At 28.7% G+C, this 215,205-nt stretch overlaps 4 protein-coding genes, 1 long non-coding RNA gene and 5 other non-coding genes across 16 annotated transcripts; 4 read left to right on the forward strand and 6 right to left on the reverse strand.

Annotated features, from left to right (window-relative positions):
• The first annotated feature begins 751 nt into the window (after nucleotides 1-751).
• Nucleotides 752-1,795, forward strand: LOC147815947 (uncharacterized). Its single transcript, XR_015430915.1, has 3 exons — nucleotides 752-1,030; nucleotides 1,414-1,564; nucleotides 1,644-1,795. It is a non-coding gene; the product is annotated as an uncharacterized LOC147815947 (long non-coding RNA).
• Nucleotides 1,796-42,806: 41,011 nt separating this feature from the next.
• Nucleotides 42,807-93,937, forward strand: LOC107440341 (calmodulin-alpha). Its single transcript, XM_071177888.2, has 5 exons — nucleotides 42,807-43,141; nucleotides 79,582-79,615; nucleotides 82,705-82,848; nucleotides 85,624-85,866; nucleotides 93,064-93,937. Exons 1-5 carry the CDS (start codon nucleotides 43,139-43,141, stop codon nucleotides 93,093-93,095), a joined length of 456 nt encoding a protein of 151 aa, XP_071033989.1. The 5' UTR covers nucleotides 42,807-43,138; the 3' UTR covers nucleotides 93,096-93,937.
• Nucleotides 93,938-97,122: 3,185 nt separating this feature from the next.
• LOC107440333 (WAP four-disulfide core domain protein 1) lies at nucleotides 97,123-152,110 on the reverse strand. Of its 2 annotated transcripts, none has more exons than XM_087157847.1 (7): nucleotides 151,904-152,110; nucleotides 124,028-124,229; nucleotides 122,064-122,120; nucleotides 118,508-118,663; nucleotides 116,632-116,685; nucleotides 103,318-103,402; nucleotides 97,123-99,211 (listed from the first exon to the last, which is right to left on the reverse strand). In XM_087157847.1, the coding sequence occupies exons 1-7, from the start codon at nucleotides 152,024-152,026 to the stop codon at nucleotides 99,169-99,171; spliced, it is 720 nt and encodes a 239-aa protein (XP_087013973.1). In that variant the 5' UTR covers nucleotides 152,027-152,110; the 3' UTR covers nucleotides 97,123-99,168. The 2 variants fall into 2 exon arrangements, with proteins under 2 accessions (XP_087013973.1, XP_087013974.1); XM_087157848.1 differs by lacking the exon at nucleotides 151,904-152,110 and adding an exon at nucleotides 130,050-130,187.
• Nucleotides 106,851-106,922, forward strand: TRNAH-GUG (transfer RNA histidin (anticodon GUG)). The gene has a single exon. It is a non-coding gene; the product is annotated as a tRNA-His (tRNA).
• Nucleotides 108,813-108,884, reverse strand: TRNAH-GUG (transfer RNA histidin (anticodon GUG)). The gene has a single exon. It is a non-coding gene; the product is annotated as a tRNA-His (tRNA).
• LOC107440334 (uncharacterized) lies at nucleotides 122,279-178,385 on the forward strand. Of its 5 annotated transcripts, none has more exons than XM_071177887.2 (10): nucleotides 122,279-122,406; nucleotides 159,213-159,354; nucleotides 161,780-161,887; nucleotides 163,304-163,375; nucleotides 165,332-165,466; nucleotides 168,322-168,400; nucleotides 170,145-170,275; nucleotides 171,194-171,448; nucleotides 175,537-175,666; nucleotides 177,239-178,385. In XM_071177887.2, the coding sequence occupies exons 2-10, from the start codon at nucleotides 159,223-159,225 to the stop codon at nucleotides 178,012-178,014; spliced, it is 1,818 nt and encodes a 605-aa protein (XP_071033988.2). In that variant the 5' UTR covers nucleotides 122,279-122,406; nucleotides 159,213-159,222; the 3' UTR covers nucleotides 178,015-178,385. The 5 variants fall into 5 exon arrangements, with proteins under 5 accessions (XP_071033988.2, XP_071033987.2, XP_071033985.2 ...); XM_071177886.2 differs by lacking the exon at nucleotides 122,279-122,406 and adding an exon at nucleotides 156,793-156,946; XM_071177884.2 differs by lacking the exon at nucleotides 122,279-122,406 and adding an exon at nucleotides 158,997-159,138.
• Nucleotides 132,272-132,343, reverse strand: TRNAH-GUG (transfer RNA histidin (anticodon GUG)). The gene has a single exon. It is a non-coding gene; the product is annotated as a tRNA-His (tRNA).
• Nucleotides 132,716-132,787, reverse strand: TRNAH-GUG (transfer RNA histidin (anticodon GUG)). The gene has a single exon. It is a non-coding gene; the product is annotated as a tRNA-His (tRNA).
• On the reverse strand, nucleotides 133,162-133,233 carry TRNAH-GUG (transfer RNA histidin (anticodon GUG)). The gene has a single exon. It is a non-coding gene; the product is annotated as a tRNA-His (tRNA).
• Nucleotides 178,386-180,159: 1,774 nt separating the features above from the next.
• Nucleotides 180,160-210,674, reverse strand: LOC107440335 (eukaryotic translation initiation factor 4 gamma 1). Of its 2 annotated transcripts, none has more exons than XM_071177893.2 (13): nucleotides 210,601-210,674; nucleotides 207,150-207,186; nucleotides 205,285-205,386; nucleotides 204,050-204,256; nucleotides 203,209-203,334; nucleotides 200,483-200,556; nucleotides 198,289-198,460; nucleotides 195,877-195,975; nucleotides 191,980-192,109; nucleotides 189,251-189,312; nucleotides 187,857-188,026; nucleotides 184,007-184,211; nucleotides 180,160-181,157 (listed from the first exon to the last, which is right to left on the reverse strand). In XM_071177893.2, exons 2-13 carry the CDS (start codon nucleotides 207,174-207,176, stop codon nucleotides 181,062-181,064), a joined length of 1,470 nt encoding a protein of 489 aa, XP_071033994.2. In that variant the 5' UTR covers nucleotides 207,177-207,186; nucleotides 210,601-210,674; the 3' UTR covers nucleotides 180,160-181,061. The 2 variants fall into 2 exon arrangements, with proteins under 2 accessions (XP_071033994.2, XP_071033990.2); XM_071177889.2 differs by lacking the exon at nucleotides 210,601-210,674 and adding an exon at nucleotides 210,366-210,598.
• Nucleotides 210,675-215,205: the final 4,531 nt, after the last annotated feature.

The raw sequence follows: 215,205 nt of genomic DNA on the forward strand, positions 1-215,205 counted from the left end.
AAGATAGCTTTTGCTTTTAAATAATTTACAGTAGAGAACCGATTATCCGGAACGATCGGGACTATCGCTATTCCGGATAACTGATTTTTCCGGTTTTCTGAATCGCTACAAAAAGCCGTTTTTTTAGTGTTAAACCCAACTAAAAAAAAATATTTGGAAATACTCTTAAAAATAAGAAAAAACGATGAGGTAATACACTAATGATTATTTCTGAAATGATGGTAAGGTAAACATCTTTCAAAAAAGAAAGAAAAATCCTAAAATCTTATGAGGAAAAAAATTTTTTTTTTAAAATTGCGGGAAAATTCATCGAATTTCGTTCCGGTTTTTTGGTTTTAAGGTTTTCTGAATTCCGGATAACGGGTTCTGTACTGTACTATATTGTTTTCCTTTTTTTTATTTAAAAAAATATAATTTAATAGAATATTATAAAATAATCTAATGCTAAACCTGTTCACTGTTTTTTTTCCCTTTCAAATTATATTTAATTCTAAGCAATAAAGCATATTTTATATTAAATGTTTTGTAAAATGTAATTTTTTTTTAACATGTAAAATTTTGTTTAAAAAATTTTAATAATTTATTAAATTTGCTCTTTAGTTTTTCCAATGTTCATGTAAAATAAAGTTTTCGGAAATACACGAAAATACTTATATTTAATTTTTTAGTTGGTTTAATTTTTACTACTGTTACATTTTGTGTTTGTGCTGATAATTGTGATGAATTAGATTATTCTTTTCATAATAATAATTGAAAAGATGTTGACAACTGTGATAAATTTTTTCAGGAACGATTTTACATCACTTGTTGTTGGTGTGCTTTATTTTGTTGGAGCGTGCAGGCTTCTTCATTGATGTTATTGTGACTGATGGGGCATTCTGGAAATATGTGGAAAAAATTCGGCATTACCTTGGAGTCTGTTAGCTGCAAACATGTGTGTGATGAACTTAGGAGGCTTTGGTTTGTGTCAGATTTTCCCCATCTAATCAAATGTCTTAGGAATATAATAGTTGCTCTAAAGAACTTAATGGTAAATTATGTACATGCATTTTTTGAACCTTTGTTTTATAAGTTAATACCATAAGCCCTTGTATACTTGAATTTTTATAACGTGAATTAATATGTATTTTCTGGTGAAATCGCATAAAAAATTATATTGTGTATAATTAATGCAAAATGTATACATATGTACTGTATAATTTTTATTAACACTAAATATATTCAGAGCATAAACAAATGTTCTGTGCTCTTTTGTAACTATATAATTTAAAATTTGTCAGTTTGAAAATGTATTCATATTTTTCTTCATTTTTAACCTTCTCTGATATAATAAGAAATAATAGGGAAGGTAATATTAATTTATATGTTTATAAAGTTGAAAACATTTTCTAATAATATCAGATGACAATTTAGACACCAGATGGTCCTATTAAGTTATCATTCTGGGATGCTGTTATTGAATGTGATAACCCTAAAGACTAGTTTGAAAGTTTGTCCGAAATTGACACCAGAGCATGTGAGACCAAAGTTTTATCAAAAAATGAATGTGGCTTTAGCTTTTCAGGTAACTTAATATCTCTTTAAATTTTCTCATCTTTAGAAAACTTCATTTGTTTAAAAAAATCTTTCCTTTAGTTTTTGAGTTCTTCTGTTGCTGCTGGCATGGAATTATATAAAGATCACACAGACAATTTAGCCGACAGTGATGGAACAACTACTTTTGTTAAACGTGTAAATAAGCTAATTGACTGCATGAACTCAAGGATCCCTACAGCAGCCTTAAGACCAAATAGTTCTGACCATAAAGTAAAGAAATTTCACACTGTTTTATTCACTGATATCTGTTATTATGTTTCATGTTGAATGAATTATGAATATTTGGATTTTAATTTTATTGAAACCTCAATTTTTTTAATAGCACATTCAAGATTTTTTGAGCTACCTTAATGAGTGGGAGTCATTTGCTGTTGAGAATAATTATCATTTTATTTCTGAGTCTACTTGTTATGGGTTAAAAGTCACTTTAAAAGCTACATTGGAAATATTTGAATTTTTAACTAGCCAGTGTAAGTTCAGCTACTTAATGACTGCGCGGTTAAATCAAGATTCGTTAGAGGTAGTAAAATAATAATTTTTATAACTAATGTTTGAATTGTTACATTAAAATTAAAAGTGTTTATTATTTATTTTTTAGAAATTCTTTGGCATCATGCGAAATGCTTGTGGATCTAACGATCATCCCAACACTTTCCTTCAGGTTTTTCGCTTAATAGGTGCGTATTCACTAATAAAGCCTCCGAAAAATTCGAATGTCTCTGGAACTGAGCTGTTAGAGACACTGGTTGATTGCAGTACTAGACATTCCAGCGACAATAGGAAGATATTGTTTGAAGAGAAACTGGATGCAGTAATAGATAAGTGTCTAGATATTAATAAATTTTGTTTAAATTTGCAAGAAGAATGTGACCACAATTATACATCCGTCTTAAATTCAAGTGATGTTGTTGTAGGTTACCTTGCAGGTTACATTGCTAGGCGTGCATCCAAATTCACAAATTGTTCACTTGGCCAAGCAATGTTAACCGACAATATTGAAACTGGTTATACTAAACTCATAAACTTTAAAGATTATGGTGGTCTTGTAACACCTTCTAAAAGTGTTTTTGTGTTTGTTCAAACCCTTGAAACGCAAGTGATGAATGTTTTGAAATCAAATGGTGTTAATGTTAACACATTTAATTCCATTTGTGACAAAATTGAAGATTGACCACAATTGCCTTTCTTAGGATGTGATGAACATAAACACAGTTTTACACTATCTGTCATAATTTTTTTTCTCACTACAAGAATGCATTTTATTTGTGATAGAGCTAATAAGATTGAGTCATTCAATTCCAATAAAACAAAGCAATATAGAAAGTTATCCAAACTTGAAAACATAGCATGTAAATTTTTAATTTTAATACTACAGGAAAATTTATAGCTAAATTTTGATTATTTATATATTTATCACACTAACTTTTTGAAGGTTAATAAAAGTTTCTCTAAGAATTTTCAAGATTTAAAAAAAAAAAAATCTCATCAATCTTCTAAGCTCTCTCACTTTTTCATCAGATATATACTTAATATGATTTCACCTGAGCAACAATTTTTCAATTTGACTAGTGGTTCTTTCATCTTGTTTCTTTTAATTACTTAATATTCTAAATATTTCTCTCATGAATAGAATATATATTTTGTTTATAGTCTATAGTGCTGCTTTATAATAAAGTTTAAAGAGTTTTATCTAGGTTATAACTTTAGAAATAGCTTCCATTATTTCTTATTAATTTTGCTTTGGTTACATAGTTATTTTTTTTATTAGTTATTTCAAAATAATTAATTTTTAGCTAACTTAATTTTTCTTCCTTTCTAATTTCTAAATTTTTCGTTTTATTTATTTATTTTTTTGCTAACTAATTTTAATTTTTTTTTCCCATATTTCTACTATCTCTAGTATAAATTCTCTGGCTGCTTACATTTTATCTATAAATTTTATTTGGTATTATTTAACTTCACATTTGTTTCAGATTGTTTTTATTGTTACAAATTTATTGTTACAAATGAACTATTTAATATTTTATTTTATACCATTTGTTTGATTTGCTTTTTCCACCTTTGGTGTAATTTTGTCTAGCATATACTTAAATTTTTTTATTCTCATTATGAATAATTGATTGTTTATTTTTTCATCTGTTTGAGTTTAATATTATTTTATTCATTACAATTTGTTTTGGATAGTTTCTTTTTTTTTTTAGTCTTGTTATAATTTATTTGTCATATGCCTAGATATCTTTTTTTTTTTTTAGATTACAAATGAATTTATTTTTATTTTTAAACTTTATTAATAAGAATTTATATCCGATAGTTTTTTTCTACCTTTGGTGTAATTATCTATAATAATCTAGAATGTACTTGAATCTTTTCTCTTCATAATGAATTACCGATTGCGAATTCCTCTAAAAAATTTTTCTATTTTAGAATTTTTCTGGCATCTGCTGGATTACTATATTAATTATGTTATGTTAATTATAAATATGTTTATGTTTTTTTAAACAAATGAATTTATTTAATATTTTGTTTGTCAAAATTTGTTTTGAATTGTTTTTTCCCATGGTATCTATCATATGCTTATAGTTTTAAGCATATTTTCTGTCACAAATGAATTTATTTCTTATTTAAAATTTTATTTATTACAATTTGTTACAGATTATTTTTCTCCTTCTGGTATAATTTATGTAATATATACCTGATTAAGTATATTTTTTTCTTTTTAATATGGTTTATTGATTACTTATTCTTCTCAAATTTTTTCTCCTGCTGGAAATTTTCTGGCATCTACGTGGTTATTTATTAAACATATTTTTTGTTAAAAATGAATTTATTTATCACTTTATTTGTAACCTTTCTTTTAGATTGTTCTTTCTCTTTGGTATAATTTATTTTTAAGGTATCCGAAATTTTATTTTGTGGTAATCTATTTGTTAACCAATCTTTTTTTTTATATCCACTGAATTTTTCTAGCACTTGCTGGATATTTATTCAGTGCATTTTATTTTTATTAATGAATTTTAATTTTTTTTCACATTATTTCTTTCCTGATTTATTTTTTTAGCATGTGTTTCGACACCTTTTCATTGTATTTTTGCACTAGTTTTTTTCATATTTTGAAGTAGCTTTATCAGATGGTTCTTGTCATAATTTTTTTTATTGCATTTTTAATCTGAATTTTTATTTGCTAGCAAGTTTCTACTCTGATACCAAATCCCCAGTTGTTGGGAGGATTATTTCCAAGCATGCTTGGAACTTAATCTAAATATTAGAATCCATTTGGGTCCTTTTTGTTTAGTTATGTATATTGTACCCAATGTGATTTTTTATTTAGATGCACCTTCATCGTAGAAGTCTCAGTCAACAAACTCAAGATTTAATTTCTTTCCAGTATGAAAAAAAAGAGAAACTAGTGAGTTCCATTTTGCATTATAATCTGAATGCTGTTGGAAAAATAAATTATCTTTTAAAATTTGCTAATCTCTTTAAGATGCATAAAGCTTATCTTATTAATTAGAGACATGCTAATTTATTAGCATATTGTATGTTAATTTTCCAGAATGTGTGTGCAAATTTTTTACCAGTTTATGTGAGAAGAATACAGAAGCTGGGCTTATACAGAAGCCGAGTCAAAAATATTAAAGTATTTTATTTAGCTTGTGATTTATTTCCATCTATAACCAATTAATGAATTTTTCGTTGTAATGCAGAAGAAATTAATTATTTATTTTTTGTTATAATTTTTTTAAATATTTTTTTATTTATTTAAGAAATATGACAAAAAATATAATGACACTACTAGAAGAAGAGCAGATCTTATGTTGTTTAAATTGGACATCAGCATCTCTTTATTTTCATTCAAGTACATGGTTTGATTTTTATAATAAAATTAAAAATTGAATTATGAATATTTTTAGTTATTTTTTTATAAAAGAAACCACTTTAATTTTTCATGTCACACTTCGCACACAAATTTCTCTAAAGGAAGCTTAAATAGAATAATTTTCACTAAATTAAATAATTTTTTTAAAATTATAATATTGAGATAAAAAGGTTATGATCTATCATTGATTCTGTTAGTTTATTTTATTTAATTATTAACATGTGCAGGCATTTTGTTTCTATGTATCTACATTTTCTATTGAATTCAAAACATCTGTTAACTTAAATTTTACTTTATATAAATTTATCTTAGTCATTAGCTATTAGTCATTATCAATTAAAGAGAATGTTTGTATATATTTTAAAGTTAAAACAATAGGATTCAGAACAGAAAGCTATGAAAATTTGTAAACCTTTATTTTTAATAATGAAAACAATTGTATATCACGCAATTAAGTAAAGAAGTTCAAAAAGGAGGAAAAAACTGACAGTTAAAATTTCAAAGATAATTTTTCCAAAAATAAAATAAATTTCCTACCAACAAACATCGTACTGTGAACTTAAGTATTTCAGAATTTTTCGTGAGTACAAAACAATATAAAGATCTGCTTGATATATTTTGCAGTTTTTTCTTCTATAGCAGGTTCTCTCACTAATTCTAATGGTTTTTTTGGGTCTCGATTGCCACTTTTTTAGAAGAAAGCTCTGATGATGTTTGTGTCTCTAAATGAGCTTGGTCATTCAAAATATTAGAATTTATCAGGGCCATTTTATTTATATGCATATATTGTGTCCAGTGTATTCTAATATTTTGACATACCTTCTTGCCACAATAAAAGTTGAAAATTTTTTTCAACATTTAGGAGGTTTTAAAAAGCAAGTATTGTTTTGCAATATATTTAATAAGTCAAATAATTTTATAATTAATATATTAATAAATTAATTTAATTAATTAAATTAAAATTTTTAATAAACATACAATTTTGAAGGCAATATTTTACATTTTAGTCATAATTTTTTGTACCTTCCATTAAGATTTTTTTAAATTTAAATTGCTTAAAATATAATGCTTCAATTATAGTTACAATAACCTTTCAACTAAAAAAACTTGTGAAAACTAATGTTTTTATTAATTTATTTTGTATTAATGATTATTGGAGATTATCTTTTCATCATCATAAATTGTTATATATTAACAGAATAATCTTATCTTATTTTCGCATTATTTCTTCATCATCATTAATAGTAAGTAATTTTTTTTTCAAGTCATCTTTATTTAAAAAAAATTTTTTTTTACAATTTGATAGTCTAAAACATTCAATTTGAATACCACTGATTTCAAAAATTATTATTTAAAATGAAATCTTTGAATAAAAACAATATTGTTTTTATTATTTAACCCTTTTTCTTTATCAGTAATATTCCATAAAAATATTTTAATTCCCAATGCAGTTGTAAAATACCTCATATGCACATGTCAAAATCCATATTTTGACAATTTTAACTTTTCTTTTCAGTTAAGTTTTAAATCCCAACTTCAATTTAGTATTTAATATATTTATTTTTCACTTTTTAAAATATTTGTTTTAATTCTCAAAATAAAATTTTAGATTATTCTAAATAATTTTGTCTTAATGTAAGCTTAAAATTAAAGATTTTCAAAAACTGTTATTACTTTTCAAAATCATATTTTAAATAGAAATTTTTCTCTATTTTTTGATCATTCATTTTTTTATGATTTAGAAGAATATCATCGTTAATTTTTGATTTAAATACTAATGATTTCGAAAATTGTAAATCATTAACTAACGCAATTTAAATTTTGCACTTAAATATTATAAACTATTGTTGATTGAATAGTGGATTTTAAAATATTGTGGTACTTATTTATGAAATTTAAGAGTATATCTTATATTCAAAATTAGTTTAGCTATATTGCAATAGATGGCGCCACTAAGACTATTCTCACTGAGCGAAACTTGACGCTTGAAAGGCGGGAGTGGAATCTCTTTCTTATTCCTCTGAGGTTATAACACAAGCGTTTTTAAATGATTGTTTTACGACTCTCAGGTGAAGTGAAAATTATTTATGTTTTATTGATGAAAAAAGTGTGGTTTGCTATCGATTCGAAAGTCTTAAAATATTGTAAAAGGACAATTTCCGATAAAAATTACATTCTACAAGTTTGTATAAAAATCTTGACAAAGGAAAATTATGAAATTAAGCAATGAAAATATGCTTTTTTTAAACAGTTGACTCAGCAGTGTTTCTTGAATTATCTTCGCCAGTCATACTGAGAGTGTAGTTTTAAAAAAGGACGTGTATTAAAATTTTAAGTACGCATCTTTTCTCCAAGCTTTAGTGGATCAACGTAATTATAAGGAAAATAAAATATAGTCTATTAGGAATATACTGCAATAATTATATTCGTTAAAAAATGCTTGTTATCGCACACCAACCTCTGGACCTTCTTAAGAAATAGATTTCAGATTGCTTCGCGTTCGAGGCGGATTGCCTATATAGTAGCAAAAAACCAAGGCATTAAAGATTAATATACGCTCGTAAAAAAAAAAAGGTAACTTCACGATTAAATTGTTCCTAAAAATATTTAGAAATTTAAGGAAATACGAATTGTCCATAGTCAATTTATCGACAAAAGGCATGCAATTCTACTACTAATAATATTCGCTAAACTAAATCGGGAAATCCGTCCCCTGCTAGATGTCGCTCTCCATGCCTTTCGGACAGTCCTTACTTTTATATTGGTTAATACTAATGCCTCAGCTTTTACTCTCTAATATATTATTAATTATATTAAAAGCTCCAGCCCTGATTGGTCTAGCGCTCCAAGCATACCCCGGAATTGCTCACGAAATTGATTGTTTCGGGATCTGGGGCAAATTTCCTACAAAGCAACGAAGTAGATAAATGTTTTTTCGTAAAAGCAGGAAACTTAATAATCTCTTCCGATTAAAATTCTTTGCAGTAATAAAATTGTGTATAACAATCAATCATTAAATATATAAATAACTTTGATTACATCCAAACATATTACAATCATACATAAACTTGGTATTAGGTTAATATTTGCTTTCCCCCTTTACAGTATTAGCAGTTAAAAAGAATTTCTGGTAACACTTCAATGTCCTGGTATTCATAAGCCAAGAAAATGACAGTCAGGATAATGACAAATTCGCCATTTTATAGCATATAACTTTACTTTAATTTAATATTTTGGCCGAAGACGTTTATATTCAACAGAAAACAACAGTATTTCTTAAAATAACTCAGATAAATCTATGTAGTTTTTGTTATTAAGGATTTCAAGAAGCCAGGAAAATGACAGCATAAAAACCTACTCACCTTGAAAAATTATTCGAAATAGATTTTGAGCCAGAAAATTGGTTCTTTATTCATGCAACAAGACATGTTCAGATAGGAGGGTATCTAATCAATCTAACAACATAAGATATTGAATCCTGGCGCTATCTATTTTGGTTATAAATCACTAAATAAAAGTAGCTAGGAAAATGACAGATTTTCATGGGACAAACAAATTATTGACTGAAAAAATTATTTTAAGCGAAGTTTTAGTAAACAATACCCTCTGCGTATATTCTAGAAATGCTTACATAGGATAAGATAAAAAAAAGAAATTTGATTTTAAAAAATGTATGAGAAGTTTTGAAGCTAGTTATTATTGGAAATATTGTTTGGGACATGACAGGAAAATGAAATTTTGATATTCAATTAAATTTTTTAAGTATGCAAAACAGTCAATGCTAGTGCAAAGTTATTTTAAAATGCTAACAGGAATGCTATTTATAATTTTTTTTTTTTTTTAAATGTTCTTTTAGTATTATAGTATTAGATCTTGGAGCAAGGGACAGTGAATGTCATGTTTCGTGAGAATCACCCATATATTCCCAGTTTCTTACACGGATATCAAGCCATACAAGATTCCAAACTATTTTATATTTTTAAAAGCAATACAAGTCTGAAGCAAATTTATGTGTTTATCAAGTCATATAATTTCCCAAGCCATTTTATGTGGTTTTTAAGCCACATATGTTCCCAAGTTATTTTATAAGGTTCTCAAGATATTTTTTCATGATTTTAAAGCCTATTTTATATTTCCCAAACCAAGTAAACCCCTGACTAATTTATATTCATAATTCATCATTTTTAATTATATAATTTATTCCCTAATTATATAACTACCTTAGCTATTATAAAAATATTTCCTGCCGTATATGTTCCAAAGCCATTTTATGTCGTTCCTAAGCCATACATCTTTCCATGACTATTTTCATGACTCACAAGATATATATTTTTCCCAGTTTTTCGCATGAATAGAAAGCCATATAATATTCCAAACTATTTTTATGTTTTCTCAAGCCACATGGGACTCCTAATTATTTTATACGGATCCCACAGTTTGAAATAAAATGTTCATAAGCCTTTTTATATGATTTCCTAGCTACATAAATTTCGTCATTTCTTAAGCACATAAATTCTTAGGCCACAAGTAATTTTATATGGCTTCCAAGCGATACAGATTAAATTATTTCGTATGCTTTCCTAACAATGTAAGTCACTTAGTTCTTTTATGTGGTTCCTAAACATATAGGCTCTCAACCCATTTTTCCATTGTTCCCTATTTCCCTAACTAAATATGTCTCTTAAACATTTAACATATGTTTCCTGACATATTCCAAAGCCTTGTATGTGCCTAACACATTTTTAAGTTTCCTAACCTTTACTGGTAATTCTTTTCATAGTTATTAAATAATAAAAATTTCTAAGCCATGTGGTTTCCCAAGTCTTTTTAATGTGATTCTTTAATCACTCCCCAAGCAGCTTCTTACGTATTCTTATAGCTATTATTGAAAGGATGTGTAAGGCAGTGGCAAGAGCTAAAATCCCACCAGCTACAAATTCGTTGTATACCAGCTGGTCTGAAAAACGAAGGTGGCCTATGTGCAATGTTTCCCGCATTGATTCTATCCTGCCATAAATCACGTTTTTTGGAATGCTTTTAAACATAATGACTCTAAGTTCACAACGGGCAGGAATTTTACCTAATGAAGCTTATTTTCGGATCCAAACGATAATTATTATCGCTAATATTACTACAAACCACTTTATATAGTTTTATATTTATTCTCTTCTAAAAATGAAACATTCTTTTTTATTTGAATAATATTCCTTGCTTCGATAATTTTCTTTAAGAAATCGATTTGCATCTTCTTATGTGGAACAATAATTAGCAAGATATTGTGAATGAAAATATATTTTGATACGTCTTTAGCCCTTCAATTACAATAGTAATTATGGTTCTTACTAGTATTAGAAAAACTGTGACTGTTTGTAATCATGATTAGTAGTAATTGATATTTTTTTGTTATTATTTGTAATAAATTATTGATAACTCCCATACATAGTATGAGAATACGGTTCTCCTTTCAAAGTTCCACTTTTTTCATAACCTTCTTAGCCACTATGATAAAAAAGAATAAAATTTATATATTCTTTGTTTATTATCACAATGTTGCCCAGGGAACGCCAAGCGTGGAGGCGAGGTTATTTTATTTTGACTGCTAAATTATTATGCACAATTCATGAAAATGATAAAAGTAATAGGATTTGAAATATTATTATCGTTTTAAAAATATGCTCTACAAACTGCGAAAATCAGAAATTTAATCTTTGAGGACAATTTTTAATATTGAAAATCTCTTTTATTTATTAAGAAGCATTTTTAATTCCAAACAAATGTATTTTAATTTTTTCTCTTCGATAAAGAAAAGAGAAATACGATAGAAAAATATTTTGGTTAAGCAGAACAAGTTTTTATTCTTAATTTTTCATACTAATTTGCTTAGTCTTAGTTCGTCACTACATATTATCAATTATTCTAAGTTGGTGATAAGTGCTTTACATTAAGCAGTCAAAATAGTTCCCCAAAGGAGCTGTCCGTTTTGTTCTTAATCTCATTCCAGTTGATACAATCGCTACAGCTCCCCGAGGAGTAGAGAGAATCAAGGACCCCGTGTATCCCACAATAACATATCCTTACAGAGAATGCTGAGCGTTCTTCCAATTAAAGAGATATTTAACAAGAAACAATGAAAAGATATAATAAATATAACTAAAAGATTACTAAACACATGATTTTGAAATAAAAAGTGCCAATGGAAAACTTAGATACTTTATGATCTATAACTTAAGATATAAAGCCAAAAGAGAATGATGATAAATTTTGCTTAAATACTAAATCTCCAAATAGAGGAACAATTCTTAAGACTATAAAGTAAAAATATCAAAAAGATTTTAAAAATAATTTAGAATATGCTAGGCCGCAATGATATCTTTTTAATGGAAGAACGCACTACAAACTCTTTCGTGACATGATAATGTAGGACGAACGAAATCTTCGATTCTCATCTCTACTCCTCTACATTCCTTTGGTAAAGTGGAACTTTTATTAACATTCTGAAGCGTAACATTCAAAAAATTGTTTATAGTTTACTTTTAGCAATGATTTATGTAACTAATATATGTGTTTTTTATGCTTGTGTACATTCAGTTAAAGTGTTTCTTTTTACTAATTTTTTTTAATAGATATTTTGAAATTCAGATGCATCATTTGTCCTGCCCTATTTAATCCCTAAAAAAAGTATAGTATTTATATTTCATCGAAAAACAAAATTCTCTTAGCAAAAAATGCTTTAATTTAATTTCATCTTCTGATTTTAAGTTACATTATCAAGCAAATCCTTAAAAAATGTTTTTTTTAAAAATAGTTTTAATATGTATATAATTTTAAAATAATTTATTTGTAAGGGATTTTCTTGTATCTTAATGATCAATTGTCCTTAAAAAAGTGTAGTAAAATTTTTAGTAAAAATTTAGACTGAACATTTTCATATGTACCATACCTAATTAATAAATGAGTGGATTTTCTAAAAAAAATTGTGTGAGTGTGACGCGTTTATTTCTCATTGTAAGACATGAGATAGATATTTAATTCAGTGAAATTTACATGTTCCATTTGAATTATTTTAGCATATTTAAATTCAGAAAAAGTTCTCATTTAATGTATTAAAGATTTAAATAGAATGCTGTTCTTTTCACTACTAGAAAAAAATATTTATTAATGAGAAATTGGCTAAAAAATTTACCTTCAGTTTTAGACTGTAGAAATGTTAAAACAAAAGATTTCTAGTGAAAAATTGAAGCTAATAATAGAACAAGTTAAGTATTTTAGAAATATTAGCATTTAGAAGCATTTATGCAGTTTCCTAATTTTGTAAAAAAGTCAAAATATACATTTAAATTTTCTGCAAGAAATATTTGAAATTCAGCATAGCTGTAGCCCTATTACATATAATGTGATTAAATAAAATCTCCTAACTTTCATCTTAAAAACTATTTTGGGAGCTTTTTTTTATTATTTTTTTCAGTTAAATTTTTTAAATCATAGTTTTTAAGGTTTTCTATGTTTTTTTAAACATTGTAATATTTCATATTATTTTTAAGGTAAAAATATTTAAAAAATATTTATATTAATATATAATTGGAATTCTTTTGCAATCACACATTATTTCATTCCAGTAGGTTTTTATTTCTTAATTAGTTTTAAACTTTATGTTAAATTGTCAATTATTTATTAATATAATACTTAAATTTAAGTGTTTGCTAAATAAAAGGCAGGCTATTAACAGTTACGAAATTAATATTTGCCTATTTCTGAGTGCGATTTCGATTACAAAGATATGCTAACATTTACAGTGATTTATATTTTACTCTAAAACTGTCAAATGTGTTAGTTTTTATTAAATTTACGTGAAGGATATTTAAATTAATCTGTTTAATTAAATATAAACTAAAGATTAAAATTTAATTTTAATAAGATGCTGTGGCTTGGGACGTGCAGGGCGTGCTGCGACTCGATGTTTGGGATGTGTGCATAAGGGGGGTGGCAAGGCTACAAAAGCCCCTGACTTTCAGCTAACTGAGACATTCAATTGTCGATTAAGGTAAAACTTTAGTTAGGAAATATCAAAGTTTTACCATTGTAAAAAAATTGTAATATCAATTTAATTTCAACAAATAAAGAAAATCGGAACAAGAATGACTTCAGAGATATGTTAACTGAATTAATAACATAAATTGGATATTTGCGATTTATTCTAAATTAACAAAATATTATTTATTAATAAATTATGTCTGTCGGCTAGCTAATTATTTTTCCTGACCCATTTCCAATATTTATCATCTGAATCTACTATGACAAAACGAAAATAATAATGATGGGCAATTCCATGAAAGTGTCAACTTTTGAGCAAAATTTTTTTTTTATTAACTGCATGCTTTGATTTTAAAAATATGTTCAAAAATAGTCAATGTTTACATATTCCTGTTTTATTCTGGATATTTTAAAGTTTTTTGAATCTGGCAGCATTCCAAAGTAACCACATGACTGACAAGTGAATCGTTTTCATTTGTGCTGAAATCGTTTTCTGGAAGAACACTTATAAAATAAAGGTAATTTATGTTCTTTTTGCAATATTTTGATAAAATAATATATGTAGTACAATATTTAAACATTTAAAATTTAGTCTTTAAGTTATTTTAAGTTTAATATGTAAAATAAAAGAACTTTTTTTTGTGTCATTCCGTCACATGTTTTAGTGTTCTTTTTGAATTAGCAACTACATTTAAGAATGAAAATGTATATATTTTAGGATTTAAAGCTGATGTGGCATAAGAATCAATAAAAAATTATAAAATTTTTTGCATGAGATTATTAACTCCCAATATTTAGTGTGACGGAATGACAACATTCTGTGTGACGGAATGACAAAAAACTTCCTTGAAAAGCTCCTTCAAAAATTAAAGATTTATTTCTTTTCAGGTAACCTGATGGCTAAAACAGCTGCTGAACGGCAGAAAGAATGTAGAAGAAGAAAAAAAGAGCAAGGTCTTTATGATATGATTAGAAAAAAAGACAGAGAAAGAAAGGCAAAAAAGAAAGCTTCCATGACAAAAACTCAACTTAAAAAATATAGATGTTTAAACGCTGCTGATCAGAGATTATGTAGACAAAGAAAAAGTAAAATTCTAACAAAATCTTTACATACCGATTTGAATTTCCCATATAAATCCAGGCAGAGTCTTGGTAAAGCTGTAAAAAAAGTTATACACTCACCTCCAGAATCTCCAAGAAAAGCAAAAAAGGTGATTCAGTCTTTATGTGATAAGTATTCAACATCAAACTCAAAAGAAACTGTTTTAAGTGAGAAAAGTAATGCCATTAATCTGTCTATTCTGGTAGAAAATTTTTATTGTCAGGATGATGTTAGTTACATGTCACCAGGTATGAAGGATTCGGTCATAATCCGCACTCCAACAGAAAAACGAAGAGTGCAAAAGCGTTATATGCTAATGACACTGAAAGAGGCTTTTCATTTATTTAAAGAAGCCCATAATGATGTAAAATGCGGCTTATCTCTTTTTTGTTCTTTACGACCAATCCATGTAAAGAGCATTTCCGAAATACCTCATAACACGTGCACCTGTAAATATCACGAAAATGTGAGGTTGTTATTGAAGGCTCTGTCAAAACATGCTCATCCTCAATCTTCTGTCCCAACAGAGTTCAGATTGTTCCTCAGTGAGATAGTGTGTGATCAAAATTCTGAAGCTTGTATGTTAAATAATTGTGAGTCTTGTAATGAGTCTTTTCAAAGGTTTACAGCAACTTTTAATGAAATTATGACAGACTTGATTTCCTATGAACAATGGGAAGCAGATGAAAATAAACTTTCAATGCTGAAAACAATTGAAGGAACTGTACAAGAATGCTTGGAATTGCTGAAAAATATGCTTCCTTTTTTCAAGAAGCATACCTTCATTAAAAGGAAACAGAGTGAAGTGTTCAAGTTGTCTAAAGAAAATAAGGATGCCTCTGTTATCACTATTCAGGTGGATTTTGCTGAAAATTTTACCATCATGAAGCAGAATGAGATACAATCAGCTCATTGGAGCCATCAACAAACAACAATATTCACAGCCTGCTGCTGGGTAGGTGGGGAAGTAAAATCTTTTGCTGTTTTATCAGATGAGATGGCTCATGACAAATATTTAGTAGAGTGTTGCTTGCGGTTGTTGCTCAATGAAATAACTCTCCTCTACTCGCAAGTCAAAAGAGTGAGTTTTTTTTTCCGATGGTCCATCTAGCCAATTTAAACAGAAACACACGTTTACAGCATTAACTTTTTTAAAAGAGGAATTTTAATTAGAAGAATTAGCATGGAATTTCTTTGCTACGGGGCATGGCAAAGGTGTTGTAGATGGCATAGGGGGGCAGTTAAAAAGCCAAGCAAGACGTTTGCTGCTGGCTGGAACAGCACCAAATATCCAAAACGCAAAAGAGTTATACGACTTCATAAAATCGAAGCAACAAATTGTTGAAGTATTGTTTTTGTCTAAGCAGTCTGTTAAAGAGAGGGCAAAAGAAAATGCTTATAACTGGTCACTCGTTACAACAGCAATACCAAAGACAAGAGATGTGCACTACCTTAATGTAATTGAGAAGTATGTCATAAAAATTAGAATGTTTACTAATTCTAACCAAAGCCAAGTATATGATCTAAAAGATGGCCAATTTATTGAAGAGGAATTAGATGACATAACTCCGGAGTACTTGGCCGGCTCTTTTATCATTGCCTTATACTGCGGGGAAAAAAGGAACATTTATATGTGGCACAAATCATTTCGATAGACAAAGACGATTCAGATGTTGAAATACTAAATCTAAGGAGATGGGATAAGAATGGCTTTATTTATACATTTCCTGAGAAAGAAGATAGATGTGTCATTGACAAGTCAGATATAAAACCTCTTAAGAAACAACCTAATTTTCAAATTGTTGGAAAACGTACCCGCTATGTATTTGAAGAGTCTGTAAATTGTGAATGAATGGTTTTTATTTATTCTGTTTATCAGTTACTTACATACTAATCCTGTTTATCAATTACATTTCGTTCACTATTTACATATTAATAAAAAATATTTGAGATGCAGACACTTTTCTGCATTAAACATAATTTTAAACCTTTTGTCATTCCGTCACGGTCATTCCGTCACAGCAAATAAATGATAATAACTGCAAGCCAACTTGAGCTAAATTTTTCAAATTCATATTTTACAATGCTTACACAATATACTAAAAATAAAAAATAGTTTTGAAAAATAATAGCTCCAAAATTCACAGAAACTACCAGCTCTAAGCAGCATGCCAAAAGCTTGGTTGCCAAAATGTCATTCCGTCACACAAACAAAAAATTCATAAAATTAAGAGAAAAAAATAAAGAAAAATTTTTTTGGTAGTGTTTCAATCACATAATGCCAATAATAATGATTTGCATGAGAAAAAAATATGTTTATTTCAAATTAGATGCATGGAAACTTCAATTGACTATCATTTTGCAAGTCAAAATGTCATTCCGTCACATATGGAATTGCCCAGATATTAAAAAAAAAGTCCTAAACAGGATACTCACAACTCTAAAAATTTAATTTAATCACTAAAACTTTATTACTATAATTTTTCATATAAAAATTACGTTAATTAATATTTAACTATTTTGTTTATATTAACTGATTAAATTTAGATTCAGATTTTAATTACTTTATTACATAGAAATCTGTTTTCTTTCTTTCCTTTTTTCCCCACATTTTTACTTAACCCAGAATTCTAAACTATACTTCATAAAAAATGTCTCAGTGCTCCTCAGAGAGAAGAAAATGAAAAATTGTTTAAAAAAATTATTAAATTTCAAAGTTTAAAATAAATAAAAAATTTGAAAAAAAAGCTATTAAAATTTTGAAATAATATAATTAATAACGCTCTCGTTGTGTAATAAAGAAATCTAATAACGATTGCTTATCAGCGTTAACAGGAATCATTTATAGTATAAAAAGGGATTTAGTTGATTAATTGACAAAATTAACGGCAGAAGGCAACTGAAGGCACGGCAAAAAGAACACAAACTAAAGGGTGAACTGATTTTGCATCATTATGTCAATTTTATCAGTCACTTTAACAAATGCAATATAAAACTGCGAAATAAAACTAAATGTTACGAGTTAAATATCCAATTTAAAAAGTACTCCTCGGTTGAAAAAGTTAGATAATCTCTGATTTAAATAATGTAGTGACTGTAATCTAGCTTTCATAGGTATTTAACCAAATAGTAATTGGCTTCAGGCAACCACACACCTCTGCACGCCGCTACTGTGACTAGTGATTTAAATTCAAAAAAGGGAATGATAAGATAGCATACCCCGAAAAATTTTAACAAAAATTACTTCTGAAATATAGTTAAGTGCATATTTTAGAACCGAAAGAAATTTTATTGAGATTTTGTAATTGAATGATGGAAAATGGAGGGATAAGATGACAAATTTTAAAGTCATGATTTCAAATTAAATGCTAGTATTAATATTTATTATGATTAATCTTCTTAAAAAGAAATAATCTAAATCATAAAACTGTATAGTTACCAAAGTGGTAACTATCTGTTAGAAATTCTTAAAATACTGCATTTTGTGACCTACGATATTTTATTGTTGATTATCATTATCGTGAATAATTTTGAGAATTCTAATCCCACATACCTCTCTCAACCGGGCAGGAGTGTCGTCGCAGCTCCGGATTAACAGGTTCATAATATTCCACGGTTAAGATTGGGAAAGCCACTGGATCTCCGAGATGCAAGCACCCACACGAGTCAGCTCTCACTTTAAAGTAGAGTTCTACCTGTAAAATTGAGGGAAACGGAAAGATAATTAAAATTAAGGTAACAGATATTTATTACTTATCATTCTAGCGAAATTAAATTTATCTATTATTGTTCTTGTGAATTACTTATAAGTAATGCTTGGTGTTTTCTTGCTTCATCCATCTCCCATGCTATTTTGTGGAGTATTGTATGAACACCAATATCTTAAACCCACTAGTTGACTTTTTGGAGTATTTTTTATTCATTTTATTCACAAAAATGTATTTAATCGCGACTATCAATCAAAGATAATAATTTAAGGTTTCAAGTAATATTTTTTAAAACATTTGCATACTTTTTTTCGAGGCACTATTACGCATTTTGTAAACAAAAATTATTGGAAAGAAATATAATGAAATTTTGTAACTGAAAATTTTGTAACTGAGAAACACATTTCAAGGAGTAAAAAAAAATAGAAAAAATATTACATATTGAAATATTAACTAAACATGGAATTTTCGTTCATTCATATCTCTCATTTAATATTGGTGTTTATACCATTAATATTAAATTCGGGAGAAACATAAATATAAATTCTAGGACAAGTCTAAAATTATGAGAGCTCCTTAAAATAATTATTGTTATTATTTAAATATTTTTTTAAATGCATTTCGAACATTAAGCAAAAGTTTAAACTTAAATTGATGCGCACTCTTTCCTAAAATGGATTAGTAAAAAATAATATCACTTGTGTTTTTCAATTAAAATGTATTTCTATCAAATCGTTTCTTGAACCCAATATATACTCATTTTTTTTCACATCAGTAGTCGCTTAAAATATAAAAAGCAGCCATGCTGATAAATACAGGTAAAATATAATGTTACTATTGAAACATTTTTATTTTCAGTGCTCTTAAATTTAAATTTTTTTTAAAGTTAAAGAAGAATGAAAAAAACAACTAAAAGAACAATATTTTATTCAACAAAAAGAAAATCTACTGAATAACTTAAGTTAAATTGAAATAGCCTTTTTTTTAATTTTTGAAAAAATGATTAACAAATTTCTGTTTAAATATCATTTTTTCCTCTCAAAACATGTACTTTGATGTTGCTCGAGTAATATAATCTTCAAATTTCGCGTTACGCTTTTTTTTTTATTAATCTAATCTACATTCATATAAAAATTCTGAATAGATTTTCTTTTCATGTAAATTCATCACAACACATAAATTAAAATCTCAATTCTTTAAAATTGAAATAAATTTTCCTTTAATAAGTAAACGTGCTGCGTGTTGATTAAATTAAGTTTGCTTACCTTAATTCCAGTGTTGAAGTTATCGTTCCACCAATCAACCAGTACCGGAGGATGGTAATCCAGGGTTAGGCCATCTAACTCGAAAATCGACTGATCGTCCTCGCTTGAACCTTCAATGTCGAAGTCAGCTACCCAACCTAGGTCGCACTTCTCGTTTTCAATTTCTGAAAACTGAACTTTTTCTTCCACTTTTTCATCAAAATCCGCTACCCATCCTGGATCATATTCATCTTTTTGTAGTCCTGAATAATCTTCAACAACAGAAACAGGTGTAAATCCATGTTCACTTCCTTGTTCCTGCTTGTCGAAATCAGCTATCCAACCATGATCCTCAGTCACAATTATTTCAAATCCAGTTGGGTTTACGGAAGAGACACCAGAGGTCTTTTCCTCTTGCTCCAATAGCACATCACCACCAAGCTCCAACTTACCGTACTTCTTGGGCTTTCCCAAGACTCTCCTCCTGAAAAGAGAAGATAATTTTTTTTTATATAAAGATAATTATATAAAGTGTTACATTTTTTATTCAATGGCATTTAGCACTTAATTATAATGCTTTGAAACCTCTAAGTTATTTGTCCATTCAAATAAATATTTTAACCCTAATTCGAATAAGTTCATCACGATTGGAGTGAGGTTAATCGGATCCGTTAGTATGAATCTATTGATTCAGTGCTATGACTGAATACGCTTAATCGGAACGTGGAATCAATTTATCTCATTCCTTTTTATTCATTCTTATAGAGACAGTTTGAATTAAGTTAATGATCTAGTTTTTATTTGTATGAAACTTATTCGAATCAGCTTATTTGAAAATAAAAATACTTTCGTCAAATACTATGTGAAAGGAAATACATTAATCTTTCATAGAGTTACGAATTTGTAAGTATGTAAATTTATAAATATGTGCAGTTTTGTAAATATTCTTTTGTTATGAGGCTAAATATCTCAGACGATCCTAAATAAACATTTTAATTAGAAAAATTATTAGAAAGTCGCGTAATTTAAGTGTAATGTAGTGAGAAAATAAAGTTTAGTATAATTTTTACGGAAGACTCGGTTTTACGACATTTTTACTGAGTTTACGATACTTGGCGACCATTTTGGTAAAAAAATTCGAGTTTCAAAGCGATAGGCTTAATAGTTGCAAAGTTATACGAGTAGTGTCAAGAATCATGTCGAAAGTTCCGGGATTTCTTCGCCAAGCCTATATAAATAGGAATGTGCCATGCAGAGTAGAGTAGTAGAGGGTATTAGTCTGCTTGTAACTACAATAGTATTCTGATGTTCGAGTTTCTAGTGAGTTCCTATAACCGTCTGAGGTTTCAAGCCAGTGATTTGTTGTGTACTAGACTAATTTGAGCTGTAATTGAGTGCTAGAAATAGCTGTATTTTCCGGAAGATTCTGCCAATAAATTTTTGGAGTCTTACGGACTGCTTTATTCATCTCCATTGAAACGAACCCCTGTTCAATATACAATGGCATATTTATTTGGTTGCTCAAGTTAATGATACAAAACTTGGCGATCTGAAGAAATATATTTGAACAAAAAATTCAACGTAATTTTGTAAATATTGTTTAAATGTTTTTTTTATAAAATGTTAATAAAGAATTAAAAATAAATAGCTTATAATTAGAGTTTTTTTTTTCAAAGCACAATACCACTTCAGCGAGCCGTAAAGAAAATCTGATGTCTGATTTCTTCACGAATTATTAGTTTATTTTAAAATCAAAAATAGTTTTAGCAGCATACCACTTTTAAGAAAAATATGTCAGCAATTTTAAACATTTATCGTCTCATAGACTCACATTAATACCATTTGTGCCATTAATAGTTTAGAAATTATTGTACGAATGGAATAGGAGTAGTGCTGCTTTTATTATCCCAAGTGGTGTACTCAGCGAAAAAGAAATCATTGTTAAAAAATAATTTCTAAAATAAGAACTAAATAAATACTAATAAATATAGAGTATCTTCAAAATATTATAAATGTTCAAAATGTCATAAATGTTCTTCATTAGTGATTCTTTACCTACAGTCAATTTAGTGGAATGTAAACAAAACACAATAATCATTGACTCTAGTGATGCTTAGTTAATTATGGTGATAAAAACTGCTGGTATTGCGATAAAAAGTATCGAATATAAGTTGTGTTGTAATACATTTTTTATACGGCCTTCATAAGTACTGGTATTCGAGTTTGTTTTGATCTTTTAATGGTCGCATAAGTTTGAAGAAAACTGTCATAAAAGAGCTTATTTTTTTATTCAAGAAAATTATATAAAAATAGGTGTATTCGCGCAACAAGTGTATACACAAGAACTCATTTTAAATTTTGCTGTCAATTTTTAGTTTACAAGTTTGATAAGTGCTGATATCTAGTTTAAAATAAACTATCTTTTAACACATTGCTAACAGCCTGGTAGTGTCATCTAGTGCACAGTTTGAGAAATAAATATGATTCCGGACATATGAAATAAATTGTTTTTATTTTTTGGGGTGTTACTTTTGATGAATCTATCCCAGAAATATCTTATTTTATTTTATAGCCGTCGTTGAACAGCCAACCCAATTTTTTGAGTTTGCGATTACTAATGTTTCACTCCGTAGAACCCAATCAAGAAAAAGCTATTATTTGGAATGGTATAAAGAACATGAAATGATGTTTCAAGGCAACAGTTTGATTACACGTAAATGACAAAAATACTGATTGTACGAAAATAATACAGAATGTTTATCATGGTGTGTGGCTCCCCGAACTGCTAAGATTGCAGCACATCTATTTTGCAAGGTTGCAATGAGGTTATTTTGAGAACACTGTTCCACTCTTGACGAAGTGAGATTGCCAAGTCTTGGATAGTAACAAGAGGCCTTGGTCTTGCAATTACGTCCGAATACGTGCCAAGCAGGCTCGATCAGATTAAGATCAAAGAGTATGCTGGCCACTCTATATTCTGTATCATTTCAACTTCAAGAAAGTTCTCCACAAGACGAGATGTATGTGGTTTGACATTTTTCTGTAATAAAAGATTAAAAAAAACACCGATGGCTGCAACGTAAGATAGGACATGGGGTCTTAGGAAGGGAATACCCACCATTGGCCTGCGTGCATGCAGATCACCCTCACAAAACCTGTTTCGAATTTCATTTCTATCACGTGGATGAGGAACGCGCGGTTTGTTAACCTCTCTGAGCGTGGTGTTGGCTGTTCTGTCTCAACGAGCTCTTAAACTGGAGATATCGGTCATTATTTGCTGTGGTAGGACATGGACAACGCCAAACGTGCACTCGGAATCGATTGTAGACTTAGATCGGCATTTCTTGCCATTTCAGCAGCGTCCGCGACGCTTCTTCGTGTTTGATCGAATTCCAGTATCTCCCAGCCATGAATTCTGCTGTCGTGACATTTTTAAGTAAATTTTCCTCAAAACAAAAGCCGTTTAATCCATGTGCTTCCCTAATTTTTTTGAGCAGTGTATTATTATTATCAGCTTTAAGTTCAAAACATATTCTTTGAAAAATTGTCGTATTAGGCGATAAAATCGCCAATAATGATGCAACGAACGCCAAACGGAGTATCGCAGCAGGTAAGCTTTTGCCACCATATTTTCAAAGCACCAATTTTTTTTATCGGTCACGTCAGTTTCTTAACACGCCAAAAAAGTTTGCTTGGCGAGATTTGCTCCGGTATAATAGAAAAGTATCAAAAATAATATGTAAGAAATTTCCTGAGGTGTTTATACATTTTAAATTTAATTTTTTCCAAAAATATTCGCTAAGATTCACAGTAATTACGTTGGTTATAGGTACCATGTGCTGACAACTGCTTTTCGAGTTGTCGGCAATACGAACATTAGTCCTTGTTATCAATGCGTACGAATTTTAATTTAGCAATGTATCAAAAAAATAAAGTATTATTTTTTTGCTATTGAATATTAATTCATTGTTATTGAATAATTTATCGCGACAAAATTTCAATCTAACTAATAATTGATATTACATGGATAATATTTTCATTACCTAAAGGAAATTTATCAACACTCCCATTAATATTGTATTTAACAATTATAGCTTTTCCATTAGCCGGGCCCAAATGTCGCCAATTGTGAACCAAACGCGAGCCAAGTCGCCAGTGTGATTTTTCGCTCGCACCCTGCTAACGGAAAAGTACCATAATTATTGTTGCGTTTAATATTTACGTTATTATCCTTTTGATATATGATCGCGATAATGAAAACGATCTCGATATTATGTTATATGATGTTCATAGTTTTCAATAGTGATTGCGACATTATAATGTTTGATATGTATTATTATCGCCATGGAACACGATATTGTCAAATTTGGTGCACTTATGTTTATTATTTGTTATCTGGTAATGTTTTACTATGATGTCAAACTTTACATGGTTCCTATAATGGATAAGTACAGATTTGTATTCTAACACATCGGGAATAAAACTTTTAAATTTTAAAATAATATAAATTAACTTAGAAATTTATCTCTTTCATCTGTAAAAGTTACCTTAAAATCTAATAAAATATTCAATAGCTAATAAGAGATCCACTGATTCTTCAAAAATTGAATGCAGAAAGCAAAAGTGTTGCATGTTATTCAAGAAATGATTTTAGCTAAGTTTTTGTTCGAAAAATAATTCAAAACAGGATATTTTGTTAATGTTACAGGTATTTAATGTTAATGGGTAGAATCAGGCACCCCTTGGATTTGGCACTGTACCTCGGAGCTTTTAATGTAAAATTATTAACAGAAAATCTTACTTCTAAGTCATTTTCATTGTGCAAGAAAAAAGAAAATCGTCAAAATAAGAGGAGCACCCAGTTGTTAATTTTGGTACTTACGTATTAACGCAACCAGGCCAAAATTCGCATAAATCGCCAAATTTGGCGTAAGTAGAAAAAATTGAAATCAATTTTTTTTCATAAAGCAAAGTATTTTATAAACAAAATTATAAGCATATATTTTAATAATCTTTTAGATTACATAATATTTCGACATCACATGGTGCATTATTTCCCATAACAAGTACAGTTTTTTATATTATTTTGTTTTAAAATATAAAATAGCAATTAAACCCTTCCGGTTTCGAATTTGAATAAGTTGCAGAATTATTTTTTCGGCGGAAATCTTTTGGCTATTGCTTTTAGCACTGATTGAAAACCGTCTTCGCCATTAACAGCTTGAGCTTGGCGCCATATAAATTCGATAAGGTATGAGTCAAGATGATGACGGGCTGTTCCTCTCTGTTTTTTGTTGCGTCATACTTACGCCAAATTTGGCGATTTATGCGAATTTTGGCCTGGTTGCGCTAATACGTAAGTACCTAAATTTTTACCATAAATACATTATCCTTTATTCATGTTTTGCACATTTTACCACGATTCTATGATAAAATGTTAATTTTGTAAGTAAGGTTTAAATAGTAACTGAGCAATGTTTTACCATAATTAAATTTTTTTTTATACAAAATACAAAATAATCGCTTTAAGCAGACGAGAGTTTTCTATTTAGTTACATCGAATTTATGTATGAGTTAATCATTATATATTTTATTACTGTTTGTGTACTACAGCAATGTGCAAAATATATTGTATAGCCAATGTCTTATACTATGAATAATAAAACACAGTACTTAACCACTCTTCTTTTATTAAAATTTAGAAATATAACAACATAAGTAAAACAACTATGCTAAAACAAAGTATTTACAAAACACTTCGATAAAAAAGATACGAAATACAATGCATCTTATAATGTAAAAATATTAAAAATCAAATCATGCGTATAGTTGTACTGAAAAAGTATCTCATAATTGGAAAAATTAATGCTGCACAAACTTACAACAAGAATATTAATATAAATTGTATTAAATTCATTAAAATATGCACTTACGCAACCCGCCTAAGAAACTTAAAAACCGTCATATTAATCTTTGATCGATTTCAATGAAATTATATCTGAAATGAGCTCCAAGTATAAGCGTCAATCACTTTTTTTCAAAATGGCGCATTTGGAACAAATTAGCTTAGGGAAGAGTTTAGATGCTACTAGCTGCTTTTAAAATATTTAGTTGAACGAATAAATCAATTTATGCTGCTTCGTATCCTATATTTTATAAAATTTCTATGTAAATAGTAATAAAATATTTGGGATAATTTCTAGGTAGAGCGCCTGAATTAGTACAGTATAGGAGCCTTATTTCTAGGTTTGCTCAAAAAAATTAATTTGATTTTCTGTACTTGCGTGTCTTTGCCCTTGTTCTTTTTTCTTTTCAAATGTTTGGTCTTTGGAAAGGCCTAAGCTGAATTGGATTAGTAATTTAAAACGTTGGCACTGCATTAGGATAATATCTGCGTCTTTTGTTAGCAAAAAATTCCTTACTCACTTTTAAAAAAATTAAATTAAGGAATTTATTGATGTTTCTAATAATCGCCATTCAAATATGCTTTGTTTCCTCCATCAAGCAAACAGGTTATGATGATGTCCCACTTTTTTCAGTAGTTATTCGTTAAATTTCGATATCACTTTTCAGTTTTTCTTAGTTGAAATATTAATAATCAATTTCAAACATATATTTGTTACCATTTTTCTGATTTGTTTAACATGCAGTCAAATTTAAATACAAACATTCAGCTTTACAAAAGGTTTTAGAGAAACGCTCGTCTAATGGATAATTTTTCTACTATAATAACAATTTTGCGGATGAACATGCAAATTTCCGGGACAGAAATCTTAAAAGTAGTCAACGTATTTCAGATAAAATTATATTTAATTTAACAGATGTTGTTTAATATTAGATTGTGTATCTTAATTACATTTATTTTCGCCAAGAACGGAAATAAAGGCGCAACTGTTATTATCTGAGGTTCAAAACTATGGTAGGAAAAGAGCCAAAAATTTAATATTTTATAAAATAAATATAATAATTATTATAATAATAAGGATGAATTTGATGAAAACATGCTAGTTTTTTTAATTGATATAGAGTTTAAACAATGTAGTTTTAGTAACTCTGGTACATTAAACATCAAACCAAAGAGTTAACAAAGCAATTTTTAAATTTCTGTCTTCAATGGAATTTTCATAATGTCTTTTTTATATATATTTGTTCACTTTAATAACATACCTCTATCTAGTTAAAAGTTTACAATTGGTTTAGTGGTTAATATGTTTTAATTGATACTATTCCATTTTTGGATCAAAGGTATAATGTTCACAGAACTATCTAATACTGATTGCTCAAAATAACGTTTTTACATATTTCGTATCAAATAATTTATTTGAAATTTTCCTAAAATGAAATAAACTATTAAATGAAAAATATATTAACTTGATAAACTATATAATTTGGTGAACATCGTTTTAATAATTAATCACCTCTATTGTTCTTTCCACCAGTTATTAAAATAATAGTTTGCTATAAAAAAATTAACTAATTCCAGATATGAATTTTGCATTGATAAAAATTATCTCCGAGGATTTAAAATAATTTTTATATTTATGAAAATTCGCAAATTTTGTTATCGTCAAATTAAACTCAGTTAATGTCTTATATAATAAACAAGAAAAGACACTTCAAACTTTTTTTATTGAATTTGAGTTACAAAATTTCAATAAGTCAGAACTTCAACATAAATCTAAATTTAGTTATATGATATCAGCTCAATATAAATACACAAAACAAAACACAAAACTCAAGTATTCTGATACAGAAATATTTAAATATCAAAGCAAATAAATTATATAATAGTAGAACATTATTATGTACTCAATATAAAAAAAAGGAAAACTGTATGAAATTACATAAAAAATTTCACTTACACAGTCTTTCTAATCCATTTAAATACCTTCATCGTTATTCTAAATTGAATATAAGTTGATTTCAATCAAATTTAAAGCTTAAGATCCACCTTAAAATTTATACGTCAATCAATCAGCTCAAAATGGCGATTTTAGAACGTAAGAGTTGAGAAGTTCGTTGCTGATTAAATAAAATGTTAATAAAGATAAAATTTTATGCTGCTGTGCACCGTTTAAATAATTAGTTAATTTTTACTGAACTATTATACAAATTTATAAGTAGTACTTAACAAAAAAAAAATGTTTTTGGCTTTTGGAAAAGAGTTTTAAAGCAATTTTAAAAGTTTTAAGTTTTGACAACTTTGTAGAAAACTTTTTAAGAGTATCATTGTATATTTGATCTTTGAATGGCAATGGCTGAACTAAATCAGTAATTTAACTATTACAATCAATATCAGCATTGGCCTTGCGTTAGGATAATATCTGCAGCATTGCAAAGGGAAAAAAATTATGTTACACTCAATTTTATAAACTTTATACCTTTTTACATAGTACCAAAAAAAAAACGCCTGGAACAGTTTAAAAAATACCAGCTTAATTCATATCTGCTCAAGCTAATACAAAAGATAAAAAATAAAACCCTTAATCCTCTTAATTGGGTACTTGCGCTTCGTGAAGAAGAAGATTACGGATACCCACATATGACACCTATGACATCAGCTCCTGTTGATCACTTATAATCAAAATGGCGTGTTAAAGTTGTGCTAAGTTTATCCACATTAGTTAGATTGTTAAGTAACATGAAATTATTTAACTACAACAACATATCTCTCTTCAAATCGGTTGAAATATAATTTTTTTGTCGTCTCCGCCTTTTACTTAACTTAAATTTATTATTTGTTTATATATTTTATTGTAACCGTTATATAATTTAGTTTTGTGTACCTGGCAGCTTTGATGCATGATTAGTTAATGTTCAATATGCCTTCATGCCCGTCTTCGTGTTAAGCAAGAAATATATAGTGAAAGAATTGAAATCGTAGAGAGAAAATCTTTGTGTAAGAATATAGAATGTGCCACTTAAGAAAATTGATACTTGAGGGGCTTGGCTTACTCGAGATAGAATAAAAAGAACAGTTGCTAAGGTAAACAAATGCCACGTTTCAACAACCAATCAGTACCGAGATACCCTCACTACGTCACTTGTAGTTATATCATCATGCTTTCTTTTTTTCTCACTGTTTGTTGTATCTCTAGAACTCTTCAGCTTCGGTACAGTTCAGTGCTATTTGCAAACGTTGTCCTTACCACCTCACATCATCAAAGCACCCGCACATTTTTGGCGAATTTTTTTTCAATGCTTTAATTGTTTTGAGATGTTGCCCAGAATGTGAGCATGGTCTTCATCTCACACAGTAGAGCACAAGAAACATTCGAAAACTTGCGTGCGGTCATGCCATCATCCTTAAAAACTTGTTGAAGCATTTCGTAAGATTCTGTTGCTGATTTTTCAATCGAAAAATATAATTTCAAACACTCTTTTTCTTTTAGTAATGACTCCGCTGGCAGTACAAATTAATAGTAAGAAAAACACAGCACTAAGCTCAAATGTTAAATTGAAACTTATGCTCAAAACTGTCGCCGCACAGTCCTGATAGGTTGAATAACTTTACCGGTATTGTACAGACCCCAGAAATAAATTCAAAAACATTACACTACTGAATCAGGGCTAAAGAGCTACTGAATGCTTAAATTAGTATCAGTTAAGTGGCGCTGTTGTCAAAAATCAAGAGTATAGCGATGGAAATATTTTACGAAAGAACGGCGCAGTAGCCATTGCCTTTAATGTATACTTTTAGAATAAAAAATGAATGCATTAAAACGTTGCAAAGTTAAAAATTAAGCAAGAACTATGAACATTAAAACTTAAGAATCTATTAGAGACAGAATTATATTTTATTTACATCGTAGCGACAACCTTGGCGATAATCTAAAGGACACTTCAAAATATAGTCTAACGAAGTCGCCAAATAGTTATCGACTTCAGAAACTAACGATATGATGGTAATCTATTCCTAATTTACAAAAATAAGTACCTTATATAGGTACTGTTAGTATTTTTTTGTTTATTAGAATATGTATCAAACATTTAGTTTAAAATGAAGTATTTTTTGTTTTGTTTTCACCATTTCTGGAACAGCGAATTTCAATTGAAAATTGAATCGCAGGCAGGACCTAGACAATACATTCTAAGCGAAGTCACATACTTACACTCTTTGATGTTTAAGGAATAGTGGTTTCTAAGTGTTCAAGAGCAATTACTTTTACATTTCTATTGGTTTGTAACACTTTGCCTGACGCCTAACGGTTTGCCTGACTGACAACGCAAATAAAATTTTACGCAATGAAGTATAAGATTAAAATCATTTAATTTGGTTTGTTTGGTATTAATTAATATGTTTGCATAGGTACTATTCCCTTATGCAAAAACAATTCTATTACCCCAGTACTCATATTAGTATATTAGGTATCTATTACCATTACCTCATACGACTTTACCACCATTATCTATAATCAAAATAAAGTTTTTTTTTCAGAAATTTTCCGTTTAATTTTACAGCATAATAATAAACGTATTATTAAAAATAAACGTACAAATCATTACCAGAAATGGGGCAAGCATTTATTAAATTCTCAAATTTAACTGTATGAAAATCTTCTAACATCGAATAAAGAGAACTCAGTTTTTTCATAATTAAGGAAAAAATTTGTAAATTAAGATTAAAGAATAAAAATATGTTAAATGTTCATTCAGAATACCGTTTAATTATAAAATCGTCTGTAATATTGTTTTACTCAATTTGTAAAATAATCTTTTGCTTTTAACAAAACAGATATTATTTACTTCGCGTTAAGGCTAACTTATCATAAATAATATCATCAAATATGATTTATTTTAAAAAAATCAAATTAGATGTCTTACACTAGCAAACAAGAGAAGAAATTTCATTCTTTTTTTATTGAAATTGAGACACAAAATTACATTATGTAATGCAAAACTATATCTTCAGTAGTACAAAATCAATACAATATTTTGTTAACAAAATACAGCAGAAATGTTTTAGGATTAAAAAATAGAATACTGCAATCTGATACAAAATATTTAAATATAAAAACAAACAAATTGTAATCGAGGAATATTTTCATCTCCGATCTATAAGAAGTAAAAATATATTGGTTTGTATTAAAAATAACACTTACATGGTCTTCCTAATCCACTTAAGTACCTTCATCGTGATTCTAAATTGAATAATAGTTAATTTCGCTTCATCAAAACTAAAGATCCGCCTTAAAGTTTAAGCGTCGATCAATCAGTTCAAAATGGCGATTTTAGAATATGAGAGTTTAGATGTTCATTGCTGATTGTCAAGTTAATAAAGGTGGAAATTTATGCTATTGCGTACCAATTAAATAAAGAGTTTTTTTTAACTAATATTTAAGTTTAAGAGTAATTTGCAACGAAATATTTATTTAATTTTATTTTATTAGTCTGTACTATTAGCATAATTTTTACCTATGCATAAAAGTATGTGTACTTGCACTTCAAGAATTTGAAGATTCTATGATGTCAGCGCCAACTGATCGTTTATAAGCAAAATGGCATGTTAAAGTTGAGCTAAGTTTTTCCATATATGTTAGAATGTTAATTAACTTGAAGTTTATTAAATTTAAGTTTGAAGTTTAGATGCTTGTTGTTGATTATATATTGTCTAGACCAGTGGTTACCAGCTGGCTGCCAGCGGGCCGCATCCGGCCCGCGAAGCCTTTTTCTGTGACCCGCGATCTAAAAGATATTAGTTGTCATTTCTTCACGGATAATTTTCGTAAAAAATCTATATGGTTTCATAATACTTTTCTTTCGCTAAAAAAATAATTTCTCCGTTTCTGTGAAATTTAATATATCAACGGTGCAAAAACATTTATTTCTCAGGTTTTGCATCCTAGAAAATATTTATTCAAGACAAAATTTATTATTATTTGTAATTAAATACTTTTGTTTTGAACAACTTGATAAAAATCTGACTGTAATATTTAATGTTCCTTCAAGCATAAAAGAGTCATATATAAAATTTTGTCAAAGTTGCGGTCTGCTATTTGACTGGTGTTTTTAATTGCGGCCCCCGGCCTCTCGTAAGTTAGAAACCCCTGGTCTAGACAATAAAAGGGGCAATTTGTGCTGCTGTGTACCAATTAAATAGTTTTTTTTAAACTATTATATAAATTTAAACGTAATATTTTATTTTATCTTACGACCATCGTTGAATAGCCGACCCAATTTTGTGGGCTTACGGCTACTAATGTTCAACTACGTAGCCATGTAATATTGAAACCAATCCAGAAAACAAGGGAACTTTTGGATCAAGTATTGGGCGAAATTCTGCCTTCTTGGAGGACTTTTTGATGGAACTAACCCGCATTTGCGTTACATGAACAGGACAACCACGAGAACCTCCCACAGTTCGTCTGACGGTAAGAAGACTCTAAACCATGATCCGTCTACCACTGAGGATATTTCACGTCAGCGTTGTGGTCGGTGCAAGCCAGATGCGGTTTCGTATCGACCAGCCATCGCCGGGATTCGAACCCGGTTCACCTCATTGGAAGGCGACTGCTCGATACCCTGAGCCATCGCGGCTTAAACGTAATATTTAACGATATTTGTTTTCCTCAAAAACTTTTTATTGCATTTTTTGAAATTTTTTTACATGCTTTAAACTTTGATGCATAAATTTGTTGGCAATATTTAAGCAGTGTTAACTCATGGAGCTGGTCAGCTAGATCAGTTAGGATAAGTAACAACAGCTACAAAACTTTTCATAATGTCGAAATTTAATACGTGATGTAACGTTAACGATAAGTTTGTTTTTTGTTGGGTTAATAGTGCCCTCCTGAATATAAGCTGAGATATCCCATCCTATTCAATTTAGATAATGTGCAAGTCTGCAAGTTCTACCTCAGTTATATTAATACTTATTTTTTTTTTAAATTGAAGCATTAACTTATTTTGATTAAGTAATTAGTTTATTGATATTAAAAAACTATAGATGCATAGGTATATTATAAATTTTCTTTGTCTTTTTTTATTTTTAGACGCATTAAGATCAAAATTACTCACACATGTGACCTTTGACGTCAGCGCCAGCCAATCTTTATCGGCAAAATGGCGCATTGAAGTTGAACTAAGTTTCTCTACTTAGAATTTTAGTTAATGATAATTTAATTAAATACGGAGCCGTATCGCACATCGAATTAGTTGAAATATAATTCTTTCTTGTCCACTTCTTTTACTTAACTTAGATTTATTATTTGCTTCTGTATTTTATTGTAACCGTGATATATTTTTGATTTATGTACCTGGTAACGATGCATAACTAGGTCTTTTATGTTTGACATGGCTTCTTTATCTTTGCGCAAAGTTTCTGTATAAATATATAAAGAAAGAATTGAAATCTTTAAGAACGTATCTTTGTGAAAGAATTTAGAATGTGTCACATGAAAGAATTGAAACTTGACGGGCTTGGCTTACTTGAGATAGAAAGGAAAGAACAGTTGCTGACGTAAACAAATGCCACGTTTCAACAGCCAATCAGGGTCGAGATGCCTACACAACGTCACTTTCAGGTATCCTTTTATCAAGACGGAAATGAGCTACTAGCAATAATAAAAATGAAAGAATGGGTAAAAAAAAGTTAGGAGCCTCTAAGTTTAAAGGCTATATGAGAGTGTAGTTCGGCAAATTTATTTTTAGCTACTTAAAGAAATTAGAATTACTTAAATAAGCTAATATAAAATGTAATAAATTTATTGCTTTACATTAAATAAAAAGAGATTTTGTTGCTAATTTTTTTGACTAACATTGTAAAAAATTTTAAAAACCTCACTTTTCAAGGGAATAAGAAAGAAATTTTGCATTTACTTGAAAAGATAGAAACAAATACGAAAAGTGAATTATTTTTGAAAGACGGGGGGGGGGGGGGTGGATTTTAAGTAGTGAAAATTTTTTGGGGATAAAGTATCGTAAATTTTGTTTTTCTTCCAAAACAATTTTTTTTTAAAATTTAAGTTAAAAAAATCCCACATGCTTCAAAAATGATATTTTATTTAAATTTTCAAATTAAATATCTTTAAAAAAATATTTATGTACATAAATTGTACATAAATATCTTTTTAAAGATATTTAATTTGAAATTTTTTTATTTTCTCATAATTTTATATTTTTTAATCATCTTCAAAATTGTTCTCTTCCAGTCCGGCTATCTCGAAATATTAACAAATACTTGAACTTTCTCAACAAATGCTTCAAATTTTTTTAAAATTTTTAACAATTCGGTCCCTTTAAGCGAAAAACTTTAAAAAGTTTTAATATTTCAGAGACTACTAAATATTTAAAATATACTTGAACCTCCCTCTATTCTCTTTTTAAAAGCTTCTTAGAAATTCGAATATTTTTTTAATACTTTCCTCTTTTAAATTTGTTATTATTTTAAATGTAATTGTTATCATTTTAATTCTGATTAATAAAAATTAAATTCATTAAACATCCCTCAGATTTAATGATCGCTCTACGAAAAATCTAAATAAGAGTTCTCTTGCAAAATATTTCAATTGTGAAAAAAAAGGTGAAAATTTGTCAAAAAATTTTTATTTTACAAAAGTCTTCAGTATTTTTGTACAGTCCGCAAAAAAAAAAAACGAATCACCCTGAATAACTTTCGTTCTAATGATCGGATTTTCACGAACTAAGTGTCAATCTTAATGGTTCCTGGGAGTGACCTCAAATATGCTAATTAATTAGTGCTAACTATTAATTAAGTTACGAAATCAGACACAAAAACGCACTTTCTCTGAATAAACATACATTTTTTTTCCACATATTTGGATTCTTAACCTTCAAAATATAGGGGGTAGCCGCAATCTGGGAAAAATGGTCCCCATAGTTTGGTCAGGAGAGCGATCCAAAGTTCGTACCCCTTAATGTTAATTTAACTTTTTACGTTTTTTGTCATATTTTCAAAACTAATAAAGCAATTTAAATAAAACTGCACCCACTCATAAAACTCATTTACCCAAAAATAATTTCATGAAAAAAATAATTTTTAATGATTATTAATTATTTTTTATTATTTAATTAAAGAGAGGATGAAAAAATTTTGAATTATAAGGTATGAATTTTTTTATACCATATTAATCTACATATTTTTCAATTGAAAAATCTAAAGTTTCAACTGTTTTTATTTATTAGAAGCTGAGAAAAATTAAAATTAATTATTTTTAAAAAAATAATTTGGCGACAATAAAGAAATGATTAAATGGGGCGATTAATATTAAAATGTGATAAACTTGCGAGGAAGTTGACTTCGCGAGCGTAGTGTAAAATTTCATTCATATTTTTTTCGCTAATAATCGTTTGCTAATCTTTTAATTTTTATTGATTTCTAACTATAAAATACAATGTTTCCTTTTTAGTCGCTTAATAGTTTATTTGCAATTTAGTAAAGAAATTTGAATAAAACATTTTGAATAAAAACACTTTATTCAAGGAATGTCTAGTTTTATAAAATGGGATATGATATGATCTTCTGATAGAATGTGATTATACACCAGATTGTGCTTATTTAATGTGATTATTTTTTATTTTCTGATTTTGTTTTTCAATAACTGATACATTTTCAATAATATACATACGTATGCATAGATTTGGAATAATATGTTTATCAATTTCTTGAATATATATTTTATAAATATTAATAAAAATACGTAGTCAACTTTTTTAAGTATCTCTCACAACATCGCAAATTTCTCAACATCTTATAGAGTAAATTAACGAATGAAGGAACACTTAAGCTTAGCTTGCCTTTAAAAAAAAATCATAAAAATTTCAAAATTTGTAATTTTAGCTAAATGATGGTGTCGACATATTTGTTATTAAATACAAATTATGTAAAAAAAAAATAGATAACTTACATAATATTGTTTTAAGCTTTTGGTGGTTTAAATAATAAGTAGTAAGATAACCAATAAGTAGTAAGATAACCAAGTGCAGGAACAGTTCTTACCAGTGAATAAACACTAAATTTTCCAGTGAATGAACACTTAATTTAGAAAATGTTTGATGCTCGCTAGGAATCCATTGGCCACACAAATGTCTAAAAACAAGATTTTTCTCAGAATTACAACATATAACCACAGTTAACGCAGAAAATGTCACTTTTTTTCCCGTCATGGAATGGAAAGTAAAATATGTTTGAATACATAATTTTAAAAAAAATGTTTTTCATTTTTTTTCTCACAGTTTAATAGTCCGTTCTAAATTATGAATGTTTATCATTGCGTAATCCGATGATGCTTTTATTATTATTATAATTAGATCACTTTTTGTTTACTCTTTTGATGGTTTATTATCTTTGGTGGTTTATTTTGGTGGGTTTGGTGGTTACATTTTTTAAGCTATTTTTTAATCTTTTTAAGTATTTTTTTTCTCTTCGTCATATTTTCTGCTTTAACTTTTTTTTCAGCTCTTTCAATCTCTTTAAATTTTCGTTCTTTTTCTGAAGTTAATGAAAAAAAGTAATTTTTTTCTTTTGATTTAACCCTCCTCTTTTTTCCAAATTTTTGTCCAATATAAATGTATCTTCGAAATTTCTTCTGATTTTCCAATACCATTTCTAGAATTCCTCACTGGATAATAAATGAGAAAAAGTAGTTTCGAAGTTTGAGTCAAATCCATCTCTCATTGACTTATATCTAGTGGGTCTTCAGCAGTACTTACCATTTACTTATGGAACCAATTGTTTTTGCAACTAACAATGCCTCAAGAGGACTTATATCAAAATCAGTTTTCAAGATACTTTCATTATCAATGTTAGTTGTATCAGCTTCAGTGCCAAAATTTGATTAACCAAATGTTCTTTTTGAAATAAATTCTTCAATATTGAGAAAAGCCCAGGCTATTGGATATTGGGGAGATTAAACTTTTCTGTCGTCAATGTTCCTTTAAAAATTTGCAACATAACTTGTGAGATTTCCCTCTCAAGTTTCTGAAGAAATAGTGCATCGTAACTCTCGAAGCATGTATTTTGTTGATAAGTTGTCTTGCTCATTAACTCTTGGTGTCTGTTTTGTATGCATTTGTTAAAGTCAACGTTTTTTACATCGAATGGAAAAATATCGCATTTCATGAAAGTATTTTAATTTCATCAGTTGATGCCTCAAAATCTTATTTAAAAATGGATGTAAAATTTTCTCGACATATTGCTTTACAATTCTTTTAAGATCTAACGGGAGATTTCCCTGAATTGGGTAGATAACTAAACTAGAAAATTTGTTTTGATGAACATAACTTGCTCAGTTTCAAATTAATATGAGATTTATACCTATCCAAAACGAGCAAAATAGGGAATTTGATAGCATTTTTAATTAGGCGTGGGTAGAAACATTTGCAATATATTTGTGAAATGTTGCTGCGGTCATTGTTTCATTTTATGAATCGCTTTTTCCAATGAAATATATAGCAGGGACTGATTCTGTAATATCTCAAAGAATTCTTCAGTAAGGAAAAACTACCAATCGAGGTACTTTTTCTTTCCTAGGTACTTAAGAATATAAATCCTTATAATTTTTAGAGCCAAGGACTTTTCCCGTTTAAGGGCAGTATTCAACTCTTGTTTCGTTCGCATTGTAAATGCAATCACTTTCTAAAAGGATGCCAGGGCTACTTCATCTAAAGTTCTTAAAACCAGTATTTCGAATATTATTCTCTAAGGGAAGTTTTGCCTTTTGAAATTATCTTCGCATTGCACTGAGTTATCGGTGGATGTCGCCTTAAAAAAAACTTCTCCCATTTTTCACCTGGATGATTGTCTTTAAATGGATTTCTCCTACCAGTTCCTGTCTGGACGTTAAAGATCGCAATAAGATAATAACTTAGCTAATTATTAGCACAAAGGCCTGCAAAGAAATTTTCTATTCAAGCTTTTATTATTATATTTAGTCAGTGAGCATAGCTTATTAAGGTGTCTAAGGTATGATGTAATAACTAATCACTATATTTATAACGATAAATAATTAACAAATTATTATTATAATTCTTTAAATAAATTTAGCAATTAAATTTGCATTTTGAAATGAAATTGTTATAGAAACTATTCATACAACATTTAACTGAATTTAAGGTGTCCTCTCACAGAACTACTAATTATCCTTGTAAAATCATATTTCACACATACTGTTCATTCACTGGGAAATCTATTCCCAGTGAAGAAACATGCCTGTTCCTTCACTGGTTAGAAGTTGTTTTTTGTACTCTTAACATAATTTTGATGTATAATATGACTAAAAGTACAGAAAAATTAAAACTTTTCTTTTATTTTCATTAACTTGAAAAAATCCCAATAAAGGAACACTTGTTTATTCATTGGTTTTTCATCGTTTGGTAATCCAGTTAATAAGCACCCCCTAATCTCAGTACTTGCTTATGTTATGATGCTTGAAATAAATACAACGTAACTTCAATAACCATATTTTGAATTCTATTTTTCACAATGAAAAAAAAAAGCATTATTATACGCAATTAATTGTACTTAAAACGTTTAAAATCTTATTTCTAAAAAATATCTATGAAATGTTCCTTCACTGGGGTGTGTTCCATCACTGGTTGGTTTACCCTATATCGTCTTAACCCCTTGGGGACGGTTGATTCAGAAAAGCATTCGTACAAAATCAGAATCAAGTTGTAATTAAATAAAAAGCGGTAACTTAAATGTAGTCGTTGCTAATTTGACAGACTTACTTTGCTTTTTCTTTAATTATTGTTAGTTTAATCATATATATAATCAATGTTAGTTCAAAGTATAACTAAATAGTTTTATTTTGAACAAAGTAATGGTGAATTAAATAAATCAAACAATTATAACTCCGCCCACAAATAAGCTGCTAAAGAATTACTTTGATTACCAGTTTTATCTTTTTATCCTGATTGATACAGTTTCATGCTGTCACGTATTTGTGACAGTCGGCGCGAAAGGGTTAATCTTAAAAGAAATTATCGGAAGTGTTTCACAAGTGTTTCGCAGAACTAGTTTACCCATTATTTAAGTAAATTTTGACATTTTTAAGAATCTTATTCTTTACCCTTTTACGTTTATTATTTCTTCATTAATATACTAATCAATTTTTTCAGTTCTTTAATTTAGGTTTTCTTTAAAGTAAAGTTCTTTTCTAAATTATAGTCAAGTTTTCTTGAAATGAATTATTGTCTGCTAGCTAAGAATAAAATCTTGTAATGAAATTAAAAACATTCCGCTGCTTAAAATTATTTAATGCAAAGCAGCTGATTATTTACTAAGCATACTATTTTTTTTTGAAAAAAGGGTATAAATTATTGATTGTCATTCTTTTGTTTCTCGTGACTTCAACATAGATTATCTAAAATAGCGTTGATGTATTTTAAGTCAGTACAAAGAGTATAAAGATACCGAACATAAAAAGCTGTCGAATTCGTAGCCAAAATTTTTAAGTGTCTTAAAATATCTCAGTATCTTAAATGTCGTTCTAACATCTTAGTTGTGAAATTAAATTTTTAATTATTGGACCACGAGTGATTCACTTATTATTTCATTATATATTTTACTCTTTCTTTATGATACCAAGTAGATTTTTTTCCTGATAATATACTAAACTATTTTGTTTAATTTTTTACTTTAGCACGATTCCCAAGATATTATTGTAGTATAATTTGTTATCAGAAAAATGCCTTATTTCGTTAAGCAGGAAATACTAAAAATAGAAATTTGTAAGAAGATTCCGAAGCCGTGCCAATTTTAGAGTCATCTGATCTTAAAAAAAATGCTATAAGAAATACGCAATTTCCGAACTCATTTTAATAAAAATAAATAAAAAAACGTGGCAAGAAGGCGAACATACTTTTTACAGAAACTGTGAAAACTAATTTTTCCCATATTTCGTCAAAAGAGGATAAGAATGATATTGCTCCAAGGGGCCTACTCAATAATTTCGCTACTTCCAGAATGAAATCTGTTTGATCGAAACATATTATTCCTTGAAAATTAAAACGAGGAAAAAATTAGCTTTTATTATTTATCTAAGCTTATTCCATTTATTTAATGATAGCGGTATTAAGGTTAAGAATATGCGATGGAAGCCCCGTTTTATAATATAAATGCATTAAATCATGTAGCTTGAATAATTTATTTTAAGCAAATTATTTAATAATTTAAGCAAATAAGGGTGTAAAAATAAACTCGATCAAAATACTCCGAAAGTATAACCTAAAATATATGTAGAATAAACTTTGGCATCGATATATATAAAAAATACCTTTTCAAAACTTATTTTAATATCGAGTGAAATAATTTAATATGTTGTGTAACTAAATGGATAATCCCAAGAAACTGAATAGAAAGTATAAAAATTTCATTGATTTAAAAAAATAATAGATGATAATAAAGGTAGACATGCTTTGAGAGTCCAATAATGAAAGTCACAACTTATTCAAGCCTGACAAGTCTTGAGAATGGGCGATTATATTTGAACGCTCAAAGCATGTCGACTTTTACTTCCCTCTTCATACGTTTCGAAGTCAGTTGAGTTTTTATCGTCAATTATACTGTTTTACATTTGGGTCTTGATCATTATTTTGATAAGGATTTTCTGATAAGTATCTTAAGGATCTTACTAGCTCTGTTTAAAAGGAGAGTATCAGATATATATAAGAAAACATAAATAATTATAGTAGCAGTATTTGGTGGTAAATGTAGCTTATCGTAATTGAAGAATATGCTGTGCAACATTGTATGGTGAATTTGCGAACGTAAGTTTCAGAATGCATTGAAACACGAGGATGCAATTTGCTAATCATTTTTATCCAAAGAAAACCATGTAACCTAAATATCTAGCAGAATGAAGCGATTTTATAAACAACGAATCATACAATATGCAACATATTATTTCAATATCTTATTCATAAACATAACATATTTCAATGTCTTTAAAATGCCACTAAACATTCAGCAATTCCTTGAGTTATAGAAAAAAGAAATATCGTAAATTACAGAAAACCTTGTGAATGTGCATTAGAATTACTATACAATCTACATTTTATTTTTCAAGCACTTTTTTTCATCTTCAAACTTTCTTGCCTAGAAGACTCGATTAACCCTTTCGCGCTGACTGTCACAAATACGTGACAGCATAAAACAGTATCTACCAGGGTAAAAAGATAAAACTAGTAAACAAAGTAATTCTTTAGCAGTTTATTTGTGGGCGGGGTTATAATTGTTTGATTTATTTAATTCACCATTACTTAGTTCAAAATAAAATTATTTAGTTATACTTTGAACTAGCATTGATTATATATATGATTAAACTAACAATAATTAAATTCAAGGCAGAGTAAGTCCGTGAAATTCGCAAAGCCAGCATTTAAGCTACCGTTTTTTATTTATTTACATCCTGATTCTGATTTTGTACGAATGCTGTCATGAATCACTGGCCCCAAGGGGTTAAAGCTGTAAAAATGATTATCCCTAAAATTTTGTATATAGCTGTAATAAGTTATGTCAATTTGATTTTAGTATGAAATACTCGAATAAATTTAGCAAAAACAGCATAATCTAAGCAATATCAGATAAAAAGTTCACGTATTTAAATTCTAACAACTTAGAAAATCATAAATAATTTATAAATCGATTCAAATTTTCTTTTCAAAGGACATTAAAATAATTTTTTTTTTTGCTTTTCAGACAGAAATCAGCTTAAAAATTGTCTATTGCCTAGAAACTTCGAGAGATTTTCTATTAACAATGAATTAAACCTCTCTGAGCAATCACAAAACATTATTTCAATTTTTTACAGTCATAGTATGGTTGCCTAGCAACCTAGTAAAACTAAGCATTCCTCTTTTGAATTAGTCAATGGGTTATCTTAAAATATTCATTTGCGCAGGCGACTTTTTTTGGCGGTTTTCTGGACTATCGCCAAATATATAAACCTTTATTGCTACCCAATTTACCACCCAATATTTTTGAAATTTTGTCTACCCCCCCTAATTCAAGTGTCTAGATTCCAAATATGTAAAAAAAAATATATGTTTATTCAGAGAAAGTACGTTTTTGTGTCTGATTTCGTAACTTAATTAATAGTTAGCACTAATTAATTAGCATATTTCAGGTCACCCCCAAGAACCATTAAGATTGACACTTAGTTCGTGAAAATCCGATCATTAGAACGAAAGTTATTCAGGGTGATTCGTTTTTTTTTTTGCGGACTGTACAAAGACTCTTCAGTTTAAAAAAAAATGGCACTTTATTTCTTGAATGGTTTCTATTTATTCGATGGTTTTGAAACTTGTAAAAAGTCCTTAGATCGTCTTAATGAAACAGCGCAACAAAATTAATTTTTGTAACTAAAATAGACAAAAAAGGACATTTCATTATTTGATTGTCAAATGTTTTGTGTACCATTGAAATAGATCCTACGTATCGTATATAACAAACAAGTTTTATGCTTATTGAAAAATTAAAAAGTTAGCCGCAAATGGCTTAAACGTAATGCAAATGACACCACAATTCCACAAGTAATCCTTTTTAGCATTTATTTATTATTTTTGAAATATGAGAATTTCTTTGTACTTTCTTACCTAGAAGGAATGACTCATTGTGGCACACATGACAAGAAGAGGACCAATTTTGAATCTGGTACAGCCCAACTTTAAATATCATGCAATTGTTTTTACCTCCCTGTGAAATTGTGTTAAGCTAGTTAGTAAGTATGGAATTACAAAATAGAAAATGGATCATCTGGTTCATTTGTTCTTTTTCGTTCAAAAACGATTTATATGTCTGAATTTTTAATCAAACGATTTTTCAAGAAATTTACGTAAATTTTTCTTTATATTTTCTACAATTTTTTACAGGATATTCTATTTTTTTTTTTAAGTATTTTTTATTTTTGTAGTTAGATAGTTTTTTTTTTCTTTAGACTTATTTTTTTTATACCATCTATACCGATTTTGTTTGGTAAAGATGTGACATAATAAGTACAAATCACGGTCCCCACTTTGATTATTCTTTGCCTGACTTTTACAGTTTAGTAGAATACAGTAATATTTACCACTTAAATAAAGATACCCATCAATATTTTCTCCTCTGTTATCTTAGATAAGAACAATAACATGAAACCTGAATTACAAATGTCACGAAACTGATAAGTTAACTAATAATAAAATTGGATCTTAAGAAACAGAGAAGTTGAATAATGGAAAAGGAAAAAAATTGTTTATAATGATCTCGTTAGAAAAAAAGGAACCATCCGTAGATGACGTTTGTTAATAGAATGACGTTAAACACGATGTAAGTATTTTGAGTCTTTTCTGTGGCGAGAAAAACTCATCCACAGAAAAGACTCAAAATAGCTGAGTCGCAAGAAGACAAGTAACTGCTTTTAATGTTTCATTCGCATGAGGGGGAGATCGTCAGAAAACGCCAACATCTTTTATTTTTTTCTCTGGAAATTGTCATTTTCGAGGTGATGCGAGTTAAAAGCTTCTGAAAACTTAACGCAGCAGACGATTTTGAAAATGCATTAAGAGAAAAATTATTTAATTGAAAATCGTTTGGATTTTAGTTTCCATAGAACACTTTTGAAAGATTTTGGTAGAAGATATGGTAAGTTTGCATGTGCAATAAATTTCAGCTTAGATATAAGTAGATTAGCTTAGATAGCACAAAAGAAAAAAAATAATTTAACATTTTACTTTTCATTTTAATAATTCGGCATTTAAAATATAATATTTACACCATTTTATGATGCAGATCAGCTTTATAACTTATTGTTTTGACTTCATCAATGGCAAGTTGGGAAAATGATAGTGATAAAAATTGGTTGTTAGCATTTGTTTATTTTTCTTAATAAATAATAAATCTGACAACATGAAATGGTCAACATGAGACATGAGATGGCAAACATGAGATGGTTAATGCACTATTTGCAAGAATATTTTCTATTTTCATTTTAACGTAATGAAGAACTACGAAATTTACATTATTCTTTTGCTTTTAAACTTTGTAATCACTTAACATTATTAATTTTTACTTAAATTATAAATTACCCAATATGATTTTTCCTTTAATGATTTTTCAAGAGTGTCTTGTTTGGGTACGATAAGTCAAATTTCCATCTATAGCCATTTTGTAATTTTTTTTTTCCAAAAAAAAATCTTTTCAAAGAGAAAGTAAAAGTTATTCTATGTGTTAATGTATTAATCTAAGTACGCAAATGAATATTTTTTCTACAAATCTTTATAACTACCATAGACAGATATAACCTTTATATCAGATTTAACCTTGATTTTACTTAAAAATGGTGGAAAAACTGATATAATATGCGATACTGTTTGATACCATGCTACGATTCGGGGCTCATAAGCTATAATTGTTTAAACATGGTAAATAAAGGGTCTCCCATATTTACTTTTATTTCCTAGAATATAAACTTAAAATGCATCGAAAAATGACAGCATATATGTAAATAAGAAACATATTAATCTCATTGATTTCGACTTATACTTCTAAGTATTGTTTTAAATTTTTCAAACAAAATGTTTTCAATGCATATTGAAATTATAATTGAACGCTTTCGGAAAACCTTTTTCTCTTTAAGATGAAATCCAATTGTGTCATATCTACAGCGTATTTTCCAACAGAAACGTTATTTACTATTACATTGCTATTTTTAAAGAGAAGTACTGATTTTTGGCTAATTGGATATTTTTTACTTAAATTTTGAAGTTAATTTATCATTTTTTTTAAATCAAACATGTCAACATTTTTAAAAAAAAAGAAAGGTCGGTTGGATAGCAAATCCCATTGGGGGAGGATGATAGCGATTTGAATAATTTATTAATTTCCATTATCGAAAATAAAAATTCTTGTGAATTGCAAAACTTAATCAATTTTGGATATAAAAATACCTTTTGAAAAATAAAAGCATTGGAAATTGATCAAATAAAATATGAAAATTAAACATTACATTTATGAGGTTATAGTTATGGCTAAACATATAGGGAAGATAGAGAAGTTGTCATAAAAGTATTGTTGATCATTTTTAGTTATTTAAAATTTTAAAAATATATATACAAGATGAGGATAAGTACGAATGCTTTGAATTTCGGGAATATATTTTGCACTGCAAATGGTTAATTTAAAATGTATTTTTTTGTTAGTTTGAAAAATTTCAAGTCAATGAGAATCTTGACTAGTTTGAAGAATGAATGAGCTTAAGACTCAATTCACTCTCTATTAATAATGCAGGGTATTCAAAAATATACATCAAAAATGTTACGGCAGGTAAAAGAGAATCTAAGTAATCATATTTCATACATGAATGTGTGTGTGGAAATATTGCGTTTAGCCGATAGAGAGCGCTGTTGCTTACTAATGTATAGTGCGTAAAAAAATAAACAAACCACGCTAAATGACTTTTGATCTAATGATTGGATGGATCTTTACGTTCTAGAACTCAATTTTGATGGTTCGGGGGGGGGGGGGTGTTTTCAAATATGCTTGTTAATTAGTGCAGACGATACTTAAGACACAAAAGCGTACTTTCAATGAATAAAGAAAAAAAAAATCTTAGATGGAGTCATATTTTTGACCCCCAAAATAGTGGTAATCTGAGAAATATGGTCAGTAGAGTGGTTTAATGTTTGGACCTCTTAATTTTACTCTTTGCGTATTGAAAATTTCTTATACACAGTCATAAAGTTTGCTGATCAAAAGATAATTCCATGCAAAACATAACTTTTAGTAAATATTTATTAATTTCTATTTACTTATGGTCAGTGAAATTTTGAATAGTTAGGCATAAAAATTTTTACATCATTATAAATAGTGCAATTTAAAATACAAAAATTAAGTGAAATAGGTCAAAGAGTTTCTGAGAATTTGAATTTTAAAAATGCGATTTTATTATAATGCAGTTTATATAAGAATGTCGATGTGATATTCTACCCGTCTTTACTTTTTTGACATATATTTAGAACCTTTCAAAAATAATTCCGAAACTGGATAAAATTAAACATATGAGAAATATATATTGTAAAATATTAAATTTTTTTGAAACAAAATAGCATCAAAATTAAAGTAAACTTTTTTGAAGATGTTTGCATAGTGATAAATAAATTATTGTTCACAAAAAACTTATTTATTTTTGAAATTTTATAAAAAATTAAAATAAGCACGGCGGATAGTTCTTATTTCATTTGTTTTGTTATATTCGTGTTTATACTACCAAAATGTAGTTGAAAATACATCCAGAAGAAGGGGAAGTTAGAATTATCCCCAGTATAAACTGAACCATAATATTAAAATAAAATTATTTTATTCATTCACTTTACAAAAAAATAACGTTCCATCCTATTTTCATTTTTCGATTCATTTTTTACTTTCATTTTTATTATACTTACTTTCACAAAACTGTTGCTGTGGTTTTGTACATAAAAGCAGTTTAAATTTTTTGAACGGAGTAAAAAAGAGGTGGTGGATATTACGGGTAACTGCTCTTTATTACCAATATTACACACGACCACTTTTTAAACTGGTATTTTGAGCGGAAAGCGTACGGATGAGGAGTAATCGCTTTACGTAAACATAGCTGGATATTACTTATACACAATTAGATAATACAAACTACGTAAATGACTTATCGGGAATCGAACCTGGAACCTTGGGGGTGCTGAAATGATATTGTAGCCTCTACACTGACCCCAGGATGATAACTCTGCAATTAAAAGATGAATCAAAAAATTTCTGTCTCTTTTCAATGTATTGTTAGAAGCAGCCTTTCTTCATGACGATTTCAGTTATGATTATTGCTATTGTTGATGCGTTCTAGTGAAATTTCTATCAAATCGGAATTCAAAACAGCCATTAACCTATTTTAAGCCAAGCCTAAAAATTATTTACCATGAGATATTCTTAAATTACATTCATTAAGACTCAAAAAAAGTTTCAAGCATTAAAAATAATATTTTATGAAAGAAATAAAATGGTGCGTGTATGCACCACTGACCAAATGTTGTTGTTGTTTTTGTTGTTGTCACAGGCCTTTATGCCAATAGTGCGATTGTTCTTGTTTTCCAGTGGCTCCATCTATGGCCGAGAATTCGACTTCTGACACACCCATACTTTATACCCGTTTATAGGAGCCGTGATGGCTCAGGGGATAGAGCGTTCGCCTTCCAATGAGCTGAACCGTGTTCGAATCCCAGGGATGGCTGGTCAATACGAATCCGCATCCTGCTTGCACCGACCACAGTGCTGACGTGAAATATCCTCAGTGGTAGACTTATCATGGGTTAGATTCCCTTCGCCGTTAGACTAACCGTGGGAGGTTCTCATGGTCTTCCTCTCCATGTAACGCAAATGCGGGTTAGCTCCATCAAAAAGTCCTCCACGAAGCAAATTTCTCCCAATACTCGATCCAGGAGTTCCCTTGTCTTCTGGATTGGGTTCAAAATTACAAGGCTACGAAGTTGAACATTAGTAGTTGTAAACCCATAAAATTGGGTCGGATGTTCAATGACGGTTATAAAATAAAATACCCGTTTATAGGGTGGATCCATTCATACATTCATTCATCCACAGATCGTAATTTTGACCTGAACCACTGACCAAATCAATGAACAATTCACTTAATTGAGCACTAGTTTTATGACATTTTGTTATATTTTTGTTTTATTTACTGAACTTGCAACTTTAATCCTTCATAAAAACATATGATTAACCTCAACTAGAATAATTATATATTTTCAAAGCCAATTACCAATTTTTAGTTTTTTTTTTTAAGAAAAAAAAATTATTTTGAAGATTTCCTAATAGGAAGTGTTTACTAAAATAGTAAAAATGGCAATAATTTATAGATATCTTCAAAACCCTTAAAAGTACACGAAAAGTAAAATTAGTAAAATATATGTGTCACAATATATTTGCTAAAAAAATACATATTGGATTGGTATGTACATTTACGAATCTTTGGACGAAAATAAGTTATTTGAACTCATCAGTGACTAATTTTCTCTCAAGCTACTCAACCCAGGTCACAATTTTAGCTTATTTCACACATCAGTTTCATTTTATAACACTTCGCTGATGTGTCTGGGATGTGAAACAATTTACAGGATTGTCAGAGCTTTTGCTTAGAAACTCGGAGGTGCGTGATTCAAAACTCTTCTGTACTATAATATTTATTTAAAGAAATTTTTTTTCGTTACTTAATGATAAATTCCCCATTTAGTGTAAAAAATTTTATGTTGACATAACTCTTTTGCGAGCTTTTTAAAATTTTATCCAATCTCGGTGTTGTTTGAATATTTGATGAGTTTTGTTCAAATTTCATAAGTCTTTATTCAAATAGCTGTTTTATATCCAGTTAACTAAGAAACTGAAGCAGCTAGCTAAAAAAAAAAAAATACCACTGACGTGTAATATTTTAAAAAAATAACGTTCAATACTTTAAGAAGAATTGAAAAACAGCAATAAATAACTTTAATCGATAATCAATAAATACCATCGAAAACGAGATTACAAGTGGATTCCTCTCAGTCTTTTGAAGCAATTTCTTAAAAATTAAGGCCCTTATCCACCCGTTTTCTATCTCTCTCCAATTAACTTAACAGCTTACGCAGTTTGTTTGTTTTTTCCATTTTGCTCCGTGATCTTAACTTTCTACTCTCGCTCTTAACATTTTCCCTCTTGAATACTGTCGCTAACTAAGCTTAAATAAAAGAGAATGGTCGAAGACACAGGACAAAAAGTTTGCAACACCTGAGGTAACATGTTACCCCAAATGTTTAAATTTATTATACTCCAAAATAAAAATTAAAAAAAACGGTCCTAGTAATAGTACTATTCGTTAAGGTATTCGCCTTAAAAATAATTCGATTAATAATCGATTAATCGTAATTCGATTAATAATGATTAAGGTATTCGCTTTCCGCTCACTGTGTCTAAGGTTAAATTCCTGCAGGTGACTAGTTTTATTTTTCTATCTGAAAAAAAAATATGTATTACCTTTTTCTTTAAAGTATATAAGTTTTTTCTAAATTCTTTTTGAAATACAATTTTCAAACATTTTACTTTCAAAATTAAAAAATGTTTAATTTAATTCTTTATACTGGAGAAAATAATTTGTAAAATGAAAAATATTATTTTAATTTTAAGTATAGAAATTTCAAAAAATGTATCAAAAATATACTTTCCATCATTTAATTTTTTTAACTGAAAAATGAATACAGTCAAACCCCGTTATAGTGAACCTTCAAGGAACCGACATTTCGGTTCACTATAACCGGGAGTTCACTATATCCGTTACACAGGCAATTTAAGTAATAGTTCCTTAAATCCTCCCTTTTATTACACATTATTCAAATAAATGACTCAAAAATATTATGTAGTAGCAAAAAATGCGTTATTTTTTTATTACTCTTCTTCTTGCTTACAAAAAAATTTTTTTAATCTCTAGCTGATGAGCAGTCCTCAACATCAGATATGGAAACATTTCCCGACTCTCAGATAATTTTTCCTGAATTTCTATTAGTCCACTTTTTAAACTTGTCTAACCTGCCATTCGAGCACATAAATGTAATCTCATAAAATCGCTTAGCAAATTCATCGACATTTGTTTAGATACTGGAAGATTGCGGCTTCTTCTGATGCTGAACCACTTCAGTACTGCTTCTTCAACATCCTTGTGATCTGCTTTTCTCAACTTTTTTCAGGCACCTAAATTTTCTTCATGAGCATAAAATATTAACTGTCTATTTTTTCATATGTTACAATCTGCAGATTTGGATAGTTTATATTCTCTGCAAATATCAGCTTGATTGCATCCATTTTCAATTTTTCTGATTATGCTCATTTTATCATCAATGAAGAACGTTTTACGTTTACTGCTCGCCATAGTTAAATTTGAGAAACTTGTTTGCAGGGTTTTTTAAATTGAACTGAGAGCAAAAAGGAGTTGAAATGAGGGCCTTATCAACACATATTAGTGGCCAACCCATTGACCAATAGGGACTCATTCCCTCTGATAGAAAATGCATATTGATCCCACTGACACCTTACAGGTGCATCATCATCTGCCTGGGTTGGAAACATCAGCTTGGTTTGTTTATGAATGGGAACGAGAGATAAAAGAAGTAAACAAGAAAAAATGCTTATCGCTACATTCCCCTCTATAAATGGTTTTAAAAATCGGTGTATGTATTTATTTTGAAGTAGAAATTTCAAAATTATTGCAAAAAAATGAGGAAAAAATCAGTCGAAGACAGAAAAAAGTTCATTATATCCAATTTCCCCACTTTTTTGGTTCACTATATCCACAAAAAATAACATTATACGTGTATAGCAAGGAACGGGACCGAACATTTCGTTCACTATATCCGGGAGTTCACTATAAACCGTGTTCACTATAGCGGGGTTTGACTGTATTAATGAAACTGAGTTCAATTTCTTGAACTGAACTTTTTTTAAATTTTTAATGGAACCATATTTAGTATGTAAAAAGAAGCATTGGCATAATTTCAGACCTGAATTATTTTTATAAATCTAATAATAAATTTTTTTTTAAATTAAATTCTTAAAAAAATAAATAAACTGAATTTTAAATTTTTCTCCTATAAAAAGCCTTGTTTTTTGTAGCAAATAAAATAAAGTGTATTATGTTTTATAAAATATTTCAAATTTTTTTCACTTGAAAAGAGTAGTATTTTGATTTAATAAAAACGAATCTTTGAAACTTTTTTATTAAAAGTGATATTAAAGAAAAACGCTTATAAATCAATTTATTATTAAATATTTCATATATTTATTTCACAAAGAATTTCGACATTGGAAGCAGTCTAATGATTTTATGGTTATTACTTTTATTTTAATAAAAAAAAACATATATTTAGAAATCGTAAAAACAAATAATTAAGCGTTTTTGGTAAAAAAAAAAAAAAAAAACTATTTTTTATAGCAGTGAAAAAAAGAGGTAGCGGTTATTAATTGTAAAAACAAATAATTAATTAAAACAATTAAACAAATAATAAAATTGTTTAATTTTATCTGGCTGTAAAAAAAAAGTGGTGACGGTTATTACTGGTAACTGCTCATTGTTTCCAGTAATACACGCGACCACTTTATCAGACTTCGAGCGGTTATAATTCGTGAATGCGGAGGGACGGTTTACGGTATACACAACACATTATACAAACACATTATACACTATGAGATAACACAAATTTGTAAAGGACTTACCGGGAGTCGTTGGTGATGCGAAAACGATGCTGTATCCACTATGCAAGCCCCGGGACGTCTGCTTGGCAATTATCTTTGTATTTTAATGAAAATTAGATCAAAATTTAATTGGAAATTTAACTTGTATCAAAATTGTTAGTCTTTCTTCCATGCACTGCTAAAAAGCCCTGTTACGTAAAAAAAATCTATTTCTAGGATATATTTAAATGTATCTGTAAAATTTCTATAACTTTTTGCGCATTTTCTACGCCAATAAAATAAACATGAAAAAGTTTAGTAAATATATATGATGTTTGTCAGATAATAACGTCGCACGTATTTTATTTTCCTTTAAGTACATTAAATATGATTCGTCTAGATTTCATTTTTTTTTTATGCCAAAAAGTTAGATTTGAATCTATGGTATGAATCAATTTAAATCAATCACAGGACTAGCAAATCGTAGAAACTAAAACAATCGTAAAATTATTGGTTTATTAAAACTAAAGAGTGATTTCTAAATCCGTTTACGAAATAAAGTGATAATATATCACCTTCAAACTTAGCGAATATTCATTTTTCGATTACTATTATTTAGAAAAGCATTGTGCCGTATGAATTAAACAATCTTTCTTTTGCATACTTGTGATGTACCCCTTAGGAAAATTTGCCATAGGTTTGCCATAAAAAAATGCCATAGGATATTCCTATGGGGTTTTGCCTATGGTAAAATTTTGCCATATACGTATGGCAAAATTTTGCCATACATGTATGGCAAAAGTGTAGGGCAAAATTTTGCCATAGGCAAAACCCCATAGGAATATCCTATGGCATTTTTTTTATATGGCAAATTTTTGCCATACATGTATGGCAAAATTTTGCCATAGGCAAAACCCCATAGGAATATCCTATGGCAGGGGTGGCGAACCTTTATACGCCAACGTGCAATTTTTTCTAAAAAATTGTTTAATGATTACATAGACGTGCCGTCAAATAATTTTGACTTCGTGATTATTGGGAAAATAATACTAAATACTATCAACTCAAAACTCTTTATGTACATTGAAAAAAGAACTACATTTTGCAATGTCTCAGTTATAGGCGTAATTCAACTTAAAGTAACAGTGTGACTTCTGTTGCTGCAGATTAGATGACAATTTATATTAGGTTGTAAGATGTTAGTTTAAGCAAGACTGTTAATTTTTTTTTTGCTAGTTACTTATTGTTACCTTGTTTTTTATGGTTATTAATTGGTTTTATTAGCATTAATGGTCAATTTTTTTTAATAGTTGTTTATTATTTTGTTTGTTTTTGTGAATTTCAATTTTATTGTTACATATGCTTCATAATGTAATAACAATTCATAGTGCAATAACAATTGCGATCGGTGGGGTGCCCAAAATATTGTGTCACGTGCGATAAATGGCACGCGTGCCATTGGTTCGCCATCCCTGTCCTATGGCATTTTTTTGTATGGTAAAATTTTGCCATAGGCAAAACCCCATAGGAATATCCTATGGCATTTTTTTATATGGCAAATTTTTGCCATAAAACTAAGATGTGCTACAGTTTATGAAGAAATATTTTTCCATAGGCTATGGTACACCTTTGCCATACAGCTATGGCAACATTTCTCGTTGATATTTTACCATACATCAAAAAATAATTACTTACAAGAATATTTCGCAATGGATATGCAAAATTTAATGATTGTAGAACAAATATATATCCAGAAAGTTTTTTTCAAAATTTCTTTGATAAACTTCCCCTGTTTTACTTGCAGAATTCTTTTTGAATGCTGTTGGTCGGAGCGAGTGGGGAAAATATTGGTTATGTTGATTAGGTACAAAATATATTGAGTACAGGCAACCAATATTTGTTAAAGCTGTAAAAAACCAGAAAATAGAAAGCGGGCCCGGAGGTCGGAGCGAGTATAAAAAGCGTTAATTTGATTGATTGGTATCATAATTAGTTAGATAAGCGTCAAATATTAAAGGAACCTAAGAGAAAGCGAAGTAAAATAATGGTCCAATGGTCGGAGCGAGTATGAAATATTTTTAAATTTTGATATGTGATACTAGCTAAAAATTAAACAGACTACTAAAACAATAAAATACTATGAAAACTCAAAAGATAAAGAGTGGGGCCGGTGGTCGAAGCGAAATTAGTTTAAAATAGACCAAACGGGACAAAAGCCGAATATGTAACTGTGCAACCAGTGGTGGCAAGTGAACAAAATTTCATCTATAAAAAAGATGGTATTAGACTATGAAAAGCTAAGAATAGAAAACAGGCTAAATTAGTTGATCCCCTACTAGTGAGGGATAAAAAAAACTCAGAAAATTTATGTTGAGTTGTGTTAAGCACATTTAGAAAAGAGAGCACAATATAGAAACATTGGTAAATACAAAACATGTTTAAGACATGATTAAAATTGGTGAAATTAATAATTGTTATTGACAAATTTACACTTGGTCAGGGATAGTAAATAAAAATTAATTGGGTATAGGGAATCACTATGACGAAAAAGTTGTAAACTTAAGGAAAGATTAAATTGTTAGAAGCATTTTTGGTTATAGCAGCAGATGATATGGCCAGGGACTGTTCAGTTGATGATATTGAAGCAAAACAATTGTCAACCAGTAATCCAGCAAATCTAGTTAAGTGATGACCCTAAGCTATGTATAAACATGTAACAGAACATTGTACAAATATATGTGGATACTTAAGAAATATTAGTTGTAAAATAGTAAAAGACAGAGACATGATAAAAAACAATTTAATGGCAAGCAAAAATTAAACACAAAAAATAAATATAAAGCCCTAACATATGTAAGATAATGTAAAAAAGCATTGCAAGAACCTAAGTGGAATTAAAATAAAAAACTAATGAGAATGTAAACACTGATAAAAGTACCAGACAGCCGGAAATTAAAAAACTTAATAAATTCAGATAGATAATCGCATAGGCGTTTGCAATAAATTGTTTTTGACCAAGAATGAGATCGAAAAAATATTAAAATAAGTAGCCAAAGTTTGCGAAAGATTCCACTTGTAGTGGATGACACGTTAATATGGCGGTCTGATACTCTAAGCCTAAATCAATGGAACATCTGATTTTAAACACTCAAAAATGGAAAAATTGGCCACCCGGAGGCCGGAAAAGACTCACCAGGAATGCCTTGTTGGTTTACATGTTGAATTTAATTAACTTCGGGGTGAAATAATGGATATTTATTTCTTTTAGAAGATGTTTTTGAGGACTCCATAGAAGTTGTTGTTTCGTTGGTGGAGATCTAGATCAACTTTTCTCTATGGTATACTGCCATACAAATCTTTAAGGATACCATTGGCCTATGGTATACTGCCATATAAATTTCTGTGGTTGCCATAGGCCAATGGTGACGTGCCATACAAATCCTTATGGTTACCATTAGTCTATGGTATACTGCCATACAAATATTTATGGTAGCCATAGGCTTTTGGGGTTTTGCCATACAAATCTCTATGGTAACCATAGGCGTATGGTATCTTGCCATATAAATTTCTATGGTAGCCATTGGCTTATGGGGTTGTGCCATACAAATCTCTATGGTAACCATAGGCGTAGGGTATCTTGCCATACAAATTTCTATGGTAGCCATAGGTTGCCATAGATTACCATAGGCTTCTCTATGGCAAATTTTCCTAAGGGGTAACATCCTATATATATATATATATATTATATATATATATATATATGTATATATATATATATATATATATATATATATATATATATATATATATATATATATATATATATATATATATATATATTATATATATATATATATATATATATATATATATATATATATATATATATATATATATATATATATATATATATATATATATATATATATATATATATATATATATATATATATATATATATATATATATATATATATATATATATATATATATATATATATATATATATATATATATATATATATATATATATATATATATATATATATATATATATATATATATATATATATATATATATATATATATATATATATATATATATATATATATATATATATATATATATATATATATATATATATATATATATATATATATATATATATATATATATATATATATATATATATATATATATATATATATATATATATATATATATATATATATATATAATAAATAAATAAATACTAGAAAACACTAAGAAAGTTAAGAAAAACAATAAGTATCATTTATTGCGCTTAAGCTGCAAGTAAACAGCACTCATTAGATAAGTTCAAAATGAAGAATAAAACAAAGAAAAATAATAGACATATGAAAAAAAGGGGGTGGGAAATAATAAGTAAAAAAAAAAAAAACAACATTTTATTTAAAAAAAAAAAAAACAAAAAAAAAAAAAAAAAAAAAATGAATTGTTAATAGAAAAAAAGCCGGGAAAAAAAAAAGATATAATCTTTTCTTCAGCCCACACGATTATATCCGCAAAACAGATCCACGATTATATCCGCAATAACTATACATTTTCTATTATTTTTCTTTGTTTTATTCTTCATTTTGAACTATATATATATATATATATATATATATATATATATATATATATATATTAATTAGAAAGAATTTCGACTTTGAAAGAAGTAGTCAAATATATAGTTATTGCTTTTAAAAAGAAAAATACGTAATTATGAAAGCATAGAAAAAAAAAATTTCATAAATAACAAAGCAAATAATTCCTCATATAACCTGCTTAATTTTTCCTAGTTGTGAAAAAAAGTGGTGACGGTTATTACTGATAACTGCTTATTGTTTCCAGTAATACACGCGACCACTTTATTAACCTTCGAACGGTTATAATTCGTGAATGCGGACGAACGGAAACGGATGGTTACCGGAATAATACACACAAACACATTATATGCAATGAGATAATACAAATGCGTAAAGGACTTACCGGGAGTTGAACCAGGAACGTTTGTGATGCTAAGACGATGCTGTATCCACTGTGCAGGCCCCGGGGTGTCTGCTTAGCAATTATGTTTGCTTTCTAATGAAATTTGGATTGAAATTGTTCGTCTTTCTTCCATACATTGCTAAAATCAGCCTTGTTTTCTAACAAATCCAATTTCTAAGATACTTTTGCACGCTCCTGTGAAATTTCTATCAAATTTTTGCAATTTTTAATGCCAACAAATTAAGCATAAAAGGGTTATTTAGCAAGTATATCTGATGTTAGTCAGATTATAATATCGTATATACTTCATTTGCTTTAAAGCGATTATATTTATTTTTTTATTTGCTTTATTTGCTTTAATACGATTTATCGGGATTGTATTTGCTAACAAGGGAACTTCGATTCTATAGTATAAACCAATTGAAATCAATCACACAACTGTCAAATAGTAGAAACTAAAACAATAAAAAAAATGTCTCTTATTCGTATTAATCCTAAATAGCAATTTCTAAACCCGTTTGCGAAATAAAGTGATAATATATCACCTTCAAACTCAGCGAATGTTCATTTTTTTGCATGCTACTTTCGAAAAGCACTGTGCTTTCTGGATTAAACTATATTGCTTCTGCAAAATTATCTTAATAATTTCAGATTTTTTCTAAAACTTGCTTTTTTTCGAAAATAAAATGAATTGACTTTTTTAAAGAACCGTGGCACGGTTTTTTCTAAAATATTCTAATTTAAAAAAACTCCACTAGCTTATTTTATACTAACAAGGAAAATGCGATAATATATTATTTCTGTCGAAGAGAAATCAAGCTTAAATAAAAGAGCATGTTAAAAAAAAACAGGATAAAAATGTTTGCTATACTGGGGTAACATATAAGTTTAAATTGGTAATATATCAAAATGAGTTAAAAAAATAATTGTCCGAGCAAGTGCAATCGTGGCGCAATAGTTAAGGTACTATTATTTAGGTACTAGATTTGCTTTCAATTGACTGTGTCTATGGCTCAATCCCTGTACGTGAGTTCTTTTATGTTCTTATCTGAAAATAGAAAATGAATTACGTTTTTCTTTAAAGTATATAAAAAATTTAAATAATTTTTTTTTGAATTATAGTTTTCGTACATTTCATTTTTTAAATTGAAAAATGTTTAATTTAATTCTTTATGCTGGGAAAAATAATTTGTGAAATGAAAAATATTTTTTTGATTTAAAGAATATAAATATGAAAAAAAATATTTCTAAAATATACTTCTGACAGTTTAATTTTTTAAACTAAAATATGAACATTCATGAAAATGAATTTAATTTTTGAACTGAAAATTTTTTTTAATTTTAAATTGAACCACATTTACTACGTCAAAAGAAGCATTGATCTGGTAATCTTATCAACGTATTGAGCTGAATTATTTCAATAAATCTAATAATCTAATTTTTTTATTTTAAATTAAATTAAGAAAATAGATTTTTCTCCTAAAAAAGTCTTGTTTTTTGTGGAAAATAAAAGAAATTGTATTAAATTTCATAAAATAGTATAAATATTTTTTCACTTGAAAAGCATCGTATTTTCTTTTGATAAACTCTGTAACGAAAATTTGAATCTTTAATATTGCAGTGAAATGTAAAAAAAAACGTACATAAATCATTTTAATATTAAATATTTCATATATTTATTTCATTAAAAATTTCGACTTTAGAACCAGTCTAATGATTTTATAGTTACTACTTTTTTCAACAAAAAAAAGAAACCATATGTTTAGAAATCGTAAAAATAAATATTTTGTAGTTTTTTGTAAAAACTATTTTTTCTAGCGTAAAAAAAAATTCTTCGAGTTGTGAACAAAAGTGGTGACGGTTATTACTGGTAACTGCTCATTGTTTCCAGTAGTACACGCGACCACTTTATCAGACTTCGAACGGTTACAATTCGCGAATGCGGTCGGACGGGGAGGGATGGTTAACGGAATAATACACACAAACACATTACACACAATGAGATAGTATAAATTCGTAAAGGACTTACCGGGAGTCGAACCAGGAACCTTTGAGATGCGAAGACGATGCTGTTTCCACTATGCAGCCCCCGGGGTGTCTGCTTGGCAATTATTTTTGCATCCTAATAAAAGTTGGATTAAAATTGTTCATCTTTCTTCCATGCTTGGTAAGAAACAGCCTTGTTTCATAACGAATTCATTTCTACGGCAACTTTATGCGTACCTATGAAATTTCTATCAAATTTTGCAATTGTCTACGCCAACAAAATAACCAGAAAAACGTTATTTAGTAAGTGTATCTGATGTTTGTCAGATTATAATATCGTATGTATTTCATTTGCTGTGAAGTATATAAAATACGTGGGCATTGTATTATTTTTTAATAAATGCTAACAAGGGAAATTTGAATCTATAAGTATTAATCAAACTTAGATAAATCACACAATTCGAAAATCATCGAAATTTTAACAATGAAAAAGCTTGTCTCTAGTTCGTTTATTAAAATTGAATAGCGATTTCTGAATACTTTAGGAAATAAAGTGATAGAGGAAAAGGTGTAAATATGGGCACCCTCTTTTGTTTTTTGGATAAAGTTACTTTCAATTTGAAAATTTCTAGATTTTTGTCTTTCATTAACAACTATAACAAGTTTCCTAAATGCGAGAGGGCAAAACAATGATTAACATCAATTATTTCATTTCAAAAACGACGATTTTCAAAAATCTTTTAAAAAAGCACCAGAAAAAATGGGGTGTAAATATGGGCCCTCTTCAAAAAAGTCACCAAAAATAGTTTAAAAACAGGTAAAACAATACAAAATGGTAGAGAATTTATTTATTACAGGAAAAAAAATTATTTACAGAAATCGCAAACATAACTGGCTCTTTCACCCCCGGCACAGTGCCCACATTTGGCACATAACGCATCTTACTCACACCTCTCCTCGAGTGTCTTCAGAGAACTTTCCATCACAAAAGCTGCAAGTTGCATTGCTTGAGTCTGGTTTATCCCCACCGTTGACATTTATTAGATTCGTATCATCATCGCTGTAGATAAGAGGAGGGTCATCGAGTCTGATGAGTCCGATGATGAATCGTATCGTTGCGTGGGCCGAATTTTCTTTTTTTGAAGGCCTTTCCTCTTCACACCCTGCCCTCTGGCCGGTCTCTTACCCCGGGAAAACTCAAGGACGTCTTCTTGAGAGCACTTGTCCAGCGTCTTGATCAACTGATCCTTGTATGGTAATCCGGTGATGAGGCTGGACCTTGCTGCTTTGCGTCCACGAGTAGTGATTATCTTCTTAATGTTGGGAACAGGAGATATGTCGAACGGAGAAATTGCACTTGAAGTTCCCGGGGAACATTGAGGTATTTCAGCTGCTTTATCAATTGGCATAACTAGAGCCTGATGTGCTAAACTCCACTAAAGAAAGTTGGTGTAATTATGGGCACCCTTTAAATGGGGGCCCATATTTACACCAACCCCACCTAAGAAGGATGGCCACTATCACAAGTAACCTAAAAGCGTGCGTGACTAAAGTTGTGCTTCAAAAAATAGCTTAAGATCTCCGCTTTCCGGATATCACTGTCAAATTATTTTTAACTGAACATAAGTACGTGAAAAGAAAACGATTTCACATACCTCTCAAAAGTTTGCAGTCCAGAATAAGCACCAATTTGCACAATAACTCACGCTGCATCCACACTACTTGAAAAAATGGTTTCAACTGCTCTGTACAATCCTATATTAGCAACTGGCGCCATATACAGTCCTCGCCGCCAGTCTTCAGTACCTCCCATAGCTACTAGGGAGGGGTGCCCATATTTACACCTGTGCCCATTTTTACACCTTCTCCTCTAATATATCACTTTTAACTGTAGAGAATGTTCATTTCTCGTTAAATTCCACTTTAAGCAAAGCACTGTGTCATATAGATTAAAATATCTCGCTTTTGTAAAATGATATTTATTATGCAACTGATTTTCAAGCAATTTTTATTTTTTCAAAAAAGAAGAAAAAATTATTCGACCTTTTTAAAAGAACATGGGAATGTATTTTTCCAGAATATTCCAATTTTTAAAATCCACTAGCCTATTTTAAACTAACAAGGAAAATAATAATTATTATTCCTGTAGAAAGGAAACCAAGCGTAAATAAAAAGAATACAGTCAAAAATGCAGTTGGCGATATTTGGAGTTACATATACTCAAAGTTTAAATTCATTATACTTTAAAAGAGAAAATAAAAAAAAATTTTTAAAAAAACAAAGTAGGTGTAATAGTGGCGAAATGGTTAAGGTATTCGCTTTCTATTTTCTTTCTCACTGGTTCTATCCCTGTAGGTTATTGTTTTTATTTTCCCACCTGAAAATAGAAAATTTTATTAAATTTTTTTTTCCAAAGGTATATATATTTTTTTAAAAAAATATATTTTTGAAATATGTTTTTTGAAAGTTTTGTTTTTTAGACTGAAATATTTTTAGTTTTATTCTTTGATGCTGGGAAAAATGATCAGTAAAATGAAAAATGTTCTTTTCATTTAAAGTACATAAATTTAAAAAGTATTTCTAAAATTTATTTTCAATAATTTAATTTTTTCTAAAAATAAAATATGAATTTTCAAAAAAAAGGAAATTAATTTTTTGAACTGAAAATACTTTTTATTTTAAATTGAAACATATTAAGCATGCAGAAATAAAAATTTATTAACTTTTAATATGGTTAGCGTTTTGAGCTGAATTATTTTTATAAATCTAATAATAATCTAATTTTTTATTTTAAATTTAAATATATAAATTATTTAATTGAATTTAAAATTTTTTTCCTTTCAAAAAGCCTTGTATTTTGTTGCAAATTTAAAAAAAACTTTAATGGATTTTAAAAAATATCTTAAATTTTTTTTTAGTTGGAAAAAGTCATATTTTTATTTGATAAAAACGAGTATTTGAAATTTTTTTTATTAAAGAGAAATTAAAGAAAGTATAAAAGTTATTTTATATACATATTTCGCTAAGAATTTCTACTTTCGAAACAGCCTAATGACTTTGTAGTTATTACTTTTAAAAAAATAAACAAATAAAAAGTTTTTAAAAAAAAACACTTTTTAAAAATTTAAAAACAGATAAAATTATTATTATAATTAAGCAAAAATCTCTTTTAAAAACTGTTTAATTTTTTTCCAGCTTTAATAAACAGTGGTAATATTTATTACTGGCAATCGCTCATTGTTTTCAAGCAATACACGCGACAACTTCTAAAATTTGGAACGGTAATAATGCGCGGGATGTGAAGACGCATGGAGGGTGATAGTTAACGGAATAATACACACAAACACAGTATATACAATGAAATAAAGTATATAAAGCATATCTTTAAAGTATATAAGTTTTAAAAAAATATTTTTTGAAGATAATTTATGACAGTTTTTATATAACTGAATTATATATAACTGAAAAATGGTAAATTTTATTCTTTTGCGATGGGGAAAATGATCTGAAAATTAAAAATGTTCTTTTCATTTAAAGCATGTAAATTTAAAAAGTATTTGAAAAATTTATTTTCGACCATTTAATTTTTTAAACTAAAAAATTTATTTTCATAAAAATGAACTTAATTTTTCGAACTGAAAATTTTTTTTATTTAAAATTAAACCACATTAAGTATGTAGAAAGAAGCATTGGTTGACTTTTAATATTGTTAGCGCTTTGAGCTGAATCATTTTTATAAATCTAATAATAATCTAATTTTCTATTTTAAATTTAATTATGAAAATTAATTAATTGAATATTGAATTGTTCTCCGAAAAGCCTTCATTTCTTTAGCAAATTAAGAAATATGTAATAAAGTTTGAAAAATACTTTCACTTGAAAAAGGTCGTATTTTTTGACTTTAGAGAAAGCAGTCTAATGATTTTATAGTTATTTAAAAAGAAAACACATATTTTGGAAATCGTAAAAGCAAATAATTAAATGTTTTTCGAAACTAATTTACGAAAGTTTATATTTAACTGAATTATATATAACTGAGAAATGGTAAATTTTATTCCTTGTTGATGGGAAAAATGATCCGTGAAATTAAAAATGTTCTTTTTATTTAAAGCATGTAAATTTAAAAAATGCTTGAAAAATTTATTTTCGACCATTCAATTTTTTAAACTAAAAAAGGAATTTTCATAGAAATGAACTTAATCTTTTGAACTTTTTTTCTATTTAAAATTGAACTACATTAAGTATGTAGAAAGAAGCATTTGTTGGTTGATTTTTAATATTGTTAGCGCTTTGAGCTGAATTATTTTTTATAAATCTAATAATCATCTAATTTTCTATTTTAAATTTAATTATGAAAATTAATTAATTGAAAAATGAATTGTTCTCCTAAAAAGCCTTGTTTTTTTGTAGCAAATTAAAAAATTTGTAATAAAGCTTGAAAAATACTTAAAAAAATTATTCACTTGAAAAAAGTCGTATATTTCGACTTTAGAGAAAGTAGTCTAAAGATTTTATAGTTAATTAAAGAGAAAAACCCATATTTTGGAAATCGTGAAAGCAAATAGTTAATAAATAATGAAACAAATAATTTTTCAAATAAATTGCTCAATTTTACTAGTTGTGAAAAAAAAGTGGTGACGGTTATTACTGGTAACTGCTCATTGTTTCCAGTAATACACGCGACCTCTTTATCAGACTTCGAACAGTTATAAATCGCGAATGCGGTCGGACGGGGAGGGAGGGTTTACGGAAAATCACACATACACATTATACACAATGAGATAATACATATTCGTAAAGGACTTACCGGGAGTTGAACCAGGAACGTTGGTGATGCGAGGACGATGCTGTGTCCACAATGCAGACCCCGGGGTGACTGCTTGTCAATTATGTTTGCATTCTTATGAAATTTGGATTAAAATTGTTGTCTTTCATCCTCCATCTTTCATTGCTGAAAATCAGCCTTGTTTCGTAACAAATCCAATTTCTGAGATACTTTTGCACGTTTCTGTGAGATTTCCATCGAATTTTTGTCATCAAAATAAACATAAAAAGGTTATTTAGTAAGCATATCTGATGCTTGTCAGATTATAATACCGTGTGTATTTTATTTACTTTAAAGTATGCTAAATACGATTCGTCGGTATTACCTTTTAATGCTAACAAGGAAACTTTGAGTCTATAGTATGAATCAATTGAAATTAATCACACGATCAGCAAATCGTAGAAACTTAAACAATACAAAAACCAGCCTCTTATTCGCTTATTAAAACTAAAAAGTGATTTCTAAACCTGTTTACGAAATAAAGAAGTATAATATATCACCTTCAAACTTAGTGAATGTTCATTTTTCGTTTACATAATTTAAATAAGAAAAACATTTCTAATTTTGCAGATCATTTTAACTAACATTAACGAAGAAAATTTAACATTTTTCAGTCATATGACAAACATTTTAAAAAAGCACAGTGACGTTTGGATTAAACTATCTTACCTTTGCATATTTGTAATGTAACCATCTTTTCTGACAGATTTCATTTTTTCGAAAAAGAAAAATAATTAATCGACATTTTTAAAAGACTGAGATCCGAATTTTTCTGAAATAATCTTATTTTATGCTGAAAAGGAAAATATAATAATATATTTTTCGTGTGAAAACGAAACCAAGCTTAAATAAAAGAGCACAGTTGAACACATAGGACAAAAGGTTTGCGATAACTAGGGTGACATATATCCTCAAAAATTTCTCAATTCATTATACTTTGAAATAAATATTGAAAAAACAACGCTCCTAGTAAGTGTAATCGTGGCGCAATGGTTAAGATATCCGTTTTATTTCTACTTTTACCTTGGTTCGATCCCCGTTGGTAATTGTTTTCATTTTCCCATTAGAAAACAGAAAAATTTATTATATTTTTTTTAAAGTGTATAAGTTTTAAAAAATATATTTTTGGAAGATAATTTACAAAAGTTTATAAATAACTGAAAAATGGTAAATTTTATTCTTTGATACTGGGGAAAATTATCTGTAAAATTAAAAATAGTATTGTATATAATAATAGTAATAGTAATAATATTGTTAGCGCTCTGAGCTGAATCATTTTTATAAATCTAATAATAATCTAATTCTCTATTTTAAATTTAATTATGAAAATTAATTAATTGAATATTGAATTGTTCTCCTAAAAAGCCTTCATTTCTTGTAGCAAATTAAGAAATATGTAATAAAGTTTGAAAAATGCTTTCACTTGAAAAAGGTCGTATTTTTTGACTTTAGAGAAAGCAGTCTAATGATTTTATAGTTATTTAAAAAGAAAAACACATATTTTGGAAATCGTAAAAGCAAATAATTCAATGTTTTTGGAAGTTAATTTACGAAAGTTTATATTTAACTGAATTATATATAGCTGAGAAATGGTAAATTTTATTCCTTGTTGATGGGGAAAATGATCCGTAAAATTAAAAATGTTCTTTTTATTAAAAGTACGTAAATTTAAAAAATGTTTGAAAAATTTATTTTCGACCATTTAATTTTTTTTAACTAAAGAAGGAATTTTCATAAAAATGAACTGAATTTTTTGAACTGAAATTTTTTTTTAGTTAAAATTAAATCACATTAAGTATGTAGAAAGAAGCATTGGTTGACTTTTAATATTGTTAGCGCCTTAAGCTGAATTATTTTTAAAAATCTAATTCCTTATTTTAAATTTATTTATGAAATTTAATCAATTGAATATTAATTTGTTCTCCTAAAAAGCCTTGTTTTTTTGTAGCAAATTAAAAAAATCTGTAATACAGTTTGAAAAATACCTTTAAAAAAATTTCACTCGAAAAAAGTCGTATTTTCGACGATGGAGAAATAAGTAATGATTTTATAGTTATTTAAAAATAAAAATCTATGTTTCGGAAATCGTAAAATCAAACAATTAATAAAAAATTTAACAAATAATTTTTCAAATAAATTGTTTAATTTTTCTAATTGTGAAAAGAAGTGGTGATGTTTATTACTGGTAACTGCTCATTATTTCCCTGAAATACACGCGACCACTTTATTAGATTTCGAGCCGTTATAATTCGCGAATGCACGTGGACGGGTCGAGATGTTTACCGGAATAATACATAGAAACATATTAATCACAATGAGATAATACAAATACGTAAAGTACCGGGAGTTGAACCTGGAACGTTCGTGATGCGATGACGATGCAGTATACACAATGCAGGCCCCGGGGTGTCTGCATGGCAATTATGTTTTCATTCTAATGAAATTTGAGTCAAATTTGCTCGCCTTTCTTCCAAATAATATTTGTAAAATATATTTTCTATCGTTTAATTACATAAATAAAAAATAAATTTTCATAAAAATGAATTTAATTTTTTGAAATTAAATTTTTTTATATTTTAATTTGAACCACAAAAAGTAGGTAAAAAGAAGAATTGGTTAACTTACAATTTTGTTATCGTTTTGAGCTGCATTATTATTATAAATCTAGTAATCACCTAATTTTTTACTTTAAATTTAATTATGAAAATTAATTAATTGAATTTTGATTGTTCACCCATAAAAGCCTTTCTTTTGGTAACAAATAAAATAAATCTGTATTAAAGATCGTAAAATACTTGAAATTAGAGTCATATTTTTAGTTAAAAAAACGAATATTTGAAACATTTTATGCATATATATTTCATATGAACTGTTAAATTTTTTAATAATTAATAAACAAATAATTTTGTCAGACAAACTGTTTCCTTTTTTCCAGTTGTGAAAAGAAGTGGTGACGGTTATTACTGGTAACTGCTCATTGTTTCCAGTAATACACGCGACCACTTTATCAGACTTCGAAAGTTTATAAATCGCGAATGCTGTCTGACGGGGAGGGATGGTTACCGGAATAATACACATATACCGGAATAATACACAATGATATAATGCATATTCGTAAAGGACTTATCGGGAATCGAACCAGGAACGTTTGTGATGCGATGACGATGCTGTATCCACATTGCAGGCCCCGGGGTGTCTGCTTGGCGATTATGTTTGCATTCCAAAGAAATTTGGACTAAAATTGTTCGTCTTTCTTCCATGCATTGCTAAAAATCAGCCTTGTTTCGAAACAAATCCGATTTCTAAGATACTTTTGTACGTTCCTGTGAAATTTCCATCAAATTTTTGTCATCAAAAAAAACATAAAAAGGTTATTTATTAAGTATATTTGACGTTTGTCACACTTTAATTTAGTATGTATTTTATTTAATTTAAAGTACTATATAAAATACGATTCATCAGTATTGCCTTTTTATTAAATGCTAGCAAGGGAACTTTGAGTCTATAGTATAAATCAAATGAAATTAATCGCACGACCAGCAAATTGTAGAAACTAAAAGAATAGAAAAACCAGCCTCTTATTCGTTTATTAAAACTAAAAAGTGATTTCTAAATCCGTTTACGAAGTAAAGTGATAATATATCACCTTCAAAATTAGTGAACGTTCATTTTTCGTTTGCATAATTTAAATGAAAAGAACATTTTTAATTTCGCAGATCATTATAACCAACACCAACGAAGAAAATTTAACATTTTTCAGTCATATGACAAACATTTTAGAAAAGCACAGAGACGTTTGGATAAAACTATCTTACTTTTGCATATTTATATTGTATCTTTTCTAACACATTTCATTTTTTCGAAAAAGAAAAATAATTAATCGACATTTTAAAAGACTGAGAGACGAACTTTTCTTAAAATAATCTTATTTTATGCTGAAAAAGAAAATATAATAATATATTATTCGTGTAAATATGAAACCAAGCTTAAATAAAAGAGAACTGTTGAACACATAGGACAAAAAGTTTGCTATACCTAGGGTAACATATATCCTCAAAAATTTCTCAATTCATTATACTTTGAAATAAAATATGAAAAAAAGAACATCCCTATTAAGTGTAATCGTGGCGCAATGGTTAAGATGTCCGTTTTATTTCTGCTTTTACCTTGGTTCGATCCCCGTTTGTGATTGTTTTCATTTTCCCATTTGAAAACAGAAAAATTTACATTATATTTTTCTTTAAAGTTTTAAAAAAGGTTTAAAAAAAATATTTTTGGAAGATAATTTACGAAAGTTTATATATTGCTGAATTATATATAACTGAAAAATGGTAAATTTTATTTTTTGATGCTGGGGAAAATGATCTGTAAAATTAAAAATGTTCTTTTTATTAAAAGAACACACATAATATATAAATAATAGAAATAATATATAACGTGAAAGTAAATTTAAAAGAATGTCTGAAAAATTTATTTTCGATCATTTAATTTTTTAAATTAAATAATTAATTTTCATAAAAATGAACTTAATTATTTGAACTGAATTTTTTTTTTAGTTAAAATTAAACCACATTAAAAATGTAGAAAGAAGCATTGGTTGACTTTTAATATTGTTAGCGCTTCGAGCTGAATTGTTTTTATAAATCTAATAATCTTCGAATTTTGTATTTTAAATTTAATTATGAAAACTGATTAATTGAATATTAAAAGCAACTAAGTAATTTAATATTAAAAGACTGCTAAGAAGCGTTGTTTTTTTTTTCGTAGCAAACTAAAAAATATGTAATAAAGTTAGCAAAATAATTTTAAAAAATTTTCACTTGAAAATAGCCGTATTTTTCGACTTCGGAGAAAGCAGTCTAATGATTTTATAGTTATTTAAAAGGAAAAACCCATGTTTTTGAAATGGTAAAAGCAAATAATTAATACATTATTAAACAAATAAATTGTATAATTTTTCTAGTTAAAAAGTGGTGACGGTTATTACTGGTAACTGCTCATTGTTTTCCAGTAATACACGCGACCACTTTTTTTTAAATTTCGAGCGGTCATAATTCGCGAATGCGGACGGACGGGGAGGGATGGTTATCGGAATAATACACACAAACACATTTTACACAATTAGATAATACAAATACGTAAAGGACTTACCGGGAGTTGAACCAGGAACGTTAGTGATGCGAAGACGATGCTGAATCCACTGTGCAGACCCCGGGGTGTCTGCTTTGCAATTATTTTTGCATCCTAATGAAAGTTGGATTAAAATTGTTCATCTTTCTTCCATGCTTGGTAAGAAACAGCCTTGTTTCATAACGTATCCATTTCTACGGCAATTTTATGCATACCTATGAAATTTCTATCAAATTTTGCAATTGTCTACACCAGCAAAATAACCAGAAAAATGTTATTTAGTAAGTATATCTGATGTTGGTCAGATTATAATATCGTATGTATTTCATTTGCTGTGAAGTATATAAAATAAGAGGGCATTGTATTATTTTTTAATAAATGCCAACAAGGGATATTTGAATCTATAAGTATTAATCAAACTGAGATAAATCACACAATTTGAAAATCATCGAAATTTAAACAATGAAAAAGCTTGTCTCTTGTTCGTTTATTAAAATTGAATAGCGATTTCTGAATCGTTTAGGAAATAAAGCGATAATATATCACTTTTAACTATGGAGAATGTTCATTTCTTATTAAATTCCACTTTAAGCAAAGCACTGTGTCATACAAATTAAAATGATAAAATGATATTATGCAACAGATTTTCAAGCAAGTTTTATTTCTTTCAAAGAAGAAGAAAAAATTATTTGACCTTTTTACAAGAACATGGGATGCATTTTTCAAGAATATTCCAATTTTCAAACTCCACTAGCCTATTTTAAACTAACAAGGAAAATAATAATAATTATTTCTGTAGAAAAGAAACTAAGCTTAAATAACGAGAATACAGTCAAAAATACAGACAAAAAGTTGGCGATATTTGGTGTTACATATACTCAAAGTTTAAATTCATTGTTCTTTAAAAAGAAAAATTTAAAAAAAAGAACAACCCTAGTAAGTGTTATAGTGGCGAAATGGTTAATGTATTTGCTTTCTATTTTCTTTCTCACTGCTTCTATCCCTGTAGGTTTATTAAACTTTTTTTCCTTAATTATTTTATTAAATTTTTATTATTTTTATTTATAATTGGATAAATTAGAATTATTATAAGGTATAATTATATAATTATTATATAATTAATATAATAATTTTTATTAATTTCATTTACAAATTTTTTTTCCTAAAGTATATAAATTTTTTTAAAAAAAGATATTTTTGAAAGTTTTGTTTTTTAAACTGAAATATTTTTAGTTTTATTCCTTAATGCTGGGAAAAATGATCAGTAAAATGAAAAATGTTCTTTTCCTTTAAAGTGCATAAATTTAAAAAATAATTCTAAAACTTATTTTCAATACTTTAACTTTTTTTTAAATAAAATATGAATTTTCAAAAACAGGAAATTCGTTTTTTGAACTGAAAATACTTTTTATTTTAAATTGAATCATATTAAGCCTGTAGAAAGAAAAATTTATGAATTTTTAATTTTGTTAGCGCTTTGAGCTGAATTATTTTTATAAATCTAATAATACTTTAAAATAAATTATTAAAAAAAGAACACTCCTATTAAGTGTAATCGTGGCACAATGGTTAAGATATCCGTTTTATTTCTGCTTTTATCTTGGTTCAATCCCCGTTGGTGATTGTTTTAATTTTCCCATTCGGAAAACAGAAAAATTTATTATATTTTTCTTTAAAGTATATAAGTTTAAAAAAAATATTTTTGGAAGATAATTTACGAAAGTTTATACATAACTGAAGAATAGTAAATTTAATTTTTTGATGCTAGGGAAAATGATCTGTAAAACTAAAAATGTTCTTTTTATAAGTAAATAAATTTTTAAAAAAAGTTTGAAAAATTTATTTTTGATCATTTAATTTTTAAAATTAAAAAATGAATTTTCATAAAAATGAATTTAATTTTTTGAACTGAAATTTTTTTTAATTTAAAATTAAACCACATTAGGAATGTAGAAGGAAGCATTGGTTGACTTTTAATATTGTTAGCTTTTCGAGCTGAATTGTTTTTATAAATCTAATAATAATCTAATTTTCTATCTTAAATTTAATTATGAAAATTAATTAATTGAATATTAAATTGTTCTCCTAAAAAGCCTTGATTTCTTGTAGCAAATTAAAAAATATGTAATAAAGCTTGAAAAATGCTTTCACTTGAAAAAAGTAGTATTTTTCGACTTTGGAGAAAGTAGTCTTATGATTTTATAGTTATTCAAAAAGAAAAACCCATATTTGGGAAATCGCAAAAGCAAATAATTAATACATAATTATACAAATTAATTGTTTAATTTTTCTAGTTGTGAAAAAAAGTCGTGACGGTTATTACTGGTAACTTCACATTGTTTCCCAGTAATACACGCGACCACTTTTTTAGATTTCGAGCAGTTATAATTCGAATGCGGACGGGCGGGTAAGGATGGTTACCGGAATTATACACACAAACACATTATACACAATGAGATAATACATATTCGTAAAGGACTTACCGGGAGTTGAACCAGGAACGTTGGTGACGCGAAGACAATGCCGTATCCACTGTGCAGGCCCCGGGGTGTCTGCTTGGGAATTATGTTCGCATTCTAATGAAATTTGGATTAAAATTGTTCGTCTTTCTTCCATGCATTGCTGAAAATCAGCCTTGTTTCGTAACAAATTCAATTTCTAAGATACTTTGCACGCTCCTGCGAAATTTCCATCGAATTTTTGTCAACGAAATAAACATAAAAAGGTTATTTAGTAAGTATATCTGATGCTTGTCAGATTATAATATCATATGTATTTTATTTACTTTAAAGTACGTAAAATACGATTCGTCGGTATTGCCTTTTTATTTTAATGCTGACAAGGGAACTTTGAGTTTATAGTATGAATCAATTAAAATTAATCACATGACCAGCAAATCGTAGAAACTAAAGCAATAGAAAAACCAGCCTCGTAATCGTTTATTAAAACTAAAAAGTGATTTCTAAGCCCGTTTACGAAATCTATATATATATTTCTCTTACACGGCGACAAAAAATGTCTCATTACAACTCCCCGAATGGCAACGCTAGAAAATCAACCAATGATTGCCGCTAAAAATGTCACATGCCAAATCTAGCTGAGATGGCTCAACATATAGCGCTTTTGAAAACTGAAACTGAAATAACCAGAGAGAGCATAGGCTAGGCAGAAGTGAATAGTCTTTGTCGATAGATCTCTACTTTAGTATTTTTTCGAAAGCGCTTTTTTTCACGAATTTATATATTACGAATTTATTTGACGATTTTTGATTTATATCACGAATTTATTTGTTTTACTAGAATTTATTTACTTATGCAGGTTTTTCTATTGCAATTCACTTATTTCAATTTTTAATAGACTTAATTATAGCCAAAATTTTAACCTTTTAAAAGAGATATCAGTTTTAGAAATTTTATCTTAAGATTTTATACTATAGCACATTTCTAATAGGTTTAACGAATTACTTGTCATTTATTTGAATTCAAATTTATTTTAATGACTTAGTATTTACTAAAAAGCTGTAACTTTTTTTAAAAAAAAATTGCTATATGGATTTGAATGATTGTTTTGAATTCTTAGAACTTTGTGCATTTGCAATGTACCTAAGTTAGTAGCGAGCGAAGCGAGCTTGGTTTGCGAACCAAACCATATAAGATTGCGTAGCAATTTTCGGGGTTTGGCGAGCGTTAGCGAGCAGGGGTCGCAGCCCACTAGTAAAGAAGTAATATATCACCTTCAAACTTAGTGAATGTTCATTTTTCGTTTTACAAAATTTAAATAAAAAGAGCATTTCTAATTTTACAGATCATTTTAATCAACATCAACGAAGAAAATTTAGCATTTTTCAGTCATATGACAAACATTTTAGAAAAGCCCAGTAACATGGATTAAACTATCTTACTTTTGCATATTCATATTGTAAAGATCTTTTCTAACACATTTCATTTTTTCGAAAAAGAAAAACAATTAATCAACATTTTTTTAAAAGACTGAGAGACGAATTTTTGTAAAATAGTCTTATTTTATGCTGAAAAAGAAAATATAATAATATATTATTCGTGTAAAAACGAAACCAAGCTTAAATAAAAGAGAACAGTTGAACACATAGGAAAAAAAGTTTGCGATACCTAGGGTAGCATATATCCTCAAAAATTTCTCAATTCATTATACTTTAAAATAATATATTAAAAAAAGAACATTCCTATTAAGCGTAATTGTGGCACAGTGGTTAAGATATCCGCTTTATTTCTGTTTTAACCTTGGTTCGATCCCCGTTGGTGATTGCTTTAATTGTACCATTTGAAATCAGAAAAATTTATTATAATGTTCTTTAAAGTATATAAGTATGAAAAAAAATTATTTTTGGAAGATAATTAATTAAAGAGAGTTTATATGTAACTTAATTATACATAACTGAAAAATGGTAAATTTTATTCTTTGATGCTGGGGAAAATGATCTGTTAAATTAAAAATGTTCTTTTTATTTAAAGCATGTAAATTTAAAAAATGTTTGAAAAATTTATTACCGACCATTTAATTTTTTAAACTAAAAAATGAATTTTCATAAAAATGAACTTAATTTTTTGAACTAAAATTTTATTTATTCAAAATTAAACCACGTTAAGTACGTAGAAAGAAGAATTGGTTGACCTTTAATTCTGTGAGAGCTTTAAGCTGAATTATTTTTATAAATATAATAATCATCTAATTCTCTATTTTAAATTTATTTATGAAAATTAATCAATTGAATATTAATTTGTTCTCCTAAAAAGCCTTGTTCTTTGTAGCAAATTAAAAAATCTGTAATACAGTTTGAAAAATACTCTTAAAAAAATTTAACTCGAAAAAAGTCATATTTTTCGACTTTGTCTAATGTTTTTATAGTTATTTAAAAAGAAAAACCCATATTTTGGCAACCGTAAAAGCAAACAATAAATATATAATTAAACAAATAATTTTTCTAATAAATTGTTTAATTTTTCTAATTGTGAAAAAAGGTAGTGACGGTTATTACTGGAAACTGCTCATTGTTTCCCAGTAATACACGCGACCACTTTTTTAGATTTCGAGCGGTTATAATTCGCGAATGCGGACGGACAGGGAGGGATGGTTACCGGAATAATACACACAAACACATCATACGCTATGAAATAACACAAATTCGTAAAGGACTTACCGGGAGTCGAACCAGGAACGTTGGTGATGCGAGGATGACGCTGTTTCCACTATGCAGGCCCCGGGGTATCTGCTTGGCAATTATTTCTGCATTCAAATGAAATTTGGATTAAAATTGTTCGTCTTTCTTCCATGCATTGCTGAAAATCAGCCTTGTTTGGTAACAAATCCAATTTCTGAGATACTTTTGTACGTTGCTGAGAAATTTTCATCAAATTTTTGCCATCAAAATAAACATAAAAATGCTATTTAGAAAGTATATCTGTTGTTTGTCAAATTATAATATCGTGTGTATTTTATTTGCTTCAAAGTATATAAAATACGATTCGTCGGTATTGCCTTTTATTTTAATGCTAACAAGGGAACTTTGAGTCTACAGTATAAATCAAATGAAATTAATCACACGACCAGCAAATCGTAGAAACCTAAACAATAGACGAACCAGCCTCTTATTCGTTTATTAAAACTAAAAAGTGATCTCTAAGCCCGTTTACGAAATAAAGAAGTAATACATCGCCTTCAAACTTCGTGAATGTTCATTTTTCGTTTAAATAATTTAAATAAAGGGAACATTTCTAATTTTACAGATTATTTTAATCAACATCAACGAAGAAAATTTACATTTTTCAGTCATATGACAAACATTTTAGAAAAGCACAGTGACGTTTGGATTAAACTATCTTGCTTTTGCATATTTATAATGTAACATCTTTTCTAACACATTTCATTCTTTCGAAAAAGAAAAATATTTAATCGACGTTTTTAAAGGACTGACAGACGAATTTTTGTGAAATTATCTTATTTTATGCGGAAAAGGAAAATATAATAATATATTATTCGTGTAAAAACGAAACCAAGCTTAAATAGAGCACAGTTGAACACATAGGACAAAAAGTTTGCGATGCCTGGGGTAGCTTTCATCCTCAAAGATTTCTCATTTCATTGTACTTTAAAATACAATATTAAGAAAAAACACTCCTGTTAAGTGTAATCGTGGCGCAATGGTTAAGACATCCGATTTATTTCTGATCTAACCTTGGTTCGATCCCGTTGGTGATTGTTTTAATTTTATCATTTGAAAACATAAAAATTTATTATATTATTCTTTAAAGCAGTGTTTCCCAACCTTTTTTGTGCCATGCCCCACCTAAGCCTTTCTAAAATTCTTATGCCCCCCTATGTAACATATACATAATTTTTAATATTAAAAAATTGAATTGTTCTCCTAAGAAACTTAAATGATAGGTTTTAGGAAAAAATCACCAGGAAATTTATAACGATCACAGTAAGTAAATTTTCAAAACATATAATGAGAAACTAAAATTCAAATTCGAAATAATTTTAGTATAATTTTTAATATAATCAAATTCTAAATAATTTTAAGATTTTTCGATAATAATTTTTTTTAATTTATTGAGATCCTTGCCCTGGATGCTTGCGGCACAGAGGTTTTAAGCTTCAGTCTCAAGTCTCCCCTTTGTATTACATCCAGGCGATTTCTTTTTTTTTTACCAGTAAATCATTTACAGAACTAAATTCACATTCAGCTAAATATGAAGATGGAAACTGTAACAATAGTTTTCTTGCACTTTTGGTTGAATTTGGGTATTTGATTTCTGTTTCCTCACAAAGCCATGCCACCACTCCTTTTATATTAAATAAAATTTTAAGTGACTCACCATTTTGCATTTCTGCGAGTTCTTCTTAATACTGCATATTTGATATATCAGACAAATCCACTAACATCGACTGCATCATCCGTGTTGGAAAATCAATTTGTTTTAAATCAGAAAAAGTTTCTTGCAAATCAGCCGAAAGAATTTTCAGATGATCGACAATAACAAGTAAAGCGGTATCATTTACTTCACATTTTTGGAGCCAATGAAACTGTTCAAAGTTTTTGTTGTTAATATATTTCTGGCATAACGGTAATGAAACCAAATATCTTCGCTTTTGCATCAAACAGAGTTTCATTTGTTCCTTGAAGTTGCTTATTTAATATACAGGGTGTCGATAAAAGAACTCCGGGGTTTTGAGGCAAAATATTTTAATGAAATAAAAAACATACATACATGTTTTATACATGACTGAAAAGCTTACATTTTCAAGTTTTTTTTAACACTTAGTAAAGTTCTATATGAGCCCCGTTAGTGGCACGGCAGACGTCTAAACGGTATTCTACCTCTTCCCCCATGTCCTGGCGAGCATGTCTGGGGGGACGGTTGCCACACAATTGACTATTCGTTCCCTGAGATGTTGAACATCACGAATTTTCTCTGCATACACAAGATTCTTGATATGCCCCCAGAAGAAAAAATTCAACGGAATCCAAAAGAAAAAATCCAAAATCCAAATCCATTTCTAGGTCAACGCCCTGCAGCGCCGCCAACAGTTGATACAAACATTCCCAATTGGTATGAGTAAAACTTTTTGAGCTACTCTTTTCAGAGAAATCGACTAAATTTTGCTATCTTTTATAGTTAGTGATATATGAATTTTTAAAACCCCGGAGTTCTTTTATAGACTTATACTATATATATATATATATATAGTATTTAGTTTTTCGAAGATACCGACTAAATAACTCACCATCGACCGTTAACAGATACTTCATTTTAGGTTTGTTGTCCAAAAAAATCGCCAAGTCGCGTAATAGTTATTGGTCTCAATTAAGAATTTGCTTTTTTCCTTCAATTTTAACACCGAAACCAACATTGCATTGAAATGGCCCAGAGTAAAAGGGTTAAACTCATGTAGAGTCAATTTTCGAATCGCCCCCCTTAACAATCAAATTGCCCCCTAGTGGGGCGTGGGCCCCACGTTGGGAAACACTGCTTTAAAGTATATAACTATAGAAGAAAATATTTTTGGAAAATAATTTACCAAAGTTTATATATAACTGAATTATATCTAACTGAAAAATAGTAAATTTTAATTTTCGATGCTGGGGAGAATGATCTGTAAAATTAAAAATGTTCTTTTTATTAAAAGTACGTAAATTTAAAAAAAAAATTTGAAATATTTATTTTCAATAATTAAATTTTTTAATTAAAAAATGAATTTTCATAAAAAAAAATTAATTTTTTGAACTGAAAATTTTATTTATTTAAAATTAAACCACATTAAGAATTTAGAACGAAGCATTGGTTGACTTTTAATGTTGTTAGCGCTTTGAGCTGAATTGTTTTTATAAATCTAATAATCATCGAATTTTCTATTTTAAATTTTATTACGAAAATTAATTAATTGAATATCAAATTGTTCTCCTTAAAAGTCTTTTTTTTGTAGTAAATTAAAAACTATGTAATAAAGTTTAAAAAATACTTAAAAAATTTTTTCACTTTTAAAAAGTCGTTTTTTTTTTTACTTTGGAGAAAGCAGTCTAATGATTTTATAGTTAAAAAGAAAAACCCATATTTTGGAAGTCGTAAAAGCAAATAATTAATACATAATTAAACAAATAAATTGTTTAATTTTTCCAGTTGTGAAAAAAAGTGATGACGGTTATTACTGGAAACTGCTCATTGTTTCCAGTAATTCACGCGACCACTTTATTAGATTTCGAGGGGTTATAATTCGCGAAGGCGATCGGACGGTTAACGGAATAATACACATAAACACATTATACACAATGAGATAATACATATTCGTAAAGGACTTACCGGGAATTGAACCAGGAACCTTTGTGATGCGAAGACGATGCTGTTTCCACTGTGCAGACCCCGGGGTGTCTGCTTTGCAATTATTTTTGCACCCTAATGAAAGTTGTATTAAAATTGTTCTTCTTCCATGCTTGGTAAGAACTAGCCTTGTTTCATACCGTATCCATTTATAGTTTAATTTTATACGTACCTATCAAATTTTGCAATTGTCTACACCAACAAAATAACCAAAAAAACGTTATTTAGTAAGTATATCTGATGCTTGTCAGATTATAATATCGTATGTATTTTATTTGCTGTAAAGTATATAAAATATGTGGGCATTGTATTATTTTTTAATAAATGCTAGAAAGGGAAATTTGAATCTATAAGTATGAATCATCTGTGATGGATCACAGAATTCGAAAATCATCGAAATTTTAGTAATGAAAAAACCGTCTCTTGTTCGTTTATTAAAATTAAAATGCGATTTCTAAATCCGTTTACGAAATAAAGTGATAACATATCACCTTCAAGCTTAGCGAATGTTCATTTTTCGTTAACTGTTACTTTAAGAAAAGTACTGTGCCTTATGGATTAAACTACTATACTGCTTTTGCAAAATGATATTAATAATGTAAGATCTTTTCTAACACGTTTTTGTTTTTCGAAAATAAAATTAATCTACTTTTTTGAAAGACCCTGGGATGTTTTTTTTTTCTAGAATATTCTAATTTAAAACTCCACTAGCTTATTTTATACTATCAAGGAAAATATGATAATACATTATTTCTGTCGAAAGGAAACCAAGCTTAAATAATAGAGCCTGTTCGGAAACATAGAATAAAATGTTTGCTATTCCTGGGGTAACATATAAGTTCCAAAGTTTAAATTAAAAGTTTAAAGAATTAAGTTTATTGAATAAAAAAATAACTATCCTTGAAAGTGTAACCGTGGCTCAAGGGTTAAAGTATTCCATACCTGGTATTCTATATCAACTCTGGTTCAATACCTGTAGGTGACTATTTTTACTTACCCATCTGTAAATAGAAAAATTTAAAATCTTTATGAAATATTGTCTTCAAATGTTTTTTTTTAACTTAAAAATGTTTAATTAATTCTTTAATTTTAACCACATGAATTATTAAAGAATATGCTTTTGTTGAATTTACATTTTGCTAGCGTTTAGAACTGAGTTTTTTCTTTTTTGAGTTTAATAATCCTACTTTTTTATTTTAAATTCAATTACGAAAATTAATTGAGTGAACTTTAAAAGTTTTCCCCTATAAAGACTTGTTTTTCTTTTGTTTCTAATAAATAAAATGAAATAAAATTTAATAATTTTTAAAATAAATAAAAGGAACAAATTTTTAAAAATTTTGTGAGATGCTTCAATTACTTTCGATTGAAAAAAGTTGTCTTTCCATTTTAAAAATATATATTATTCATGTATAGTCGAAAATGCTTAATTAAAGAGAAATTAAAAATAACTTTATTTTTAAAATAAAGTAAGTTTTTTTTTTCTAAGATATTTGACTTTGGAAAACAGTAAAAATATCTATCATTTTTTAAAACTGAATTTTGCAAAACCAAAACGCGGAGCGAAATTTGATAATTAAAAACTCAATTTTTAAGGCAAATTAAATTTAATAATTTCTCAAATATACTGTTAATGAAAATAACAGTATTCTTCAGGTTAAAGATAAATATTTAATGAATCTTTTTCAGAAATTAAAGCTAAAACATACCATTTAGAAGGCGAATATCTTTACCATTGCGCAACGCATACCAACAAAAGCCTTTTTATTTTAATAATAAATGGAAAATAATATTTTGGGGCCCAGTGACAGTAGTTAAGCAAATTTTTGCCCCATCCCACTCTGGGCCAGAAGACCATGATCCTTGGCCAAAAGTAAAAAATTTAATTTTCAACTAAAATAGGTGTAGGCAGTTTTAATATTGCCCAAATTAAGTATTCATAATCATTCCAAACATTATAATTTACTTTTTGGACCGACGAGAGTACAATGTAATGAAAAATATGCTAAAAAAATTTTTTTAAATGTAACTCTCAAATTTTTATTTCAGAAATATACATTGGAATTTCACCTCACTGTTACATTTTTATCAGAGTAATTAGTCTGAAATTATAGTACAATTTTTCAATTTGTTGGATTAGTTAATACTCTTGATAAACTTATAGTTTATATCTTATCATTTGACATTTTACAATGTTTAAATGACTTTCGAAACTTTGTTCCAAAAAGTTCCACGAGGTAATTAGCTAAACTTTTTTTTGTTGTCTTCTTTGATGTTTCTTCTTTCGAAAAAACCTGCCCCACTTTGCCCGTATTGCAAAGGTGGGCTAAATATACCGAAAAACAAAAATCATGCTTTTTTTTCCATGTTTTCGTGTTATTTTGTAACATTACTTCGGAAATATAATTTTCTTTTCATTTTTAATATAAAATTACGGAAATTATTACATTTTCATTGCTATATTTAGTTATTCAAACGTACTATATTATTTTTTTTTTATTTTTGCTCGCTATATTTCAGCCGCCATTTTTTGGGGGGGAGGGGAGGTATTTTTAGTGTATTTCAAAATTTCAACTATGAATTCAATTTACCTGCACATAAAAAACCCTAAATAAAAAACCCCAAATTTTGAAACAAATTTTATCGAAATACTAATTTTGGCCACGAAACCTTGGATGCTGGCCCACTGTGCATCCTTATGTTTTTAACCATACTTTGTAATGCTTAGTTCAGTTGCAGTAGTGATTTTACTGATCCTAAGTAAGCTTAATTTGACCGTTATTTTTGAAAGTGAAATGAATTTAAAAATATTGGTGAAAGTCAATCGAGTTGAATGATATTTTTAACAGTATAATTTGATTGAACTTTGAAATTCAATAATAATTATTAAAACCGTAAAAGAAAAATAAACGATTCATTAACTCCAAATAGACTTATTCCACTTTCAAAAATAACGATTCGGTTTATCTTTCGTGTATTTAAGAATTACATTTTGTAACTGCTGATTTATATTAATCAAGAGTTTTTTTTTAAATTGCAGGTGGATTACGGTCTCACAGAAGAGCAAGTTGCTGGTATGTTATATTTATTCTTTATTTTCTGATTCTATTGTTTAACTGAATTCATGTAGTGGTTGCGTTGAAGTAGCAAGTTGTAAAAAAGCAATGACTAATCAACGTTTAAAACTATCAAAATATTCAAGTGTTCCACAGATATAAACTTTTTTGCCAAATAATTTTACAAATACCTCGCCTTCCATAGAGGCGACCCAGGTTCTAATCCCAGTAATGACTGGTCAATATGAAGCCTGCTCCCGGATCACACCGACTACATGCTAAAATAAAATATCCTCAGCGAATCCTTTTAAAGTCGGGCTAACCGTGGGAAGTTATCGTGTTTTCCTCTACATGTAGCGCAAAAGCTGGTTAATTTCATCCAAAAGTTCTCAACGACGGGTAGTTTCTAACGGTATTGGATCCAAGAGTTCCCTTGTCTTCTGGTTTGTGTCCTAAATTATAAGGCTACGGAGTTCAACATCGATAGTAGGCTGAAACTCAAAAATGAATAGGCTGTTCTAAGGCCAATAAAATGAAATGCGATAAAAGTTTTATTTATATTTCAGAAACATATTTTACAGGGAGAAACTGGAACTAATTATCACAGTTTTATAAATATGAAGTAAAAAAAGAGACAGTTTAATATAAGTGGAAAAAGTGATTGTTTTATAAAAATAGGGAGACACTATTTTTTATTATTTGCCAAATAAGTAAAATGAAACAATAGATAATTGCAATTATGATTTTCTATGCAATATTGTTGTTATGTTTCATGCAAACCTCTTTATAAAATCTACGCAGAAGATAGAAGATTTGTAAATTATCAACATAATAAAGGGTGTAGGGTAATATCTGCCCTTAATGAATATTTTTCAAATCCTTGGCAAAAATGAAGTAAAGAGTACAAACTACTGGTCTCAAATCGTTATTCAACCGGAAGGGAAACTAAAACTCTTGAAGTTTTATTTTATTTTAATTTACTGCCTGTAGCAATTTTTTGGTTTACGACTATCAATGTTCAACTTCGTAGTCTTGTAATTTTGAACCAACCCCAGAAGACCAAAAAAAAACAAAAATTATTGATAAAGTTTTGGGACAACTGGCTCTCTTGGACGGCGTTTTCATGGAACTAACACACATTCACGTTACATTAGGAGAAAAACCACTAAAACCTCCCACGGTCAGCAAACGGAAAGGGGATTCTGACACATGATTTGTCCACTACTGAGGATATTTTATGTTAGCACTGTGGTTGCTGTGAGCCGGGGGCTGATTTGATGTTGATCAGCCGTCCCTGGGATTTGAACCTGAATCACCTCATCCGGTGGAGAGCGCTCTATCTCCAGAGCCATTGCTGCTCATTTTTGAATATTTTAGAATCACTACTGAGTAAGGTGGATCTAAAGCCATTAAAACCAGGTGTAAAAACTTCCCTGAGTTCCTGGTAATCGTCTCTTCATTCCTCATTGTTTCTTCGGGTAATCAATCAGGTTTTGATGCTTTCAGTCCCCCCTTCTTTAGTTGTAACTCTATACAGCGTATTGTTTAAGCTTTCTCTCTTATACTCAGTTAAGCATCAATTTCGAATTCTGATGCGTATACTTATATGAATTGAGTTTTGACAAAGACTTTAAAAGAGCCGCGATGGCTCAGGGGATAGAGCGTTCGCCTTCCAATGAGGCGAACCGGGTTCGAATCTCATTTGATAGGAATTCCGCATCCGGCTTGCACCGACCACAGTGCTGATGCGAAATATCCTCAGTGGTAAACGGATCATAGGTTAGAGTCCCCTTGCCGTCAGGCTAACCATGGGAGGTTCGCGTGGTCCTCCTCTCCATTAACGCAAATGCGCGTTAACTCAATCAAAAAAGTCCTCCCCGAAGGCAAAATTTCTCCCAATACTCGAGCCAGCAGTTCCCTTGTCTTCTGGATTGGGTTCAAAATTACAAGTTTACGGAGTTGAACATTAGTAGTCGTAAACCCATAAAATTGGGTCGGCTATTCAACGACAGAATAAAAAAAAACTTAAGAGCATATGCTAAAGGTGGCCTTTGCGTTTCACCCTACACTGATACGGATTTAGGTAAATACAATTGCGGGAGTTATATTGCTACCACTTTTTACTTTTTCAAAGACAGAGTGCCAAATGAATTTGGACAAGAAAGAGTAAAAAAAATGACAGAGTTGTCGATTTTCAGATACTATGCATAAATAAAAAATTTTAGAAATAGCATTATACATACCGGTTTTAAAAATCATATCGTTTCTACCGTTATTGCAAAAAAAGTAAACTATCCTCAACTTCCCTCTACTTAGTAACAGTTAAAACATTTATATTTACTCCTTGGAAATTTAACTGAGTGCCTCGTCCATCTTGAATACAAACAGTAGTAATTATGACAGTGATAAATATGCTAAGTAGCAGAAAGTGCTAGTAAGTAGTTTAAAAAACGAATACACAGATAAACAACAGCAATAAAAATCTTGAGCAAAATATTAAAAATTACTTAATTTTACATAAATATGAGATAACACTTAAGACAGTACAATGTATAACAAAGTTGCAAAAATCCTATTTACTCCTGAAAGTTTGCAAAAAATAAATAATACATAAATAACACACGTAAGCAATAGAAACAACATTAAAAATCTTGAGCAAAATATTAAAAATTGCTCAACTTTGCATGAATGTGAGATAACACTTAAGGTAGTATAATATATAACAAAGTTGCAAAAATAATTTTACTCCTGAAAGTTTGCAAAAAATAAATGATACATAAATAACACACGTAAACAATAGCAACGACATTGAAAATCTTGAGCAAAATATAAAAAAGTGCTCAACTTTTCATGAATGTGGGATAACACTAAAAGGAAGTATGATGTATAACTAGTTGAAAAGTCATATTTACTCCTGAAAGTTTGCAAAAAATAAATAATAATAATACATTACAACTGTTAATAGTGGTAGTTTTGGCTAGTTTACATCTTTCAATAAAAGGGTAAAACCGAAATGCTTTAATTACTTTATATTTTTCTGAAAATTAGTAACAATGAAAAATATTTTATTTTATCTACTACCGCTGAATGCATGGATTTCGTTCCAGAATTTAAAGAGGCGTTTTTGCTCTTCGACAAAGATTCTGATGGAATGATTACTGCTGCAGAGTTAGGGGTGGTCATGAGATCCCTAGGACAGAGACCCTCCGAGTTAGAACTCAGAAACATGGTACACATGGTGGATAAAGATGGTACGTATTTCTTAACTCTGAGGAACAAATTTTTTGTTCGTATTTGTACAAGTTCTAAATCGTGCATAATTTGGGTTTGAGTATTTCGAATCTGAAATTAGTTTTGCTAGGAAAGATTATTTAAAAATGATATTTTTAATTCAGTTAATTTTTTTGCAAATTTAGTACAAGTGTATGAAGAACGTATTGGTTTATATGCGTGTACACTTGCTAGCTTTAAAAGTAACACATAAGTAAAAAACATATGATCTTAATGTATGAAAGAGTAACATTGAAATGTGAAAAAAAATGGATAGAAATGACAACAGAAGTTGACGTCCTCAGGGGGTACCAGCTCCGGAAGTCGTAAAAGCAAAACCTTTTCTGTCGAGAAAGCACGACAGAAGCCTAAAATTGCTCTCTCTGTACCCCAAAGGTTTTGCCAAAGTCCAGGAAAAGAATACTCCGGAGCTGGTACCCCCTGAAGACGTCAGATTCGGTTGTCATATTTATCCATTTTTTTCATATTTCAATGTTTCTCTTGTTTCAATTCCTTTCGGAATCACTGCTGCTTTGCGCGTTTTTTCATAGGAAGTATTATTATTTTTAATAGCTTTTAAAATTGTGAATTCTTTTCTTAATGTATCGCATCATAAACTGAAATGTATTATCAGCTTCTTCCTACCACACCCTATGTGGCAGAGAAGTGGGGAGAATTAGTGTTCCCTCAAATACATTTTTTTTTAAAAATCCCGGTTTGAAATACTCTATTAAATTGCGTAAAAATTGCAGCTTATAGAGAGAAACTGATAACAGATTTAAAATATCCAAGGACCGTTTAAAAATCTGATGCAGCAAAAAAAAGAATTGTTCTCAAGTTCAGTCCTTAAATACCAACAGAATATTTTGACTGGAATAAACATTAGCTGACCAATTCACTGATTTTATCTAGAGATTTTATTTTTATTTTTTTTAAAGTGGTCACAAAATGAAATTCGGGCTTAAAGAAAAAGTTCCTTATAAGGACCTTATTTTGACCATATGCATAATTTAAATTATATGTATAAAAATTTCGACACTAGTTTTTGAATATAAATGGTAATACAATCTGATCATTGCCGGTGACAAGACTACAAAAGAACAATCGTGCATTGCCAGTTCTTCAATTACAGGCTGCATGGTGCATCTTTTGCAGGTGAAGAAAGCAAGAGAATTCATGTCGGCCTTTTTCCTGAAACAGATACAGCAATCATAAATTACGAAATTCAGAATTTGGAAATCGGAAATTTTTTTAATTAAACCTTTCTAATAGCAAAATACATTTAAAAGTATTTAGACGTTTCGAGTTTGTCTTGCTTTGTATAGTTTTTCTTTTTAATATTATTACATTCGATCGTTTTTCTTCAGTAGGTGGAATATTTTCTTCGACCGAATGTGGCCACAAATTACATTAAAAAAACTGATTCGGACGTCAGTCGTCGTTCAATCTGAGCTTTCGATGACATATGCTGTCTAACTCACAAATTGACCGTTCAGGGATTGCTTCAAGCTGACGTTTTGTAACGCCGACCTGTCCTAAGAAACCAGGCCTTTAGAGAGATCTTCTAAAAAAATTAATTTAACGTTTTTTTCGTGATTCTAGTTTTGAATGACTATAAGCGTCCTAATATCTATAGTAGGCCGGGATAGCCTGGTTGGTAGGGCGTTGGGCCCATGTTCAAGAGGTCGTGAGTTTGATCTCCAACTGCCGAAGACTTCTTCTGTAGTAAACGGTGGCTGGTGCACGTTAAATATGTCTAATCACAAGATCCTCCATTGTTCCCGTAACAAATTATACTTCTGGGGGCACTGAATTAGAGATTGATCGTTCTCTGGTTCAGATCAAAATTACGATCTGTGGATGAATGAATGGATATTTCAATAGGTTCGCCTTTTAAACGGGAAGTATCGTGTGTGTGGCTGAAGTCGTATTCTTGGCTATAGATGGCGCCACTGAAAAACAAGAAACGCACCCTCTCTGCCGTAAATTGTCAAGTGGCATTTGAAACAACAACAACATATCTATTGTGATTTTAGTGTGTGTGTTTATATTGAAAATGCCTTTTTAAAAAAGTAACAGTTAATATTTTTTTATACCGAATGTATTTTTTTTCCTGTTACCTATCACTTAAACTTTAAAAAAGCATCGTGCTTTGTCTTTAGATCTAAATATAAATGTTTTGCTAGCCATCCTAAATATTTTGGTTTAGCAAGCACAATTATTGCGAGCTATCAAATGTGCTGATTTGGTAGGGAGACTTTCTTTTTATATTTAAAGTGGTAATAAAATGTATGCTTTAATCTTGGTTTAACCCTGTCCATAACAGCGAATTTCGATTGAAATTTTTAGTTCAAGCAGGACATTAACAAGTGCGATCTTAGACAGTAGAAGCAACATACTTCTTCGTCATTTAAAAAATAATGATTGCTAAACGTTTAAAAGCAATTAGCTTTACATTTCTAGTGGTCTGTAGCATTTGTTGAATTAGTGTTACCAAACTGGCCACACTGTACCGAATTACTGCACTGCCTATAAATATACAAAAGTTCGAATAATATTCTTGAAAAATATTAAGTATTTGAATCCTTAAAATGATTTCCGTTGACAATTGTAAAATCAATTGTTATATCGCTATCACTACAATAAATCTCAATCAGAAAGTGCAAGAAACGGCAGCTTTGTTTTCTTTCATCGATTTACAAAAATGTGAAAACCCTCCCACTATTTAACTAAATAAAAAACATCGTATTTGTCAGGCAATGGAACGATAGAGTTCGATGAATTTCTGAGTATGATGTCAAAGAAGATGCATGATTCAGACAACGAGACAGAATTGCACGAAGCATTTCGAGTGTTCGACAAAAATGGAGATGGATTCATCAGCTCCAGTGAATTACGCCAAGTCATGACCAACCTTGGCGAGAAACTGACAGACGAAGAAGTAGAAGACATGATAAGAGAAGCAGATCTTGATGGGGATGGAAAAGTAAATTACAATGGTAAGTGAAAATGTTCTTGTATGCGGGAGATTTCCGTATCCTGATCTATGACAGAATTACTCTAAGTTTTGGCAACTTCCGGGCAGCGGTCCAAATCAAACTAAGAAAAAACATCACAGAAAGGGACCAACTCGAAAGGTATAACTCGTAGCCACCCCCGGGCAAACATGTACATGTTTTTTTCTTAAATTGCAAGTTTAAAATCCATTTCGTATCTTGGCGATTGTAGTTGGCGCGACAGATCAGGATACGGAAATATCCCCAAAAGTTCTTACACGCATTGGGCACACCACCCAATTTCGTGCTTTATTTTCACATTAACTTTATTTTCACAGTACTGTTGCAGCCATGCTCCATGCGTTATTCTTTTCATAAACATTTTCTCTAATGGAATTTATTGTTTCAATAGTCCGAATCTCGTACACAATTTTTCGTTTTCTTTCTCTCAGGAAGGTAATATTGCCATCTTTCTCCCAGAATAAACACTTTTCCTTGAAAAAGGAAATAAGTCAATAGTAGTCATATGAGATAGAGAGTTGCTGGCTTCTCTTTCGGCAACTGAAATTGAATCTCTCCTTTGTTTTATAGACACCTTTTGAGTCACTATTCGTGTACAATAACCGAAATTTAACTTCATAATTTACTTGGGTCCCTGAAAGGATGGATGTGATTTCTAACACAGCATTTATATGCAACTATTGTAATTTTTCATCTTCTTGAAAATGGGGCGATGTCCTATTGATTTTTCTTTCCCACGTGTTAGTAAACAGACTTACCTACAAAATGGAACACTTTTTTTTCCTTTTGAGTGACTATGATGTTCTGAGATAAACTAAATAAAAAAATTCATATTTTGACGGTTTGATTCACTGTACGTACTTAAAGCATCAATAACCAAGGTAAGTACTGGGTCACAAAGCTTGTCTTAATCGTAAACTTTAATAATCATTAAAAAAAATTATTGATGTTATTGTTTAACCAAGATTTTCAGGGCAGAAAAACGCAAAAGCAGAATTTTTTACTAACTTTGACCGAACATAACTTTGAAAAACAACGATGCCCCATAGAAACGAGTGCATGGCCAAACTAAGCAGCGATATGCTAATTATATACCAAAACAAAATTTTGAGGTTTTGTTACTTTCTTTGGATATACCCCACAAAACATACTTAACTTATATTTCTCTTTAAAAAGAGGACGTCGAACTTAGAAGCTTTCTACAAGAGTTGAAAAAAATTTTTAAAAGCTCTTACTTGCACGATATTCATTTTACATAACCTATTCCAATGTAAAAAAAAATAAAGTCATTCAAAAAATACGACTATCACACATTGTCTAAAGTTCAAAATAATTTCTCTTAACGAAAATGTTATAGTATATATAAATAGTAATATAATGTAGTATAGTAATAAAAATATAATTGACTCAACTTTAAATAGTTTCACCTGATCTAGGTTCTGAAAACGTAACCCTTTACAATTTACTCAACTTTAAACAGTTTTACCTGATCTAGGTTCTGAAAACGTAACCCTTTACAATTTACTCAACTTTAAACAGTTTTACCTGATCTAGGTTCTGAAAACGTAACCCTTTACAATTTACTCAACTTTAAACAGTTTTACCTGATCTAGGTTCTGAAAACGTAACCCTTTACAATTTACTCAACTTTAAACAGTTTTACCTGATCTAGGTTCTGAAAACGTAACCCTTTACAATTTACTCAACTTTAAACAGTTTTACCTGATCTAGGTTCTGAAAACGTAACCCTTTACAATTTACTCAACTTTAAACAGTTTTACCTGATCTAGGTTCTGAAAACGTAACCCTTTACAATTTACTCAACTTTAAACAGTTTTACCTGATCTAGGTTCTGAAAACGTAACCCTTTACAATTTACTCAACTTTAAACAGTTTTACCTGATCTAGGTTCTGAAAACGTAACCCTTTACAATTTACTCAACTTTAAACAGTTTTACCTGATCTAGGTTCTGAAAACGTAACCCTTTACAATTTACTCAACTTTAAACAGTTTTACCTGATCTAGGTTCTGAAAACGTAACCCTTTACAATTTACTCAACTTTAAACAGTTTTACCTGATCTAGGTTCTGAAAACGTAACCCTTTACAATTTACTCAACTTTAAACAGTTTTACCTGATCTAGGTTCTGAAAACGTAACCCTTTACAATTTACTCAACTTTAAACAGTTTTACCTGATCTAGGTTCTGAAAACGTAACCCTTTACAATTTACTCAACTTTAAACAGTTTTACCTGATCTAGGTTCTGAAAACGTAACCCTTTACAATTTACTCAACTTTAAACAGTTTTACCTGATCTAGGTTCTGAAAACGTAACCCTTTACAATTTACTCAACTTTAAACAGTTTTACCTGATCTAGGTTCTGAAAACGTAACCCTTTACAATTTACTCAACTTTAAACAGTTTTACCTGATCTAGGTTCTGAAAACGTAACCCTTTACAATTTACTCAACTTTAAACAGTTTTACCTGATCTAGGTTCTGAAAACGTAACCCTTTACAATTTACTCAACTTTAAACAGTTTTACCTGATCTAGGTTCTGAAAACGTAACCCTTTACAATTTACTCAACTTTAAACAGTTTTACCTGATCTAGGTTCTGAAAACGTAACCCTTTACAATTTACTCAACTTTAAACAGTTTTACCTGATCTAGGTTCTGAAAACGTAACCCTTTACAATTTACTCAACTTTAAACAGTTTTACCTGATCTAGGTTCTGAAAACGTAACCCTTTACAATTTGCTCAACTTTAAACAGTTTTAAAAGATCTAGGTTCTGAAAACGTAACCCTTTACAATTTACTCAACTTTAAACAGTTTTAAAAGATCTAGGTTCTGAAAACGTAATCCTTTACAATTTAAAATCTGTAGCACTATTGTGGGGAAAATATTTTTAATGGATTTATTTCTAGATTACTTATGTAGATGGTTGGAAATAAATTCTAAAACTAAAACACACAATTTAAAGTAAAGAAAAAATATAAAATTAAAAAAATGACCATCTACCAGTTTTCTATCTACAAAATTCTTAACGGAGGCTTTTTAATTTCACAGGTATAGGCATTTATAGGTTAGATTGTATGACGTATATATAATATGAAGTACTTCAATTTGGCTATGCAATCTCAAAATTGGGTGTCATTGTCTAATTAATTTTTTTAATTGTTTTTAAAATTATTAGATTTTCTTTATTGATGAAATGGCTTGAAAATCTAGATTAAAGTTTGTAAAATCTGAAAATTCTGAACTTACTAAAATTTTTATACCTGACAATTCAAAAAGTTTTCAGCATTTACAGAATCATAATTTCACAAAATTAACATTTTATCAAATTTGGATGAATTTAATAATTAATAAAAAGTGTTAAATTCATTCAAGTTCTTTATTATATTATGTATTTGTCTATGGGCCTACAGCTTATAACTTTTAATGAAAGAATTGTTGTATTTTAAACAATCCTTTAAAATATATGAAGAGAAACGTGACACATCAAAATGACATTAGAGTGACAAATTTTGAACCATAATAGCGGTTAAGCAATAAAAGACAACATTTTAAAATTTTGCTTACCTCACCCCCCCCCCCCTTATTTCGGAGATAATAAATCCGAATTTGATTAAAAAAGGGGTATTTTTCTTCCGAAATAAGTGCGTTTTGGGTCAAAATAACCATCATCCGTCCCGGTTACAGTTAATGGCGGTTAAGCAATAAAAGCAAGCTTTTTACAAAATTTCTTACCTCACCCCTCCCCCTATTTTGGAGAAAATAAATTCGAATTTGATAAAATTAAAGGGGGTATTTTTCTTCCAAAAAAGGTGCGTTTTGGGTCAAAATAAGTATATTCCGTGCCGATTACAGTTAATAGCGTTTAAGCAATAAAAGCAAGCTTTTTAAAAAATTTCTTACCTCACCCCCCTATTTTGGAGATAACAAATTCGAATTTGATAATTAAAAAAAGGGGGGGTATTTTTCTTCCAAAAAAAATGCGTTTTGGATCAAAATAAGCATATTCCGTCCAGGTTACAGTTAACTGTTATACATATTTTAAGAGATTTCTTTGAGATATTATCAAAGCACTTTTCAAGAGCACTTTGAAATCTGACCAACCGTTCAAAAGTTATAATATATATTTTTTTTTTAGCTGATTTTACTTATTTAGCTTAATATTGAGTGGCGTATATTTAGTGTCTACGTTGTACCAGCAATCCGGTATCTAAATGTTACCATTAACCATGTGTCGTGATCAGTTTAATCTAAACCCATTTTACTTAATAACCCATTTCTTTCAGTAAAATGTAGCATTACTGTTTCCGGAAAAAGATACTTTGTAACGATGTTTACGAATAATAAAAGACGCATTATTACTTACTATTTCTGAAATAACATTAATATTTCTACGAATAATTAAAGCAGGATAAACTGTGTTGCAATACAATTGTAATGAAGATATCATGTCGTTTTTCTATCTTAATTGTCAACATATGTCACGAACTATTTGGCTTTTGAGTCGTTCAGTCAATCAGTTTTATTGACAACTTACATCCCAAGTATCCGGATTTTTTTTCCTTCCTCCATTACTTTTTCTCAACCTTTGTTTACGAAAATGATGCATTGATAATTTCATGAGTTTGAAAAACGTGATATTATCCAATAATGTAGAAATTACAATAATATTTTTTGAAATATCACTAATGTAAAAATCTTTACTGTACTTTAATAAAAATGTAATGTTCTTTAATAAGCGTATTATCGATAATATGTTGTTTTTCTTCTTTTAAATGTAATCTTGATCACAGAAATATTAATAGCTGCTTTTTCTTCGACGAAAACAATTTTTAAAGCTACTAGAAGGCTCCACCCCCTGCTCGCTTTGCTCACCCCCCCCGTGGTGTAGCTTCTCATACATCAGTACGAGGAGTAAGAACTATTTATATCTATTTTTTACAATAAATTATGATTGGATTGCTACCTATGCAAGAAAGGAAATGGAAAATAGGTTCTCTTCGTGACCTAAAACAAATTTCTTTTCAACAACACTCAGTGAAGATGAGCCCTGCCCTAGAAAACAAATTTGCAATTAAACAAAAATTATGTTTTAACCTTTACTGTTCAAGTTAAGTAAGTTAATGAGAAATTTTTTACATAATTTCAAAGTATCTTATTTTACATGGCAAGATACAAAATTTGAACGAAATCGGTTAAATAGTTCCTGAGTTATCGAATTTTAAATATTCGATTTGAAACATTCAAAATCAAATGGTTAAAATTCGATAATATATTTTTAAATTACATACTTTAAAATGACGTCATTTTAAAGCATGCAATTTTAGATGACAAGATACAAAATCTGAGCGAAATCGATCGAATAGTTCCTGAGTTGTCGAATTTTAAATATTCGACTTCGAATATTCGAAATCGAATATTTGAAACTCGATTATATATTACGTATTTTTAAATTACATACTTTAAGATGACGTAAAAAATTGTACACCTTACTATTTGAAATTTTTTCGACTTTTATTAAATAAAATAATAAAAAATTAGTTAATATTTATTAAATTTTATTTTTTTACTCGGAATTATCTTTGGATAAACTAATTTTATAATTGTGTTCAAAAATTTTTCAATTTTATTTTAAAAATCTCGAGATATGACAAAGTACTCAAAAAGTAAAATCAACATTAAGGGATCCAAACTTTGGATCGCTCTCTTGACCAAACTATGGGGGGCCGAATTCCCCAGATTGCGGTTACCCCCTATATTTTAGGGTCAGAAATCCGGATGAGTTGAAAAAAAGGTATGTTTATTCAAAGAAAGTATGTTTTTGTGTCTGATTTCGTAACTTTAAATATCGTCTGCACTAATGAATTAGCATATTTGAGGTCACACCCTCAAACTATCAAGATTGAGTCCTGAAAAGTGAAGATTCGATCATAAGTTATTCAGAATGATCCCTTTTTTTTTCTTTTTTTTAATGCTCATAACAATTGAAAGAGCATTTTATGCCGTGAACTTTAAAATTACTTAAAAAATATATATTTTAAATGAAAAAAAGACAGTAATGCATTTTTTTAATTATTTTTTATAATTTAATCTGGAATGAAAACAAACAAAAAATTTTTATACATCTGAAAACTTAGCATGGCATTTGTGCATTTCCTATAAAACGCACCACAATTGTCTTTTGTAGATAAGTATGTAATTTAAGGATATCTTTCACACAGTAGTTTTTATTTTGAATATATTTAGATTTTTTCCTTTTTTAAAATATGAAAAAAAAACTTTTTTTTTTCAATTTATTGATAAAAAAAAAGTATTTATTTATCTAAAAAGTGAATACCGTATTTGTTCTCAGCTTATAATATGCATTATAATTTATCCCTGCAGATTATTAAAGTTAGAAGAAGATTATTTATCTGATGATTGTATATGATATTTCTTCACATCTTATAATAGGCATTATAATTTATCCCTGCAGATTATTAAAGTTAGAAGAAGATTATTAATCTTATAATTATATATGGTATTTTTTCACATCTTATAATATGCATTATTATTTATCCCTGCAGATTATTACAGTTATAAGAAGATTATTTATCTGATAATTGTACATGGTATTTCTTCACATCTTATAATATGCATTATAATTTATCCCTGCAGATTATTACAGTTAGAAGAAAATAATTTATCTGATAATTGTGTATGGTATTTCTTCACATCTTATAATATGCATTATAATTTATCCCTGCAGATTATTACAGTTAGAAAAAGATTATTTATCTGATAAGTGTACATGGTATTTCTTCACATCTTATAATATGCATTATAATTTATCCCTGCAGATTATTACAGTTAGAAAAAGATAATTTATCTGATAATTATAAATGGTATTTTTTCACATCTTATAATATGCATTATTATTTATCCCTGAAGATTATTACAGTTAGAAAAAGATTATTTATCTGATAAGTGTACATGGTATTTTTTCACATCCTGTAATATGCATTATAATTTATCCCTGCAGATTATTACAGTTAGAAGAAGATTATTTATCTGATAATTTTGTATGGTATTTTTTCACATCTTGTAATATGCATTGTTAATTATCCCTGAAGATTATTACAGTTAGAAGAATAATATGAATTACTTATTATTTCAGAATTCGTCGTCATATTGACATCAGCCAAGTGAGAGCAAGTGAAATGAGAAAAATTTAACTGATGCTGATAAGCGATGTTACTTAAGAACTGCTGGTCTAAAAATATTCTCTTCTCGGTGTATTTTTCTGTTGAAAAGGAAAGATGGAAGAACTGTTTATCTCCCTCTCACCAAAAATAAAATAAATCATTGTCCAAATACACACAACGCCTACAACTTGGTCTAGTGTGCCAGCAACCTCCTTTATTCTATTCTATTCATGCTCCATAGAATTTCATATGTGTTCGAAATTTATTTTTACTCACCTGTGCTGTGGCGCAAATTATTCTTAACACTTTTTTTTTCTTTTGCATTTGTGTCGGTCACAGTTGAAGGACTTATGACGACAAACCACATGAGCAGATTTGAAAATTAAAAAGAAAATAAATAAATAAAAATATAAAAAGAGAAAAATGTTTCTTTTTTTTAATAATCAGTGTTTTGGAGAAATAAAACACTAATTATCTAAACATCTGAAGTGCCCAAATTATTCGACGCACAATAAGATTCTATGTAAAATCTTAACTATCAAGAGATACTATACAGCTTTATTGTTTTTACGAGACTGAAACACGTTTGCACTTGTTTACGTTCGTGTATCAATTGGTTAACATTGTAATGCAATACGTTAAAAATAAATACAAATAGGAAGTATATACAAAATCTCCCGAATAAAAACCCATTACATGTATGTTTAAATATTAAAGTATTGCCTATAAACTCCTGCAACACATGTAATTACAGTACAGAACCCGTTATCCGGAAATCAGAAAACCGGAAAACCAAAAAACCGGAACGAAATTCAATAAATTTTCCCTGGATTTAAAAAAAAAAAATTTTTTTTCCTTATAAGATTTTAGGATTTTTCTTTCTTTTTTGAAGGATGTTCACCTTATCATCATTTTGGAAATAATCATTAGTGTATTACTTCATCGTTTTTCTCTTCTTTTTAAGATTATTTCCAAAAAATTTAATTTTTTAGTTGGGTTTGACAATAAAAAAAAGGCTTTTTGTAGCGATTCAGAAAACCGGAAAAATCAGTTATCCGGAATAGCGATGGTCCCGATCGTTCCGGATAATCGGTTCCCTACTGCATTAATGAGCTACAGCGCGTCTAATAATTTGGTCTAATTATTATAATATACTTATATAATACCTGATATAATAAATATTCTATATTCATATAATATATCATCCAATTTATTCAATTGTCGAATTTATATCATATATCGCCTAATTTAACTAATTGATACACGAACGTAAGCAGGTACAAACCGGTTTCAGTCGCGTAAAAACAATAAAGCTGTATAATGCCACCTGATAATAAAGATTTTGCATAGAATCTCATAGTGTGTCTAATAATTTAACCAGGGATTTTAATGAACGATCATCACCGGGCACGGTAGGCGACAAATGGCGATTAAAAAATTGTCTGCCATCTGATCGCCATTTTTTCGACAAAATCGCATTTCATGTACATTTTATTATTATTATTATTATTTAATATTGAATTATAATGAATACTTAATAATATTCTTAAAATTGCTTTATTCTACACATAAAATTTGTCTCAATTTTTTCATCATGAATTCTTTTTTTTTCTTCGTATTTCTATTTTTTTAACGTGTGGCTTCTTTCATCATAAAGTTTTCAATTTTATCATACACTTGTAACACGTGCTATTACTTAAATAAACAATTTTATTTTATATCTTTTTGTATTTCATTTCCATTTCAATATTTTTCATGAAAGTAAATTATGATAAAAAAAAGTTGCATAGTCTCATAAATTTTAGCGTCTCATAAATTTTACAATGACATTTTTCAATATTACAGGAGTCTCCTGTGAGACTTGGTAGTGATTTTAACAAGGTCAACATTTTGGCTTGATAACAATGTCGTGCATAGTCAAATTATTATATTCTTCGTTACTGTTCGTAATTTTTAAGGCCAAATAATAATATTATTTAAACCAAATTAGATTATTTTATTGTTCGTTTGTATTTTTTTAATGTCTTGATTATTAATTATTTTAATTGGGTATACTATAGCCTACGTCACAGATCGTGTTATTCCTACTAAATTTAGTAAACAGCATTTTCTGCGAACCTGATTTCTAACAACAAGTAAAAGCATCAAACGAAGTGTCTTGTTTATAAGTCGCTACTCGCCAGGTTGGAATTGTATTAGTCTAGTTCCTTTGGAAATAATTTATATTGTTGTCTTACCGAAGTTTATAAATTTAGTAAGCATATTTAAAACTCAGTTTATTAATTAAACTAAAAGGTAAATGTTATTCCTAGTAAGTGGAAGTAGTTGTGCTTTTTTCATATTATACCCAATTACTAAACATTGCATATTGTAAATGACTTCACTAATAGTATTTGTTGATATTTATTACATCGTAATTTTAATAAATGAACATAACTAATAAATATAAATAAAACTATCATACTTATTATATTTAATATACATTAATTAAATATTTATAAACGTTAATTAGTTAATTTTTTGTAATTTATTTTTGCTTCCTGATCCTGCGGACTAAAACAGCTAACTGTGATTTGTTTTTGACAATTGACTATCTTCTTTAGCACAATTTTCAGGTCCTTCTTAACTCAAAAATTTTATATTTTCTATGAAAAATATGTTAAAATCAGTTTTTAAAATTTACAAACGAAAATACGTTGAAAATAATACATTTCTTTTTAATACTTGCTGAATACCGGTTTTCCGTTCGGGGTGAATATAAAAGAAGAAAATCAATAAATCAATACTGAACAACACTAAGAAATCATGCAACAAACTGAAAGGCATATATAGACACAATTGAAAAGCTTAGTGGAAGAACCAGGTAAGTGACATTTTTAGGAGTATTTATAAATTGTAAAAAAAAAAAAAAAGGCTTTCGTTTCTTCTCATCCACGTCTAGCAATTCTTGAAAATAGGCGCCTGTTTTTTAGCTCTTGAAACAGGTCGACTGTTATTCCGATTTATATTTTTTAGGAGAATGGAAATTTTTAATCAGTTAATATCATAAACTATTAACACATATTGGAAAATGTTGGATGATGGTGACCATCAAATGATGCAGAAACATCATGAGTCGCACTGTTTATTGAAATAAAATAAGGGAGGCTGGAAACTATCAAAATAATAATAACCTACCACAAACTCAGGTAATGAAAAATCAAACAAAAAAAATAGCTATTAATACTACAACTTAATACTCAATTGTTTAATACTTTATTATTTAATAGAGTTTAATATTTTTTATTTAATAGTACTATAATTTTATACTTTTGGTAAAAACGCATAAATTTAAGAAGTTTTTTTCCTAAATTTTTTTAAATTGTCAAAAATCAAAAAATGTACTTAATTGGTGCAACATTGTGGCTTTAATAGCATAACTATGTTCGCTTGAAAAAATTCTCTTATACCATTCTCAAGAAATAACAAGAAGCTTAAATATTACATTTTTTATTTCATCATTATATACATAAAAAAGTTTCATATAGACAAGAGATAAAAACAATAATAAAATTGAGAAGAACACATATCACACAGTTTTCATTCAAAAGGTCTTATCTTACTCTGGATCTTTTCTTACAAATATATCTTACAAGACTTACTTGCATTCATTTCAACTTCTATGCAGTGTTTGAAGAATAAGATGAATTCATAAGTAATGTTGCATTTATGTTTGTTATAAATAAGGTAAGTTTTTTACTTTTAGTTTCCACCTTAGATTGAACGTTTTTACGATCATTAATTGAAAGAAATGGGATGAGTTTCAAGTTGAGCACATCAAAATTTAATAGTCCGTAAAGTACCAGTTTGACAATTTATTGTTAAAAGTATACTAGATTTTAGTTATTTGTAACTAGAGAATATGTAAGTTGTAAGCTAGATTTTAATTTATTTGTTATTTTAGTACATGTAAGCTGTAAGTTAGAGTTTGTATCATCGGTTGCTTTGGTGATATTATAGAACAAATTTTTGTGTAGAAATAAAGTGTTAGGTTTCTTGCTTGTTTTTTTTTTTTTTTTTTTTTTTTTTTTTTTTTTTTTTTTTTTTTGAAAAAATGGAGTCAGAATAATTTTATTTTAGTTAAGTAGTAGTTTTTAGTAGAGAACGACAAAATATAGCACTTTCTGGTGGAGTATCTTAACATTTATATTTTGGTAAATAATCACAGAAATCGGTTGAAATGTTTCGTTTTTTAGCAGACAAAATTTTAGACATTGCACCAAATATTTAAAATGTTGCTTTCGCGATTGAAATGCGTTTTCTTTTTACCAGATTTTAGGTGACAAGCATTGTGGATTATTAAAAAAGTACAAAATGCAATTTTTCTTGTTCACATTCTAAATTTTACTTTTCCTACATTCTATTACCAATTTTCCTGTGGTTTCGGTCAGCGAACTCAAAATTGTTTCAACTTCAAGTCACATCACTGGTGGGGAGCTAGGGGTCATGAGTCCGATCCTGGCAACCAACAAAACAACCAGCATGAGTACGCAATATCCTTTTATAGATATTCTTTTTATAGGTAATGGATTTGTGCGGGCGTTCGACCATGCCAACCGCCATCTATCAAAAGGTACCTCGTGCGTGATTGAATCAAGTTAGCATGTCTTATATACTAGTGAATTGATGTTTAATTTTCGTAGTGGTAGTTACGCCACAGATTAAAAGTTTGGACAGAGGATTACCAGTCCTCGTCGTAAGAACAGGGTCAAATTTGCATAGCAATACTATCATGGCCGGTCAAACAGGGAGCCCCTTAAAACGGAGCTAAGAGCTTGGTCATGATTGGGTGATGTGCTTCAAATTCGAAAAGGTTTTTCATGGTTCTGATTAGTGGGTCTACACTCATTTATCACGTCAGTTACTGATCCACGCTGACCTTAAACAGTGAAGTAATCATGCTACTGTTGAGTAATTGGTAATCCTGCATCAGGATATTTCTCTTGCGAAACCTCTTTAGTGACATAAGAATATGACTTTCGAGCAAAATTGCATCCTAACATGAATATTCGCTGTTCCTAGTTTAACAATATGTTGCCACGTTGAACTTCAAACGCCTTACAAATGAATGCAGTCTGCCTCTGAGTAGGAGATTACTGATACCGATTGAAATACATTCGAAACTACACTGCCACCTACAAGGAGGAAATCGAAATTCAATGCATGGTCACTGAGTTTTGGAATGTTAAACTTTGATGTGCACGACTTTGTATAATTTATTTGCATTTGATATGCACGATTTTTTTTTGTATTACTGTAAAACCTAAAAATACAAAATTTTAATTTTTATGTATGTTACAATTTAGCATCCCGCAGTGGACTGATCAGAAAGACACTGTTCTCAATAGAGCACACACCACTGGCTTCGTTCTGTAAGTGGGTGGGTGACCATTTTGATCAGCTTGCGTAGGGACAGAGGGTGCTTGGTATCGGTCCTAGCTAAACTGCTCTACCATAAAGTGTTCGACTTCTTGCGCAGGTCGTCCGCCTATCAAAGCAGGGGATCAAAATTGCGATGACATGTTTTCGGATCATCCTCAGGGATGTTTCCTAGACAGTCGTCAATAGCCCATTGTCCAGCTCTAGTGCAACATAAATAAAGTACCTAACTACAATTTAACATGTTAAGCCTTAAAACAGATAGCAGAAAGAATTACCCTTTTACAAAATGACAAGATTTTAAAGTCCAGCTTTAAAAATCAAAAAAATTGGTAATAGAATTATTTTATTTAAGAATTAATAAAAAGTTTCTTCAGTTGCTATCTCTTATATCTCAATAAATACTCAAAACTTCGTAAGCTATAAGGCATAGCCTTTAACAGACATACTTTTTTAAAAGATTTTCCGTCTGAAAAAGATGTCTGAGTAGAAAAAAGTTTAGAAAGCTGTACCCTGAACAATTCTCATCATTTTGGAATTCATGTTATTGTTAGTATAATAAATTCAATCCTCCTGTCGAGTCACTTTGTTACATCCTATTGTGTCATAAAAGACACTTCAGTCCTTTTTATCACAGTCAAAGCACTTCCTTGTTTTTCTCAAGCAGTGACTTTACACTCCACAGAACCTTCCACGCATATACTAAAAGAGAGAAATTAGCTACAGTTAAATTATTTATAGCGAGAAATTAGACACAGTAAAGCTGCTTTAAGCCAGAAATCAGACACAATGAAATTATTTATAACCAGGTATTAGACACAGTAAAACTATTTATAGCCAGAAATTAGACACAGTAAAGCTATTTTAAGCCAGGAATTAGACACAATGAAATTATTTATAACCAGGTATTAGACACAGTAAAATTATGTATAGCCAGAAATTAGACACAGTAGAGCTGTATCAAACCAGAAATTAGACACAATGAAATTATTTATAACCAGGTATTAGACACAGTAAAACTATTTATAGCCAGAAATTAGACACAGTAAAGCCATTTTAAACCAGAAATTAGACACTATAGAATTATTTATAACCAGGTATTAGACACAGTAAAATTATTTATAGCCAGAAATTAGACACAGTAAAAATTTTGGAAACCAGAAATTAGTACTCATTTCAGTTAAATTATTCATAGCTAGAAATTTAGCTTCGTAAAATTATCTTTACCCAGAAATTAAACGTAGAAAAATTGTCTATTTTCAGAAAATATAGCCAGTAAATTTATTTGTAGTCAGTAAAATTATTTGTATCTCGAATTGAAAAGCAAGTTTCTGTCATTCTAGAAAATATAAGAAGCAGTTGAGTATTTAATATAATTTATAATATGGTAATATATTATTTACTGCTTCTTCAGTTTTTGATGTCAAGCTTTAAAAATTTGAAACTTTTACACTATAATTTTAAATTGAGATGGCTCTTAAGACGTTTCGAAGCACTATGATTTGAGGCAAGATAGCTCAGAAGACGATTCACCGGGCTCATTTTACAAAATTAATTAACCTAAGCGCATAATGCTTCCAGTATATTTAAATACTGCTGCGTAGTTAGTTCATTAAATTAAATATTCTAAGTGATAGTAAAATAATGGTTTAGAGCAGTGTTTCCCAACCTTTTTTGTACCATGCCCCACCTAGGCCTTTCTAAAATTCTTATGCCCCCCTATGTAACATATACATAATTTTTAATATTAAAAAAATCGAATTGTTCACTTAAGAAACTTAGGAAATAGTTAGCGAAACAAAGTAAGTAAATTTTCAGAACATATAATGAAAAACTAAAATTCAAATTCGAAATAATTTTAATAAATATTTTTCTATAATAATTTAATATTTTAATTAAGTGAGATTCTTGCCCTTGATGCTTGCTGCACGTAGATTTTATCTTAGGTTCCAATTTGGTTAGCCTCAGTCTCAAGTCTCCCCGTTGTGTTATATCTAGACGATTTTTTTTTACCAATAAAATCATTTACAGCACTAAATCCACATTCAGCTAAATATGAAGATGGAATCGGTAACAATAGTTTTCTTGCACATTTGATTGAATTTGGGTACTTGTTTTCTGTTTCATCATTTTGCATTTCTGCTAGTTCTTCTTGATATATTTGATATATCAGACAAATCCACTAACATGGACTGCAACATCCATGTTGGAAAATAAACTTGTTTTAAATCAGAATATCTTTCTTTTAAATCAGTCGATAGAATTTTCAGATGATAGACAATAACAAGTAAAGGGGTATCATTTACTTCACATTTTTGGAGCCAATGAAACTGTTCAAAGTTTTTGTTGTTAATATATTTCTGACATAACTCAATAAGGGTAATGAAGCCATATATCTTCGCTTTTGCATCAACAAGGTTTTATTTGTTCCTTGAAGTTTCTTATTTAATATATTCAACTTTTCAAAGATATTGACTAAATAACTCACAAATGCTTTACCATCGACTGTAAACAGATACTTCATTTCAGGTTTGTCACTTAAAAAATCCCTAAGTCACATAATATTTATTGACCGCGATTATTTAAGAATTTGCTTTTTTCTTTCGATTTTGTCACCGAAATCTCGCATTGCATTTAAATGGCCCAGAGCAAAAGGTTTAAACTCATGTCGAGTCCATTTTTGAATTGCCCCCCTTTGCAATTAAATTGCCCCTCGGTAAGGCGTGAGCCCCACGTTGGGAAACACTGGTTTAGAGCCTCCTTGCCGTTATAAGCTTATTTTTTAAAGGTTTTCATGGTGTTCCTTTCAATGCAAAGCAAATACGGGTTAATTTTACGCGAAAAATCCTGGACAGGGGCTAGTTTGTCCCCACGCATTATGCAAGGATTCACTTGCCTCACTATCCTCTGGATTAAGTTCAAAATAACGAGGCTAGTTTTCTGACCGATATTATAAATTTGAACTCAACCCAGAAGACAAGTGAAAAGTCATTTTGGGCAAAACCTTCCATGTCGGCAAGGAGACTATAGCCCAAAATGCTAAAACTATATTTTACGTCAACACTGCGGCGGGTATGCGCGACTAAGTTCGAATTCAAATTATTGCTTCTTAGCAGAGTTGGACAAAAATGTAATCGATTACATTTTTCGATTACAGTTGTCAATTACTTGTAATAATGATTACAAGATAACTTAATTTTGATTACAACTGTAATCGTGAAATCATGATTACAAGTAACTGATTACTGTAAGTGAAAAATGTAATCGATTGCATTTTTGCTCTACTCTGATGTAATCAAAAATTATGATTACTTGTAATCATGATTATATGTAATCGTGATTACAAGTAATTGATTACATAGCAGTTATTATCTGTAATCGACGGTCAACTCTGCTTCTTAGCTATTGTTATATTAGTCTATTAAAACTAGAACCATTATCTAGGAACTCAACTGTGTGGTCATTTGTGGTCTTATTTAAGCACTGTATTTATAATAAATATAATAAACATATGTACAGGGTGAAAAAAAAAATGAAGCACTCTAAATAACTTTTAATCTAATGATCGGATTTTCACTCACACTTAATGGGTTCGAGTTTAAAAATGGATCGAATTTTAAAAAAGTCGTATATTTAAAATTTGATTTCTCAGGAACTATTCGACCGATTTCGCGCGAAGTTTGTATTTGACATACTTTAAAATGAAGTCAAAAATTGTATACCTTACAATTCAAAATTTTTTCTACTATTATTAAATATTAAACTATTTCAATGATTCAAGGGGTTGACCTCAAATATGCTAATTAATTAGTTGAGACGATGATACAAGACGACGACATACCTTTTCTTCGATGGATTAGAATTTTTGAACCTCAAACTGTACGGTAAACATGCAATCAGGGAAATATGGTCAGGAGAGCGGATGAAAGTTTGGGGCCCTTAATGTTAATTTTACTTTTTGTATATTTCGCCATACCTCATAAACTTTTTAAGTGAACTGAAATATTTTTACAAGCGATTATAAAATTCTTCTTTCTACCCCAAAAAATCGTCTAATAATTTTTATTATTTTGTTTAAAAGTAGTCAGAAATTTTTCGAATTGCGAGGTATAAAATTTTTTACATAGATTTTAAAGAATAATTTTAAAAATCCAAAAATAAAATGTGAACGTAATCGGTCGAATAGTTCCTAAAAAAATCAAATTTTAAGAAGTCAGGTATTTGAAATCTGATATTTCATGAGCTATTCGACCGTTTTCGTTGAAATTTTGCAATATAAAATTATATTCTTTAAAATGGTAATAAAAAAAATTTATACTTTGTAATTCAAAAAGTTTTCGAAAATTATTAAATAAAATAACAAAAAATAATAAATGGTTATTAAAAATTCTTTTCTTGTGTGGAATTATCTTTTAAATGAATTTTATAATTGTGATCAAAAACTTTTCAATTTGAAGTTCTCGCGATATGGTGAAATACGTAAAAAATAAAATTAATATTTAAGGATCCAAATTTTCGACAGCTCTTTTGACCAAACTATTAAGACTATATTTTTCAGATTGCGCCCTCCCCCCTATTTTGAACATAAGAAATCTAAATACGCTGAAAAAGAAAGGTATGTTCATTCAGAGAAAGCAAGATTTTGGGCCTGTTTCGTAACTTAAAATATCGTCGGCACAACTAATTATCATATTTAAGACACCCCCTCGAAGTATTAAGATTGAGTTCCAGTTCGTGAAAATTCGATCATTAAATCAAAAGTTATTCAAGTTTTTTTTTTTTCTTTTCCCTGCACCTTTACAACTTACCATTCCTTCACGTATGGTTTTGTCATGAAATCTTGCATATCCTTGTACTGAACTTCACTGAGTACGCATCCGCCCGGAAGGTAAACTGAAATCAGAATACTTCAAATTTAATAAGCCTTAATGAAATTTTAAACAAAAATCTGAATGCAGTTGGGTAAAATATTCAAGAAAAATAAATAAAGCTACTGTAAACTGAATCTGTACTGAAGTCAACTTTGAAGAAACTTTCAAAATAAATAAAAATCTCCGTTACCAAGTTATTATTATTAAAAAAAAAACTTGTACGTAACTTTTTTAATCATTAGAGTGGCTAAATACTTTAAATTTACTTTTTAATGAATGATGCTGCCATCTAGTGAAAATTATTACACACAAACGCTTAATTTTATCTTCAAAGAATTACGCAAATAAAATTTAATTTTTATTTAACTCACGCGTCGTTAAAATAATTTTTATTTTTTTTTGTATTGGAAGAAAGAAAACAAAATACTTGAAAAAATTTCTTTTTTCAAATTCGAAATAGTAAAATAAATCCTCCATAATGAAGAGAAATGAAGTCACTCTCTGTTATTAAATCTTCAAACCATAATATTCAATTACTTAAAAACTTTGTTGTAACATTTGTAAATGTACTTATAACTATATATAGTATAATTAATTTATTATATATAAAATATTGATTATTATAAATAAATAATTGATTATTATAAATAAATAATTGATTATTATAAATAAATAATTGATTATTATAAATAAAATATTGATTATTGTAAATAAATAATTGATTATTATAAATAATTGATTATTATAAATAAATAATTGATTATTGTAAATAAATAATTGATTATTATAAATAATTGATTATTATAAATAATTAATTATTATAAATAGCAGAAATTTCATCTGACATCCAAATAGCTTCTGATATTTTTTAATCCAGCCACATTCAAAAGTAATTTCTATTTTATTTTTCATTCTTCCTCACTCAACTTATTAATAAAAGCAAGTAGAATTATAACATAGGTCGACTCTTGTGTTATCAGATAATACATGCAATCATTTAATCAACTAGTGGAATGATTTATTTTAAAAGTTGTTCTGGTTCAAAATAGCTTCTTTCAACTATAATTTGAAAAGATTGCTCGTAATAAATAGCTTTTTTTTTCTCTATATTAATAACTAAAAAAAGTTTTGAACAGCATTTTGTTTTCAAAATATGCTATTGTGTAAAATTTTAAAAAAATTCTTCAGCGAAGACGCCATACCGCGAGAAAAACAAATTCTGTTTTACCTACATAAAAAAACTTAAAAATTTAAAGTATAGAAAAATTTTGTCAAAATTAGAAAAAGTACAAGAGTAAACCATAAGGTATCAAATGATCATTTTTTCTTTTTTTCAAAATATCAAAATGCAAAAAAAAATTTATAATAGAAGTACTTCCTCACTATTCCAAATGATGAGTATTCCTGCCATAATTTATTTGCACTCTAATAATTAAAAAAAAATAATAAAAATTGCCTTTTTAACTCTATTAATTACTTAATTTATTAATTATTTTAATAAAATTTATTACTGTTTATCATGTATGGCAGTACTTTTACTTTCGTTACTTGTACCGCCGGTACAAGTAAAAAGTACGTACTTTACTGTACGTACTTTACTTGTACTTCGTTACTTTTTAAATTTAGTACTTTTACTTGTACTTTCGTTACTTTTTTACTGAAAAAGTACAATATTTGTAACGGAAATGTCGAATGAAATCGTTACTTTTTTCTACAACTCGGTAAGCTTTCTAAAAAAAATTTTTAAAAAATGCTTCGGAATGCAATTATTTTGCAAAATGAATACAAATATTAATTAGCAAGTTATTTTCATTCATTTTCGAGTTTTATGCATTTGTTTAATACATTTTAAATAAAAAATGTTGGATTTTGTTTTTACTTTTTCAATTTTCTTTTTGAACTCACTAATAATACATTTTTGTCTTAATACATTTTTTACTAAATACATTTTTACCTAGTACATTTTTTACTAAAATTATGTTTATGCCCGACCTTGTCAAACAACGCCCAGTCAAATCTCTAAGAACTTCAGAACTATTTTATGCTATTGAAAACTATTATAATTACTATTTTGACTCTTGAAAACTCGAAGGTATTAATTTAGCCGGTGATACTAAAATTCGTTTACAAATTTTAATTATTCCGTTAGGCAGAAATGTTCGGAAAATGATTTTCTCGCATGACTTTAGCCATGGTTACAAATAAAACTGTAGATTGTTCTGTTTCAACTTATACTGCACATTCAATTATTTTTTACTAGCTCAAAGATCACAAGCTATCTGAAACCCCGTGTTTGCTTTCTTTATGTTTGTGCTTTTAAAACGCGTTTCTATAGAGTAAAACAATTTTAAATCAATGGTAATTTAAATAAATAAAAATAATAAACTAAAAATTAAAATCAATAGATAAAATTTCTTTTTCGTGCAAATCCATAAAAAGTTTGATATTAAAATTATATTTGATTTTAAAATTATATTATACGATTATATTATAAAATTATATTATAATATTCTTCCGAATTTAAAAATAAATTACTGTCAATAATTTTCAAAATTAAAAATAATTAAATAAATAACAACAATTTTGCGAAAACATTAAAAAACATAAGAATATTATTCAATAAAATTTTAGGTTACTTTGAATTTTCGATTTCCTAGAAATGTACTTTTAAATCGTTACTTTTTTTGTTTAGTACTTGTACTTTTACTTGTACTTTTAACTCGTTACTTTTTTTAAAAATACTTGTACTTTTACTCGTTACTTTTTAAAAGTAACGTTGCCATATATGCTGTTTATAGATTAAAAAAAATAATAACTTTAGCAGTTTACTATACAATTATCTTTAGCAGTTTACTTTTTATATAAACTCTTTCTTTTGTAAAAACATTTTTGCAAAAACTAATGTATTAAACGCAATTGTTACGTTTTAATTGACAGGTCACCTGAAAAAATCGATATCTGATTTAGAAATATGACTAATTCACTGCAAATCAGTGAAAATGAAACAATAATATTACTTTTATTAATACAAAGAGCGAACACCACTTTCTTTTTCGTGTATTATTCTTGTTAACTCATCGAGTTAATCTGTATCCTGTTTTATCTTCTTCTTTTTTCTCAATCCATCCGTTATATCAATAATGACGAAATTTTCCGATTCCCTTGAAAAATTCTGCATAAAATAGTAAGATCTGCACCAAAAAAGTTTTTTTTTTATTAAATAAAATACATTTAATTATAATCAATTATAAATATCGCTTTTTTTATTTTAAATGTAATCCACAAAATGTCCTTACGAATAAATCAAGATTCATTTGATGAAATAAAATAAAGATATTAAAAAAATGCATATAGATGGAAGCTATTTATGAAATGAAGTGCAGTAGTTTTAAAAACTTTGTCCTCAAAATGAATGTATGTTAACAAAAACTGGTTTGTTTAAGAACATTTATTCCTTCAACCTTCACGTCGCCGTGATCGTATAGTGGTTAGTACATTGCGTTGTGGCCGCAATAACCCAGGTTCGAATCCTGGTCACGGCAAGAACTTGTTTTTTTATATTTTGAACAAATTGCATCTTTTAATACCTTCTTAAAATTATTTTTTTACTTCTATTTTGGTGAAAGCATATTAAACTAGTTAAAAAGCCCAGTCTTTTCAAACTTATTTATTGAGAATGCTATTATGTTCCACTTGAAAATAGTTTCTTCAATTTTTTATTAATTATTTTGTTTGCATACGAATAATATTTCATTAGGTAGCCTAAAAATATCACGGTTTAAAACCATTTCTCATTGTTGTCGGTATAATTTTATTGGGCAAAAACAATCATATCATAGAATCTTTTCTAAAAAAAAAGATTCAGAAATCTTTAATTGCGATCAACATAAAATTAATAAGACTTATAATTAACTGCAAATTACTTATTTATCTCTTATTTAAAGGAGTTTACCAGTAGTATTTATTTATCGTTCATTCCAATTATTATTTTCTGTTATTATAAAAATTTAGATTTGAGTTATTACTTATAATTAAAGGCTTAAAACTGCTTTATTGTTTATTGTATTGCTTTGCTCCTTTATTATTTTAAAAATTAATGACATAATCTTATTTTGGTAAGCAATATTTCATAACAAAGATATTAAGCTACCTACTTTTCTTTACATAAAATGATAAATAAGTTACATTCACTTTTGCAATAAACCTTTAGTAAAACGGCATTACTTACAATTAAAATAATGGATACAAAATAACTGTTTAAAACTCCAAAAAAGTATTAAAAATTGATTTTTTGTTGCAAAATAATCTTTTTGGCGAAAATTATTTACGAGTTTTCAAAATGTACTATAATAAGAAAATCATTTAAAACAAGTTTGTGGGTCAAAATTAATTGGTTTAAATTTTATCACATTATAATTGGAAAATTAATTTGCTGAGCCAAATCTGTGTTAATACAATAAAAAAATGGTCATTTTCAATTGAATAGTTTTTTGATTTTAACGTAATAAATCTGTTTTTCGTTTAAGAAAAACTATGCAATCGTAAGGGTTGGTAGTTAAAAAAAGTAAAAATGATATGAAGTTTGTGTTAGTTAATAAAATTATAAGAATAAAATTTTCTAAAATTCTCATATAATTTTAGATTTCAAAGCTTTTTGAACCACTATTTGTATTGCGTTTTAAAAAAAAAATGACAAAATTGTGACAGACATAAAAGGGACATTTACAAAAGATGTCATCAAGTTAGGAGGAAAAGATGAGGGTTCCTGAAATTGTGACAGTTAATGACAGTTCACAAGAAATGTAACATCACACATTTTAGATAAAATAAAAACTTTTAAAACCAACAGATTAAATATTAGTGAATTGTATATGTTCTTGTATTTTTGTAATAAAAATAAGTACGCATCTGATCATTATTAATTTCAGAAATGTCATTAAGAAACGTTGTTAAAGTTAAAAAATAAAAATATGATCTATAACATGTGTAATAGATCGTATGCCAAAAGTTAATGAAATATAGCATGAATCATTAGTGGGGTAAAGTGTGACGCTTTGCGACAGAGGCATAAGAATAAATATTTTTTCCAACAGATTTTTTTTTATTTCAAAAATGTATATTTTAGTATTTTAGTTTTGATTCCGTGCATTTATAAGGCTTTGCCATATTTTAAGATACTTGTTAAGACCCCGCGACGAGTGAAGAATTCAAATAGCCTATGAAACCTTGAAATAATGTACTAATTCTTCTGAATATCCAATGAGTAACGTATACTCATTGGATTCACTTTCAGTAAAAATATTTTTGTATTCACAAAAAGAATAAAAAATCCTTTCCACTCCCATTAACTTCACAAAAAGAGTTTACTTCGATCCTGATTTGTACAAAATACAACCTTTTATAAAATAAAAATTAAAAATTTTAAAAAGCATTGCCGTGACCAGGATTCGAACCTGGGTTATTGCGGCCACAACGCAATGTACTAACCACTATACGATCACGGCACATCATAAGAGAGTTTTAGAATCATTTATTCAGACATAATTTTCTTATCTGCTCTATTTATTTCTTCAAAGAGTAGGATATCATTACAGCCACTCCCTTTTGCTTGAAACCATTGAAGCGTGATCCTATTATTGGAAATTAAGGTGAGTTGTTTAAATCAAGTATTTAGGGATATCTCCATAGATGGCAGCACTACATGCTCTAAAATAATTCATGGATGGCAACACTAATAATTTTAAAGTTATTATTCATAGATGGCAGCACTACATTGTTTAAAACTTAAAGCAGCTTAAAATGAAAACAGAATTTATTTTTTTTTAATTCTACTTTTTAAAAGGAATGTGCTAAAAAAAATTAATGTCATCATTACACCTAAAATTTCAAATCGTAGAAGATTATTTGAATTAATAATGGAGTTTCAAATTTGAATACTTCAAAAAAATTACTATCTGATTTTGATGAGACTTCTTTTATAAAACTAACTAAACTATGTGGTGGTTTTAATACTTCGACAATGCAAAATTTTTTTTTTTGAATCTTTAAAACTTTATTTAATTTTTAAGGACTTACAAAAATGTTATTGATAATATCCACATGGAAAATATTTGATGATTTCTATGAATGGTGCTGCCATCTAAGTGTAAACCTTTCAAAATTTTTCATAAAATAGTTTGAAAAATTTGTGATTCTATTTATATATGTTTTTTCCCATTAAAAACTTAACGAAAAAAAAGTAGATATTTTTAAAATGACTTTTGTAAAAAAAAGTTGCTTTTACAACAATTCTGAAAACAACTGAAGTTTTAGAATACTTCGGTTGTAATTGCAAAGCATATACCTGACTTTTTAATTTGCACCATTGAAAAAAACACGTGAAATAAGTAGTTTTCTAATCATTGGTTGCATGTAGTAGGTACATTTTATTCATTATTTAATAGCATTTCTTAGTTGAAAATAGTTTGAAACAAAGCTTATAATGAAAATAAATATGACTAATTTTACTGTTAATCGGGTGGAGGCAACCAAAAAAATTTAAAAATTGGTTACGAATATTTAGTGACACTTCATGTTGGAAGCTTCAAAAGGTCTTAATTTCGCCTTAATTTTTAGAACTAAGCTGGCCAGTTTAACAGTTAGATATATTGCTTTTAAATTACATAAACATTTTGGTACTTAAAAATTAGTAAAAATGTTGTTTTTCTTTAAATCAATCAATAGCTTTTTAAATTTTTAACGATTATGGACAACCTATTTTCGTAATCGATTTATTTGCAGGAATTATTTTGACTATATTTTATAGTCACTACGGGATTATTTTTAAAAAAATATTTAATGACTATTCTTATAACTTATATAGATTGAAAATGTCATAAACAACGGCAAAGCTCAAACCATTCTTGCCAACTTTTACTCTTTCCCAAAATTATTTTCCAAAGTGGTTTCCAATTATTAGCCCAAATATTCATATATTTTTCCATAAATTAAACAAACCATCGTACAATTAACACGCATTTATATTTATGTTGATTTTTCATACGTAGTGGTGATTAAAATAAAAATTAATTAAATTTATACACCCAGTAGAAAGCCACAATTTTTATCACTCAAAATGAAAAAAATAATAACTAAGGTCCGGATTTTGATGACATTTGCATTTTTTTGCATTTTTTGCATTTTTGGACATTTTTTGTCTTTTAGAGCATTTTTTTAGATTTATAGGGCATTTTTCTTTAAATTTTTGGGCGTATTTTGCATTTTAAAAATTTTTTTAAGTTTTTTGTTAATTTTTCCAATTTTTATTATTTTTTATCAATTTTCATTATTAAACTGGCTTCCAAACAATGAAGAAAATCTATAGGATATTAACAGGTGAAGCAACATCTTTTCAAATTGAAGAAGAATTGCAGTAAGTGAGACCGTCTTTTTCAAGTACACGCCTATAACATCAGTAGACGTTGAAAGAAGCTTCTGCAGGAATGAAAATTTACTTTCAGACGAGAGACGCTCGTTTACATTTCAAATTATCGAAAAACATTTAATAATCTAATGTAATTCTGATATTTAGTAATATTATGAGATGGAAGTTGTTATATCCATTAAAGTTTCTATACAAAACAAAAATATTTTGGTGTCAATCAAGGGCGCCGGCAGGGGGGTGCAAGGAGGTGCACTTGCACCCCCTAGATTTTTTTTAAACAATTAAAGAGATACAGAAAAAAAAATTGCTATAAAATTTTTTTACTAAAAATATTTTTATTCTAAAACAAATAATTAAGGGGCAATCCATTAAAAATTTACACCCATGATACAAAAATGATATAATTTATTTTTTTTTTATTGTTCTTTATTGAAAATAAATAGACACATTTATTTTTGCGTTTTTGTTTAAATTGCATATTTTTGACTATACGAGTTTTTGAAAATTTCGCTTTTTTGCGCGCACGACTTTGCAAGTAATTTTTTAACGTATTGCCATCCAACAACAAAAATATTTAAATACACTTTCTTGAAGTAAATTTTCTCAAATTTTAAGAAAATCAACATTAAAATGTAAAATTTTTTGTTTTTAACAAAAAAAAAATTCTTTTTTTGAAAAAAACAATATTTTTTTGCAATTTGGAGTTTTTTGATTTTTTTTATATTTCAACAGTGTAAAGTATAATCAATAATGATATCAATTCCAAATTTTTGGAAAGGTAAGACACTTTGTTCGAAAGATATAAACAAAACAGTGACTTTGTGTTTCAAAGTCAGTAGCTATGCCAGCGCCATCAATACAGTTTCTCGTGGTAAATACAAGAAATTCGTACTTTTTTTTAAAATATCTTGTTAGCAATGATGAAATGTATCTTCAAAAAAATTAACCCATGAAAGTATAGGTAATAACAAAACAAAATGTAATAACAGAATATCTTTGTTTGTTTGTTTTTTTGTTAGAGGATTGCACCTCCTTTAATAATATTCTGCCGGCGCCCTTGGTGTCAATATATTTTCCTTTTTTTGTTATTTTAGGATATAAAACATATTTTTCAAACTTTAATGAGCGTAGAACAAGTATTGCATTGTTTTATATTTTTTAAATGACTCATAATAATTTTGAAGAGCAAAACATTTTTTTAATTCAATATTTTTACTTTATTTAAGGCATTTTTTGCGCAATTTTTGCATTTTTAAGGGCATTTTTTGCCCTTTTTAAGGGCATTTTTTGCACTTTTTAAGGGCATTAGTTGAGATTTTTTAGGTCATCAAAATCCGGGCTCTAATAATAACACTTTAAATGAAACCTTTTTCCTTTGACCGTGGTAAAATTTACAAATTATTAAAACATAAATTTATAAATTTTACTTCCGCTTCACCACTACTTGTGTAAAAAATTTACTATCATATTATTTCAAAAAGGATTTTTTTTTCCCCTTCAGTTAAAATTTTGAAACTATTTACCCATGTGTGTCCAGCATCTTTTAAAAAGGACCTTTGCGCTTTCCAAAAGGAATAAAGTGGTAGTAGAAGTGCTTCAGCAATCGGATTTATATTGCAGGAACAAGTTAGTTTTGTCTACAAATAATATATGAATAATTTAAATATTTATTCTTGCTACTGAATTTAAAACCAGTGCATTTTTTAAGTTAAAGTGGTTACAGGCAGAAATATCCATTTGATATAAAAATTAAAGAAAAGAACGACCACTTCTTTTTCCGATAGCTGTTTATCATATATAGACTACTTTTCGTAACTGGTATTAATGAGTTTATTTGATTTCAAGCACTCATTAATGTATGCAATATTGGCGACAAAAGTGTTGGTATTTGGTAACAAAATCATACCTTTCAAGGTGGGAAAGATCATTGGGTTCGCCTACTTATATAAATAACACTCAAAGACAGATCTCGCGTAATATAAATCATTTCTCATTCGTATCCCAACACGCCTCAAGCATGAAAAAAAAAATAGTCGTCGTAACAATAATAGAGAAACAAAAACAGAAAAAAAATTAGGTCAATCAACATTAACATAAATATTTCGCCCACTCTCACAGCGTAAAACGATTTGATTCGAAACCAAAACTTCAGAGGGAATTAAGGTTGTTCTTCGAAGGTTCTGCACCATACCAAATAATTTTTATTCCCGCGCATTCCAGCGGCAAGCAAATAATTAAGATAATGGATAATAATAATTAATAGATTAAATAATCGAATTAAAATTGTTCTTTCACCATACAAAATAACGTTTATTCCAGAGCATTCCAGAGGCGAGCAGATAATTAAGATAATGGATAATAATTAGATTAAATAATAGAATTGAGGTTCTTTTTCGAAGGTTCTGTCATCATACCAAATAACGTTTATTCCAGCAGCGAGCAGATAATTAAGAGAGTGATAAATAATAATTAATAGATTAAATAAGAGAATTAAGGTTGTTCTTTCACCATATCAAATAACGTTCATTCTAGCGCATTCCAGCTGCGAGCAGATAATTAAGACAATGGATAATAATATTTAGTACATAAAATAATCTAATTAAAGTTGTTCTTTCTCCATACAAAATAACGTTTATTCCAACGCATTTCAAAGGCGTTCAGATAATTAAGATAGTGGATAAAATAATTAATAGATTAAATAATAGAATTAAGGTTCTTTTTCGAAGGTTCTGTCATCATACCAAATAACGTTTATTCCAGAGGCGAGCAGATAATTAAGATAGTAAATAATAATAATAATTAATAGATTAAATAATAGAATTAAGGTTGTTCTTTCACCATACCAAATAATGTTTATTCTAGCGCATTTCAGAAGCGAGTAGATAATTAAGATAGTGGTTAATAAAGATTAATAGACTAATAAATAAAGTTGCTCTTTTACCATTCAAAATAACGGTTATTCCAGACCATTCCAAAGGCGAACAGATAATTAAGATAGTGGATAATAATAATAATTAATAGATTAAATGATCGAATTAAAGTTGTTCTTTCACCATACAAAATAACGTTTATTCTAGCGCATTTCAGGAGCTAGTAGATAATTAAGATAGTGGATAATAATGATTAATAGATTAAAAAATAGAATTAAGGTTGTTCTTCGAAAATTCTGCCGTCATGCTAAGTGATGTTTTTTAGCGAATAATATGCTATTTTTAATACTGTTGTAATTTGTACCAGTTATTCTTGACTGATAGGTTAGGTTTTTCCAATCTTTAGCCAGTATGCCATGGCGTGCAGATGTGAATGAATGCTTGGCGCAAACTCCTCAAATTGATCCTCTAAATATGAGCTGTGTATAATCACTAGAGCCCGAATTTTGATGACCAAAAAGAATTCCTAAAAATACCTTTAAAATAGCAAAGAAAAAAAAATAGCCTTAAAACATCCAAAAATGTCTTAAAAATACAAAATTTAATTTCTCAAGTTGATTTGCAAAAAAAAAAAATTATTTTAGTTTTGTCATACAAAAAACGATAAAAGCAAACTTTCAAAACACATCGACGAAATTTTGGGCGATGTGTCCTAATTTTTTTTTTTTTTTTTTAATGTGACCTACTAAGAAAAACAAATTGAAATTTGTTTTATAAATTACGTTCCATCATTTGATCCCATTACCTAACTTTTTGGATCAAAGAAAAGTTTTAAAATATCCAGTTTTGAAAAACAACAAGAAATATATGGTTTCATTTTAAACAATCAACTGTCGGAAAATAGATAAAATTATTCCCGTAAGCATTTCAATTTGACCAAAATTTTATTTAGTTTCATTAACAATAATAAAAAAAAGTTACACGTAGTACTGAAAATAGAACTGTAAGAAACAGTACAGAATCAAGACAGCCATCACGTGAAAAAAAGTGGGGGGGAAGGAAAAGATTAATGATTTATGTTTAAAGAAAAACAGATGGTGACTAGTCTAAACAAAGAGGGGTAAACTGTATGTCAAAATATGTGTTGACATTCATCTGTCAGGAATGACGCAAACAGGTGTAGCAGTATTTTCCACGTATTTCCTAATTTAATCATTTATTGACAAAAGTGGCTATGTTTTTCACTCCAACTTATATTGCTTTAAATATTAACGTAGTATATACAAATTCTTATAAATCGGTAATTGTTTTCTTATTGCTTGAAATGAAAGCAATTAGTAGTATTTTTTTTTTCATTTCCCATTGTTTTTCTTTCAAATAAACAGGACCACGTTTTTCGTTCCACCTTGAATTATTTTTAGCTATAAACATAGTACATGTGGTCATAGAAATTCATAAAAATCGGTTGTTGGTTTCCTATAGCTAGAAATGAAAGCAATTAGTAATAATACTTAAAAAAACTATATCGTTTTCCTTTCAATTAAACACATTTATGTTTTTAGCTGCAAATTATGTTGTTTTGACTACCAGGTAATTCTTAATTTCTGATTGCTTTCAACATGCTTTTTAATATGTTATATGCTATCATAGAAATTCATAAAAATTGGTTATCGTCTTTTTTTTTTTTTTTTTTTTTTGCTAGAAATGAAAGCAATTAGTAATAATACTTAAATACCTATATCGCTTTTCTTTCAATTAAACACATTTATGTTTTTAGCTGCAAATTATGTTGTTTTGACTACCAGGTAATTCTTAATTTCTGATTGCTTTCAACATGCTTTTTAATATGTTATATGCTATCATAGAAATTCATAAAAATTGGTTATCGTCTTTTTTTTTTTTTTTTGCTAGAAATGAAAGCAATTAGTAATAATACTTAAATACCTATATCACTTTTCTTTCAATTAAACACATTTATGTTTTTAGCTGCAGTTTATATTGTTTTGACCACCAGGTAATACCTAATTTCTTATTTCTTTTCACCATGCTTTTTAATATGATGTATGCTATCATAGAAATTCATAAAAATTGGTTATCGATTTCTTATTGCTGAAAATGTAAAAAATAATTAAAGCGTTAAAAAAAAAAAATAAGCGTAAAAATGGCTTACATAACTAGTAGAAAAAATATATTGCGTAATTCTCTAGTCAATTAAGAGCTTTCTCTGAAAAATAGAAGATTTTAATCCCCCTTCCCCAACTAAGAATAAACCCACACCATCACCTGCTGATTGTTGAGTAAACTCGACAGGCGGTTCATTTATCTCCTGTCGTTCTTTCAATGCACCAGTTTGCAAACACTGAATTGTATTAACAGCTTGAAGACATTACAATTAATTATTTCGTTTCAGGAATAGAACAGATATGGTTATTCAGGTAGTTGTGAAACTTCAAAACGTATAAGAATTCACTTCATTCTTCTTTCACGGAGCAACTACATATCTTTGAGGATGCAAATATTACTTGTTAAATAAAAATAGAACAAATACACTATTCAAAAATATGTTGAAATCATTATTTCTGGAAGCACGTTTCAGCAAGTAAAATAAAAGTTTTTTTAAAAAAATTTATTGCAATTTATAATACCATTTTTCATTATTTTTGAGCGTTTCGTCACTTGGAAATATACTATGTTTGACAATTTTTCGAATTCTTTATCAGTTAAGAATTTTTTTTTTCTGGTGAGTTCTCCCCCTCCCCTGTTACATGCACTGATATTTGAAACTGTCATAAATACAAAATGGAACACCATTAGAAGTAGAATAAATTAGAAATTGCCTCAACAAACAATTGAAAACAAAGTTAAATTTATGGTATGCTTTGCCTTAACCATATTCCAATAACAAAACAAAAAAAACACTCCTTTTTTCTGTTAAACGAATAAATGAATAAGAAATACCTGTTTGTTTTCTTGTTTTTTCTTTTAAATGATCTGACTCATGATCATTCTTTCCTAAAACGTAATACAGACACTATCAGAAATATGTTATATCAATAAATCATGCAATGAATGGTCAACAAAACACTGTAAATGATACATTAACATAACTACAAGACTCATAAAGCTACACAATACAATAGCTGCATGACACATTAACGTGGGCGTCAGGTTTTAGGTTTGTAAAAAAAGATCATTCTAAGAGGTAGAGAAATGCAGAGTCAAAGGAGTCAAATAGAGATTCAGTAAGCCCTTTTCTTTACATTTTGATTATCTATGTTATGCACAGCGTGTGCCGTAACTACCGCTCTTAATATGCATTTTTGGAATTGTTATCAAAAATGAAGTAATAAAGCATGAAAGGTCGCAAGTAATTGTCTAAGAGCCGCGATGGCTCAGAGGAAAGAGCGTTCGCCTTCCAATGAGGTAAACCGGGTTCCGATCTCGGCGATGGCAGGTCGATATGAATCCGCATCCGTCTTGCACCGACCACAGTGCTGACGTGAAATATCCTCAGTGGTAGACGGATCATGGGTTAGAGTCCCTTTGCCGTCACGCTAACCGTGAGAAGTTCTCGTGGTCTTCCTCTCCATGTAATGCAAATGCGGTTGAGTTCCATCTAAAAGTCCTCCATGAAGGCAAAATTTCTCCCACTACTTGATCCAGGAGTTCTCTTGTCTTTTGGATTGGGTTCAAAATTACAAGGCTACGGAGTTGAACATTAGTAGTCGTAAGCCCAAATAATTGGGTCGGCTGTTCAACGACGGATATAAAATAAAATAAAGATGGCTGCTAGGCCGGGATAGCCTGGTTGGTAGGGCACTGGGCCAATGTCCAAGAGATCGTGGGTTCGATCACAGGCCGGCCGAAGACTCCCCGTGTAGTAAATGGTGACTGATTCGCGTTAAATGTGTCGAGTCACAAACTACTCCATGCTCCCATAACAAATCAATACCTCTGGGGATACTGATCCAGGAGTTTCCTTGTCTTCGGGATTGGGTTCAAAATTACAAGGCTACGGAGTTGAACATTAGTAGTCGTAAACCCAAATAATTGGGTCGGCTGTTCAACGACGGATATAAAATAAAATAAAGATGGCTGCTAGGCCAGGATAGCCTGGTTGGTAGGGCACTGGGCCAATGTCCAAGAGATCGTGGGTTCGATCACAGGCCGGCCGAAGACTCCCCGTGTAGTAAATGGTGACTGATTCGCGTTAAATGTGTCGAGTCACAAACTACTCCATGCTCCCATAACAAATCAATACCTCTGGGGGTACTGATCCAGGAGTTTCCTTGTCTTCGGGATTGGGTTCAAAATTACAAGGTTACGGAGTTGAACATAAGTAGTCGTAAACCCAAAATTGGGTCGGCTGTTCAACGAGGGATATAAAAAAAGATGGTTTGCTGAGATGGTTAGAGAGACGTTTTTATTCGTAATATTCTCAAAAAATATTAATGAATTTAGTATGTAATTTTCGCACGTCACTGAAATATCAGTCCCGTGACAGCTAGTGGCACACGGAAATGGGAAAATGTTAGTTGATTCATTGAAAATATGGCTTATCATTGCCGGGAAATAAACCTTCCAGTTACAAAAGCAGATACATTTTACACTTCCAATCCAATTATTTCTGGAATTTCTCTCACAAAAATTTGTACCTCTGACGCTCAGTTTTTTTAAATATTTAAACCCGTTTCATTGTTCTAAGCTAGTACAAACACGATGGGCAAGAAAGTATTTATAATAGTAATAATTTTTTTATGTCTTGTAAATTTTTTAATAGATTTTTTTAAAATATATTCGCAATATCAATTTTATTTTTCATAAAAAGTCTTACCAAGGTGTTCATCAGGTGTTGAGTCTGGTACACAAATACCAGAGTTGTACCGCCTGTCCAAGGCATCACCGTGATCCTCTATTCTACAGACATATCCGGCGGGACAACCAACGGGTTCAGATGGTGCAGGTCGTGGTGACGTGGTACATCGGAGAACTGAAATATATGTCCATCATTGCATGTCCAAAATTTAAATGATACAAAATATTAAAAAGTAAAAACTAATTTCAAAAACTGCAATGTAAAAGGTGACAAGAAATAATATTTATGCTTTCAGGATTTTATCATGCTAACATTTTAATGCTTTTTAAAATATCACAGTCAAATTTTCAATCGAACATTTTTACGAATTTTTAAAGTGATCGCAAAATTTTCTGCTATGTACCACAACTCATCTACTGATACAAGGATTTCTTTAACCCCTTCCTTCTCGCTCCCGTGAAAATGACGGGGTGAGGTTTCGCCCTCTATTTCTCGCTCCCTTGAAATTTCCGGGCTGGAGTGTTCAGTTGTAACGTGCCAATAAGAGTAAAACTGATTCATTTCTTTTGCCCGGAAAACATTTTATTTCTTATTTTACACACCAGATGGCAGTACCAGGATATTTTTAAGGTAATTGCAGGTAGTTAGTTAATTTTAAACTAGATGTCAGCACTAATCAAATACGTGTATTTGGCAAAATAGGCACTTTTATGACTGTTTTCTTGAAAATTAACCGATCGTTAAGGGGTTAAGAATGCTGAAATCTTATAAGGTTTAGTACAAATCAGGGAAAGTTTCTGTATCTATATCAGCGGTTACCAACTAGATGCCCGCGGTCCGCATCCGGTCCGAGAATTAAAATATATTAGTTGTCGTTTTTTTGCGAACGTTTTTCGTAAAAGATATATACGGGTTTCAAATAATATATACGGGTTTCGTTTAAAAAAAAAAACCTAATTTCTTCGTTTCTGTGAAATTAATATACCGACGGTGTAAAAAAATTTATTTCTCCGGTTTAGCATCCAAGAAAATATTTATTCCAATAAAAAAATAATCGTGTATATTGCTCTTTTTTATTTCGTTTTTTTTTTTTGTACTTTGTGAATAAATTTAGCATGTGTGTATCAGAAATAGTCTTGAAGAAATTATTTTATTTAACTTTATGAAACCACTCATTTTGGACGAAATTATTTACATTTGTAAATTTTAAAACGCATAAAAGAGGGAATGAATATCATGTTTTATTTATATTCCTTGAATTGAATATCTCATGAGCGGAAAAGAAGAAAAAAAATAATTTCAGTGGCTCGAGAATTTTATGTTGTTGTTGCCATAACTCCTAATAAGTCGAGAAAAAAAATTTAAATTTATCCGTGAATTAAATTTAAAAGAAAAAAAATCTTGTCACTAAGTTTCTGATTAAGAGAAGCATTATTTGTAACAAGCATTATTTGTAATGCTTGTTATTTTGCTTTTTAATATTAAAAAAACTTTGATAAAAATCTGACAGTAATATTTAATGTTCCTTTAAACATAAAGGAGTCCTACATAAAATTTTGATAAAGTTGTGGCCCGCCATTTGACTAGTGTTTTTAATTGCGGCTCCCGGCCACATGTAAGTTGGAAACCCCTGATCTATATCTACCAGAGATAAAGTGGGCTCAGCCCGAGCCCTACCCCGACCCGGGCTCATTCATTGAAAAAGGTTTCGGGGTTGAGCGATTTCGGACTCATGATTAAGTTTTCATAACCCTTTTTTACTACTTTTTAACAAACGTATACTACAGTTATTAAGTACAAATAATGAAAAAATTTTAAGGTATAAAAGACTAGAAATATGCTACTTCAGTTAGGCGCGTTTGTTTTTTGAGGCTTAAAATTAAAATCTTTAGCTTATTTTTTTCAGTCATTTTGGATTTTCCGTCCGTACCATCAAGCATTGAACGTCATTTCCTGCAGTGTCGACGAGAGCAAAATGCAGATATAGTTAAGTGCGGCTAACTGACGAAGTTCAAATAACATAATGAGAGATTATATTTAGTCGGGTATTAAAAATAGTAATTATTCAATGCATCGGGATTGATATGAAGTTTGGGGGTTGGCGAGTGTTAGCGAGCAGAGACGGAGCCCCTATATATACCGTAGTGTTTGTTTGTAAAAGTACGCTCTAACACGATTATCCGACGCATATCTCGGGCTCTAAGTAATCCTATGTATCTCGGGTTCGGATGGGTTTGGATTAAAATACTTTGGAGGCTTGAACCTCCAATAGTGAACCCGAACTCATCTCTAATATCAACACCAAAATAAACGCCAAGTTTTGGCGACTTCCGAGCAGTATGATCTTTTGTAAACGATCTTAGTAACAATTTTACCTTGGTCCCTGTTTGGCTCAATATGGGTCCTACATGAATACGCACCGGGGGGTCTAGATTCTTTAATATTGGTCTTATATAGGACCGATATCGACCTACATACGGCCAATGTAGGACCTATAGTGACTGAATAATGAAAATAAAATATCGGGTGAATCTGACAATTCTATAGAAAGCCGATACGTTGTAAAGTGGTTGTAAAATATCGGACTATTCGCCCGATAGGACCAATATAGGAAAATATCCTTATTGAGATTCCGATGAGTCCGATGAGGGCCCAAGTTATATTGTTGCACAACATTGCAGTGTGTCTACCACGACAAAAATACAATTCTAATTCACTAGTATATAAGAAGTATTAACTCGATTCTATGATGGGGTACCCTTTCATAGATGACAGTTGACATTGCCGATATTTACTCTCTCCACATTGGTGACCCGGACGTGATGTAAACACGCCTAACTTGACAGAAACTCCCACTTCGAATTGAACACGCCTACTTCGATGGACGGTCCATATTGAGCAATCGACTTGCTACTTGTGACTGTGACATAATCCAAATCCTCGCGCTGTTGCTACTCAGTCTCGATCACACACAACGTACAACGTATTCAATCGACTGCTAATTGCAACACAGGAGCGACTACGACCGTGTACTTAATATAGCTCTCACAATCAGCACTCAAAAGTACGGTGATCTTAATACAGCTCTCCCGGCTTCTCACAAAACAGCAAGGAATCAACTAGGGTTATCCATTCATCGAATTCTGTCACAGCTAAAATTCTGGTGAGGGAGTACTGTAGTGTGTCTACCACTATAAAAATACAATTCTAATTCACTAGTATATAAGAAGTGTTAACTCAATTCTATAATAGGATACCCTTTCATAGATGACAGCTGACATTGCCGATATCTACTCCTGCTATGGTTACTTCACAAACATCTTCCTAGTAAGTTAACAGTTTTGTTTTAAGTATTGTTCGTGGTGTTTTAAGTTATGTAAACTTACCTGTTGAAAAACTCCTCTACCCGCATAACGAAAATAAATGAATTAATCGATACATTTTGATTATTAGACCATTTTCTGCAAGAAATATTTTTAAGTTATAAGTATACCGTAGTTCTGAAGTAAAAGCCGGAAAAATACTGTTAGAGTAACCCGTTTTAAATATTTCATGCAGATAATTGAATGCTTACCTGCTTCGCCTTCTTTCCTCAAAGGTGGAGCGTCCGGTTCATTATCCCAGTCAATAACTGAAAACGGAAAAGTGTCATTAGATGTTGACCAGTACTTTTCTTTGTTATAATTTTGATAAAAAGTTTTACTCCTGAAGTAAACACATTATCAAATATTATTGCCATGTCTTCTTACACGCCATATTTAGAGGAAAATTGTATGCAAGCAGACTTTATAAAGAGGAAGGAAAAAAAGATGTTTGCTTATTTGTCAACTTTAATATTTTTGGTGAAAGACTGTTTTCGCGTTGTTCTTAAAAGTTATGGTTTAATACTTAAAATTCGCTTAAAAAATCAGCAATCAGTAAGTAGAGTAATTTTTACATGCATATTTTATCAATTGGATTTGTCTATTTTATAATTTATTTCTCTGTCACAGAATTTTTATTAAATGTATTTCTCATACTTTTTCCTTATTTAGGTCAAAATAAGTGAAAAATTTAGCATTTTAATAATCTATGGTTTTGAAATACAGCACGTAACACCAGCGTCTCTTTCTGCATTAAAGGTAAAATCTTTCCAAATACGGCTTACTTCCAAACAATAATTTATACAATTAGCACTAAGTTTCAGATCTAAGAGAAGCAGTTATTTGTCATTGAAATTTCTTTAATTTACAAAATCAATTATTGATAAATTTTTGAATATGAATGAAAAAAAATTAAAACTACTTCTGTTTTGTTTTTGGATTTTATATTTTCGTACAAACATAATTCCGATAATCTGACAGATTTTTCTTAGTAACTACCACTACAATTATTAAACGTCGATTCACTAGTATATAACGCATGCTAACTCGATTATACTTGAGGTACCTTGTGATATTTTATATTATATTTTATAACCGTCGTTGAACAGCAGACCCAATTTTTGGGTTTACGACTACTAATGTTCAACTACGTAGCCTTGTAATTTTGAACCCAATCCAGCAGACAAGAGAACTCCTGAATCAAGTATTAGGAGGACTTTTTAATGGAACTAACCGGCATTTGCGTTACATGAAGAGGAAGACCACGAGAACCTCACACGGTTAGTCTGATTGCAGGGGGTCTCTAACCCATGATCCGTCTGTCACTGAGGATATTTCACGTCAGCACTGTGATCGGTGCAAGCCGGGTGTGGAATTCGTATCGACCAGCCATTGCCGGGATTCGAACCCGGTTCACCTCATTGGAAGGCGAACGCTCTATCCCCTGAGCCATCACGGCTCAGAGGAAGATGGAATTCGGTATTGTCCAGAAATCCTTTCCCCACATTGGTGACCTGCGGGCGTGATATGAGCTCACCTACATTGAAAGTCTCACAAACATTGAAGGATGGTCCACACAGAACAATTGCTTCGCTCTTTGTGACTGCGTCATCGTCCTCCTCGCGCTGTTGCTTCTCAGACTCATTTACACACAACTGGATCTAGCAGACATTCGACTGCTAATAGCAACACAGGAGAGTCCACACACAAAACTTTCAACTTAATACAGCTCCGACAACAAGCGCTCAAAATTCGGTGAACTTAACACAGCTCTCTCGGTCTTGCACAAAAACAGCAACTAGTGGTATCCGTTCATCGAATTCTATCCGTGATAAAATTCTGCTGGGGGAGCATTGTGGCGTAATTACCACTACAATCATCATACATCAATACACTAGTATGTAAAACATGCCAACTTGGTTCAGTATTGTGGTACCTATTGATAGATGAAGGTTGACATGGTTGAAAAATTCTTTCCCCACCGAAGCTGTTAAACTGTTTTTTTTTAATTAAAAAAATTCGCTTATTCATGCAAAAAGTAGCATGGAGAATGAAAGGAAGGATAAAATAATACAGAACTGAAATTTAAACAGAATGAAAAATTTCATATTTTTGATCTAATCAAAGTAAAAAAATATTTTTTTTCGGTGGCATTTAGTAAAAGCATACTATTTACCTGGTGGAGGTGATATCTTGTCAACGCAAGTAAAAATACAGCCATTGAAGCAGCAGCTCTGATTCCTGGAAGCACAGTCGGCATGTTTATGGCATATGGATACCTTGCAATCCTCTTCCATGGCAGGAAAGTTAGGTGCTGGACAGGATGCGAAGGATTCATTTCTGCTCATGATTTCAGTCATCTTCAATCTCAGTTGATCCTAAACAGGAAAAGAAAGATTTTTTTTTAATAACTATTTTCTTTCTCCTTACTTTCTCTATAGTTTCGTATTAAATGTTGTCCTGATTCAATTCTCAATAAGACCATCTATCCCTCAACTATCTTACATTTCTTAAACCTCTTACTATCTTAAGAATTTTTATATCTTAAAAAGACTGTCTCAATTCTTATCCAGGGCGGATAAGAATTTTATCCCTTTTTATCCTATTTACTTATTCATATTACATGCACCATAAATTGCTTATTAGCTTTATTAGACTTACAATTTATTTCATAAAAGCCGCTATGGCTCAGGGATGGAGCGTTCACCTTCCAATGAGATGAACCGGGTTCGAATCCCAGCAATGGCTGGTCGATACGAATTCCACACCCGGCTTGCACCTACCACAGTTCTGACATGAAATATCCTCAGTGGTAAACGGATCATTGGTTAGAGTCCCTTTGCCTTCAGGCTAACTGAGAGGTCTTCCGCTCCGTGTAACGCAAATGCGGATTAGTCACATCAAAAAGTCCTCTACGAAGACAATATTCTTCCAATACTTGATCTAGGAGCTCCCTTGTCTTCTGTATTGGGTTCAAAATGACAAGGATTCGGAGTTGAACATTAGTAGTCGTAAACCCAAAAATTAGGTCGGCTGTTCAACGACTATTATAAAATTTTAAATACTCCTATTACATGCACCATAAATTGCTCATTAGTTTAATTAGACTTACAATTTATTTCATAAGTTATTAACTTATTTTTACAACTAAAATACTAATTATTTCTTACAGCCATAAGTTACTTCTTTTAAGCTTTATCTCTTAATTAACTATTTAAATATTCAATTCTTTTGCTTAATTCCTTACATCAAGTTATTTACATATCTTAATGAAATTTATGACAAAACATTAAGATTATTTTTATCATCCAGACTAGTCTATCCCATTATCGGATGAGGAAGGAATATAAGAAAATAATAAGTCATTTGCATGAATTATACTGAATTTTTTTTAAAAAAAAAAAGAGTTTCTGATAGTAGAACTAGTCTCAAATTTGCAAAAGCCGTTTGCCCTGAACTCAATCTATTAACTCTAATTTATTTTTTTGCCTCCGAATACCTTTTCCATTTTAGGGTTCAAATTGCAAAACGACAACATCAATCATATCCCTTCTCCTTGAAAAGTTCAATCATAATAAGCTCGAATTTCAACTTCACAAACCCCATTTTCATTTAACTTCTTCCTCTAAAATAGTAAAAATACAACCAAAAATGTCGATTGTATTTAAATTAAATGGACTTGCTCGGAAGCAGGATTTGACGAATTTAAATTAAATCAGTAAGATATATTTAGTTCATTATTATTATTATGGCTCTATAATTGAAATTTAAGCCACTTCCTCTTATTTGCTTTTTTTCATTTCCATTAAATTGGGTTGGTGAAATAACACTAAACTTTTCACTGACACTATAAGGTCCATTTATAAAATGAAGAAAAATTTTCCTAACCTCTCTTAGGATTCTCATGTTCTTCAGTCAAACTCTAATTAAGTTTGGGGTTCGATTTTTTTTTCCTTTTTGAACCAATAATACAACACAAATTTTAGGTTTATGAACAAACATAAAATTTATTCTTAATGAAACAATTCTAAAATAACTGTAACCATGATGATGAAATTACATAAATTAGATAATTTTATATATTATTGGCTATAAATTAAAAAGAGTAATATGGAATTAACTTGCAATCGAATGAAAACTTTAATAGCAGAATTCAGACCCCCTGAAATTTTGAACCAGTGTAATATAATTTGAACGCTCCGTGAATTATTTATAGTCTTTTTTTTTCGGATTAAATATTATTTTATTTTATACCCGCAGTTGAACAGCTGACCCAATGTTTGGGTTTACGACTACTAATGTTCAACGTCGTAGCCTTGTCGTTTTGAACCCAATCCAGAAGACAAGGAAACTCCTTTATCAAGTAGTGGGAGAAATTGGCCTTCGTGGAGGACTTTGTGATGGAACCAATCCGCATTTGCGTTACATGGGGAGGAAGACCACGAAAACTCCCGCGGTTAACCTGAAGGCAAAGGAACTCTAACTCATGATCTATCTACCACTGAGGATATTTCCGTCGGTGCAAGCTGGAGGCGGAATCGTATCGACCAGCCATCGCTGGGATTCGAACCCGGTTCACCTCATTGGAGGGCGAACTCTCTATCCCTACTGAGCCATCGCATCTCCGGAATAAATATTATCAGAATTTAAAAATCTGTTTTTGGAGCACAAAGGGTGCATTTTAGAATGAAAAAAAAAAATTGGCGATTTACAAAAAAAATTGTAATCGCCATTTTTAATATTTAGTAGCCCTCTGAACGATGGCGACCATTAATTTTGCCCTAGATCAGACTTAAACAGCAATGTCGTCGAAACTGGTTGTCAAAACTACGTACAATCAAGGAAAAATCCATTATTTTATGATCTATTTAAACAGCGCGGCCATTAAATACAACTTCATCCTCAATGATTCATTGCGTATTAATTTGGATAGTTATTTCACTTCGTTTCATCAACTCATTTTTCAAATAACATCTCGAAATTTAAACAGAAATTTGATAATAATTAAGCTGAATGCAGAGAAGGGTTTTTTTATCAGTAAAAACAGCAAAGATGTTTCGCTGAATGATGAGTAATGCATACTTATAAACAAACCCTAACTGTCGGAAATGCCGAGATTGATTGGTATTTGTTGGTGTTTTATTGCATTTCCTTTATAAGGCATGAAGAAAAACTGGTTTATTAGAATAAAGCTATAAAAGGAGAAATTGTCGTTAACGTTATGTCGATCATAATAACCACTAGAAGATAATGGCCCACTTGTAATAGCTACTACTAAAAATAAAACTTTTTTTTTTTCATTTAATGTAATCAATTATTTGTCACCCACTCATAAAATTATCAACCACCCACTCAAAATTGACTATTTAAAATAATCAACATAGTAGGTCTTTTATCATCAATTTTTATTTCAATTTACTATTATAGAGAATTATAAATTATAGAGTATTTTAAATTTATTACTTTTAATTATTAAAATTGTGACAATAATCGACAAATTTTTATCAATCAAATTTAAAATTAACAACTAAAAGTTAACGACGTTTTTTTTTAATACGATCGGTTTTTATCATCTGCTATTAAAATTAGCAAAACACTTTAAGTTAACTAGTCATTTATGTTGAAAAAAATTACCTAATTTGCTTTTTTTTTCATTTCAAATTCATTAATCAACCACTAAAAAATTAACTACATTTGAAAAAAATCATCATGACTGATTTTTATAATCCTTTTTCAAAATTACCGACCACTAAAAATTAATTACTATTTTAAGCATTATCTTAAGATCGGCAAAAAAAATTTTAACTCAGAATTTAAAAATTGCTCTAATTAAATTGTAAAGAAGGACAAGGATTGAGTGGGATAAAAAAAATTCAGGCAAAAATATTTTGTGCAATTTTATGATCAATAATGCAATATTAAAAATTTTGGTATAACGATAATAATGCAAAAATTTTTATTAGGTCACCTCCAAAAATATGGGGAATGAATATGGGGAATCTGAAAAAATATTAAAATTAAAAAAGCTGGTGCCGTTTACCGTTTATTTCGCTTATCGTGTATTTTGCTATATCTTTTAAAACTGTTGAAACGAATCAAAATATGTTTACATACAATTATAAAACTCCTTTACTCCAAAAATAATTCCATGTAAAATAAAGCTTTTGATAATAATTTATAATTTTTATTATTTATTTTGGACGGAAAACTTTTGAATTGGGAGGTGTACGATTTTCAACTTTATTTAGAGCGTAGTAGTATTTAATTACGAAATTCAAAATTTGAACGAAATCAACCTTCTGAGCAATGAAGCTAGTAATAAAACTATATAAATAAAAGTGAAGTTTTTAAGTACACAAAAAATGAAATTACGGCTCATCTGACTGAGCTATTAAGACCATATTTTCTAGATTGTGGCTACAGCCCTTCTATTTGGAGGATTAAGAATCTAAATCCATCAACAACAGAAAAAAAGTATATCTATTAAAAGAGAGTAGCTTTTTATTTCTGATTCTACAATTTAAAATAGCATCCATACATGTTACTTAAAAAATTTAAGATTAAGCACTCGAACAATTAAGATTGAATCATACTATGTGATAATCCTGTATCATATCATATGTATCCTGTATCATAATCTTGCATCATAATATGTGATAAATTAAGTGCGATAATCCTGTATCATATCATCTGTATCCTGTATCATAATATTTTATATTATGTGATAAATTAAGCGTGATAATCCTGTATCATATCATCTGTATCCTGTATCATAATCTTGTATCATATTATGTGATTATTCTGTATCTTGTATCATAATATTTTATATTATGTGATAAATTAAGCGTGATAATCCTGTATCATATCATATGTATTCTGTATCATAATCTTGTATCATATTATGTGATAATTTAAGGTTAAGCACTCGAACAATTAAGATTGTATCATATTATGTGATTATCCTGTAAAGATCAAAATAACTCAGACGATCGTTTTTTTTTCCTTTTTTAACATAGTACATAAATGTTTAAATTAAGTGATTATTTTATCAGATTGTACAGTACGCTAAAAAAAAAAGACCATCCTCAATAAGTTTTAATCTAATGATTGAATCTTCAAGTTCAAGGACTCACACTTAATGGGTTCGAGTTTAAAAATGGATCGAATTTTAAAAAAGTCGTATATTTAAAATTTGATTTCTCGGGAACTATTCGACCGATTTCGCACGAATTTTGTACTTTGCCGTGTAAAATAACATACTTTAAAATGAAGTAAGAAATTTTATACCTTACAATTCGAAATTTTTTCAACTATTATTAAAATAACTAAATTTTTACGACTATATTTATTAAAATTTATTTTTTGCATGGAACTTTTGTAGAAACAAATTTTATATTTGACTGCAAAAAATTTTCAATTCGCTTAAAAAGTTCTCGAGATATGGCGAAACGCGCAAAAAGTAAAATTAACATAATGGGATCCTAACGTTTGGATCGCTTTCCTGGCCAAACTATGGTGACCATATTTCTCAGATTGTGGCTACCCCCTATATGTTGGAGATCAGAAATCCGAATCCGTCGGGAAAAAAGTATGTTTATTCAGAGAAAGTACGTTTTTGTGCCTGATTTTGTAACTTAAAATTTCGTCTACACTAGTAACATATTTGAGGTGAGCCCCTTGAGCCATTAAGCTTGAGTTCTGGAACTTGAATATCCGATCAATAAATCAAAATTTATTCAGGGTAGTCAGTCTTCTTTTTTTGGCGCACTTAACATAAGTTAAGCATTTAAAAAAATTACAATTCTATGATAACAGACCCAAATTAGAAGCTTTACGTTACTAAATTAGAAGCCTTTATGGTGGACCGACATGATAAAAACTTCAAGATAAAAACTAATTTTCTACATTTATGATTTCTTCAAGATAAAAACTAATAATGAAATAATAAATTATGCCACCATGATGACTAAACTACGTGGATTGAAAGTGCTAAATTACGTAAATTAATAAATCGAAGCTTTTTATATCACCAAATTAGATGCTTTTACAGTACCGGCATGTTCGTTTCTCAAAATTAAAAACTAATAATAAATAAATTATGCAAAATTACATAGGAATCGACCTACGCATACACCGGACGTAAGACTGGATGATATAGATTGGATAAAAACTGCGTCTAAACGCAATGAATTTCTTACCCACATCACGTGACTCTATTATCTTTCATTGCGAAAACGATTTCAGTCTTCCCAATTGTTTTCACGGTCCGTGAGGTTTGCTCACTTGTATAAAAGCCACCGCGGTGAAAATTATAAGCTATTTTGTCCGAAATCAACTGTTTTTATAAGCGGAAGGGGTAATTTATGGGACGTCTTTAAGCTCTGTCTTTGTTGGCGATAGTCCAATGGGGCCATGTAACTGTTCTATTTCACTTAATGGTAGCCGTCGCAAAAGATGTTAAATATGTTTTACAGCTATTTTCCGGTGTTTATGGAACGAGCTTTATTGCGAGAAGAAATCTTTTGAGCGTTTGTTTACACGTTGTAAAATGAGAATGACACACTGAGAGTGAAAGTTAGTTTTAGAACAGTAGTTCTGAAACTCCAGAATCTCCGGAAATGTTGACACATTATTGAGGTTAAATATTTAACTTCTATTTTTTAGCTCTAAATTTATCAAATTCAAAAAACTTTTCCGATTTTCCTCACGAATTATTTTTATCATTTAAGCGGTAGAAAATCTTATGCCTCGATATTTATTTCTTTTTTCATAACGCTGATTGAATGTTAATTCACATGCAAATTTACAACAGTTTTCCGATTTTCCTCGCGAATTATTTAAGCCGCAGAAAAATTTATGCCTCGCTATTTATTTCTTGTTTCATAAAGCTGATTGAAGGCTAATTCTCGTAAGTCATGTGAATGTGATTGCTGTTTTGAATTTTTCAAATTTTAAACAATTTTCCGATTTTTCTCGCGAATTATTTATTATTTAAGCGGTAGCATAATTTATGCCTCAATATTCATTTCTTGTTTCATAAAGCTTAAAAGCTTATTGAACCCATTACCAACGTTCCGATAAATTTTTTTTTCGAAAAGAAAAAAACTGGTAACTTAATTATTTCATTCTTAAAATTTTTCTTGAAAAAAAAAACAAGACATTCGTGTTCACTATAGTATATCAATAATGTAGTTAACCTGTGTAGTTGTGCAATACGTTTGAATCTGTGTAAGGTGTGAAATAGAGTTAAAACTGTGTAAATTGTGAAATAGAGTTAAAACTGTGTAGATTGTGAAATAGAGTTAAAACTGTGTAGATCGTAAAATAGAGTTAAACCTGTGAAAATAATGTAGTTCAATTAAATCTATGTGAGTTGTGTAATTCAATAAACCAGTGTTAGTTGTGTGATACAGTTAACTATTTTTGATAAATAGCAGCAATAGTTCAATCCAAAAAGACGGAGCTTTGTTTTTCCCACCATAACGATTACGGTCCGATTCTTCTTTAGATTGCGGTGCGAATGAATGATTTGGTTCTATAGGATGAATATTAAAAATAAAATAAGTTTGCTGCCACTTTTTAATTTTATGAAACAGGAAAGTATGAGGATTGCAATTTTTATACCACTTTGAATAAATACAGAAGGTAAGTTGTAATGTCAAAAACATTTGATAGTTAAAATTTCGTTTGAAATAAAAACATTCTTGTCTGATATCATTTATTAATATTATAAAAACCTGTAATTGGATTGAAAATCAAAAAAACGGCCATTTCTCAAGGCATGGTGCTTACGACATACATCAAAGATACTTTTTCATAACAACGTTAATCAAATTAATGAACAATTCGAAAATCATTACTCCTTCTTATTTTCCTTATTCCTCTAAGAATTTTTTTTTTATCGGTATTATCAAATTTTAAAATATATCAACATAGTTCAGGAATACGTTTTTTTTTTACTAATTTCAAATTATTTGTGGTGAACAATGAGAAAGATGAGAAAGTCTTACATATTTTGTTACTTCTGATGTAGTATCTCTTTAATTGTAAAAAATAAAAGCAACATTCGAGAAGTTTGCTGAAACCAGGACTCGAACCTGGATTATTGCGGCCACAACACCTAATAAGACGCTTGTGCCTAAGAACAGATACTAAAGATAATGGTAAAATTTTGAAAAGTAAGACTATTAAAAATGATTATAATAATGCTTTGAAGATAAAAATTGATGATAAGTAAAAATACTTTGAAAACCCCGAATTTTTTTCTTTTCTTTTTAAAGAAGATCAGAATTATTTGAAGATAACGGATTTTAATAAAGATGCTTTGAAAAGTAGGTATTCTACCACTTTTGTTATAAATATCCCCACAAATAGATATAAAAAAAGCAAAATATAAATAAATTAAAACATGAAAAACGATTGCCGTGACCAGGATTCGAACCTGGGTTATTGCGGCCACAACGCAATGTACTAACCACTATACGATCACGGCGATAACGAAGAGACAAATAATCAATATCAAATAATATGCATTTGTGACAGCAGTTAAACGTGTTAACAAACCTGGGTTAACGTGTGCCTAAGAATAAATATTAAAGATAATAGTAAAGTTTTGAAAAGTAAAACTTATAATAATGATTATAATAATGCTTCGAAGATAACAAATCTTCTTGATGATAAGCAAAAGTACTTTGAAAAGCACAATTTTTTTTTTCTTTTTAAAGAAGATAAGAATTATTTGAAGATAACGGATATTAGTAAAAATGCTTTGAAAAGTAAGTATTCTACCACTTTTGTTATAAATATCCCCACAAATAGATATAAAAAAAGCAAAATATAAATAAATTAAAACATGAAAAACGATTGCCGTGACCAGGATTCGAACCTGGGTTATTGCGGCCACAACGCAATGTACTAACCACTATACGATCACGGCGATAACGATAAGACAAATAATCAATATCAAATAATATGCATTTGTGACAGCAGTTAAACGTGTTAACAAACCTGGGTTAACGTGTGCCTAAGAATAAATATTAAAGATAATAGTAAAGTTTTGAAAAGTAAAACTTATAATAATGATTATAATAATGCTTCGAAGATAACAAATCTTCTTGATGATAAGCAAAAGTACTTTGAAAAGCACAATTTTTTTTTTCTTTTTAAAGAAGATAAGAATTATTTGAAGATAACGGATTTTAATAAAAATACTTTGAAAAGTAGGTATTCTACCACTTTTTCTGCAAACATCCTCGTAAATAGATATAAAAAAAGAGCAAAAAATAAATAAATAAAAACATGCAAAAAGATTGCCGTGACCAGGATTCGAACCTGGGTTATTGCGGCCACAACGCAATGTACTAACCACTATACGATCACGGCGATAACGAAGAGACAAATAATCAATGTGAAAAACAAATGATATTGTCTATTTGTAGCGACATTTGAAGTCTTTGACCTGCTTTTGAATCCCCGCTCCTTCTTTAAGAAAGATCTAACGTAATTAAATATCGTTTGGTGTTTCTTTCATCTTTTTTCTCCCTTTTGAATAAAATAATACTATTTACATTGGCCACAGTCAAATTTAATCTACAATACTTTTAGAACCTTCTATTACAGCCTGCGAGAAATTTTTTTAAATAATATATTTTCAAGCTTACCGTGCAATATCGTTGCATTTTGCTGTAATCTACAAAGAAAAATAATTAAAAAAAACACCCTTCTATAATGGACGCCAAATTAATTTTGTTATTACTAGTATTACAGTAATTGATGTTGATCCAATAGATTCCAAATGTACTAAGTACTGTGATAACGGTATTCTAGATCAGAAAACTCCTCCCTCAAAAAGGATAAGTACCGAAGAAAAGTTCTTTATATGACATGAACTTCTAAAAATATGTTTTCTTCAATCTGCTAATGTTAGTCATCGGGAAGAGCAATACATAATCATAAATAAGAAAATTGAAATTATTTTAGCTTTATTAATTGAATCTTTCTAATAATCTTGAAATAATTAGTTTGTAAGTTTAAGTAATTTAGTAGTTTTAGTAAGTGTAAATAATTAGTTTGTGAAAGATTTCTTTTACAACAATTTTTTTTTTTGATAATTTTTCTTTTCGTCTTTTGTTTTTTTATTTATTTAATTTATTTACTTTTTACATTGGATTAAATAAGAGTGCAAACAAAAAAAAAAAATGCACTTCCTTGCGTAAGAAAATAAGAGTAAAAGGCTCTGAATTCCCATATCGTGTTTCTTCTTTTTATTTATATTGTCCCGCAGTGAACTGATCGTTAAGACACGGTTCCCAGCAGATCACCGAAGTCAAGCATAACTGGCTGCAGTCAGTGTGCGGGTGGGTGACCCCTTGGATCAGTCTGCGTAGGGGCCGAAGGTGTGCGGTATTGGTCCTCGTTAAACTGTTCTACCGTAAAGTGCTTGACTTCGCGTGCAGGTCGTCGGGCTACCGAAGCGAGGGTGCCATCCCCTCGGCAGAGGATCAAAATTGTGATGGCATGTCTTCGGATTATCCTCAGGGATGTTTCCCAGATCGTCGAAAATTTAAGTTACGAAGTCAGGCACAGAAACCAGGAGTCTGTCCAGTCATTTTGTGAAAGGTCCGTTTTTCGTGAAATTGTGAAAAAATTACTCACATTCTTTCAACCAGGGTCCTTTTTTATGAATTTGTGCAAATAGGGTCCGTTATTGCAAAAAAAAAACTTTTTCAAGGAGTTTTTAAATTGTAAAGACATACAAGATTATGCTCAACACTGTAAAATTATAATTAAAAAAATTTAATTTTAAAATATAAACAACAATTGCTGCTTCCAAACTAGAAATGCAACATACAAATATTTGGTATTTAGCCTATACTGCTGAACGCAGAATATTCATTTCGTACGAATAATGGAAGAATCGTCTGCCGAAGACAAAACTTAATTCGTTTACATCCATCTTTCTTGTTTTCTGCCTTGTAAAGGGTTTATTTGATTAACAAAATAATAATGAAGATAAACAAATTTGTGAAGGGTCCGTTAACGGACCCAAATTTCTTCTAAACAGACCCCTGGAAATATACTATTTTTTTAGTAAAGTGTATGAAAATAAATAAACAAACTAATTATTTAAACTCGATAACAGTGTTTAAAAAAATAAATAAATTATAAAAATAAATAATTAAAATACAAATAATTGAATTAAGAATCAAAAAAATAGTTAAACTACAAATAATTTTAAAAAAATAAACAAATGGAAAAACAATTTTAGTAGAATACGGAAAAATCTAGTGTGTGTGGCAACTTACGACGAAATTCTTAATGGTCCCATCAAAAAATGATGATGGTTTATGTTGGTTTCAGTGTGATTCATAATGGTCCACCATCATTTGATGGTCACCATCATCCAACAATTATCATTACGTGTTCACGTATTTGATATGCCAGCAAACTCTCCATCATTCCATGATGGAAAATGATACTTTAATACTATAATGGTTAACATGGATGGATTAAGAGAAGTTTGACTCTCATGGATCAACAATCCATGATGATCCGCGATGGTCCATGATGGTTTCAACTATACATTTTTATGATGGTTTAGTGGGAATTATTGTTGGTTCTCAGGAATATACCATTTAAACAATTTTTTTTTTATGTTGGTCTATTATAAATCAGTCCGAATTCTGATCATGATCTGTTCATGATCATTCCAACATTTCATTTCTAAGATACTATGATGGAAATTCGTGATGATTCAACATGAACAGAAACATCAAAACAAGTTTCTATTCTTATGTAGGACCATCATAAATCAGTCCGAATTCTTATATTGGGATGATGGTTGTTCATGATCATTCCAACATTTCATTTCTAAGATACTATGATGGAAATTCGTGATGATTCAACATGAACAGAAACATCAAAACAAGTTTCTATTCTTATGTAGGACCATCATAAATCAGTCCGAATTCTTATATTGGGATGATGGTTGTTCATGATCATTCCAGCATTTCATTTCTAAGATACTATGATGGAAATTCGTGATGATTCAACATGAACAGAAACATCAAAACAAGTTTCTATTCTTATGTAGGACCATCATAAATCAGTCCGAATTCTTATATTGGGATGATGGTTGTTCATGATCATTCCAGCATTTCATTTCTAAGATACTATGATGGAAATTCGTGATGATTCAACATGAACAGAAACATCAAAACAAGTTTCTATTCTTATGTAGGACCATCATAAATCAGTCCGAATTCTTATATTGGGATGATGGTTGTTCATGATCATTCCAACATTTCATTTCTAAGATACTATGATGGAAATTCGTGATGATTCAACATGAACAGAAACATCAAAACAAGTTTCTATTCTTATGTAGGACCATCATAAATCAGTCCGAATTCTTATATTGGGATGATGGTTGTTCATGATCATTCCAACATTTCATTTCTAAGATACTATGATGGAAATTCGTGATGATTCAACATGAACAGAAACATCAAAACAAGTTTCTATTCTTATGTAGGACCATCATAAATCAGTCCGAATTCTTATATTGGGATGATGGTTGTTCATGATCATTCCAGCATTTCATTTCTAAGATACTATGATGGAAATTCGTGATGATTCAACATGAACAGAAACATCAAAACAAGTTTCTATTCTTATGTAGGACCATCATAAATCAGTCCGAATTCTTATATTGGGATGATGGTTGTTCATGATCATTCCAGCATTTCATTTCTAAGATACTATGATGGAAATTCGTGATGATTCAACATGAACAGAAACATCAAAACAAGTTTCTATTCTTATGTAGGACCATCATAAATCAGTCCGAATTCTTATATTGGGATGATGGTTGTTCATGATCATTCCAGCATTTCATTTCTAAGATACTATGATGGAAATTCGTGATGATTCAACATTAACAGAAACATCAAAACAAGTTTCTATTCTTATGTAGGACCATCATAAATCAGTCCGAATTCTTATATTGGGATGATGGTTGTTCATGATCATTCCAGCATTTCATTTCTAAGATACTATGATGGAAATTCGTGATGATTCAACATTAACAGAAACATCAAAACAAGTTTCTATTCTTATGTAGGACCATCATAAATCAGTCCGAATTCTTATATTGGGATGATGGTTGTTCATGATCATTCCAGCATTTCATTTCTAAGATACTATGATGGAAATTCGTGATGATTCAACATTAACAGAAACATCAAAACAAGTTTCTATTCTTATGTAGGACCATCATAAATCAGTCCGAATTCTTATATTGGGATGATGGTTGTTCATGATCATTCCAGCATTTCATTTCTAAGATACTATGATGGAAATTCGTGATGATTCAACATGAACAGAAACATCAAAACAAGTTTCTATTCTTATGTAGGACCATCATAAATCAGTCCGAATTCTTATATTGGGATGATGGTTGTTCATGATCATTCCAGCATTTCATTTCTAAGATACTATGATGGAAATTCGTGATGATTCAACATGAACAGAAACATCAAAACAAGTTTCTATTCTTATGTAGGACCATCATAAATCAGTCCGAATTCTTATATTGGGATGATGGTTGTTCATGATCATTCCAGCATTTCATTTCTAAGATACTATGATGGAAATTCGTGATGATTCAACATGAACAGAAACATCAAAACAAGTTTCTATTCTTATGTAGGACCATCATAAATCAGTCCGAATTCTTATATTGGGATGATGGTTGTTCATGATCATTCCAGCATTTCATTTCTAAGATACTATGATGGAAATTCGTGATGATTCAACATGAACAGAAACATCAAAACAAGTTTCTATTCTTATGTAGGACCATCATAAATCAGTCCGAATTCTTATATTGGGATGATGGTTGTTCATGATCATTCCAGCATTTCATTTCTAAGATACTATGATGGAAATTCGTGATGATTCAACATGAACAGAAACATCAAAACAAGTTTCTATTCTTATGTAGGACCATCATAAATCAGTCCGAATTCTTATATTGGGATGATGGTTGTTCATGATCATTCCAGCATTTCATTTCTAAGATACTATGATGGAAATTCGTGATGATTCAACATGAACAGAAACATCAAAACAAGTTTCTATTCTTATGTTGGACCAAGAGTGGCGCTAGACTTAGCCCGACAGGGGGTCAGCAATGCCCCGACAGGGGGGCTAAGATAACTTTGAAAATAAGCAATAATTTTTAATATACGAAAAATAATTAATATGACATAGACATATTTGTTCTGATAAAAAAATTATCATGATTCAAATATTAACAAAGAAAAAATATAAAAGTGATATCTGAATAAATAAACAATATATGCACATCCATCATAAGATTCTACAGTGTTCTCAATTAAATATTCTACTCAAACAATAAAAAATTTATGCTCAACTAGAAAAAATTCCAAAAATTCGAGCTTATACTACTACTAATGTTTAATTCCGTAGCCTTGTAATTTTAAACCTAATCCAGCAGACAAGAGAACTCCAGGATCAAGTAGTGGAAGAAATTTTTGCATTCGTGGAGGACGTTTTGATAGCCCGCATTTGAGTTACATGGAGAGGAAAACCACGAAATCCTCCCACGGTAAGTCTGATACCAAGGGAACTCTAAGAAATGATCCGCTTACCACTGAGGATATTTCACGTCAGCACTGTGGTCGGTAAAAGCCGGGTGTGGAATTCATATCACTCAGCCATCACTGGGATTCGAACTCGGTGCACCTCATTCGGAGGAGAATGCTCTATCCCTTGAGTCTAACTTTATTGAGTAATAACTCTGCGGCAGGTACCAATTTTCCAATTTTATTGATTGGTACCAATTTTATTGATTTACTTAAATTTAATCACCTTCAAAATGTAAATGGTAATTCAATCGTAATTTTTGTAGAAAAAAAGGGAAATAAACCGTTTTTCCTCTAAACCTGCAATGAATGCAGAAGCAACCACGAGGGTTAGTGAGCAAAATGAACAGGTAGCGGAGCCTTCCAGTTCTTTAAATAATTGTTAAATTGCTAGTTATTAACATGCATACTTAAAAAAATACGAAAAACATTTTTCAGTATTAAGAAATAATAATTAAAAACTGCCATCAGCTGGAATAGAGCCCCCGATCTCACAGTTTTGTGTTAGATTTCATAATCATCAGCCCCAAATATACAAACCTGCCTTGCGGATATTTTTTAAAAATTTCTTTTAAATTCAATAAATTAAGTCATTTGGATACTTGACATTCTTGAAAAATGCTTTCCAAATTACCATTTTTAACGTTTATAACAAGTATCTTCAGTTCATTTAGAAGTAAACCATAATTCGGCTTATCTTATTCATTTTCAGCTTATGTATATACACCAAAAATTATTCAAAACTAGATTAGATATAACTCAAGGACTGCAAACTTAACTGTCGGATATAAAACCTTATTTAAGATTGAAAATGGTAAAACGAGGAAAAATCTACATTCCACGAATTAAATATTTTAAAAATAGTCTGTTTTTAGGTTATAATATTCGTAATTACCTTAATAAACTTTAATCGTAATGTCGGGGTTCCGCCGATGGAAAACATTTAATATATACACACTAACGCTTTATATCAATTAGCAATTAGTTTTAGAATTACAATTATAGAATAATTATTATAAGATTATTATAGAATTAATAATTATTATAGAGTGAAAGGTTTTAAAAGACAAATATTTGTTAATGTTTAATATTTAATCTATGAAAAAACATAACACATATTGAAATCTAACGAATAGCCCCTGATAAATTTCGTGACAAAAAAAAGAAAAAAAAATTGAAGCTTGATTGATTTCCGGATTTTAGAAACACCTTCTAGTTTTACTATTCAATCAAATTGGTTTCGATGTCGTTCATCCCACCTGTCTCACTAGTGATTCAGCATATATTGATATCATTTTTGTTTCGTTCTTACTTAATATTAATTTGCTTGCGACCATTATTTTTTTACGTATTAATTGTTTAAATATTAATTGATTTTTGAATTGACAATTTCAATCATCTCTTAGGTATTTAAAACTGCAGCATATCACATGAAAATATTAAGTATATATCATTTTTACAATAAAGTAAAATGAAAAGGAATTCTGATCCTTAGGAACAGATATTAAATAGTCTCATGATCGAATGATGGAGCATAATTACCTTTTAAACAAATCAAATTTTTTTTTTACCTTTTAAACTAAAAATTTGCTTATTTTTATATAACTTATTAATACTCAAATTATTCAAAAGATGATATGACAACGAAGTTTTTTTATTTTATTCAGTCATTTATTTACATTTTTTCCACTTCTTTATTTATTTTTATTTCATTAAATTAAATGCACACTGTTAAAATAAAAACAAAGCTGTCAAATTTTTATATATAGTTTCGATTTATAACTTTAAGAAATTGCTTCGACTTTGATTAGGAAATTTAAAAGCCTTATTAATGAAAAAAAATGAGAAGCCTTATTAACTTTAAACACATAATAACAACAAAAAGGAGTTAAAAATAGAATGATCAATAAACAATAAAATCGTAAGCTAACTAAATTAATTAATTTCGTGTACGAACTATAATATTACAAATTAAACATATTTCATATTTAGGGGAAACATGGAAAATTTGATCATATAGGAGTTTTAGACAATTTTTTTCTCATGTTTTAACATTTTTTTAGCTGATGATCATTTGATTTCAATGCTCTATTAAACAAAATCATATGTTGTTTCTGTCTATTAGCAGTAAGTAAAATTAAAATTAAATTACATTTGTTATATCAATTTTATCCGGAACAGACCAAATCAAGAGTTTTGGCAAACAGGCCAGTCAAAGAGGGAATTGAATAGTGGCCCGCCATTTAAATAAATAAACAAAACAAAAAAATCTCAATGTATATATAAAAAACTGCTCAAATCTTTCACGTTTTGATTGATTTACCAAAATTGATTTAATAGAAACATTTGCTTACCTCCATGTGAAAGATTTATGTCTTCTTAATATCCTACAAAAAGTTGATATAGAAATTCCTATTTCATTCTCTTACGATTGATTTGAAAAATAACAGAATTAAATCAACTACAATAATTAAATAAAGTAAACAATTATGCTAGTTGAAACATTTAGGATGATTAAAGGAAAGAAAGCTTTTATAATAAATTAGAAAAAATATCTTCTAAATTTTGTAAGAGAGAAAAATTTGAATGGAACGAGTCCCAATTTAAGGACAGTATGGAAATCTCAAGACAGATTCTAACAAGACCCTCCCCCTATCTACAGCCCTAGAAATGTTTTCTTCTTAGAAATTTATGACCAGAAATCAAACAAAAGGGTGTTTCTGTGGATATCTGATATTTCCGAAGTTAGGAGGAAAGAGCCCCTAGGCAATATCAAGAAGCTAAAAACATATTCTCACAGTGTAAAGTGAGGAGGCTATTTAACAACTCTGTGGGTGGTAGCTACGAAAGTGGGGATATTTTCATCAGTAGAAAAAGCGTTTTATTGCTCTTTTGGTTAGAAAAGTGAAGAATAACAATTTTATGTTTGTAAGCACTTCGATTAGATTTTGAAAAGCATCCAAATATGTAAAAAAGAAAAAATAATCTGAATAAATCTCTGAATAAAACTTTAAAAAAAGAAGAAAAAAGTGGGATCTGGTGGCCCTCTTGAGTTATGAATAATAAATGAGTTACAATTTAAAAAAAAAAAAATTAATGCAATGAGATTTTAGACTTTTTGGGGGCCCCATCAGAAGGAGTTTCCTTTTTCCATTTCATACACTGTACATAAAATAAGTCAATGAGAATCTATTATGTTGATTAATATATATTTTAAGATATTGAATACGGACAGTTTAATTGTTTCTCTGAGTCAATCAACAATCTTTTTACTACTAAGAAAATGATAATAAAAAAAATAATAAATTAAATCTGCCAAAAAAATTAAAATAAATTACAAATATTTTGTTACTGTTTGTTTTTCTTTTTTTCCCGACTGCTTATTTAATGCGTTGATTAAAATATAAACCTTGAATCCGAATAATTAAATGATTTTCCTCATTTAAAAGTATTAAAAAAATGAAAAAATTAAAACTGAATTTTTTTTATTTTATTCTTTTACTTTCATTTTGCTTGAAAATTTCACAAAGCAATTATGTGATCCCATAAACCATTAATAAACATGTTACATAAAAAAGAATTTGTAAAGGACCTGCCTCTCTCTCTCTCTGTCCCTCAGGCTTTTGTCAGTTATTCTCCCAGTAAAGAGGGGTGATTATCTATCCCCTCCTCAGTTCTCGAGAAAAAAGAATAGCAGTTTGAAAGATAAGTTTCCAAGAAAATCAAGATGTGTTTGAGGGGAAAGAATTTCTATGGGTCTTCCAAAAGTCTTCAATTCCAACCATGTCTAATCGCATCCGGACTCTAGTTTAACAATGTATGAGCAAAGTTAGGAGTAGTGCAGTGAAACTACAATTACATAGAATTTACAACATATTTTACTAAATTTTGTTACTAATTCTTAAAAATAAATAAATAAAAAGTCAACTACAAAAATTTTTATTAGGCATTTGTAAATGAATTTTTGACATTTTTTAGAAAAAAAAATGTGACCAGACTATTTTCCCGACGAGACTTTAAATTTTTCCCGATGGGGGGGCTGGCCATGCCCGACGGGTGTGCTCCAGCCCCCCCTGACCCCCTACTGGCGCCGCCCTTGTGTTGGACCATCATAAATCAGTCCGAATTCGTATATTGGGATGATGGTTGTTCATGATCATTCCAACATTTCATTTCTAAGATACTATGATGGAAATTCGTGATGATTCAACATGAACAGAAAAATCAAAACAAGTTTCTATTCTTATGTTGGACCATCATAAATCAGTCCGAATTCGTATATTGGGATGATGGTTGTTCATGATCATTCCAACATTTCATTTCTAAGATACTATGATGGAAATTCGTGATGATTCAACATGAACAGAAAAATCAAAACAAGTTTCTATTCTTATGTTGGACCATCATAAATCAGTCCGAATTCGTATATTGGGATGATGGTTGTTCATGATCATTCCAACATTTCATTTCTAAGATACTATGATGGAAATTCGTGATGATTCAACATGAACAGAAACATCAAAACAAGTTTCTATTCTTATGTTGGACCATCATAAATCAGTCCGAATTCGTATATTGGGATGATGGTTGTTCATGATCATTCCAACATTTCATTTCTAAGATACTATGATGGAAATTCGTGATGATTCAACATGAACAGAAACATCAAAACAAGTTTCTATTCTTATGTTGGACCATCATAAATCAGTCCGAATTCGTATATTGGGATGATGGTTGTTCATGATCATTCCAACATTTCATTTCTAAGATACTATGATGGAAATTCGTGATGATTCAACATGAACAGAAACATCAAAACAAGTTTCTATTCTTATGTTGGACCATCATAAATCAGTCCGAATTCGTATATTGGGATGATGGTTGTTCATGATCATTCCAACATTTCATTTCTAAGATACTATGATGGAAATTCGTGATGATTCAACATGAACAGAAACATCAAAACAAGTTTCTATTCTTATGTTGGACCATCATAAATCAGTCCGAATTTCTACATTGAGATGATGGTTACCATCAAGATTATCTTGGTCCCATGAATGGAAAATCATCAAAAATTTTGACTTGGGGAAGCAAAAAGGGAAAGAGTGGAACAAATAAATTATTAAAGATCAATTTTAGTAGTCTGCGGAAAAATCTAGTGTGCGTCAAGATGCAAAAAGAGAAATAGCTGATAGTCTGTACAAAAATAAATAAACAAATAAATTATAAAATATCAATTTCAGCAGGGGTCTGTTTGGAAGAAATTTGGGTCCGTTAACGGACCCTTCACAAAATATATTTTCATAAAAATAGACCCTTCACACAAAATAATTTATCTTTTAATCGGACCTTTCACAAATTTGTTTATCTTCATTATTGTTTTGTTAATCGAATAATAAACCCTTCAAGGAGGGGGGGGGGGGAAGAAAGACGTTTCGAGACAAATTAAGTTTTCCAAGTTTCCCTAAGTTTAAATTCCAAATGTAGTAAAAATTAAAAAATATTTCTACTTTTACAAACATCGTGTGCACATTCTTATTGATATTAAATCATATTTTTTTTTGTAAATAAATAATTGATCAATTTATATTTATTCATAAGATTAATTAATAAAATATTATGTAAATAAAAATTAATTTCTGGCAATTTTTTTAATAAAATATTATAAATTTAAGAATTGTTTAAGTTTACTTATTGCGTAACACATTAAAAGTGATACATTACTAAGTTGTGTTATTTAAAATATGTCAATTGAAATTATTAAAAATGTGAGTGATTTGTTTCCATTATTCGTCTGAAATGAATATTATGTGTTGAGCAGTATAGGCTAAATACTAAATAACAGGATCCTATTCACAAAAGCAGGACTCTGGTTGAAAGAATGTGACTTAACACTTATTTTATATTCACAAATTATGAATAGTTTTTTCACAATTTTACAAAAAAAGGACCTTTCACAAAATGTCTGGACAGACCCCTGAGTAGTATGTATAAAAATCTAGAGTATGCGGCAAGATGCAAAAAGATAAATAACTGATAGTGTGTAAATTATTAAAGATCAATTTTAGTAGTATGCGGAAAACTCAAGAGTGCGGCAAGAGTGTGTTCAAAAATAAATAAACAAATAAATTATTAAAGATCAATATTAATAATATGAGGAAAAATATAGCGTGCAACATAACGTAAAAAGAGGAAAAGCGGATTAACAGTTAAAAAAAAAATAAATAAATAACTAAAGGTCAATTTTAGTAGTATGCGGGAAAATCTAGTATGTGGTAAGACGCAAAAACGTAAGAAGCGGAGATAGTGTATAAAAAGCAAACAAATAAATTATAAATAAATAAAGCAATTTTTGTTCAATGCGGAAAAATATAGTGTGCGACAAGACGTAAAAATAGAGAAAAAAAACGGAGAAAGTATTTAAAAATTAAAATAATAATAATAAATTTTTTAAAAATAATTTAAAACAAGAAATAAATTAAAATGTCTTTGATAAAATTGTCCTCCCAAATAAATTATTCGTTTAAAACGACACCTCGCTCTTTCACCCACCATGTCATCCTTCCATTTTTTTTTTTTTTTTTTTTTTTTTTTTGTGAAATGTCACATGACATAGTAAGGGCGGCAACCTCTCGGCTATGAATAATGACATTAAAATATGTGCCTTCGATTCTTCAAGTGATATGACACATGAGCGGGAAAAAAAAATAGATAGAGAGAAAGAAAAAAAACTGGAGATCGGAAACCAGAGTTTAAAAAGAAAGCTGAGAAAGGAGACTGACGCCTTGTGTATAGGTCACGTGGTATTCCAGGAGGAAAGACCTCATTGTCTGTTTAAGGCAATCTCTCTCTCTCTCTCTTTCAAATAAATGATGTAATTAGATTTTTATGACTTTTATCCGAGGAAAGGATATGACTTGATTTAAGAGCGAGACATTGTTTTATTGCCGCTTAAATTTATCAATAAAACGGACGAAACGGTGCTTATTAACTTCGCTCGATACTGAAAAATATTCTGCCCAAGTAGTAGTTAGTAGACAACAAAATTTTCTTATTTTCTTAGAATATATATAACGATTGGTAATTCCAATCTGAGCTATTATATACAAAATAGCAAATAAACATATCCTGGATATTTTCTATGAAGATTTTGTTGAGGAGTCTACTATTACTTGGGCAGAATATTTTTTCTGTATCGAGCGAAGTTAGGAAGCACCGTTTCGTTCCTTTTATTGATAGATGAAAAACAAAAACAGTAAAAAAAGGGGGGAAAGAAAAAAAAATAATAAAAATCCGGGAAAAAATTTTTAAAACAAAAAATATTTGTATTGTTCTGTAATTTTTCCATGTTTTCTCTACATTTTGAACTTATTTTATGAGTTCTATTTACTTGCAACATATGCGCAGTAAATAAAACTTATTGTTTTTCTTAATTTTCTTCGTTTTTTTTCTTTTTGTCCTTTTTGTATTTATTTATTGTGATATATATATATATATATATATATATATATATATATATATATATATATATATATATATATATATATATATATATATATATATATATATATATATATATATATATATATATATATATATATATATATATATATCACAAAAAATGCGCACATTCGAGTTATCAAATTAATATTCCCGTTGGAAAAAACATAAATATCAGTTGGAATCAAACGAATCTTTTCTGAGGAAGCTGGGGATAAAAATATTCAAAACCTCAAAGCGATTCCTCAAAAATGACACCATTTAATGAATGAGCAACACATTCATTAGTGTTGCCTGTGACATATAAGACACAAGAAATCATTCACGGGATGCATGCATACATTAAAGCATTTCATTTAGTAACAAAGTATGTATCTTTTTTTTTTCACTCGTTTTTGTTGCTCAGCTTTCCCAGAATTTACTTGGCAAAGACACATATTCCAGATAAATTAAAACTGATGCTACAAACTATTTGTTATACTGACTACATTTATACAATTTTGTTAAGATTTTAAGTAGTGGTTAACGTAAACGTTTTAATATTTGATTCGTGTTTTAGAATATACGATTTAAATTATTATGAATAGAAGATATGGAAATCATGATGTTTATAATTGATTCACAATATTAAATAGTTTTCAGAAAAAATTAAATAAATTTACTCGTTATTGTACAAAGATTGGTAAAAATATTTAAAGAAAAAGCGTGCAATTTGCCATCTACAAAAGTCTAAGCACTTTTTGAATAAAACAAGAAAATCTTCAGTAATAATTTTTAAATTGTTTAAAATCTAAAGTATAGTTTATCATAATAAATTTGAATGTAGAGCGGTCTTTCATTTCAAACCTTAATAGGCCTTTAAGTAATTAATTTTCTTAAGAAATTTCTTTTAAGTAATTACTTTTTTTAATAGAAAATAAAACAAGCATTAATAAATTAAGCACAAAGTCATTTTTAATATGCGTATACATTTCAATATTTTTTAAGTATTATTGTATATGTTTACTAATTGATTTATACTAGTATCAGAAGATTGACGTTGTAAATTTAGACAGTGTTTTTTAAATGAAAAGTGATAAGTAGTATTTTAAGAGAATTATTTACACTCCATATTATTAGTAACTAATTTTCTCTTAGAATATTAGATAGATATTTTCCAACATGCCTGTTTTAAGATATTATATTCTAAGAGAGAGCCATTTTAGCCTATTCGTTCAGGATGTCTCAACTGTATAAAAACGGTTAAATGCATCGGAAAAAACGCATCGTATCAAAATTGAAAACAGTCGTGTTTAACGGATATATTTTCATATCGGTACCAATTCGGACCAACTATACAACTACAATCGCCAAAGCGCCAAAAAAATTGCATAAACTTGCAAAATTAAATATAAATAAATAAGTAAATAAAAAACAATAATAATGCTTGTCCAGGAGGATACGAGTTATACCCTTAGAGTTGGTTGCCTTCAGTGATGTTTTTTTTTTGTTTTTTTCTTCCTTGTGTGCTACTGTGGCCCAAAAGTCGGACAAACTTGGCGATTATTTTGTCACAAGCACCTTTTCCTGTTTAATGTTTTGAAAAACATATTTAACGACGTACAAGTTTCGAGAATTGAAAATAACAATGTGAAAGCTGAGAAAAAAAAATTTCTTCTATTGAAAATTGTTTTATTGATATTTATCATTTACAATTATTGTAAGTTTTAAAATACTTATTTATTCAAGAATAAAATATAGCCTTTTTCCAAAAGCGCAGTATACCCAAATTGTCCACCAAAAAAAAAGTTGAACCAGGAGAGGAATCAATTTTTTTACATAAAAAAAAATTTGGCCGGTTTTTTTTTCAAAAAATCTGTGCGTTAAGGGGTTAAAGTAGGGTCCTCGCGTAATCCTTTTAACACGTGAGTCGAGAGCCACTAATAGCACTCTATCTCATTAATAACACACTAATCACCGAATCATCCCATTAATAACTCGTTATCTAACGGGTTACCTAAACCAGTGGTCCCCAACCCCTGGACTGCGGACCGGTGTCGGTCCGTAAATCAAATGGTACAGAACCGCCCAAGGAAGATTAAATTATCTATTATTATTTTATTCATTGTGGTGTGTATTTTTTTTGGGGGGGGAGGGGGGCTCATGCTGCTATCTATGGACAAGAGGTTAACTGGGAGTCTTGAGACGAAGTTTCCTAAAGCCGCAACAATACTATGAAATTAATTTTTTATTTTATTTTATTTTATTTTATTTTATTTTATTTTATTTTATTTTATTTTATTTTATTTTATTTTATTTTATTTTATAACCGCCGTTGAACACAGCTGACACAATTTCGGGCTTACGACTAAAAATGTTCAACTCCGTAGCCTTGTAATTTTGAACCCAATCCAGAAGGCAAGGAAACTCCTGGATCAATTATTGGGAGAAATTGGCCTTCATGAAAGGCCTTTTTATGCAACTAATCCATATTTGCGTTACATGGAGAGGAAGACCACGAAAACCTGCCGTGGTTAGCCAAACGGCAAGAGTACTTTAACCCATGATATGTCTACCACTTTTATGTCAGCACTGTGGTCGGTGCGAGACGGGTGCGGAATTAGCATCGCCAAGTTATCCCTGGGATCGAAGCCGAGTCGGGAGCTCTATCTCTTGAGCCACCACGGCTCTTGTGAAAGTAATTGTATTTTAATTTGAAGGTATGTCTAATTATTTTAAAATTACTGAATCAAAGCTATCTGAAATACAAAATCAACGTTCGCTCTCCGTCGTGAAAAAATTATCAAACGTTGACTGGTCAGCGGTGACGAAAAAGTTGGGGAGCACTGATCTAAACTGTCTAAAGTTTCAAGACAACCCCGACCCCTGCAAAAATATTTTAAAGTTAACAAGTATGGTGGTTGCCTAACCATTAATAGAAATTAAACAACCATAAAAAATAACAACAACAGAAAGCCTAACACACATCGATACATCTGAAAAGTAAATAAATAAGAAAAGCCTTTTTTTTTCTCTGGTCCTATTTTTTTCTAACCTTGGCGAGATACATAATTTTTACGAAAGTTATTATTATAGTGGTTCGAAGTGATTTATCAAATGTTTGTTTATCTCCCAAATAAGACAGTTATGTCTAAGCTTTTTTAAGAATTCGTTTACTTCGCTTTTCTTTGCGATGTTTAAAAAATCAAAACAAACATCCCTATCTTTCAAAAAGGAAATGCTGCCCTTATCTATCATGTATTGATTAGGGATGTAGCAAAATATTAGGCAAAATATTTTTCAGAAAAATATTTTTCGATCAAAATTCTTTAATTGAGTTAGAATAGATTAAATAAAGAATAATCTAAAATAGCATTTTTTACTATACGTTATCAGAAATAGTTTTTACACATATTTGTTAAGTTCTAAAATTCATGTGATTGCAAATTTTTGTATTGGAAGGCAAATGAAAAAACGAAATTTGAAGAATTGGCTACTTGCACTTCAAGAAGATCTTCCGTACCCACACATGTGGTGTAACTAATAGTATTTTGTTTTTCAACTTTACAACTTTTTTATAGCAGTTAGTCAGTTTTTTGTCTAAAGTATTTCTAATAGATAACTGTTATATTTTCTCCCTTCATCCCGTACCAATAATATAGCTAAGTTTTGATTAATTCTTAATAATAACTAAATTTATTTATATATAAAAACAATATTTATTACTGATTTAAAAAAAAAGAACTGTTGCTGTTCGGCCTCCGAATATTCGTTACATCCCTAATATTAATTAAAGCCCTGGAAACGCAGATTACTAAGTAATCTAGGGTTTTAAAATGGTAAGACTAAGTTTTTGCATTGAAATGTAATTCTAGTAATAAAAAAAAAACTTGAAATGAAGCTGGAAAGGCATTTTTAGCACAAATAGTGGTGGCACTAGACAGAGATGAAGAAAGTAAGATGCAACATATAAATAATTTAACTTTTTTTCCGATTGTTGGCAGAGGAGGTTCAAAGCAGCCGATCATTGGTACGTCGACAATTTTTAAATAAAATTTTCTCTAACTCAACCAAGCGCCTTCGTTTTTTATGATTAAATATCACTTAAATTCATTTTTTTACTGCAGGGATCACTTTTCAAGACAAAAATGGGTTTTGAAATTCCCTCACTGTAACTGCAACCACGGGATCTGCATAATCGCCTCGGGCTTTCTCGAATCTATGCATGCCACTGTGCAAACACGACACGCGTAGCAAAGGTTATCTGCGATTAGACATCAACTATGGTCAGCAAAGGCTCAGATAAAATGAGTCCTATTAAATTTATTTTAAACTAATTTTGTTTATTAATCTCTTTTTTTAAAAGAAATTTTAAAATCGTCCATCCATTCGAATTATGCATTTAAGATTAATACCGATAAAAATAAAAATGAGATTATCTATTGCAATACATGTGCATGGAGATATCTATTGAAATTCTTAAATATGGGAAATTTAACAAACTAATAATGGTAATAGGTTTATAGAGACCATGAAGCCAAGTACATAAGTCATCGGTTACCGATAATACACATAAATGGACAATATGGTGATCGTTAACAACGATAAATATTGAATACGTCGTTCATTTTGAAAATAATTGTCAAATACTGTGATATCGTGATCATCATATCGTGATCGTTGAAATATTATCGATAACATATAACATATCATAAAGATAATATCCCGAATATTATACATAATGATAAATATTGAACACGATATTATAGTGAGTTTTGATAAATTTTATTTGAAGAACGAAAATATATATATATATAAATGTAAAAAATATATATAAATAAATAAACAGGAAAAATAATACAATATATTATTAAATATTGATATTTTTGACAATACATAGCGTTAGCAAAATTCATTCCTTACGGTTTCAGGGACCATCAGTTTATGTTGGCGGGAACTCTGAAAAGTAATCGCCAACACATTGCCTGTAAACCACAAGTACCGTTTAATTTTTCTCTGTATTTCGTAATGAACATTTTTGTTCTATTTGACACTTTCAATTATTACTATTAATATTCCCAAAATGTAAACCAAAATTAATTTAGTTATGAAATCTCCTAGCACATAATTAAAGCCAACATAATTTCGAGAGAACAATGACCAAATAACAAATGGCTAAAATATAGTAAAATCACAAAGATGAGTCAATCGTTTCATTACAAAGTGGCGTCATTTTTTAATTTATTTCCCCAGAAATAAAGTGAACTCGACGTTTTTATTATTCACGTTTTCACTCGTTTATAACGTTCCCAAAATTATATTTTAATAATATTCTTAATTCATGAATTATTGTTTTGTTTAAATAATCGTTGCATCATTGTTGACTTCGTCACAAAAATGTTCTTTTTTTTATCGAAATCAATTTTTATTATAAAATTTACTTGACATCGTAACTAATTCAAAAAGATTTGAGATCAAAAGAAAAAAGAATCCACAAAATCTAATTCCAAAGGAAAAAGAATTCGAAAATTTGCGAAACATCAATAAATAAATCCTGCAGGTGGAAATAAATAAAATAAAATACTTTCAATTATTTGATAAAAAGGGAACAATAAATAATATTATAAAATCCTAAAAAAGTCGAAATATTATTATGAAATTCATGAAAGTAGCTTCATTAAATAATAAATAGAAGGAAAGCGAGTTTGATTTTATTATCTTACTCTATTTAAAATGCAATTTGTTGAAAAATTTATCAAATGGTGTGTACTGATTCTTTAAATGCAGACTTAACTGATTGCAGTAAATTTAGATGACAGTTACACCATTTAATTAAAATACGGAAGGAAGAGATTGCATTCTCCAAAACTGAATTGCAGTAATAAATATTAATTAACATCACCTACCGGTGTTAGAATATCCCTCAATTGAAATTTCGAATCTTGAATCTTCCCTTCGAGAGAAAGAAAAACACGACACAATATCCAAAAGAATAATCCTAATTGCGAAATATTCGCTTCGAATGTCATTTTAATAAATTAAAAACGGAGCGAAATTGTTATCTCTTTTAACTCACAAATCAAACTAACATTATTTGATCTTGCTGTTCGGAGAGTAACGAGATGAGGAGAGAAGATTGTTCCAATTATTTAATAAAATTTTTTGTGCTGCCATCTATACGATTAAGAATAAACTAAAACAAAATGCAAGAAAACACCAATGAAAAAAAATGATTTCTCCCAATATTTTGTAAAGTTTTTTGTGCTGCTATCTATATAATTTTGGATGAACTAAAACAAGATATCATAACTATAACTCACTAGTGCGGAATGTAAAATCTCCAGCTTTTACAATTGTAAAAAAACAGAATAGCAAAAACATATCTACTAAAGCTTTTAAGCATGCTGTTAGTTTTTTGCAGTATTATTTATATTATAAAAGAATATTGATGCATTTTTCATTGTCAAAATATTATTTTTAACAAAAGGATACCCTCTAACAGATCGCGGAACAACAAAATTTATGGTTTAGCATTTTTATCCTGAAGCAATAATTTAGATTTAAAATGGTATAATTTACTCAACACTCGTGCAATCTACGATCTTTATGACTGATTTTTCGTGTTTTCTTAATTGGTACTTAAATCGAGCAGTATTTTTAAGTATCTTTTGGCAACAACTATTAATTATTTTGTGACCAATCACAAAGCAAGCTCTCCCTCCCTCTTTTTTTTTTTTTTTTTTTTTTTTTTTTTTTTTTGCTAAATAGCAGATATTTTATGATTGAAAGAAATTGATATAAGAAAGAAAGATTTGTAATAATATCTGATATCTTGCTTAAAGATCCAAATATTTTACGTGAATTTTACACTGATGAGCAAAATTACACGAATATCTGACATTATAAAAAACGGTGAGAAATAAAGCTGCACTTTATTGACCCTTTTAAACTACGGTAACATTCTTCTTTTTCTTCTTCAGCACGACAGCTCTTTATAGGCCTTGGCTGCCTCAACCACACGTAGCCTCCAACGCCTCCTGTCCATGGCGACTTTTTTCCAGTTGTTTATCTTTAGTACTTTTAGATCTTTAGCAGTGTCATCCAGCCATCTAGTTGGAGGTCTTCCTCTAGCCCAGAGGTCGCCAAAGTGGTCTATATAGACCCCCAAGGGTCTATTTAACAAAAGCAGGGGTCGATCTGAGACAGGGGGGCGAATGGGGGTCGATCCGAATCGGAAGGGTCAATTGTGGGTCGAAAAAAGAAACAGTTCTCAATACGCAAATCACACATACCTAATTAAGTATGTAAAATTTGTGAATTTTTTTTATAATTGACTCAATATCAGTTTCTTTATAAAACATAAATTAATAAACGTATATTTATTGGGGTGAAACAAGTATGAACGCACCACCGCGCAGTGGCACAAACTCAGCGCAGTTTATAAGTCATATGACTATATGCACTTGTCCAAATGTCACGTGTGACGAGCATTGACGTTACAAATGCAAATATCATACGCAGTTTCAACTATCTTTGCAAACTGTGTTGAATATTTGCAGTGTCATTATTAAAACTTTTATAGTTTTGGATAATTAGTTATTGTTTCGATAAAACCATTCGTTTGGTTTAGATATCAATTTTAATTATCAATGCACAAAAAAGAAGGTAAGCATTAATGATATGGATTAGTACAGCCCGCGACAAAACTATAACACACTTTGTATTTTCTTACGAAAATTACAAAATTGACCAATTTTGACGAAAATTAAAATTGACCAATTTTGACGAAAATTAAAATTGACCAATTTTGAACCCAATATAGCGAACCTCAAGAAGCAGTAAATCTTTAGTTACTTTACTTATTATATCTACTTATGCATAATTACTTATTATTTAATAATAAGGTATTTAAATTTCAATATTAATATATTTTTCATAAAACTATTGTTATATAATGTACTATTACTTTAATAAATGTTTAAAATCATAAAATAAATGTACAAACATAGTATCTAATAGAGTTTTATTTTAATTAACAGAAAATTACTTTCGCGGGGGTCGATGGAGATTTTGAAAAATTATATAGGGGTCGATAATCAAAAAAGTTTGGCGACCCCTGCTCTAGCCCAAAGGATTTTGAAGGTGGCGATTCGGACTGCATTATTTTCTGGACCTCTCCAGATATGGCCAAGCCATCTTAATCTACTGCTTCGGATGACCTGCACTATTTGTGGCTGTCCATAGAATCCATATAATTCAAAGTTGTATCTGATTCGCAAACAGCCTCTTTCCTGTACTGGGCCAAAAATATTTCTAAGGATTTTCCTTTCAAAAACACCAAGAGTACGCTGAGTGTCTGCGTTTAGTGTCCATGTTTCACTTGCATACAGCAATACAGGTAGAATAAGAGTCTTATAAATTTTAATTTTAGTTTTTCGACTGATTAGGCTTGATCTTAATTGCTTTCTTAGTCCAAAGAAACACTTGTTTGCCATTTTAATTCTGTTGTCTACTTCTGTTTTTATGCTGTTTTGGTCATTGATCATTGTTCCAAGGTATTTGAATTCATTTACCTTTTCAAAGGTGTAACCATTTATGAATAAAGGATCATGAACTACAGTCGTGGCTGTAGATTCTATATAATTTTTTCAGAACAGGCATTGTGCTATTAAAAAAAGTTTTAATAGATTGATTTGAAAAACAGCTGGATTAACATTAAATCTAGTTAGTCACTTAAAATTTAATTTCGCGTGCATTATTTACATGAAGTAACTGCTATACTTAATAGTCTAATAATTCTTGTAAGACCTAAGATAAAATAATAACACACACACACACGAAAAAATTTACTAAAATACCAGCCTCCAATGGTAACCAAGTCGAATGCACTATGCAACCGTATTTAAATATTCTGATTATTCAACCTCTCTTCTAATCCTAAGACCTTAAATAGTTTTAAACAGTTTAGTAACCTAAATTTTTCACTATCGAGCAGCTGCCCGCGTCTTTGGTACTTTGACTTCAATTTAAACTACTTCAAAGGGATGTCCAAGATATTGTCACAATCCTTTATGCATTGAATTATGATAATAATTTAAAATCTGGTCGACACCCATTAAATCACACAAAAAACGTAAACATGAGCTCAAAAAGGGCCAGCTCCGTCACCAATAATTGGTATGACAATATGCGGCAAATCAGGGTAAAGCATTCTACCCTAATTTGCCTCTCTCGGCCACTGTGGTTTTTCCTGTTGTTCTTTTTTTCTTGTTGTGCTTTTTATCTTTTTTATCTCTCGGCTACTGGGGTTTTTCTAGTTTTGTTTCTCACCTTTTTTTCATTATTTCGTTAACAACTTCACATTTTATATCTCAAATCACTTTTGTTTCTTCTCACGTCTGGCAAGTCTTGGAAATGGGCGGTTGCTTTTGAGCGTTGGAAACATGTCGATTGTTATTTCCAATTTGTATATTTTTGAAACAAATGAAATTTTTGATAAAGCAATAACTGTAGTGTTGCTAATTGATAGAGAAATACCTGAATATATGGTGACACATTAGATAAATTTCTATTTTAAAGTTAATATTTTTTACGAAGTGTAGTGAATAACATCTTATTTTACTTCATTTATAAAATGTCAAACAATAAATTATATTTTCATTAGTATAATTATTTTGTCTAGGTCAGAAGCTAATTAAGAATTTTCCCGTCCATTTCTTCAGTTTACAAATAAAATTAATGTGTAGGAAATGTAGCTTAATAATGCATTCATAGAACAAAACTGAAAAGAAAAAAATACAAAATTTCTAAAAGCTACGTTTTTCAATTTGATTTAACGTAATTAACTTTTATCTACATCAAAAATTCTTCCGTCTTATGAAAGAGTCTACTACGTCTTTCGTTTTAGATCTGAAAAAGATTAAATTATTTTCTCCTTATTTAGAAAAACTGTGTTTTTCTAAATAAAATTTAGAAAAACGCAGTTTTATATATATTTATTAAGTATAGTCAATATATTTCGTAGAAATCTAAGTGCGTTTCTTAAGCATGCTATTGAAATCTATTATAAACATTTACTAAAATTAAGGTGACCAAACGTCTTCAAATCTTGAGGACAGTCCACGAATTTCCATTATTTGTTTTCAAAAATTTCCAATATTTTTGAGTTTTTGAGGACAGGAAACATGATCAAATTTTAACATATGTCCTCAAATTTCACGGGAAACATCTCATTTTTTATATGCAAGGAAATATTAAAAATTCAGAAATGCGCATGCGTTTTTTTTTTTTTTTTAATCACGAGAATTTTATTTTGCAGAAAATACAAGCAAAAAGCAAAACATCACCATGCTAAAACTATCTGATCGTCTGAAAATAATTTTAGATAACAAATTAAACAAGCTTCAATAATCACGTGCTCATTTATTTTACATGTGTTAAACAACTGCAGAATATCATGTGATAAGTCAAAACTGCTCGATAATGAAATCAAGTTTGATGAAAATGGCTCTGTACCTAATATTAGTTATCAATTAAAACGAATACTTGCTGCACATATAAATTAATATTTTTCATAAATATATGGATTCTCTTCAAATCGTAAAATTTTTCTTACGATGCTCTACTAATTCGTCCTCAAATCATATTTCAGAAATCTGGTCATCTTAGCTTATATTAATTTGCTCCGATTCTTAACCTCCAAGCAATTGCGGTTCCAACTAAAGAAAATATTAAAGTATTTTTTATTAATTATGGCATCAGTAATCTCACCAATCGTAGTATCATTTCATTAATTTCAAAGGATTCTATTTTACGTCTATTTATCATCCGTATGTAATGAATTTATGGTGAAATTGTTTATTCTTTCTAAGAAATGTGATTCTTTTGTCACGATTACATTTAATTTGTGAAACATCTTGAATTAGAGAAGTTTAATATTTACTTTTAAGGTAAGGTGAAAAAAAACTTAATCAAATATTGTTGATAAAATTATTATTTTTACGAAGATGTAACGAGGATTTTTTTAAAAAACTAATATTAATTCAAATTTCTCTGTCTTGTTTTTGAATAATTCACTATATGATTGCTTTGAATATTTTTTTCAATATTTAAATAAATTATTTAAATAAAATCAATTTCTAAATTAAACAATACAATTTATCTAAAATGATAATTCTAAATGTGTAATACATGTTAAGAAAGTGAAAATTTAAATTCTGGACAGTACTTGTATAATTGGCGTAATTTACTCTTTTTATCAAATTCGTAAGAAACCAAATGTAATGAATGTATGTTGACAAAATTTCTATATAGTTTAACAGAGAACTTTCAAGATAGTTTAGTAGTTATATAGTTATAGTTTCTTAAATGGACGCTTTAAAATATATTTTTAAACCTCTTTTATATTAGTTATTATCATTCGAAACATATATATGACCAATATACGGTAGTAGTTAGTACCACAGGCTGAATATAATTTACTTTTTTAGATCCTAACGATCATAAGAATTTTTTTATTTATTGTTTTTCGATTATTATACATGTTTCCTTGTCCTTTCTTCGGAGATAAAATTAATACACTTCGACAAAAACATTAATATTGTGACACTCCTGCTTTGGTGCAAATAAAATTAACAGTAAGCTTTGTGGATATTTTGATTTCCCCATGTCGAAGTTGTTACTGAGTTTGAAATATTTCGTGCATAATCTGATCAGAAAACGATACATTGCGAATTCTAGAAAAATAAAAATAAAAAGTCCCTTTAAAAGCAAGCAGCTTAGGATTTCTGAAAAAAGCAACCGACATCAGTTGCAATGAAGTACAACTGAGGTGATAACGAACGGGAAATATATAAAACCATTTGACCTTTTGCTCAACACTAGAAACTTTAAAGCCATACTCTTCAAAAACAGGTGGTCAAATTGGAAATTAATGCAGTTTGTAACAAATCAAATGAAAATGTGTGAAAACTTACTGTGAGAATTTTTTGAAAAACAAAGTGAACTTTAAATGTAAACATTTCGGCCAACTGTATGTAGTGCAAGGATTAAACTTCTTAGATATCCGTTATAAGCCGCGATGCCACAGGATCAAGGCACTGAGCTGCCAATGTAAAAGATCAGGATTCTGGAGATAAAGGATCCGGGGGGGGGGGACGAACTCCCACCCTTTTTTTGAGCGAAAGTTCAAGGAAGCAAACAAGTCAAGGAAGCAAAGGCACAGGGCTCGAAAAAACTCAGAAATTTTACCCGTCCCCGAGGACGGCATGTCCAACAATGTACCCGTCCTCATTTGAAACTAACCCGTAGCTTCTAAATAAATAAAAACATAATTTTCTCCTATTTACTACAAATATTTATATAAATTGCACAATGAATTAGTAGTTACTAGGATTACATTATACAGTAATAAGAGAAATACTAGGTTACTAATAGTAACCTAGTATTTATTTTATGAAATAATTTAAATGACAAAAGTCAAGTTATCTGGAATTTCAATTTATCCGCGGGTACTGCGTTTTTTTAAAAGAATCAAATATGACGTTTGCCAGTTCCACAATCAAGCCAATGATTTACAGAGGTTTCTGCACAGAAATCTGAAAGGGGTTTTGCATTTAGGTAGATGTTTACAATTGCGTTTAACGCTTCTTGTTTAAGACCAGCACGTAATGTGTTTTTTTGTAAGTTCATTGCTGAAAAGCCCCTTTCAACCGCTGCAGTACTCCCAGACAGAGAAAACATCAATTCCACCATACGCAGTATGTTGCTGCATTTCTAGATTAGAGAGTCATTTTAGAAGTGAGGCGCTAGACTCTAGTAAGACAACAAAAATTGAAAATGTATCACGAACATTAACGGGAAAATGGCCGTCCGCGCGGACGTCGGATTCGAGAAATTCGTTGTCCGCGGGGAATTTTGGACCGCCGAGGACGGGCGGTTTTTCGAGCCCTGCAAAGGCAGACCGTTTGCAATGCTCCAAATTGCCACCATTATGCCGTTGGTCTCATCTCGGAATTGTTGACCCTCCCCCCCCCCTTAGACTAACTACTGGCTGTTGCAAAAGTGCGTTTTAATAAGGTAACGCATTTTAATAATTTCTTTGAGATATCAGCATGAACATATTTGAATATTTAATTGACACGTAAGTATCATATTGGTCTGGAAATATAGGAATTATTTAATGTTCTAACATGTAATTAAAAATAAATATTTCAGATTTTATAAAATGGGAAGTCCAAAGAAGAGTAGTGAAGTCCTACACAAATACGGACGAGACTACCTTTTACAACTAAGAATGCATCCGTTATCACTTCAGAAACCACAGAACTTGCCAATCATGGAAATCGTCAAAGACCGAGTAAGTTGGTGATTTATCTATGCATCTTTTGTGTTTTAATTTTTGCAACATTATCGATAGACTATCAGCTAAATAAGCTGAGCTGAATAAATCCGTCAAGAAATAAAACAATATTTCAGGATAAATGACATCATACATAAGCAATATTTCAGGATATCTTTTCCTAAATCAGCACTATTTTCATTACGCGTAAGGAATGGAGTATTAATTTCAAGATAAATGACGTCATACATAATCAATATTTCAAGATATCTTCTCCTAAATCAGCACTATTTTCATTACGCGTAAAGAATGGACTAATAATTTCAGGATAAATGACGTCATACATAAGCAATATTTCAAGATATCTTTTCCTAAATTAGCACTATTTCATCACGCGTAAAGAATGGAGTAATAAGGGGAGAATTAGTAACTAAAATTGGATTCAGTCTAACTTTTCAGGCATCGAGATATTTAAGGGTTACCGTTTGAATGAATTTATAAACATTGGCAAAAGTTAATCAATTTTGGTGGTGCCTTTAATACTACAATATGATTAAACTTTGAAATGAAATAATGATTATTAAAATGGTAAAAAAAAATATAATTAATATATAGTTGACTTTTAGATCCAAATGAACTTATATAACTTTCAATAATAACGTTTTAGAAAAAATTAAAATAAGACGAAAGTCCATATTTTAATGTGCTCTGACTTTAGAGAAATGGATTTTCTAATGCAAATAATAATAGTCAAAGGAGCCATAAAACGGCAGGAATACTTAATTTTATTAATAATAATAATTAAGTATTCATGATAAATAGACGGTATGTAAGCAGGGCCCGACTTAGCCTAATTGGGGCCCGGGGTAAAAACTTCTTTTTGGGGCCTCCTCTACTTTACTACTTCAGTAATGAAGAACCGAACTTTTTGGAGGTATTTTAATTTTAGTTAATAATGGCGGTATTTTAATTAATTAATTGACTAATTTTTTTGACGACTGATATTGACTAATCTTTTGAGGACGAATAATTGACAACTTTTAATTAATTAATTAACATTTTAATTAATTGGCGGTATTTTAATTAATAATACAAAAATACAGGCATTTCTTTGACAAAATTGCCCATCGTAATTGCGAAAATTTATCTGAAATTTACCCTAGAAAGCCATGGATTTACGAAATATCGATTTTTTTGTGTTCATACGATAGATTAATGACGAAGCTAACATAAAGCTTGCGAATTTTACATTGCACTTATATTTTGTTTAAAAAAAGTTAAATAAAGAAGAAAACGTAAAATAAACTTTCTATTCGATTTGGAGGGCCCCCTCTGATGTTGGGGACCGGGGCAACTGCCCGTATGCCCCTGCCTTAGTCGGGCTCTGTATGTAAAGCAGTAAACTCATCATATTACGTTTCACACAGTGGCAATATAGTAATCTTGCTGAGATCTTTTAATTTGTTCTTTTTTGATTATTTGCTTTGGTGACAATTATAGTATTTGAATAATACGCACGCTGCGATTGATTGATATAGGAAACACAAACGAAACAGTAGGACTTGCGAAAGAATGCTCAACAAAATCAGGTAAATTATTGTGAAATATCAATTGGCGCGAAAGATAGCTAACTCGCAATGCGAATGCTTGCATTGGCGCCTATTCTCAGATAATATTGCCTAACAAGCGATTACTTCCCAGGTGTGCAGTAATTTGAGAAAACAAATAAAAAGTCGTTTTTAACTTACATTTTTCGAAATAACGGCTCACTTATTTGTAAGGAATTTGGTGACAAATCAATGCTTTGGAACTTAATGCAGAACGTTGCAATTAATAGCAAAATCTTCGTAATGGCCATTAACTACGCAAAGTTAAACCAGTACTTAGCTCCAAAAATGAAGAATTTAAATGTTGTGGCGACTAACATGTGTTCATACATAAGTTTTAAATCCAATCCCCACAGTTAATTTTATAATTATCACTATTTCTATACCATAAAAGATATTTACATATTATCAAGTGATCATTTTTGCCAAATTTGAAAATAAATTTGGATGTGTGATGTTTATTTATTTACACAGAAAGTTATAAGATATTCTTTCATCAAAAAAAAAAAAAAAAAAAATATTGAATTTAAGTACTTTGACGAATTAAGTGTAAGTATTAGCGTTTAAACTCATATATTTTAAAGCCATCAAAGTTCATCTTGCTGACCTCACTATTTGTCATGTAGTAAAGTAACCGATATCAAACAATTAAAAAGTAATTTTTAATCTGTAACTCGAACCATTGCTTAGCATACAACGGAAAGTTAATTGAAAAGTTTTTAAAAAATTAATTGCTAGATTTATCATGAAATATAGTTTTTTTTCTTCAGATAATACGTTACGATATTACTGGTAATATCATAATTCATCCAATTAAATAACTGGTTTCTTTCTAGCTATATTTACATCAAATAGATAGCATGGCTTCGCCAGGTGGAGACGAATCTCAGTACCACCATTATACAGACGACATGTATGCGTTTATGAAACATGATAATGCATATGTAAGTCATTACATCTTTATTATAACGTGCACTATTATGCCTATATATGGCATATAACTTTTAAAATAACTTGTTTTCGGTGAATTTTATTTATTGTAGGTGTTTAAACTTATGTTTGTCTAGAACGAGCAAAAGAATATGGAATTTGGCAACTGTTATTTGTTATTTAACGAACGCCATTCAATATTTTGTCAACCGTACTATTTTATATTACAGTGAAACATCCAGGAAAGACCACCTCTATGTGGCGACCACCTCTATGTGGCGACCACCTCTATTTGTGACCATTTTTGGGAGGCAGGGAATTTTTACCATAGACTTTGTGTTGAAGAAAACCTTTAGGAGAGACCATCAAAACCTCTCCCAGCGGCCGGGCGAACATCTGCTCCAAATGCGGAAAAGGTCAAATATGGAAACACGAAAAAATACCAAAACAAAAAATTTAACGAAACAAATAAGTAGATTAAAATCTATTCAAAATATTTGTGTGAGACTCTAATTTCGAGAGTTCTTTTTGACGATACAACCTCATGTTGCAATCAGAGTGCATTATAGACGATGCTATCCATGATTTACTTTTAGAGTTGAAAGTTAAATTAGAAAGAAAGAAGTTATTTTGGAAAGAAAAAAAGCATCTCAAACAAACCTCTTCTCATATTTTAAAGCTAACTAATTTTTATACATGATATAATATTATATAATATAAAATTAATTGCAAATCTAAACGAAAAACATAATTGTTTATTTATTTAAAAATAGCTTATCATTCATAACTGGTAAATTTGTTTCTACACATTATTATATCAGTTAGGATCATTTTTTAAGACGCTAAATTTTATTCTTAGATCCGTCTCTTCATGACGCCAACAGAGGTGGCATTTCCGCCCAAGAAAATGAAACTGACTAAAAATAAGAACGCATGCGAAAAATCATGTACCTTTGACAACAATTTTGAAGTCAATGGAGGTAACCTCTAAGAACGAACAACCTCCACTAACGACCATTTGACTGTGGAGCAGAGAGTCGTCGTTCTTGAGAGGTTTCGCTGTATTTCTTTTACCAAAGGATATTTAGTAAAGTTTAAGAGCAATAAAGGATTGACTTTTGGTGATTAAAAGTGTGGCTGTTATAAAGCAATAATTTTATGCAAGAATAGAATAATTCTAAGCAAACATAGATGTTGTAACAATTTTTGACTGATCTGCAAAGCCATGTTTGGTTTGAAAAAAGAAATGGCAAAAATAAACGAATAAAAAAAGTATTATTTCCGAATAATACTTTATTTGAGTTATACACTTAATGGTATTTCTTCACTCCGTTTTTACATCTTTAATTTGAATGTAACTTTGATTGCTTATGTTTAAAATTGTTCATCCATCAGATTAAAGTTCTTAAGATCTTCAAATTTTTTTGCAGAAGCGTTTTAGCCAACGTTCTTCTCCAGGATACACTTCTCGGAGCTGCCCCGAATATGCATCATACCCAAAAGTAAACAAAATTAATCTTTATGAAAGTTTTATTTCATTTATATTTGTTGTTAAATATTATGTTTTAATGAATAGAGTGTTTTAATATCTTTTGAAGTATTTTAAAAATAAGTTTTGATACAACTTTTTAACTAACAATGCCTGTTTTATGTACATGCATATACAATCTATACAAGAAAAAACAATTTCGGAGTAAAAAAGAAATTTTCAATACGATAAAACTGATTTTTACTGTCAAGAATTGTTTCAAAGATTTTGTTGCATTAATTCTCGTGATTTAGCCTTAACCGACTGTCACATATTTCTCTTTTTCAAAACTTTTTTAATTGAATTGCTGTGGACAAGAAGATTATAGAGCATTAGTTTGTTTTTTTTTAACAATTTTTATTTCATTATTTTTTTTAGCTTACCTCTAGTTTTTTACTTGTAACTGATAAGTATTCGGTAACTTAAAAGGATCTTTGTCGGCCTAAAGTCGTTCCCTTATTAAGTAGACGTCAAGGAAATTTATTGTAAAATCTATATATGTCCTTCAAGAGTATTGCTTACATCAAAAAGTAGCTATTTTTCGGCAACCATGTTACAAGTACTCAGGGGGTATATGGCGATAAGCCACAATTTTTTCAAAGGTGAAATTTTTACGTAAACTGCTCTTTAATATGATTTCCAGATAGGTACTTAACACTGATGATACACTTGTGATGAATACATTTTGTTGCCTGAATAGAAATATTTTGTTTTCACTAGAAAATACTCTCCTAAACAATTTGAAATATGTGATTTATCATTATATTGTCCCGATCCCTTCAATTATATCAAACACCAGAAATTAAACAGCTAGAAAACTATTTAGCTTTTAAGGCATTAATGTAGTAGGCGATTCACTACTACTCGAGTTAATTCTTAGATTTCGCCATTGAAAAATCATTTGTGGTTTTTCAGTTGTGTTTTGTTCATGTTAATTATTCTTAATCTCATGCTCGAATAAGAAAACTTAATGGAATTAAAAAATCTTGAATAAATTTTCAATTATTCGGTTCTACGTTAAAATACATTAATTAACTTATTTTGTCAGTTAAAACTTATAAGAAAAAAATTATTTCACACTTATTTCAATTTCTGTTAACTGAATTGATGAAATTTTTTAAAAACGTATGTAAATTCAATTTTCAGGGAATTGAAAGTTTAATTGATATGAAAATTTGATAAAATTTCAAATTAAGTGAATTAACTCAATTTATTCTTATCAGTTTAATAATTCGTTCTTTTTTTCTAATTTGAGTACAGTTAAACTCGTTTATAACGAGCCCTGAACGACGAAATCGGAAATACTTTGATCGTACCTACTATGTAAAGTCTATTGTAGCATAGCTCGCTTTTAATGAGTAAACCCTAATTTTAGCGAGCAATGTTTTAGTGATTCCTAAAATCTCTGAAGTCCATCTCTCCAGCTCAGCTAATTCCTTCGCGGTAAAAACATATAAAAAAATTTCAAAAAAAAAAAATTTTTTTTTCCTTTTATATTTTTTCGTCTTGACGAAATCGGATTATGTTTTTCCAGCAATGAGTCTTTTCCGAAAAACAATAGCATGACCTATAAGAGATGGTGGATTGATAATAGTCAAGTGATGTAGTTCAGCTTCTGACTTGACATTTATTGGATGTTTTAAAGACTTTAAAACATTCAATAAATCGATTGACATATTTTAATTTTTGGAACTTATGCTCATTTTTTAATGCATATATATATATTTTTAATTTGAGAGCTATAATCGATATTTTATTTTAACTAGAGATTAAGTGAAATTTTAGTAACGGAAAAAAAATACGAATGCTTGAAGTTAAAAAATAAGTATTTAGAATTGAATAGTCGTTGTCATTATATCACTTTGTGGCGTTATTCTTTAATATACTGATATATTAGACACGAATAATGATTTTGTTTTAATTTGTTTAGTATAATGCACCATTAACAATTTCAAAGTACAGATCATGTTATGAGTCCTCTCCTCAAAAACAGTTCTACAGAACATCTTGTAAGATTGATATGGCCGCAGATGATTTTTTCGAAAACTTTAATGACATCCAAAATGTGAGTAATACATACTTCATAGATTTATTTAAAAAAAATATAGTTTTCATGAATAGAAATGTAAAACGGATGATCACTGTAATCTCTGTTGTTCCTGGAAGGAGAAATGAGGTTGATGGCCTGTAAAGTTAATGCTTATTGTGTTGATAACTGACATTTAGACAAAGAATACAGAGTATTCCCTCTATATTCTTTGATTTAGACACCTCTGAACTTTTTTTTCCTCTCTAAAAGAAAGGGGAGAAACCTAAAAGGGTGGGTGTGATACACTTGTGCCGCTATGGTCAGAGATGCATTTTTTCCACTTCTAGATAAAACATAATAATGGCGACCGACAGTCCCCTCTTCAACAAAATGTTGTTTTTTTAAAAAAATTGAAATTGTGAATGTTTTTTTAGGGTAATGTTTGTATTTATACCTAAGAAGTGATAAAAAGAAATTGGAACTGAAACAAAGAATAACTTAAAAATATTTTTTTCTTAATTATTTGTATGTTGCGTAGTGCAGGGTAAAATTACTATCGCCACCAACAATGCTTTATATATTATTAATATCAATTTTTTTTAATCAATCAACGTTTCCAATTTCGAAAAAGTGACCTCATGTTGTAAGAAACGGCCATTGTTAAAAATGGTACTACTGGGTACTTGTACTTCCTTACTTTGCTCTATATAATGAAGGAGGAACATAAGGAGGGGAGATACTTCATAATAGGGTGCTGACACTACTTTCGCTTTTCAACTTAAAGCAATTCTAATAGGGTAAATACACCGAAGATTTATTACTATTTTTAGTGAATATATCCTTTTTCTCGTTTTCTTGATGGCACAGGAAAACTACTCAATAATTACCAAGGGGTAAGTAACAAAAATATATTTAAATAGTTAACATGTTCAATACGGTACAATGGTAGACAATTACTACTACTACATTACAATGAAGATGTTCTTTGCTTTTCACAAAATCTTAGTTTGCAGTTACGGTTACAATCTAATGATAAACTCTGCCATCTATCGGTGGTTCAATAACAAGTATTTCTACAAACTCCCCACCATGGACGGGGACGTCCATAATATCTAGTAAGATTAAAGGAAAAATGACAGACAGAAAAAAAAACATTAAAGTTTAACATGAATCAAATTTTTAAGCATTATTTAAAATTTCAAAAGGATATAACAGTTGAACGGGACGTCTGATCCGACTTCCATTAGTCCTTACGAGACAGCTCCGGACTTTGCCATCCCGTCCAGGGTAGACTTCTTCGATTACTCCAAGGCTCCAAAGTAATTTATTCTTTTGGGCTCCTTCGATCAAGACAACGTCCTGGACTTGAAGGCTCCGTTGATTTTCTGAAGTTGTCAACCGATGCGCAGTTTTTAGGAGAAGAACATACTGTTCTTTCCATTTGGTCCAAAAATTTTGTAAAAGTCTCATCTGGAACAGTTTCCTTCTGGTTAAGGAAGAACGATTTGAGTGTTCAAAAAGAGTTCCGGTGTAATATAACGGAAGCTCGATTTTCTTCTGAGGCAATAAAAAATGAGCAGGAGTCAAAGGTTCGGGTTCATTTAAGTCAGAATAAACGAAGCTTAAAGGGCGTTGGTTTAACACTGATTCTATGTCTGTTAAGATTGTTGCTAATTCTTCAAAAGTAAGAAGAGATTTAGATAGGGTCTTGCGTAAGCATTCCTTCACAGATTTCACTAATCTCTCATAGAAACCTCCCCACCATGCAGCTCGTTCCATGATAAATTTCCACTTGATCCTTTTATTTGCTATAAAATTTTGAATCTTTGGATCTTGAATCAAGTTAAAAATGAGTTGAAGTTCTTTATTTGCGCTTTTAAAGGTTTTTGCATTATCGCTATACATGGTTTGGACAATTCCTCGTCTGGAAATAAACCTACTCAAGGCTAATATAAATTTTTCTGTACTTAGATTTGAAACTAATTCTAAGTGTAACGCTCTTGTTACTGCGCAAGTAAACAAACATGTATAGGCTTTTTCAGGAGTATTCAATGTTTTAGCATATATCGGACCTGCAAAGTCCACCCCGCAAGCTGAGAATGGTGGAGATTCTGAAACTTGATCTTTAGGTAGGGGACTGGTTTTTTGTTTAGCAGGTAGAGCTGAATATTTGCGACATATTATGCAATTCTTTATCATTTTCTTTATAAGATGCCGACCTGTAGCGATCCAAAACCGATTTCTGATTTTAGAAAGGGTGGCAGAAACACCACCATGAAATATTCCTTCGTGTTCATTTCTAATCAACAGTTCCGTAAATTTACATTTATTAGGAAGTAAGATAGGGTGTTTTTGCTCTAGATCAAATTCCGAATTTTCCAATCTCCCTCCTATTCTTAAAACCTTTTTATCATCCAAAAAGGGGGCAAAACTTCTAGTGGAAGAATTCTTGTCAATTTCTTTTCCACTTTCTAAGGCTGATATTTCGGAATGATAAGCTTTTCTTTGCTCTAGTTTTATCCAAAACTCTTCTGCTTCTTCAATTTCTGTGGATGTGAGTAGTCCCTTAGTGGTAGATTGTTTTCTTGTCTTTGAAATAAAACGTCTGATCCATGTTGTTATTCTCAAAAATTTTAAAAAGCAACTACGGTAGACAATTACTACTACTACATTACAATGAAGATGTTCTTGCTTTTTACAAAATCTTAGTTTGCAGTTACGGTTACAATCTAATGATAAACTCCGCCATCTATCGGTGGTTCAATAACAAGTATTTCTACAACTACTTTTTGATTAATTTAACTATACAGCATTTTTAATTTCATCATTTATCACCAAAACACTTTCAAATAATTGTGAATGATGAGTTTTTTTGTATTCTTTTCGTTCAGGCACCCTGGTATAAAGAAACACCATCTCTGTATACAAATGAAAATGAATGGAATCTGAATCAAAAGAACTCAGAAAACAGTAAGAGAACGTATCTAATCTATCTATTATATTTTATAACTATTTTAATTTGTATGGGTTTTGAAGTTTGATTCATTTTTGATATAGTCGTAATTTTATAATAAAAAAAGCTCATTGAGGATTAAGTTAAAATTTTTTTTTACTTAACTTTATTTTCTGAGCCGTAATATAAAACTTGATGTAAACTTCTACGAGTTAAAAACTTTGCGTAAATCAGTTCAATACGTCCCTAGAAATACTAAAAGATTGATATTTTAGGAAAATAAATTGAATTAAATATGCATTTAACTTTACGCGTTAACACAAAATACATACTTACATCATAATGTAAAAATATTTTATCCACTATAATTCAAACAATGTATATTTTTATTGCTGTTATTTCCAGGTTAAATGCTTACTGTAACAAATAGTTACTCAGTTTGTTTCAGGTAATTTTTGTGCAAATGTGTCGGGAAACTGTGCAAATTCCTGTAACTATTTTTGATGATATGCCAAAAAGAAAGAAAAATAATAGATTATTGTATTCTTTGTAAATAGAGTTGGTGTCTCAAGTTTACGCAATTTCCCCGCTCTCTACATTTTTCCTCACTCTGCTACCCGGGTTTTAGGAAATCTTGCTTTTCTCTACTGCAGTACGTTTCAGTAAGAAGTTGGAATATACTACTACTTATGCTGGAGAAAAGCAAGATATACCGAAACCAAGGTAAAGGAAAAGAGAAATCGCGTAATCTTGAGAACGCCTTTCCTTACAAAGAGTACATTCTTTCCTTATTGGCTGATCTAAGAGTGCAAATTTTAGAAAAATTGGTTTAAACTTTTATTTTTAAAAGAGCTAGATCAGGATTCCTTGGAAAATTCCTTTACTTATAAAGAGTACATTATTTCCTTACTGGTTGATCTAAGAGTGCAAATTTTAGAAAAATCGCTTTAAACTTTTATTTTTAAAAGAGCTAGAACAGGATTCCTTGGAAAATTCCTTTACTTACAAAGAGTACATTATTTCCTTACTGGCTGATCTAAGAGTGCAAATTTTAGAAAAATCGCTCTAAAACTTTATTTTTGAAAGAGCTAGATCAGGATTCGTTGGGAAAAAAATAGTATTAATTCTAATAAAGCCAGTTTTGATAATGTCTTACGTTATATTTTATTAAAATAAGTTAATTATCATTGCCAGTCTCATATTAAAGTTGGGTGAAAATCTAATCTAACAAGCTTTGAGTGCGATACAAAAGGTGCGAGTAGTTTGGTACAAAAAGAAAAGAAAGAAAAAACAGTAGTTTGTAGCGATTTCTGGCAACTACTTTTTACGGTAGTTTATCATATGAACAGGTTTGCACGTCACTGAACAAAATGCTTATTTCTTAATAGAAAAAAGCGGACTTGTCGTAGTACAGACGAAAGATAGTAAACTCCTTATTACGAGATTCCAGGTTTACAACCTGTGTTATTTTAAAATTAATTTTTAATTGTTTTTGCAATAATTTGTAGCAAATTTGAACTACATACGTTATAAATTCTTATTTACGTTAATAGAAATTTTTTAGCCTTCATAAAAATTAAAATCATTAAGAATAAATTATTTTGTTTGATTTCATGCGTGTGCTCGCTGAATTCAAAACAATATTAAGAAAACATAAGAAAAGTATTTTTAAATTTTTTAAAGCAAATCCTATGATATATTCTATTCTATTCAAAATGTTGAAACAGTGCTGTTAATTGATTTATTTCTCTTATTATCAAGAAGTGTTGACTTCAAACAATGGATGCAATCTTAAAAATAAGAAAAAGCTTTCAATTATCGACCCTAAGACTGGGAAGAATATTCTAGAAGGAATGGAAAACTCAACTGCATCCCAAACAAGCATTTCAAGCGTGAGTATCTATAGACAATAAACTCATCGCCTAAAATTGTTTTCTACAAAATTATTTAAACATAATTATTAAGTACTAAAATACTTTATTAGCTTATTCCAACATTCTATACCATCAGATTGAAGAACATGTTTTATTCTAAAAAAATTTTTATTCTTGAAACAAAGAAATGTATTTTTCGTCATAAAAAAAAAGTGTAATTTCATCTAATATTTAATATTATTATGCAAGGCTTTATAGATTTATATATTTTTTATTTAATAATGCAAGGTTTTATTTAGGAAAGGGTGCAAAATTAAGTGCATTGTTTTACTTAAAAGTTAAAAATATAAGTGATTTATAAAAATAAAAAATTAAAATACTAATGAAATGTTTTTTTAAAAAATTTTGACGCATATATTATGCGTGATTTTGATGCGAAAATATTATGCATGCATATTGTCTTTTAATTACGAAAATATTATGCATGTATATTGTCTTTTAATTGCGCATGTATATTGTCTAGAATGTACTGTTCGGCCAAAGCAATGATTCTATAACACCTTTATCGATAAAATATTATTTCACTTGCCCTCTAATAAAGAAATCTTTCAAAATAAATTTCGGAGAAATGTGTAGTGGAAACTTTTAAAGTACCAAGAGACAATGCTAAGGAACAGTTTAATGCTGCAATTTCTCCTTTTGAAAAAATATGGTTTAACAAAAAAAAATTGCGCAAAGCCCTACAAATTGCGTGTTTCTATGGTGGTAAGAAACGTGGCTCCAATAAATCTTAATTCCTGTAAATTGAACCAAAAATTCTTTTAATTCATTCAAATGAATTTGTACAAGTCAATTGATTCAAATCACTTGATAAATTTCGACTTACAGTTTTTATAATGCCTTCATTTTGCCATTATGCCTTCATTTTGAAAATAGAAAGAAAATGAATGTGAAGCTAGACACAGTGTTGAAGTCAATAGCTTAATGAACAACGAATGCAAAGACATGAAGCGGAATGTTGTGTCTGATGATGACTATCCGATGTTGACTACTGAGTCATCAAAACATCCCAGTGTTTTATCCTACAATCCTGATTCTTCAGATGATGAATTTATGAAAGAATACTCCGAATACAAACTGAAAGCATCCGAAAACTCATCTCAAAAACTTCAGTATGAAGAAAACGAAAAGGTAAATATTACTTCGAGAAAGGAAAGTTTTGTGGAAAAGGTACACATTTAAAAAAAAATTTTTTTAGAATGTTGAAAGTAATTTTTCAATAGCTTATATAAACCTAAGAGATAAAAACAAATTACTCTTTATAGTGTGTATTACAACAAACGTCTACATTTAAAACATAGTTACGCTATGTTGTTATTTCAGTTAATAAATATGTTAATTATAATTGACTCAAAATAATACTAAAAAATAACTAGTAATTTCAATCTATTATTTTGTAAAATTGTTCGAAATATATTAAAATAGATTTTTTTAAGTGCTGCGACTTGCGTGTTTTTTTTTTTTTTTTTTTAAAGTTGATGTTTAAAAAGAAAGTTAAATTATTCAATTAAACGTTTTATTTCAAAAGCTATAGCAACCATTTTTTTTCTAATTTATTTATACACTATTATTTATATTCTATGATTATATTTATTTATATTCTATGATTTATTTATTTTACAAATTCCATGCCTTTCCTGCAATATCCTAGAGTAATTCTGAACAAAAACCATTGTTTCTTTTAATTTTAAGATTTATTTTTTCTTAAGTTAAGATAATCTAATGCGCAAAATGAAGTGCGTGCTTTTTTTTTCTAGCAGTATAAAAACATATCAGTTTGTTTAAAAAAAAACCATAATCGATATATATATATATATATATATATATATATATATATATATATATATATATATATATATATATATATATATATATATATATATATATATATATATATATATATATATATATATATATATATGGGTCATTCTCACAAAAACAGTCATTTTCATGTCCCCAGTATATTTTATGTTTGTTTTACAGCTTACGAAAAAAAAAATTCAGGGAAAGTGTCCTTCAGAATGCAAGCTAACAAAAGAATAAAAATAAAATTATCAATTTTTATTTTTTATTTATTTTAGGTAATTAAAATATACCAATATGTCATTCCCTCACTTGTCCCCACTGCTGATTTAAAAAAAAGAAAAAAAAAATTGTTTCTGAAATAAAATTTCTTTTCTTACAAATTCGTGTTTTTTATTTCAGAATACTGAAATATAGAATTCAGAAAATCAATTTTAAATTTAATTTCTGATAAAAATATTAACACAGCACTATTTTAAACTTTGTCCCCAGTGTTTCGCGTCATTCCCTCACAACAATGTTCTTATCACCTGCAATCTTCTTAGAATAAAAATATTTTAATAAAAACTTCAGAAGTTAACAACTGGCATCATAGAACAAAATTGCTGTATGTTTCCATCTTCAACTTAAAGAAGCTTTGCTGTGGAATAAATTTGAATGAACTAAACCAGGTAAAATTTTTTACATTTGTCATTCCCTCATGTCATTTTTTAGAGTAAAATAAAATACAACTTCATCGAGAAAGTGGATAATTATATGTTGCTTTCTTGTATGAATACAATTGGATGTGATTGACTTCAGAAATTCATTAGGCCTAACTGTTATTTTTAAATTTTATTGAATTCGTCATTCCCTCACTTGTGTATAAAGTGAGGGAATGACGCTGAAGTGAGGGAATGATTCAAGATGAGTATATTATTAAATTTTTTTTTGTTCAATCGTGCCAGGCAATTTTATTTCCCAAACCTGTAAAAACTATTAAATATATAAGACTAAATTATAATAAATATTAGATATACTTAGTATGTTATCATTTTCAAACTTTAGGTAGATGTAACTTAGATAAAAACATGTATTAAAATAAAATATCATTCCCTCACTATTAGCGTCATTCCCCCACTTTTTAAATAGTAAAAATAATTAATTTACTTATTAATTAATTTGAAAAATAAATTAAAAATTAATAAATTAATTTATTAAATTAATTAATTTATTTATTAAATTAATTATTAATTATTACAAATTAATTCATTATAAATTAATTATTTAAAAAATTAATTAATTTAAATATTAGGTATAATTTATAGAATATATACTTTCTTTATAATGCCATTACATATTTCTATTAATGTAAAAAGTTTCAGAGCTTTTTATTCACTTTACTTTTTTAGGATTTTATGAGCTGAAAAATGACAGTTTTCGTGAGAACGACCCATATATATATATATATATATATATATATATATATATATATATATATATATATATATATATATATATATATATATATATATATATATATATATATATATATATATATATATATATATATATATATATATATATATAACCTTATATTTCCTTTAATGTTTTTTTAAAAATGAACTAAATAGGTTGTAAACAAAACGTTTCATCCCAGTAATAACTTCGAATCATTAATAACTTTTAATTTTGCACTCCAATCTTTACTATCTCAAAATTGTTCAATTTTTTTCAGAAAAAAAAAAAAAAAAAAAAAAAAAAAAACAAGTTTCTTCGCGCTAAATTGTAAAAAAAAGAACCACCCCAGAAAAAAAGGCAAAGGTGCTTAGATACTTAAATTTTAGGTTTATATTATTGTAAGTTGTTCTGCGAAATTGAATTATTGAAAGATAATTTTTAACTGAATGCAATTTTTATGTTGTGTATTTCAAGCAATAGGCAGGGTGTTAAATACGGTGAAATGATCTCGGGGCTTAATCATTACAAAACGCGTTTAACATAAAATATATTTAATAACAAACACGGATGATGGTGATGATACAGTGGCATGGAGGAAACAGATTACAATTAATGATATGATTTCACATTGCTGCGCAGAGCGCCATCTGTTTAGTTTTAGAAATTATTATTATTTACATAGAGAAATATTATTAACACAGGGCTTGATATTCGCTCAAAAGAATGCCCATTCACAGTTTTACATGTTTTTGTTCAAACTGTCGGCTTCTGATGTGAGGTAAATTGCAAAAGTTTTAATATATTTTTTACTTCTTTTTAATAATCATGAAAAATTCTTAAAGGAATCAAGCTTAACTTGATAATAAAACAGTACTACATAGCAAAATATAATTTATAAACATGATTTATTTCAAAACTTTAAGCTGTCGCAAAAAATATTAATCTATCGATCTCTTTGCTCAGGAAACTGGCTTTTCTCCCCCCCCCCCTCCCCAGGGCCGGATTACCCATTAGGCCAGACTTGGCCATGGCCTCGGGCCCCCAATAATTAAGGGCTCCCTTAAAAAAAAATCTTTGAAAATAAATTTAAAAAAATTAAGAAAAACAATCATTTTTAAAAAGAAATTCAATTTCAAATATACATTAATAAAATACGATAATTTTTTTAGTTCTAATTTAACAAAATAAAGTAAAATGTAATTTATTATTATTTATTTTTATTTAAAATTTACTTTCTTAATGGAAAGATATATAAATACTTTTATATTTGAATAAATAAAAAATATACGAGAAAAAAAAATTTAATCTAAAGCCCCCCCCCCACCCGCCAATTAAATAACTTTTCAAATCTGGAACTTAAGAAAAGAGAATTTCACAGTGCACAATTCATAGCTATAACGTCAGATGAGCGAACAATGACTGACTTTCTACCTTTGTTTATATTTTTAATTTAGAGAAATTGTAAAATACATTTCAAAATTATTACATGCAGATACAAAAGCATTCATAGCATTGTTTCTATCAATTTCTTCTTTTTTAAACCTGCAACTAAGTTTATATCTAAACTCTTTACTGAAATTATATGGGATACTGGTATTTTTCCGTTCGCAATGTCGCCAAGCGAAGCGAATGACAAAACAGTCGACGGAATAAAAGTCGAAAACGTTCAACTATAAACAAATATTTATTAAAAGTACACAAAAGAAGTTCAACTATCAACAAATATTAACGAATTGTTATGGATTAAAATCCCAAATTTTCATCGTTTTTTTAAAACAAAAATTAAGATGGAAGAAAGAAAGGAAAACGTGCTTTGTTTTGAATGAATTTAAAGATAAAAGAATGTGGCCCCTAACTAACGTTCCTCTTATGATTGCAAGAAATTAGGCGGAATTCTGCATTATTTGGGAATTTTTCGCTTGCTCCCGGGTAAAGGAAAAGTATCGTGATGGGTAAAGTTGCTTTTTTCTTGCTAGAATATGGACAAAAGTATTGGATTCTCGCCAGCTGGAGATCCAGGAACTATTCATCCTCCAACTGATAAAGGAAATGCAGAAGAGAACTCCCGACAACCGAACGATAAAGCTGACTCTCAGCAATTAAATGGTAACGTTTAATACTTTTTCTGTTGTTGTTGTTTCTAATGTCACTTGCCACACTATCAAGCCTGCTTGGTGAAATCGAGCAAATTTAAGGCAGAAGGTGCGTTTCTTGTTTTTCAGTGGCGCCATTTACCACCAAGAATTCGTCTTCAGCCACACACATCACACCCGTTTATAGGGCGGATCCATTCATTCATCCACAGATCGTAATTTTTGAATTGGATCAGAGAACGATAGATCTCCAATCCAGTAGCCCTAGAGGTATCGATTTGTTATGGGAACATGGAGGACTTTGCGACTCGACAGATTTAACGTGCATCAGTCACTATTTACTACGCGGGGAGTCTCCGGCCGGCGTGGTTCGAACCCTCGGACATAGGCCCCAGCGCCCTGCCGACCAGGCTATCCCGGCCGTAATACTCTTTCTAAATACAATAAGTGTTTTACACAGTTCTGACGTGAAATATCTTCAGTGGTAGACGGATCATGGGTTAGACTCCCCTTGTCGTCAGGCTAACCGTGGAAGGTTCTCGTGGTCTTCCTCTCCATGTAACGCAAATGCGGGTTATCTATATCAAAAGTCCTCCGCGAAGGCAAATTTCTCCCAATACTCGATCCGGGAGTTCCCTTGTTTTCTGGATTGGCTTGGGTTCAAAATTACAAGGCTACGGAGATGAATATTAGAAGTCGTAAACCCAAAAATTGGGTCGGCTGTTCAACGACGGTTATAAATTAAGTGTTTTAACGTTACCCACACTTCACACTTTTCCCCTCTCTGATACCGCTGTTTCTGAAAATCTTACTAACTATTTCTCCTTGCAAGTTTGTACCACCTTGTTACTGAAATGTAGCGTAGTGAAAAAGCGCATTTATTGGGATCAAAGGGGTAAGCAGGGTGGGCCGCCCTTCACTGTGTGTCACTTCAAACGCTTACTGTATATATATATATATATATATATATATATATATATATATATATATATATATATATATATATATATATATATATATATATATATATATATATATATATATATATATATATAATATGTAAAATCTTAATTATCAGGTGACTATACAGCATTATTGTTTGCACTTGTTTACGTTCGTGTATCAATTGATTAAATTAGACGATATATAATATAAATTCGACGATTGGATAAATTCGACGGTATATTATATAAATATAGAATATTTATTATATCAGGTATTATATTATAATAATTAGACCAAATTAATAAACTCACTGTAGTTTTTTAATAATGACATGTTTTGCACGAGTTTATATACAATACTTTTATATTTAAATATACATGTAATGGATTTTTATTCAGGAGATTTTTCATATACCTCCTATTTGTATTTATTTTTAACGTATTTCATTACAATGTATAATGTACGTTCGTGTATTAACCAATTAATACACGAACGTAAACAAGTGCAAACCGGTTTCAGCTGCGTAAAAACAATACAGCTGTATAGTATCATCTGATAATTAAGATTTTACATAGAATCTTATAGTGCGTCTAATAATTTGGCCAGGGATCGTATATATATACATATATATTTATTTCAGATTTGAGAGCAAAAGATCCAAGAAGTGGTGTTCATGAAATAATCAGCTCAGAGGGCTGCAATGACGCAAACCTGAAGGAAAAGATCCTGATGTTGCGTGATAAAATTTATACTATGAAACAGGAGCAACAAAAAATGGCTATTTTGCAGAGTTTTCTGCGTTTCAAGAAACAGCAGTTGGACGAGAGTTTCCGAAGTTTGGATGATAAAAAAATGGATATCATTAATTGGGAATACAACTTGTACACCAAGGCTAAGAAACTGCACGAAAAAGAATACTGGATGACCATGAAAAGCCAAAATTTGAGGAAAAAAGAAAAACAACTGGAAGAGAAAGAAAAGTGGCTGGATCTTAGGGAAAACGAAATTAGAAATAAGTATAATAATGTACTTAAAAGAGAAGGAACAAATAATGCGTCACTAGAAAATGGCGAATTCCATGGAGACACAAAGTTAGAAAACAAATCATCGCCAACTAAAAACGCAATTGATATTAATGGCGAACAGGAAGGCAATAATTGTATCAATTCTTCTACCAAGGATGATGAAATCCTTCCACAAAAGTCCAAAGATCTCTCGTCTGGCGATATTTGCGAAATTCAGACCACTTCAGGAAAGTCACAGAAGTTTAAAGCAAGCGATTATTCCACAAGTTTAAATTATTCTAAAGTAAACAAGAAACCGATAAGTTTTGAAGGAAGAAAATATCTTCCAGAGCATGTCAAGCAATGGTTCAATCAGAGAGATAAAAATGCAAAAAAAGAAAACAAGCATTAATTTGCGTTGCATTTTTGAAGTCATGTGGACACATGCGCTTTGTTTCGTAAATAACCCATACGAGCTTTCCATTGTAGAAAAAAAGCGTTGCTTTTAGTAGAATGGCTTATATTAATATTATAACACGAGTGACAGAAGTTGTATCCTGCAAATAAAGCAGGGAAATATCTATCAGACAACAAAATTTGCTTGAAATAAGTGTTTCTTATTTGTAGGAAAGATACAAAAATTTCTTAAAATTGTGACATCTGTTGATAGTTAGTTGTGGTTAAAAAAAAAATTTTTTTCTTGATGTTTTTACAAAATTAAGAGAGGAAGAAAGAGAATTAAATTTGTTTGTATTACTTTTATGTGAATAAAATTAAAATGGTTTGAATCCTGCATTTTTTCCCTTTGTTTTTCAAATTACACAATATGTTGCAATTACTTTCACACAAAATTAAGTCATTCAAAATAAATGTTACTTCTTAATTATAAATAAAATTTTAAAGTTGTTACAAGTTATTGAAGATTTAAGTACTTGTATCTAGTATTTTATAAGAGTTTTAATGCAGTCAGCGTTGCACCTGCTTTTTTTTCTTCCTCTTTTGTAAAATTTATTAGCAATATATTATGAAAGAATTGATGATTCAATTTCAAACCTTGGTGTGTAATTATGTATGGCTTATTATATATTTCTCTATTTACCACATTTTGTCCGTGAAACTGCAAGCAGACCGAGCAACTCATATAGCAAAAAACAATGCTCTAAATTTTTACCTAAAAATATGAAAGAATTTAATCTTAATATTTTAGCAAGATTTGTTTACAAACATGTTCTTAAGAAATGCACTTGATGGAGAGCAGGGGGTAGTGAACTTGATCCTGGCAGCCAAAATTAGACAATTTGGGTGCACGTACAGCTGGGTAAATTTTTAATTTGTTGAGGCCGAAAGTTTTTTTGTTGTGTAGAAATTTGGAGAGCTGGGATATCAGCTCAGGCGTGTCTCAGATGCAGTTCACTAGCATGCCTGTCAATCTTGTTTTAATTTACTTTTTTTCTGAATTTTGAGGTAAGTATAACTATATTTCTGCCATATTTTGTGTAAAATAGTTATGTTTTTTCTTATTAAGTAATAATTGTACCTATTTAGTATTAGATTTAGAAATTTTGACACATCTTGTTTTGCGGGATATGTTGTTCCAATCGTACTTAACATTGGGACAATATATATCAATCAGACTTACCAGTGAGACAATATATCCCATTAATGATAAAAATATTATAAGACACAATTTTAGTTTTTGTTTGGATTATTTTATAACGGCAAATTCGAGTTTCCATAACTTCTGGTAAGAATAAATAATTCGAAGCATTTATATTATTTTCATTATTTATTCCCATGCAATATATAGGTATTTTTACAAGACGATTGGGACATATTGTACCGGGACATTTCTGGGGAAAGTGGAAAACTTTAAACTTATAGTATACTTATTTTAACATATCAGCATTAACATAAACATTTTAAAAATGGATTGTGTAATAAGTAAATCTACTTTTTTAAATCAATGAAAAATAATTGTTTGCATTTAGAACACAACTGATGCAAAAGATAAAAAATATTGACAAGATCGAAATTTTTAAAAAAATATATATATAAAGTGATAATATATGTGAATATATGCTTTAGAAATTTTTTTTCTACTAACATCTTCCCGTATTTCATAAGTTTATTAGTTAAGTAGAAGGCAAAAAATACAAAATTATAAGTTTATAGAATGGAAAAAAATGTATTACAAACAGATAAAAATTATAAAATAAATAGAAAATGGTACTATCATGCTTTGATATTATTAATTGATATTAATAGTCTTTTTTTTTTCTACAAGAATTCAAAGTTTAATTTAAATCAAATACAGATTTGGAGGCCTGTATTTACCTGTATTGACAAAATCATACAATTAAAAATCATTTTGATTGTTATTTTGCCATCGCTGTGTGGATGTCAGGTTGGTACTTATGTTCCATAATGTCATGAAAACCAGGATTGTGAGTAAAAAGAGTGACAATTTTTCCTATCTAAACCAATTTTTCCTATCTAAACAATTTTTCCTAAAATAATTCAAATTACATAGTGACACATACCAAAAAAGGCAACAAGATAATATTTAAGTATTTTATTCAGTTTTTCACATATTACTTATTTAATTATAAAAAAAACATAAGAACTTAAGTCATTTTGCACACTCAGTATCACACACTCGTAGGTAGGTGAAAAAAATAATCAGTAAAAATATTTTCATTTTCAATAATGTATAATAAAAGCCATTTTTTCCATCGCAACATAATTGAGCTATTATTTTTGTTACAAATGCACATTAAGAGCAAAATATAAATTAATAGTAATTTTAGTAAGAATATAGATATCTTCTCTTTATATTGAGAATTCAATATAGAAAATTTTTCACAAATTGATTAAAGTTAGCTTTATAAACTTTAAATATCCCTAAATACCTTGATATACCAAACTGATCCAGAAAGCAAGTACCTTTTGTGCAGAGGTGTTCCATCATTGCACCTTTTAACTACAAAATAAATTAGCATAGCTATTTTGTTTGAATAAAACTAACCTCAGTTACACTACAGCCCATGGAGGGCCAAGGCCTACTAAGCTCATTTGTTTTCTTATTCCATTTGTTTCCTAATTTCAAGAAACTTTCTTTATTAGCCAACACTTTGCAAGTTACAAAAAGATCAAGGTAAACATGCAGAACTGGTTTCATTTTGCAGGTGGCCAAACTCCACAAAGTGGATAGGTTGAAATTCGTGCTAAGATATGAAACGTCCTTTAATTTGCAAGGTGAGTGTGTCTAAAATTCGTTTTTAAGTGCACAGATTTTATGTTATAAAATACAATAGAAAACAAATAGCCAATCTTTTTTAATACCAAAAGAGTGTTTACTTTCTGGATCAGCTTTGTAAAAATTTATATATTTATACCATTTCTGAAATTAAAAAAAAAAAAAAAAAAAATCTGGCTTGTGTGGTTGCACATATATCACATCTACATTAAAATGCCATCTATATTCAAACGATTACTGGTAACTTCATCCAATTCTTGTTTAAGTTCATCCCATAAAAGTTTAGCTTTATGACTTCCCTAAAAAGAAAAGAGAAAAAAAGAATTTAATTGTTTTTAATATCTAATTTCAACATTCTTAACACAAACAATTAAATAATAATCACAAAAATTTAATTTTTTCTTGGTCTCCAAAACTAAATAGTTTTGTGTTAGAATAAAATAGATGAACATAAATAGTGGAATTCACGTGACTATCCAGTAACCAAAAAGTAACAAGAATTTATCTTCAATCAAACTTTTGACCACTTCCCAACTAGCGAAAGTGTTCAAATCTCAGCTAAAAGTATGCAGTTCAGACACTTTGTGAAAGGTCCTGTTTTTGTAAAATTGCAAAAAAAAACTATTCATAATTTGTGAATATAAAATATGTCCAGACATTTTGCGAAAGGTCCTGCTTTTGTAAAATTGCGAAAAAACTATTCATAATTTGTGAATATAAAATAAGCGTTAAGTCACATTCTTCCAACCAGGGACCTGCTTTTGTGAATTTCTGCAAATAGTGTCCTGTTATTGCAAAAATTGCTGAAAACCTTTTCAAGAAGTTTTTAAATTGTAAATAGATACAAGATTCTGCTCAATAATTACTGCTACTAAATTAGAGATGCAACATACAAATATTTGGTATTTAGCCTATACTGCTCAACGCAGAATATTCATTTCAGACGAATAATAGAAACAAAATCACTCACATTTTTAATCATTTCAATTGATATATTTTAAATAACACAACTTAGTAGTATATCACTTTCAATGTGTTACGCATTAAGTAAATTTAAACAATTCTTAAATTTATAATATTTCATTTAAAAAATTGCCAGAAATTAATTTTTATTTACATAATATTCTATTAATTAATTTTATTAATAAATATAAATTGATCAATTATTTATTTACAAAAAAAATTATGATTTAATATTAATAAAAATGCGCACACGATGTTTGTAAAAGTAGAAATATTTTCTTAGAATATTACATTTGGAATTTAAACTTAGGGAAACTTAGTTTGTCTTGAACCGTCTCCCCCCCCCCTCCCCGGGGAGAAGGGTTTATTCGATTAACAAAATAATAATGAAGATAAACAAATTTGTGAAGGGTCCGATTAGAAAATAAATTATTTTGTGAAAGGTCCGTTTTTATCAAAAGATATTTTGTGAAGGGTTCGTTAACTAACCCAAATTTCTTCTAAACAGACCTATGTATGACATTAATGACAATACAAGTTTTAATTGCTTCTTTACTGCGCTACAAGCAAACTTTAATACCATTTCATTGAAAATAATAATTCTGACTACTTCTGATATAAACTTGAATACACAAAATTAAAAAGAAAAAAAAAAATTTTTAAAGTATATTTTTCAGATGGATTCAAAAGGAATCTCTTTCATAATTAACTTCCATCATTACGTAAAAACTCCTTCCCACATTTTAAAAGGAATGAGTTCCGCATTTCTCATTTTAAGGGAAACAATAACACAATTATTTTCTCCTTTTCAACCAACTTGAAAAATGTAGTTTTTAAAACTACTGTATTAAATTTAAAATAACTGTATTACTGCTTATTTGCAGCTACATCTAGATATGTATTTATATCAAATGTTTGCAAACATTCATTTTGTACAGAAAAAAATATTTTTCATGTTTAAATAAACATCTTTGTAGACAACTATTGTAGATTATCTAATTATTTCTATATCATTGAAAATATTCTAAAAACAATTTAAGGTGTTGAATTTCGTTATTAGGGTACCCTTCCCGTAAATGGAAAATTTTTTCCATCCCAAGAGTGTCCGCGTAACCGAAGTTTCACTGTACTTATTTTCAAACAATTTCATAATAAAATTACAGGGTGCATAGCCAAATTATTCAACAAAAAATAAGCACCTTTTAAGCAATTTTCAAGCACTCAAAAAATATTTTTAAGCACTTAGCAAAAATATCATAACTAGGCAGGGTTGGAAAGTTTTTGAAAATTGACGGTTTTATCTTGTTTTAACAGTCATGTCAAAAAAAAACTTTTGGCATTGTTTTTGACAATTGTCAAAAATCATGAAATTTTGAATCATGTGAAACGAATGGCGTTCTTATATGCTACGGACAGAAAATGTGCCGAAATAGATTGGGGTTGAATGAATTGTGAAAACGTTGAATAGAACAATGTGAACTGTGTCTTTTTGCATAATTCTAAGCAAAAATCAACATAGTAAAGGAAAAATCTCATTTTGAAAAAGGAAAAATTAAGGACTTTTTAAAAACACCCAATGAAAAAAGCACCTCTAAGGGCTTTTGAAAAACGAAAATCGAAAATAAGCACTTTTAAGCACTTTTTAAAAACGCTATGCACCCTGAATTATTTGTTGTACATTTCTGATCAGGCATATCCTTGCTCTTACAAAACAAATTGTTAAAAAAAAAAAAAAAAAAAAAACAATAATAATCATCACTATGTAGAAAGTGCAATTAATGTTAAAGGCTCAGAAAATATTGAATTAGTACAGAAAATACTTAACTGGTGTTTGAAAAAATTCTTAGTTTTAATTTTATTATTATTTTTTTTAGATTATTTAGACGGGTTATGAAAAATTTCATTTTTTTGTCAAACATTTAACTTTAAAAGTATACAAATAAATTAACAAGAGAATTTAGAATTTTAAAAAACATCTTGAAATTTGCACCATAGCAAGAGAAACAAACAATTCTGAAACTGAATTTAGCGATTTCTGAAGAAAACAAAAGCTGAGCTTAAGTAGCCATTTTAACACATAACCTGTAGGTAGAACACCTATTAAACACTTCTAAAACATAAAAAAAAAATTACGCAAATAACACAACAGGTTAAAATACGTTTGTAAGTTTTATTGTCATATTACCTCTTTGGCAACAATGCAATGGAATACCCCAGATACCACTTTCTCAAGAGTGTCAGAGGATATGTGTGGTTCTAGCAAAATTTTTAAAATATGAAGGTTTTTCTGATCATTCTTTACCAGTGGATAGACAATTTCACCCACATTATTCCATACTAAAGGAGTGTCTACAGCAAGATTTTTGCATTTTTCAACAACACCTGAAAACCTAAAAAAACAATAATTACCAACCAATATTTAAATAAGATACAATAATATAAATATGATTAAGATGTGTAACAATAATTATAGTGGTTACAACTTCACTAATCTCTAATTTAAAAGTAAGATAGACTAAAAAAGTAATTATTTTTCCTTTTTATATGAAGAAATTAATTAAATTAAGGGTGTCCTTGTACTTTGAAGATTATAAACGCTGCCCCTAATAATTGAAATTTGCACATAAGTCATACGGTCATGAAGCCTATCAATATCCGTTCATGAAGCCTATCAATAAACTTAAAAGCATAAACTCTGTGCACACAATCATTATACATTTGTTTAAATATTTAATACATAGCTGAAAGCTACCACATCAGATATTATAGATATTTATTCTAGATAATAAATAGTAAAATTTTAAAATTAAATAAAAACAAAAGTTTTTATTCTGAAAAACAGCAATTTTATTTTGGGTAAATTTTGTTCTAGTTTGAAAAGATTTCATTAGTTAGTTTAGTTTCTCCTGGGAAGAAAAATTATTTTTCAAGGGGAAAAAAATAATTTTCCAAGAGGAAAAGCTGAGATATTTTGCAGAGGCTGGAGCCACCTAGTAATATAATAAAGTAAAGTGGTTTTTCAAACAAAATCTTATACAAAAACAAACAAAAATGATAGAGAAGAAGGAGATAAAAAAAGGAGAAAATAATGAAATAAAAGGCAGAAAAATCTGCAGGATGCTTCAAGGTTATAGAATCGAAGAAAAACGCAAGCCATTCGAGGGGAGAAAAATTCCTTTTCCTCTTTTTGCTCGTTTTTTTTCTTCTACAACAGTAAATAAAAAATAAGAGTTATTATTTATTAACATGCATTATTATTAATTAATTATTAATATGCATTATTATTATTTATTAATATGCATTATTTATTAACTATAATCACATAAAAACATTGACACTTAAGCATACTTATATTTTGGGTTAAGAAATTAAAGCAGAAAATAATGGAAAACAATAATATGCATTATTTATTAACTAGAATCAGATAAAAACATTGACACCTAAGCGTATTTATATTTTGGGTTAAGAAATGAACTTCCTGTAGATTACTCGTTACCACTGTAGCTCACTGCTATCACCAACTCACTAATGGATTTGAAGAGAACATTTTAAATTATACAAACCTAAATCAACAGCCTAAATAAGCTTTTAAGTTATAAAATATTAAACTGAAAATATTTTATTCTTGAGAAATTTTCTCTGAAACCTTGATCACTTAAAAGGTATGCTCAATAAAGTTCTTTTTTAATAAATATATGTATTACTAAATCATTATTTCGTTTGTACAATTTACTTGTGGTTGTCCAATTTAAATTTGCACTTGACTATTACAATTGAATAAAATATGTTTTTAGAGACCAGCAGGCTCCTAAAATTTTAAGATATAAATTATGATATACACTTAACTTAGCTACATGTTCTGGTTAACTTACATGTTCTTTCAGCATCCTTTGAATGTAGAATTTATTTATGACTTTTTTTATAAAGAGCTTTTCAATTTCAAAAAACACATTACAATGAACAAATAAAAATCATCCTGAATAACTTTTAATACAATGATCAGATTTTCACTTACTAGGATTCAATCTTAACAGAATTAAGGAATTAACCTTAAATCTGTAAATTAATTAGTGCAAACAATATTTTAAGTCACAAAATCAGCCACAAAAATATACTTCCTCCTAATAAACACACCTTTTATCAATGGATTCAGATTTTTGACTTTCGAAATAGTCTCAATTTAGAAAATTTGGTCCTGATAGTTTGTTCAAGAGAGCTATTAAAAGTTTAGACTCCGTGTTAATTTAACTTTCAGCATATTTTGTCATATCTTGAGAACTTTATAGTGATTCAAAACAATTTTTGCCCGCAATTGTAAAATTTGTTTACCCAAAGATATTATCATGTAAAATATTATTCTTAAAAATTATTTATTATTTTTTGTTTTATTTGATAATAGTCAACAAAAATTTTGTATTGTATGATACAAAATTTTACATCATTTCTACAAATGTAACTTTAAATGGCAAAATTTGAATTAAATCAGTTGAATAGTTCTCAAAGTAAAACTACTAGATTTTACGAAATAACATAAATTTCATGATAATTTTTGTATTATGAACTAAATATTTTATACATAGGGAATTTTAGGTATTTTTATAGTCATCAAAATTGAAAAACAGCAATGTTTTCCAGTTATGATTGACATTAAATGAACTTGAAATGTAATGCATTATGTTTACCAGTGTTTTCACTACAGCGCGAGAACGCGAGAATCTCGCATATTTTTTTCTTTTCTCTCATTAAAAAATGATTACCGCGAGAAATTCGCGCATTCTATAAATCAATTTCAAAATTCACGAATTTCTCGCATTTTGGTAAAAACTTCGAATTACGCCATTTAGAATAAAATCCGTTTATCTTTTCTTCCTGGATCTTTCATTATTTTCAACATCTGCCCCATTATCTAGCTTCCCTATTTACCAGTATTGTTCAGAACCTCTTCGAACAACAGAACACAACCATGGAACCCCTTTCAGAATACATTTCTCTGCAACCACGCGTTTACCGTAGGTAAAGTTTCTTCATGTAAGACGTTCAAAATTTTTATGCACTTATGTAAGATGGACAAATACCTTGTAAAGGCAAAATCTTCTATGATGATGCACCAAAAATATTCAATGCTTTAAAAAAATAGAAGACGTTAACAATGTATTATAATTAAAGAAAGGATTTTTTTTTCAAGAGTTTTTGTTTTTTTAGAAATCTCACTTAACTTTTTGAAATCTCACCCTGTTTTTGAGAAAGGGTGAGAAATTCTCACCCATTTTTTTTTCTCTGATGAAAACACTGGTTTACTCATAATTTTGAATAGTAATAAGCATTTAATTCACCAAAGATAGTTAAAAGGCTTTTTAATCAATTTAAAAAGGAAGCTCTACATAAACTGAACATTTTAGAACAAAAAAGTTTTAAACTGAGTTTAAAGGATCGTTTCATTATGTATTAGTAATACCTATTTGAATATTCAAGCAAACAATAATCTGTGCAAAAATTCATTTCAATAGGAATACTTTTTTAGAAAACTTACTCAATTTTAGGGAATTTTCTAAAATATACAAAAAAACAAGGAGAATTATTATTAAACCAGTAGACTAGGAGAAACAGAAAATACAGTAGAGTTGGCAGCTATGAGTTCTTGATAATTCTTTTTTGACCATTAATCCACAAAATTATTAAGATTTAGTTTTAATTCATGATAATCTGCGTCATTCAGAACAATCACTTTTTTATTTTGAGCACAGTACAATTATTTGCAAGTTCAAGTGACAAGCAAAGACTATTTTTGACCCAATGGGGTTTTTCAACAACAAAAAAAGATTGACCACAATTTTAGGTTTTTTCATTTTATTGTATCCTTTGAAAAGAAAGCTAAGCACTGCACTGCAATGAGATTTCATACTAAAGAATGTAAACTTTATCATTTAAGAACTCTTTAAGTCTAAAGTTAGTTTCAAAAACATGCAGAAATTATAAATAAGTGAATCTACAAATTGTTTTAGTTCTTTGTGGTCATAAAAAATGTAAAAACTTACCCATCTCTGAACTGATCAATTTTAACAAATTTCTTTTTCACTAATTGAAATATCAATTCGCCAACTGAATCTCTATTTTGAGGATTTCCTTCCAGAACTAAGCAAAAAGAGGAATTTATGAAATCAATCACTCTGTTAGGAAGCAATGAGCTCACATACTGACATACTGGCTAAAAATAAATAAAATCATATTTAATATAGCTATAAATTTACTTATTCAAACCTAAAAAAAGCACTTAAACACTGTGAAATACTAATTTAAGTAAATAAGCAATGTAAATTTTCAAGAGTTTCTGAAAAATTGATAACACTTCCATCATCTGCTTAGATATTAATCTAAATACATAAAATTTTAATTATATGGGAAAAAACATTCCTTTAAAAAAAATTTATTGAACAATGAACAACAAAAAAAAAAAGGAAAACACTGAATAACTTTTTATCTCATGATCATATTTTCACATACTAGGATTCAACAGCTTAACCTTAAATACGGTAATTAATTTATGCAGACGATATTTTCAGTTATGATATCAACACAAAAACTAACTTTCTTTGAATAATCAGGCCTTTTTATTGATGGACTCTGATTTTTATCTTCAAAATATGGGGAATAGCCACAATTTGGAAAATATGCTCCCAATAGTTTGGTGAAGAAAACAGTTAAAAGCATATTTAACCATATCTCTGGAAATAACGAAGCTAGTTAAAAAGTTTTTATAGGTTTTAAAACTATTTTTTACTATTTATTTTAATAACAGTCGAAAAAATTTTAAATTGTGAAGTACAAAATTTTTTAACTAATTCAATATTGAATGGCAAAAACAAAAATTTGAATAGTTTTTGAGATATAAAATTTAAAAATGAGACTTCTCTCAGATGGAAAAACATACGAAAGAAAAATTTAACATTAAGTGGCCCAAAGTTTCAGAAGTTATTGGGACTATATTTTCCAGATTGCAGCTATCTCTCATATTTTGAAGATCACAAATCTGTGGAAAAGTATATTTATTCAGAGAAAGTACATTTTTGAGGTTGATTTCTTAGCTTAAAATAACACATGCACTAAATAATTAGCATGCTTAAGATAAGGCTCTCAAAACATTTTCATTTAGATTAAGTCCTATTATTTGAAAATCCAATCATTTGATAAAAAGTTATTCATGGTGCCTACTTTTTTGTTTACACACTGTACAAAAGTTAAAACAGGGCTAAACTTTTTTAAAAATGATTTCAAAATGAGTTCTTTTTTGGGCCATACATCATTAACTATTTAAGACAAAGCGGTAAGAAAACTAAGAAAAACTAATAAATTTTGAGAAGACAAAAAACTTAAAATTTTACTAGAATGATGAAGCTACAAAAAATAGAAACAAAATTGAAAATATGTTTACTTCAAGATCTTTGTTTTCTAAGAAGTCTTCTATAAGGTGCTTGCTTCTTGTTTCGACCGGGTCTGCAATAGAACTAATTTTTAATCTTAATTCAATAATAAATTCAATTGACTTAATGAACATAAACAAAGTACAACTAAATCAATCACAATTAATAAAAAGATAAAACTTTAAATGCACTTATAAGACTATACATATATTTTAATAATTGGAACTATGTAAATTAATTAAATACTTCAGAAATCAATCCACATAACATTTTCAAAATAATAAATTAATGTTTTAATTATAATTGTAATCATCACTGCAAAAATAAAACAAATGAATAAATAAAAAGCTTCAAAGAGTGACTTTAAAACAATACAGGTCTAGTCTAAGAGTACAATTAAAAGAAAATCAAGGCTAGGAGTTTCAAAATGCTTCAAAATTAAAATTATGATTAAAATTATCAACAAAAAAAAAGGTTAAAGGTTCAAAATTAAAATTATATCAATTTCTGAATAAACACAATCAATTATCCAAAAACACATGGCACTTAAGAAAATAATTTTTAAAAATTTTTTTTTTTAATTATTATTATTATTATTTTTTTTTTTTTTTTTGAGATTTTGAACTCTACAAACAGATGTTGAATATCTGAATACCTCAGGAAAAAACTACATCATTAATTTATTACAAAAACTGGAGGCAGAAACATTGTTTAAAAACACACTGCCTTGTAAAGGGTAAAATTACGAAGTTTTAACGCCAGTGCCCAGTAGAAACATTTTTAATAGTGACTTTTTATTAAAACATGTGGCAATTTTTTTAAAAATTGAATACAATAAACACAACAACGTTCTTTTTTAAAATGAAGAAAAACTTCCACAACATCTCCATGCAGGTTTATATAAAATTAAAATTATCATTAAAAATCTTTCCTCCTAATAAAATTTAGTATTAGAGTTTTTAACCAATAACGCAAAATAAAATTTATGTTAGTTAACGAAGTTTATTCATTACAAAATAAATCTGAAATAATTATAATCATAATGATGAAATTATATGAATTTCATTACTTTTAAATATTAAATGTAATATGATACTAATTTGAACTTGCATGAAATCTTTATTAATCGAATTTAGTGAAATTCCTGAAATTTTGAACCAATGTAAAATAACCTGATCTAGGGATGATTATACCATTCTTTCATAACAAATAATATCAGAAGTTGAAAGCACACGTTTTGGAGCACATGGAGTATTCTCAGCAGGTAATTAGTGGTCATTAGCAGGTAAAATTTTAATCGCAATTTATTTCAAAATTTAGTTGACCCGTGGCCAACTGACTGACCAACACAACACTGGCTTAGTGATTATATAATAACCAATTTTTGTCAGCATAATTTATTTAATCAATTAACAATAAAAAATAGTTAAGAATAGAAAAAGAGTTTTCCTTGACATATTTTAAAAAAAGAAATGAATTGTAAAAGAAATACAAAAATAACTAAATAGTTACAGTTATATATATATTTTTAACTATTAACAAATCATTTAATAGTCTAGCAAATAATATCATAGCTAAAAAAGAATCTTTAATATAGCTGCCAACATGAAAAGGAAAAAAATTCCAGTAGACTTTATAAAATACTATAAATTTCTTGTTAACTGTTGCGTAATATACTAAATATTTTATATATGGGGAATTTTAGGGATTGTTATTGTCCTCAAATACAAAAATTTTATTACGTTAATAAATTCTCAATAATATTTTCCATTTCTAATTGACACTAAATGAATTTGAAATGTTTTTTATTATGTTAACTCATAATTTTTGAATAGTAATAGACAAGTAATTTATTATTGATAATTAAAAAGATTAATTTAAAAATAGAGTTCTGAACAAAAATAAACTGATTACTATTATGTATTAGTAATATTTATTTAAATATTCAAACAAGCAATTAATTATGAAAAAATTCTATTTCAATGAAAAAAAATTATGAAACTTATATAATTTTAGGGAACTATCTAAAATTTACAAAATCCAGGATAATTTTTATTAAACCAGTACAGCAGGGGAAACTGGCAAAATCCAGTAGAATTGGCAGCTATGCTTTAACAATTTGCAATAATTAATGATCTCCTATTCTGTATGTATAACAGTTTTTGCTATTTTTTAAATCAAAAACAGGTTTTTCAAATAGCTTCTTACTTTAAAAAAATAAGTAAATAAACTATATTAACACAAGTTATATAAGGAACTTTGCATATATTTGTTTGCCTTCATATATTAAAATTAAAGAACAATTCATAACAATAAATAAATCGACAGAAAATATTTTTCTAACATTCAAACACTGTTACAATGTAAGAAAAAAAGGCCAATGTAAAGGTAGTTTTATACATAGGAAATTCAGCATAAAGACATAAGTAAATATAAAGTCAGTATCATTAGTAACACTTTAACAATTTATATATTTATTAATGATTACACATTAATGCACTAATTAATATATAAAGCATCTTACAAATTATTTTTAAAAAAATTTAAAATATTTTTTTTTTTGCTTTTAATTTCTAGTTTTGGTAAGCATTTTTTATTATTATTATCATTATTATTTGTGGTATGTTATATTTTAAGATTTAAAAAAATTTAAATCATCATTTAACGTCTAACAGAAAATTATTAGAATTCAACATAGAACTATTAGTAAGGTTTTTCAAGATATTTTAACAAATATTACCTGTATTATTTTGTTTGCTATGGGAAATTCTGTTACGTTGAACATTATCACCTCCTTCAAGCAGAGCTTCACTATGTATTTCTTTTATTGTTTTTGGAATGATTTCCTCTCTTCTTAAAATCCAGTTATTCTACTTAGGAGTAAATGAAAAGTATTAATTTTGACATGTAACCCAACTAGAATTAAAATGTACACTAAAATACATAAAGCAGAACAGTGATGTGAATTTGTCACCATATTTAAAGATAGTCACAAGTTTATTGATTCAGCAGATTATACAACAGGAAAAAAAATCGTCTACTACAAAAATTACTGAAACTGATTGTTAAATAAATCTAATAATTAAAGCTATAACTAAAATACCATCCTCATCATAGTTGGCCAGATAACCCAATGTGGGCCAAGACCTTCCTTTAAAAATTTCTCTATAATGCCTTCTGATTTATCTTTGATCTCCAATTCCTTTCATTAATTGCAAGAAAATCAGATTCCACCCAATCAAACAAACTCAACCGAGGCCTTACCCGCTTTCCAGAAGGTCTAAAAAGCAATAACTTTTTAATCATATCTTTGTATCTTTCCTATCGTAATCCTATCTTTTAGCAATATCCTCGTTTATCCACTCATTCTAATCACATGGGCCATCCAATTCATTCTATTTATAGTCAAACCCCGCTATAGTGAACCTTCAAGGGACCGAAATTTCTATTCACTATAACTGGGAATTCACTATATCCGTTATGCAGGCAATCTAACTAATGGTTTCCAAACTCTTCCCTTTTATCACACATTGTTCAAATAAATGACTGAAAAATATTATGTAGTAGCAAAAAATGTGTTATTTTCCATTACTCTTTGTCTTGCGTACAAAAAAATTTTGTAATCTTTAGCTGATGAGCAATTCTCAACATCAGATATGGAAAAATTTATCGACTCTCAAATAATTTTTCCTGAATTTCTGTTATTCCGCTTTTTAAACCTGTCTAACCTGCCATTCGAGTACATAAAAGTAGTCTCATAAAATCGCTTAGCAAATTCATCGACATTTGTTTAGATACTTCGTTTGGTGAACCACTTCAGTAATGCTTCTTCCTTGTGATCTGCTTTTCTCAACTTTTTTCTGCCATCTAAATTTTTTTCATGAGCAGAAATTATTAATTGCCTATTTTTCCATATGTTACAAACTTCAGATTTGGATAATTTATATTCCCTGAAAATATCAGCTTGATTGCATCTATTTTCAATTTTTCTGATTATGCCCATTTTATTATCAATGGAGAACGTTTTACGATTACTGCTCGCCATAGTTAAATTTGAGACACTTGTTTGCAGGATTTTTTGAAATGAGGGCCTTATCAACACATATTAGTGTCCAACCCTTGACCAATAATGAATAATTGCTCATTCCCTCTGACATAAAATGCATATTGATCTGACTGACACCTTACAAAGGCATTGTCTGCCTGGGTTGGAAACATCTGCTTTGTTTGTTTAGGGATGGGAAAGTGAGATAAAAGAAGCAAACAAGAAAAAATGCTTATCGCTACATTCCTCTCTATAGATGGTTTTGAAAATCGGTGTATGTATTTTTTTTTTTTTTTTTTGAAGTAGAAATTTCAAAATTATTACAAAAAAAATCAGTTGAAGACAGAAAAAAGTTCATTATATCCAACTTCCTAACTTTTTTGGTTCACTATATCCACAAAAAATAACATTATCCGTGCATAGCAAGGCACGGGACAGAACATTTTCTTCACTATATCCAAGAGTTCACTATAAACCGTGTTCACTATAGCGGGGTTTGACAGTATTTTTATGTATTTAATAATATCAGGTGGTTCATAAATCTTGTACAATTCAACTTTAAATCTCCTTCACCAGTTATTGTTTTCATTTACACTACCAGGTATACTACGCAAAATCTTTCTCTCAAATATTGCAATACAATTTTCCTCCAGTTTTGTAATTTTAGAACTTTGCTTTTTTAGAAAGAAACCTAGATTTAATAAATCTTCTCAGTCCACAGGCAGCCCTATTTGCCAAATAGAGTCCATTTTTTATTTCAGGAAACGTTCTGTTTTCAATAGTAATAATTAATCCTAAGTAAGTAAAACTCCTCACTGTTTCAAATCTATAAGAATCTATTTCAAGATAGGGGTCTGGGACTCTTGTTACTTGAGAATAACATTTATTTTGCTTTCTCGACATTTATGACTAAGTCCATTTGTATTGCAACCACCCCAATGGCGAGAAATGCATCGTTCAGGGCAGGAAGGAAATGAGCAATTCCATCAACATCATCAGCATATACAAGTAGTTCCAGTAAACATAAAACTGATCTAGTAAAAATGTGACCACTGGTATTGATGAATCCAGAATAACTAAAATACCACTCTATAAAAATTACAACAATAGACTTGTGCAAGCTTCTTCTCTCACTTATAGCTGAAATCGGTAAAAAATATATAATAATAAATTTTTAAAAAAAAACGATATTTTGATTTAAATAAATTTTTTTTTTAAAATTAAATCAGTTTTTTTATAATAAATACCATTTAAACAGTTCTGATAAAATATATTAATAACTTAATACTTACTTAACTTAATAACTTAATTAAAATTTTAAAAAAAAGCCGATATTTTGATTTAAATCAATTTTTTTTTAAAAATTAAATCAGTTTTTTTTATAATAAATACCATTTAAACCATTCTGATAAAATATATTAATAACACCTAATACAATTTAAAAACACAATTTCTAACTGAAGTACTTAATATTTCTAACTAAAATTTTTATAATAATTTTATAATTATTAAAAACTAATTAATGAAAAAAATCATAGTTGTTTTCATTCAAGTTCAATACCATCATGATTTTGTAAAGACCTCATTTGTGAGTTAGATATCGAATTAAATTAGATAAAAAATTAAATTTAGATAAGGAAACATCAAAAAAATAAATTATTCCAAATTTCCCTAGCCAGAGCAAGTTCTTATTCATTATTTATGTATGTAAAATACAGGTTTGATAGTTTTTTAAAGTAATTGTATTAAAATAAACATAAAACTAAATTAATGTCATTGAAAATGTTTCCAAATGATCCTCTAAATAATAAAATTAAAGATATTAAAATATCATAGTTATAACGAACTAAAAATGACTAGTCTTTCAGAAATGTGATAAATTTCCTTTGACGGAAACACATTTTCCAACTGTTTATGTGAGTAATATAATGCAAAAAATAGAAATACGAGAGACATTTTATTTAGTTTTTGTATCAATACAGAACTCCTTATATTTCACAGATAAGAAATATTAGAGATTTTTATAATCAATAAAGGGAAATAACACTCAAAAAGTGCATTAACAGTAATATAGTTTGAAGTTGACATTTACATAAACTTGAATCCAAAAATATTTTATTGAGCTGATTATAATCTTAAATTCTCAATTTTGAATAGTAAAACACATCTAATTAATTTTAGATGGATGTTAATATACATTTAAAAAAAAATTTCCAAAACAAAAATTTTTATTTGTATTCTATTTTCAAAAGAGATAAAAAAAAAGAGAGAGAATTAAAATTAATACAAACTAAAGAAATCTTATTTTTTTTTAAATTCAATTTACATTTGAGTCTCACTCTAATATTTAGTAACATTGCTTGTTTAAACTTCAAAAAGAAAAAAAAATACAGAAACTTTCTTCAGGTACCTTCCCATTTTTTGGAGGAAATCTTTCAAATTCTACAAAAATTCAGAGAATTTTTTATTAAAGTAGGTAAAAACTGGAAATATTAAGTAGCCCACTTGAAAATTAAGAAGAGTAAGCAAGAAGACTTTGCAATATAGATTCTTAAATTAATATATGAATATCCCAAACAGTTAAACAATTACCTCTTTCAAATCAATAACATCTAGTATCATGAATCTGATTCTAGTGCTAGCCAAATGTTTATCAACTATATTCTGCATTTTTTGGAAGATGTCTTCTCTCTAGAAAAGCAAATTAATTAATTGAAAGTACTTAAAATTATTATAACTGAAGTATATTACAGTTGCTGGTTTATCTGAAACAAATTTAAACAAGGAAACTTACAAAAACTGAATTATAATGAAATAACCATAACTAAATTAACAAACATTACCATAATTACACTTTAGGAAACAACATGACATTTCGGAATTTACATTATATGCTGTACATTCATTGTTATCCCAACGGAACTTAGATCCACAATAAGCCAAATGAAGATATTTTATATCATAATGTAAACGAAAAACAAAAACAGAAACCAACTCTTCTATTAAGATTTAAATATATGTCAGAAATGAGTTATCTCAGTACAATTATAGTACAACGAAAGTGATATCATTCAAATTGATTAGTTTTGCTTCATTTAAATTTCAATAATTTAAAGTTAATTATAAAAAACAAAACCTGTTAATTTTATACTATTCAAACGAACTACAATGCAAATTCTATATTTATTGTACAATGACAGTGATATCATTCAAATTGATTGGTTTTGCTTTATTTAAATTTCAATATTTTAAAGTTAATTATGAAAAACAAAATCTGTTAATTTTATAATATTCATGCAATCTACAATGGAAATTTTTTTTTTTATTGAATCTGGAAAATTGAAGCAAATAGAAATAAAATCACACTTAGAATTACAAGAAAAAGAGAAACATATTATTAGAAACATTTTAATTAACATTTAATTTTTTTATCAAAAGGGAAAGAACATTCATAGTAAAAATTTAATTTCTCAATTCCTCTACTGTAACAAAAACAACCAGTTGCTTTGCTCTATTTATGTAATTTGCATTGCCAGACTCAATAATGCCCTGTATTACATTGTAACTGGGAAATTAAAGGATTTAATGCAGATGTATGCATTCAAATTTATTTTATTCATTTTATTCCCATAAAGTTCAGGTTAGTAGTTGTGTTTCTCTCACTCTCTGTTACAAATTGTATGAAAAAAAATTTTATAAATAAAGATTTAAAAGTGAAAGTAAAAAACTCTTATTTCGGAAGTAAAAATTTAACTCATTAAAAATGTTGATAGAAACTCAATCATGAAAAAAAAAGATATAAAAAAAGGTGAAGAATATAATTTTAAGAAACAAAGGAGAAAATAAACATAAACAATGAATCCACTACCAAGAAGACTAGTAATTATTTTAAAGTTAAAAACCAAAACTAACAATAAGTCAATGCTTGTGGTCCTATCACATTATCATGAATTAGCAGCCCTGTGGCAGAATTGCGATGACATGGCGATATTGTCGCAGAAGCAATGAATCCACTACTTAAGCAATGAATTCACTACCAAGAAGACTATTGTCATTATTTTAAAGTTAAAAACCAAAACTAACAATAAGTCAATGCTTGTGGTCCTATCACATTATCATGAATTAGCAGCCTTGTGGCAGAATTGCAGTGACACGGCGACATTGTCATAGAACGTTACAGAGTTTTTGCTGAAAGATTTTTCATTTGGAAAGGAAAAAATTTTGGTTTTCCTTTCTGCATAATTTTTTGAAATTTTTTTTCTTTCTTTTTCTGCAGAATTTTTTTTCAAAGATGTCTTTTTTTGCACATCAGAGAGGAAAAAAATAATTGTGATTTTTCTATTCTTATTTGGGATTTTAAAAAAAGTCCGTAATGACTGGCTTCAGCCAGAATTTAAAATTAATATAAAATGAGAAATTCAGAAATCGCAAAAGTTTAAAAGATAGTTCCCATTAGATATTATGTCCCTTCTTTCATTTTTTTCCCTTTAAAGTACACCATGTTTTACACAAACTTATTTCAGTATCTTTTCTTTTAAAGAGTCCCATTCGCGTGATTTTGTCATTGATCTTTATTATGGAATTACTGCATGGATTTCCCGATTTTTAATTTAAGTACAAATTTCAATTTTTTATCGTTTCATTTATTCATGAATTTTAATATTTGTAATAATTTACAAAATTTGAAAGAGGAAATAATTAGTACATTTTTCCACCTACAAAATGCAAGAGAGTGCCTACAATGTTAAAATTAAAAAAATATTACTTTTACAATAAAAAATTTTATAGATTTTTATTCTATACTGTAAACACAACATTTCTGTTATTTTGAATTAGTAATTGTTATAATTAAAAGTATCTTAAAGAAAAATATTAATACTAGGGAAGTTTGCCAAAGAAAGACCAAAAAAATTCTGCCACAGGGATTGGCAGTATGTAAAAAAAAAAAAAAATTAACATACACAAGTAGAACTTTATGAAAAAATACAATATACAAGTACTTACTTCACTAATATAAACTGCGTTATTGCATTTAAGCAGTTTTTTCCCAACTGTTTTCAACATAAGACATAAAGCTTCCAGCAATACCTCACTCCCCTCACTGCACAACCTTTTAAGACAATTTTGCACATCTGACTCAAGTAACATATTTTGGTTAAAAAGTTCTCCTAAAAGCCTAAAGGAAAATAACACAAAAACATACAGTTTTAGAAGCATTCAAATAATATGAAACAAATAGGATGAAAGCAAATACGATGAAAACTTCTAATAAATCATTATACAGTAATTGATACTAATATAATCACTGGATTATAAAATCAACTTCATTTTAAAATTAAATCTTAAAGAACGGAATCCTAATTTCAAAACATGCTAATATCATCTTTTCATGAAATCATAATTGTTTTATAAAATCAAATTTTTGTAGGGCATCTATGTTTAAAATAATTAGAAACACTGTTTATTTCAATTTTTCTCAAGTTTTGAAAGCATATAAATAATGAATTTTATTGTGCCCAAAAGAACAAAATTGCAGGTGTAAATTACATTTTTTAGGGAAATTGAAGGGTGAGAGTTAAAAAATTAAGAAACAGAAAGTATAAAGAAATTCAAATGAAATTTTTTTTATGAATTAAGAAAAGTTATAAAATGGCTATCATCATTTAACATCAATAATCATCCCTCATTTAATAAGATAAATCTATATTCTATAGATGCCAGAAAAACGATTGATATTTTAAAATGAACTTTACAACAAAGAAAAGGAAATATTGAAAGTTAAAAAGTAATTTTATAAACTTTAAAACCATGTCAAATTTTTAATTTTAAATTGTGCTAAGCAAATATATAAGCTAAAAAATCAAAACCCTTTTGTAAATTAAAAAAATGTAGTTCAGCTTAAATTAAAATACCGAAGGTAAAATGCAAATGTAGTATTCAAATTAGCTTCCAGCGTCTTTGTAAAGTTTAAACTTTTAAGATTATTTTCCTAAGTAACGAGATTACGCTTTATAAAATCAGTTACTTTATAAAATCAATTGTTCTTAGAAGAAACGTGATTTTAATAGGTGACTGGCACTGCACATGCTTATAAATTTAAAAAATAAATATTTGATAACTATTTTTTTAAGTTTAAAAGTTCACATTTTAATTTAAAGTTCACAAATTTGAGATTAACTGCATGATTGCAGCAATATGGTCAGCACTGTGTAACAGCTGGTACTCATCTATCAGAGGCTTAATAGGTTTTAGACGGAACTCTGATCTGAATCAAAAACACCTGTGTCTCAACCACATTGCTCTAGTGATTCACCTAGGGACCATTCAAATATTACATTTTTGGTGATTTTGGAATCTCTCTTGGCAACAAAAATAAGCAAATCTCAATTATAGTTACATTATGGGAGGAGGGGGCTCTCCCGGCTAAGTTTTTACATAATATTTGAACAGCCCCATGTCTAATGATATTCCAATTATGTGTCTCAGTAATGCTTTGCTGTAAAAGGGCATTCAAAGAATTGGGTTGTCTAACTATGAATAATTTTAGCAAAGAAATATAGTGCAAATTACAGATTGAAAAAAATGTACCACAACAGTGCTCAACAGATAAAATCATTACTTTTAAAAAAGCTCAACAAATTTACACGCCTTGGCAATCTTGCATGTAAGATACAAAATATATCCGTATGAAACTTTTGCACGAGCAAGCATCCTTTCATTATTATATATTAATGGAAACATATGAATGTAACTATTATTAATCCACTAAAAAAATGACATTAACAACACTATATCTATAAAATATAAATAAGAAGTATTTCAGTATTATTCGCAAAAAATATTTAAACAATCTACATCAATCAACAAATAAATTAGAAAAGATACTTTGATAAATTAAAAAGCTTTGTAGTTAAAAACACACCAAAAAAAATTTTCCAACCATTATGTGACCTTATGCTTAGAGTGCCTAAATTAGAAAGTAGTGATAACAAGTTTAAGGTGTTAGGCAGTTATATCTAGTTCAAAGAAAACAATAGAAATAATATAGAATTACTTAGAAATAGTCCATTATCACGATTTCTCAAATTCAGGCAATCTAATTTTATATTGTTGTCTAATTGGAAAAAATAAAACTTTATTTTATGAAATATATTTTAAAATTATAAGATTAATTAAAACAAGGTTTTGTTACCCTTACTTAACATTTCCTAAAAGCCTAAACTTGATTTTATACTGCTCTTCCCACATTTCTTCCTTAAGCTTTTCCAGATCCTAATATGAAATAAATATGGCACAGTGTAAAATACTTTTTTCTAATAAAATTATTACAGTACATCTTTTCCAATAGGCAGAATGAGACATTCACAGCTAACCAAAACAGTATTAAAAGTAATGTTTTTAAAATACAAATTATGTGAATACCTTTTTGAACATCATAAAAAAAAAATTTTATCAGTGGGAAAATAATTACTTGAAAAAAATTTTACAACTTTTGATTATATAAAGAAAATTAAAACATGAATATAAATAATAATAATAAATAGTTTAATAATTAATATTAAGAAGCATTCAAACTCTAAGTCAATAAGGAAAAGTAACCAGAGAACAATTTTTATAAAATATACACAACAACATAGATTGATTAAGTGTATATATTATGGATAAAGCAAGAATGAATGTTAAACCTACATTTATTGAGCTAAAGTAGCTAGTGCTTCTTTTTTTTTTACAAAGAGACAAGATTAAATTTTTCCAAAAGAATAGAATTCTTTGTATAAAAAAATAATTCAGAAAAACTATATACAATTGATCATCCTATTAAGTTATGCACTAGCAATCATTAAGCTGTGTAGTTTACAATCATTATGAAAATTTCTATAACTATCATTTTATAAGTGTGAAATAAATGCAACAAAAATATTTAAAAAAAAAAAAAGAACAGGATTGAGTAAATAATCAGCAGGCGCACTGCTGATACATTTATGACAAAGTTTGAAGAAATTTGTCATGTTAAGCTTTGTTTAGTACACAGCTAGCAAATAAGTATGAAATTCCCTGATTATCTAGAACAACGATTATAAAAAATAACATGCAGCGATGAAATACCTAAGTTAGGAAACACAAGGATAATATTGAAAAACAAAAAATATGGATAAACCTAAAAAATATTAAAACCTTATACCTAATTATCAAGAAAAAATCTTTATCGCTTAGACATATTAAAAGGTTATGTTACACAATATTACGTACCATATCCCATACATTAATATCACTAACAAATCAAACTCTTGAGTTGATAGTTCCCAGCATTTTAAAATATTATAAAAACTATTAAACTCGACTGTTTTTCATTAACTACCTAAATACCTAAAAAAAAACTAACTTTTAGTTTAAAAAATAATTTAAAATCCTGAATAAAGTAATATTTTCATTTTGAAAAAAATATTTGTAAATTACAGTACATCTGTTTTTATTAAGTTTGAATAAAATCTTTTCTCCTAATCTGCTGTATTGACAGAGATAAAACACATGAAACAATTTAATTGGAAAATCAACAATTTTGTAGGAAGAAGTGAAAGTAAAAAATTATGACTTCTTTTCAAACATTTTTTTAAAGCAAAAAAAAGTCCTGTTTTTAAAAAGTTTGTGGTTTTCAACAAAGATGAAAAAATTTTTAGAATAAATTCTCTTTGGATTCTCTTTCTCATTGGACATGCACCTAACACCGCATGAGTCTGATTTGTAATTTAGTCAAGTCTGAGATTCAGTTGAGTCTGATTTAACTCAAGAGACATTTCGTCTGATCTTATTTACAGGGTATCTGCTACATTTTAGATTTTCAAATTCATGACTTTTCATTACTTTCCATGACTAATCCAAAAATTTTTATGACTTAACGAAGTTACTATTTTCTTTGACAAAAAAAAAACAATAAATTTAAAAAAGCATTATAATAACTATTAATTGAAACTATTAATTCCTGATTTTTCTGTTCTCATTTCGGAATTAAAAAAATTCGCCAATGACTGGCTTGCTTCAGCTAGATTTTGAAATTGATAAAATAAAAAAATAAACAATAACAAAAATTCTGAAATCACAGAAGTTTAAAAGATAATTAATTTATTCTTCATTTGATATCTAACTGACAAATTAAGCCTTTGTCTTTACAAATTTTTGAAAGTATATAGTTTATATGAAAACAATTAAGATCATTTTTTCCTGTGAATAGCTTGTAATAATTATACAATCTTTTTAATTATTTCAGTTCAAAATATAAAGCACCAAATTTATAATATTTTTTTTTAAAAGAATAAAACAATAATTTATTTCATCAGAGATTTGACTTTAAGAAAATAATCTGCTTAGTTTTTCTTGAATCTTGCATAGATATAAAATTTTTAAAAAAAAACATATAAAAATTAATTCAAATGTAATTGAGAGATTTTTAGTTAGATTTCATAAGTATAAGATAAACCTAAACTCTGGAGTCTCTCCCAAGATGTAGCAAGTTGTATGTGTGAGTAAAGGAATCTTTTTTGATGAATCGGGCTCAGTGTATGCCCATGTTAACCTGCAAGCAGTTCATCCAACACGCAAAATGATTGTCGCTTCTGAACGATATTCGGGTGTCAGTACATCAAAAATGATTGTGATTAAATGACACCACTGTGGAACCCACACTTTTTAAATAATTTATGATGACAATCATCATAGGAGAGAACAGAACTTTTACTTTACAAAAATAAAATTAAGCACATTTTACAAACTTAATAAAAAATAAGCACGTTTAAGAGCTTTTTAAAAAATGCTTTGCACCTGCCAAAAATTCTAAGGACTGTTCAGTCTAAAGATTGTCTGAATGATAAAAGATGTAAATGGCTGGATGATAATACAGCATTTGATCATAAGTATAATAACACTTACATAAGAATCCAAACTGTCTGTAAATTTTCTTTGATCCTGCAAAGCGTTTTCAAATTCTTTGAGGCATTTTCGTACAAATAAAGAATGAAAGTCCATTGCTATGAAATTTGATGAAGAAATTTTAATCTGAAAAAAAAGCATAAAAAACAAACTTTTTTAAATTCTGAAATAATTAACAAATTAGAAGAGTCATACTAATTTAATTAAGTGGGTAATTGCAATACAAAATTTTAAATGGGCTTTTAATATTCTAATTAGATAAATTAATTCAACTGAAATATTAAGTACTGAAAAATGTATTATTAATTTAATACAAATTTTAAACTAGATTAATTCTGTTTAGCAAAACAATAAATTTTAAGATATGCAATTCAGTAAAACAGTATTACGTAGAATGCAATTTCTACAATAGAAATTGCATTAATAAATTTACAAATGAATTTGAAATAAAAAACATAAAAAGCAGTTTGATTGACTGTTGAATCGTGAAGGTGCTTCAACTCCTCTCTATTTCCTACAGCAATCAAATAGGTTTTGATGCTTTCAAAGCCATCTGTATCAGTAGTGATTAGATTTTGATGTATTCATTTGTTGCTTTCTTAAATATTAATTTGCAACCTTTAATGTGTCACTCCATCGCTTCATTTCTTACAAGGATTCTGCAAATATATTTTGAGGGCATTCATTACAAAGCAACATGCATATACAATGAATTTCCTTCGTATTAATAGCATTTTCAATTGAAAGCTAACAAAAAAATTACAGGAATTAAATAATTAAATCCAGTAAATTATTGTAAACATAAAACAGATAATGCATAGAACATATTAATTATCCTTACTGGTGCCAGGAATTTGCACATTTTGACATAGGTTTTATTATATATAGGCTCCCTTACAGCTTTTTCATAAATTAAACAAATAAGAACATTTGATGCTTGTTCATCCTTAAAGTCCAATTTTTCCAGTTGTTTCAGAAGTAACTCAAATTTTTCAGGTGTAATTTTATTCAATATGCTTAAGGCATTGCACTTTAATTTCTTTTCAACCTACAAAAAAAAAAAAAAATTAAAAACATACTTATAAAAAATTTTCAAAACAAATAAAATTTTTAAAAAAATGAAGAAAAAAAATTTTTTTCAAACTTTTTCGAATTTTTTAAATAGAAAGCTGAACTTATACAAAAGATTATGCTTAATTAAAATAAATTTTTACTTTCACATATTTCGTATCACCTTTTAATACGTTTCAACAGATTTAATAAAATATATTATTTTTAATTTAATAATTTACTATTCAGTATTATAGATACCAAAATAAGAGATAAAAAAAATCAATTATAGGCAAATTTTCTAATAATAAATTACTCCTTCCTTCAATAAAAAGCTATTATTCTTTTTATCCACATTACATCATGTCAAAAACACATTTTGTAACAATATTTAAAATTTAACTCTATGGATGTCATAATCTACTAATCATAAGATTAGCCCATTTCTATCTATTTCACAAAATTCTAAAATAAACCTAATAATTCGCTATTTTACATGGATTGCAGAAATTTAAATAATTTGCCCACATCCTTAATTGCTGCAATACATAATTGTGAAAAATTTGTTACCTGAAAAAAAAAAGTTATTCCACCATTTATGAACGTCATATTTCTGACTTGAAAAGCATGAATCTCAGTTTAAAAATAAATAAATGAAGCATTCCAAACAATTTTTGCTAAAATAACTCTGTTATTTACCCTTACTTTAATTTTTATTAACTTTCTGAAATTAAAAATTGTTTTAAAGTTTTAAACTGACTGTTGTGAATATAACATATTGTGTTTCTTCCATAGCATCCAGTTTTTAATTTTTAAAAATTTTTTAAACAGATGAAAGTTACAAAAGTTGGGATAAATGACAAGAATTAGGTTAAAATTTATACATTTTTAAACTTCAAATATTAATATAATACAATTCTATGAAAGTTCCCCAAAACATTAGAAAGAGGTGTCAATAATAAAAAATGAAAAAAATGAATCAAATATTTAGTAAACAAAAATTTTAATATAGAGATAAATTCATACTGATGTTCCATAATTAGCTTCACTTGATCGTTTTAATTTAAAAGATGGTTTCCATGGTTCCTCTGCTTCATGGAGCTTTATATCTTCAGTAAAATCAAGTACCTGTTATAACAGTAATTCAATACTTTATACTTCTTAAAAAACAATAACATACACACTAAAGTAGTGCAATAATATTTCACCACAATAATTTATGCAAAAATTTTTTTATATGATCTAAAAAAATTCTTTTGGAAACAATTAATTACATTATTTACTATATATTTTTTAAATATAATCTAATAATCTTATTTTAATGATATAGTAAATAATTTAATAATGTTATCTTAAAATATCTCAACTCAATTGTAACTAAATGTAACAATATTAAACTTTAAATTTATAATAAACTACAGGGGTCTGTCTAAGTTTTTCTGAGAGGTACTTTTTGTGAAAATTTAGACATAATTTGTGAAAATTAAAAATGGTATTAAAAAATCAACACAAAAATATGGATTTATTATTTCTTACGGGATACAAAAATAAAATTTTAACAAAAGTATTTTGTGAAACTACTGATTTTCCTAAAGTTGAATTTGTGAAGGTACCGCTAAACGGTAGTAAATTTGGCCTAGACAGACCCCTGAACTATCTATAACAAACAAAGGCTAACATACAATAAGAAATCCTTTTTAAATTATAATACTTAAAATTAAAGCCAAGATAAATCTGTAAAAAATTTTAGCAAAATATATAAATCTATATGGAATTAAATGTGGAAATTAGAATTAAAAAAAAAATCAAAAGGCAGAAGGGCAGACCATGTATCAGACGGCCAGACAAAGCAGAAAAAATTTAAAACAACATTCGAGTAACACGTTGAAGTCTACTATTTCTGATAATGGATTCCAATAACAGATGGATTCCCTGACAAATAACAAACTGTAGTGTTGAAGACAAAAAATAATCAAAATCCAGTATATAAAATAAAAAGCAACCTAATAGTTCAAAAATCTAAAATAACATATAAAAGCATTTGATCAAATATGCACACCTTCGGAAAGCCAGTTAAGACCTAAATTTAATTTTAAATTTAGAGTATTATTTTTAAAAAAATGTTAAAGAGGCTATTTAAAGCAATGCCATTCGCAATATTAAAAATAGCTCTTAAAATACATTAGAGGTTGAAGTTATATTGATATGAAATCAGTGAAAATAATAAATTAAAATAATACTCTACTCTGCATGAATAACTAATACAGTCAAGTACATACTAACAAACTACTAGCAGGCTAAGAAGAATTATGATAGTATTCCACTTTAGAGTAAAATTCTAAAAAATAATGAATATTTAACTATTCAAAAACTATCATTAAGCTGTTTTTTAAAAAGATTCATTTGCAATATAATGAGAATTAAATAAATGGTGCCTATCAAGATATAAGGCACCATTCATTTAATTCTCCAACAAATTGTCTCAGACATTTTTTTAAAAGCAAATAATTTAAAAGGAAAAAAAAGCTTTCAAAACATTGCTGCGATTTTTTTTTTCTTCATTATTCTCAAAAAATATATCACGTTCACATTTTTTTCCATGACATCAAAACTCCTACAGAATTTTCAAAATGAAAACTAAAATTAAAATTAAGTGTAATTTTGATCTAAGAATTATTTTTAAAATAACAACTTAATATTTTTACAATAATGAAAGAAGAAATAAATTATTTAATTTTCTTCATGATATTATCTTAAAGACAAAAGGAACATAAGGTTTTGAATCTCTTTAAGCAATATAAAACTCATAAGCAAAACTCATAAGCAATATAAAACTCATAAGCAAGATATAAAACTCATAAGAAAGAGTTAACAAAAAACAATTCCTCTACCTTTGATCCATTTACAATTCCAGACATTTTAGGCAACCTGTGAAGAAGAAATAGAATACAGATGAAAATAAAAATAAAAACAATTATATTAATCCTTATAAATTACTACGATAACAAAAAGAGATTTTATTACAAAACATTTCTAAGTCATATTTTAATGCAATAAATTTCTACAATCCACTCAATCAGTTGTTATATAATACTAAGATTTTATTTAATGACTTTCTGTTACATTAATGTATCATAAAATTTGGTAAACAATTTAATTAATATGCTGTTTTTTAAAAAGTACTTTTACTAACTTAACATATTAAAAAGTTCTATTCTTAGTTGATAGTTTTATACTTAACTTAAAGTAAAGTGACAGCCGCTAATAAAATCAGCCACTGTCTAAAATCAAATTTGCAGGAATAGAAACTATTTTTTGGGCCTAAACAATTTAAAGTTATCCTTCATTAAAATAATTATTGCTGTTTTATAAAATCAAATTTTTTGAGCAATTACATGATACAAAAACAACATAACAAACAAATAAATATTTAATAGCATCTCTTCACAAAAAAAAATTCCTCATTTTTTTTCTTTTTACTATTTTAGAGATAAAATCAAAAATTGTAGTTTTTAAGCATTTTGTATTAATAATAATAATAAAAGGTAATTAAAATTTTAATATACTTTGTATTTGTAATATCAGACACATAAAAATTGTAACACAAGTCACAAGAGCTTTTTCACACTTTGTCAATTTTAATATGCCATTCTATGTTTACTCTTACTGTCTCCCATTAACTTGAAGTTTTTTTAAAAATAAATTTAAAAAATAATCCCATTATTGCTTACGGAAGAATTTCAAATTAAAAATATGCTTCACACTACGTCCTTTCTGTGTTAATATAAGTCATATTTTATATTTTTATTCCAAATAATACATTTATAATTTTCCTTTTTTTTTAATGTATAATAAAATTAAGTAAGTGAAAAACAACCCATAATTACCATCCCTTTTTCTTAAATGCATACTAATATTAGGCTATTGAATACATCTCATATAATTTTTAAAAGAAATTATTAATACTTATCACTAAAAAAAGTTTAAAAAAACCTATCAAAGTGTAACATCAGTAACCAAGAAATCGGACTTTTGAAAAACATATGTTTTAAAACGAATGTTAAGTCACTCTTTTTCTTGTCAGATTACTTAGAATTTTCAACCATATATAAAGCATTAAGATAACAAATTCCAGTCTGAACCAATTGAAAACTGTTTATGAGTTAAAGAAAGGTATTATTCTTGCTCATCATCAGACAATGATCATCATTCACTGAGTAAACTCTCACAATAAAGAAAAAAATGAAGCAGCCACAGAAAGGTTTAAGAGAATTCAAATGTAAATAAACTAAAAGGTAGGGTGACCTGGGGTAATTCCTGATCAAAAAATGCAAACATCAATTTTGTGAAAAAAATATTCAAGATAGAATTTTAATATTTTCTGGAAATTTGAGGCAATATGAGATGAGTCCTATGCTACCTTCTTTTAAAATCTTTTAAATTCTAATTAGATTTTCAAACAAATTTTTAGTGATCAGGAATTACCCCTTCTCTTGATCAATTCTGGGGTAAATCCTGATCATTTCTGGGGTAATTACTGATCACCAGTTTTTATAGTAAATGGGCTGTTTAAAAATAATAAGCAATAATAAATAAAAGCAGCTAATAAAACTGTTTATTTAAATCAGGAATAAAGATTAACACTTCAGCTCTGGCATCAGCTCTCACCCTGAAATTTTCATTTTCAATCATTAAAAGAAATTCACTATTTTTGCTTTCTAGAAGCTTAGTATCCTTTTTAAGCTTATAATTTCTCACCATATTTATATTAGGTTAATTTATCAACTTAAAAATTATTCTAACAATGTACACACATAAATTTAAGATAGAAGCAAGGTAAGACAAGCTAGAAATGGTGCATATCAGAACACATTTTTCTTGTTTACAGTTAAAAACAAATTTTGTGATTATAGTTAAAATATATTTTATAGTTGTTCCACTTAATAAATATGAACTGTTATTTAAGAAAAGACAATTGACTATTTATTAGCTATTTTTTATACTATTTATAAGAAGAAATGACAATGATCAGGAATTACCCCAGTGATTAATAATTACCCCATCTGTAGGGGGCAACATTTGATATAGTTTCCTATAATCAATTATAATGTTTACAGTAGATGTGAAATAATTAAGCAAAAGCCTACACTATTTTTATATCAAAGAAAAAGAAAGTAACTCAAAATATTTATTATTAAGAGAAGGAAGGGGATCTTTGCAGAAATGTGCACATTTTGAAACCCATCTTTGAAATGGAAAATACAGAAAGCAATTTAAAAGATACTTATTTTGTTAGATTAAATAAAAAACTATTTTTAAGCAAATGTAGATATACTTTAGTAAAGTGAACAAGCATTCTTGTCCATGTCTCAAATTTTAAAAAAATATCATTTTTTTAAATAAAACTTAGGTGATCATTATTTACCCCAGAAACAGAGTGATCATGAATTACCCCGGGTCACCCTAGATTCAATGTTTTACCAGTTCATGGCCATGATATATCCTGATTAATTTATGAATAAAAGGTTCAATTTTTTTTAAAATTCATATTAAGTTTAATTTATAATCTAGCAATATATCAAAATGTCAAATATAAATTCATTTTTCATGCAAAGGCTTAAAAAAAACTTCATTTAAAAAAAAAAGCAGAAGAGGATCAACTTTTTTCCCAGAAAAAAGCTTCCAGTAAAATAAAACATATCTTTTTAAAAAATTTGCAAAGAAATAAACACTTTGGCAGTGATAATAAAATATCCCTTTACTTGTTGCCCTTACTTTACCCTAATTTTATACCTCTAAGGAATATTCTTAAGCAAAGAAATCACTATTATTTAAATCTACTTAAAAAATGAAAGTTTTGCTTCGGGTTATATTTGAAAGTTTTAGCATTGAATAATTAAAAATTAAAGAAGAGAAAAATTGTGTATAGATATTTTATGATTAATTCACGCAAGAAAGAGAATGCCTACTCAAAATAAGAATTAATAAATTAAAAATTATTCCCAAAACACACAAATTTCCACACTAAATTTAAATGTCTTAAACACCAATATTTTAGTAAACAAAATATTAATGACAAAATAAAAAATTAAACAAAACTTACGTACCATAAGTGAGAAACCTAACTATTATATGATGCGTGTAAACAAAAGAAAAATAATTTTGATCAATAAAAGTGGATATTAAACCTTTAGTACAATACAAAAACTATGAAAATTAATAATATTAAAGTAGGTCATTAATTGCAATTAAGTGATATAGAAAAAAAATTAAACAAGTTTCTAGTTCACAATTAAAAAGTTCTATTTAAGCAGAAGTATTCATAAACTTCCCACTACTTACTTCTGCTCTTAAAAATCATCGACGCCGCACTATTTTTTCCGCACCACGCAAGATGAAACGATTTGAACCGCTTTCTAGTGAGGAGGAATAAATCAGTCATTCTTGGGAACCAAGTCAGCCTTTTTCTAATACTGGCGCTATCTATTGACAACAAAATATTATGAAAAATTATTAGCAATAAATGTAGTTTTTTTGACAATTAAAAAATGTAAAATAAATTTAAGATTTTAAAAATAGGATGTCAAAAAAAAAAAAAAGTTTGTGACATTTACTCTATTTTTTGTTTCTACTATATATCATTTTTCAACCGCAATGTGTGCATTTAAAAGGGAAAAATAATTTCTTTTTATTTCAGTGTCGGAATTACCTACAGCAACTTAAAATTATTTATAATAAACCGAAACTACATCACAATTTCTTTAATTAAATTTAAGTAAAAGGAACAAAATGTACACACAAAATTAATAATATTTAACGTCTGTAAATGTACCAATACTAATAGTTGTACAAAAATGTACAAGCGTATCTGTACTAAATATCAAAGAGAACACATTTTGTGACATATAAAATTTAACCTAAACTGTAAAAAATCTTTTTATAAATTTAAATTTCAAGTAACTATTTAAATATACAACAGAAAATTTAAAATAAGAAAATAAGGACAAATAAATACAAAATAAATGTTTATTAAATGAATTACAAGCTTAAAATATACTGAAAGGGTAATAAGAAACAAATATTTCTGTATTATCTGATGTAATTATTATCATTATCATAGTCAAATCTACTAATTTTCAATTCCCTGGTAAATTGTGAGTATATATATATATATATATATATATATATATATATATATATATATATATATATATATATATATATATATATATATATATATATATATATATATATATATATATATATATATATATATATATATATATATATATATATATAGAATGCGTAATGTTAAAAAAAATTAAGTATTAAATATAATCCATAAATAGAGCTTATATCTAACGAGCAATCATTTAAAATCTTTCTCACAAAAAAAGTAATAATATTGATCTAATTATCTCAGAAAATGTGATGATGCGTCTTTAGTAGCTTGGGAAATTGATTAGTCCCACGTTACTAAGACCCATTAATATTTAAATATATTGCCCAGAAAGATATAAAAACCCTTTTTCCAAGGTTAATCGTGCTCTTCTCTATCTTTCAGTCCACCAGCATGTAATGTTCTCATTTTTTGGGGCTCCGGCCCTTACTTTAATAAAATTCTATTATTTTCTCCATGTTCCTGTTCCTGTATCTTTTTCTATAAGCACCGACCACACTATGAATTTACAATGTTTATGCTTTCAAAGCGCAACAAATATCTATATATATGAGTGTGTGTGAGCGCGTGTAGCCTGTGTTATATAAACACACGATTTCACAAGTTAATTTGGCATTAGAATATTCTTAATTATTTATAATGTGAACAAACTTATTTTGAAATATTTTTTAAGGTGAGCTCAAATAGCTCATTTTTATCTAACATGAATTGTAGAAGTATTTTCCGTTTGGTGTAGGGAAACTGATATTTCACAATTCTTTATCAGTAAGTGAAGGTATATCTGAAAAATATTTCATATGCTTTGTTAATGTAGAGAATTTAACCAAGTTGTCAAATTGACGAGTTGACTGAGTTTAAACCATTCTGTGGGGAGCAAGAATGCATGAATCACTTATAAAGTAAGATGCATGATAAAACGTTTCCTTAAAATTCTCTGCCCTTTGTTCAATATGGGTGGTCAGTTTTCCTTTATCTCACGGGTTATTCTGAGTAATTGTTATTCCTGATACTTTCATTCAGGACAGAGAAGACTGAATTTATTTTCTTTCTTTGCTTTTTACAAACAAATGTTGTGTTTAGTGATGAGAATTATTTTTTAGGCCCTTTATGTTCTTCATCAACTACCCAAACTAATATTAAATTTTTTGTTTCTTTATAGTTAATAAACTTAATGACTTACGAAGTAGTTAATTTCATTTATTTTGAAAGTATAGAGATTATAATAACCGAGTCGCTAAAACGTACACTCAGCGTAAAAGGAAAGCAGATTTTTTGTAGGGAAAAGGGAGCATTTTTTTGTCATCATTTATACTTTTTTACTTATTTTTTTTTTTAAATAGTTTTCTTTTAAGTAAGACAGAACACTATACATTTTCTGTATTTAAATTAGAGTTATTGTAATAACATTTGTATCAGTATTAATGCAAATATTCTCTCAGACGACAAAAAATATTCAAAAAGCATATTATGGAACTATAGCTAATCTCATTTTTAATGTTTTCACATTCACAATAATTATAATAAAAAATAATAATAAAAAAATAAATGGCTAACAGTCTGTATTATATTAGTTTTTTTAATGGAAAAGGTAAAAATTTATGTTCCAATTTCAATGAATGAATATAAATCAAAATTCAATTTTTCTCCACTTCTAAGCGCATTTATTCTATTCTATTATGACCATTTCCAAAGTTTTAAATGAATATTAGTATGCAATTATTCATAGTAGAAATATATTTCGTTCTAATTTTACAGCTTCATTAAAATATAATATATAATCTTTTACAATCCCGATTGCTTAAAAATGTATTTATATTAAAAATCTATATATAATATAAGACTTGTTTTTAGTGATGTACCCAAAAAGGGAAAAAAAAATTACAAGTTTATTTCACTTTTAGCTTTTATTTTTGAGCCTTAAAAGAATCGTGCCATTTTTATAATTTAATCATGGAATTCTCCTATTTGAGATGACAGATAAGAAAATTTACGAGTTAAAATTTACTCGTAGTTAAAAGAATAAAAGTTATACTACATATAGTTATGCATTTTTACCATTTTTTAATCCTTCATACGTCCAGATAGATTCGTTCTTCGCTAAGCTCGATGTCAAATTTTCAATAGTTATTCGATAATCTAATAAAATATTTTAGAATACATAAATTTCCAATTATGACAAAAAATTGTATGGCACTTTTAAAATTAATTAATAACATAGAAAGTGTATGTCATTTCAATTATAACTAAATGCAATAACAGTTTTAAAAATTTTAAGACGATTAACATAAATTATCTATCAAATTTCGCTCAAAATTAATGTTTTATTCTAACAAATGAAAAAATAAATTTCGAATTCAAAACATATTGAAAGTTCTGTGCACAATTAACAGTGAAACAAAAGTTATTTATACCATAAATAATAATTAAAGTTTTAAATCTTTTTATAAATTACACTAAATAACTATGAAAAATGAGAAGTAAGAGTATTTAAATTTAATTTCATTGAAATAGTTGCGTTCTATTAAAACAAATTAATAAATAAAAAATGTTTTCAATTATTCAACGCACAAGACACTAACATTAAAATTTTACTTAATTTTTTTAAAATTAATTTCAAAAATTATAATATGAAACAAAAGCACTATAAATATACATTCGGGTAATTGTAATCATTCATTTTATTTTCGCTTTTATTAATTTATATTTTTTAATTTAAATTATTTATTTTTAACTAATTAGAAATTTATAATTGCGAAGGAAAGTTTTAAATTTAGAAAAAGCACTAAATTGTAACATACATTTACTAATTTGCAACACCGGAAATGAAATTCATCTTAATAATACAAGAAAATAATTCTCTGTACTATCTTTCAATAATTATATTCGAAGTTTATTTAAAGGTTATTATTATTTATAAAATAAATTAAAAAATATCATTATGTAGCGGTGCCCAACCTCTATTTGAATGTAGGGCCGGATGCGCAGGAATCTAGACATTTTAAAGGTAATTATGATAATTTTGACATAAATATCAGTGTTTCAGACCCAGTTCTTTTTCAGTCAATTTAGTAAAACATTCGCTTGAAATTAATTTTTATAAAAATAATTATAATAATTTTTTATCAACTTAATTCTTTTAATTAATTCTTTTTTTTTTCTCTTTTCATCCGCCATCTTAATAATATATTTACATAAAATAGATTTTTTTTAAAATATAAAAATTCATTCGAAGTTAAATAATACTGGACTGATGCTTTTCAAAAAAAAAAAAAAAAAAAAAAAAAAAAAAAAAGTCTTTCATTTTTATCAAGAAATAAATTTGTCGTAAAAAGGGTTATAAAGATGGGGAAAAGGGAAGATTTTTTTACAAAACGTAACACAAAAGTTTATTTAAAATAAAGTAATTCTAATACTCTTGAATGAAAGTTAAAATAAAAGATAGATAAATATTTTATTGAGCTAATAAATACAAATGAAGTATTTTAATTTTTTAAAAAAATGTTTGGGGTCTATAATGATTTAAATAAAACAAACGCATTGTAGCTCTAGACCAGATTCAAATTTTTATTTGACATTCAGTTCAATATATTTTTAGCTTTAGGACAATTAACTTTAGTGAATTATAAGAAATTGTTTAATCTTAAAGTGGTTTTTAAACACTTTTTTAACTTAAAAAAAATTAGAAACGAAGTTCAAAAACAGTAGACAGTTTAAGAAACCCGATTTGTGTGTATAAATAATATTGTATTAAAAATATCGAAATTTGA

The sequence above is a fragment of the Parasteatoda tepidariorum genome, chromosome 2 (assembly GCF_982258835.1).
Source record: "Parasteatoda tepidariorum strain Cologne lab strain chromosome 2, Ptep-v5.0, whole genome shotgun sequence".
In the NCBI taxonomy this organism is placed as follows: Eukaryota; Metazoa; Arthropoda; class Arachnida; order Araneae; family Theridiidae; genus Parasteatoda; species Parasteatoda tepidariorum.

Coding starts and splice junctions, on each gene's coding strand:
- LOC107440334 (XM_071177884.2), top strand. CDS start 159,110: ATGAACATATTTGAATATTTAATTGACAC. Junction 159,355..161,779: donor TGGAAATCGTCAAAGACCGA/GTAAGTTGGTGA, acceptor GTTTCTTTCTAG/CTATATTTACATCAAATAGA. Junction 161,888..163,303: donor TGAAACATGATAATGCATAT/GTAAGTCATTAC, acceptor ATTTTTTTGCAG/AAGCGTTTTAGCCAACGTTC.
- LOC107440333 (XM_087157847.1), bottom strand. CDS start 152,026: ATGACATTCGAAGCGAATATTTCGCAATTAGGATTATTCTTTTGGATA. Junction 122,121..124,027: donor CAAGATATCACCTCCACCAG/GTAAATAGTATG, acceptor TTCCGTTTTCAG/TTATTGACTGGGATAATGAA. Junction 103,403..116,631: donor AAAAACAAGAAAACAAACAG/GTATTTCTTATT, acceptor TTCTGATTTCAG/TTTACCTTCCGGGCGGATGC.
- LOC107440341 (XM_071177888.2), top strand. Junction 79,616..82,704: donor CACAGAAGAGCAAGTTGCTG/GTATGTTATATT, acceptor ATTTCGTTCCAG/AATTTAAAGAGGCGTTTTTG. Junction 85,867..93,063: donor TGGAAAAGTAAATTACAATG/GTAAGTGAAAAT, acceptor TTATTATTTCAG/AATTCGTCGTCATATTGACA.
- LOC107440335 (XM_071177893.2), bottom strand. CDS start 207,176: ATGTCTGGAATTGTAAATGGATCAAAG. Junction 200,557..203,208: donor CAGACAGTTTGGATTCTTAT/GTAAGTGTTATT, acceptor ATTTCATATTAG/GATCTGGAAAAGCTTAAGGA. Junction 192,110..195,876: donor ATGTTATTGATTTGAAAGAG/GTAATTGTTTAA, acceptor ACTCCTAAGTAG/AATAACTGGATTTTAAGAAG.